The sequence below is a fragment of the Cryptomeria japonica genome, chromosome 2, assembly GCF_030272615.1.
Source record: "Cryptomeria japonica chromosome 2, Sugi_1.0, whole genome shotgun sequence".
Lineage (NCBI taxonomy): Eukaryota > Viridiplantae > Streptophyta > Pinopsida > Cupressales > Cupressaceae > Cryptomeria > Cryptomeria japonica.
Genome location: NC_081406.1, coordinates 342,121,605 through 342,409,962, shown reverse-complemented (window position 1 = coordinate 342,409,962; position 288,358 = coordinate 342,121,605). Strand labels below are relative to the sequence as shown.

The 288,358-nt window shown below is 37.9% G+C and overlaps 1 protein-coding gene across 6 annotated transcripts; it reads left to right on the top strand.

Moving 5' to 3' along the window:
• Positions 1-104,651: 104,651 nt before the first annotated feature.
• Positions 104,652-260,177, top strand: LOC131065225 (U11/U12 small nuclear ribonucleoprotein 25 kDa protein). 6 transcript variants are annotated; one of them, XM_057999675.2, is made up of 5 exons: positions 104,652-104,803; positions 105,219-105,450; positions 190,586-190,691; positions 215,949-216,048; positions 259,878-260,177. In XM_057999675.2, exons 2-5 carry the CDS (start codon positions 105,267-105,269, stop codon positions 259,971-259,973), a joined length of 486 nt encoding a protein of 161 aa, XP_057855658.1. In that variant the 5' UTR covers positions 104,652-104,803; positions 105,219-105,266; the 3' UTR covers positions 259,974-260,177. The 6 variants fall into 6 exon arrangements, with proteins under 6 accessions (XP_057855658.1, XP_059072627.1, XP_059072629.1 ...); XM_059216644.1 differs by lacking the exon at positions 104,652-104,803 and adding an exon at positions 104,810-104,939; XM_059216646.1 differs by lacking the exon at positions 104,652-104,803 and adding an exon at positions 104,810-105,053 and having other exon boundaries at positions 190,595-190,691.
• Positions 260,178-288,358: the final 28,181 nt, after the last annotated feature.

Genomic DNA, 288,358 nt, shown 5'->3' with positions numbered 1-288,358 from the left:
TTTGTTGCAGATTTTGCATTTTTGAAGTTGCAGATCGGACGATTTCGACGACATTTTAGGTTTTTTTCGCGTCTGCGAGTGTTCGGATCGCGTTTTTGTATTTCAGAGGCGTCTATGACATCTTTTATCGCGTCTGTGTTTCTGTCATTTTCTATTTTTGCAGGTTTCCGAAAGTCGCGTCTGTGATCCCGAATCGCGTCTGTGAACCCTCTGATCGCGTCTGCAGAATAAAAAGGCATCTGTGTTCTGAAATCACGTCTGAGAATCACAGAGCCGCGTCTGTGTCTGGTATAACAGCGTCTGTGCATTCTGTTTTGCAAAATTTTTTTTTTTCAAGTTTTTCGATTCGGGTTTTCGGATTTTGTACTTAGGGTTTCAGATCTGGTTTATTTTTGGCTAACCTTTGCAGATCTAGCTAACCTGGTTTGTGCAGCTTGCTTTGGAGACAAATACGTTTTTGTTGAAGGCCCCTTTTCACAAAGTCTTTTTGGGTTTTCTTAAAATTTACCTAACTTGTGTGCTTGCAGGAAGGGGTTATCATTTGAAACAACCCAAACTACTAACAATTTTGTTGCAGGGCCTTAGCTAGGGTTTTGTAATTTTATTTGTGTGCCTTGTCTTCATAGCTTAGCAAACACTTCAATTGGTGCACTAAAATTGAACCATTGTCTTTTGTGTCTTGAGCAATAGGCTCTTTGTGTTTATTCTTTAGAGGGCCTGTCTTCCCGTGTGGTCATTAGGACTACTAGTGAGAAGAGAACGACCCAAGTGGTAGCAAAAGAAAAGCCATCTTCTTCCAAGCCACTATAATCAAATGTATTCATGGTGAAAACTATGAATAACGTGTGCTGATTAGTTCATACCGACACTATGTCTCCCCATAAACCCGTTTGATCAAATTTATTTGATCATTTGTAGGGCGTAACCCCTACCGGCTGGGAGCCTTCTGTATTTACAGAGCTGAAAGTGCCGCATGTATGGCCACACGAGCGGATGCCCTTACTAGCACCTCATTGTTTTAGATGCCCAAATCCTTCTAGTTGTTGAGGCAGGAGGTCGGACCTCTGGTAGCGGCCCACACACATACGGTTCTTAGTAGAGATACAAAGTTCGCCATGGGGAGTTTTCATGGGGACTGATGCTTGGCTGACCCGAGAAGTGAGTGCCGAGGGTGGAGCCAGTGAGGTCAAGCATCTAAGTATCCGCTCTGAATAGCGTAGCCTCGGGGGTAAAACCCCATGTGGGATCAACAATTATTGTCCTGGCCAGCCATAAGAATTGTGCTTGACTTATGATAAACACTCAAACAATCAAGACAAAACAGCAAAACATTGTGTCTTTTGTGTCTTCAAGTGTATGCAAAAACTTTTTACATCAAACAACACACTTTTTGGAGTCTAAACAGTCTGCAAACATTGGGTCATCAACACTGTGTCCTCTTGTCACGAAAAACAGTCGAAAAATCAGATTTGGTCACAGCAAAACAAATTCACAGATAGGAAAGATTGCACTAAGGTTACAGAAACGCGTCTGTGTCTGTTAAAACCGCGTCTGTGTCTGATAAACGCGTCTGTGAAGTACAGAATAGCGTCTGTGTTTTTATCAGCGTCTGTGTCGAACAGAGACACGTCTGTGTCTGGAAATAGCGTCTGTGAAGTATACAGGCGCGTCTGTGTCCACAATTGCAAAAATCTGTCAGTCTTAGCAAACATCAACAGGAAATCTCAGAATCACGTTTGTGTCAAACAGAATAGCGTCTGTGTCTTAAAACCGCGTCTGTGAAGTATACAGAGGCGTCTGTGTCAGGATTTGAAAAAAGTTTAACAGTCAAGCAAACAAAGAAATCAGTTTCGGCACACTTGAGCTTCCTAGGTTATCTCTTCAGGTTCATCTAGCATTCAGCCTGTTCTAAGGTCTTACACAGTCCATCATTGCTTCATACCTCATTTTACAGTCATACTTGTCTAAACTTGAGTCAAAAAGTCACTTGCTTGTCCTCACTATACTTTGTCAACACACTACATACTACAACACTTTGCTAAGTGATCCCTCATCAAGGTTTCTTACCTTTGGGTCTCATTTGGTCTTACTTAGAGTCAAGGTCAGCTTACCTCATCAAGAGAAACTATCCTCTCTTTGGAAGTCACACCTACTCTACAACATACATACTTGGTCTTACACTTTGGACATTGCAAGTAAACTTCAGATTCATTTACACTCCATACAACTCTTGGTCTTACATACCCTTGTCATTTTCGTCTAAGTCTCTCACATATTGGTCTAACACCTAGTTCATGGTTGAAACCCGTCTTCAAAAATCTAGGAGAAAAGCTAAAGAAGCTCAAGGACCCGTAAACATGAGTTCTTATGAGTATGACAATGATGTCTTCTACAATCCTGAGCACACTACATTACCAGACATGAATGTTTATAGACACAATCCAAATATGGAAAGCGCAAACGCTATACACAACGCTACACACAATGATAATGTGGACAATTCTTCAATACTATCAGCAGACATACAAGAATCTATAATGGATCCTCAATTCAATAGATTGGTTGAAGAGATAATGAGGAGGGATCGTCAATACTTTCTAAACATGATGGCACAAAGTGGAGCTAAGATACCACATGATTTTGACTTATCTCAACTTATGGAAAGTAGACCTTCACAACAAACTCAACCAAATAGTGGAGGACCAAATAATATGATGCCGGAGTCACCATCAGTTTTGCTTCAGAAACCAGCAATCCCACATACACAAGCTCAAATGCACGATACTTACACTCAAAGACCATCATGGAGGCCTTATGTTCAAACACATGCTCAAGATATGGGTCAACCAAGACAAATGGATACTCAAGGACTTCCTCAAAATTTTGACACAAGAAGACCTCATGCCAAAATTGGGGGCAACACAATGGAAAATGAAAGGCCCATTGAATATGGTTTATACACACAAAACAGATATGGGGTTCCTCAACAAGAAATTATGCCAAGTGCTCCATACATGTCGCAACAATATAGACCTCCATATGGACATGTCTACGATCAGTATCATCCATACATGCAACAAGCTCCTCCTCAAATGGGTGTTTCAAACATGGGATATGCTACAAGAAATCCATCTCCTCCCAAAAATAATTTGGAGCAACAAATTAGAGATCTACAAAAGAAAGTGGAAGACATGGGCACATCAAAACCCACATATACTATGAGAGATATATGCCCTTATCCCTTTGATAAGAGCATTCCAATGCCTCCGTTTCCTCCGCACTTTGCAACACCGAAATTTGACAAATATAGAGGGAGAGGAGATCCCAAGGCACACATAAGACAATTCTTCACAGCTTGCATTGAGGTAGCGGCAAAAGAAACATACTTAATGAGGTTGTTCCCACAGAGCTTAGGAGATCAAGCGATGGAATGGTTTTCTCAATTACCTCCTGGTATTAAGTCATGGGGTGACTTGGCAGAGGCATTCATTCAACATTTCTCTTACAACATTGAAACAGATGTCTCAGTTACTACCTTGTGCAATACGAAACAAAAAGAAGGAGAATCTTTTGCGTCATTTTTGCAAAGATGGAGGAACTTAGCTAGCAGATGCTCTTGTGAAATCCCGCAAAAACAAATGGTGGAAATGTTCACACAAAATGTTAACAAGGCTATTGGTTATGATCTCAGAAAAGCTTGTTTGTCTACATTCAAGGATGTCATTGAAAAGGGCCTAGCAACAGAAAGAGTCTTAATTGAACAAGGAGTTATCAAACTATTCAAAGAAAACAAAGAGGACTTTAAGGGAAAAGACAAACCAAAGTTTTGGAACAAGAACAAGAACACAGTTAATGATGGTGTTGTTGATGCTAACACAGTGAGACCAAAGTTCATCTTTTCTGGATCAAATTCTACCAACAATCAAGTGAACAATCAAACGGCTGCAAGACCACGAAGGAAGTACACTCCATTGGGAGAACCACTTGAATCAGTATTCAAAAAGCTTGTAGCAAACAAAGTGATCACGGTCCCAGATTTTCCTCCATATGAACCAAAGGTAAAACCGAATTGGTGGAATGATGATGAATATTGTGAATTTCATAAGAGCAAGGGTCACAAGACAAGTAATTGCCATCGATTGAAAAACATTGTACAAGATCTCATTGACAGAGGAGATATTGAGATTGAGGGACATTCATCTAACCAAGAGCATGAGGTGTTTAAGGAACCATTCCCAAAACATGACAAGGGAAAAGGCAAAGTCACAGATGATCAAGCCAATTACACCAGAACATCTTACAATTATGATTCCACTATTAACCACATCTCAATGGACAATCATATTTCTACCATTACTATCAAAAATAAAAATCCTGAGAATCCTCCTCAGCGACCTAAAATTGTCCTAAAAGGTGTGGGATCTTCATCCGAAGCTACCTCTGAATGTCATGTTACAACTCGTCGAGGTAAGATCACATTGCCAGGAACCTCTTCTAAGAATACCAATCTTCCGTCAACTAAGCCTGAGTACGATCTTGTAGAGCAATTAGGGAAAACACCCGCACTCATCTCTATTCTTGAGCTCTTACGTATATCTCCTGCACATAAAGCTGTCCTTGACAAAACCTTGAGAGATACTGTTGTCCCTACGGATCTAAACGTGGATCAGTTTCAAGCCATGGTGGGATACCTATCCGTTCCACACTCCCTCACATTTACAGAAGCCGATGACGCCTCCATAAGTCAGCCTCACAATGCACCTCTACATATTGAAGCCTTCATACATAAACACCGAATAAAACGAGTCCTGATAGATGGAGGAGCAGGTCTTAATATTTGTACATTGAGCACCATCAGACAATTGGGATATTCTGACAAAGCTGTGAATGCTACAAACCAAATCACTATTAAGGCTTATGATGATGAAGAGCGCTCGTCCAAGGGCACGGTCATCTTACCACTCAGAATAGGGCCAATAACAAAGGACGTGATTTGTCAAGTCCTGGATCTAGACCTCACGTACAACATATTGCTAGGACGTCCATGGATTCATGAAATGAGAGCGGTCCCATCAACATACCATCAGTGCATAAAATTTCCTCATAATGGAGTCGAGGTAACGGTCAATGGTGATCCAAATCCATTCATATATTGCAATAACTTGAGATCACATACTGAGATTATCATTCCCAGCAATCGTGAGGCTACTCCTTCTTCAGCATATATTGATCCTGAGTCATTAAAGCCCTCGACATCCAAACAAGGTGAACTTAGAGCCAAGTTTCAAGACAAAGGCATGGGAGAATACACTCTGAATCAAACAATGTTCTTACGACAAGTCATGAACTCCCCCAAGGAATATGGGCGACCACATCCAAATAAGCAAATCTCCATCATGCTCCTCAAATGGGATCCTACCGTCTTTCAAAAATGGGGCGAACTAGAGGAAGAAAGTTTATATAAAATGCTATATAAGGACGCTGGAGATGATACACATGATCAAATTATAATACCCTGTGAAAACTATGGTAAAGGTTTCAAAATTCTGCAGAGATTCGGGTATGATGGAAAAAGTCCTCTCGGACTACGCAAAGAAGGTGTCGTGGAGCCTCTACAACCTGAGCTAACTACAAGAAGGGAACGCTCTAAGGGACTTGGTTTTCTAAACCCCAAGATTCAACACAAGAAAACAAAACAGATATGGCGAGTCAAAGTGGCTGAAGTTCAACAAGAGGATAATTATTCCACAGACTCCAATGAGTGGGAATGGGGTTCAGACAAATCCTCCAGCGATTATGAACTTAATGAGACATTTAGAGAGCCAGATGAACCTACAGAGGAGGAGGAGTTTTACAAGAAATTCAGAGTTGGTCAAGAACCGACCCATAAGGATCCCGCACAAGCTTCGTTTCAGGGCCCTAGGTCAGGATCACATAGGATGAGGACACCTGTCCCTGAGGGTGCTACTAGTGATGATAATTTGGACTCACTCACGATCGACACTGATGAGGAGAGTGCCATTGACGACCTCGATGACTACCTTGACATACCTGAATATAACCACATCTTCACTATTAGCCTTGCAGATTCTAAAAACACTAAAGACCTTCCCCTCGTTCACCCCCAACTCATTGACTGGGATCAGGATGGACCACCACAGATCGATACATTTCAAAATGACGAAGCTATCGTGGATTATCTTGGCATTCGCGATGATCTTCCTCTTGGAGACCATAAAGCAGGATACGCCATAGAGCTAAATAACATGGCATACTTTGGTGAGGGTGTCGGGCCTTCTAGTCGCAAAAATGTGAAAATAAAGACAAAACAAGGGTCTTACGGCGAAAACCACACTGTGGCGCTCTCTGACTCTAAAAAAGTAAAAAGAAAGGACGTATCTGAGGGTGAAAACCTCTCTGAGGCGCCCGAAGATGGAAGGCTTGACATTCTCCCAGCATCATACGAGGAAAAATCATCCATGTTGGTAGAGGAGACTATAAAGACAAACATTGGTACAGCCGAGGTTCCACGCAACATATTTTTGGCTCAATCATTGACAGAGGCCGAGAAAGCAAGGTTCATAAGCTTCTTTAAGGCACGACAAGTCAACTTCGCATGGTCTTATGCTGATATGCCTGGACTAGACCCCGACTTAGTAATGCATCATTTAACAGTCAAACCGGGGGCAAAACCAGTAAAACAGAAATTGAGAAAAATGCATCCACAGGTGGCATTATTAGTCAAGGCAGAGCTGGAGAAATTACTAGATGTCGGATTCATACGCCCAATTGATTATCCTGAATGGATTTCCAACTTAGTGCCTGTTAGCAAACCAGATCGCAGCATCCGAATATGTACAGACTTCAGGGATATCAACAAGGCTTGTCCGAAGGATGATTTCCCATTACCAAACATTGATTTAATTGTTGATCTCACAGCAGGCCATGAGATGTTATCTTTAATGGACGGATTCTCTGGATATAATCAGATCAGGATTGCACCTGAAGATCAACATAAAACATCATTCACTTGTCCATGGGGAACCTTCTGCTGGAATGTCATGCCCTTTGGGCTGAAAAATGCAGGTGCCACGTATCAACGAGCCATGACGACTATCTTCCATGATCTCATGCATGTAAAGGTGGAAGATTATGTCGACGACCTTTTGGTTAAATCAATAGACAGAAATACACACTTGGACATACTTTCAGTTGCTTTTGATAGGCTGGAAAAATACAAGGTAAGATTAAATCCAAAGAAATGTGTCTTTGGAGTAACCTCCGGGAAGCTCCTAGGATTCATTGTGTCTAAAAGAGGAATAGAAGCGGATCCAGCAAAAGTCAAGGCTATCTTGGACATGCCGCCACCCAAGAATATCAGTCAACTTCGGTCTTTACAAGGGAGACTCCAGTCCATACGAAGATTCATAGCACAACTTGCAGATAAGTGTAATCCTTTCCAGCACCTGCTACACAAAAACATTAAGTTCAAATGGGACGAGAACTGTCAACAGGCTTTTCAGGCACTTAAAGACTATCTTTTGAACCCGCCAGTTTTGATGCCACCAATTCCGAATCAACCATTGCTACTTTACATATCAGCTACTCCAACAGCACTGGGGGCACTACTAGCACAGCAAATACCTGACGGCAAGGAAAAAGCAGTCTACTATATCAGTCGCACATTGGTGGGATATGAGCTCAACTACACACCAATTGAGCGTGCATGTCTCGTTGTGGTCTTCGCTTCACAAAAATTACGACATTATATGCTCACTCACAAGACCAAGTTGATTGCCAGAATTGATCCACTAAAATATCTGCTCAACAAAGCTACACTTACTGGGCGACTGGCCAAGTGGGTAATGATTTTGAGTGAATTCGACATTGAATACGTGGACAGAAAAGCAATCAAAGGACAAGCCATTGCAGATCAACTGGCAGATGCTCCCATGATAGATGATGTTCCTCTACAGTCAAAATTTCCAGATGAGTCCATTCTAACAATATCACCTGCAAAGCCATGGCAACTATACTTTGATGGCTCATACACACAGCACGGGGCAGGAGCGGGTATACTCTTTATAACTCCCCAAGGCGATTCTATACCAAAGTCATACCGCTTATCATTTCCTTGCACCAACAATATAGCGGAATACGAGGCATTAACAACGGGGTTAAGAATTGCAGTTCAGTGGAAGATCCAGGAACTTCGTATTTTTGGCGATTCTCAACTTGTCATCCGTCAAGCAACTGATGATTATCAAACAAAAGATGAAAAGCTAATGCCTTACAAACAACTGGTAGATGATCTGAAACAACACTTTGCAAAGATAGAGTTTGAGCAGATACCAAGAGAACAGAATCGCGCTGCTGATGCCATGGCTACAATTGCTTCACTCATTGACCTACCACAAAATGAGACCTGTTATGAGTTCCTGGTTGACAACCTGCTGATTCCGTCATATGAGATCACTCTCACGGAAATGATATGTGTTGTTGGTCCTGAATCCCAGTTATATGGTTCCATATTCACATACCTTCGCGACAACATTTTACCTCCCGATTTATCGAACAACCAACGCCGCACTTTCATCCGCCAATCCTCCCGATACGTTATCCTAGCTGATATCCTATACCGACGAGGTCTAGATAGCACCCTCCTTAGATGTTTAGAGAGTGACGAAGCTCAGATTGCGTTACGAGAAGTGCACGAAGGGATATGTGGTCCGCATACTAGTGGTCCTACCTTGGCCAAGAAACTCATCAGGACTGGATACTACTGGCCTACTATGGAAAAAGATGCATATCAGTTTGTCAAGAGGTGTAAGCAGTGTCAAATTCATGGAGACCTCATACACGCACCAGCACAAGAACTACAGCCACTTGCATCTCCTTGGCCCTTTTGTCAGTGGGGACTCGATCTCATAGGCAAGATTCACCCTCCTTCTTCCAACGGACATAAATTCATTATCACAGCCACAGAGTATTTCACAAAGTGGATTGAAGCTGGGCCTCTCACGCAAGTTACTGGGAAACAAATCACTACTTTCATCCTGAACTACATCATTTGCCGATACGGGATTCCTACTTCCATTATTACCGACAACGGGCGTCCTTTCAAGAATCAGGATGTTCGTGAACTCTGTGAGCGATTCCATATCTCTCATCATTTCTCCACACCATATTACCCCCAAGGTAATGGCCAAGCTGAGGCGTCTAACAAAACAATTCTCAAAATACTTAAAAAGACAGTCGACGACGCTGGCCGTAACTGGCATGTCCAACTCAATCCCGCACTTTGGGCCTATCGTACCAGTGTCCGCACACCTACAGGAGCTACACCTTACTCACTTGTCTATGGTACTGAAGCCATCTTGCCTATTGAGGTCGAGTTACCTTCTTTACGGGTCTCCTTGAGAAACATAATCAACGATGAAGACTACAGGGTCTCTCGCTTACAAGAACTAGAACTGTTGGAGGAACGACGACACACTGCTTTTAATCATCTCAAGGCTTACCAACAACGAATGAGTCGCAGTTATAATCACAAGGTCAAGCCTCGCACATTTGAGGTAGGTGACTTAGTCCTCAGAGAGAACCCTAAGAATCAGCAAGATAGAGAAAAGAAGGGCAAATTTGAACCCAACTGGCTTGGTCCTTACATCATCACAGCAGCATATGGATCTGGGGCATATCAGCTCTCAACTACAGAAGGTGAATCTTTGGAGGATCCTATCAACAGCATGCACCTTCGCAGGTTCTACACATAAGTTCTTTTTGAGTATCCTAATGCAAAAACACAAAAAAAAAATCAAAAAAATTCAAAAATACAAAAAAAAATTATAAAACAAAAAATTGTGACTTGGTGAAAACCTGGCAAACAGGCGCCTTGTGACAACAAAAAAATTGCAAAATCCAAAAAAGTAAAGAGAAATAATTTCGTCCAACGGTGAAAACCACTTCGGTGGCGCCCTGGGCAAGTACCATGGTGAAAACTGGGTCACCAGCGCCATGCGTAGGGACTTTGCTCCTCCCTCTTTCAGGATTCCCTTTCATTCTTTCACTTCGTACACAATCACGACCAATTCACTCACAATAAACTTACCCATTCCCATCATGGCTTGTTATTGATCTACCCGAGATTGGTTAGCCATTCATAATAAATCAGATCCTATCTGTGACTACGGCCAATTCCTGCGTCTAGTAATGGGTGTGGAACTGAGAACATCACATGTTTCGAGGAATACAGTTTCTTTCAGCTCTCTTCAGTCTATCCACGCACAATTCGCAATAAAGCAACATTTTGCATCGCAGATCCGCAATAAAGTTCCATCTTCTCCACAATAAGGTATCAGTTTCATGGATTCAGTCAGTTTCCAAGGAGACACAGCAGCAACAATGGGCTTCAACAAAATCAAATCTTTTAACAGACTCAGACAACATATGGTTCAGTGCTATCTATCCTTTTTGTGAAAGTGAACATTGTGACCACAATCAAAATTTGACTTAAACAAGTGACAAGAGACACAAACTTGAGGACTACAGTGGATGTGGGTGTCGAGTCTTGGTTTTCTTTTGGTTTTATCTTTTTGGTGACATGTCTTTTAGCTTTTCCGGGATGTCTTTGACTAGAGATTCTATCTCCAGGATGTCTTTGACTAGAAAGGCGAGGATGGGGTATCGTCACTTATTTGCATTTGCTGTCTGTGGATTGTCTTTTAGTAATACTATGACTTGTCCAAGGATATGAGGACACTGTGAGTCTAGTGTGAACTGGGGCATTCCTTGTTTGTGACTGTCTTATCTCCATGCAAACAGGTACAATGACTTTCTGGGCCGAACATATGCCTCGATTGTCATAACCTATTCTGCCATAATAAAGCTCAATGATGATAACGCACAAGAAGCTCTTTCACGTTCATATCTTCTGTCTTCCATCCCCCTTTCTTGATTGACTTCCATTGTCCTTCTCGAGTCCGCGTAGCCCGCTATCACATGACTGAGTATAATGACACACCAAACACATGTGCATTTCATATAGTTGCACCTGCATCACCACATATAAGCATTTCATACATATAGATATTATAATGGCATCACATCCTGCATACAACACATGTTAGCACATCTCACATTTTCATTATATAAATAATCATTTGCATCACATACATTTTCATTGGCATCATGCATCACATATACAACATAAAAGAACAAAAATATATGGCCTTGCATCATATAAGCATCCATATCATAAAACATGCATCACATAAGAACATCTCATCACATAAGGTACACATGCATATAGCTGCCGCAAAAGATGAATCATCTCATATATATAATCAATCAAATGTGTCATAATACAATGATGTCAAAAGAATCATATGGCTACAAAAGAATCACCCGCAGGTGTCTACAATACAACAATGATACATCTACTGATACAATGGGAGCCCACTATAGCTATGAGGAACTCCCTCCCTCGGAGCCACCTCGCCTCGACGGAGTCTGAGCTGTAGATGGCCCTGCCCCTGGATCCCCCTGTCCCTCTGGTGGTGGTGGAGGCCCCATAACCCCACCGCTGGATGCCTGTCTCCTGCGGCTCCCTCCCGTAGCCGTCGCTGTGCGCGACGACCTCTGGAAGCTCCTAGCCCGCTGCTCTGCTGGCACGGCTGCATAATATAGATCCCTCCAGTAGGCGATCTCCTCTCCCGCTCGCAAAACATAGGCGTAGCCTGCCCCTGCATCCTCTGCTGCCCGCCTACCTGCCCTCAGAGCTGTCTCGGCCTCGGTATATCTCTGGATGGCCTGATCCCTCTCCCGCTCTGTGTCTCAGACCCTGATCCTGAGGTGGTTCCTCTCTCGAACCAAATCCTCAATCTCATCTGCCTGGCCCTGGCAGATCTCCCGCAGCCTCACCACCTCATCCTCCTCGGAGTCTCCGCTCTCCGCCCCTGCCTGTGGCTCCTCCTCTACAGGTGCCTGTCCCTGTGCCTCTGCCTGCACCTGTCCCGGTGCCTGTATAGGTACCTGTGGCTGTACCTGTCTCTGTCCCTCTGGCTGTACCTGTCTCTGTCCCTCTCTGGGACCCTGTGCTGCTGGCACCTGTAGGGGCAGTCCACCCCGTCCTCTCACCACTGGAGCTGCTCTCTCCTGACCTCCCTCCCTCCGAGGTGCTACCCGTCTCTCTCCCACCACTCCCCTCCGCCTCCGCCGGCCCCTACCTGCATCCCCTCCTCCCTCATCATCATCTCCTCCACCCTCTCCATCCACTGGCTCTGCCGGATCTGTCAACCTCGGAAATGGATGCTCTGCCCAGTACACAGAGTACTCTGCGTCCATCCCTGCATCATCTACCTCTGGCCACATGTCCCATGGCATCGGCATCATCTCTGCTAGCTGCATCACTGCCTGATCATAAGATAGCAGTGGGCCAAACTGCACCTGATCTCTAACAGTACGGGCATACATACCCGAGCCTCGGGGCATCCTCTGAATCCGGCCATACTGCCTGCATACCCTATCCACCAGCTGTCTCTCTAATATATAGGGCGTCCGCCCAATCAGGTACCTGCTCCGGAAGGTGTAGGGTAGCTCCAGTGCATCATCACCCCACTCCTCGCACCCCAGGTACGGCCTCCAGATCACCATATCAATGTCATCAATGACTCTCCTCCAGTGCTCTAATCTCCCAATCCGAGGCTGGGATGTGATCATGGCATACAAATGAACAAAACTCTGTCCCTGTCCTCTGCCTCTGAAATGAATCGGCCTCGTCACTGGAAGGTGCTCATAGGCCCACACCTGCAATAGAGTCACACCGCAGCCCAGCCCCACTGATCCGTGGTATACAAACTGATGCAGCTCATAGTACAAATGTGCTAGGACACATGGCCCCCATGCATACCTAGTATGCTCTGCCATCAGCGTCTCCAAGGCCCCTCCCCAGCCCACTGCCAATCCTCGTGTGGCCCTGTCTGGACACAGGTATCCACTGATAACTCCCCCAATAACTGCCGGCAATGCCAATTCTGTGGCAGTCATGGTGTCCCAGGCTACATGCCCTGCTCTCATCTCCAACTCAGGATCCTGAAAAACCCGTCTCAAGGCCTCCCTGTCACCGTCACGGTCGTAGGGGATCAACTCTCCATCAATAGGGACATGTAATATCCTGTATACATCCTCCAGTGTCACTGTCATCTCACCCATCGGCAGGTGAAACGTGCATGTCTCTGAGTGCCATCTCTCGGCCAATGCAGTCAGCAACCCCATGTTTGCCCGAAACTCGGGCACATAGAGCATATATGTGAGACCCATCTCCTCAATGGAAATCATGTCCTGGATGGACAACTCTGGACGCAGTCTCTGAGTCGATGGGAATCTCTCCCGTGACTCCAACATCGGCAAATACTCCTGCAGTCAAGCAAATCAATCTTGTCAGTTATCGTGGCATTCACTGTTTATCACAAAATGCTACTCGCTACCCAAATGCATATGGCTATCTACCCTAGTGACACTCACTGTTCATCACAAAGTGTTGCTATTTATCCTAGTAGTGCTCACTGTTCATCACAAAGTACTACGTGTGTGACATTCCCTGTTCATCACAAAGTGTCACTCACATTCGCACTCCCTGTTCATCACAAAGTGCTGCATATCCTGGTGCTCCCTGTTCATCACAAAGTGCCTTGATCTATCCTAATCTTCCTAGAGGACCTGCTTGAGTGTATCCTCTCAGCAGCTTATCCAATCGACAGCGTATGTTCATCACAGAACTGCCGATTTGACCTAAAGGACTAAAACCATGCATTTAAACACATAAACGCACTTTTTCAACACACACGCGCTTTTAACTCATAAACGCGCTTATAGACTGCATAAACGCGCCTCTGCAACACAGACGCGCTTTCTAAACACAAACGTGCCTATGCCAGACATAAACGCGACCAGGGAACACAGACGTCCCTGCATGACATAAACGCTATTCAAAAGCACAGACGCTACTACATTTCACAAACGCGTCCGCATTCAACACAAACGCGGTTCCAGGCACAGACGCGCCTGGACCCGACACAGACGCGCCTGTTGGACACAGACGCGTCTGGCGCTGACACAGACGCGGTTGCGCGTTTTTGCACTTTTAAACTACCCTATTTCTAGCGCATTTATTGCTCCTAAACATGCATTAATGACAAAACTTGAAATGCGTGAAAGTACGAGGAGGTTTTCGGGTACTTACTGGCTCTCCTGCATCGGCTGGTCGCTGGAATCGGCGGACACGATCGAATCTATGAACGAATGCCATCGCTGCTGACTGCTGCTGCTCTTTTCTCGCTCTGCACTGTGATCTCGTAAGGGTGTGAATGACAATGAGGATGTCTTTTGCCCGTGGTCTATCTTATAGCCTACCCTAGCCCTCGCCCTCATTTTCCCGAGTCAGTCTTCCTCATCCTGTGATTTTGTCACATTATCCAATCAGCCCATTCTTTCCCATCTTTCTTATCGCGAGATTGTCTGCAATCTTTCCAGACTTTTTCATCCAATCTCTCGAGGGGGCATATCATTCCCATCCTGGGGCAACTCTGTATCAGTTCATCTTATCTTCTTTGAAACAACGCGACAAGCCGCATTGTCTCAAAGAGGGGCAAAATGTAGACACCTAAAATTGTCATGTCTAATTAAATAAATATTTTATTTATTTAATTACTTTAGCTTAATTCTTCTATTAATTAAATAAATCTTTATTTATTTAATTAATTCATTTATCCTCTTCTAGCCTTATTTCTCATTTAAATAAATACATTTATTTATTTAAATTATCCCTTTCCTAAATTAAATAAATATTTTATTTATTTAATTGCCCTACTTCTTCTATTAATTAAATAAATCTTTATTTATTTAATTAATTCATTAACCTTTTCTACACATGACACATGTCATTCATCTCTTATTTCCTACACTACCTACCCCTTTCATTATTTTGGTATTTCTTATACCTACCCTCTAATCCTAGCCGACCTCTCTTTTTACACCTCTCAATCTTAACCCTCCATTTTCTATTGTGTCTTCTATTTAAGGAGATGCTTTCTTCATTACCAAAACCCTAATGACTAATTTTGGAGGACTTGGCTACACTACGATCCTACTTGCAACCACATTCCGTTCTTTGTTGAGCTCTTGTGCATACAAAAATCTGAGAGCAAGCATATCAAACAAGATCAATGGAGATAGGAAGAATGGAGATCAAAAACCCTAGTGGACATGTGATGGTATAATCTTTGTGATTTTTGAGTTATATTTGCATTGTCTTAGGTTATCTTCATATGTTATGGTGGATCTTTGTTCATTGTTAGGCTAGGGTTTGGTGGTTGAATCCATTTTAGTCTTTCAATATTGTTGTTTATTGCTATCCATTTTCACCATATACAATAAGAATCCAATTTTCACTTTGAATTCCTGGTGGAAGAGTTACATTACCTGGCCTATGATTCTCCTGAGACCCAAATAGTCTATTCTTGGACATGACTGATCCTGATACAGTCACATCTACTCTTATTTATGAGACCAAATTATCCCTGAAAAACCTTACTCGTAATGAGAAAAGAAACCTAACTCGAAATGCTTCACGGTATGTTATCATTGCTAATGATTTGTTTAGATGAGGTTTGGATGGTACATTTCTTAGGTGTCTAGAAACTGAAGAATCTAAACATGCATTATCAGAAGTTCATGAAGGTATTTGTGGATCTCATTCGAATGGTCTTTCTTTAGCTCGAAAACTATTACGAACTGGCTAGTACTGGCCAGACATAGAGAAAGATGCTATTAAATTTGCTAAGACTTGTGAAAAATGTCAGCTACATAGAAATCTCATACATGCTTCAACAAGGGATCTTATACCCTTCACTACACATTGGCCTTTTCAGCAATGGGCCTTTGATCTCATTAGTCAGATATATTCTGCATCATCTAATAGACATAAATTCATCATAACTACCACTAAGTATTTCACCAAGTGGGTAGAAGTGGTTCCACTCATCAAAGCAACTGGTAAACAAGTTTCCTTATTCATCCTAAACTATATCATCTGCAGGTATGGGATACCTTCATTCATCGTGACTGATAATGGATGACAGTTCAAGAATAAAGATCTGGATGAGCTTTGTGAGAAATTCAAAATAAAACAACACTGGTCATCAGTATATTACCCTCAAGGTAATGGACAAGCTGAGGCATCTAAGAAAAACCTACTGACTATCTTGCATAGAATAGTGAACAAATATGGGTAGGATTGGCATCTATGGCTCAACCCTGCACTATGGGCTTACAGAACAAGTATTAGAACACCTACTGGGGATACACCTTTCTCTTTGGTGTATGGGTCTAAAGCAGTACTACTTATTGAAGTAGAAATACCATCTCTAAGAGTTTCCTTGTAAGGTCTTGTTACTGATGAAGATTCCAAGAATATCTAGATTCCAAGAACTCGAATTGCTGGATGAGCGTCAACAAGTGGCGTTTGATCATCTCAGAGTGTATCAGAAGAGAATGTCCAAAGGATATAACAAGAAAGTTAGACAAAGAGAATTTCAGGTTGGGTGACCTAATTCTGAGAGAAAATCCCAAAAATCAACAGTTTTGAGACAACAAAGGGAAGTTTGAACCCAACTGGGTGGGTCCCTATATCGTTACTGTAGTATTCGGCTCTGGTGCCTATCAACTCTCAAATTCATAAGGAGAACAACTTCGTGAATTGATTAACACCATCCACTTGAAGAAATTCTTCACTTAGCATTCTTTGTGCCATCAACATGTACAGCTGAAAAAAGTCCTGAAGAAATCCTAAAAATCTAAAAAAGTATTGAAAAAAATCAAAAAAATCAAAAAATAAAAAAATAAAAAAAATCTAAAAAAAAAAGAAAAAAGAAAAATATAAAGAGAGAAAATGCCTTGTTGAAAACCTGGTAAACAGGCACCTTGGTAAAAAAAAGAAAAGAATGAATCTTTGCCAACTAGGTGAAAATCTGGCAAACAGGCACCTCTTGTACTCAAAGGCTCCATCTATCAACGCAACGTTGGCATTTCCCGCTTTCATGCATCTTTGCTTTTGCTCGTACATATATTTCAGTCACTTTTGTGACATCCTGGTTCGTTGGAACCTTCATGAATTGAAACAGATCAACGTCCTAGTCTTAGGTTAATCGACTGAGCACATTACATATCCTAAGCAGTGTCAACCAAGTCATCTTTCCGTCAGTAAAACCTGGTCGTCCACTCCGAGTCAGTCACTTGTCTCCTAACTACCAAAGAGTTTTATCACTGAGTAAACAAGCAAAACAACATAATGGAAAACAATCACTAAATATTTTGAGCTATGAATGAAAATTTTCTTTGTATGTTGTCTTTTATATTGGTTTTTGATTATTATCCCTCTGAGTAACTCAAGGAAGTCTATTGTGACTAAGAGGAGCAAGGATTGGGGGCATAATATTTTCTTCATTTTCTACTTGTAGGAATGATCCCAATGATCTAGAAACATCTAAATTAGCTGGGTGTTTGTTATAAGAGCCTTCACATCAAGGTGAAATCGCCTCACATACCTCAACTCTGCTTATTTGTATGCTACAGGGAGGTCCACATCATTTCTTTGTTTGTTTTGAGGGAATTTCTTTATGATGCAATTCGGGTCCTTGCAAAATCTGTCCAAGGATATGAACGAAAAAAGGGTCATTGTGGACAAGATAATAAATATTGCACATTGAAAAAGAAAGGAACTCTAACCTACCTGTTGTGTTTGTTATGCTTGGTGATGAATCTTAAGCATTTTAAATCCAATGACTAGGTTTAGGTTTCATTTTGCATATCATTCTGCATTTTTGTGAATCTAGAGTGATTTTGGTATGGTAATAATCTCTTTATCTTCTGAATGAGAGTTGAAAGCATCATCATTTCTTATGCTAAGTGGTCTATTTATCATCATTTCTTCGATTGAGTACTTGTGTTTTTGAGATGTTTAGCTGCATACATAAACATTTTTAATATAGATTCATACATTTCATTATTCACTCATCTACATTCATCTTATTGCATAGAAAAATAAAAATTTATATTTCATATTACTCATTACACATTCATTTATTTGCACATAAAAAGAAGCAAAAATAAACATCCATAATCATTTGCATTACATACCGAAAAGAAATGCATACATATAGAATAAAGCATATAAAAGACATCTCATAAACAAATCAACACAAGTATGATGAAGTCAAATCGGATCTCGTATATATATATATATATATATATATATATATATATATATATATATATATATATATATATATATATATATATCGTATAAAGTCTAAGAGTACAAAATGATGTTGAATGACATATACAAACTCCCATCGGAGCAAGAATCGTATAGGCTACAAAAAAATGGGTGTGTCTACAAAAAATATCCGAGCTACAAAAAGAATATCTAGCTCTCAGCCTCTCCCTCATCGCCTAGTGGAGGAGGAGCCTGATGACCAGAATCTTGACGAGGTGCCCGAGCTCCCTCTGACCGTGTCGTATACTATGAGTAGGGAATGACTTGCTATGCAACTGGGACTGCCACACTATATGCCACAACGTAGTAGGTTGCCTTGCTATTCAGATGCAAAACCTCCTGTTGAAGGGTGTCTCGCTCTGCTCTCATCATCATGACCTTACAATCGTGCTCTTCTCTCATCTCTAAGATCTGGCGATCGCGCTCAAACCTAAGATCTATAAGCTGTCGGTCTCGCTCCACTAGCTGAGTCTGATCCACTATCAACTATGACTGCAGCTCTACAAGATGTGCTCTCATTGACCATCTCGCATCAGTCCCCTGCTCTCTCGCAGGCTCTCCACCACCATCTCCACCTCCAACTCCACCCTGCTCCTCCCGCTACTGCTGAACCTGTCTCAGAGCTGTTCGTTCCTCCTCAGCTCCGCCCAATCTCACTCCTACACACCCTAGGGATCTACCCTCACCCCTTTGCAGTCCAACCCCAGCTGGAACCCTACTGCTACTAGCACCAGGATCGCCACCTGCCTACATCTGAGCCTCGACTCTCTGTCTCTGTCCCTATCCCTGGCCCTGTCCTGGTGCGGGGTATCATCATCAATATCCTCTATGCGGGGCACCTGCTCACCCGAATCTGTAAACCTAGGAAATGGATGTTGTTGGAACCAATCTCTATACTGGGGCAATACCCCCACATTCACAACATCATCCATATAGTCCCATCTAAGGTGTTGTAGACCAGTCAGCTCGTGCATAGCCAAAGCGTAGGATAACCGTGGAAACCATCCCTGTCTCTCCTCATCCGCATGACGTGCATAAGTTGTATACTCCTGCGACACCCCCTGAGACCGGCCATACTGCCACATCATCCGTGATACAACAAACCGCTCAACAATAATTTGCGATCTCCCAATAAGAGGGCGCGTAACAAACAAGTCCCTACGAACCAGCCACCAGTCATCCCATGGATCTAAACCTTTGTAAGGTCTCCACACTACGGATATCAGGTCATCTAACTGCCACTGCCAAAAATATGTCTTGCCCAGATGGGGCTGTGTAACATAACTGGCATACCTATATATAATCGGCTGCCCAAGCTCTCTACTATCATCAACTATCGGCTGACAAACTAGGAGGTGCTCCCAAGCCCAAACCTGAAAAATAAATACACCTACAGCCATGCTCTTGCCATCCCTATATACAATCTCATGCATCTCGCGATACATATGGGAAAATATACAAGAACCCCAACCAATCCTCTGAGGGGTCTCCATCAATCTCATCAACATCCTGCCCCATCCACACTAGAAACCCTGCTATCCTCTATCTAGCATCAGAAAACAGCCAATAAATCCTGCTAGAACACACGCCAGAGGAAAATCCTCGCTATATCTGCTCATCATCACGTCCCAACTAATGGGATGGGTCAAAATGTCTGGATCCCTGAGTACAAGTCTAACCGCGTGTAGTCCAGGTAGCAATGTTGCATCATAATCCACCTTATCCCCAGCAAAAGGGATACGAAGGATCCTATATACATCCTCAGGAGTGATAGTCAACTCCCCCACTGGAAAATGAAACGTGTTCTGCTCTGAATGGAAACACTCAACCAATGTTGTGAGCATACCGTGATTCACACAGATATCTAGTAAACCAAGAAGATGAGTCAAACCGCACAAATCAATATGAGCTTGCTTAAACTCTGATAAATGTCATACTAATGCCATGGTGGGAGGATAAACGCATCTGAAAATCACATGAGGTAATCGAACCTGCAAAAACCCAATAATGAAGCATCAAAAAACATTCCAAATGAGCCTACAAGAGAAGTAAAACATCACGCAAATCCAACTAAGTCAAGTGCAAAATCAAAATTTCAAGTTTTGATCTTCAAAAATGCCCACTGTTTCCTGAAAAACAAAACACAGAAGGACAACATCTCGTACGAGTCAGGAATGGCTCTCGTACGATAAAACATTCCCAAACGACACATTATTAGACCTTGCACGACAAAATGGTCTTTTTACAGACATGTCGTACGACACGAGGGCAGGGTCTGAACGATAATTCTAGTGGCCTAAAACAAAAAAATAAAATTTAGCAGTTACTCGTACGAGATAGAATTATGTCTGGCACGATAAAACGTGAAACCCGACCCCAAACATGCCAAAAACTTGAAAAATGAACAAAAAAATTCAAAAATGAGAACATAAAGAGGCTTAAGATCGATCACTTACCGCTGGCTCATAGTTTCGGGGTCGATTATGTCATCTCTGGCACTCGAATCGATGCGTACGAGTAGGGACCACCATTTTTTTTGCAGAAGGCTTTTTGAATTTTCAAACTTGGAGGGTTAAAATGATTTGAAAATGACACTTTTGTCCCATATATGGCCAAAAACCTAATTTTTCAACTGGCTCCGATGGACATGAAAAATTTACCCTTGGCTAATTTGCCTGTTGTGATTCTATTTTCGGGATCGAAATCGAAATTCGAGATCATTTTACTAGTCAATTCCAAAATTTGGACCACTTAGCGTTTTTTTTCTTTCTTCAAATTGCGCTCAATTTCTCATGAATCAACGTTGAATCTCAATTTTATTCTACACAACAACTTTGCGCTCAATTCAAAATCAATCAACGCCAAATTTTCAAAAATTCCTCAAGATCAATTTTTGCCCAAATAACTTATCATCACCAACAATTGCTTATAATGTACCCTCACTATCTTTTGATTTCGTTCCCGAAGGGCCATACTCATGACCTTATGACCTCACATCTCACATGTCGAGAATTTTTTTTAATCTTTATCAAAAGTCGAGCAAAATATTTTCAACTAAAGAAAATCAATCAATTCTTATTGCTAAGGGGCATCTCAGCTCCATCACTTCACATCAAGTTGAGATCTCTCGATCATCTGAATTGAATCAATCGCTAGGGGCATATCAGTTTCATCACTTCAAATCAAGCAGATATTTGTCTTCATCTGAATCAATCTCTTAACGTTAATCAGTTTCATTGCTTTTCATTAAGCTAATTATTCGTTTAAACTCAATCAAAATTTTAAAGAGTATCTTTGATCACACGCTAAATCTAAGCAGGTGTTCAGTTTCATCGCTTCGAATCAAGCTGGACAATTTATTTTTTCATTCATCATATCTTGATAAATCAATTTCAAGATCGATTTTTATCTTCGCTCGCTATGTCTAGATCAATCAAGTTCTAGATCAATAAGATTCGCTTCTTGATCAATCAAGTTCAAGTTTGGTATCTTTTTTTTTCTATCGTTCCTCAGTTAAATCAAGTTCGGGATCGGTATTGCTTTAATCAGACTTCATTCAGCTTCATCGCTTTGAATCAAGCTAAACACCTTGCTCTTCATCTAGTTCGTGATCAATCAAGTTCAAAACTGGCATCTCCTAGACATCACATATTCTTTGAACCAATGCGTTGCTCGCACATTAATTCAAAGAGGGGCAAATATAATACCCTAAAAATGGTCATCTAAACCATGGGCCCCTAATCTCGACAACATCACCAAGGTCCTAACCAAAGGCAATTAAATCAACCTTGGGCACATTATTAATTCTTTAATCATCAAATATTACATGGCAAATCAATTACTCAATATTAATTAAATATTTATTTAATTAATAGAATCATTTCCAAGAATATCATTTTCATCAATTATCCTATTTTAATTTATTAAATATTCTTGCATATTTAATTAATTAATAAATTTGCCATTAATCATGCAAAAAGAATTAATTTATTATAAAAAAAGGAATTAATTACAAAGCAAGAGTTGAATTGAAAATAAAATAAAAGAATTGAATTGAGAGAGAAATCAAACTTGAGATATTATTTCTTTTTGTAAATTTAGAACTTGAAATCAGAAAAGCAATTAAATTGAATTATTGAATTATTCTCTAAAATTGGAACTCAAAGCTTTTCAGAAAAAGAAGTTCAGTTGCATTGAAAAGACTCTTTTCTTGAATAAATAAAAGAATTATCTATTTTTATCACAAATGCATGGAATCAATTTATTATTATTTCCAATGCAACTTGGACTTCTAATTTGAATGCATTTCAATTAAACTATAATTGGAATCTATCTCAAGGTTAACTGAACCTGATTTCTCAATTATTTTCAATTAATCTTAAATTGAGCTTTTTTTATCATCTCTCTTGTAATTCTCTATAAATTCAGCCCTCAGCTCTCATTCTAATTTACCCCAGAGATTTTTGAGAACACACTTGGAGATTAATATCATGCTAATTTCGCTCTGGAGTCATTGAAGATCATTGTGCTTTTTTTAGATTATTTGCATCCATATTGCTTGAATCCTTATTGCTTGAATCCATATTGCTTGAATTCGTTGTCGCTTGAATTGTTCATCCATTTTGCATCCATATAGTTAATATCGTATAGATTAAATCCTTCGTCTTGGTGTAGTCTAGTCACTGGTATTGCTTATAAAAATATGAGAGCAATCTTATAATCACATCTTTTAGAAGGCAATTAGTCGCTTTGTTATGGTTTATTGTTTATTGATTATTTATTTACTAACCATACATTTAATGACTTAATTGAAGTGTTGTGCTTACAGCTACAAACCCTTTTTCACACACACAAGTGGTACCAGTGGAGTGGTGTATCTTAGTAGAAAAGATGATGGCTTGCAAACAACATGGAAGCAACATCAGAGACAAATGATCAAGGTTCAATCGGTTCAAGGGGAGATAGAATAAGCCAATTGGTATGTCATTCAAAGAAGATCGGTGTTAAGGTCAGATCTTCAAGTTGGCGATTCTGATACTAATGTAGTCACGAAAGGTGACTTAGGCAAGAAGGCTTGAGGTCATATGCAAACTAGAACCTCATTGGCAAACAGGAAAAGAGGCTTGATTGAAATATTGCAAACCGGTAGCAAAGTATGAACCGGTAGTGAAGAGCGCAATGGTATACTGGTAGGACGGTGAAGCAGAAGGAAGATAGGTGGTCACCGTAAATCTAGGAGCGGTGATAAGTTACAAAGTTGCGATGGCAAAAGGAGAGTTGGTTAATTTGTGATAACGCCAAACTAAAGGTTGGTGAAGTCAACCTCAGCCATCATGTAGTTAAGCCATGATTTCTTGCGGATTTTTTGGTGCGCATTTAAATGACTGAACTCGACCCAGAAGTTGCTATTTTGGGGGGATGTAGTGGCAGATTTGGATGAGTAGTTGGTGGAATTGTTGCAGGGTGCACAAACAAAGAGTGGGAAGATTTGAATTTGAAATCTACTGAGATCTGTGATTGCATTGATTAAGGAAACACCCGAAGGTGATGACAGAGGGAGTATAAAGTGTTTTGAGTTCATGCAAAACATTTTGATTGAAAAATTTGGAAATTTCAAATCATGTGACAGGCGATCCAAAGTCTAGAATGAAGAGTGAGGAAGTGCTAAGTGATTTAGCAGAGCAAAGTGTGTGTGAAGTAGATCGGCAGAGTGTAGAGTCGGAGGTATGAGAAGAGGACTGACAGAGTACAAAGCCAAGGGTATGAGTAGAGAGCCAATGTAGTGCAGAGCAGACACAACCGGTGTAGACAAAGTATGAGTTTCATTGTGATCTAATCAAGCTATTAGTAGCTATTCCAGCAAATTGACTTCCTGTTGCTTTCTAACCATTGCAACTCAAAATCCATTAACCAGGTGGACTTTAACAAGTCTGTTTGTAAACTCCCTTAACCAGGTGACATCTTAATAGATGATCCTAAGTCCTGTAACAAGGCTACCTCTAATAGGGTAAAGGCACTAACATGCCTTAAAGAAAATCCCTTAACCGGGTGGCACCTAACGGTGTATTTGTAATCTCCTAAAAGGGATGGCTCCTTACAGAGCGTGCTCCAGAAGAGTACAAATTTTGTGAGAATCAACTCACACCATGGTTCTCTCCCATTTGGGTTTCCACAAGATAATTCTTGGTTTATTGTGTATCTTTCCATGCATGCATGTTCTCCTGCAATAACTGTTTGTATTGATGAATATTAAGCTAGTGCAGACTTGAGTAAAATATTTTAACTGTGTATAACCGATAGGTAACTGATTCACCCCCCCTCTCAGTCATCGATAGGGACCAACATACTCAACAATGCAAAAATAAATGACTAGTTGAAAATATAAGTGCCAATCGTCTAAAGAACACTGGTCAACAAAAGATGGAAGGCTTCCTCCACAAAAATGGAATGCAAGTGTGTCTAACTCCAAAGTGAAATCGAGGAATCATTAACTCCAACAGTAGAAACCACCCATAATGTTGATAAGGGAGAGGCATGACAGGTCCATTGAAACTATGTGTCACCATGAACTACATAAAGGAGAATTTGAATGTGCTCAAGAAAGTACCTAGAATTGAAAAAGGGCATGCAACATATGCATGTGACAAGAATCTCTAGAATTCAATGTTATCATGGAGGGATACTCACCAGACAATGGTGTGATTGCAAAGCAAAAGGCACTACGCAACCCCCCATGCCACTTTATGTTGGCATATGGACACTCCAATGAGACATTGTGTGTGATTGAAGGTTTTGTCATTGATGGCAACCTTGCAATCCTATGGCACCGGCAAAGCATTACTCAGGAAACCTTGCAATCCTATGGCACCGACAAAGCATTACTCGAGCAACCTTGCAATCCTATGACACCGGGAAGACATTATACTGACAAAGCATTACTCAAACAAAACAGTGCACCAGCATCAACAAAATCAATCTACACCGGCACCGGCACAGAAGGAAATATGTATACCGGCACAGAGGCTGACAGGATTTTTGATATGTAATATTTTGTTTATCATTATAAGCCGACTTGGCAAATTGTAAAATGACTCTTGTATATAAAAGAGATCATTGTAGGCATTTGTAGGATATGGATAGGAAGCATAAATAAATTATAAGGCAGACCTAATGTGCGAATTGTAGGACAAGGGTATATGTAAAGAATAGAGCAAGAACCGGTACTGAATTTGGCATTGAAGATGCTATTGTAAAGAAGTACAGAATATTGGATTTGTGTAAATCCTCATTGTAAGTCAGTGTGACTTCTTATTGAGCAATGAGCTCTAGGCAGTTGGCCTTCCTGCATGTGCAGGCCCCTATTGTAAGTAATATTCTCTTATTGGCCATTAAGTGAATATTGTGGGTCACAAATCCCACTGAGGTTTTTCCCACACTGGGTTTCCTCGTTAAACATCTTGTGTTATGGTGTTCTTTTCATGTGGATGTTTTTTATTCTTTTATTTGTATTAATTCTTGCATACCGGTATACTGTTACTTTATATTCTTCATATTCAGTTTTAAGAAAACTACATTACCGGTCAGATATTGATTCACCCCCCCCTCTTAGTATCTGTGGGAACCCTAACAATTGGTATCAGAGCCTGGTCCTCTATTTTCAGAAGCCTAACAGCTTGAGGAAGATCTTGACACCGGTAAAGATGGAAAATTTGATGAAGCAACTTGAAGGAGCTCTTATTGACTATGATGCAGAGAAGTTGAAAAATATCAAATTAGAAGATGATTTGAAAGCAGCTCAGGACATTATTCAAGCACTTCAAGAAAATCTTACTGTTACAAGAAACAAGAGAAGAGAACTTTGTGAAAAACTACAAAATGAGAATGATGAAAAGGAATCACTAAATGATATGATAAGCAAATTGAAACAAGAGATCATGACAACAAAAAATGAAATGCAGGATATGACTATGAGATTTTGCAAAGAAATTGAGGACAGAAAGAAGAATGAAGAAGAGTTGACCAGAAGACTAAGTGATGTAGCAAATGAGAACACAAGACTTAGCTATGAAAATGAGATGTTGAAGACAGATCTGATGCACACTCAGAATGACTCAAATGAACTAATGAGACAAAAAGAAATCTTGGAAAGGGAATTGGAAACTGCAAATCAACAAAAAAGAAAAATTCAAGAAAAGCTCAGAAGAACTTGGTACCTTATTGAAGAATCAAAAACCCAAAGGTGACACTTCTGGAGTTGGATTTGAAGTTGGAGAAAGCTTCGGTACTGCAAATACCCAGGATCACAGCAAACCGGTAAGACCTTCTAATACTTACAAATTCAATGGAAAATGCTTTAACTATAATAAATATGGTCATAGGGAAAATGAATGTAGATCTAGGAATTATCAGAACATCAATCCTCCTACCGGTCAATGCACCAAATGCAACAAAATTGGTCATAACTCTGAAAATTGCAAAATGATTGTAAGATGTTATGTTTGTGGAAGATTTGGTCATTTATCAAATAAATGCAGAACACAAACCGGCATAGGTTATGGGAAAGCTATTCAGAAAAATAATGTAACTTGTTATGCATGTAACAAGATTGGTCATATTGCTAAATTCTGTAGAAGTAAAGGTACACCGATAGATAACAAAAGTACTAGCTTGAAAGGTAAGGAAAAGGTTGAAGAGGTTAAGCAAGAATTTTCAAAGCAATGGATTAGAAAAGGTGATCTAAATATTGGGGTTACTCCTCCACTGGTAGAACCAACAAATGCTTCACCGGCAGGACAATATGATGCTCCACCGGCAGGACAGAGCAATGCTCCACCAGCAGGATGTTCTTCATCAAATTGAAGAAAATTATCTTGAGGGTTTGGCAATCAAATGACACATGTGCTATTATTCCCTCGGTTAGAGAAAAGAAGTTGAAAATCCTTCATTACCGGTAAATAAAGTTAAGCTAATACATTACCGGCAAGCAATTAATGTGGTAGGTAGCAAAAAAGACTTTATAAAATAAGGTTTTTCGCTCCATTTCATTTCAACATGAATTCAAACTTTCAGAGAGCACGAAGATTTCCGAGCTAAGGCATTCTGAGCAAAGAGGCAAAGCACTTCAACAATCAATCCATCCAAAGGCAGAAAAAGGTATTTATCATCATGGCATCCTCCTCTGCACCTGAATTCATAGCAAACCCTATAGTAGTTGAAGTTATAAAATGACCGAGGCCTGTGTTTCAACTAGTTCCCGAGGTAGCTAAGAAAGATGACAACATAGGTGCTTTTTTCCAAATTCCAAAAGGTGTTGTTTATGCAGAAGACCCTAGAATGTATATTCATTGCAACATAGAGGAATTAGGTGATGAAGAAATAAAAAACATGTATAAATCTATTATATGTGACAATGTCGGAAATGTGAAACCTGAACATAAAATTGTTGAAACCCTAGGATTCACTGAAATCCTTTGCATTCCTGAATTTCCCAAGGAAGTGGTTAGGATAGTTCTTAGCAGGGTACATGGCTCATTCTTTTGGCTTGACTCAGTGCATAAAATTACAAAGGTAGCTGTGAAAGCAGTAACAGGGTTACCTTCCACCGGTACCAGACCTGACAAAACCAAGAAGGTCTCCAATGACCTGGTAATGAAATTAACTGGTGCAACATCTGACAAAAGATCATTGAGGGTTAATGATGTGACTGATACAAATGTGAGATTCATTATCATGATTCTAGGTTACAAAGCAACTCATGCTAATAGGCTTAACTCTGTTTCCAGTTTATGCATAAAAAGTGCTTATGACATGGTGAAGGACAATGTAAATATTGATATCTGTGAATGGTTAAAAGATGAGTTAATTGACAATTTGGCAAAAATCAAGAAGGATAAGAAAGGAACCTTTAGATTTGGAAATTTAATTGTATGCTTAATGCTACATATAACCAAATAGGCTCCCGGTATAGGCTACAAGGATTTTGGATTTGACATACCGGTAGGAAAACAATTGTCTGACTTATTCAACAACATGGGTGAAAACAGAGATAAGAATATCAATGAGTATTTTCAAGCACTAAAAGTCAGAATGAATAAAAGAATCACACTATCACAAGAAATAGTCAACAAATACAAGGATGATATATGCTTTGTGATAAAAAAGGATGAGATCTGGATGGAAGCAGTCATCCCAAGAACAATCTGGGTTACAGAGATGGGGTATGAAACAGATGACCACATAGTGGAAACTTATGCCAAAGCACTTCTGGAAGCCCCCAATGAACCAAAGGAAGAAGTATTTGGTAGTGTTGAGACCATCAAAAGTCAAATTCAATCTAAAAATAGAGTAAAGAAAGTTGAGGCATTTGTGAGGAAAGGAACCAGGCAAGCAAAAGCCATAAAAGAAGATGTATTAAAGAAAACCGACATAACAGAAGAAGAGTTGGCAGCCCAATAGCCTGAAACTCATCTATCACCGGTAGATACCTCCTCAGAAGGAGATATGCCAACAACTTTCAAAAGAGTTGTTAGGAAAAGAGACCCCTCACCGGTATCCACTCCTTCACCTAGAAGGACAAGACAGAAGCAACAAGCTGTGAGGTCTTCGGTCAAGAAAGCCACACCTAAGAAAAAGCTGACCCCCAAAAAGAAGAAGAAGACAAACACTGACTTGGCCCCTTTTGACATATTACTGAATGAGATCACAGAGGAAGGTAAATTGAAAAATATAGGGAAAATCTATGACACCCTATCAGATGATGAGAAAGGACAAGTCGAGGAGAGTGTTATATTACACATGGACATGTATAAAAAAAATTTGATGCGAGTCCTAAATGAAATTCCTGATGAATTATATAAAAGACTTGAGGCCAGAAGGCAAGGAATAGTTGAGTTGGATAAGAAGATTAAAATAGAAAAATTACTTGCAGTATACCCGGTCAACTCACCTAAGGAAATTGATGATTTGATAGCTCAGGCCAACCGGACAGTTTTTTCCATTGCACACCGGCAAATATCACTAATGGCAGGTAGAGTTACTGAAGTTTCAAAGGAAACAGAAGATGGTTGGGATACATTCTTGGTTGAAAAAGAAAAACAAGAAGAATATAGGAATCCCAAGCCCATTCTGGTATATCAAAAGGACAAAGGGAAAGGTAAAGTTGGTGGACCACCAAGTATCAAGATTAGAGACAACTTACCCCCACCTCCTTTAAATACTCCACCGGTAAAAACAACAACTGCAGAAGATCAACCGACAGCTGAGAGCATGGACACAGAGGATAATAATCCTAATCCTGAAGTCCTATATACTGTGAATGTTGATACTCAAAAAATCAACATAGTGGTAGATAAGGATACCACAGATAAATTTGATAACAAAGAGCAACCGGCAGCAGATTCAGAGAAAAAGATGGAATCTGGAACACAAATAGAGCAACCAAAAGAGCTAAAGGCTCTAGAAAAGATGCCACCGGTAAGAAATGATGCAAGAAAAACTGTGCTTAAAGAAATAGAGACACAAACAGACCTACCAGAGGTCAATACCAGCATGGTCACTTCCACCGGCACTCAGTTTATTGGGTCACCATCAAATGTAACAGAGGTATTGCTCGAATCTATCAAGAAAATAACTGATTATAGCTCACAAGCCTATAAAGCGATAGATGATTCAATTCTAGTTTTGAAATCAATAGCTCCCAATTGTAATATAGCCAACAAAGATTCTTTAGGCCAGTTGGATACACTTTGTAAATATATTTCTGGAAATTTTGAGCAAACTAAGGTAGAAATTGTAAAGGAAAGTGTAGAAAAAGAGAAACAGAAATTCTTTGAGGAAGGAATAAAGAAGTGTAACAGGGAATTTGACACACTTCTACCAGAACTGTGCAATTTATTAAAAGAGTACAAAACTCTGTACAAAGACACCTATAAAATAAACTTTTTGACCATGGATGTAGACAAAAAGATGAGCAAGGTACAGGAAGAGATCAATAAAATTGCTGATAATTTTGTTAACTCACCTGATACATTATCAGTTTTTGAGGAAAAGATAACAAATTTTGAGGAAGAATTTCTCAAATTAGAAAGAGAGAAAGAGAAAATAATAAACAAGGCAAAATTCTTGAGATCTAAACTAAGTCCAAGATTGGACTATTTAGCATCTCTGTGGAAGGAAATCTTAGAGGCACTAACTCAGGGTAGCAAAACACCGACAGAGCACTTGCAGTATCTCACCGGTACAATATACAGAACTGAGATAGCAATAAAGGAGAGCAAGAAGTTTATGGATGGCATAAACTTAATTTTGGGAGATATTCTTCAGTTAATAACTACCCAACTACAAGGTTGAGGTTATGAATTGGTACAACTACAAAATCTACTAACCTTTGTCATTGATGCCAAAGGGGGAGAAGTAGATGAGAAAATTCAAAGCACAGGGATCACATGCTCAGGGGGAGCTCTCACATTTTTGGTAACATTTTTGGTCTACACGTTTTTGGATATCTTTTTGAAATTTCTCATGAGTGTTGCCATCAATGCCAAAGGGGGAGATTGTTGGCATATGGACACTCCAATGAGACATTGTGTGTGATTGAAGGTTTTGTCATTGACGGCAACCTTGCAATCCTATGGCACCGGCAAAGCATTACTCAGGCAACCTTGCAATCCTATGGCACCGGCAAGACATTATACCGGCAAAGCATTACTCAAACAAAATAGTGCACCGGCATCAACAAAATCAATCTACACCGGCACTGGCACAGAAGATGTACACCGGCACAGAAGGAAATATGTATACCGGCACAGAGGCCGACAGGATTTTTGATATGTAATATTTTGTTTATCATTATAAGCCGACTTGGCAAATTGTAAAATGACTCTTGTATATAAAAGAGATCATTGTAGGCATTTGTAGGATATGGATAGGAAGCATAAATAAATTATAAGGCAGACCTAATGTGCGAATTGTAGGGCAAGGGTATATGTAAAGAACAGAGCAAGAACCGGTACTGAATCTGGCATTGAAGATGCTATTGTAAAGCAGTACAGAATATTGGATTTGTGTAAATCCTCATTGTAAGTTAGTGTGACTTCTTATTGAGCAGTGAGCTCTAGGTAGTTGGCCTTCCTGCATGTGCAAGCCCGTATTGTAAGTAATATTCTCTTATTGGCTAGTAAGTGAATATTGTGGGTCACAAATCCCACCGAGGTTTTTCCCACACCAGGTTTCCTCGTTAAACATCTTGTGTTATGGTGTTCTTATCATGTGGATGTTTTTTATTCTTTTATTTGCATTAATTCTTACATACCGGTATACTGTTACTTTATATTCTGCATATTCAGTTTTAAGAAAACTACATTACCGGTCAGATACTGATTCTCCCCCCACCTCTCAGTATCTATGGGAACCCTAACACTTTATAACACAATGCATGAACAAAATAAAAGCACAACAAAATATGCAAAACCTCCAAAAATCATACACAAGAGTGGTGCTTTATCTTAGTATGTCTACAAGAAAAGCAATGCATGAAAAGGATGTTCAAAATGCCCAAATAGGTCAAAGTGTTGCAAATACATGTAGGATAGCCAAAGAAAACCCATCCATTGCAAACAAAAAGATTCCAAGAGATAGAATGACCAAGTAATCAGCCATGGAGTGAAAACACAAAAGATTGAATAAAAGCTAATAAAAGATAGAATCCGTTTGCCCAAATTATGGCCCCAGAAGTGCAAAAAAGAAGGTTGAATTCAACAGCTTGTAGCAGACACTATGAGTATAATCTAAGAAAACCACCTACAAAATTAGATTGATACTGAAATCATTTTTTTGACAATATATTATTTGCTTGATTTTGACTCCATATGACTAAGTTATGGGCAAAAAACCAATTGTTGCTTTTTATGGTTTGGAAGGCTTGAAGGGTTCCAAAAAATGGAAAATTTCAAAAAATAGTAACTTTTCAAAATAGAACGTTTCCAAAATATTTATTTTGAAAACAGAAAGTTTATATAAATAGAAACTTTCTAGAAATCAAAACTTGTCAAAAACAAAAACTGTCCAAAAATAGAAAAAAAATTAAAATGAAAAACTTTTGATTTTTTTAAAAAGAATTCCCCAATCTCCAACTTTGAAAATTTGACAAATAATTTTAGGGTTCTTAGGCCTCTTGAGTGTGATGGTGACTCTATTTCACTCCAAATTGCCCATATTTTTAGCTATTGCTATATTTTACCTTGTTTTTTGTGTCAGCCAATTTGATTTGATTTTTCAAATGCTTAGGTTTTGATGAAACAACAATCGATCTTAGGGTTTTTCGATGTTGTAGACGTGATGGTGATGCACATTTTGTTCTGAAACTAATAAAAAAATTGCCAACCACCAACTCCACAAAACAACAAAGCTATAACCCTGCAACACTTCTGAGTAATGAAAACCCTCATAGCTTGAAAAGGGGTGTGTCGAATCCATGCTCTGATACCATGTTGAATTTTGCAACACAAACACCTACAAGATTAGATGGCAAACAAAAACACCTTCCACAAACAAGAGTTGCACAAAAGAATGCTACATTTCTCAAAAATAAAGTATGTAATGAATTATAATTGTATAGTGAGGTGCTTATAAAGAAACACAAAGATGCCCTAAGCTAAGTTTAGGAGAACTAAAGTGCAATCATGAGGAGCTAAATAAATCTCAAATCTAAATAAAAGATATATGCACAAAAGCTGAAATAGAAGCAAGCACTCCTAAGTGAACTTAAGCAAAAAACCATAACTAGTTGTAAAAAATCAACTAATAGCTAAATATGCTATAACAAAACTAACCAAAATAAATTGCAATTTTTTTTCAACCATTTATTTTACCAACCATAATTTCAAATTAGGCATTATTCACATTCCATCCTTTAAGATCGCCACAAAAGTGAGACCAAATTTCTTTAGCATTGAAACAATGAAAAAAATACGTTTAATAGATTTAGGTTGCCTGCACAAATTATAGATATTAATCTTTTTATCATGAACTTTATAAGGTATTTTTTGCAAAACTAATGACCATTTAAAGCAAGATTTTTTAGGCTCTAAACAACTATTCCAAGTATTGCTGAAAAAATTGTCACATATTACCAATCAAATTAACATGCTAAATATTTTTAAGATAACCAATCAAATCATTATTGTTACACAAAGCTTTGTAAATCAATTTTGCATTCACATTGGTAAGCGTAGTCCCATTTATCCATCTATATCTATTAGCACTCTAAAGATGGAGGACCAGTCTTAGAGAGGCCAAGGGATGTGTTTTAGATGAAAATGGAATCAAGTAGTTTTAGGGCCTAATCTCACTCTCATCTAAACATTATAATATGAAAGTACCTAAAGGATTGATCCTCTTTGACTAACTCTCCTGAACAAGAGTCAATGGACACTTTTAGGGTTTCTATTCCTTTGTTGATATGAAAGGGAATGTACTTAATGTAGGAGAATGCAAAGATATGCTAATGGGATGAATGAAAGTAACTATAACAACAATAATAACAAAATGATAAAATAACATAACTGCAACAAAAAGTATAGATCTGAGAATAAGGATCTGATGTGCAATTGTGATACAAAACTGGGCATGGTTTGATAAGACCAAGGCATTGTACTCCCAAGTCTCACAAACAATGAAAACCTACAAATTGGAAGGCTGAATTCTAAGTCTGACTGAGCTCCTCCTATCAAATCTGGAGCCAAATGAAGGGGACTAGGGTGTGGATCATCCTGGTCCCTGAGATCCAAGTCCAAATTTTGATGTTGGGTCTATGTCTATTTGCTGAGATCTCTCAAAAATTGTCTGATCCGACAAAAACTTGTAACTGCACTTGCAAGCTAGAAAATGTTGTGTTTGTGGCTATATAGGGTTTTGCCTTAGTCAAACACCTTGTTTTGGTAAATTCAACCTCCACAAAGAGCCGATATTGTACTGAAAATGTGTGTGTGCCTTAGAATCTCATGTGTTTATGAGATTCCTAAGACTTAAATGCAAACTAAAGTTTTATATATGTTTTGAGAAAAACCTAAAAATGAGTGTCATGTAAATTCTTCAAATCACAAATGTAATGTAGATCTAAATCAATAATGCAAATCTAAAAATCAGTGTTATGTAGATCTGAAACTCTATAGAGATACAAAAATAACATGAAATCGTACCAAATCCTAAGGAAAAGGTACAATCCAATCAATAGTTGATGATTCCCTTATCATTCTTCGATATCTCCTAAAGCTTCCATTATTGATGAAAATGTTGATGAAGACTTGATTGATGGATGAATTTTCTAATTTGAGACTTCATACAAAGCTTCCATTTCACTTTACAAGGATATCTTTTCAAATTGCTAGATTAGGATCCTCAAATGAGGGAAATAAAGACTTTATATATGAAACCCTACTTTTAAATTTGATAAAATGCCAACTTAGAAATGATAAAAATTGATGGCAAGCAAGATTTGAACATTATAATACCACCAAATTAAGCTCTGAAATTCAGGGAAAAAAGTTCGAGACCAAGTAGTATACTACCTGGTCCAACCAACTTTTTTTCGATTTTCTAGGGATAAAGTCAAATCCAACATGATACATCAATCCAACATGAGTAGATATGCAAAAATATGCCTTGAATATTGAAATTAGGACATTATTAGGATTAGATTAAGATAAAATAAAATGGGGGGCAGCTAGGGTTAAGGGCCCAATTTTATGATGTGTGAATTAATGAGAGAGGAATTTAGATTTAATTAAATCAATAATCAAATGCCTAAATATGCCCTTTAAATGCAAGATACAATGGGACACAGTAAGGTGGGTGCTAACCTAAGCATGGAATTGGACAACCTTAATTAAGGGTGTACAATTTATGATGCTGCAAGATGCAAAAGCTTCTTTGAGCACAAAGTATGTCCTCCAGTTAGATTGGGGATGTCATATTCTAGACTCAAAGCAACTCAGGATTTAAGTTGCCCCTCAAAGAGTATGTCATTAAAGCATCTAATACCTTTGAGGTGCCACTTTTTGGTAGAACAACCTTGAAGCAGGGCAAGATGCCTCTCTTTGTGGAATAGGTACCAATAAATATATCTTGCACCATTAATATTCTTATTGTCCAAGACAACATCACAATGAAAAATGAGGCTTCTAATAACTTCCCACACTTTCCTAATAGACTTGAATAGCATGGATTGTATAAGAGCCATTGGGAAGTGATCTACCAGGATATCATTGAAGGGGATCATTTCCAAGATTTAGCATATTTAGGGACAACAAGGCTAATGTTGTTCTTGATGAGGACCTTCCAATGTTCCTCTCCATCCGGTGCCTTGATAATCCATTTAGCAGCCAGTGCCATCCCCTATAACTTGAGATCCTTGAGTCCTAAACCGCCCAACTTTTTATCTATACAACACCACTACCATTTGATTGAATGTTGCTTCCCATTGCCTTTTCCATCAGATCATAAAAAACATCTAATTTTAGATTGTATGTCATTAACTTGATAACCACCTGAACAACCATACTGAGGAGTAATATACGTTGTAGGATGAGATATTTTTTTGACAAAATTTGCATCCTACTAGCCAATGAGAGAAACTATTTGTTCCACTTAGCCAATTTATGATCAATCTTACCTTTAATCCACTACCACATCTCCTTGAGACTAGGGCCAAGGGAAAAGGGGATGTCAAGGTAGCTTGCTTACTTATGTCTCCCCAGTGGAATCCATATTTTTGGAACCATAGAGGAGGCTCGCCTTTCCAACTTAGCATGATATGTTTAGCATTAGATAGATTAGTGCCAGAGGAATCACAAAATGCATTGAGTTTTTACGTAAGAGAGCCCAAGTTCCTTTCACTTAGTTCCAAGAATAATGCACTATCATAAAAAAACTAAATGTTAATGAAACTATCCTTATTAGGAAGTATTATAACTTTAAAAATTGGTGATATGGAGGATTCTCTCATTAGATAATAAATTGCATCAGTTGCAATAATAAACCAGGCTAGGCCTAAGGAACAACCATGTCTTATGGATCTCTTCAAAGTAAAATAGTTTGAGAGAGCAATTAATGTTTATTTGAGCATTGAATCCCTTTAAGAGGGTGCCCACTAGGTTGCAAAACTTTCCACAGAAACCAAATGCTTCTAGCTTCCCAACTGGCAATCAAGTTTTCCAATATGTATCTCCCTTCAATAAATCCAGTCTAAGTATTACTGAGAAAATTGGAGAAGATTTCAACTAGTCAAAGGGCCAACACGTTAGAAAGTATTTTATAAGAAACATTAAGGAGATTAATTGGTCTCTAGTTCTTTATAATAGTTCTATCTCCATATTTGGGAAGAAACTTGATAATGCCTTTATTAGTGTTCCTTCCTAGAGTACCTTTTTATTGCTTTCTTGTACACCATCAATGAATCTTCACTAAACCAGTCCAAATTCTACTTGTAAAACTCCACGTGGGTCCATTTGGGCCTCGATATTTGTCATTGCTTAGTAGCTTAATATCTCTTTGGATCTCTTCTAGGGTGATGGCCTTTTAGTTAGGAAAATGGTGTCTCAACCTTGCATATATATAAGGTTACTATTTTTAGTAAGTATTCATTTGAGCATAGATTGGTTTGAAATTTCCCCCAAAGCTTTTAATTGGCTAGATAAGAATGGTAGTATTTTTTTCTTGCAAGATCATGTCTAGATTTGAAGATATTAAAGTTTTTATTTTTGAAATTTGTGAATGAAAGTTTGGGAATCAATTTTGAGGCATTTAGAGGCATCGAAATGGCATGAAAGTGTCTATAACTAGCATAGAAGGTTATAGCTTGATAAAGCACATCACGAGATTTATGACACTTCAAGAGGTTCATCAATCGAACACTCGATTCAAAAGTAATGACCTCTGAACGTTGGGTCTTCTAAAATATAAAATATAAAAAACATGTCAAACACATAAATGAGTTGTAAAATGGAGGTACATGTGTTGATGTGTATTTTGACACATCATATGACATATAGGATTGGAGATAAGATGGGTGCCATTTTATTGGGTGGTTTTAGCCTATAATTTTGTAATACCATTTGACAGTTTCGTGTATTGTATGTCCTATATATGAGGTGTGTGAGATAGAGGTTGGGTGTAAGAGTCTTATAACTGTTGAGTTACCTCTGAATCTCTAGTTGTTGATTCTCTTGTGAAATGATTTCTTTGCAAGTATATTATAATTTGTAATTGATTTTTGATATATATTGGGTGGATTTTGTAGTTTGGGGTTTTTCTCCCAAAAGGGTTTTCTCCACGTAAATCACTGTGTTGTGGTATGCTTGTTATTTATATTTATTTATGTAATTTTTTAAAGGATTTATGAATAATTTTTCATTACCCTCCTCTCAAGGTTAGTGTAGGAAGTTGTTCTACTACTTGACTTCCTTACAAGTGGTATTAGAGCTTAATCACCTTTGGTTTCAGTTGTAGGTTGTTGGGTTTTATGAACTAATCCATATTTGAGTGGGAGCTTGTGCAGGAGATACTTTTTGATCCTGTTATAGGAATTTTTGGATGGCAAGTTTGTCAAGGAGAATAGAGGTGGAGATTCATTTTGTAAATAATTTTTGAGGTGTGGAAGCTGAAGATGGAGGATCTACTAATAGATCAAGATATGTGGGATCATGTTGTTTATGTGAACATCTCAAGACCTTTAGATCCTACTATGGTTGCTCAGTATGATGTGATGGACCATAAAGCTAAAGGTCTAATTAGATTGTGCTTGTGAGACTCTATTCTAATCAATGTCCATAAAGAGACCTCTAGAAAGAAGCTATGGAATAAGCTTGATGAGATGTATCAAGCCATATCTTTTTTTTAATAAGATTTTATTGAGGAACAAACTGTATTCCTTGAGAATGGAAGAGGGTGGATAGATTACAAACCACCTCGAATCATTCAATATGTTGGTGGATTAATTTTCATCTATTGGAGTCAAGATAGATAAGGAGGAAAAATGTTAGATCTTGCTTTGTTCTTTGCCTAATTCGCGAGATTCTCTTGTTATGGCTATCAATAGTACTTCTATTCTTTTGAAGTCTGAAGATGTCATGGGTGACTCACTTGGTGAAGAGATGCAAAGGAAGATATCCATTAGTTCAAAGTAAGTCCTAACTATTTTTGGAAGACCTGAGGAAAAAGCCAAGAAGAATGAGAAGCATTACAAATCCATTTTTAGAGGGAAATCCAAATATCTTAGAAAGTCCAAAGTCATTTGTTGGAATTCTAGTAAATAAAGACACTTCCATAAGAATTGAAAAGAAGAAAAAGAAGAAGGTTGATTCTGATTCTAAATCCAAGAAGGAAGATGGTGATGCGTTCATTGCAACTTTGGTGACTTATGCAAGTAATTATGCATGGTCATTTGACTTAGATGATTCTTTTCATATGTTTCCAGTAGAGATTGGTTTTATAAATATGAAGAATTTAATGGAGGTAAGGTGTACTTGGGTGATGATTATCATTTAGATATTATTGGTTGTGGTAAAGTTAGAATCAATTTTCTTGATGGTAGTATAAAAAGGATTAGTGGTGCGTTGCATATCCCTAAACTAGCTCAAAATCTATTATATATGAGTAAAATAATAGATGTGGGTGTGCAAGTAGTATTTTCTAAAGTAGGATGCAAAATGATCAGAGGTGCTATGATGATTTCTAGAGGTGTTGTATTTGAAACATTATATAAGTTGGATGCATACACTGTTGAGTATAATAATACTTTCGTGAAAAGTAAATATGTGAATACTTCATTGGAAGAGGTGAAGGTTCAATCTTCAGTGGATGGTCATGGTTTCTAGGTACCCAAGGGTGATTTTTCTTTTGAATCAAAGCTACCTACAAATAAGACTATGTTAAGCCACTAGAGACTTAGCCACATTGGAGAAAAGGGTCCGAGGACCTTGAAAAAGAAAAACCTTGGTGAATGTTTGAATGATTGTAATCTTGATTTTGATTTATGTGAATATTGTATTTATGGAAGACAAAACTATGTTTTATTTTACTTAAGTTCTCATAAATCTTGTGGTGTGTTGGATCTTAGTAATTATGATGTGTTTGGTGTTGTCGATGTTCTTTCCATTTCAAAATCTGTGTATTATGTTTTATTTATTGATGATTATAGAAGAATGACATGGGTATATTTTCTAAAGAGTAAATCTAAATGTTTTAGTCGATTTAAAGAATTTAAAGCAATGATTGAGTTGCAGACTAAGAAGAAAATAAAATATTGGAGGACTAAAAATGGCGATGAATTTTGCTCTAATGATTTTGATAGATTATGTAAAGATTGTTGTATTCATAGACAAAAGACAACTTTGTTTTCTCCATAACAGAATGGAGTTGCAGAAAGAATGAATAGGACACAAATAGAGAAGGTTGGGAGTATGCTGAGTGGTGTTGGTCTAGAATAATTTTTTTGGGTTGAATCTATTGCCACAACTTGCTACTTGATTAATAGGTCTTCTACATCAGCTCTTGTTGACAAAACACCTATTATGACATAATCGGGTCATAACCCTTCATTAAGACATCTTAGAGTTTTTGGTTGCGAGGCATATGCACATTTGCCAAAGGAATTAGACAAAGTTGGAGAACAAGGCTATGAAATGTATTTTCATCGGATATAGTTATGGTGTAAAATTCTAGAAGCTTTGGGACCCTATTTCACACAAGGTTATACATAGTAGAAGTGTTATTTTTAGAGAAACTAAGCCTCCTTTTGTTACATTTCAGGTAGAACATACTAAATAGGAAGATGTGATTCAATTTCCTTATGAACCTAAAAGAGTTGAATTGAGACCCCTAGATAGGCAAGAAGTTGAGGAGAGCTCATCTAGATTTGAATCTTTAGAAGAGGAGGAAGAACCTTAAACACAACTTGTTTGAAGGTCTACAAGACATAGATAACCACTTGAAAGGTATTCACCTGATGGTTGGAGATGTATTTTTCCATTGAATACTAATGGAGATGAACCTAGATCTTTAGAAGAGGCATTAGATATGAATTATGTAGAATCATATAAGATTTATATGGAAGAAGAAATGTGAACTTTGAAAAATAATTATACATGTGATCTTGTACCATTGCCTAAAGAACATAAACATGTTCGCTACAAATGGGTGTTCAAGAAAATGATTGGTTTGGATGGAGGTATTGAGAAGTATAAAGCAAGGTTGATTGCAAAAGGCTACTCTCAAGTTGAGGATATTTGATTATGGTGAGATATTTTCTCCTGTTGCAAAAATGGCATCCACTAGATTTTTTCTTTCTATTGTTGTTGCTTATGATTTAGAGGAAAAGCAAATGGATGTGAAAACTACTTTCCTTCATGGTGATTTGGATGAGGAAATTTATATGACATAGCTAGAGTACTATGTGATAAAAGATAAAAGTAATCTGGTTTGTAAATTGAAGAAATATTTGTATGGAATCAAGCAAAGTCCTAGGATGTGGTACCAAAAATTTGATATATATGTGTTGAGTTTGGGATTTGAGCATTGTAAAGTAGACCATTCTGCTTATTATAAATTTGATGGTGATCATTCCATTTACATTACATTATATGTTGATGATATGTTGTTCATTGGTAAAGGGAAAGGTAAGATTGCAGAACTAAAGTCCCAACTTGTTGGTAAATTTGAAATGAAAGATCTTGGTGTAGTGAAACACATTATTGGGATGGAAATTAAAAGAGATAGTGTCTAATCATACTAAAATTCATTGGGATGAAGTGAAAAGGGTCTTTAGATATTTCAAGGGTACCTAAAAATATTCTTTGTGTTATCATGATAATTTGATAGGAAACAAGATTTCCCTTGATATTCATGGTTATGTGGATTCAGTCTAGGAAGATGATGTTGATAGCAGAAGATCTGCCAATTCTTATGTGTTTACTTTTATTTGGTAGTTCAATTAGTTGGATGAGTAAGCAACAGGTTGTGGTTGCTTTGTCCACTACTGAAGCAAAGTATATGGCAACTACTCGTTCTTGTGAAAAATCCATTTGGCTTAAGAGATTGTGTTCAGATATTAGAATAAAATATGGTGCAATAACAATTTTTCCTGATAGTTAGAGTGCAATCTTCCTAGTTAGGAACCAACATTTCATGCCCGAACCAAACACATTGATGTTCAATATCATTTTGTTAAATATATAGTCAAGGATGCCAAAGTGAACCTGGTTAAGGTAGAGACTTCGATGAGTGTTACAAATTCTTTAACTAAAGTTGTGAGCACGGATAAGTTTGGATGGTGTTTGAAGTCTATGGGCCTCATGACCCCTAGTGATCAGATTATTGTGTAGATACTCCCTTTGCTCTTGCAAGGTGTTGGGCAAGTGGGAGAATGTTACGAAAATTATGTCTCAACCTTGCATATACATAAGGTTACTATTTTTTGTAAGATTTTATTTGAGCATGAATTTGTCCAAAATTTTCCCTAAAGCTTCAAAGTGGCTAGATAAGCATATCGATAAATTTTCATTGCACGATCATGTCCAAATTTGAAGATATTAAAGTTTTCATTTTTTAAAGTTGTAAATGAAAGTTTTGATGTCAATTCTTAGGGTTGTTGAGACTCTGAAATGGACCAAAAGTGTCTGTAATAAATATAGCAAGTTATATCTCGATGAACATGTTGCAAGATTTTTGGTACTTCAAGCAGTTCATCAATCGAACACTTGATTCTAAATTTATAGCCTCTAAAAGTTGGGTCTCCTGAAATAGGAAATATAAAAATGCATCGTACAAATAAATAAGTTGTAAAGGGAGGTACACATGTTGTTGTGTGTTTTGAAACATCATATGACATCTAGGATTGGAGATAAGATGGGTGCTACTTTATTGGGTGGTTTTATCCAATGGTTTTCCAAAATCATTTGATAGTTTCATGTATTGTATCTCCTATATATGAGATGCATGAGATGGAGGTTGGGTGTAAGAGTCTTGTAGCTATTAAATTACCTTTGAATCCCTGATCGGTGATACTCCTATGGAAATTTTTCTCTACAAGTATATTGTAATCTATAATTGATTTCTAAATAATATATTGGGTGGCTTTTGGAGTGTGCTAGGGATTTTATTTCAAAAGGGTTTTCCCCACGTAAATCATTATGTTGTGGTATAATTTTATTTATGTTTTATTTATATTAATTTTATATAATTATTGTAAGGATTTGTAAAAAACATTGCATTACCCTCCTCTCAAGAATAGTGTAGGAAGTTCTTTTGTTACTTAACTTCCTTAAACTTGTTTAGGGTGTTGCAATCTTCCTTTTCAATTTTCTTGGGGATCAAGGATTTGCAAAAGCCTCTTGCTTCTTGATATTTAGGATTCTTACCTATACTCGGGGTTAAAATCAGAATAAATCAATCAGATTATAAGAGCGAATCGCAAACTCTAATCTAATTAGAATTAATCCTAAATAACAATCGAATAATGCAAAACCAATTGAATAATGAACAAATGAATCTAATTAAGACTCCCTCAATTGATTTGACAAAGCTTCCATTTCTCTTCTCCTTAGTTGTTGTAGAATTGGCTCTTAGGTATTGCACTGATTTCCTGCATAAATTAGACAACTATTTCAAATATTGTGATTCTAGAGAGATTTGTGAAAATGTTGTATTTATAGATTTTCAACACATAAGGGGTGAGGATTTGAACTCAAGTCCTGATTGATAGTCAACTGATTTAGATTGATTAGTGAACTAGTCATGATTGATTTGTTAACTTAATATATTGGTCTGTTAATAGGATTGATTAGAGAGTGAACTCAATTGATTAACAAGTAGACTGAATAAACTAGCTAATTGATTGAATTGATTGATCAGATGATTGAATTGATTGACTAGTCAGAAAAAGTTGTTTTGGAGTGAAAATGGGTGATTGAAGAGTTAACTGATTAGTCAACTAATTTGAACAATCAATTATGATTTCCACATGTGTTGTAGGATTTTGAAATAAATGTACTCAGGGTTAAAATCATCATAAATCAATCAGATTATAAGAGTGAAACGCAAACTCTAATCTAATTAAAATTAATCCTAATTAATAATCAAATAATGCAAACCAATTGAATAATGAACAAATGAATCTAATTAAGACTCCCTCAATCAATTTGACAAAGCTTCCATTTCTCTTCTCCTTAGTTGTTGTAGAATTGGATCTCAGGTATTGCACTGATTTCCTGCATAGATTAGATAACTATTTCGAAGACTATGATTCTAGACTGATTTGTGAAAGTGATGTTGTATTTATAGATTTTAGACACAAAAGGGGTGAGGATTTGAACTCAAGTCCTGATAGATGGTCAACTAAGATTGATTGATCAGTGAACTAGTCATGATTGATTTGTTAATTCATTTGATTGATCTCTTAACATGATTGATTGGAGAGTGAACTCAATTGATTAACCAATACACTGAATAGATGGATTAGATGACTGAATTGATTGACTAGTCAAAAAAGGTGATTTGGAGTGAAAAGGGGTGATTGAAGAGTTAACTGAGTTAATTGATTAGTCAACTGATTTGATCAATCACTTATGATTTTAACATGTGTTGTAGGATTTTGAAATTGAATTTGATTTTTATTTTCAATTTGGATTTTAATCTGGACTTTCGAATGTTGAAATGCACATGAAATTAACTGAAATTCAGATTTGGTGAAATGTGAATTTGATGATTTGGAATTAGATGAAGGGTGAACTCACAAGGTTGGCTCCCACTTTTTCGTACATCTTGATTTTTGCTGAAATCATACATTTTTTAGAAAATATAATGATTTAAGCTTTAAGAGGTCCCATTTGAAGTAATTAATTGAAGAGAGTTAGATCAAAGGCTCTTAGATCAAAATTTGTTGGATAGAACCTCTCTACTTCTAAGTCATACTTGCAATGGAGTCTCCTTTGCATCTATCAAATGTTGATAAAAAACCAATTTTACATTAGCTTTTGGGGGGTCAAATGAATTCATTTAGAAGTTTTATTTTTTTAAGTATTTATCCCTTATTATAAGCTTTCCAAATAGTATAATTTTTAATATATTGTTATTTTATTTCTTATGAATGTAGGGTTTCACCGAACATGAACTTCTTTGTTCAATATTTATGGAAAAATAGTAAACGTCACCCAAAAAATTCTTAAAAATATTTACGCACTATTTATTGAAGTCCTCTTTCCAACAAAAATAAATAAATTAATTCTAGTTACATATATAGCAAGTTATGTAATATCAAATAGACATATGTCAAAATTACAATTAACTCGACTTCAAATATTAATAAAATATGAAGTATTGAAGATAATGTTACAAAACCAATTGCAAACACTAGATATGGATGTTACAAAACCAAATTCAGAACAATCGCGTTCATATCTATTATAGAAAAAAAAAAGTTATGCTATACAAAGTGAGTATCACTCTTTAAAAATGTTGTTTTTTGAAAAAAAAAAAGTTTTCGAGGGAGATAGAAAAATGGAAGCAAATTGATTCCAAAAATTATTAGAAAAATATTTTTAGAATCTACATACAAAATGACAGAAATCACTAGTTTGCATCATCTACACATTTCTTACAGTTTAGAAGTAATAGGTGTTTGAATCTGAAGTTTTTTATTAAAATGAATATTGTTGTGTCAAAGTTGGCAAAAAAGTGTAACCCACTATTGTGGGTTCACCCTGAAATTAATTGAAATTTGAATTTGGGGAAATATGAATTTGAGAGAAATGAAATAAAATTAAATAAATTGAAATTCGAATTTGGGGAATTGGAGGAATAAATTAATTAATTTAAATAATTTAAATGAAATTATCTAAACATTAGAAATGGGATTAATTAAATAATAAAGATTATTTAATTAAGGGAATTAATCATAATTAATTAAATAATTAATATTTGAGAAAGGGGTTAATGATGAATTGATGAAAGAATAGATTGAATAATTAATAATATGAAGAATGATGATTGAGTCAGTAGAGAAGAATAATTAACTTAATTAAATAATTAAATAGTTACTTAATTAATTAGTACATGATGAAAAACAACATTTTTCAGTGTCTACATTAACCCCCTCTTTGACACAATGTCGAAACGATATTGTTTCAAAGAAAACAAAAATTTCTGCCCCACTATGCCCTGGTGATGCTTGATAGTGTAAATATGCCCCCTCGGAAAAAGTGGTTGAAAAATTATGAAATTGAGATCATTTTTTTGATACCATGGTAATGAACAATCGTGCAAAGTTTCATGCAATTTCGAGTTTGTTTGACTGTGCTACAAGTGCATTGAAGTTCAATTAGACTGTGATCGTTGGAGTGGTAAAAACCCTAATTTTGGCTATAAATAGTGAATTAGCCCTTTTAATTTTATCATTTACATCCATTTGATTTGTGGACCTCTTCTTGATTTTTGTGCTTTCCAACGACTTTGGAGCATGATGGCGGGCCAGAGAGTGAGATTGCACTTGTTCGATCGAGTGTGTGCATATCAAAGGCCGACCAACACTAAAGGCACGATACGTATTTCAAATATTTTTCTCATTTTTGCTTGTTTTCCAATTTTTTCTCGTTTATGTCTGAGCAAAAAAATTTAACTGATGTGCAATTGAGTATGTATGTATGTGCAATTGCTTTTTGTTTTGCATTTGCATTTGCATTTAGTAATTCACACTTGATGTTTTGGCTCGCAACTGTGTTTAATAATGAGCACTTGTTTTTAATAATTTGCATTTGATTTAAATTATGTGCAATTGATTTTAATGATGCGTATTTGAATTTAATGGTTCACAATTGACATAAATAGTTCGCAATTGACTATCTTCCTTTATATCTGATTCACAATTGATATTTTTGTGATTTTTCTAATATTTATGATTTGATTTTTGTCATGCAAATATAGTATCTGATATTTTCATGTTTTTCGTCTTATAGGCACATCATCCTGTCCTGGTTGGTAGGCAGACGAGGCTAGATGATCTCGATCGTTGCTATGAGCTTATTGATGAGGAGACTTCCTTGGTCAGACATTTAGGTTTTATCATATATTGCACTTGCCAAAGGTTACAGCTAATAGGGTCATGATTACTACATTAGTCGAACGATGGCATTCTGAGACTTGTTCTTTTCACTTACCTATTGGTGAGGCATCGGTTACATTGGAGGATGTGTGGTGCATTCTGCATATACCCATTCATGGCGCCCGAGTTACTTTCAATCGTGATGATGGTTTTGCTCGACTGTGTGATTTATTTGAGTGTTTCGAGGAGGATTTATCCATACAGAGTTGATATGAGATCCCATGGGATGATATAGATTACGATGATCTTACTATCGTTATGTGTTCTATTGTTGTTGGCTTACTGATTCCTGATCAACAGACACATGGTTTCCCTGTCGGATGGGGTAGAGTTATCTAAGACATGATTATTGATAGACATCTTTTTGCTTGGGGTTCATGCTTATTAGCCAATTTATATCACCAGATGCATGGTATTGTATACTTAGAGCAGAAATCCATTGGTTGTGGTATCACTTTTCTCCAGGTATGGGCTTGGGAGCATATGGCTATCTTTCATCTGATGGTTCATGTTGATGAGTTTCCATATGCCTATAGATGCACAACTGGCATTAGACATAGGGTGTCAGGGAAAACCCTTTATTGTAGACATTAGATAGATATTTTACAGTATTTCTCTTGGACGTTGTATCTTGATTGTCACGGTTGGTTCGATGATGCACAACATTTACCTTATTGCAGGATACAACGTTATCTCATTGGTCGAGATGTTGGTAGATACAAGGTTATTGACATCCATCTGCCTGGTCAGGTACTCTGTCAGTTTAGGGAGGTTGAGGGTGTGCCAGATGTGACAACTTTTTTTTCTCGTATTACACGAGAGATCGAGGATTGGGGGCTTGCGTACTGCCTCATGTTGCTATCACAGAGTTTGATTCTCTTCGGTCGGTTCAGTGGGGTTGGTTCGCCGGTGTTGCAGATCCAGGTGCCACTCCATAGTATGATGCTTGGTGGGTACACAATATGCCAGTACCATTGATAGATCATACTATTCCTATCTCTCCTCAACAGATTGGGCATAGGAGGGCACAGGATGGGAGAGGGAGAGCGAGAGTGAGAGATGGTGGAGGAGGACGAGGTGGAGGTCAGATTGGCTAGATTGCAGCAGTAGAAGTAGCAGAGGTACAATGAGAGGATAGTGAGGGTGATGTAGACATCAATGGAGACACCAAGTCTACGGGTATCTCTAACCGGGATGGGAGTGAGAGTGATGATTTAGAGACAAGATCATCTAGCATTGGGGAGAGTGACAATGGGGATGGAGGTGGGTAGGACATTGAGATGCCCCGGGGTAGAGATGCGCTAGGTGAAGAGGGAGGTGGCAATGAGAAGGGTGAGGATGAGCAAGTTCTAAGAGCTTGGATTAGGACCTTGGAGGATCTTGTTGTCACATTGCGACAACGCCAGATGGATGATAGGGAGCACTTTCGAAGAGCATATGGTGCTTTAGAGGCAGAGAGAGATTGGATTGCGGGAGAGGGATTGTCTCCAAAGGGAGAGAGATGATACAATTAGGTGGATGCAGTTGGTTCAGGCTGCTTATGACCATCATTTTTCTCAGAGTACAGATGCACGCTCACAGTCCGACAAAATTTACTACGTTGCATAGGAGGCCTTATATTATAGACAGCTCTATCATGGTGTTGTACCTAAGACACATAGAGCTCCTAGATTTAGTGAGCTTAGAGGCCATTCAAGTTCTAGTAGGTCTAATTTGTGGAGGACCAACAATGGTGGTGTTATGTGTCCACCTCGGACATGGTTGGGATATCCTGGGGCAGGATTGAGCAGATAGGATCCACCTGGGGATATGGCAAGTGTCGGTTGAGACATTCTATTTTGTATTTGATATGATGTATTCAGACACTTTTGAGATATATAAGATATGCATTTTGGTGGCATTCTACATGCCTTGTATTATTTCTATGATGTATGGTTCTATATGATGTGATGTGTGTGTGATGCCTTTTATGATTCTAGTGCATTCTATTTTATGCAATGTGATGATATGATTGTGCAACTAATGCTTCTATATGATAATGAGTCTAAAATGATATGATATTTATCTAAATGAATCTGATGCAATTCACTTTGAGTAATAATGCAAGTGAGTCTAAGTAACATGCATTTGACTAGTGGAAAATGAACTTAGAATGATATGAAACCTATATGAATGTTTTTGTTGTGATAAAATACATTGTTCATAGCTCCTCTTGATTTAGAAGAAGTGTTAGTAAGAAAGATAGAGGATGAAGAGATGGGAGAAAATGACGAATCAACCATGTTAACTTGATATCAAAATGGAGATGATATGATAGTGATAATAGTGATGAGTAGTCTTATTTACCATTACTCGTAGTGCAATACATTATCATTATTGAGCCTTATTATGTATCAATGGAGCTTAGTACATCGAGCTATAAGGAATCAGGATGTATAGATATCTCATTGCAAGAAACAAACACGTGGCAGACAAGGAATGAACCCTCCATTCTGGGAATTTCACTAGGGGTCGAGATATGTGTGGCATTCACAGACTTAATTCTCCTATCATAGACACCAACTAGAGAAATTGCTCGAGAACTTCATTGGTTCACACCACAAAATAGAAAACAAATTAAAGGATCATGCACATCATGGCTCCTCTAGTCACTTTTTGGACATCCTTGAGTAGCATAGAAACATGATCTTCGCCAATTGATAAAAGATAAAAACCAAATTAGAAAAAAATCAACAAATAAACTGACTATGTCTTTGCTTTGATTTGTTTGATGTGATGGTTGATAATGTCTGGTTTCAGAAGTTTTGGATCTTGTTTAAGACCGATCTGTCTCGTTTTAAGTGTATTCTATTTTGTCTAAGACATGATAATGATCACGTTGATGTGGATATCAACAATTGATAAGACTTGATCAGTTTGGTTGCAGATGTTTGATAAGATAGTTATATCCTTTGTTGAACTTCATGCTAGGTGTTTGCTAGATATTTGCTAGCAAATTTGTTTCTCACGACACATTTTATTGCAAGTTTTGATTGTTTTTTATTTTTAGTTTGTTTTGATGTTTTTCGATGTTTTAGGATTTTTTGAAGATTTATCTATATGTTTTTGATTGATTTTGTTTTTCAATTGTTTTTGGTATTTGTTCAAGATCTTTTTCCGATTTTTAGGGTTTTTTCAGGACTTTTTAACAATTTTTAGGATTTTTCTAGTTATGCCCCCAAGTATACAGACCTATGATGACATGATGATGCATATGGAGACAAAGAATTTTTTATATGAGTTATGGTAATGCAAGATGCAAGATGAAGATTCAGTTCCTATTCAAACAAGGGTGAGTGTATGTGTCTTTCATTTTGAAATGCACTAATTGAATTAAAGGTGTGAAATGTTTCATAGATAGGAGCTCAATCCGTTCTAAGAATACTTTAGATCATAAAATCTTAACACACTATGTAATCAAGATTAATGAATGGAGGCGCGGAAAAATTCTCCATCAATTCTTGAAATTTTGATCCCCTTTTGCCCATGTGTGTGCATTTGAGTTCATTCCAACTCTTCTAACCATAAAAGATCCTTGGAATCCTATGTGGCTAGCTACATGAGTTATTTTGACTTCAAAAGCATCCTGGATAGAGCTTAGTTGCCAACAAGCTTTTACGGCTCCGACGAGGTTATACATCGTAATCTCTTGAATATTTCTCCATTGCTAGCAGGCGTCCATAACCCTGATGGAGTTACTCACATGTTCTCTTAGTGAAGCTTTTCTTGCACATTTTTGTATGATATTCTAGTTATATATTTATGTGCTATTTTGCCTTGAGATGGATATTTGGCATAACTTTATTTTATTTTATTTGCTTGCCTTGACTTGTAAGTAATGAAACCTAGTTGGGTATGATGATTACAACGACGTTGAAGCAGAATATTGGATTTTTCACTAGCCACATGACCAACTAGGTATCTGTAATGACTTAGAGTTTATCGATTAATGTGTGATATATAGCAATCGACAAATTTTAGGAAACAAGGCTCAATAGTGAAACTTCTACTCAACCATGGATAAAGATCAATCACAAGGTGACGTTTGAAGATAAATGATTAAAAACCTCCTAAAGACTTCATGAACAAGTATCTAGGAAATGAGTAACCTTTGCTCCTTTTAGTGCAGACAGGTGAATGACTCAGACAATCACCTTGTTTATTGATGCAACTATATGCAAAAGTAATAATGATACGTAGCTAGATGTTGTGCAATATGAAAATCAACTATGATGTAGAGATATGTGACACAATGCAGTAAAGAAATATGCAAATGTAGTACTTGAAAATTTAAAAGAACCCATCCCTTAGATGTAATATCTTTCTAGGTGGATGTTGTTCATGGGCTAGGGTAGTGGATCTCCTTTCATTGTTTTGCAGTTTTTTGCAAATAGTTGTTCGTTTCATATATTTTCTAACCGTTGAGGTGTGGTTGGTAATGGTATTTCATAGATGTTGTTTTCCTCTGTAGTAGCGCTCCTAGCGTTGGGGGATGAAAGTATAGAATTTTTTGAATTTATCTTTTCTTCCAATTGCTCTATGTTGTTCACATAATCTTCCTCATTATTAGGTATCATATCTTTGAGAAATGTTGCTTGAACCTGCTGATATTCAGTACTTCTTTCATCAAGGGATGTCATCTTATTTTCTTCTAAATAGACATTACCCAAAAATTTTGTTATTGTATTGTCATTATTGGTCCATTCTAGCTATGGTAGCACTTGGGATTCCCAGTCAGTTGGATGCCAATCAATTTGCTTTGGATGAAGCATTTCTTGCATCATGCATTTTTTTATCATGATGATACTCTGTAATGACACAACCTCTCATACTTAGATTGAGATGTTTTACACTCTTTGCACTTGGACTTTCTTTTGTTGTGAGATCTTGTCTTATCATCATATCATCTTGCATTGGTCATTTAGTATCTCCTTGAGAAAGGAGTTTGATGTCTTCCATACATGGTTCAGTTATTGGAGCTGATGTTTTTGAGTGTTTTGCATTTTCTTGCCCCCAATCAAATGAATGTGCAAGGGATTTTCTTTGCTTGCATCTGCTAAAGAAGTGATTGACATCATGCAGATCTGGTTGTTATGAACATCTTCATAGACAATATCATTCGATGTGTCCATTGTTCATGGGCTATTGTATTGAATAGATAGAAACTCATAGTCATGAGAATCTGTTATACTTTCTATGTATGTCCCACTATCTGAGGTTGTGTTGCTTATCTCATCTTTCTCTTGTAACATAATTTGTTCTTGACTTGATGATGTTCTGAATATGGTAGAAACTCTTCTTAGACCCGATATTAGATGTTGCAATCTTTCTTCATTTGACTCATTAGGTGGAGCTAGACTTGTATCCCTTAGTAAAAGTATCGACATAATCCAAGGATTAGGTGCATTTGTAGGTGGTGATCCAATTTCTGCCACTGCATTTGCTTGTGAATTTGTTTTAGGAAACATATTGTCAAGTGGTGTCTCATTATTTTCTTGCACAAGACATATGAGGCCTCACCATTTGATTGTGTACTAGGATATGTTGTTACTTGCTTGCTTCTATGAGATGAAGAAGGAAGTCTTCATGTTGATAACTGGTTCTAAGGTATATAGTCAGACACCAGGCTTGGCTTATCTAGTGTATCCAGTGTTCGTTGCCTTTATTTTTTTATTTCCGTGACATGCTTATACCCTAGCTGTTGATTTTTTGGGTTTTCTTGAGGTAGAAAAAGCTCTAATCTTCCTTGTTGTTGTAGTCTTAAGCCTGTGGTACCATCATAACCATGTTTTTGTAGCATTTTAAAACCATTTCTATAATGATCTAAGGGTAAGAAGATATTGTCATGTCATCCTCTTTTTTATATAACCAGTGATTAACATGTTCTTCTAGGGATTATTCCTCTAAGTCTCCCCATTTGATGAAAGAGCATGAATCTGAATATCTGACTATCTTCTTTCCTTTATCCTATTTCTTCACGGTATTCTGAGGTTTACCAAAAGACCTTGGAGAAAGAGATAATTGTTTGACACCCAATGTATTGGATATAGAGTATTCCCCACAACCAATATCTTTGACCCGTAAAGAAGATGTTGTAGGTGTATCTTCTTATGCTTCTCAGATTGACAATGAGTCCATGTGTGTAATAAGTGGTGTTGCTAGGTTATTCGGGACTTGATTGTTTGTTCTTGCTCTTAAAGTATTGTAGTGTTGAAAGGGGTTAGGATCCCCATGCACAGTTATTTCTACTCCATTGATTGGGAATTTGATGCATTGATGAAAAGTAGAAGGCACCGCTTGGATGGCATGTATCGATGGACATCCCAATAGCATGTTGTATCCCAATTCTTTGTCCAACACTTGGAATTTGATGTCTATAGTAACTGGTCCAATTTGTATCAGTAATGTGACCAACCCTTTAGAAGGACGTTTCTCATCATCGCAGGCCTTGATGTTGATATTCTTAGTTAAGTCTATGTGAAATTGGGAATAACCTAATTCCTTGATCAACTTAAGAGTACAGATATTGAGTCTTGCCCCTCCATCTATGAGCACTCTTCTTATTCTTTTGTTATGAACCTAAGCTTCTAGATGTAAAGGATCCTTGTGCCTGATTCTATCTGTGGGGATGTCTTTCTCTGTGAAGGCCAGCATGTTCAGTGACTTATGCACAGTCACCGGTATATTGTTCACCGGTAGGTTACATTGTTCACCAGCACTGAGGATGACTTGTTATCATCTGGAGATCACTTGGTTATGTTGAATACATGGTTTGGATACTTGGTTTTCGTATTTTGGTTATTGGTCTAATTTGTTGTTATTGGAAAATTGGTCTAGGTTATGGACCAATATGCATTATCTATTCCAGATCAGCATGACACGTTATGGAGATGATTTATTAATTGGATATTGTTGTAAATGTATTGAGCCAACATGATGCATCACATCTTGACTTATTTGTAATTGATTTTATTGTAATATTATTAGTGAGTCGACCTACACATTTGGTCTTAGGTTTTGTTATATATGTAAGATCTCAATTGATGGGATAAAAGAGATGACATATGATATGTAAGGTTATGGTATTGTAACATGGTATGTGTGAATATTGAAGATCATATGAGCAAACCATAGAGAAGGTTCAAGGAAGGTTTGAAGATGATTATCAAAGCTTAGCCGGTACTGAATCTGGCATTGGAGATGCTACTTTGAGCAGTACATTATCATTGGATTTAACCATCTAATTATAGTCAATGTGACTCCTATTTTGTGATTGAGCAGTGAGCTCTAGGAAGTTGGCCTTTCTGCATGTACACACCCCATTTGTATACATATACTAGCTGCAGTAGTATCATCTGATTATGGGTAAGTTTTCCCACTGTGGTTTTTCCCCTTACAGGGTTTCCAGGTACAAATCTCTTTGTTATGTGTTGTGGATGTTGTTTCTCTTTCTGTTTTATGCATTAAGTTTCACCGATATTAATATTAACTGTTAATCTATCAACCGGCATTAAGTTTGGTTTATCGGTATTAAGTATCAAGTTTGATTAAGTTGTATTTGGGTTGAAATTTATAGTCAACTGATTCAGCCCCCCCCCCCCCCCTCTCAGTTGCCTCCTGGGTCCTAACAATTGGTATCAGAGCCTAGTCCTCTTTTTGCAGAAGCCTAACACCTTGAGGAGATCCTATGGTGGCTAATATTTTCATGGAGGATAGTCTGAAACTTGATGGAACTAACTATGGTATATGGAAGATCAGAATGGAGACACATCTGAATTGCATTGGAAGAGACGTATGGGAAGTTACAAAGAATGGATATGTTGGTCTTACACTGAATCAACCTAATCCACCAACATTGGGTAAAGATCAAGAAAATGATTGCAAAGAAAGAGAAGCACTTTTGAGCGCATTATCAGATCAGAAAATCATGGGATTATTAGACCGATCTACTGCTAAAGATATTTGGGATAAATTGGAGACACTGAATGAAGGTGATACCACTGTCAAAATTGCAAAACTGGAATGCTTTTGGGTCAGGTATGAAAATTTGAAAATTGAAGAAGATGAAAGAATTTCTGCTTTTATGGAAAGAGTTAATGAAATTGTTTTGGGAATACAATATTGTGGAGGATCCTTAAGTGAAGATGAAATTGTTTCTAAAGTTTTAAGAGCAATGCCATCGACATACAAAATGAAAGTAACTGCTATTAATTTGTTGAGAACAATGCCTAATACATCAGTATCTAGAGATACCTTGGTTGGAAAACTTTCAGCATTTGAGCATGAAGAATTTGGTCTTATTGCTACAATTAAAACAGATTTGGCCTTCAAAGCATCATCATCTGACAAATCTGATTGGAAAGCACTTTATGCAAGATAACTTGAAGATATCATAAGGGAAAATGAAGAACTGGAAGAACTTGAAGCACTATTTGCAAGGAAAATGCCTAAAGGTCCAATTAGATGTAAGTATGAAGGTAAAGCACCATTTAAATGTTTCAATTGCAATAAAGTTGGTCATATGGCATCTAGATGTCCTGACAGACATGCAAGATTGAGAGAGGAAGCTAAAAGAACATATAAGCCTAACCCTAAATATCAGAGATACAGATTTAAGAAGAATAGAGACAAATCATGTTACTATGTTGATGAAGGAGTTACTGATGATTATGATGAAGAACCGACAGACAATGGGTCAGCTTTTGTTGCAATAAAAGAAGATCAACCGGCACCTACTGTTCCACTGGTAAAGCAGGCCCTGACATCTAAAATTGAATAAAATGATGAATGGATCATAGATTATGGATGTTCACATCATATGACTGGTGATAAAATTAAATTCTTATCTTTTTAGGAATATAGTGGAGGTTTAGTAAGATTTGGGGATGATAAATCTTGTTTGATCAAAGGAAAAGGCACTATATCTTTGGATGGTAAGCACAATATTGACAATGTTTATTATGTTGAAAGTTTGAAGCATAATCTTTTGAGTGTTGGTCAATTAGTTGAAAAGGGTTTTCAGTTATAGTTCAAGAATGGTAAATGCAAAATCATGAACAAAATTGGATTGGAGATTGCAACCGGTAATCAGACTAAAGGTAATATCTTTCATTTGAATAACAATGATAAGACATGCTTGATTGCACATATTGATGAAAGTTGGTTATGACATAAGAGACTTTGTCATGTAAATTTTGATTGCATTGAAAAGATAAGTTCAACTAAGGTAGTAAGGGATTTACCTATGATTGTGAAACCTCATAATCCGGTATGTAAGGAATGTCAAATGAGAAAGCAAGTTAGAACAACTTTTAAGAGTATTTCTGAGAAATCCAATAATGTTCTTGATTTAATCCATACTGACTTGTGTGGTCCGACAAGAATAAGAAGTCTACAAGGAGATAGATACTTTATGCTAATCATTGATGATTATTCTAGAATGTGTTGGGTTATTTTTCTTAGGGAGAAATCAGAAGCTTTTGGAAAATTCAAACTATTCAAGGCAATGGTAAAAAATGAAATCGGTAAGAAAATCAAATGTTTGAGATCGGATCAAGGAAGAGAATTTACATCTAAGGAGTTTAATACATTTTGTTAAGTGAATGGAATCAGAAGACAACTATCAACACCTCAGGCACCTCAGCAAAATGGAATTGTGGAAAGGAAGAACAAAACTATTCTGGATGTAGCTAGAAGCATGATATTGGAATAAAATCTACCTCATGTGTACTGAAGAGAAGCAGTGAATATAAGGGTTTACACTTTTAACAGAGTTCACATCAAAGGTGAAACCAGTAACACCCCTTATGAACTATGGTTTGGTAATACTCCTACTCTTAAATATTTCAGAATTTTTGGAAGCAAATGTTATATTAGGAGAGATGAGTATATTGGTAAATTTGATCCTAGAAGTGATGAAGGAATATTTCTTGGTTATTCATCTAAGAGCAAGGCATATAGATATTTTAATAAAAGATTGCAGAAATCATTGAGAGTGCTAATGTGAAGATAGATGAACAATTTAGAGGAAATTCAATGTCTGTAGATTCTGAACCGGCAGTTGAGATAATCATAAATGAACCAATACAGAGTGCACCAGTACAGAGTGTGGATCCAGTCACACTAACATCATTAGAGAATTCCATAGTGACTAAAGAACAACAACATGTGAATAAACCCAGGTATGTAAGATTGAATCACTTTGAAAGTCAGATAATTGGGAATAAGTATCAAGGAGTTATGACAAGAGGAAGACTAGCAAATGAAGAGGTATGTTTAATTTCTCAAATTGAACCAGCATCTGTTATTGAAGCTTGTCAAGATGAACATTAGATTAAAGCAATGGAAGATGAATTAGAACAAATTGAAAAGAACAATACATGGACATTAGTTCCCCGACCTAAAGACAAAAATGTAATTGGAACTAAATGGTTATTCAGAAATAAACTTAATGAAGATGGTAAGGTAATCAGGAACAAAGCAAGATTAGTGTGTAAAGGACATTCACAGAAAGAGGGAATTGATTATAATGAAACCTTTGCACCAGTACCTAGAATTGAGGTAGTCAGACTATTTATTGCATTTGCAACTCACAAGAACTATAAAGTATATCAGATGGATGTAAAATGTGCATTTCTGAATGGTGATCTTGAAGAGGAAGTTTACATCGAACAACTTGATGGAATTTCATTGACAAAATAGTGAAGATATGGTTTGCAGATTAAGGAAAGATTTGTATGGATTGAAGCAAGCTCCTAGAGCTTGGTATGCTAGATTAGACAAATATCTTTTGAAGCTTGGTTACACTAAAGGTAATGCTGACAACAACTTATATTTCAAAGTGACTAATGATGGCATATTGGTTATTGAAGTTTTTGTTGATGATATCATTTTTGGAGGAGAAGATGGATTATGTAAAGACTTTGCTAATAAGATGCAGGAAGAATTTGAAATGTCTATGATTGGGGAGATAAAATTATTTTTAGGATTGCAGATTTCACAGACTAATAAAGGTATATTCATATGTCAAACAAAATACTTGAAGGAACTACTGAAGAAATTTGGTATGGAAAACTCTAAACCGGTAAGTAATCCTATGACTACAACTAACAAATTGACATTAAAGGATGATTCAGCTCCTGTTAATCCGACAAGATACAAATCTATGATTGGAGGTTTACTGTATTTGATACAAACAAGACCTGATATAATGGATGCAGTATGTATTGTTTCAAGATTTCAAAGTAATTCTAAAGAAAATCATGAATCAACAGTAAAAAGGATTTTTCGGTATCTACAAGGCACGACAAATCTTGGTTTATGGTATCCTAAAGATGAAAATTTTGATTTATGTGCATACACCGATGCAAATTGTGAAGGAGATGTAGATGACAGAAAAAGCACCACTGGCGGAGCATTCTTTCTTGGTAGCAGATTGATTTCATAGTTGAGTAAGAAGTAGAGTTGTGCATCATTATCAATAGCAGAATCAGAATATGTTGCAACAGCAACTAATTGTACTCGGGTATTATGGATTAAGCAAATGTTGAAGGACATCAAGGTAAAATGCAAAGAACCAATAATCATTTATTGTGATAATTTGGAAGCAATTAATATATCAAAGAATCTAGTATTTCACTCTAAGACTAAACATGTTTCTATCAAATATAATTTTCTGAAAGAGAATGTTGAAGCAAAAGAAGTAAGATTGATTTATGTGAATACTAAAGAGCAAATTGCAAATATCTTTACTAAACGTTTGCCTAAGGAAACTTTTGAATATCTTAGAGAGCAGCTTGGGGTAATACCCTCACCAATAGAGACTTAGATAGTTGAAGATTGGCATCAAACCGACAGAAAATAATAGAGAAACCTTTTTTCGGCTTTGATGGAGGAGACCTACTTCTCAGGGGGAGTAGTTGGTTATAACAATTGGTTATTGTAATTGGTTATATGAGTTGGTAGTATGTTCTGGTATTTGTATTTCTTTGGCATTTGATGTCAATGGGGGAGAGATATCTATGGAAAAACTTTGTATTTAGGAAACATTATCCTAGGGGGAGAGATTATTCATTGAGGGAGAGATATATACTCTTTGCATTTTGATTTTGATTTCCGGTATTGATCTATTCTGGAGATTGTTGGTTTTTGGTTTTTGTCATTCGGTTTTGGCACTTAGATGTTTTTCCATCTTGTGTTTCCATCAATGCCAAAGGGGAAGATTGTTGGTATTATGGATGTGTTGCATTATTTTTGTCATTGATACCAACACTTATCCTTCTGGAGATCTTTGGTTATGTTGAACCGACACATTGTGTTCACTGGTATATTGTTCACCGGCAGGTTATATTATTCACCGGCACTGAGGATGACTTATTATCATCTGGAGATCACTTGGTTATGTCAAAGACATGGTTTGGATACTTGGTTTTGGTATTTTGGTTATTGGTCTAATCCGGTTGACATATTTGTTGTTACTGGAACATTGATCTAGGTTATGGACCGGTATGCATTATCTATTCCAAATCAGCATGACACGTTATGGAGATGATTTATTAATTGGATATTGTTGTAAATGTATTGAGCCGACATGATGCATTGCATCTTGACTTATTTGTAATTGATTTTATTGTAATATTCTTAGTGAGCCGACCTACACATTTGGTCTTAGGTTTTGGTATATATGTAAGATCTCAATTGATGAGATAAAAGAGATGGCATATGATATGTAAGGTTATGGTATTGTAACATGGTATGTGCGAATATTGAAGATCATATGAGCAGACCATAGAGAAGGTTCAAGGAAGGTTTGAAGGTGATTATCAGAGCTTAACCAGTACTGAATCCAGCATTGGAGATGCTACTTTGAGAAGTACATTATCATTGGATTTAACCATCCAATTGTAGTCAGTGTGACTCCTCTTTTGTGATTGAGCAGTGAGCTCTAGGTGGTTGGCCTTTTTGCATGTACAGACCCCATTTGTATACACATACTATCTGCAATAGTATCATCTTATTGTGGGTAAGGTTTCCCACCGTGGTTTTTCCCCTTACAAGGTTTCCAGGTACAAATCTCTCTGTTATGTGTTGTGGATGTTGTTTCTCTTTCTGTTTTATGCATTAAGTTTCACTGGTATTAATATTAACTGCTAATCTGTCAATCGGCATTAAGTTTGGTTTACCGGTATGAAGTATCAAGTTTGATTAAGTTGTATTTGGGTTTAAATTCATAGTCAACCGATTCACTCCCCCTCTCAGTTGCCTCTCGGGTCCTAACACCCCCAAAGGTGTAAAATTTCTCTTTGGTGCCATATTTCTCGGAGGTCTAATTACATTGGATTGGACTAGATTGGTAGTGGCTATAGTTGCATTATTTGCTTGTGACTGATTCATATTTTGGTTTGGTCCTTGTAACGATAGTGTGGGTTGAGCTCTATTGGCCACTCTTGCATCAACCACACCATCATTTCTAACGATCTTGTTCCTTGACCACAATTTGCGTTTATCTGCACTTGCATTGTTGGGTGCTCTTGCATCTTTGCTATTTTTTATGATACCTTGCTCCAGCAATCCCTTCTCACATTTGAGACCCTTTTCTATGATATCCTTGAATGTATCAAAACATTGCATTTGTAAAGGATATTTGACTGGTGGAAGGAGATTCTCACTAAATATGTCCACTTGTTCTACCTCTGGTATATTGCTTGGATACCTTCTATACAATACCCTCCATCTTTGCAAGAACGTAGCAAAAGTCTGTGTTTCTTTCTACTTTGTGGTGCACAAATCTATCAGGCTCATTGGATTGTCTATATTATGAGAGAAGTTTGAGATAAACAACTCTACTAGCTCTCCCCATGAAGTAATTTTAGGAGGTATATGTGAGAGCCATTCTAATGTAGGCCCTCCAAGACTCTTAGGAAATAGTCTTAGTAGATATGTGTCTTCGTTTGCCACCTCTATGCAAGATGTGAAAAATTCTCTTATAGGATCCCTTGGATCACCCTTTCCTTTGTATTTATCAAACTTAGGTGTCTCAAAGTGTGGAGGAAAGGGTGGCATTAATAGAGATCTATTATAGGGATAAGGTCTGAGATCTTCCATTTTGTAGCTTTTCTTGTCCTTGCTTGCTTGCATGCTCATCATTTGCTTTTGTAAGTTTTGGACTTGTTGAGCCAAAACTTTTGTTTGTTTCAAGGGTATTCCTGATGCATATACATTTTTAACATATGGTGTAGAGGTGGTGTATACTGGCGTTGTTGAAGATGCTTAACTTTGCACTATATGGAAACCCCTACTAGGTGTTGTGAAGTAGGTAAACTAAGGCATTGTGTATCCCTTGGGTACTAGTAGATCCTGTTGATACTGATGTAGTTGCTTGTGAAGTACCACTGGCTTGTGAGTTGAATATGGGCATTGATAGGAACCTTGTCGAAGTAACCCCTAAAATTGGTGTAGAACTCATAGCTACTTGTGTTGTGTTTAACTAAGTTGGAGCCATTTGTGTGCTTGGAGCAACACATAGTGTAGGAGTAGTTATTGTAGATTTATTAGACATCTATGTAGTATTTAGTTTCAATGTTACTCCTAGTGGCATTATCATAGAGATGTCAAAATCAGGAGGCAACTTTGCTCCATTTTGAATTAAGAGAGATATATACTTGTCTCTATTGTTGTTGATAAGGTCATTGATTGACATTAAGACATGAGGGTCTTGTTGATCTGCCTCTACCTTCTCTTGTGTTAATCATGTATGCAGTTCCTTTATTGTTGGTAATCTATTGGGATTTGTTGGTATCAAAACCCTATTTCTTGATTGGGAACTTGAGTTTCCAGGTGTATTCGTGTTCCAAGTTGAGTTATAGTATGGGTCATTGTTCAAATCCATCTGACTTTTTGCCTTCTTTGATCTTGTTACTGTCATGTGACCTTGACACTCTATGACTTACTATGATCTTCTAAATGTAAATGGTAGATTGATATGGATGCAAGACTTATGACTTAACTATGTATGCAATCTACGAATGATGACACCCTACTAAGATTACTGACGAGGAACATCTGCCATAAGTTTTTCGACAAATTGTCGAAATTCTTTTTGTTCTCTTTGCTCCTTGATTTCTTTTGCTAGCTTTGTATCAAGGTAGACAGGTTTTTGAATTTCATTATCTATGAAAGCTTCTACTTCTTTGTATTATGGGAGATCAATTCTTACTTCCAAAGCAATATTGTCCAAACCATCAATTATCTCTAATTGATCAATGTCTGGTCCAAGATTGGGTTGTTCGAATGGAAAATCACCGTATCCTTTTAGATCCATGCAAAGGATATATTCTTAAGACTCCTATGATGAAAAGGACTATGACGAACGAAGACTATGCAAATTGACTTGGGTACTAAGATGTGTAATGCAAGGACTCTATCCTAAGAGGAGTGTGAATGATGGACTTTGACTCTCCTAATTTGTGAATATTTATGCAAGATATGGACGAAAAACTTAAACTATGCATTCCCTATATGTTGGAGGACCTATGATCACATGAAGCACTATTTTCTTCCATATTCTTGAATGTTGGCAAAATTTGTTGAACTTGTTGGATGTAAACACTTGATTGTTCTTTTGAATTTTTGAGTCTTGATTGTTGCATTGAGAAACTTTTGGTTGATGTTGGTATGAAAAACTTGGTTGGTGTTTGCACTTTGAAACGTTCGATCATGTAGCAAAGACACATCAAGAATAATAACATAGAAATAATACTTGTTTAAGGAACTTTTTAAAATCCCCATGAATGTTGGAGTCTTTTTCAAAACCCCTTTTTTTCATTGTAATTGGTCAATTGATTGCACAACAAGAAGACTCTCCTAAGGTCAAAAGGTCACAAATATTACCACAGACCGGATCTTGATACTTCGTCAGCTCAAACAATCTATCACACCCTAAGGTGCACCCATTTTTTTGCCTTTGTTCGGAAATTAAACCAAAGAGGGTCGCTCCTTAATTGGCTCGTTATCCTGGGAGATATATGGTGAGTGTCATGGGGGCAGATTCTTCCCCACACTTGCAATGTGATAACAAAATGTCTGGTTATGGACTCAGTTGGGCTTCTAGGTTCTAAGGTGTTTAATCAGGCTTTCGTTCAGGTGGGCATAGATCTGACGAATTTAATCATCGTTGTGCCATTCCAGCACCTGTTTCTTATAGTTTTCATCACAAACACATTTATTTATAGTGGTTTAGAATACTTGGCATTAGCCTTTACCACTTTAATTCGTTCCCCTCTCACCAGCCTTATGGGCTTCTCTGGAGGGCAAGACCACTAAAGGATTTAGCCTAATGTTGAAATTGGCAGAAAGCATAAAAGAGGTGGTTCTGGCTTTTTGATCACCTAGAAGAGGATAGAGCATATACCTATCACCTCATAAACACATAAAACAAGATTATTTTTAACCCCAAAGTGCAAAGTTTTCTAGTCTAAATGGAGATGTTGCTCCATAAAAACATGGTGTTCATTTTACCCTTCATATCAATTGTGAAGCAAAAAGAAGATGGTTTGTGGTTTATTTTAATTACACCAAACTAAAGTGTTTTTAAGTTACCCCTACAAAAAATGTTAATTGATACATGGTGGGCTATCCAGCCTAATTTTTTCTTTTTTTTTTCTTTTTCAATTACAACTTGTAACCTTTCTGTTTGCAGAAACAGAGGCAATTAATGACACAGAACAGAAAGAAGACTGAACAGAAACATTTTACCCTACTCATGCAAATGCGAACTACTTACTAAGAAATTGTGAACTATTCTAATACAAAATGTGAACTACCTACTGAGCAATTGCAAATTTATATAACAACAATTGTGAATTACTGACAGATCAATTGCGCACTAGTTAAATTGGATTTTTTTTAAAATTAAACATAATAAAAATACATAAGAGAGAAGTTATTATGCGATGATATCACTTTAGATTATGCAAGCCATCACTTCAATGTCATCATAGAAATCAAATTTAGCAAGGAATCGATGAATGTTTCTATGGTATTGAGTGATTGCCTCTTCTTCTTCAAGTTCATGAAGTTTTCTTTCTGCCTTTAGAAGCCTTTGGTATGCTCTTTGTTGTCTTCTATGTTGTATTGTCCTCCTAGCACCTGAAATTTTAAAAGTTACCTTACTTGCCATGGGGTTAGAGGCATTTTATGCAAAAATGATAATTTTCCAGAATTACAAAATATTGATGGGTTAATCTCGCAAATGATTATAAAGATAAAACAACACAAAAAATCAGAAATCTGGGTTAATCCTGCAATTTCGCATCAGTTAGAGAAATTGTGCATTAGGATGTAGTCAATTGCAAATCAAAATGAGGTCAATTGTGCATCAATATTGTCAATTACGAATTTCTATACAGTCAATTGCACATCAAATTTCTTGTATGGCCTTGCAAACCATAAAAACAAAAAATCAATTCAAAAAGCATGTTTTCACGTTGGGTTCACCAAATGTACTCAGGGTTAAAATCATCATAATTAATCAGATTATAAGAGTAAATCACAAACTCCACTCTAATTTAAAATTAATCCTAGATAACAATCGAATAATGAAAAACCAATTGAATAACGAACAAATGAATCTAATAAAGACTCCCTCAATCGATTTGACAAAGATTCCATTGCTCTTCTCCTTAGTTGTTGTTGAATTAGCTCTCAGGTATTGCACTGATTTCCTGCATAGATTAGACCACTATTTCGAAGACTATTGATTCTAGACTGATTTGTGCAAATGATGTTGTATTTAGATAGTCCTGATTGATAGTCAGCTGATTTAGATTGATCAGTGAACTAGTCAAGATTGATTTGATAACTCAATAGATTGGTCTGTTAGTAGGATTTATTGGAGAGTGAACTCAATGGATTAACCAGTAGACTGAATAGACTAGCTAGTTAACATGTTCCCTTAGTCAAGCTATTATTGCACATTTTTGTATGATATTTTAGTCATATATTTGTGCTATTTTGCCTTGAGATGAATATTTGTTATGACTTTTCTTTTTTTATTTTCTTGCCTTGACTTGTAAGTAATGAAACCTACTTGGGTATGACAATTGCAGCAGCGTTGAAACAAAATATTGGATTTTTCACTAGCCACATGACCAGCTAGGTATCTGAAATGACTTAGAGCTATCGATTAATGTGTGATATATAGCAATCGACAGATTTTAGGTAACAAGGCTCAATAGTGAAACCTCTACTCAACCATGGATAAAGCTCAATCACAAAGGTGACGTTTGAAGATAAATGATTAAAGACTTCATGAACAAGTATCTAAGAAATGAGACAACCTTTGCTCCTTTTAGTGCAGATAGGTGAATGACTCAGACAATCGCCTTCTTTACTGATGCAGGTATATGTGAAAGCAATAATGATATATAGCTAGATGTTATGCGATATGAAATGCAAATATGATGCAAAGATATGCGATGCAATGCAGTAAAGAAATATGCAAATGTAGTACTTGAAAATTTAAATGAACCCATCCCTTAGATGTAATATCTTTTTAAGTGGATGTTGTTCATGGGTTCGGGTAGTGGATCTCCTTCCATTTTTTTCAAGTGATAAGCATCGTTTCCAACTACTCGCATTGTGATAAAAGGGCCTTGCTAGTTTGCTTCAAATTTTCCTGGCTTTTCTGGCTCCACTAAGTTTCTCTGGTTTTCCTTCAAGACGATGTCTCCTACTTCAAAGTGACGTGGACTCATTGTTTTATTGTAGCTTTTGTGCATTCTATTATGATATCCTTATAAGTGATTCAGGGAAGTCTGTCTCTTTTCATCCAAGAGTTCCAACTCTTGTAACCTTGCAACTTTGTGATCTTCATCAGATATGATATTCTTTAAAGAGATCCTTTGTGATGGTATTCTACTTTGATAGGTAAAATGGCTTATGTTCCATATATCGAGGAGTACAACATGGCTCTTGTTGCTATGCATACACATGTTCTGTAAGCCCATAGAGCAGGATTGAGTTGTATGTGCCAATCTCGACCTGCTTCATTAAAAACATTTTTTTGAATTTTTAGGATTATTTTGTATGTTGCTTCTGCCTGACCATTCCTCTGAGGATAATATGGAGTTGCAAAATGGTGTTGAATATGGAACTATTCATAAAGTTCTGCCACTTCGTAATTTTTGAAAGGTTGACCATTATCCGTTACAATGCTCATTGGTATTCCATATTGACAGATAATATAATTCATAATAAACTTAGCTATTTGCTTGCCTGTAGTATAGGTCATAGGGATTACTTCAACCCATTTAGTGAAATATTTTGTGGCAATGAGAATGAACTTATGTCCGTTAGATGAAGTAGGGTTGATCTTCCCTACTAAATCAAGTCCCCATTGTGAGAATGGCCATGGTGATGTGATTGGTTGAAGATCTTGTGTTGGTGCATGGATTAGGTATCCATGGATCTGACATTATCTGCATCTTTGCACATATTTATATGAATGTTTCTCCATTGTTGACCATTAATAGCTTATTCTCAAGATTTTTTTAGCTACAGCTGGGCCACTGACATGGGCACCAAATGCCATCATGAACTTGTTGTAGAGATACTTTTGCTTCATTGGCATTGAGACATTTAAGTAGACTTGTATCCAAACCTCTTATGTCTAGTGTATCTGCAATGAGTGTGTATCTAGAGGCCTATCTTATGAAAGTCTTTCTTTGATTTGATGAAAGGTCAGGTGCCATATATTGATCATGTAAATACGCACATATCTCTTGATACCAAGGAGATTCAGGTCCTACTATTGTGCAAACATATTCTAAAGTTTGTATCTCATGTGAAAGTACCATTAGGTGTTCCACTACGAACTCAAATTGAGTTCCATTGTTTGGCATGTCAAGGAGAGATCCCTTAGTTGTCATTGCATCCACAACTCGGTTCTATGCCTTGGGGATTTGCTCAAATGTGATGGTGAAATATGGCTTTAATTCATCTACCAACTGCTTATAAGGTGTCAGCTTGTCATCTTTGGTTTCATAATCATTATTGACCTTATTTATAATGAGTTGAGAGTCACCATATACTTGTAGGTCCTTTATTTTCCGTTGCATTGTTGTCTGAATTCCTATGACCAAGGCTTAATACTTGGCTATGTTGTTTGTGGATGTGAAGCTTATTCTGAATGACTTGGGGATAGAGTCACTTTGAGGTGTGATAAAAAGAATTCCCGCCCCTGCTCCATGGTTTGTATGTGATCCATCAAAGAATAATTTCCATTCATTGGATATTGTGATTGTAAAGATGGACTTATCTGGAAAGTCTATCAACATAGGATGGTGGTCTATCATTGGTGCTTCTGCCAATTGGTCTTCAATAATTTTTCATTTGATGGCTTTCTGATCAACATATTCAATGTCGAATTCATTGAGGATCATTACCCATTTGGCCAACCTTCTGGTCAGTGCAGATCTACTTAAAGGGTACTTGAGTGGATCAAATTTTGCAATGAGTTGGATCTTGTGATTGATCATGTAGTGTCTTAACTTCTAGGAGGCAAAGACCACTGCTAGGCATGCACACTCAATAGTAGTTTAATTAAATTCATAACCTACAAGGGTTCTACTAATGTAGTAGACTGCTCATTCTTTCCCTTGATCATTGTGTTGTGCTAAAAGAGCACCCAAAGCTGAGTTGGTGGCTGATATATACAAGAGTAATGGTCTTCCATGGACTGGTGGTATCAAAGCTTGTGTTGTCAATAAATAATCTTTCAAATCTTGAAATGTCTCTTGGCATTGTTCTGACCATTTGAAGGTAACACCTTTCTTTAAAAGGTGTTGAAATGGGTGGCACTTATCTACCAATTGTGATATGAAGTGCCAAATGGATTGAAGTCAACCTTGCAGACTTTTGAGTTGTTTAGTGTTGTTGGTGTTGACATTTCTAAGATGGCTTACACCTTTACAAGAATTACCTCTATTCCTCTATTTGATACTATGAACCCTAACAAATTTCCAACTGTTACACCAAACACACACTTATTTGGATTTAACCTTACCTTGTATTGTTCCAATCTATCAAATATTTTTGCCAAGGCCTCTAAATGATTTGCTCTGGTTTGTGATTTTGCTAGGATATAATCGACATAGTCTTCCATGAAATCATGTATCATATCATGAAACAATGTGGTCATTGCTTTTTGATATGTTGCTCCTGCATTTTTGAGACCAAAGGGCATTCCATTCCAGCGGTAGGTACCCCAAGGACAAGTTAATGTTGTTTTATCTTGGTCCTCTGGTGCTATTCTGATCTGATTATAGCTAGAAAAACCATCCATAAGTGATAGCATTTCATTCCTTGTTGTAAGATCTACTATCATGTCAATATTCGGGAGCGGGAAATCATCTTTAGGACAAGCCTTGTTAATATCTCTAAAATTTGAACAAATCCTAATGCCCCCAGAGTGTTTAGTCATTGAGACTAAATTGGAAATCCACTCTGCATAATCGATAGGTCTAATGAAGCCCACATCTAATAGTTTTTGCAATTCGATCTTGACTAGTAAGGCTATGCAAGGATGCATTTTTCTCAACTTTTGCTTGTATGACTTTACTCTTGGTAAGAGAGGTAAGTGATGAAGTACCAACTCGGGGTCCAATCCTGGCATATCCACATAAGACCATGCAAATTTGATGGGCCTTTGCTTGAAGAAGATGATGAAGTTTTCTTTCTCCATAGGGTTTAGAGATTTTGCTAGATGGATATTTTTTATATTTTTTGAATCTCCAATCTTGACTTCTTATGTTTCCTCCATAAGAAGTGTTGATTGTTCTCTATCAATGGGAAGATCATCTAGTCTTCCTCTAGTCATTGTTTTTGTCTCCTTTGATTCATCTTGATTCGAGGATGAGCTAGCCTCGCCAAAGTATGTTGTTCTATCCAAGTCAATTGCAAATCCTTCCTTGTGATCCCCATAGGGAAACCCTTCTCTAACGCCAAGGATTTATGCAATAACTTCGTCATTCTCAAAACACTCTAGATTTGGTGAGTCCTCTTGGCCCCAGTCAATTAGATGTGAATTTACAAGGGTTAAATCTTTGTTTCTTTCTGATGGAGAATTGTCTAAGACCATGCAAACCTGGTTGTTTTGAACCTCTTTTTTTTTAGGGTCGATGGAGGTGGTAGCTACCATTGCTTCATGTTCACTAACTGTATTGATGGTATAATCATAGGCAACCTTGGTGTAGTTGGTCATATTGTCCTATCCTTTTTATGTAGATGCTTCTCCTTAATTATGCTTCACAAAAGGATCTTTGTATATGATATGTGCCTGGTTTGATGATCCTTTAGTTGTATCTATTGTTACATCACCTTGATCTATCAGGTCCTGGATGAGATTCTTGAGCTTGTAACAACTAGATCTTTTGTGTCCCTTGGAGTGATGATAATCACTAAAATCATTGTCGTTCCACCAAGCTGGTTTGAATGGGCCTGGTTTATATGGTCTTGCTTCTAGCAAGGTTATCATATTTTTTTATCAGCTTCTTTAGAGAAGCATCAATAGGTTCCCCAAAAGGTGTGAAATTTCTCTTTGGTGCCATATTTCTCAGAGGTCTAATTACATTGGATTGGACTGCATTGTGTTGGCATTAGGTTGTCATCAATGTCAACAGATGTATGGCATGGTCACCGGTGAGTAAGTAGTGGTGACCAGTATGGGTGAAGTAAGTAATGATGTCAACCGGTATGAAGGATGGAGTTTGTAGGTTGACAGTTAAGGTATGATACCGGCACACATGAAGTGAAGCATCTACTGGTAAAGTAGGACCACCGGCATGCAAGCAAAGAAGAAAAGAAGAAGAGGGATGTGATCACCGATAGACAAAGAGAAGTATAATGCAATCGATAAATGGATTTAGTGGATGGATCAACATGTTTGATGGAAGGCCAAGTTGATCCACCGACAAAGTAGAGATCAACAGGTATGAAGTTCCACCGATGAAGTTAGGTTATGTCAGTAAGGCGTGTTGAACTAGTAGTGGGTATTGGTCAGTGAAGGATGTCAAACCGACTTTGCAGTCTGAGTAGAGGTGGATGTCGACAAGGATGACAGGCGGACGCCAGGTGGCAAGCATGCAGAGGTCAGTGAAGTATTCATCGATGTTGTTGTCTGACGAGTAGGTCAATATTAATGAAGAACCCGCAAATCATGGGACGATGGCAGGATGTTGCGGCTCGAGGAAGAGAGAGTGGCAAGGTGATTGAACTAACCTTGCAAGACGATATGATCTTTGTACTCCTTGGTTGAAGGAAAGAACCGAGCCACTAATGGCGATTGATAGAGCACTACAGAAAAACATATTGTAGATATCCAAAAATAGAAAATTCACATTGAAAAGCAAGGAGATGGTGGTGTTGTTTGATGTGATGCTAAATCACCATTCTAGAAAATAATATTAGATCAGATCTGATACCGATCGAGTTGGTGAAGGAAAACCCTAACATGCCATTGTTTGAATGTTTTTTTTGGCGGGAACCCTCAAAGATAAATATGTCAACTCGAGACTGAAATTGATTGATGTTGGATACGAGTTGAGAGGAAGAAGAGATCTTGAGAAAGAAGAGAGACTATCTGGCTAAGGGTTCTTTCACAGAGATTTAGAGTGTGTGTTAGCAGGCTGAACTGGTGAGAGGTTCTAACCAGTAGAGACAGAGTAACCGGTGAACTATTATAGTCTTAATAGTCAAGCATACCGGTAGGTATTGATAGGTTAGGAAGGTATCCAAGTGTACTACTATGCAGTGTGAGGCTAAGAGATATAAAAGAAAGGCAGAGAGTAACTGGTAAGAGATCGGGGAGAGCAATCTGATAATCAACAGAAGAAGGACTAGTGAAACAGAGGAAGTTGATCACCAGCTGACATCAGTTGATCAGGTGTTGCAAAACTCATTTGCAACTAGGCTCTATCATTGCATTAAAATTGTATTTCATTGTATTACACCAAGTTGGTTCTTAGTGCAGGGGTTGGTTCTCTAAATTCCATAGGGGTTGGTGCTCCTTGGGTTGGTGCCCTAAATCATTTGTAATATGTTGTTTCATTATGAAGCTAGATTGGAGCAGTAGTCTCCAGTAGAATTTCTCACCGAGGTTTTTCCCATATTGGGTTTTCCTCATACATCTGGTGTTGTGGGTTATGCATTTGTGTGTTTGCTTTGATATCCTCTCTTATCTTACCAGTTTGATTGTTTAGTGTTTAGGTTGTTAACCGGTACTCCAAGCTTGTTTTAAAAAGAATTTTTTTTAGGAACCACTAATTGACTCCCCTCTTAGTGGTACATTGTGTTTAACACATTGGTAGTGGTTGTAGTTGCATTATTTTCTTGTGATTGATTCACATTTTGGTTTGGTCCCTTTAATGATAGTGTGGGTTGAGCTCTATTGACCACTCTTGCATCAACCACACCATCATTTATAGCGTTCTTGTTCCTTGACCACAATTTGGGTTTATCTGTACTTGCATTGTTGGGTGCTCCTGCATCTTTTCTATTTTTTATGATACCTTGCTCCAACAATCCCTTCTCACATTTGAGACCCTTTTCTGTGATATCCTTGAATGTATCAACATTGCATTTGTAAAGGATATTTGATTGGTGGAAGGAGATTCTCACTAAATATGTCCACTTGTTCTACCTTTGATGAATACTAAGAGGGGGGGTGAATTAGTATACCAAAAAATACTGAACTTAAACTCTTAAACAATTTAGCAGTTAATCGGTATAACAAATTTACTAACAAACCGGTTAAGACAAATGCAAACCAAACAACAAATAAATCATTCACCCACAACAGAACAATCACCATAACACAAGAGGTTTTGACGTGGAAACCCAAATGGGAAAAACCATGGTGAGCAGAAACTCACAAATAACTATTTGTAGAATAGAAACCAGACCAGTTAAGGTCATACAATGTTCTTCACTAGAACAGATCCTGTTAGGAATCTAGATCTCTATTAGGAGATAAGTCTTGTTAAAGACTACCTTGTGAGAGGATTTCAGATTCACCGTTGTGAACCACCTTGTTAGAGTATTTACAAAGGCTTTGCTGGGCCTACCCAATTAAGGGTTTCAGACTTGTCGAAGATATGAGTAATCAACAAGTAGATGATCTAGATACTAGCACAATATGCTTGGTTAGATCCTTGATAGCTCATTGTTAATGCACATTTAGCATTACTTCAGTCTTCAATATCTCCACACTCTGTTTCTTCACACATACCTAATCTTCTCTTCTATATTCGCACATACAAAACCCTCATCACCCTTCTAAAACCCTAGACATTATATCCTTATAAGGAGTCTGACTTCATGTCGGTCCAATAGGATTACATTACAAGTTCCTAGGTTCAGTGCATCTAGACACATTTGGTAACACGACACAAAATCACCACCAAAGTGTCGGTGGATGATAACTCATCACAGAAATACCGGTTGGTAACTCATCACAAAGTAATACCGGTTCATTACCGATTACCGGTTTATACATTTTACCAATTATTGGTTGTCACAATGAAGACTGGAAAAATGTTAACTACCACTTTGTTCCTTTGTACCACTTTGGGATCCTCGAACCGCTTGCGATCATCATACCACTTTGGGTCTTCAGTCAATTTGTGACCGGTAAACACCGATAGTTTAAAGACTATAATACATAATACCGGTTGGAACAATTACCGGTTGAGCATAACTCATACATAAGGAAGTGATCATAAAAAAAGTGTGTGTCCATCAATGACAATCACAACATCATCAAAATGCCAACAACCTTTGGTATATTGCTTGGATACCTTCTATACAATGCCCTCCATCTTTGCAAGAATGTAGCAAAAGTTTGTGTTTCTTTCTGCTTTGTGGTGCAAAAATCTATCAGGCTCACTGGATTGTCTATATTATGAGAGAAGTTTGAGATAAAAAAACTCTACTAGCTCTCCCCATGAAGTAATTTTAGGAGGTAGATGTGAGAACCATTCTAATGTGGGCCCTCCAAGACTCTTAGGAAATAGTCTTAGTAGATATGTGTTTTCGTGTGCCACCTCTATGCAAGATGTGAAAAATTCTCTTATATGATCCCTTGGATCACCCTTTCCTTTGTATTTATCAAACTTAGGTGTCTCGAAGTGTGGAGGAAAGGGTCGCATATATAGAGGTCTATCATAGGGATAAGGTCTAAGATCTTCCATTGTGTAGCTTTTCCTATCCTTGCTTGCTTGCATGCTCACCATTTTATTTTGTAAGTTTTGGACTTGCTAAGCCAAAACTTTTGTTTGTGTCAAGGGTATGCCTAATTCATATACGTTTGTAACATATGGTGAAGAGGTGGTGTATACTAGCGTTGTTGAAGATGCTTGACTTTGATTGTATGGAAACCACTACTAGGTGTTGTGAAGTAGGTAAACTGAGGCATTGTGTTAGCTTGAGTAGATCCAAAGGGATTGGTATGTCCATGTTGTATCTCTTGGCTACTAGTCGCAAATCCTATTGATACAGATGTAGTTGCTTGTGGAGTTACCATTGGCTTGTGAGTTGAATATGGGCATTGATTGGAACCTTGTCGAAGTAACATAGAGTTTATGCAATCTATAATAAATTCTATTCATTCTCTACTAAGAATTACACCATGTAAACCAAATGGATTTGTGTTCTTCTTTATCAAATAGTTTTAGTTTATTTTTCATACAATATTAGAAGTATCTCTCATTTCCATTCCATTCAAATTTATTGCCACCATATTTGTCCTCTTGATGTTCTATCATGTTGACGTCTCCCCCAATTATCCAAGGGATTTCCAGAAGATTGAATAGCTATTTCCATCCAGAAGATTGTATAGCTATTTCCATAACTCTATCTTATTTTTGTATTCATTTGGAGCATATAATGAGTATACCCCAAATCTAAATTCTTCTTTCTCAATCATGACCCATTCAACTCTATTACAAGGTGAAGATCCACTAGCCAATGCACAATTATTCAATTTATTAGATAGCACGATGGCGAGCCCACCTTTCTCTTTCTCATGCTTAGTATAGAATTGAGAGGCATCTCTCCATATGAATGTTAGGTTGACATCAAGGGAAAACTGAGTAGCTTTGACCTTCTAGAGAAGGACAACTTATATATCTTTAGTCCAATTTGGAAATCTTTTAACCACATATTTCCTTTCAGGGAACTCTAATCCCCTCATGTTCTAATATGTGCTATTGAATTTCATGAGTAACCTACATAGTTGTGTCCATAGATTTCCTAAAGATATCAAAGCATTTAGGAAGACATTCTTCTACATCCTTGCTTTTATGTATGGGTGATGAGGATAACTTGGCCTTTGATTTCTTATTATGCTTTATTGCTACATATCTACCTCCTCCAACATAGATAAGCCTTCCTTCTCCACTAATGACGAATTTAGCTTTACGACCTTGCTCCAACTCTATAATCTCCATACTAGCCCTACTTATATTGACTCCCACAAGATCCATGTTATGGTCAAATTCCTTGCTTTGGGTGGATTCTACTTGATCCTCATTCTCATTCAAACTCTTTGGGATAGGCAAGGCATATTTGTATCCTGATCCAATATTGTGAGTCTCTACAATTACATTCAAGGGAGAATCTATTAACCTTTCCTCCTTAGATTAAATTGTATAATTCAAGGGATGACTCACCTCCTTACTTCTGAGGTTCAAACTATTATGGGTCTACATATAATTAGAGTGTTCGACCATAGAATTGTTATGCGCAATTTTATCATCCAAGTTACAATCCCCCTTCCAATACCCTAGACCCTTGATTAGTATCTAGTATTTCTAGGGCCAAGAAGCTATTGGAGATTTTAACCTTTGTCTTTGTAATGTTGGTTGAGAAACTAATCTTTTGTAGGCTCCTACTATTTTGACCCTTGTTCTCAATCTCAAGAACAATATTCTTCACTATGCAACCAATCTCAGAAATGTGTTCATTCTGCATACATTTTGAGTTTTCTCCTTCAATTCCACTAAAGTTAGGGTTACCATCCTTAGGAGCCACCTATTTGTAACTACCATCATTTCTACTGGTAATGCTCTCTCTAATTTTATCAATTACTAATTGTTGGGCATTATTCTTGCTCTGCATGCATGATTTTAGGACCAAGGAATCCTTCCGTGTGCACTTTGGGGACAATTTCTTGAGAGATACACTCAGAGATATTAGAATTGGGGGGTAAGAATTAAAGGTTATACTTGACAAAGATTCATCCAATTTGTTGGGTGGAGGGGCAGGAGGGTTAGAACTAGGTGTCACCAAGTTGATTTCCTTGGAAAGGGATAGGCAAATAGTCTCTCTTAGGGAATCTAAATTGACCAACATACTCTTTTTGGAGTTGTCATTGAAAATACTCTAATGAGGGTTATCTTCAAGGGCGACTGATATTTTAAGGAATTTATCTTTCTCCATAACCTTAGGATTACCATTAGTCTTATGGGGTCTAGTAGAGATTATAGGGTAATTATTCCTAACATGCCCTTCCTTCTAACACAAGAAATAGGCATTAATGCCTCCTAAAAACTCAATGCCACAGGAGTATATTTCATCTCCAATGTTAATCTCCACAAACTTCGGTAGGTCAATACTAGGATTTAGGGAAACTAACAACTTGGCATCCAAATGTGGGAGAGTCACCTTGGCTTCATATTGTCTTATAACATTTCCTAATAAAGACATTAAATGAGGCAAAAAAAACCAAAAAAATGGTGGAACATTCTTTATGACAATGCACGTAGGACATGAAAGTGTCAATATTTCATCGTTAACAACCTTAGGAGTCCATTTTAGGGCTTAGAATGTACAATTACTAGTACTTTATTACATTTTAGTAGTAACTAATTCTTTCATTCTAGATTCTTTAAATAAAATAACAAATAAACCTTTCTAAACCATACACAATTTAAATACCTATTTTTTTAAACCACACATTGTTAACCCATTTGTCTAAGAATTTCTTGGCTAGGACTTTGTTATTGTCCACTATGACCAGGAATATATCAATGTTCTTTATTCTACTCTTTTCCACATTTAACACATTAATCCTATTAGGGTTAGGAGAGAGTGTTAATTTCTTCGGGTGAGAGGGAGGGAGCTTACCTTGCCCTCCTCTTGCAACATGCTTTCCTTTAGAATCAAACACAAAATTAGCCAAGAATTTTGCAAAGTCAAGAATAGAGGAAATACTAATCATTTTCTTAACTAGGGTATCCTTGAATGATTTTCCCTCTTCAATAATATATGCATTTCCTTCCACTGCTAATTCTCATCCATTGGCTATGATGCTTATCATCAAGACCAAAAGCATTAAACTGTTGGTACTAGTCCAGCCTAGGCCACCAGGTTGCTTAAATGCAATTGAAAATATAGAAGCCAATCAAGTAGACACAAACAAGGGCATAAACCACACACAACCAAGGAAAAATAAGAGTGAAGGGGTCTATTAATAGGCGAGGAACCAAACCTATGTGGAGGAGGGTTGCAACCTCCTCCATGTCCATAGTAGGATGTTACCAAGTCAACCTCAACCATCGAATTCAAATCTCGCTTACTTATTACAGACCTCATTTCCAATCCCTTGGATTATGTTTCTTCACTCAAAATATTATTTCATTCTATGGGCAACTATTCTAGCAAAGACCCCCAAATTAATATGCTTGAACAAAGTTACAATAAGAAAACCCTGACTGATGCAAATAACATCCTCTCTAATTCAACTTGAGTCTTCTAATATATGAAGATGATCTTCAGACAAAAATTTCCACTTCAACCTTTCATCACAAATTTCAAAACCATCACTATATCTTTGGTTTCAAAATTGTCTACAATTACAACACTAAATGAAGATCGCTACATTCCTCTCATGATCATTCAATTAATGAACACAACAAAAAATCAATACATTTAACATGATGAACAAGAAAATTCGCCTATAATTGTCTAGTGATGGTTCTCTACATGTTTCAAAACTTTCTTTTCTACTCTTATTTTTCCTTTGAAAATCCATTTGCATCTATTGATATGTAATCAATCAGGAAAATGTACTAGATCTCATGCTCTTATTTTCTTTAAATCAACCATCTCCTCATCCATGACCACCTTCTAAGACTATCCCTCATATATACATACAACCACTTAAATAGTCCCAGGCTCAACAATGTTAGTAATCAAAGAAAAAATACATCTCTAATGAAAGGAACGATACATTTTTTATTCTTATCTCTATTAAGTGGACCTCCTTAAGGATTAAGGTGGTGGCTCTATCTTTTCTTACAAACTATATGAGCTCTCTTTCTCCCTAGTTTTTTCATGGGATTTTGGCTCAACCTTAATAGTCTTTAGGGTTAGTTGAACCACATCTTTCTTTTCATACTTATTTGGTTATAATATTATAGAAGATGAGCTAACTTCTATAAAATTATACTTTTACTATAAAAAAATGTCTTAGCTACAAGGTCCCAAACATTGTATCCTTTCACACCAAAATCACAACCAAAAATACATTTTATAGCCTTATTCTCCAACAATAATAACTTCTTAATAGACACATGTATATATGCCTTGCAACCAACGAATAAAAAATGTTTCAATGATGAATTTTTACACAACCACACCTCCATAGATATCTTTCTATCCCATAGTCCTTAATGAATTTATAAAAATAATTTAAATAAAAACAATCACCATTATCCATCTTTAAAAAATTTAATCTTCTTACTAGTATAATTTTGTAAAAGAGTGGTAGTCGTTAAAGTGAGTAAAGACTTTAGTAGTGCTTGTTCGTCTTTCGTTCGATCGGTCCTATCCTTGGGTGCTTGGATTGATCCTGTCCTTCCTTCGGTGCTCGGTTCGATCGGTCCTATCCTTGGGTGCTTGGATTGATCCTGTCCTTCCTTCGGTGCTCGGTTCGATCGGTCCTATCCTTGGGTGCTTGGATTGATCCTGTCCTTCCTTCGGTGCTCGGTTCGATCGTTCCTATCCTTGGGTGCTTGGATTGATCCTGTCCTTCCTTCGGTGCTCGGTTCGATCGGTCTTCCTCTCGTGCGATCCTTCTATTCTGTCCTATCAATCCTATTTTCTCCTTCATCTTTCCCATCTTGCTTCCCTCTCTCCAGATAATGGAAGGGATTTCGCTGAGACAATATTGAGAACTATGTAAAAATCATCACCTCAGCGGGGATCACTATGCCACTTAAATTTCAGATTACCCACGTCCTTCTATTATAATCATAATATGAATCTTTGAACATTCAAGGAACATTAACAAGATAGAATGCATAATAATGATTAAATTTAACAGCCGTGAAGATTTTGAGAACCAAAGAAAAAGTGAATGTAATTTGTTTTTCATTTACGTAAGGTTCAAATAAATCAAATTCAAAATTACAATAGTTTAGTCTCTCGACAAGGTTTTTATTTTTCAAAGTCATTCAATTCTTTTCACTTATGTATCTCATTCTTTAGTGTCATAATATTATTTTATCTACATGCTATCTACATGCTACTTAGTATTCAAAACATGAGAACCCTTAAGTACCTAGAAAGCATGACCATCAAAGGTGAAGATAACATACATCTCTATTACTAGTTACAATGGTGAATATGAAGATCATGCAAATCTCTTCATTGTAGGTATTATAGAAAGTTTTATAGTGAACTAGACATGTATCTAGTTGAAATATACTACCAATGTGAACAACTTTAATAATAATAATAGCTCCTATAACCATCTTGCACCCTCAAATTGAGAAAATAATCTACACACTTGTATGATTTTCTTTACTTATAGAAAGTAGGTTTTGTGCTAAATTAGGGATATGCAATACATCATTGATCCCCTTCAATTGTCTATTTGGAAATTGAATAAAGACTCTATCATGGAAAATAATATTTATATGAGAATCATCTCTAAGGTACACCTTACCAACATCATATTCTCCATATTTTGTAAACAAAATTCGATGTGAATTCATGTGTAAAGAGATAGTAAAGTCTATCAACCATGCATCTTTTGATGCACAAGTAGCCAAGGTAGTGACAAAATCATATCCTTCATCCTAGGAGGATCTCTTAGACTTGTCATCAACATCTATCTTTTTCTTTTCCTTCTCATCCTCTTTACAATCTCTTCTTAGATGTCTATTTTTATTGCAATTCTAATACTTTGCCTTGAGTTTACTAGGAAATTTTAATCTCTCATAGAATTTGGATATATAATTATCTTGATTCCTATCCTTCTTATTTATTTTTTATTTAGATCTTTTACAAATATCTAGGGCCTCCTTAACCAGCGTATAATTCTTCTCATTTCTTTTGAAAGAAAAAATGCAACCAATTTGACCATATTAAACTTGGTGGTAGTCTTCCTAATGGTCATCACAATGTTCTCCCACGAATCTAACAAATAATATAGAAAGTACATATAGCAATCCTCCTTTATTTTCACTCCCATGGAGTGCAGATAGGTAACTACCATATGAAGGCATGTATATGTTCAACCTTAAATCCATCATCCTTCCTCTTGAGGGTATAAAATTATTTATTAGGAAAATTTTATTCACTGGGGATTTATCTTGATAAATTTCTTCTTGAAGCTTCTTCCAAAGGTTCAATATGGTAGTCTCTTCATGAATGCTCAATAACACTTAATTAATCAAATCAAGTCCAACAAGATCCCTTTTTCATATCCATCTTATCCTATTCTTCTTGTGATGTAGTTGTAGATTTTGATCTAAATCTTCAAGCCATATATCTTGGTCTACAAGCACATCCTCCATATTGAGCTTTGACAACTCAAAGTTTCTGCTTGAGAAATTCTCCATCTTTATCCTTAACGTGCTTTCTATCTCTTCCTACAATAATATCAAAACCATCTTTGCAAAAAGCTCTCACTCACAGGAATATTAGTACAAAAAAATCTCTACTTAAGATATAGAATCTTAGGTGATTAGGCTCTAATACCAAGCACAAGGGATTATATTATGTGGAAATTCTTCTAACACAATTATTGTGAGGAGCGAATTGTGCAAATTTCAATACTTTAAAAATTAGAGAAAGTGGAAAAATATTTAAACAAAATAAACAACATATACCATAACATGGATGTAGATAAAATATCACACAAGCTAAAGCAAATCGATGTATTATTTAGTAAACCACTATTAAAATACATTAGCAACGCAATTCTTTATAAGATTATCACCAAATAAAGATCTGGAGGAATTCTTATAGCTTAATGATATCTACAAAACTATACCCCTAAATATCTACCTCAAGCATCAAATATATAGGAGATACAAAATCCAAAATCATTAATGATAATTTAAAATCCATGAGATAAAACCACCCAAAAAATAGTGATCCTAATATCTCCCAATCAAATATGCCTTATGATGTGTCATAAAATGCATCATAAGGTGTTGATGCAACTCGCCTTTACAACTTTTAACATTTCCTATGCAAAATTTTGGAGGTCATAGCTTTTTGTCCAATGGAATAATTGAGCCCATTTTCAAAAATTAAAGTACTCAAAGATATCTACACAACAAGCACTCTTGTAAGTGACATCGAGATGCCATGAAGTAATTTATTTTGGCTAAAAATAATCTATATAGCTCATAATTGTTTTTCCATTTTATATCCAAATAAAACACTTTTTGTAATTTTAACACTAGAGCAAGGTTGAGACACCTTTCCCAACAATCTAGTCATAAATATTTGATTTATATTCATAGAAAGGGTGTAATTTATCTTTTCAATTTGGGCTATTCATTTCTATTTTATTATCTTGGAATATATCTTAGGAATATCCTCCGTGATTTACTAGGTCCTAAAGTGCAAGATTTTCTACTTTCTATTGTTAAGGGTCCAAATACTCTTTCAATTTGACTTTAAGTTTTATCTAATATATCACATGATATTCGTTTGAAGTTTGTTCTAGGTTATTTTATAGAATTGTATCATCTTAATTTTGGTATAAACAAGTGTTGGCCTTTGGAGGAATTGATTATGTGTTGCATTGATGTTTTGTCATTGATGGCAACATCGATTGTTTTGGTTGTTTACCGGTTTTCGGTTGGTTCCGACAGAGTGGTTGGATTATGATATTGATCTGGTATGTTTTGGTTTGTGGAATTGGTTTGGATCTGTCATTCATGCTATTCATATGTGTATCAAGATCAGTTGGTTCGGGATTTTATGACTCAGATACTATCATTTGTTTTAGTAAGCCTTTTGGTCATCGGTAAGGGTTTTACCGACAGAGCTTTGTTGAAGATCTTTTGATGCACGTGATAAGTGGTATTGGTGCAGCTTCAAGATGGCTTTCGTGATGTTGTTGGTTATCATGTTCGTGTTCCATTTCATGGGTGGTGTTGTATTTGGTTTATGGCAACCTATTTTGGGTCCGGTGCTTTCTAGGTTATGGATCGGTTTATGTCAAGTGTTGGAGGATGTTCCTAATGTGTTACTGACAGGATTTAATGATTGGTTTACATTGTTTTCAGCCTAAGATGATTTGGTTTATCATTGGATTGTGTGTTTATGTTATCAACTTATTGTATTATCTTTTAGGTGGCCGACCTAATTGTTTAGGTCTCGGGTTGGTATAAATATGATGTAAGATCTCTTTGTAGATCATAGGTCAAGGTTATGGGATGATCTGCATGTGAATAATGTTGTAATCATATGCAAAAGGTTTGGTCGATCATAAGTGATCAAATTGGGTTTGTGTGAGAGGTTTAAGGCCTCCAGTATTGAGCTTAACTGAAACTATACTCAGGCATAGGAGATGTTATACTTGCAGTTCAATCTTCATTATGGATTGTAGTTTGGATTTATTTTGTAGTCAGTGAGGCTCCTTTTGTGATGAGAAGTGCGCTCTAGGCTATTGGTCTTCCTGCATGTGCAGGCCCCTCATATTGTAATCACATACTTACTGTAGAAGTATTATCTGACTGTGGGTAGCTTCCCGTTGTGGTTTTTCCCTTTACCGAGTTTTCCACGTACAAATATTGGTGTCATGTGTTATGGATGGATGGTAACTGTTATGTGATTTATGTTTATGTTTAATTGCTATATCTATTATTTCGGTATTTGGTTTATGCATTCCATTATTGAGTTTATGTGTTCTGGTAATAAGGTTTTGAATGCTTAAAGTTTTGTAATCCGGTGACAATTGATTCACCCCCCCCTCCCCCCTCTCAGTTGTCCTCTGGTTATTTGAGTTATCTAAACAATTGGTATCAGAGCTTGGTCCTCTCTGCAAAAGCTTAACTGCTTGAGGAAGATCCTATGGTATCTAGCAGTTCAAGTTCATCAAATACATCTACAGCTATTTTCTGGAGATAAATTCCTAGGCTTGATGGAACAAATTATAGGGTATGGAAGATTCAAATGGAGACTCATCTGAGATGTCTTGACAAGGAGATTTGGGAGATCACTGAGAATGGTGTTACATCATTTTATCCGACATTTGGCAATACTCCTTCAACAGGTCTGGATAAGAATTTGAGAATGATTGTAGAGCTAGAGAAGCCCTTTTGTGTGCACTTTCTGATCAACAAATAATGGGACTAACTGATAAATCTCCTGCAAAGGCTATATGGGATAAATTGGAGACTTTGAATGACCCTACTATTAAAATTGCTAAACTTGATGGTTATCGGGTGAGGTATGAGAACCTAAATATGAAAGAAGATGAAAGGATTACTGCTTTTATGGAGAGAGCTAATGAGATTGTTTTTGGAATTCATTGTTGTGGTGGATCTCTGAGCAAAGATGAAATAGTTTCTAAATTACTAAGAGATTTTCCACCAACTTATAAGATGAAGGTTACTGCAATTAATGAGCTAAGAACTATGGCAAACACCTCTGTTAATAGGGATACCTTGGTTGGGAAATTATCTGCTTTTGAACTTGAGGAATTTGGACCTTCTAGAGTTGTTAAATCTGAACCTGCTTTTCATGCATCTACATCATCTACCAGCAAGAGTGATTGGAAAGCTTTATATGCAAAGAAACGAAAGGATATGAAGAAAGAAGATGAAGAGTTTGAGCATCTTGAAGCCTTATTTGCTAGAAGAGTACCTAAAGGACCGACAAGAAGTAAGTATGAAGGAAAATCACCTTTTAAATTCTTTGCATGTAATAAGATAGGTCATTTTGCATCTAGATGTCCTAAAAGGAATTCAAGATTTGAAGAAAGAGCTAGAAGATATTTTAGACCTAACCATGATTATCAGAATAATCATAAGTACAGGAGATTCTGATGATGAATTGGCACAAGATTACTTTGTGGATGAGGAAGGTGTGAATGATTCTGATGATGAAATGGCACAAGATTCAGCTAGTGGATCTGACAATGGAAAGGAATGTGTATTTTTGGCTATCAAGGAAGATGATTTGGTACCTGAAGAGAAGGCTCTTGCTACTAAAATTGAAGACAAGGATGAATGGGTAATTGACAGTGGATGTTCACATCATATGACTGGAGATAAAAGGAAGTTCTCTATCTATGCAAGAACTTGATGGTGGTCTGGTTAGATTTGGAGATGACAAAGCATGCATGATCAAGGAAAGAGGAACAATATCATTGGATGGTAAGCATAACATTGATAATGTTTATTATGTTGAAGGTTTAAGGCATAATCTTTTGAGTGTAGGACAGCTGGTGGATAAAGGATTTTAGTTAAAATTCAAGGATGGAAAATGCAAGATTATCAACAGATCTGGATTGGAAATTACAACCGGTACACAAACTAAAGGTAATATCTTTCATTTGAACTCTGGTGAGAAGACATGTTTGATTGCACAAATTGATGAGAGTTGTCTATGGCATAAGAGGTTGTGTCATGTGAATTTTGATTGCATTGTGAAGATTAGTTCTACTAAGGCAGTTAGAGATATACCTAAGATTGTGAAGCCCTATAATCTGGTATGTAAGGAATGCCAAATGGGAAAGCAAGTCATAACTTATTTTAAGAGTATACAAGACAAATCTAATGATGTTCTTGATCTTATTCATACTGATTTGTGTGGACTTGCTAGAATTAAAAAAATTTAGGGTGAGATATTTCATGCTAATCATTGATGACTATTCTACAATGATGTGGGTTACTTTTCTAAGGGAGAAGTCTGAAGCATTTGAAAAGTTTAAAATCTTTAAAGCTAAAGTTGAGACAGAGATAGGATTGAATATTAAATGCTCAAGGTTAGATCAGGGTGGAGAATTCACATCTGATGAATTTAACAGCTATTGTGAGAAGAATGGGATAAGGAGACAGTTGTCTGCACCCCAGACACCTCAGCAAAATGGAGTTGTGGAAAGGAAGAACAAAACTATCTTGGATGCAGCTAGAACTATGATGATGGAAGCTAATCTGCCTCATATCTACTAGAGAGAAGTTGTAAGCACGACAGTCAACACATTCAACAGAGTTCATATCAAAGGAGATACTGGTAAGACACCTTATGAGTTATGGTTTGGACATACACCGACAATTAAGTATTTCAAAATCTTTGGTAGTAAATACTATATCAAAAGAGATGATTCCATTGGAAAGTTTGATCCTAGATGTGATGAAGGAATATTTCTTGGTTACTCTAATGAAATAAAAGCATATAGATGTTCTAACAAAATATTGCAAAGAATTATGCAGAGCACAAATGTCAAGGTGGATGAGTAGATCATAAGTCAAATCAGAACTTATGAGGGAGAACCGGTAGTGGAAATGATCATAGCTGAACCGATAGCACCTACACCGAAACAAAATGTTGAACCAGTTACTCCAGAAGTATCAGAAAATTCAACAGTAACTAAAGATCAGGACAGAGGAACAAAAAATCAGAAGACTCCTAGGTATGTAAGGTTGAATCATTCAGAAGATCAGATCATTGGAGACAAAAGCAAAGGAGTGATGACAAGAAGAAGTTTGGCAACTGATGAGGTATGTTTTATTTCTCAAATTGAACCGGCATCAGTAATTGAAGCTTGTAAAGATGAATGTTGGATGAAAGCTATGGAAGAAGAATTAGATCAGATAGAAAAAAATAACACATGAACTTTAGTTCCCGACCTAAAAATAAGAATGTTATTGGAACTAAATGGGTTTTTAGGAATAAATTTAATGAGGATGGACAAGTTGTGAGGAATAAAGATAGATTGATTTGTAAATGATATTCTTAGAAGGAAGGAATTGATAATGGTGAAACCTTTGCACCGATAGCTAGGATTGAAGCTATGAGATTATTTCTTGCTTATGCTACACATAAGAAATACAAGGTTTATCATATGGATGTTAAGTGCGCATTTCCGAATGGAGATCTTGAAGAGGAAGTTTATATTGAGCAACCTGATGGATTTTCACTTTTAGATGACAAAAACATGGTTTGCAAGTTAACGAAATCTTTATATGGATTAAAACAAGCCCCAGCTTGGTATGCAAGAGTGGATAAAAATCTTTTGAAGCTTGATTTCACTAAAGATAATGCTGGCATTGATTTATATTATAAGATCGCTGATGATGACATATTGATTATTGAGGTCTTTGTTGATGATATCATTTTTGGAGGTGAAGATAAGTTGTGTATGAAATTCTCTAACAATATGAAGAATGAATTTGAGATGTCTATGATTGGGGGGATGACGTTTTTCTTAGGTTTGCAGATTACTCAAACTGATAAAGGTATTTTCATCTATCAAACTAAGTATGCTAGAGAGCTGTTGAAGAAATTTGGTATGGAAAATTCTAAACCAGTTAGTACTCCGATGGTTACAAGTGAGAAATTGACAAAGAATGATGCATCTACACCGGTAAATCCTACTAGGTACAATTCTATGATTGGAGGTTTTTTATAGTTGACTCAGACTAGACCGGATATAATGAATGGAGTTTGTATTGTATCAAGATATCAGAGTGATCCTAAAGAAAATCATGAGAGTGTGGTGAAAAGGATTTTCAGGGAACAACTAAGTATGGTATGTGGTATCCTAAAAATGATGACTTTACATTATGTGCATATACAGATGCAGATTGGGTTGGAGATGTTGATGACCGGAAGAGCACATCCAGTGGAGCTTTCTTTCTTGGAAAGAAACTTGTTTGATGGATCAACAAGAAGCAGTAATGCACTTCTTTATCTACTGCTAAAGTTGAGTATGTTGTTGTTGTTACTAATTGTACACAAGTTTTATGAATGAAGCAAATGTTGAAGCATATAAAGGCAGATTGTAATGAACAGATAGTTATTCACTGTGATAACTCTGCTACTATTGATATATCAAAGAATCCGGTATTTCATTCTAAGACAAAGCACATATCTATCAAAAAATAAATTTTTGAAGGAGAAGGTGGAAACAAATGAAGTCGGACTAGTTTATGTGAACACTAAAGAGTAGATTGCAGACATCTTCACTAAACCTTTGCCTAAAGAATCATTTGAGTACTTTAGAGACAGATTGGGGGTTTCTACCCCTCCGGTAGAGACTTGAGTGATGTTGATTGGCATCAATCTGGTATGCATTATTAGAGCTATTCCTCATTCTGGATTGATGTGGTGGTGCTACTACTCAAGGAGAGTAGTTAGTTGTAATATTAAGAGGATTTATGATTTTTCTTTCATGTTTATGTCAGATTTATGGCATTGATGTCAAAGGGGGAGAGATATATGTGAAAAACAGAGCTTAACAAAATATCAGTCAAAGGGGAAGAGATTAGAACTTCATTGCTATATCATTTTGTGGGAGATTGTTGGTTGTCTTCCATAGGGGGAGACTTGTTTGGCATTTCTTGGCACTTGGATGTTTTTCACATCTAGTGTTGCCATCAATTCAAAAGGAGGAGATTGTTGGCATTTGGAGGAATTCATTATGTGTTGCATTGATGTTTTGTCATTGATGGCAACACCAGTTGTTTTGGTTGTTTACCGATTTCCAGTTGGTTCCAGTAGAGTGGTTGGATTATGATATTGATCTGGTATGCTCTGATATATTTTGTTTTGTGGAATTGGTTTGGATTTGTCATTCATGCTATTCAAATGTGTATCACGATCAGTTGGTTCGGGATTTGATGACTCAGATTCTATCATTTATTCTAATAAGCCTTTTGGTCACCGATAAGGGTTTTACCGACGGAGCTTTGTTGAATATATTTTGATGCATGTGATAAGTGGTGTTGGTGCATCTTCTAGATGGATTTTAGGATGTTGTTGGTTATCATGTTCGTGTTCCGGTTCATCGGTGTGTTGCCTTTGGTTAATGGCTACCTATTTTGGGTCTGGTGCTTTCTAGGTTATGGACCGGTTTATGTAACATGTTGGAGGATGTTCCCGATGCATTATCGACAAGATTTAATGATTGGTTTACATTATTTTCGGCCTACGCCAACTTGGTTGATCATTGGATTGCGAGTTTATGTTATCAACTTATTGTATTATCTTTTAGGTGGCCAACCTAATTGTTTAGGTTTCGGGTTGGTATAAATATGATGTAAGATCTCTTTGTAGATCATAGGTCAAGGTTATGGGATGATCTGTGTGCAAATAATGTTGTAATCATATGTAGAAGGTTTGGTCGATCATAGGTGGTCGAATTGGGTTTATGTGAGAGGTTTAAGGCCTCTAATATTGAGCTTAACCGGAACTGTACTCAAGCATAGGAGATGTTATACTTGCAGTTCAATCTTCATTTTGGATTGTAGTTTGGATTTATTTTGTAGTCAGTGAGGCTCCTTTTGTGATGAGAAGTGCGCTCTAGGTTGTTGGCCTTCCTGCATGTGCAGGCACCTCGTATTGTAATCACATACTTACTGCAGAAGTATTATCTGACTGTGGGTAGGCTTCCCACCATGGTTTTTCCCTTTACCGGGTTTTCCATGTACAAATATTGGTGTCATGTGTTATGGATGGATGGTAACTGTTATGTGATTTATGTTTATGTTTAATTGTTATATCTGTCATTCCAGTATTTGGTTTATGCATTTCGGTATTGAGTTTATGTGTTCTGGTAATAAGGTTTTGAATGCTTAAAGTTCTGTAATCTGGTGACAATTGATTCAGCCCCCCCCCCTCTCAGTTGTCCTATGGTTATTTGAGCTGTCTAACAATAGGTCCCTTCAAGATCTTAAAAAAACTACTACGAGTATCTAAATATTGTGATGTAACTTCCTTATCATTGTATGCACAATGTTTTTCCACTGGATTATTTGATATTAGAGGAAACTTTGAAAAGAATGAAGATAATATTTTTTATAATAAAATAATTGATTTACCGTGAAGTATGAAGAAAAGGAGATTAAGCTAGTTATATAGAGAATATACCTTTATTTCACCTTCAAATAGAGGTGCATCTAGATTGATTTATGTATTATCAGATGTAAAACTAAAAAAGGGTTTAAAGGAGGTAGATATCTCTAGATGACATTTAACATGCTTAAGAATCTAGGAAAAATGATCAATGATGCTTGTTATGTCATGTGTGTTGGCATTCTCGTTTGTATTAACCCCTAACCCTAAGGTTATTATGTAAAAACATAGACAAGGTTACTAACTTTATCAAATAGGAAGACATCTATCCTCAAAATAGGGGTTGAAAAGGCCAACAAACTAGAAAAAATAGACCTCTTATGCACTTTAAACTCTACCAAGCTCGAGATGGTGTTCCTAAAGATCTTATAAAGATAAGATATATAAAAACAACTAGAATAAACCCTCACACAAAGATTACTCTATATTTGGCTTTGATAATTTCTCTTTATGGAGGATTGGTTATGTTTACAAATCACAAATCTCTTACTTTTGATATCTATGATTAAATATGCAACTTAAGATAAAAATCAGTCAAAAATTCTTGCAAATATACTCATTGTTGGTTTCTTACAACATCATTAACCTACTAACATACATTGTACAATTGCCATCTAATGATTGGATCAATTATATGCTCACCAAATTGTTAACAAAGACTTACAATAATGAGATGTGTATAATAGAAAACAAACAACACAAATTTATGAGAAGATGAAATTATTTTTCTTAATTTTAAATGTAGAGAATGACTGACTTTCAATCATCAAACTAATGCCTAGTCTTATCACACAAAGTCAAACAAAATAAACCCTAACTTTTAGATGAGTTTTATGTGCTTGACCCTCTCTTATAGAGCTTAAAACCTCAAATGCCCTTATATCCAATAAATTTACCTCTAATTAATAATTCACACCTAATTTAATAGCTCCATGTATTAACCTTGAAAGATTTTTTTCATTGAAATACATTGGAAAAAAAGTGAAAATAGTTTTATAGTAGGTACTCTTAGATGCAAACTAACTTGAATCAATAAAAAAAACAAAAATGTGAATACAAATGGAGACATAACACATCTATGGAAAAGAACTAATGTCTTATATTGATTTTTTGAAAATTGTTTACAAAGCCATAACATATTTCATACACACCTAAATGCGGGCACATACATATGCATCAGGGTAAAAAATAGTTTATATATTAACCTATATAATCTTGCTCAATAAAAATGAATAAAGACCAACTTATTACAAGAGAATTGCATACTCATAAATAGATATGCAACTAGGGCATGTGGCCACATACGAGTATACGTGGTCATTTTGCACTCACTAAGAAAAACCATATCTTTAATGCCACAAATTTAAAACCTGTATATCAAAATAATTCTCTTAGGACTAAAAAAATACACATGCATGCATGAAAATTTGTCCTCTTATGATTCACCATCATTATAATCAATGGTGACCTTTAGACTTATGTGTACAAAGAAAAAAGTGTTCACAAAATCTACTAGAAACAATCTTGAGAAATGACATTAATGGTTAGGATTTGTACTTTTTTATTGCTATGATAAATAAAGGTATGGACATTTCCACACCATTTCTCTTTTGAATATATACAAAACTATATAAATAATTTTTTTGGCACCATCAAATTTTGTTTTGTGGTTGGACAACCATATTTGTTCATCGATGGTATCATGTGTTGTTTTCTCCTCTACGGAAAACCAAATGTAAATCCATGCCCAAATGATGATTGATAGTTTTGGGGTGGGAAAACCTTTTTCAATAGTTGCTACATTAAATATTATCACAAACAGTCTTTTGGACATGCAAGGGAGTAGGTGAGATAGTATAAGAAAAAAATGTGAGAGCTTTGGACCATTGGTGTCAAGGGTTGGGAATAACTCATAAGTCATTCTAGTTAGGAATTCAAAGTATGACAAAATTATAGGTGATTGTGAAGTCATATTGATGAAGGGAAAATTTATTGAACAATTAGCACCAATGAGATAAAATAGTGTTGATGTCATGGATTTGGGTTCGTAGATAACTCATACAAGTAGATACCCTTTTGAAGGAAAGTCTACTCCTTAAAATTTGATAGGAAATATAAAGGAACTTGTCAGGTGGTATAGTTTCAAAAAAGTATTGGAAGAAGTAATGAGGTAAAGGGATGGACAAAAGCCCAACTCTTAAAAAGTGAATTAAGGAATTAATAGGGTTTGAGAGTTGAGCATGATAGGAAACGAGTACTTAGGTAAACAAAATGTTACAACTTTGCTTCTAATAGAGTACTTAGTGAAAAAAATCAGTCAAAAGTTGAGTTGGAGATGTCCAATTGAGGTACTTAAATAAATAATATCATAAATATCTGATCTAAAAATATACAATTTTTAATTGGTAAGAGACAAATAGATTAGGTTCAAGGATGACATATGAAGGGTACTTGGGCCAAGGAAACTCCAATAGGCCAACAACAATGTGTGAAATACATGGCAAGATAACAAAGTCCGACCCTGAGCCGAAGGAGAAAAAGAAGTTATGCCATAGTTCGAAGAAGAGTAGAAATTCCCCTGTCTCTATAACTAATTTTGATTCTGGGTCATCCTATCATGCCATGCCTGATAAATTTGTGTTTGTTACTAATAGGACTAAGAGAACCTCTTTTCCTAGGGACCTCAATGTGGATTCGCCTTATCTTAATTTGGATAGAGAAAGTCCAGATGATGTTCTTGCCACAGCCTAAGATTCCGCAGTTGACTATTTTAGAATGCAAAAATGGTTCTTCAATGAAATCAAAGAGATCGATATTAAGATCCATGTTGTTAACAATAAACAGGATAACTACAATGCTAAATAATGGAGTGTAGAACAAAGGAAATCTATTGTTGTGTCCATGCAAAAGATTGTTAACATTGTAATGAACTCAAGAAAGATTGTGACAACATGATTATAAAATTAGAAGAGAAACTCAAGAAGGATTATGATGGTGGACTGAAATAGCTAAAAAATAAGTTCCAAAAAGTCAATGACAACCTTATATCCCTTGTAGCCTATATCCTTAAAGTGGTTAAGAGCTCAATGAAAAACATTAATACTATGGTTGGGAAACTTGAAGGCCTCTAGCAGGAAGGGGTGGTGGTAGATGTGGATTTGCTTGAGAAGATGTGAGATGAGAACACAGGTCCCTCCAAAAGCGCTAGAGCCAACTTGAAGAATAAATACACCAACCAAGACATTCTGGCTTTGAAAAATATTACTCTCAATATGACCCAGTTGGAAGCAGAGGCAACAAAGGTACTCAAGAATTTGAACTATGTTTTGTTTAGTTTGCTATTTTGTTTCTGGTGTCTGGTTTTTTGTTGGCTTTTTGTTGTATTTTGGTTGTTGGCTTTGATATGCCTATCTTTTTAAGCAGTGTTTTGTAAAAAGGGTTTCGGGTCCCTTCAAAACCTGCTTGTTCCTTAATTAAAAAAACAAAGTCTAAAATTTCATTGTGTTTGTAAAACATAAGTTCTTATTGAAATTTTTTGGGGATTGGAACTTAGAGATGATATGAATTAGTGACTAGGGAGGCACAATTTAAAATTTTGGCCTAGCAAATAATTAAGGAAAATGGTTGGGATCTTAAAATTTAGGTCGAATAAAAGTAGGTGATACATTGGATAAGGAATTCCTAAAAATTTAGTGTTGAAAGGGACTTAATGAAAATGATTGAGGTTTCAATGCTCAAATAGATAAAATGTGTAAGGGGAAAATTGATAGTTTAACAACTATACTGGACAATTTTTATAAGTTGAAGGATTGGATTGTTAGGATTTGGTGGAAAGACATGTTGATATGATAAAGTTTGACAACTTGATTAGGACAATGGGAAGATGAAGATGGAAGGAATGACATATTGAGGTGGATAATCTTGAACATATAAAACTTTCAAAACTTAGAGAACTTAAAGAAAAGGGCCAAATACACCCCACACTCAATTTTACTTTAGATTTTATTATAAACCCTGACACACAATGATCATTATCTATTTAATCATTACAAAAAAACACATAATGATCACAAAAGGGAGGAAATAGGATAAATTTAGGAAGTTTTTTGACTCATAACAAACCACTTAGGCTATCTCAAATCAATTGTGAAAGATAGGTTTACACAATATCGATGAAACATAGGGGAAAAAAATAGCCTAATTTATAAATTTCAAATCTACACAATTGAGTTCCAATGTGCATATTGTTGTTTTTATAACATGTAATCTATCATTTTTTAAGGATATCTATAGTCAACATATTTGACTATTATTTTTTCTTATTGGGTCATTAGAGAAGAAGGCACATGGAAGAGTTGCAAGTCTCAAGCCCTAACTTCTTGTAATATAATATTTTATGGACAAGCATATAGATGATCTACATAATATATATACTAGCCTCAATATCACTAAAAGTGATATGAATTATATAATCTTTTATGCCATTCATCAAAGATCTAAGACAATATCTAGTTGATAGATACAATTAGTTGGATAAATATGCTAGGGTAGGAAAGTAAGTCTAAATGTCAAAGACTACAAGCTATATATTATAGTGCAAATGGATAGGGAAAGAAGAATAATAGAAAAATTTATTCACTTTAATTATAAATATAATGAAAGGTTCCATTGTGTAATAGTTCTATACGTTATCTAAGTGGTCAAATGAAGTTATTTCCTAAGCTATTCTCTTGCTCGCTATACTAAGTATGTGTTTATTATCTTGCATATATAAAAAAAAGTGCTAGTATAGAGTATTTTTCCTAAGGTTGTAGGAGCAACTGAATGATTACAAACAAGTATATTCAATAAATTCTAGCCTCATAAATGAGAGTCTTTTGTATTGCTGATCTTAGTGGAATCATGAGACACTTAGGTGGTAGGTCTAGGGGGAAGTTTGAAAAATACTAATATTGTTTTGGATATTTTCTAAAATTTTGTAATTTGTGTTTTCTAATTATTTATAATGGAGTTCCCCTTAATACTTTTTTGGATTCCTTACTATGAGCCTCAAATTAGTTCTCCTTGATATCTTTCCAATGTGCCGATCTAGTTAAGTTTTTTCTCAGCAGACTAAGAGTTATAACATGGTCAAGTTGCTAGGATGCCACAATTAAATAAATACCACAATATTTATTTACTTTTAGATAAATTTATCATCATCTAGCAATCTATTTTAACTTCCAAGGACAGAGTGTGGTGACTATTTAAGTTTTGGTGGGAGCCCTAATTTATCATATATAGGTTGAATTTGAAACATTATAACACGATAAAATGCACACATCTCTTCCAATATTTTTGCAATTTTATATGACCACTCATTTCATAAAGCTATATTATTTTAGATTTAGCAATCATAAAATTATATCTACTTATTTAGTGAGTTTATACTTACAATATGAAATGTCTCTCATTAGTGTATTGCTCTTAGCATTTCTATCATAATTTAAATCAATCATCCTTATTTAGGTATAGTGTTTTTGATTAATGTATGCCATAATATTGGAGATAAGTTGGATTATTGTATTATTTTCTTATGTGTTTTGTATGTAAATTGTGTAAGTGTTACCTATAAATGTCACATATCCTCTTGGACGAGTCAAGGAAAAAATTTAGAAAAACCTTAATTTCCTATTTTTTTAATTCAATTTCACTCCAATATTAGTCAAGTAGTGCACCAAATTATTTCTAACCCTTTCAATGTAGAAAACAATCTACCTTTCACCTCCATATTACATACATCCTCTTTTTTTTTGTTGTTATTTACTAATACTTTTCTATCATAGAAACTCCCTAAGCATTACTAAGACTTTTCCCTCATAGAAACTCCCTAAGCATACATTCACACATATGTTTGAGATCGAGGCATGATAGCTTTTACTACTTTTTGAGACATGTCCGTTCAACTCAACACCATCTAGATGCCTACAATATGGACTTTTCCATTAAACCAAGTGCTCTTTGACACTCATTCTATTATTTCACAAGAACACTTGTAATTTGAAAAATATTAATTGATTTTTTTGGGAAAACACACCCACCTTAATAAAAATAAAATAATAATTTAGAATTTAAATAGATTACACTATGGAAGGCAAGTTGAACAAAGGTATCAAATATTTATAGAGTAGGAGTCATGCAAACAAGGTATATGGAGTCTTTGGAGTTGAAACTAACAATGATCTCTTTAAATCTCATTTTACTTATATCGAGTTCACCTATAACCATCTCTTATAAAGTACTAGAAGAAAAGGGAGATAAATTAATACAATGATAATTCTAATAAAGATAAATATGTGTAACCTTTATATATTTATTTTGAGACTCTTGTTTATATTGTGCATGTTGTGTTTTTATATGTATTGGATAATATAGCATTACCCATTACTCTACTTCTATCTTCTATATTAGTTTTATTCAAAGCTCTTGATTTTTGCTTAATGGCTTTCTAATTGTTGTAGTTTTGTTAATATGTTTTAGTATTCATAACTCTTGCCTACAACACCTTTCCACTTTATGGACTAATACTCTTAAATTTTTGTATGGATCTAGAATGGTCATCTATATTTTTCCTATTTAGAGGATCATCATATTATAGATACTTATTTTAGGAACACAATTTTTTGGTGAATTCAATGTGAATATTACTCCACTTTTGATTTGGGTAGTTTTTTAATTTTCCTTAGTCTTAGATTTTAAATTTCAACCCACATTGGATAACGTGATCTAGACAAACCCTCAAGATGAAAATCCAAGGTCCAAGCTTGCAAGTAGTAGATCTACCCACAAATTACCCAAGTCCCACACTGCAACATTGCCTAGGCATGCTCAACTACTCTAAATTTACAAGACACGTAGCCTTTACCTAAACCCTCAAAGCCTCAATCTTCCAACCCCTATTTTCTCATTTCATTTTATCCCATTTATTAAATTCCTCTTAAGAAAAACAATATAAGAGAATGGTGTTGGCATTCAACAATACAGTTTATTACATCATCAGGAAGCATAAATTTCCACAGTTTGACTTGGTTCTACAACATTTGGTTCTTCTCTCTTGTTTGTTGTTTCAAGTGTTTCCACTAGTTTAGTTTCCTTCCTTGTCACAACAACAAGCAGGTGTCCTTCCATACTCTGATTTCCCTCCATCATATCCTTGACAAGTTCCCCTAAATTGTTGCCTTGTTTCCTTGTCGCTAACTTCAACGTCGTATGACCTATATGTCTATTTCCTTCTCTGTTTTCAGACAAACCCAGTTCATTTTGTGACTCTAAATTGCAATAAATATTGACACTAGGATTGACATCTTTCACCACTGCATGGGAAAAACCAGAGAAATCCTTAACAAGGGTTTCTTGGCTAAGCGTCGTCTCTTCCTCCAACCTGGACGAGCTTCTTCTTCCCTATGCTAGCATGTGGGAGGGACAATCTACATGAGGATTTTTGCAAAAAAATTCCAGAAGTTTCTTGCTTCACTTCAACGCTTTCATTTTTACAAAACTAGACTTCCCATTGTACATTTATTTAGTTGGGTTTCTAGAACTTGGGTTTTTTTTTGGCTAGATTTGAAAACTATCTTACCCTATTGGAGGTAAATTTTTGTCTATTAGTCATCTCCAAATGGTTGTGCTTGATGAATATTTCCATAGGATTGGAATTCATATTCCTTTTGGTGGAATGATAAGGAGTGGTATATCAACATTTGACTCCCCTCGTTGTAGTGTCCCTACCCGATTCATCTTTCTTTTGTGCATCAATAGACTTGTTTAGACACTTTTGTGATGTTTGATTGATACTCATTGATTGATTTATGTTTCAAATGCTTATAGATGATACTAGACATTTTATATTAACATGTGATACATTATATGGATGATGGTATATCCTGGATTATTATGACGGATGTACTTACATTTGATGATCTATATGCACTCATTATTCATGGATGGACCATATTTCTTACGATGATATGATGGAATCTTGCTAGTGCTAACCCCACTTCATGATTATATTGGATATGATTATGTTATGATTATCATGATCGTCTTACTATTGTACGCATGATAGAGATGATGTCATACCACTCGTCACAAGCATGATATGATGTGTCGATTCTTTTTCACTTGTCTAATTATGTTATATATATGCAATGAATATGTTGTCTTGTCGATATTGGTGGTTGCAGGATTGTAGGTACTAGACATCGACTCCACTTGGTCTCATAAGTCTAAGCGTGTCTTTAAATACCAATGGAAAGTTGATCGGAGGTGACATGAGTTCCTTCTACACACTCTAGGCTTGAGTTGATACCCTTGTTAGTTAGTGTCTTAGTGTGTGACATCATGTTAGTGTCATGTGGTATGTTGTTCGACCCTATGTCGGGTTGCCTTGTGAGTTGTGATTAGTTATTAATTGATTCATATAGTTTATTAATATTAAAATCAATTTAATGCATAGCTCTGATATTTAATTATTATTGTGTGTTTAATTGTTGAGGAATAATATTTATTAATGTTATTTTGATTAATATTTATTAAGCTTTTGATTTATTGGATTTATTATTTATTTATTTTTTATCATTGGTTTTGTGGCTTTAAATTTAATTGGGTATTTATATTATTATGCTCATAGTTTATTTTATTATTGGGCCATTCTTATTATTTAATTCCTTTTTACCCCTTTTAGTTATTTATTTTCTATCTATTCTACCTACCCTATTTTATGATTAGTTGTGGGATTTGGGAGATTTAAATAATATTATTTTATTTTTTCTACCTCGAATTTGGGTATGGTTGGTAGGAAATATTATATTTTTGATTGGCTGGAAGATTGCATAGTCTTTGGATTAATTATTATAAATTTGGTTTTCAGAGTGTATTTGGGGTTGGCTTACTGGAGAAATTTATGTATTGTTGAATATTTTGCTTTTCAATTGCTTGGAGCTTGGCTTTGACTTGGCTGGATTGTGGATTGGATTTGTGCTTCTTTGAATTCTTTGTCCATAACTTCAATATTCCAGGTTGGTGGAAATTTTGTCTCCTTGAAGTTGTTTTGAATATGACTGTCTGTGAAATATTGTCTGCGGGAAAAATTCAGGTTGCTGTGAGATTAATTATATAGTTTCATAAATATTATATTGAGGCTATTGTATTTCAATGGCTATCTTTCCTAGTGTATTGTTGTGAATGGATTTTGTCTTTATTTTCTGTGATTGTCGTGAGATTTCTATGCACTGTATGATATATGCCTTGGGAAGTTTGGAGTCTTTCTGACTTGTTGTTGTTCTGTGCAATTTGGATTTATCATTCACCAATTTATTGTTTTAATGAGAAGCCTTGTTGTTTATGCATATTTTGGTAGAGGTGTTGGGAGTTGCTTCCTATGCTTGTTGTAGGATGTCCATGTAGATGTGTGGAGGTTTATGTTGCGCTTTGTCTTTGATTATTCCTTAAGTTATGTATTTCTCAAATTTGGTATCATATTGCCCCCAATCTGGGTTGGTTACTCGTGTCATTTTGTATACATTTCCATTTTTTAGTCTATTTTGTATCTTTCGTAAATGTGTTATTGTTTTAAATATATGCACTAAATAACACTGTAAATGCATTATTTGATTGGTCAAATCCACTGCATAACTTATTATATTCATTGTAGAATATACCATATGCACTGCAGAAGTTTGTAAATGCACTGTAGGGTTATGTATACGTGCTAACATGGGTCTCATATGCGTGACTTTGGCTAATAAATGTGTCAGTAATCTGAGTACATGCACTAAACTATTGAGTGAATGCGCTGAACTATCCATTATATGCATTGTACTATTGCCATTTTATTTCTATGGTGATTTTAGCTTCTGTGTCATTTTTCTTGAGTCTACATTTTTATACCAGAGGTTGTTTTCATATCCCTTGTGTTATCCTCTGTTGATTTATTATTCTGAGATGGATTATTGAGTAATTTGTGGCTCCAACAAGATGGATTTGCCTTGCTATGGAGGATTGTATTGTTTATGGTTGAGTGAGAAGGATCATGCCTTTCTCATTATTATTGATTATTTGATGAGGCTCTTGGTTTATTATATGGTTTGGCTTTATGGCATTTTGGCTATTGTTTCAGATTTGTATATGTATATGTGGATGTTATTATATAGATATGAATGAGCCTCCTTGTAGATGTTATGTATTGTTATTTACCCTAAGATCATGGAACATGGTTAGGGGGAGTGGGCTTTCATGTGATGGATGGGGTCATGAGAGAATAGGCTGCCACAAGGTTCCTCGTAAGGATGCTTGGGGTCTAGACCACCGGGAACACATTGGGAGTTCTCTTGTTTAAATAAGTGATAACCTTAATAATTAATTAAATGGATTGGGTAATTATGATTCATTTAATCAAGATAATAATTTTATTTTGGTGCCCCACCTCATAGCCCTAGAGTGGAGACTCAGGATGAGCTTGGGAAGGCCATGGAGACGGTAGATGGTAAACTGAACTCCCTTGATTCTCTCATAGGTTGAGCGGTTCTACATGACTATCAGGGTAACCGATGTAGTTCTCGTAGTTCTTCCTTCTATGTGAGGATAACATGCAATGACACTCTTCCCTACATGTATCCTTGTTTCTTTATGCCTTGGTTGTTGATTAGCCTCTGGGAGTTTCTATGCTTTTGATTTAGCCTTGTAATGTGATTTGGATCATGGCTCATGTGGTTGCTTTTTAGTTATGGATTTTGTTGTGTTTATGTCCTTTGGTTGTTAGGTGTTAGCCTAGGTTTAGAGTGTGTATGGGACCTTGTGTCATTCTCCGTAGCACGGGGGGTGGTTCCTCATTAGTTCCACATGGTTGGGCGGTTTGATACCTTCTTCCATTGGGATGTTCTTTGTTGGATGTTTGTGTGCGTGGATGTGGTTTCTCTATCTTTTTAGTTCATTGTTGGATTATTAGAGTAGATTGTTGTATATATATTAGAATGTAGCCAATGTTGTAATATGAATCATGTGGCATTTATATTAGTAGGATTCATGAGATAATTGTAATTATAGATTGGAAACTATGTATCTTGACGTAAATGTTATTGTAATCTTGTAAGAAGATGATTAGAAACTCTTGTAGGATATGCCATGTAATGAGATGATTACCCTCAATGATAGTGAATATGGCACTTCTTAAATAAAGGAGGCATTCTCTTAATAATCTCATCTCTTATTTATTGTTTATCCATTTTGCACTATGTTGGATGTATGGTTATTCTTATTGATGGAAATGGACTAGATATATTGTAGGATATGTTAGTGATGGATTAATAATGAAAAAATGGTGGTGTAGTATATGATGTAAATGTGGGGATTAGGAACATTTAGAATTGGTACTTTTGAAAAGAATCTAAGGGAAGTAAATGGTAATTGGATCATAATGAAATGTGTTCATGATAACCTAATTAAATGGATAATTCCTTATGTTATAGGAAGAAGTAAATGCTAGGAATGAATGTTAGAGTTAATGAAGATATTAGAGTGTGATGGTATTCTATGTTGTTAGTTATGTTCATGTGCTTAGAAGTCATGTTAAGTAATGGCGTTGAGATACCCTAGGGAATGATAGTTGATGAGATGTTATTTCCGCTTGCGTATTATATTCTTATGGTCATGCTTCAAGTAGATTATGTGCATGGTTAGTGGATGTTCAAGTAGATGTAAATGATTATTGAGTTATATGTGTTGCATTGGTTTATTGCTTTTAAAAAAAAAAATTATCTCAATTTGTTAGTTAGTTGGTTAATTTATCTAGGGTATTTTGGCAAGCATTACACTCGTTATGAATTTTTTTCCCCAATATTGTGCCTTATGAAAAGATCAACATTTATTAGAATTTGGAGTCTTCTACTTTGCTTCAAAACCATTAATTTTGGATTGACCAATATATATCATGGGTCCCAAATGAGATCATTTTATTTAATATTTTTTATGAGAAATATTTCTTGTGGGAAAAAGTTAGTTCATATCACCTTTTCAAAGCTTTGTTGGGTCACATCATTAACTTTAGTTTTTCCAAGAAGTCAAGAACACTTTAAATTGGATTAATTCTTTCTACATTTGCTTCATAAACTATTCACTTAGCATATAAATTTACTGTGTAGTTTTCAATTATTCCTAAGGTAAGAAAGGGGAATAGTTAGGATGGATTCCTATTGTATTTTATGTAATTTTATATTTGTAAAAGAGAAAAATGCATACCTTGGTCCTAAAATATGTTATGTCGGTAAGTTTAGTTCAATCTATTTTATAACCAAATCTTCATTAGCCTAATTAACTCCCATATATTTGTACTAGAGCCTATTACATCCATTCTTGCACTTAGGACTCGATTATGAGTGAGTGTCTTCCCCCAAATTTAAGTACTTTTTCCAACTATTATGAGCTACTACTTTTGTCTAATTTGATTGTTCACATCTTAGCTTATATGTCAAAACATTTCAATTAGGTGGCTAGGGTTATGTGTTTAAAGATGTAGACTACAATATTAGTACATCTTGCATTGAATGTTAAAAGACTCATCTAGGAGAATTTTCAAGTAGTGACTTAAGGTTTGGATAATCATCAATACATACTACAACATTTAGGCATACTCCACTTTGACTTAGAGTGAAGGAAATTTCATACTTCAATCCTCTTATGGCAAATCTCTAAAGGTGATTCTAAGTGCCACATTTGTTTAAAAAGTATATATAGACAAAGGTGAACAAGTTTTTGAGATATATAAGAACGAAATATAAGATCACACAAATTAGACACAATTATAAATTATAGACATGATTTCATCTTAATATTAGAAATCCAAAGATCATACATTCTCAATAACAATAACAACAATTCAATATCAAATCTAAATCCATTTACATCTCTCATTACTCATCAAAAGACCAAAATCCATTAAAATAACTAAACACATCCTTTATCCTTTTCATTTTCTATTTTAAATTATCACTTCAATATTTTAATCTAGCTATTCAATTATTCAATTTATACAAAAAAATTCAGAATTCCAATTTCTTGTTTTTGATTCTTAAGAATGAATGAATGAATGAAGGAATTTTAATGATGTCCACGAGACCCAACGGTCTAAGGGACTAAGATGAAACACGCTAGCCTATTTTCAAGTTCTTTTCTATGTTGGCTCTCTTGCGATGGATCTTTATTAGGAAACTTGTTGTTTTGTGAATTCTTGTCTCTTCAAAAAGCTCATTCAAGCTGCCCACCTTTAATTTGTTAACAAATTGATTGTGGATATCGTCATATGCTACACATTCTTTGATGAAATGTCATTCCATTTCCACTGCCCTCTTACTGTAGAAAATGCATGTCCTTTCTTCCCAATCATCTTTGGGGACCTTCCATCTACCAGTTTCACATCTCAAATGATGAGACCCCGTCCTTAACTATGCAATTAGAATTTTGGCCTTTCCTTTGATCACGGATCTCAAATACACTTTTTCATCATGTTCCTAGGTGGGGTTAAACTCTTTGATATAGTATGCTTTTTTCTTGCCTAGTTGATTTGTCCACATAACATTCCTAAATTTTTCTACCACCCACTTTTTAATCTCTTCTTTAGTGTTAGGACAGTCACGATGATTTATGTTCCACTTGTTCAACCACTTGCTATTTTGTTTTTTCTAGTTCTTTTTCCTACGATTTATCTCCCCCTCTTCCATGATCATTTTGGGCCAGCGGTGCTTATCCATATTTTCAGCTTTCTTTAGATAACATAACAATTGAATGACCGCTAAGGCTTCAATTGGGAACATACCAGCTTCCGCTAAAAGAATATCATACGATATCGTTGATTTGACTTTAAGACTACTGGTAATTAGGTGCTTTTGAATTCTTTCTATTTGTCGCCATTTGTGATTTGACATGTTGTTCCCCCATACTTCACATCTGTAAAGGATAACCAACACCAGTAACAAACTGAAAAGGGTTTTCTTAGTTTTCCAATCCCATAACTCTGCTTTTCTACATCTATTTTGAAGAAGGTATAAAGCTCTCCATCCTCCTTGTATCCTCTTTGATCTACATGTCTCCCAAGTAAGCCTATTGTGAAAATCAATTCCTAGATACTTGTAATCAACCACTACCTCCAAGGGGCTTCCCTCAAAGATAAATTTGACTTGCTGCTTCTTCTTTTTCAAAGAGAAGATCATGACTTTGTTCTTGCTGGTATTCACTTGCATCCCAACTTCCTAACAAAAGAGCTCGAGAGACTTCAAATGCTCTTCCAAACGTTGTGCCGATTTAGCAATGAGAATAAAATCATCTGCATATAAAAGCAACTTCACCACATATCCTACCAACTGAATACCTTTCCCATTAGTATTGTTTAACCACTCTTCAAGTTTATCAATATATACACCGAACAAAGTGGGAGAAAGAGGACATCCCTGCTTGACGCCGATGTCACTACCAAAGCACTCTGACATCCCCTCTTTAGTTCTGATTTTAGCTCTAACCTGCTCATAGAGTTTGTAGACAACAACTCTAAACTCCTTTGGAACCCCAAGTTCTTCAATTCGGTGCCAAAGCTTATCCCGAGGAACAGTGTCAAAAGCTTTTTTGAAATCAACAAAGAAGCAAAAGGCTTCTCCTCCTTTGCTGTCCCAAATTTTTTCAATGAAATGCCTTAGAGTAATGCAATGATCAATGGTGGAATGTTTCGGTCGGAAACCCGCCTGCCCTCTAGCCCTTTTTCCCTCTTTTTTTGCCCATTTACTGATTCTGCATTCTATCATGCTTCCAAACAACTTTCCAAAGAGAGGATTGACCATAATAGTACGGTAATTAGAGGGGTTATTGACGTCTCCACTTTTATGTAAAGGTATAACAATGCTAGTTGTCCATTCCACCAGAAAGTTGTTTTGGTTAACCCTGTTAAAGATTTTATTGATATATGGAGCTAGGAGATCAACTCCCCATTTTAAAAATTCTTCTTGTAAACCATCAATATCTCGTCCTTTACCACTTGCCAAATTCCTTATACCTTGTTTGATGTCTATCACTGAAAAAAGCTCAGCTGAAGTGTCGATTGTGGGCAACTTACATTTCTCATTTGTCTGTTCATAAAAGAGCTTCGCATATTCAACCCACTGAACCTCTGTTATATTATTTTCTATTTTCTTTCTTTTTTGTTGCAACTCCTTCCAAAATCCTTTGGGGTTGTGTTTCCCCAAAGCAATTAGCTCTTTCCTTCTTGCAATTACATAACTTTCCTTTTTTGATTTTATCAATTGTTTGTATGCAGTCTTGTTTCCTTTGTTTGAATCCATCCTTTTAAGAGATTTTTTAGCAGCCTTGCACTCTTCGTCATACCAAGGATTAGTAGGGAAGGTATTTGAAAATTTCTTCAAAGGTTTTGAGTGCTTACACCCCTCCAAAGCCTTATGGATTAAAGGGATCAACATACTGTTGCCAAAATACTCTCTTTCTCTCTTGCTTCCCTTGCCCTCTATATTGTTTTTTGCCAATTGTATGTGTGTTTTCCAGAGTTGTCTTAAAGATTTCACAATTCTCTCGATTTAAGAGGATTTTACCTTCTACGTGGTCCTTCCTAAGGTTGTGTTGTTTCTGCTCTTCCTGTATGCCTTTAGTATTTATGCCAAATTTAATAAAAAGAGGCATATGACTAGAATTCATCTCCATGGGAAATATCTCAATATTGAAGTTCAACAACTTAGAAATAGAGCTTAGAGAGCATATTACATAGTCAACTACACTTTGTCCATTGTGAGTATTATAGGTAATACCATTAGATCTCGACCAGTTCTTCATTCCATTACATATAACCATTCCATATAGGCTACAAAGACCTAACAACTCTGCCCCATAGTGTGACACATTACCATTCCCATCCTGTGAGGTCCTTTTCCAAATATGATCCTCATTTTCCCCTAGCCATAAGGGGTTACTATCCTCCCCACATCACTGCTTAGCTGAATAGATTGATTATTCGTTGTCCTAGCGTTGAAGTCACCAATTAAAATGATTTCTCTTATATTGCTAAAAAATGAGATATCTTTTTTTAGTGCATCATATAGATCTTCATTATCCATATTTCTCTTCTTGTAAAATTTTGAGCTTTTTAGGACAAAATAGCAAAGCAACCACCCAAAAAGTATCCTCATTGTCTGTTATTTTCGTTATTTTCAGCCATATAAATTGTTTATTTGGATCCTCTTCCTCTAGAGTGAAGCATGTAGTCTAATCCGACGGCAATGGCTACGCAACGGACAAAACGACCCACCCCATGCCATGCCTTCCCTTCTCCATGCCCCCATGCCATGACGCCCCCGTCCACTCAAACGATCCAATCAAATCGTACATCACCATACTGGACTACGCAAGTGGTATAATTCTTGATGGGCACTAAAGTTTTATTTTTATTATTAACCTTGTTTTAATTTATCTTGTTTTAAGTTTTACTCGTTTAACTTCTTTTAAAATTTTATTTTTATTATTTATGTTTTTTATGTTTTATTTATTTTTTCTTTTTATTGTTTTATTTTTATTAAATTATTATTTTAATAACAAGTTATATATTTAAACTTTTTATTTTTATTTATTTTAATACAATTGAAGCAAATTTTGCAATAGGGAGAGTGTTGTGTTAAAATATTATATTCAAGCATGTAATTTGCTTCAGGGTTAGGTCTTTGAGTGTGTCCATGCATCATGCAAGGGCCTAATCACATCAAGTTGCTTAAAGTGGTGGGTTTTGGAATTTTTTCAGCCCCGACTACTTTGAGACTTGTGTGAAAAGAGTAGTTATTACTGTTGGATAGATGATGACTTGTTCCTCAAACTTTTATTATGAATAGGTACTCTGGAAAGTTAGATGGATTTCCGAAATTTGCAGTGGAACTTCAATATAGATGAGTGGATTTCTATGCCTGTTACTTTCACTAAAACATGTCAATATCTGCTTCCTATTTGTAGAAGCATAATTCCCCTTAGGCATGCCAATGTGATCCTGTTCTTTAATAATGTCATTATCTATTGTTTTCTGTAGTGAACGTACACTTTGTTGAATTGATAGTTCTAGAGTCCTTTTGTTTTGGAGCATTTGTGGTGAGATTACCTCGTCTTTCTGATTGTGACCATAACGTTGCCTTTTCTGATTTTTCTGGAAAGTGATAGAATAAGTGAGAATTCAAAGTACAATGTAGAAGTTATATTTCTTTTCCAACTTTTCAATTCTTAGTAACTATTTGTGTGATTATTGGAGTTCTGCAGAGGAACAAAATAGATGATTAATAATTCTGATCAAATACAAGCTCAAGGATGGAAGATTACAGCAATTTGAAGAGGGCTCGTTTACAATCATTGCTTTCTACTCTTCTTGATGATCCTGTACTTAAAGATGTGCCCAAAAATCCAAATGTTGCTGATGTTAATACACTAATCAGCTTAGAGCAGGGAAGTGCTATGAAGCTTTTTGTTCTTAGGATGGACAACACCATCTTTGGTACGTCATTCTTTCCTATCAAGGTTCATTGTTTTCAGGCTCTAGTTTGATTTGGTTGCTTCTTTAGGGCTTTGGCTCGGGATTTGTTATTTTAGGTTTGCCATGTCTCACTTTGTTCACCTTTCTTTTGTACTTTGTGTTTACTTGCATTTTGTAACCTAGATTTTTTTTTGTCTAGGTCTTATTTTTTTAATAACTGATTTTACTTTCTGCGTCCTATTAATATATATTGGTTATTTGTAGACTAATATATTCTCCCATTCTTGGTTATCTTTGTATGGTATTGAATAAAACTATTCCATTTGCTTTCAATAGAATGAGCCACATGTTTGTAAAGTAGTATGGTTAAAGATTACTATAAGTTGGAAATAAACGTAACTTCTTATTACTTAATTTTCTTACTATGGGGAACATGCAGGATGCAATTTTATCCTATAAGTTATGTCCTAGTTCTTTTACTTTTTTTTGAGGTTTATTTGTTCTTTATTTTCAGGACCTTATTCTCTTGTACCTTCAGAACGTCATGAATTCTGCAGTTTGCAAGTAGTTCGGTCTCAAGGAAAACTAAAATGTAATTTGCATAGTAATTAAAATCTATACAAGTGATGAGTTGGAAAGCTTGTTCAAGGAAATAGTTGTCTTGCAAACTAATCATTTGTCTAACCATGTTTGAATCAGAACTACAAAATTTTAAGTTCAAATGGTGATATCAAGTAAAATTTTGTGCTGAATACAAGTGTTTTTGGAAGAAAGCTTTGTCAAATTTTTGTATCGACATGTTTCGTATCATAGAAAACTTTTTTTGCTATAATGGACTATGGAATATCATTGTTTCAAAGTTTTGTAACTTCCAAACACAAACTGGGATGGTAATTGTCTAAAGGGAACCAAGCGTCAAAGATGCTAAACCTTTCTAGTATTGAGATCATGTATTGAATAAAATGTAGGGTTTATTTTTATCTATAATTTTACCTTGCCTGCTACTATGGCTACCCTTTCCTTATTTTTTTTTGAGAGGTGTTGGTTAACAGATTAGTCTTTTCCTAAACGCTACTAAAACAAGACTCTTTGCCCATGAAATAAGACTTAACCGCCAAACTAAAGATAGTTTCCCTCTGAATTTTGAAGTAAAGGTACAGCTCCCTTCATAAGATTAATTTTTGATTTCTTTTCGAATATACAAAAGCTTTGGTATACTTTTAACTAGAAAGTAGAAAAGGTCTCTGACATTTGGCCATCACTATGAAACAAATGCAATAACAGGAATTAAAATGAAATAACTCACGGGTTATTGAAATTTATTAAAGAAACTTCAGTACCATCATCAATTCAAAGATTGACGACTATTTACCAATATAGAAATAGTGGATTCAAATATTAACTGAATGTCATGTCCCATCATATTCCCTTTGAATAAATATAATGGACACCTTATATTGTACCAATAATATTATGGCTTGTCTAATAAGAACCGAACCTCTTTAATTTTTGCCTTATTATTAATAATAGAACATATCAATTGTTTATTGACATAATTATATATATGACTTAATTTGTATTTTGGTTGACCCCTCATCATGATTTGAATTAAGGATAACAGCAAATCATGATCATTCGATATTAAACATATTCAATCCCAGCACATCGATGATAAAAATAAGATACGATTTGACTAACAAATCGGTGACTTAGTTATGAAGACGCACATCTAATGAAAGGCAGCGATCCTAGGAAATATCGGACATATCTTTTTATGCCTCACCCACGATATAAGAAGGGAATGGAAATCATAAAAGCAGTGGGGGGGAATAATACAAAAAATGTGAAGGATGGAATCATAAAAGAAAGAAATGATATTGCGGGGAACCATAGTTTGATCAGAAAACAAGAAATAAGACAAAACTCAGACATAAGAAGTGAGTTATTCAGCAGAATCATCAAGAACCCTGCAGAAAGACAGACTAAGGCCTGAACACAATGATAGTCAAGAAGAAAGGTAAGGCATTCTCACTTATGTTCCCAAACTGGTATGTTTCTATGCAACATTGCTGTTTGCATTTACAGTATATGGGAAATCATATCAATGGTTGATCCATGAGGCATAATAAGTAAATCAATGACATACATTGCTAATTACATTTAATATATGTCTGACTTATAAGTTAGATTCAGCAGATCATAAGTACAGCAATAATACTTTGGGAACAATTCCTAGTATCATATTAGTTCAAATACCTTGGGATTATTATTATTATCTGAACCATATTACCTTTATTTGCAACACTATCCTTTCAGCATTATTATTTTGTTCTATTCGTATCATAGTTGTTTAACTGTTACTAATATACATTCTATAGTGTTATTATAATAACTAGACATGTTGAGATGTGTATAGTATATCAATGATGTGCATCATTCATTATGTTAAGTATGCATCTTAGTAAATGGCCATGTATGTTTGCACTTTAGAAATGCATCCTTGTGAAGGAAGGGGATGAGATGTAATGGAGGGGTGACGGAGGGCTCATGGGTAGGCCATACTAGAACGACCCAATTGGTGTCTATGACCTTGAGGGTCTTTACCTGAAGGAGTCAAGGAACCCGGTTACATTCTCGTTGGTGTACGTTTTATCATTCACCGAACATTAGAATAAAATGTTAAGGACACTCGACCCTCCTTTGAACAAAATCACTACGTATGCCAAGATTGCAAGAAAGAGCACACGGCGATTCCAAGGTTTATATGTGCAAATGAGCGACTTTATGTTGGATAACTTCCTTGGTTATGTATGCTAAAATACAAGGGGGACTTACGCTCAATTGATATTGATCACAAGTTAGGAGGACTTAGACGAATATTACAATGAATGCTCTCTCTTTTTTTTCTAATTTTTATTTTCAATTTTGGACTTCAAAAAAGGATAAAAAGGATGAGAGTTTAGAAGTTTTATGCTACTGCTATGAACTCAAGGGACGGTAAAGACTGGGTGAAACCAATAACAACACTTTGTTTCGCCACACTAGGACAACTAGGACAACTACACAAAGTAGGTGCAATCTTCTAAGGTTGTGCTCGATATTTTCATACTTATGAATAATACCATCAATCGAACAATATTTACTCAAAGTAGAAGTTAAAGCAGCCACATCATAAGCTCAGGCTAACTTTACACATTGAACGAAAATCATTCATTCGAAGAAACTATGAGCAAGAGTTTCACCAATCTAAACTATCAAATCCTTCATTCATCTAACAACTTTAAAAGAAAATTTACTCCAAGCAAATCTATTCTATTGTTGAAGAAAGTATGTAACCATGCAACCACTTAATAACAATAAGACTTCAAAGCAAAATCTGCAAATGAACTTTTTATTATTCAAGCAGCTCTAAGCAACAATTTTATAAATCTCTCCACAACAAAATGAATGGGAGAATGAGAGTTTATATAGAGTTCTGAAAAATGAATGAAAGGCCGAGCTTGATGTAAGATCAACGACTGAGATAAAGACAACACAACCCTAATTAGGGTTTCCCAAAATAACATCAATAACAAGTGCATGGAAGACAAGTGGCGTGAAGAGCTATCTTCTAGGAGGGCGCATCTTTATCCTCTTGAGTGGTAGTATGTTCAATGAATTTGGACACAATCTGGCCGACCTCTTCCATTGTGACATGTGGCAGTATATTGCTCCAATATTCCCATCTGTCCAAGTCGTCGGCACAAGCGGCAAATGCAATCTCCCATTCCCACTCCTGTTTTTGGAAGGCATCTTGGATGGACAAGAAATTCGATGCCTTAGTCAAATTCTGCTTCAGGATTGGTCCAGAGATGGCAAAGAAAATTTCTTGAGTTCTGAGTTTGAGATTTTCCAGCCACATATCACTTTCTTGGATGGTCTCCTTTTCAAGTAAACTGGTAGTTACAAGGAGAATTTTGCTTTGTATTTCTTTAACCTGCTCTTCGGCCTTAACAATATCAGCCTTCACTCTCTCTAGGACCTCGCTCTGTGCAACCAATGTCCAATGCCATGCATTGAAACCATATGCAGCTCCCTCTGCAATTATCTTTCCATCAATCAATTCCTATTTAGGAATCCCTTTCAACACTCTAAGGCATGGGATAATTCTGTCCTGAACATCTTGAAGGTCAGCCCATGCTTTTGCCATGCTTGCCATTCTGGAGAGTAAAGAGGAGGTTTGCCCGTATGTCAGCATCAATGTGTCCACGAACGTGGCTGCTTCTTCTCTTTTGCTTGCCATCCATTCTTTAGTCTCTCTTGTCGTCACCTTTTCTTCTTCAAAATTTCAATTGCTTCCTGTGAGGAATTCAAAAGTGGAGGAGCTGCTGGATTGGCTTGGTTGAGCGGCTTGGTCAAGTGCTGAATATTCCTTCAGGCGCTCAACTTCCTTCCTGTATTCTCTCTTCTTTCCTACCTCTTTGTCTAGTCTTACCTTCATGGAAGCAATTGAATTGTCTAAGTCTTCCACCTCTTGACCCTTTGTAGTTGTCCCAAGTCGAAAGTGGTAATTCCATACTCCTGATGAGTAATATCTTCTTTTGACTTGTCCACTTTCGGTACAACAATCTGAACTGTACGGCGACCTGTCTCATCTCTTTGGATTGTGGAAAAATTCTTGGCTGGCTTCTTTGTAGCAACTTTTTTTTAACCTAGCCAGGAAATCGGCCATGTCATCTTCTTCCTATACTACTTCCATAGGTACCTTTATCTTCAACCTTTCCTTCAACCAATCACGAATCGTAGTCTATTCAATGCCTTCTTCCTGATTACTTTTGTCACATGGAATATCCTGAGCTCCTCGAAGAGCGGAAATCATTCCCTCCTGAAATTTATTGCCTAGAATATCCATTTCATATCTGATTCCAATATCTTTGTGCCTATAGGAGACGGTGGTTCTTCATCCTCTTGCTGGACTGTCATCACATTTCCCTCATGGATTGGAGAAGGAATTTTTTATTTCATCAAGTGGCTGATCCTCATTAATCATTATGCTGTCCAAATTCCTAGATGTAGCAAAATGGGATGGCTCTAATATCTGCTTCTTTTGAGCAAGTTTCTCATTCACGACTTCCTTCCCCTTTGACCTTGAAGGATCGTCAACTGTTTCCTTCCTTTTTCTTGAATTGATGCTTTCGATTGGTCTGGCACTTTGAGATGCTTCTGCATTCGAAGAATATGACTCCATTTCGCCCATCAAGTTATAAGAGTCAAATTTCTTTGCCTTAGCACTTGGACTTGCTGATCAACCCACCATTGTGAATTTTTGACAACTGGCCACATCAAGGTGGTTAGATGTGGTTAGATCTGCGAGCTCTAGTTCCGACCATCGTACAAGAGGAAGTGGCCAACTCTAATCAAAGCGCGTCTGGACATATTCTCCATCCTCTAATTAATCCAGCACACGGAAGAGTTTTGTTGTTCTGATCAAGCTTACTGGCAGTCTAGACCATAGTCTTTTTTTGATGTCATACTCGTCTGCAGCATTTGCCCAAAAATCTTCCAAATCAACCCTATGTCTGTATCTCTCTCCATTCATTGATCCAATGTGGTTATGTGGATCAAAATCAGCTCTGGACCTGTAAAATGTGAATGGATACCACTGCATTTCCAATTTGGCACCCTCAATTGGCTATGTTGTTGGACAAGACTCCAACATATTTCCGATGAAGAATGGAAAGGAAATGGCCGCCTTTTGCTTTGTTCTTTGGAAGCCCTGATATGTTTCCAATTGTCTAAGGACTTCGAGCAAGACCATTCTATTGGTAGGGTAGATCGGAAGTTAGTAAGGACATCCGATAAATCCTTGAACTCTTATGTATGTGAATCTTGGAAACTGGATAAACCAGGATCCATACTTGCTTATCAAGCTCTTGGCTTCTTGAGTAAGCCTTTGATGGATTCCTCCTTGTAATGTTTTGGTGATATACATCAAGAATGCATCATTCACCCTTCTAAAGTGGGTCTTCTTGTTAAGTTGTAGTTGCAGATAATAGTCATTGGACTTAAACTCATTTTCAGCATTGCCTACCATGCCTCTGCAAATCAGTCTTGTATATCTGTAATTTCTAGCCAACAAATAGACAATGTAGGAGCTCATGTAAAAGGATTTCGTCCTTTCCAAATTCTTCAGCTCTTTGTCAAGATTATCACTGATTATTTGGGACCAATTGAACATTTTAACACCTGAGGTGATCTCATCAATGAAGTAGTACATCCATGTTTCAAATGGCACACCCTGAGGGCTGCCCATTACTCTATTCAGCAGTAAAATGATATCACCATACTCCTTAAAGTCCGTGTGAAGCAATTTCTTTGGCACTTTCTTGAGATTGTAATTTGGTATTCCAAATGCTTCCTGAATGGCTAATTCTCCAAGATGAGCCAATACTCTTCCATTTGGTGCAATGGTGTCTCTCTCTTGGGCATTATAGTGTATGGCACATTAAACCATAAGCTCAGCACATTCCATAACTGGTGGAAATCCAGCTGCTTGGACGATGCCATTTCTCATCATTCGACGAGCAATAGGTGTTGGCAAAAATCCATCTTGCCCATACATTCTCCTCTTGAAATCTTTGAAGTCCACGTGCCTAAGGTTGGTATCTGTGACATTTTTCCACTTGGAATTGATCTTTGACTTTGGCTGCAACCCTTTATTGGCGAATTTCATTTGAGACTTTCTTGAAGGTCCTCCTTTGGTGGTCGTTATCCTGCAATACACATGAAAACATAATCATTATTTTCGAGAAAATTGAAGATTCTAACTTTGATTTTTGGACCTTTTACTCGAATATTTCACTTTCAGCCTGTCAAAAAGCTAAATTTCTTGTGAAAGATCAGACTGAAAATGGATGAATTTGGCTAAATACTTAGTAAATTTCGTGAGAATGAGTGAATAAGACAGAAGGAGGGTGTAAGCAATCAGTCAGACTCGGATTTTAAACCTTTGAAATTTTAGTTTTGACTGAAATTTGTCTTTAACTCTGAAAATTCCGTCTTAAACTCAGAAAATCACTCTATTCTTCGTCCTTCACTTAGAAAATTTATTCTTTCTTCAAGAATTTTCCTTCAAAAATCAATCCTTCATAACCTTGAGATAGAGAAAACCTCTTCACATTTGAACTCCAATCTTCAAACCTGATAATGATTTCGAAGTGACAAGTTGAATAGATATAGAGTTGAAAGAGTTCGATTTTAGAAACTTCATGTTTTTTTGTTTTACTTTTGTTTTATGTTTTCCCTAGGTTCATTGAACTTGGACTTGTTTTATCTCTTCCAAAATGGAAACTCGATCTTCTCCTTGGGCGAGTTGGCATGGAATCTTCTAGATTCTTCTCTCAAATTCAATTTTTTTTCTAAGTGTTGGATTTTCGAAAACTTCTTCTAAGTGTTGGAAAAATACAAAAATATTCTAAGTGTTGAGTTTTATTTTTCCAACTTCAAACTTGATTAAACCTTTGCTCATGGTGAATTTCATGTGCTTCAGGCCATGTTTGTCTGTTTTCCTTAGCCATTTCCTCTTTTCCTTGGCAAACTTGATTTATTGCTAGGCTGAATTGGTTATCTTGCCATCTTTCTCTAGTTATGGCGAACATTGCACATGTTTGGTCATATCCACCTTCTCCTTGGGCAGACTTTAACCTTGTCTACACTCTTTGCTTTGGCGGAGTTTATGTTTGTTAGGCCTTCACAACCTTGTGCCATTTTACCTTGCTACCCCCAATTTCTCCTAGGCAGACTTTGTAGATGTCTAGCCACGTGTAGGGCAAACTTTAAGATTGATTGGACAACTTCTCTGGGTGTTGGGTGGACTTTAACCTCTTCAAGCCATCTTTTCTTTCTCCTTGGCGGACTTCAAACTTGCTTTGCCATCCTTGGGCCGAGTTCAAGAGTCTTTGGTCATTGCTTGCTTAGTGTTGATGTTTGTAGCTATGGTCAGACTCCTTCTATGGCCGACATAGCTAATGTAATTGTCTAATTGGTCTATCGGCCTTAGACAATTATAGGTCGAAGATTACATACATTTATCTCAAGCATAATTAAGAATTTAATTAGCATCTTGCTCTATTTGTAATTGGTCACCTTATAAGGCCGACTTCATGTAAATTCGCCACCCTTTGTGAAAGGTTATATTAATTGAGGGCCGACCCTTTGTGAAAGGGTGCCTCTATCATATATATACAAGGTGCGATATCGTCCATGAACGTACCATTCATTCATTCAGTGAATTCATCCTTAAGAAGAGCGAATTCATTCTTCAGCCTAGCGAATTCATATCTCAGTCAAGCGAATTCATCCTTCAGCAAAGTGGATTCATTCTACAACAGATCGGATTCATCCATTAGCAGAGCGCAAGTCATATTGACAAGTTTCAGATCATTCCGTGACAGGTTGATGTCCTACATCAGTTCGAACTGCACATACAGTAGTATAGAGCGAATTGATCTATATAGCTTCTAGGAGAGAAGCATCTTGTAAAGACATATCTATATTTGCTAAATATATTCAGAGATTTTGTTGCTGGGTTTTTCACCTTCAAGAGGAAGGTTTTCCCAGGGTATATTGGTGTGATTCTTTGTTCACTGTGTTAAATTGTCTAATAGCTATTAATCTGATCTAAAAACATGTTATTAGAGTGGGTTTGAAAAGATCGTGATTAGATTTCTTTATAGCGGAAAAGTTATCCTTCCTCCTTCACCCTCAAGGTGCAATATCCAGTCTCGAAAATGGTATACGATCTGAAGGTCGAAGATAGACTCGAAGGTACTTCAAACTTCACTTCATGGAAGTTCAGAATTCTTGTTGCACTTGAAGAAAATGATCTTCTTCAGTTTGTGGAAGGAAAAGATTTACCTGAGCCAAAAGATCAAGAGGAGAAGCTTCAATTTAAGAATAATGCCGTCAAAGCTAAAAAGATCTTGATTGACTTCGTGAAGGATCACCTAGTGCCTATCATTTCCAAAATGTCAAATGCAAGAGACATGTTCAAAACCTTGGAAGCGATGTATGAGATCAACAACACAAGTAGGGCTCTTGCATTGAGGCAACAACTTCATCAAGTCAAGATGGCGAAAGGAGAATCAGTTATATCCTTCTTCATGAAGATTTTAGAACTAAGGGATCAACTAAGCGCGATTGGAGATGAAGTTGTGGATAAAGATCTTGTCATGTTAGCATTGAATGGCCTTCCTCATTCTTGGGAGCCATTCATTCAAGGTATAAGTGGGAGATCCAAATTCCCTAAGTTTGATCGTCTTCGTGCTGATTGCATCCAAGAAGAGTCTAGGTTGGCTGCAAGGGGAATTGTCAGAAGTTCCCAAAATGAAGACACTTGTGTTCTTGCCACCCAATCTACTAAGAAGAAAGGAAGAAATTGGAAGAAAGTCAACTCCAAGAGGAATAGAGATCAAAGGATAGACTTTGCACCTGATTCAAAGAAGAAAGATCTCTCCCACATCCAGTGCTTTAGATGTGACAAGTTTGGTCACTTCGCAAGAGATTGTTTGTCGAGACCTAACCAACAAGTGGCAAACATTAATGAAGTCTCAACTCAAAAGGAAGCAGAACACAACTCTAATGGATTCTTCTTTATATCAAGCAATGTCCCCATGGATAGTGATACCTGGTTGATTGATAGTGGAGCCTCTAGACACATCACAGGCTATCGAGAACATCTCTCAGTTTAGGTGGAAAGGGATTCTAATCTTCAAGTGATCATTGGAGATGATGCACGCTATTCAGTAAGAGGATTCGGTGCTACTTCACTCAACTTAATCTGGGATTCTACTTCATCTCAGTGATGTCTTGTTCATACTGGGAATCAAGAGGAACCTTATCTCCATTTCAGCCTTGGAAGACAAAGGTTATCAAGTAGCATTTTCAGAAGGTAAAGTTCTTGCATGGCCAAAAAACTCCAACATCAAATTTGCTTGTGTAATCGGGAATCGGCATGAGAGTTTGTACAAGCTTTCCACTCATCCAGTTCAAGCTCTTCTACATGATTCTTCTAGTTCCAACGAACTATGGCATAGAAGACTTGGACACCTACATTTCAGGGCTCTTCCATCATTGGTAAAGATGGTTAAAGGTATGCCTAAACTTAGTCATGTTCATGATAATACATGGAAAGGTTGTGCTATGGGTAAAAACACTAAGAGTCCATTTCATAGTAGTGAAAGTAGGTCTAAAGAAATACTATATCTTGTACATTCTGATTTATGTGGGCCAATGTCAATGGCATCCCCAAGCAGATTTTTGTATTATGTAACTTTCATAGATGACTACTCTAGGAAGACTTGGATTTATTTCTTAAGGTCTAAAGAGTCGGATGAAGTCTAGGTAGATTCAAAGAGTTTAAGGCTCAATGTGAAAAGAGAAATAAAGTTTTAAGGTCTGATAATGGAGGTGAATACACCTTTGGTAGCTTTAGCGATTTCTGTATTGAGGCAGGGATCAAGAGAGAGTTTTGTGTCCCTTACAACCCATAGCAAAATGGGGTTGCAAAAAGAAAGAACATATCTATTGTTGAAGCTGCAAAAGCCATGATCCATGATCAAGATCTTCAAACCTTTCTTTGGGCAGAAGCTTTTAGAACAACAGTGTATGTTCAGAATAGATGTCCTCATTGGATAGTGCAAAATATGACTCCAGAAGAAGCCTTTTCAGGGATTAAGCCTGCTATTAGTCACTTGAGGATCTTTGGTTGTCTTGTGTATGTTCATGTAACTAAAGATAAAAGAACCAAGTTGGAACCTTCTGGCAAGAGAGGAATATTTGTGGGCTACAGTGAAAACTTTTAAGGCCTACAAAATCTACATTCCAGGTCATAAATAGATAGAGGTTAGCAGAGATGTTACATTTGAGGAAGATGTTGCATTCAGAAAATCTAAAGGCTCATGCATGGAGATAGATGATGAAGATCAAGAGATTCCTCAAGACATGGACATTGATCATACTCCTGAGATTCAGAGGGAGTCTACAGAACCTGAAGTGAATGATGATCCAGTTGAGCCTTTGGATCCTATTGATGGACCTAGAGATATTATTGTGAATCGAAAGAGACCTCTTTGGGCAAGGAACACTATGCAGGAGGCAGAAAAATTCGCAGCTCCTAGAGGCACATTCAGAGAAAGTAAAAGATCACATAAATTCTCTAGCTATGTTGCATTGACGTGTAATCTTATTGAGACTGAACCTTCCAGTGTTGAGGAAGCCTCGAATCAGCAAGTATGGAGTGATGCTATGGATGAAGAATATCAATCAACTCTTAAGAATGATGTTTGGGATATTGTACCTAGACCTAAAGGAAAGTCAGTTGTATCCTCCAAGTGGCTATTCAAGATGAAGCATGCAACTGATGGAAGCATTGAGAAGTACAAGGCTAGATTTGTGGCATGTGGTTTCTCTCAGAAAGAAGGAATAGACTATGAAGAAACATTTGCTCTAGTTGCTCGATATACTTCCATCAGGACCATCATTGCTATTGCAGCAGCTAAGGGATGGAAGCTACATCAGACGGATGTGAAGACAACTTTTCTCAATGGTGTAATTGAAGAAGAGGTCTACATTGAGCAACCTGAAGGCTTTGTGATTCATGGGAAAGAGTCTCATGTATGCAAATTGAAAAAGGCATTATATGGTCTTAAGCAGGGTCCTCGTGCATGGTATGAAAGGATTGACAAATACTTAGTGAGTTTGGGTTTCTGCAAGAATGATGTTGATCCGAATCTTTACTTCAAGGTATTCAATGGTGAAGTTTTAATCTTGGTTCTATATGTTGATGACTTATTTCTTATCAGGGAAGAACATCTCATCTTTAGATGCAAGGAGGAGTTGACTTCAAAATTTGAGATGAAGGACCTAGGACTCATGCATTTCTTTCTAGGTTTGGAAGTAAGGCAGAGGCCTAATGAGATCATCTTAAGTCAAGGAAAATACACCATTGACATCTTGAAGAGATTTGGGATGTTAGATTGCAAGTCTATGTCTACATCGATGGAAACTAACTTGAAGAAGTTGAGTGAATCTGCAACTAGTGCAAATTTTGTGGATCCTACTATGTACAGACAGTTGATTGGATCCTTGATGTATCTAGTCAACACTAGACCAAATATTTGCTATGCAGTGAGTGCACTTAGTTAGTTCTTGTGTGAACCAAGGCAGATACATCTAATTGCAGCCAAGCATATCTTGAGATACTTGCGTGGCATAGTTGGATATGGCTTGAAATACTCTTCCAGCATGGACTTGAATCTGCAAGGCTATTTTGATTCTGATTGGGCAGGGAGTGTTACTGATTGGAAGAGCATCTCTAGTTGTTGCTTCAGTTTGGGATCTGCTATGATTTCTTGGTGTAGCAGGAAGCAGTCTTCAGTGGCATCGAGCACTGCAGAGGCAGAATACATTGCAGCATGTGTGGGAGCTCGCGAAGTAGTGTGGCTTCGAAAGCTCCTTGCAGGATTGTTTGGACAATCATTGGAGCCTAAGTCATTCATTGTGATAACCAAAGCTGTGTGAAACTTTCTGTCAATCCTGTGTTTCATGACAGAACAAAGCATTTAGAGATCCAATATCACTATATTAGAGATATGGTGCAAAGGAATGCTATTTAGTTGAAGTACATTAGCACTAATGATCAAACGACCGATATTCTCACCAAGCCTCTTGCTCAAGTGAAGTTTGTGTACTTTTGAGACAAGCTTGGAGTTGTGGAGAATGAAGCCCTAGCTGAGAGGGAGTCTCAATGTTAGTGATTTCTTGAGATGTACCATAATGCATTCTTCTCTGTGAGAGAAGTTTCAGGTGCAAGCCCTTGGTAGTGCATTCTTCTCTGTGAGAGAAGTTTGAGGTGAAAGCCCTTGTTCAACCCTTTGGGAGTAGCCATGGTGGATGTCATGTGAGAGACTCCATGACTTGACACTTGTGTTTATTCACCCTTTGGGAGTAGCCATGGTGAACGTCATGATGAGATGACGACATCACATTGAGTGATTCTGTGATGGACACTTGTGTTCATTTGCATTTCCATACATGGGAGTAGCCATGATGGACCCACCCTCTGGGAGTAGCCATGGTGGATGTCACTATGTGACTTAGACATCGAGAAGGATTCCTCCCTAGCTAAGAGGGAGTGTTGATGTTTGTAGCTATGGTCAAACTCCTATGGCCAACATAGCTAATATAATTGTCTAATTGGCCTATCGGCCTTAGACAATTGTAGGTCCGAGATTATATACATTTATCTCAAGCATAATTAAGAATTTAATTAGCATCTTGCTCTATTTGTAATCGGTCACCTTATAAGGCCGACCTCATGTAAATCCGCCACCCTTTGTGAAAGGTTATATTACTTAAGGGCCGACCCTTTGTGAAAGGGTGCCTCTATCATATATATACAAGGTGCGATATCATCCATGAACGTACCATTCATTCATTCAGTGAATTCATCCTTAAGCAGAGCGAATTCACTCTTCAGCCTAGCAAATTCGTATCTCAGTCAAGCGAATTCATCCCTCAGCAAAGTAGATTCATTCTACAGCAGATCGGATTCATCCATTAGCAGAGCGCAAGTCATATTGACAAGTTTCAGATTATTCCGTGACAGGTTGATGTCCTACATCAGTTCAAACTGCACATACAACAATATAGAGTGAATTGATGCATCTTGTAAAGACATATTTGTATTTGCTAAATATATTCGGAGATTTTGTTGCTGGGTTTTTCACCTTCAAGAGGAAGGTTTTCCCAGGGTATCTTGGTGTGATTCTTTGTTCACTGTGTTAAATTGTCTAATAGCTATTAATCTGATCTAAAAACAACAGTTAGGAGGGTGGACTTTGAGACTTTTATGCCACCTTTGGGCGGATTGAAGGTTCTTGTGCCATGTCAAACTTGGGGGCGAACTTTGCTCTTCATTAGCCAATATGCTTGGGCGGACTTTAGACATGTCTTGCCATTTGCCATTGGGTGGACTTTATAACTATCTAGCCAACTTCCAAGCTAGGGTGAACTTTGCCTCTGTCTAGACATGCTTGCATAAGCGGCGGGGGGGGACTTCAAGAGTGTTTGGCCATGTTTGAGGGCGGACTTGGGCTTGTGCCGGACATTGAAGCTTTGTCATGCTTTCTTATTTCCCAAGTGCTTAGGCGGTCTTTAATGTTAGCTTGCCATGTTGTCTACACCTTGGGCGGACCTCGCCAGTGTTTGGACATGCTTTTCATGCCTAGGTGGACTTGATTGTTGATTGGCCAAGGCGAACTTCATCTTAGTCTTGCCATGTCCAAACCTTTGGGCAAATTTAATAGCAACTTTACTAGGGCAGACTTGAGATGGTCTAGCAATAGGTTCATGTGCCATCCTCCAAATCTACTTCCATTGCTATCTTCAAGTTTGATTTGTCATGTTGATGTTTGATCTACCATGTTGTTTATCTGGAACATCTGGAACAAAAACCCTAGCCTAGAGATTTTACCCTGCTTTTTACACTTGGAGTCATAAATTTTTTGATTCTGAAGATGGGAACGTTGTTGCCATGACCTGAGGGACCCGATCCTAGGTCTACTTTCAAAAAAGCAGAAAAAAAGCAAAAAGTAGAAAAGCAAAAAGCGAGCCAAAAAAGATGCTTCCCAGATTGGTCCCAAAGTGCCAAAAATAAAAAAAAGCCAGAATCCCTAAAAAAGAGGAAGGTGTCAAAATTGACCTTAAGCAATTGCAATCTTCATCCTTTAGGCCTTCTAAGTGGTTTGGCGATGTCCAAACACTGATCTGAGCATGAATTCCCTATTTGGCTCGGATGATCTCTCAAAAAATTCTAACCCTAAACTCTCAAAAATAGAGACTTATGAAATTTGCAGAGGTAAGACAAAACCCTAAAAAGCAAACAACTAGGGGTCCCCATTTGCAATGGGGCAATGTGTGAAATAGGTCACAGCAGTTCTCTAACCCCACAAGACATTAATAAGATTAGAGAAGAAGGATGGATAGGAAAAGTAGATACAAGCACACCACTAGGTAAGGATCCTGAGTGGATGTCCATGTTGCCTGCCACTAGGGCCAAGAGAGCCAAAGTTCCACTCTTGGGCTTAGTGTGGGATGGCTTTGGGCGGACCTACCATACTTCTTCTCTCACATATGTTTGAAAGTATGTTATAGACATTGTAGGAATGTCATGTGTTATAAGACTAACCCTAATAATGGATGTATGGTGTATATGTGTATATGTCTCTTATGTCATGATTGCAGGATACAATTCCAAGATCACATTAATTTAAGAGATATTTTCTTGGTAAAAAAGGTAACCCTAAACCTATTATTGCAATTGTGATTCATAGGCAAATTCTAAGATAAATCTGAAAGGGGGGATTATAATTGGTGTCAAAGCAACTTTCCTGCCATCCTATGAAGAATAGTTAATGCAAACATACCAAATAAGGGGGACTAGATTCAACATGGGTGAGCAATTGGGCAATGAATTGAGGGCTTTCATGGAACAAACAAATCAAACACTCATTAGTCAAAATGAAAAATTCAATAGAACGAGCCAACTCCTCCTCCAAGCTATTCAAAGCATAAATATTAATAATAATTCTAATCAAAACCATGGGAGGGATACTTATTCAAATCACTCCGAAAATGATCACCCCACAAGGGCATCAACTCCTAGACCTACTATGCCTCCCTTCTTACCAAGAGAAGAGCCCATTTTAGAAGAAGAGGAACCAGCTATAGATAGCATAGAGGAGCTTACTGAAATATACTCTAGGTTAGATCCCGAGGTACAAAGAAGTATATCCTTTAGAGATTATTGTGAAGCAAAAACCAGGGTCACCCCCAATAGGAGAAAAAGGCATCTTGATAGAGACCTTAGGGAAAGGATAAGTAAGATGACCATGCCAAACTTTTATGGATCCGAGAAATGTACAACACGGTCATGGGTCCAAAAACTAGATACTTACCTATCACTTACCCCTATGATAGAAAATAATGCTATTAAGTTTTCCGTGCTCCATTTAGGAGGAATAGCTCACGATTGTTGGCATCATGGCCTCATTACTCAAGGCCACCAACAAATTACTACCTATGATGAGTTTAACCAAAAACTTATCACAAAATTCGACCAAAAACATCCCGAGTGGTATTTCAAGGAACTCACTCAACTTAAGCAACTTGGAACAGTTGAAGAATATCCCATTGAATTCCAAAAACTAGCTGTGATGGTACCCGAAATTTCAAAGGAGATTCACATACTTATTCGTTGAGGGACTGAAAGAATCAATCTGAAGCATAGTAAGTGCCATGGAACCAGCAAACCTAGAAGAAGCCATTCAAAAGGCAATGAAATTTGACACTCTCATCAAAAGATAAGCCCAAAGGCCTTGCACCTAACACATACCCTAAGTATTCTCATAAAGGAGATAGGCATGAGGAAGAATCCCAAAAGGGAAAACCATGTTACCATTGTAAAGAGCCATGGGAGCGTGGGCACGTGTGCAAAAAAGAGAATATCAAAAAGCAACATGAGGATCTAAAATGGAGGAACTTGTGCTTCAGATGTAAAGAACCATGGGAACATGGGCATATATGTGGGAAAGGAAACCAAATCCATAACATGGAAGCAACATCCAATAAAGAAACAAAAGAGAACCCAAACAAGAGAACAAGGCATGACAAAGGAGAGCTTAAAAACCTACAGTCAAATGAAGGAGGGACCATGCAATGGAGCTTTGTGGAAGAACCGATCTAGCAATTCCAAAGCCCTCTTATCTAGAAACAACATCTCCACAATAAAATTTGTAATATGTCAAATCTTGAAATCTCTTTATAGGATCTCAAGGTCTTCTTATCAAGTCCAAGGATAACATCTTCATTAGATGTTGTAAGAATATGGGAATAACAAGAATGAGCCAAAAGGAATATGAATTTGTTCAGACGAAAACATTTCATTGGAGGGCACAGATGGTGTCATGCTTCTAAATCCTAATCCTAATACATAAATCTTGTCATTAAAAAAAACATGTACAATGCTGGGCAATAAGTGAGGTAATCTATAGTGATGCCTACTATTATCCACCGAACCAATGGAAATCAAAGTGAAGAAAATTGTCTTTTGAAAAGACTTCACAATTTTCTTTATCAATCCCAAGCCAACGTTAATGTAGACAAACAAGAGTAAGAAAAACTTTTTTTATTGAATCTGAAAATCACTTGGGACAAGCAAATTCAGGAAGGGTAGACTGTCATGTCCCATTATATTCCCTTTGAATAAATATAATGGACAATTTATATTGTAATAATAATATTATGGCTTGTCTAATAAGAACCGAACCTCTTTAATTTTTTCCTTATTATTAATAATAGAACATATCAATTGTTTATTGACATAATAATATAAATGACCTAATTTGTATTTTGGTTAATCCCTCATCACGATTCTAAGGATGACAGCAAATCATGATCATTCGATATTAAACATATTCAATCCCAGCACATTGATGATAATAATAAGATACGATTTGACTAACAAATCAGTGACTTAGTTATGAAGAGGCACGTTTAATGAAAGGCAGCGATCCTAGGAAATATCAGACATATCTTTTTATGCCTCACCCACGATATAAGAAGGGAATGGAAATCATAAAAGCAGGGGGGGGGGGAATAATACAGAAAACGTGAAGGATGGAATTATAAAAGAAAGAAATGATATTGCGGGGAACCGCAGTTTGATCAGAAAACAACAAATAAGACAAGACTCAGACATAAGAAGTAAGCGAGTCATTCAGTAGAATCATCAAGAACCCTCTGGAAAGACAGACCAAGGCCTGAACACAACGATAGTCAAGAAGAAAGGTAACGCATTCTCACTTATTTTCCCAAACGGGTATGTTTCTATGCAACATTGCTGTTTGCATTTACATTATATGGGAAATCATATCAATGGCTGATCCATTAATTATTATAAGTAAATCAATGACATACATTGCTAATTACATTTAATATATGTCTGACTTATAAGTTAGATTCAGCAGATCATAAGTACAGAAATAATACTTTGGGAACAATTCCTAGTATCATATTAGTTCAAATACCTTGGGAGTATTATTATTATCTGAACTATATCACCTTTATTTGCAACACTATCATTTCAGTATTATTATTTTGTTGTATTCCTATTGTAGTTGTTTAACTGTTACTAATATACATTCTATAGTGTTATGATGATAACTAGACATGTTGAGATGTGTATAGTATATCATTGATGTGCATCATTCATTATGTTAAGTATGCATCTTAGGAAATAGCCATGTATGTTTGCACTTTAGAAATGCATCCTTGTGAAGGAAGGGGATGAGATGTAATGGAGGGGTGACGAGGGGCTCATGGGTAGTGTTGATGTGTTTTTTAGGCACATGCGAACACAAAATAAAATACCCAAAAGTATCTCATCCTCTCTTGAACAAAGCTTCTCAAATGCGGAAGATTGGCTTAAGAATCACTTGAGACAACTCCAAGGTTCTTAAATGTCAGGTCTTGACGTGTGGATAAGCATGAGTGGTCGTTTTGAATCCTATTTCATCAAGGGGCCTTTTGCACGAAGAGAGTATGAACTACTTTGCGGATGATATGCAGTGAAGTCTTTCCTACTACTACGAGATGTTTATAAAAAAAAATGGCAAAAGATGAGTGTTGAGAGGTTCTAAGCTATCCTAAGAATGAATGGATGAAAGACGACATAAGTGAAACTCTACTAGTCTTAGTATCGCCATGCAAGAACAACTCCACCAAAACTAGTGCAATCTTCTAAGGATACTTAAAGATTTTCAAATCGTTACTAAGCATAGACACCATCACTTGAATGCATACCCATGATTGAGCAACAATTGAACTTGAGCACTTTCAATGATTCCAGTTGACCACTCAAGGCGCACTTACAATCAGCAAGAGGCTAGTGGTATGGATTATGAGCTTCACAATAAATCAAGTACAACATTCCATCATTCAATCTAAGCGCTAAAACTAATATCAAAGATTGATTTGAGAGGGTGAAAAACCATGTGCAATAAGCTTCAAAGATTGAATAGAAACACCATAACTTCAATGTTTTATTAATCCAAAAGCCAAATAACAACAATTCTTGAAGTCCTTCTCTTATCACTCTTGAACTCTATCTCTTATATCTAATATCTAATCTCTCTAGCCGATATCTAACTTTCTAACTCTCTACAAATAAAATGAGTGGAGTTTATATAGTACTCCCAAATACAATGAAGGGTCGAGATCAAATAAAGATCAAGGGCCAAGATTTGGCCACATAAACCCTAGTTAGGGTTTAATACAAACGAAACCCTATCTAGATAAGCATAAAACGTACGGTGTTTGTCTCTGCCCGTACGGTGATTCTTCTTCTCCGCCGTACGTGAGTGTAGGCCGCGTGACCATTCGTTCTCTTCCCTTTTCGTACGGTGTGTATATACCGTGCAAGATTTTCTTTGTTTCCTCTCTCCGTCGTACGGTTGATATATACCGTACGGTGATGCTTTCAAAAGCTTGTTCTCCGCCGTACGATAAACATACACCGTATGGTGATTCTTTCCAAATTATATTTTCTTCACCGTACGGTAAGTATATATCGTACGAAGATTTTTCAATTTTTTTTTGTTTTCAAATTTAAAAAAAATAAATAAAAAAATTCAATTCTACCTAAGTATCTCCACGGGAAGATTCCTGGTTGGTCCTCCGCCTGTGCGCATGATATGGTTCTAGTTTCGACCCATTAATGCTGTTCGGAACCTCCCGCCCATTGAGTGTCCACAACTTGATTGACCCGTTCTCAACCACTTCGTGAACTTTATACGACTCTAACCACCTTACCTTGAATTTGTCGGGTTTAATCTCATTGTGCCCATTGTATTTCAACACCAGTTGTCCCGGGGTGAGCCTCATCCGCTTTAAGTTTTTGTCATGCCACATCTTCCTACGTTGTTGGTCTGCCTCGGTGGCCCATTGAGCCATCATCCTTTTCTTGTCCAACTTGTTCAAGACGAATAATCTTTCTCTTAGGCTCTCCATATCCCCGAGTCTATTCTCAATGGCGATGCGAAGGCTTGGCACCATGAACTCTGCCGGTACAACAGCTTCCTGCCCGTACATGAGTTGAAATGGCGTCTGGCCTATAGTCACCTTGTAGGTGGTGCGGTAGGCCCACAAAACAGAGGGTAACTTTTCCTCCCAGTCTTCTCCCTCGACATCGCAGAACTTATAGATCACTCCGACTAGAATCTTGTTGGTAGCCTCGGCTTGGCCATTGGCTCGTGGGTAATAAGGGCTGGACAACGAGTGAAAGATTTTGAACTCAGTCGTGAGCAATTTGATGATGTGGTTCACAAAGTGTCCGCCTCTGTCACTAGTCAACTAGATGGGGATGCCGTATCACGTAATTATCTGTTTATAAATGAATTTTGCGATACTCAAGGTCGACTTGTTAGGCAAGGCCTGCACTTCTACCCATTTTGTTAAATACTCTATGGCTACCACAATGTAGCGGCACCTCCTGGCACGACTGGCCTTGAGTGGCCCAATAAAATCCAGCCCCCAGCGCTCGAATAACTCGAACATGCGAGGGGTTGAGTGGCATGAAATCCCTCTTCAACGGTTTCCCGACTCTCTAACACGTGTCACAACCCACTACCCATTCTCTGGCGTCATTATACAGTGTGGGCCACCATAGACCAACTAGCAGCTTCTTCTGTGCGGTAGTGTCGGGTCCCATATGGCCTCCCACGGGCCCCTCATGTGCCTCCCTCAAAACGCTTGGCACCTCTTCCTCCATCGCACACCGACGCAACACCTGGTCGGGCCCCATTTTGTACAACAATCCATTACTTAATTGGAATGTACGACTTCTTAACACTAATTTCATTTGTTCTCTAGGTGGCATATCTTGCGGGAACACGGAGGTGGAGAGATAATCCCCAATAGCAGTATACCATGATGGTAGTACTACGAACTGGAATAGGTGAGCATTTGGAAATTCATCATTAACCCCCCCTGGCAGCTCCCTGACCTTATCCTTGATAGTTGATCAGCTATCACATGGCTTTTTCCAGGTCGTAGAATGATGGTGAATGTAAACTCCTGCAACAGGAGTAGCCATCTGCTGATCCTTCCTTGAATAACTGGTTTATTGACCAGATACATAAGTGCCTGGTGGTCCACATAAAACGTGAATGGCATCGCCAGAAGGTAATGTCTGAATTTCTGCACAACATATATCATTCCTAGGGCTTCTCGCTCCGTTGTACTGTAATTCTTTTCAGCCTTAGACAATAATATACTCGCAAACTAGATTGGATGGTCCAGTCCATGGTCACCCACCTGAGCTAATGTGGCACCAATTGCGAAATTGGAGGTATCCACATGGACATGAAACTCCTTGTCCCAATTGGGGTATGCAAGGATAGGGGCCACCACTAGCCTGTTCTTCAACTCTTCAAAAGCTTCGCCTTCCGGGGTCCCCCACGTGTACGGCTCACCTTTCCGAGTTAGTTTATCCAAGGGGTAGGATATTTGAGCAAAATTCTTTATAAACCTTCACTAGTAACCAATGTGACCCAAGAAATATTTTACCCCTGTGACATCTGTGGGTGACTCCATCTCCACGATCACTCGGACCTTATCAGGGTCTGTCTTCAACCCCACTTTACAAACAATGTGCCCGAGTAGTTTGCCTTGCGGCACCATAAATCTGCACTTCTCAGGGTTAAGTGCCAACCTTGCCCTCCGACATCTCTCCATGCATTCCTTTAGGGCTACCAAATGTGTATCTTGCCCACTGTAAATTGACCAATCGCTGAGGAAAGCCTTAAAGTTTCCCACAGACATCTTGTCAAAGATGTGCAGGATGATTCTTTGAAAAGTTGCAGGCGCATTGCATAGACCGAATGGCATCCGGTTATATGCGTACATGCCGTCTTCCACCATGAAGGTGGTCTTGAGCTTATCCTCCTCGACGATCTATATCTGGTTGTATCCCGAAAACCCGTCCATGAAGGAATGCATTTCGTGGCCGGCTACCTCTTCCAATATGCTATTCGTGAAAGGTATGGGAAAAGGATCCTTGATAGTGACTGCATTCAGGCACCGAAAATCGACACAGATCCGGATTTGATTGGCCTCTTTCTTTAAGGAAATGACAATTGGAGACACCTATTTGCTGGTCTGGACTCGAAAGATGATGCCAGCTTCCAACATCTTCTCTATTTCCTCATTGACCCTTGCGGCATAATTTTTGTTCATCTGGTACGACCTCTTCCGCACCGACTGGGCTCCAGGTACCAGTTGAATGCGATGTACAAACATCTCGGGGGGCACTCCTTTCAGATCTTTATATGTCCAAGCGAAAACATCCTTATACTCCAAAAAGATTTTGAAAGCTGTTGCCTTCACTACAGGATCCCAATCGTCCCCCACCAATATGTTTTTGGGTCTTCCTCCTTTCCGAGGTTGGTCACCTTCAACTTGGATTCCTCATACTTAATAGGTTTGTCTTTCTCAAATTGATGTGCGGGAGCTTCATCCACTCGGGCCTCCCCTTCTCTGTATTCTCCGTACTCTGGTGGGAACGCATCTTTCTCATTCGGCTCTTCTATCTGGAGCATGTTGCATTGGAACAATTCATAGTCCTCCATCTGCCAATGGAAGAGTCCATTTAATGAGCACATGTCGTCCTCTGAGCAACCCTCGAGTTCCAACACTTCTTCACTATTTGCTTTCATTGAATCCTTCCCTTCATCCACACCCATCGTCTCTTCCTCTGATTTAGACTTTGAGGAAGACGCTAGCTCCTCACTTACCATTTGTGTGCGAAGATCAATGACGTACTTCCGCCCACCTTTCTCCATGGAGAGGGTGTTCCTCTTCCAATTGTGATTTACCTTTGCTGTCACCAACCACCCTCACTGTAAGATGGCGTCATATCCCTTCTTCTTAAGAGGGATCACCACAAAATCTAGTAAGAAGGGTTGTGTGCCAATGGTCACCTGTTGGGCCATCAGGGTGCCGAGTGGCTTAATACCATGCTGGTCTGCTCCCACTAGATTGAATGTGGGTGGCCATAGTGTCAGTTTTCCTAGCTTCTTCCATGTTTCCTCCGGCAACACGTTTACTTCGGATCCTCCATCCACGATGGTATCTGTAAGGATGGTCCCAAGGATGCCCATCTCTACCATCGCAGGGTGCCAACCACTATTGACGACCAACAACATTGGGTCAGCCGAAGGGCTGACAGGGACTTGCAGTTGGATTGAAGATGTGTAGGAAAATGTGTGGATCGTGTTCTGCACAGAGCTCAGGATGGCAGTCCTCAGTTGTGGCATTGTTTCGAGAAGGTCCTGCACCTTTACTGGTACCTCCATTTGCAAGACTTGCCTCATAATGTTTTTCTCCACCTTCGTACAGGATGAGGTGCTCGCCGCCTCCGTTGTTGCCCGTCGTTCTGTCATCATGCCTCATTCAATCTCACCCTTTGCCTCCAGTGCTCCTATACGAGGGTTCGAGTAGGTGGCCTTCTTTGCTTGTGCCCGGGTGAGTGCCAACATCTCCTTTTCCTCACTAGGTTTCTCAATATTTATTAGATTCACTCCGGGCTTGGGGCAATTTGTGTCATAGTGGTCGCCAAGGCCACACCATCTGCACAAGTTCTGAGGGGTTTCAGCCTTTTGGCAATTCGGGAAAAATGCCCCCACTGGTTGCAGGCCCGACATTGAATCATCGACCGTCCTTTAACGTCGTACTGCATCCGGCTCCGATTATTGTTGTTGTTATTGTTGCCTCTTCCTCCCCTTTGGTTACCTCTGTAATTGCCGAATGATGCCGTGTTGTTGGCTTGGGGTTGGGATGTGCCCGCGATAGTGGATGGTGACGGCTACTCCTGGGTGAAGAGCACCTGATTCCCTCGTGTCTTCATATTGTAGGGACAGTCTTTGGTGGAGTGTCCCAACACTTGGCGAATTTCACAGAAGGCCTTTTTAGGACAGGTGCCTTTTGTATGACCTTCTTCCTTACACTCGGTGCACCACACTTCCTCATTCTTGCTCGTGCTTCCCTTCATACTTTTAAATTCTTTCATCATGCGGTGCATGTCCTTCTGGAGGGCTTGCACCTTTTTGTTGGATCCCTCATCGCTGCTACTTCCATCCGAGGATTCCTCGTCACCAGAGGACTTGTCTTTCTTCTTACTAGACGTCTTGCCTTCACTTTCCAGGTCCACGGTGCGGTTATAGGCATCTTCATAGGACGTGGGTGGTACAATTTTCCTTTTCTTCCTAAGGGACGATTTCAGGCCCTCCACGAACCACCTTTTCTTTAATCCATCCCCTGATTGGTTGTCCATCTTTCTGAGCAGTTCCTTCAGTCGCCAGCTATATGCTCTAACTGTCTTGTGTTTTCCTTGCTTCGTATTGAGGATTTCTGTGACGATTTCATTATCGTCCTTGAGGAGTCGAAACTCCGTCTCAAAGGCTTTATGTAATTCGTCCCAAGTTCCTATCTTCGTTTTATCGGTATCAGAGTACTAGCCGATGGCTACCCCTCGTAGGGTGGCAGGGAATTGCACCACCCATTCAGCCTTGTCGGTCACTCCATTAGCCGACTAGATCGTTTCACATGTACGACAATGCCGTACAGGGTCTTCCTTCCCATCTCCAGTGAATTTAGGCAACTTCTGCCTGTTCGCCATTACGCTCCTTGGCTGTGGCCCAGTTTGCCCTCCAGAACTCGACCCTCTAGGAACTGGTCCTCCTGAAGATACTCCGCCGAGATTTGGTACGTTGGGTCCCACCAGGTTAATCTAACTACCAGGGTGTGATGAGCTTGAACCGAACAAATTGCTTCTACTATCGTGCCCTTGTGTCCTCTTGACACCTTTGATCGCATCGGTATCTTCCGCCTCTCTGTTCTCGGTCTCGGTCTCCTCTTCTCTCATGATCTTGACACCTCTAAATGGTATGTATGGCTCTATCGTACTACCATCGCCAATCTCTTCCGACGTGAGGGAAAGGTTCCCCAACTGCTTTCTAGTGGTTTCCATTAACACAGAAACTTGGCCTTCGCCACTCGAGCCATCATTGCCATTCCCGCTTCTTCTTCAGCAAGTTTCTTCAGCTGTCTTCGACATTCGGCTTGTTGCTCCAACCTTAGTGCCCTTGCTGTTGCCTCATGCTTGTCTTCTTCTTGTCCCTTCGACACATGGTTTCTGTCCTTATTCAGCGTCACGGGCATCAATTCCTTTGTTCCGTGGGATTGAAGGTTTGCCAGCGGCTTTCGTCACGTTCTTCCTCCTCGCGCCGACTCCTCTCTTCGAACTGCTGTAAGATTTGTTGCCACCGGTTCTCACGGTATGTTTCCTCTCGGCAGTTTTGAAGGGCAAGGAAAGCCTGTGCCAATAGGCTGGGTAGGTTGTTCATCAACTGGTTCACCGTGGGGCTCACTCCGAGGGAAGTCTACACAGTACACTCAGGAACATCTTCTCGTGCTGCTTCCTTTTGTACGTGAGTTTCAATGGACGCTTGTAGTATGCACCTAAAGTCTACGGTCAATGCCCTTTCCCCTTCAAACAATTCTTCGGGTTTGTCTTCCTGTTGACGTGTATTTTGTACACAATCATACACAGAATAAAATACCGACAGGCATCTTATCCTCTCTTGAGAAAATAGTCTCTAACTGCTGAAGATCTGCAAAAAGGATCAGTTAGATGGACTCCAAGGTTCTTTTGGTGGGGTCTCCACGTGTGGACAAGCTTTTTTAGTGGTATGATGTGATTTGCTGTCTCCTTCAAGGCGTCTTACGGATTCCAAAGGCTCGAAGATTTTACTAATCTAAAAGGAACTTTCAAAAAAAAGGAAAAGAGATAGGGTTTAAGGAAGTCTAATCTAGCCTAACCCTATGAACGACTTAGCATGAATGAGATTTGGCAAGACTCAACCAACTTCAATTTTGCCATAAGATAACAACTCAATTGAAATTAGTGCGATCTTCTAAGGTAATAATGGTATTCAATGCATCAAAGACCAAGGACACTACTACGAAGGTACATATCCTAGATGCGAAAATGCTTGAAGGTTAAGGACTCAAAATGTTTTCCAGTTGACCACGCAAGGCATTCCTACAATCAGCAAGAAGCTAGTGGTTTGGATTGCGAATCCTACCAAATATCAAATCTCACACTTAGCCTTTCAAATTAACAAACTACTTTGATTGAGCGTGATTCAAGTACATCCAACAACCATGAAGATAACTTAAGAAATTTGCAACAAAACACCATAACTTCAATATTTTATTGATTTCCAAGTCATCATATACAACAATTGCTTGAATTTCTCTCTTCAAGACTCAATCTTGCTACAAAATAAAAATTGCTTCTAACTCTAATCTCTCTATTACATCAACTATTATTTCTCACACTATTCACTATTTTTCTATTCTAAATGAAATGAAAAATGGGGGTATAAATAGCATCCCCAATTACAATGAAAGGTCCAGATTGAAAGTAAATCAATGGACAAGATCATGACACCTAAACCCTAATTAGGGTTTGTTACAAATGACCTCCTTTTTACTGAACAACATTAAATACATAGCCAAATATTAAATTTGGCACAAAAATCTAGGAGGTATCAGCCAATGAGAAATAAGATGTCATGTCATCTGTAACAACCTTTCATCTAGAATCTTATTCCCTTTCCAATTCTCTTTCCTAGCATATGCAATGAATTTTGTCACGATTCCTTCGATTTCTGTGCTTGGAATCTCGGGAAGATTCTTGATACTCTCTTCTAAGTGGATAACCTGATCAAATGCATCTAGAAGAGCTGTGTCCCAAGTAGGTTCAAGTTCCTTTGTTCTATCAATCAGGAGCATGGTGGCATACATCTGATCATACTGCTCATCTGTAACATCTGCGTCCTTGCGAAAGATGATTTTGATTCTATCCTCAAATTCTTGTAAATCCACATCTGTCTCGACCTCGATCCTTCTGCCAAGAATGGTACGAAGTACCTCAAATACTCTGTCCTGGATCGGATTGATCACCTCCTCAACTTGACCACATCTAACACTGATGTCCTCAAAGAGAACACTCTTTATATGGAGTAAGGTTGACCACTGAAACAAACTGTGAGAATCACCTTCTAAGATCCTCTCTTGTGCTAAAATTCTTCTGGATGTGTGTCTTATAACTTTCAAGACAGGGATGACAACGTCCTTGGTATGGGCAAATGCAGCTACTGTTGCCATCAATCTGTGAATAATCTCAAGAACTTGGATAGCCTGATGGGTGATCTTCGACATCCTTGTAACAAACTCAATGGCCACCGTGTGAGATCTATCCATCCAACTACATGTACGCTGAACCATATTCCTGAATCTTTCTGCTTCATTGATTGATTGAAGGGGCAATGCCTGCAATGGTGATCTAACTGGATCCTGACGTCCCAAAGGTTCATTGATGTGACTGAAATATGTCCTCCATGCACCGACCTCTTTCTCAAGCTTTCTATTCTTTTCTACTTCTTCTCTAAACTTGTCCTTCAATGCCTCAAATGTGTCGGTGGCATCATCTAAAGTCTGCTCTGCTGTGGATGGTCCTAACTCAATAGTCTGTATATGATAGTCCTCTGCTAGGATCTCACCCTCATATTTGTCTGCTGCCGGTGTAGCTATCTGCAGTTTTCTAGATCCAGTCTCATCTCGAACCATCTTGGACATCTTTGTAGCCTTCTTCTTCTCTGTTGTCATATGTGAACGTCCAACAAGGCTCTCTAAATCAATTGCACTGTCCTCGTCCTCAATTACGATCACCTTAGTCAATCTTTCCTTCAACCAATCTGGGATATTTGATCTTGTCTCTTGAACTTGAATTTCTTTATGTACTATTTCTTCTTGTCTGGGAGGAGATGTTACTTCATTATCATTATCTAAATCGTAGTCTTGGAGAGATCCATCGGATGAAACATGCTGCATCTGTCCTTCCTCCTGCCTATCATTCTGTACCATCGATTCCATGGATTCTTCCACTCGAATTGTTCTATCCTCTGGTCTGGAAGAAGTACCTGGTGTTTGATCTTTGTTGGCACCTTGCTTTTTCTTGGAAGGCTCTTTCTTTTCTGATCTTTCCTTTCTCTTCGAACCTCTCGAATGAAGATTGCCCTCACTGGCACATCGAAGGTTACCTTCACCTGAATTCCTAGGATTAGGATTGCCTTCACTAACACTGGCTCCACCTTCGGCTGGCTTTTCTTCCAAAGTAAAAGACATGGCTATGCCCTGTTCTCTCAACTTCTGATGCTGAACGTCTACCCATCTACGAGTACAAGACAAGACTGGTGCCATCAAATCATTTAAATCCACGGCCTCGGGCTCATTCCAATTCAAACTTATTGTTTTGCTTTCTCTATCATATGAAGATTGGATGTGCCTGCCGTTGTCCTGAGCTTGGTCGGCTACTCTGTAAATCTTACATTTCCTGATGAAATCCAAAGGCAATCTAGAATGTATCTTTCGTTTCACTTCGAAATCATCTAGGAGATTCATCATAAAATCTTCAATCTGGTACTCATGTCTAAATCTTCTACCGACCGTCTCCTCTAAATGTCCATGTGGATCAAAGCTATTCCTCCAAGCAAAAGATGAAAAAGGATACAAGGCTAACTCCTTCTCTGCGTCATCCATGGCTAAGACAGTAGGACATACCTCAACTGAATTACCCAAAATAATAGGTACCTGAACTCCATTCTGATGTCTGTGTCTGAATGCCTTCACATATGCTGCCAACTGCCTTGTTACTTCAAGTAACACAATTCTGTCTGTCGGGTACCTCGGCAACATGTATGGAGGTAAAGGACATCCATACACTCTGATGTAAGTGAACTTGGGAAACTGAATGAACCAAGCACCGTACCTCTTGATGAATTCCTGGGCATCCTGAGATAATCTGTTGTGAATCCCTCCTTGCAACGTCCTTGTGATGTTCATCGTGAAAGTATCATTGATTAACTTGTAGTTCTTCCCTGGTGGATGATGCAAGTAGGTATAGGATTCACAAACTCTGACCTCGCCGGGTCCTCTTCCAATCACTCCTTTGTGAGGTAGTCCTGCGTACTCAACGCTCCTGATTAAGGCATAGATGACGTATGAACTCATGTGGAAGGACTTAGTAGCCCTGAGTCTTCTCAACTGTACGTCTAAGCAATGGCTAATTATCCTAGCCCAATGTATTGTACCCTTTCCTTGAACAATCACCTGGATGAAGTAAAACATCCATTTCTCAAAATAGAAGGCATGAGGTGCTCCTGTGACTCTGTTGAGCATGGTGATCAAATCTCTGTATTCCTCTTGGAAATCAATCCTGTGCGGTGTGTTCGGTACTTTGCTCAGACGGGGACGACTCTTAAGTAGCCAGTTTTTGTTGATTATGCTTAGGCAAGCATCTGGATCATCATCATACACTGATCTGGCTCCTTCAATGCTCTTGTATATCATGTCCCTGTGCTCTGGAAGATGGAAGGCTTCACTTATGGCTTCCTCTGAAAGGTACGCCAAAGTGTTTCCTTCATTGGACACAATTGTCCTGGACTGTGGATTGTAATGACGGGCACACTCGATCATCAACTCGTGGCACTGAATGGCTGGAGGAAAACCGGCCGCCTTAATGATGCCACTCTCTATTATTCTCCGGGCGACAGGTGATGGCTTGCCGATGTAAGGGACCTCTCGGAACTTCTTCGTGCTAAAGTTCCCCAAGTTGGTATCTCCAATGTTGCTCCACTTGGACACGATCTTGGTCTCCACTTCTTCGGTCTTCTGATCTTCTTTCATGAGAGCCGAGCGACTGGTGGATGCTCCCGCCTTTGGGGTCGCCATACCTACACAACATTTCATTATAAGAAATAGATTTTGCAATAAATAACGTAAATAAGAGAGATAAATTTTAGGAAACCTCATGATAAGTCTCTAGAGTTATCATTTCCTAAAATACAACGATTGAGCTAAGAGATACTCAAGGATCAAAATTTCAAAAATTGAAATATGACGATGAATGAATAAAACAATAACAATAAATCGCCATACCTCGATAGAGAGCTAACTCTAGAATGCAAAAACAAAATTCGCCTAGGCAAAATTGAGGTATAAAGTAATCTTCAATATGATCTCCTCAAAATTGACTTCGCCACCTCTGGACAGGACGTGATCTTCAATTATCGCCTTGGACGTGGTCTCAAATGGATCTTCAAATTCGTACTTTGGCGTGGTCTTCAAGTTCGCCTTGGACGTGGTTTCAAATGAACCTTCAAACTCGCACCACCCTTGGTCTTCAATGTAATTCGCACTCTATATTAGCGCCACCTTTGGTATGAATGAAACTTGCGCCACCTTGGATAATATTCGCACTATCTTTGAACACACTTAACACTTTCCTTCGTCTTCCTTAATTCGCATGTAGAGAGGTAAAATAATGATGTGAAAATAATAGTTTTCACCCCCCTATATATATAGCGCTCTTATCGATTTATCTCTTTGGCCGACTTGATAAAATATAACAATTTCAAACGATTTTTAAATGATTTGCAATGACATAACAAGGCCGACTTCCATATATGAGCGCTTGAAATCGATTTTTTATTAATTAAATAATTAATTATTAATGCCTTGCGTTTTTTATTTGCAAATTTCGATTTTAATAAAGGCAAAAATAATTAATAAAGATTAACGCCATATTAAATGCCAATTTAAATAGGATTTTCAATTTTTTAAATCGATTTAGCATTTAAGGATATTTGAATGGTTTAATTTGGCGCCAAAAATATGAAAATAAAGGGACGTACCTCATCGCTCTGGTCCCTTGGAGAGGGACAGGAGCGATTCACCATCTTTGGCATGATTCTTGCGTTTTTAACGTTCAACTCCTTCATCTCCACGTTCCAAATCGATCATCTGGTGGTCCTTCGAATTTGAATTTCTTTCTTGTGCGAGCAAATGCATTTTATGACCATTATCGCCCTGGTCCCTTGGAGAGGGACAGGAGCGATCTCCATGTCTTCATGTTCATCTTGTATCTTTGACCTTCAAACCTTCATTGTAAGGCGAACAATATCATTGCTTGTGTCCTTTGCGCTTATTCCATTTGTCTTCATTATGTGTTTGGACGTTTTAAAGGGACCAACGCCCTTGTCCCTTGGAGAGGGATAGGAGCGATCTATTATTTCTCCTTGATCTTGGCGACTTTTAAACTTCGATCTCCTTTGCAATGTCCTTCAAACGTCGTCCTTCGCACTTCCTAACCTTGCTTCGCCTTGATCTTTGAAGGAACGCGAGTGTTTTGATAGTATCGCCTTGGTCCTTGTCCAAAGGACAGGAGCGATCTTGATTTTTTCACGTTCAATATGCATTTTTGACCTTCGATCTTCCATTGTGATGTTTTCCAAACGCCATCCCTTGTCTCGCTTAGCCTCGCCTTGTTTCGATTTTGGAGGAATATGAGCGTTTTGATAGGATCGCCTTGGTCCTTGTCCAAAGGACAGGAGCGATATGAGCTTTTACCTTGATTAGCAATGTTTGGACGTTTAAAACTCTTGTATGTTATCTTCAAATGATGGCTTGAACCTTGTTTATCCTTATGGAGTCTTGACTTAGCACGTACTTGAAGCAAAACGAAGGATCCAAAGCAAATCGCCCTGGTCCCTTGGAGAGGGACAGGAGCGATATGATCCCTAGGTCCATTTTGGTGATTATCTAACGTTTGAAATCTTCATGCATCACCTTTCTACCTTTTCGTGGACCATCTAAGACCTTGCGAAATCTTGTCCTTACGTAAATCTTGCTCAAAATGATCAATACATCTAACATCGCTCTGGTCCCTTCCTGAGGGACAGGAGCGAAGTTCATTATTATGTGCTTGTTCTTGTTTTTATCAATTTGCCATCATCTTCATTACGTGAAATGATGTCCTTTCGACCTTCTTGGTTGCTCAAAACTTGTTCGCCTTTTGAAATTTATGCCATTATGTAGGTATCGCTCTGGTCCCTTCCCATGGGACAGGAGCGATCTGGGTCTTAGAGTGCACGTTCCTTCCATGTGATGACCTTTACAACCTTGCGCTTGATGGAAATGCTCTAAAATGTCTTCGCCACCCTTCGTCTTGACTTGGATCGGCCTTGAACTTTGGAGGAACGACCTTGAACTTGCGTAGAGAGTATTATCATCATCATCGCCCTGGTCCCTTGGAGAGGGACAGGAGCGATCCTTCCCTTGTGGCCACTATCTCACTTTGCCTGGTTCCAAGTTTATATTCAACGGACTCGTCCTTCTTCCCTCTATTCGTTCATGCCTTGACATCATTTGTAACTTTGCAAGAAAAATAATTATATCAAAAATCGCTCTGGTCCCTTCCTGAGGGACAGGAGCGAACTAAGCATTTAACACTGGTATGGACGTCCAAAAAATCTTCAAATTATATTCAATGCGTTCACCTCATGTTTTCCTTTGTTTTTGAACGTAAACTTGCCTTGACCCTTGCTTGTATTTTGCATAATGAAGGAAATCGCTCTGGTCCCTGGGAGAGGGACGAGAGTTACAAGGTACTTCGCCCTGGTCCCTTGGAGAGGGACAGGAGCGATATGGTCAATATAGGTCATTCTCCTTCGTTTTTGCATATCAAATTATATTCATTTGGCAAAGTATCTTCCTTCGGACGTCCTCAAATCATTAAACTTTCAAAATCTTGCAAGGACAAGGCGAAATTTGAATTGTAGCTCCGGTCCTTCACTGAGGGACAGGAGCGATTTTCCTCCTGGAGGCATTTCTGTGCTCATGAAAATCTTCAATTTATATTCAATGGAAAGATCTCGCCGTTCTCCATCACTTCAAACGTAAAATTTGTCTGGACTCTGCAAGGATGAAGAGATATTTGAAAATGAGCTCCCGTCCTTCACTGAGGGACAGGAGCGATTTTGCTCCTACGGGCCAAAATAACAAGATTTTTCACATTTTAACACTTCACGAGGCGAAAACAAATCAATTCCAATGCCCAGGATCAAAATTCAAAAAGGTCAAAATTTGGTCAAAATATTCAATCAGACAAAAATTCACATTGACGGTCAACACTTAGACAAATTTAAGCTCTGTATGAACATTCTAATTGAAAATTAGACCATTTTGGCGAAATCATTGCATTCAAAAATTTGCATTCTAGAAAAGAAGCTCAAAAGCTCTCAAAAATGACTGGATTTTGGCTTGAAAAGGCAAAATTTAAAACCCTAAGGCTTGGCCCTAAATCCAGACAACTAACTGACTAACAAAACCCTAAAAACGAAAGCGAAAACGAGCGAAAAACAAGCAAAAAAGAGGGGGTCCCCATTTGCGATGGGGCGATGTGTGAAATGGTCACAACACTTCCTTAGGGCTACTCCTCCCTTAATTCAATGGTTGGCCCATTATCGTTGTGCCATGTAGTATACTCTCGTCATTCCCAGGTTTAATTTGGCAACGACGCCAGATGTTTGCTCTCTAGGTGAACAGTTTAATGCATGCAGACAAAATACATAACAAAGAACAGTAATGCCATAGATTTCAAATAAACAATATTAAGTCACACAATGTATATTAGTTGCCAACCAACAAAAAAGATACCATTCCATTCATAATAGTAATAATGACAAGTTACATCACATGGCATATAAAGGTACCGAGGGGGTGCGAGGGACAACCGTCGCACCCGTAACTACCTACTCTCGGTTACATCACTAAACAAAGTACTTCCTAATTGCTTAATTGCTTTTTATTCCCGTACATACAATATGCCGCCAACAGTCCTCCTCGAAGCGTCCTCGTGATGTGCATCATGAATGCATCATTCACTCTCCTATAGTGTTGTTTAGGCGGGTGATGAAGCTGCGTGTAACACTCATGCACTTTTATTTCTCCTGGTCTTCTTCCGACTATACCCCTATACACTAGTCCTGGATACTCGTAATTCCTTGCAAGAGAGTATATGACGTAGGAGCTCATGTAGAATGTTCTAGTGCGCATCAGCCTCCTTAACTGCAGATCAATACTGTTGCTTATGAGCCTTGCCCAATTAATTGCATCATTGCCATGCGTGACAGTCTCTATGAAGTAGAACATCCATTCCTCGAAATATGAAGCCTCGGGTGCACCCACCACTCGATTAAGTAGGGTGATGAAGTCTCTGAATTCATCTTTGAAATCCACCCTATGCAATCTGTCGGGCTACTTGCTCTTACCACCTCTACTCTTCTTTAACCAAAACTTGTCGACGATCTTTGAACAAGCTTATGGATCATCATCATAGGCGGACTTAGCTCCTTCCATACTTATATAAACCATGTCCATAGGCTCAAGTAGATGAAATGCTTCACTAATTGCTGTCTCCGAGAGATATGCAAGTACTGTTCCACCCTTCACCACTATTCTTGTTGAAGGAGAATCGTAGTGTTGAGCACATTCAACGATTAACTCATAGCATTGCACCGCAGGAGGGAAGCCAGCTGCATTTATAATCCCACTATCAATCATCTTCTTTTCTGTAGCAGTAGGTTCACATGTGTACAACGGGTTCCGGAACTTCTTGGTGTCGAATTTCCCGAGATTGGTGTCTCTTATTTTGCCCCAATGAGACGTGATCCTGGTTTCTAATGCACCATTCCTCGAGTCTTCCTTGATGAGTGCTTGACGGGTCATAGTCCTATTTGGTTTAGGTGCCACCATCTTTCACCTATAAGAGATATGTAAGTTAGGATAATGGTGAAAGGTATGTGAAATGTTGATACAATGAAGCCTATTCACTTAGTAGGCAACCTTTGATATTGATCTAAATCAATCTTACATCTAAATGAATATGAGATTTGAATGCTAAATAAGACTGATTTTTACACCTATTTGCACTTCTCAATGAAATAAGGAGGTTTAATTTACTAAAACAATCAATATCCGACCTTAATCAGACCTGTACCCAATCTTTTATCAGTCAAAATGATGTCTTTACCTCTGATTTCTGATATTTGACCTTAAATCTGATCAATGAGATGACTGCTAATGTCCAGGAGTTCGCTGTAAATGGATATTTTTGCCTTGTGAAGGGTGAATTCAGTTCCCTTTAGGACGAATTTGATTTGAGACTGATGTAGTTCGCTGTGAACGTGCCTCCTTCCTAAGCAAATTCACTGTCTCTTTGGTGAATTTCTCTGTAATTCGCCTCCCAAAGCAGTTGATCTGCATCTCCATACTTGAATTCGCTTTCATTCTATGATTGATGTTGCTGTTGGAAGAAGAAGTTCACCCTCTTGCTGATGATATTCGCTGACCTTAATGAATTTTGCTACTTGCTGATTAAATTCGCTCAAGAGATAGAGGAGTTTGTTTGGATTTGATGTTGGAATGATTGTTGGAATGCTTTCTTATATGTGATGAAGGTGAAAGGTTATGTCTTTTCCTATGAAGGTCGACGTGGTTTTGATAGGAATAAAATTACAAATCACCTTTTTATGCTGGCCGACTTATCTCTTTCCATTCAAATTTGAATTTTGATTAGGGGCACCAAAGTAATGTTTGATTAATCTTTAAAGTGCATTGAAATATCAAGTAAATTTGCTCTCCTAGGCTTGTACACGAAGTTCGCTCCCCTACCTTAAATCATGAAGTTCGCTCCCCAGCTTAACACATGAAGTTCGCTCTTGTGAGCTTGAAGATGAAGTTCTCTCTTGTGGGCTTGAAGATGAAGTTCGCTCCCCTCCTTCAATTCGTGAAGTGCTCTTGTATGCTTGAAGATGAAGTTCGCTCCCCTCCTTGATTTCATGAAGTTCGCTCTTGTATGCTTGAAGATGAAGTTCGCTCCCCTCCTTGATTTCATGAAGTTCGCTCTTGTATGCTTGAAGATGAAGTTCGCTCCCCTCCTTGAATTCATGAAGTTTGCTCCTGTATGCTTGAAGATGAAGTTCGCTCCCCCCTCTCAATTCGTGAAGTTCACTCCTCTATGCTTGAAGATGAAATTCACTCTCCTCTCTCAATTCGTGAAGTTCGCTCCTCTATGCTTGAAGATGAAGTTCACTCTCCTTCCCTTGGACATGAAGTGAATTTCAAACCAAAATTGAGCTTGCTCTTCTTTCGCTTTCATTCTCATCTTTGATGCATGATGCTATGTTCACTATGAAGTGTTAGGAGGAATTTCACTCCAAATGCTATGCACATGAAGTGGATTGAAATTGAACACTTAGTGTTTGCTCACACGCCTTGCTTCACTCTTTCCATTCAAACTTGCAAGATAAGGCTTATGGAACAACTTCGCTCTCATTTAAGGGCATTCAAAGTGAATTTCGCTCCTCATGAGGAGCACTTGAAGCTTTCGCCCTCAACCTCGAGCACTTAAAGTATCACTAACTAGCAATCTTTCACACTCTTCGGTTGAACTCAGGATAGACTTGACTCTCATGACATCTAGATGTTACAAACTCACTCATTTCACCTGTGAGGGAGATATTAGACTAAGAGACTAGGACCTGAGAAGAAAAGAGGGGTCCCCATTTTGATGGGGCAATGTGTGAAATGATTACAACAGGTAGTCCGTCCTAGAATGACCCAATTGGTGTCTATGACCTTGAGGGTCTTTACTTGAAGGAGTCAAGGAACCCGGTTACGTTCTCTACCTAACCCAACAAGACATTAATAAGATTGGAGAAGAATGATGGATAGGAAAAAAGATACAAGCACCCCACTAGGTAAGGACCCTGAGTGGATGTCCATGTTGCCTGCCACCAACGCCAAGAGGGCCAAAGTTGCGCTCTTGGGCTTAGTGTGGGATGGCTTCGGGCGTTCCTACCATACTTCTTCTCTCACATATGTTTGAAAGTATGTTATAGATATTTTAGGAATGTCATGTGCTATAAGACTAACCCTAATAATGGATGTATGTTGTATATGTGTATATGTTTCTTATGTCATGATTGCAGGATACAATTCCAGGATCACTTTAATTTAAGAGATATTTTCTTGTTTAAGAAGGTAACCCTAACCTTGTTATTGCAATTGTGATTCATAGGCAAATTCTAAGATAAATCTGAAAGGGGACATTACACTGAATTTTGAAAAGATGAAGAACAACTTAAATGAACATCACGTTTCAAAGAACAAGACACCCAAGTTGTATAAACTCACATATTCACAACGTCATAAGCTATTTTCAAAATCCAATGCACAAAGACACAAAAATCCAGAAATCCAACAATATGTATTGATCTTCAAAATTCAGATCGATTCGCACTCGTATGTCCAAGCATAAGGGGGAGCCAAAAAATTGCTGATCCCTATCCATGTTCACTTCAAACATATTTAAAAAAAGTTTAAAATGTAACTGTCCATGTGTTTAAAGAAAACCAATTCTTTAAAAGAATCGTTAAAACATAATTAAGTTTTTGAAATAATGACAACAAATGAAACTGAAATAAACAAGTGGCTGCACTAAAATTAGAAAGTAGTTTCATTCATTTGGTGGTTGCGCTTTCTGGCTGTGTAGTCTGTTGCTTTGCCTGCCTGTCCTTGTAATCTTGCAATGCCTTTGGAACTCTTGGAATCTCTTGGACAAAAACATTCCTTGTTCACAATGCTAATAAGGCTCTCCCTTTTCTAATGGCTTCAGCCATAGCAATAAAAGTTTTATAGTGATTGACACGCCAAATCAAAGATGCATCAATTCTTGCTAGTTTATCATGTTTCTGTTCATTAAAAGCCTTTGGGTCAGCCAAAGTATCTATGTTGTTTTCAAATTCTGCCTTGAACTCATCTGCTATAGCGAATCCAAACTCATCCTTCCTCTTTAACTGGCAATCAATATTTGCGAATTCTTGTATCACTTGCATGACCATTTTATTGGCTTCCTTGAGCAATCTGCTCTGTGGTCTAATATTCTGCTTCAAGAAGTTGCATTTCCATTCTAGGCTCTCGACTCATGTATTGCAAGATGTATCCTTGGTGGGAATTATGTTTTCGGCAGCAGCTACATCAAAACCCATTTTAACAATTTCTTGAAGTTATTTGATAGCTTGCAAGCATGAAGTCTCTTCCATTTTAGCGTTACTTATTTCGGTGGCCACACTATTTCTTGCTAGCATAAGCTCATTATAGGATCTGCTCAAATCATTAATAAATGGAATACCCTTATCCTTCATTTTCTTGATCCATTCTTGTGCGATCTGGCCAAAATGGCTATCTATTTGCAATTTCATTACCAACTCCTTATTTCTATCTGTCTTTGTATCTAATATTGTTTCCGAGGAGCTGGGTATCTGTGATGATGGACTCAATATAATGACCTTAGGCATTTAGATATTGCCTCAACCAGAGCCTTTAAACCTTCCTTATCTAACTTGTCTTTTTCAACTCTTGCCATTATTTTAGTGGCTATGACTTGGAAATTGTGCAAGTCTCCATCCCTACTTGGGGGTCCCATATCAATACAAGTAAAACTGAAGTCATCCATAGTGGCTTGACTTGGGTCCTTTTGAGATGTAGGGTGAGCAATTTCCAAGAAAAGATGGTCTAAATTTTCATCCTCGACCAGGCGTAAGGTAGTTTTAAGTTCCTTATTTCTAAGCATAGGGGCGGATTGTAATATTTGTGAAACTGATCCTTAGATGGTTCCCTAATGGATTCAATCTTCTTATTATTAGATAAGGATACTTCTAGCCATGTGGGGGAGGACAAGGTCAATGTGGCACTTGCACAACATCAGGACTAAGAAAAAGAGTTTTCTTAACCAGAGGGGTTTTGTCTACATTTTGCAATTAAAAGGAAATGGAGACTTAGACTTACCACTAGTGACATCATTTTATCCTGCATCTTGGGCTGGCTCCTTTCCTTTGCCCTCATCCTTTTTGGGCTCTTCTGTTTTCTTCTCTTCTTCCTTTCCTTTCTCTTCTTCCTCATTCTATGGCTACTCTTTTCCTTTCTCTGGTTTCTCTACCCCAATGTTTGAAGTTGAACTATCCCCACATATCTTCTTGGGAGCCTGATCTTTCCCCGGTGGTTCTCCATCTCCATTCCCTCCAAGATTAGCTGTGGGTACTGTGTTAGAATGAACTGGAGGAAAGCTGAGAGGGGGAGGGGGGTGAATCGGTTTTCTACAAGTTAAACAATTATTGCAGATTATAAACCTTCTACTAGAGCAAAATGAAAATAGCACAGTGAAAGATAAAGCATGAAAGTACACAACACACAACACCAATATTTTTTGATGTGGAAAACCAGATGAAGGGAAAAACCATGGTGGGAAACCGTATCCACAATTAGATAATACTTTTGCAACCGTATGTGAAAATATTACAATGGGGATTGCACTTGCAATTAGACCAACCGCCTAGAGGACACTCCTCAACACAAAAGGGAAGTCTCACCAACTTACATAAACATCGGACTACAATCCGGAGGAAATGAACTGTGGAAATAGCATCTCCTAATGCTTGGTTACAGTTCCGGTTAAGCACAGTTGTCTGTCCTGCAACACCAAACTCTCCACAACACTTCGCTGAATGATTTATCCTTGTTCGCACATTTACCTCTCTCTGATAATTGTTGTGACCATTTCACACATCGCCCCATCAAAATGGGGGCCCCCCTCTCTTTTTTGGGTCTTATTTTCTCTTTGCCTAGATTTTCTCTACTTGTTAGGTGTTTTGAGTGAGTTAGTGGTGGCCTAGGTCGGGTAAGTCAGGGTTTCCTTCACAGAGCTTGCCTAGGGTTCCTTTCAAGGCCAAATTTGACCTAAGCTTGGGAATTCATTTGTTCTGTGCCTAGAACCCTGATGTAATTTTAGCAGGATCTTGCCTTAGAAGGATGGAGAGTGTATATTTTGCAAAGAGGTTTTGAAGAGTTTGAGTCAGGATGAATCAAGGTTGTGAGTTGTTAGGCCAGAGTCTTGTCTTCTGTTGAGTTAGAGTTAATTGGATGAAGCAAGTGATCGAAGAGTAGGCACAAAGGACGAGTGCTAGCATGAGCAAGCTTGGAAGGATGTAATTATAAGGAGTTGGCTTGAAAATTTGAGAAAAAGTTAAGGATGTGAGCTCAAAGAAGAATTTCGCTCCTGACCCTTCCAAAGGGTCTAAAGCGAATTCTACTAAGAACCTCCCTTGGTCCTAACTTGGGCTATAGCTTTTGCTCCTAGGACTCAATTGAATGAAGAATGATTGATCCTCGCCATTGGAATGAGTTGCAATCATATTGGAGAAGGAATTTGAGCCAAAAGGAGCAATTTCGCTCCTGACCCTCTCAAAGTGTCCAGAGCGAATTCTCCTAAAAAGACACATATTTCCTCCTTGTTCAAGTCAAAGTTTTGTTCCTAGGACATGGATGAAGGAGGATAGATACATACTTGCCTTAGGAAGTGAATTGAGGTGAAGGCAGTGATGAATTTAAGCCAAGGATGCAAATTTTGCTCCTGACCCTTCCAAAGGGTCCAGAGCGAAATTCCTAAAATCTCTACTTTGCCCCATGTTTGAAACCAAGATTTTTGTTCCTATGGCATGGATAAAAGGATTGATGCATACTTGTCCTTGGAAAGTGATTTGAGACAATGAAATGATGAAATTTGAGCTAAAATGCAAATTTCGCTCCTAACCCTTCCAAAGGGTCCAGAGTGAAGTTTCCCAAACAACCTAATTCTTCACCAAAATCATTGAATGGTTGGGCAGATTTGCAAAAATATGGAAGGAAATGGATCAAAGATCAAATTTAAGACAAAGCCAAGTGAAAGAGGAGGTGAATTGAGCCTAGAAGAGCAATTTCGCTCCTGACCCTTCCAAAGGGTCTAGAGCGAATTTCTTCATAAGGCATTCTACCTTGCTCAAGCCTATGAACTAATCCTTTTCCCATGCATTTTTGAAAGCAAAGCACTTGTTTTGATAGGGGAAAGGTTGGAAATGAAGTCAGTGAAGTCAATTTGAGCCTAAAGCATTAATTTCGCTCCTGACCCTTCCAAAGGGTCCAGAGCAAAATCTTCAAGATGGCTTATTTCCTCACAAAAAACGTTGAAAAGAATATCACCTTAGAGCAAATTGGCTTGAGTATGATGAGGTAAAAGTCAAAGGAGGTTTGAAAGGCAAGTTGAGTGTAAATTGAGTCAAGAAAAGAAAATTTCGCTCCTGACCCTTCCAAAGGGGCCAAAGCAAAATTCATCCAAGCTCCTGACCCTTCCAAGGGGTCCAAAGCGAAATCCTTAGCTAGACTCTCAATTTCACCTAAGTGCACTAAGGCAACCTTGTTTTGATAAGAAATGGACTTGATCATGGTAAGGAGAGATTGGACAAGACAAGTTTGAGGTGATTTGAGAGAAAAGGAAGTATAAAATGAGCCTAAGGAAGAATTTCGCTCTTGACCCTTCCAAAGGGTCCAGAGCGAAATTCCTAAAAACCTCTAATTTGCTCATGATTGAGATCAGGATCTTGATTCCTAAGGCATTGGTGGAGAGAAGATTAATGTGTACTTTCCATGAGAAGTGATTTGGAGCAAAGAAATGATAGAATTGAGGCTAAATCACAAAAATCGCTCCTGACCCTTCCAAAGGGTCCAGAGCAAAATCTTTAGGACTCTTCATTTTCATCTTGTTTCGAGCTAAGGATGGAGGCTAGTTGCATAATCATGATGAAAGGAGGTTTGAAAGGTGAGAAATGATGAAATGTGAGGTAAATTGAGCAAAATAGCAAAAATCGCTTCTGACCCTTCCAAAGGGTCCAGAGTGAATTTTCATAAGATTCTCCTTCTTGCTTCAAATTTGGACCAATTTTGTGCCTTGGAGCCTTAGTTAGGACGCTATCATATCTTGGGAGCAATTGAAGGATGAGAAAGTGGAAAATTTGAGTCTAAAGAGCAAAAATTGCTCTTGACCCTCTCAAAGGGTCCAGAGCGAAATCCTAAGATAGCCTAATTTCCCACCAAACACTTTGAAATTGACATCACTTTAAGGATGGATGTGCTAGGTTGAGATAGGGAGAGGTCCTAAAAGCCAAGCTTAGATTCCAAAATACTTTATTCCTCTCCTAAATCGCTCATCAAACCTCATTTTGAACAACTAAGGAAATTCGCCTTGACCAAATACTTATTAAATTTAAAATTCAAAAGTTTACCCTTTGGCGCCAAAGTTTTCTTATATAATTTTAACAAAGTCGGCCAGCTCAAGACACTAATACATTTGGGGTTAAATTCCGATGGAGGTTTCCGACGGACAAGGAGCATTGTGTGAAAATTTGTGAATTAATGAATTTTTTATGTAATTTTTACAAAGTTGGCCTTTTGAAAGAAAGATGGAAGCGCCTATAAAGGGAAGTAAAACTCAAAACCATTAATCATTCAAACATTCTTCCTAAAGAGAATTCAAGGAGCAGACTTGGAGAAGTGAACTAAAGCAGATAGAAGGCGAATTTCAGGTTTAAGAAGGCAAAAATCATATAATAAATCAGGCAGATTTAACCTTCTTAATCTCAAACCTGATCCTCTCAAGGACAACTTAGAAGATCAGCAATCCTTTGAAGGTGAATTTAAGGTGCAGACCTGAAGCTTTTAGCAGAACACATTTCTTTGAACAGCATTTTGGAAAGAGGTGAATTTAATAGCAAGGCATTATTTTCCCCCTCTTTTCAGTTTCATTCCTATTAAGGTTTAAAAATCAAGGTTAAGGTATTGTTGATGTGTCTTTTGTACACGACCAAACACAAAATAAAATACCTAAAGGTACCTTATCCTCTCTTGAATAAAGCTTCCCCGAATGCTGAAGATCTCGCAGAAGGATCCAAGGTTCTGATATGTAGGTTCTCTACGTGTGGATAAGCTCTTGCGGTATGATGTGATTTTGCTGGAATCACAAGGGGACTTACATTCGATGACCTGAGCGTCTGATTTGTTTTGGATATCACTCGAACGTGGGTCTTTACTGATCCTTAATTTTAAAAAAGGGAAAAAAGGATAAGGTTTGGAGATGAATCTAATTCTAACACTAAGAATGTAGGAGCAATGGATGACCTTTGATGAAACTCTAACTAAGTCTTGTTTTGAAATGCTATGATCATCTCCACAAGGTTAGTGCGATCTTCTAAGGAAAACTTTATGATGTTCGGATCACCGCTACAGGCATAGACACCGTCAGGCTGATGCATATCAATGAAGGAGCGATAATTGAATTTAAGCTCGAGTTGAATGATTCCAGTTGACTACGCAAGGCAAGTCTACAATCAACAAACTGCTAGTAGTATGGATACACAAATTTCACCATTGATCATACAAATTTCTTCCATTCATCTAGTAACATGAAATTAAATTTGAGAAGTATAGAGACAATGCAAATTGTAGAATCGACACATAGAATTCACCATTTCTTCAGTGAAGTTTACATGTCTTTTGCAACAATGTCTTGGCAACAATCTTTGCCTTCTCTTTTCTACTCTACTCTAAAATGCTATCTACTATTAAGCTACTAATTATTGACTCTCACTCTTTTTTGCTAACTCCTAACTATTCCCTATTCTCTATTAACCTCTAGAAATGAAGAGCCAGAGCATTATATAGAGAGCCCTTTACAAATTGATGGCTCTGATTGACTTAGAATCAATGGCTAGGATTACAAGATAGAAACCCTAATTAGGGTTTGTTATAACAAACTTCCTTAACCAATGAGAAAATTACATTCCAGGAGTGAGGTAGGAAGTAGGGGTAGGTACACCGAAGTTTGTGCCGCCCCCGATGAGTCAGGTACATTGAATCTGGACATGCTGAGGTGGACCAATCCGACTGGAGGAGCTGTGACTGGGATGCCACCTTGTCTGACGTCTATGTCTTGGTTGATCCTCCTCTGTCCTTGATGTGATGCATGATGTACCTCCTTTACTCCCATGTGCTTGATGAGGCTTCCTTACTGTCAAGTCTTCTTTCTCCAGTAGCATACCTCGCCTTGAAGTGTTGGTTAGGTCATTCTTCTCTGTCATCATGTGGTTCCTTTGTGTGGCCAAGTCAAGGTTTTGGAGATAGCTTGCAACTCCCCGAACACTTGTAGTCTTCCAATGCTTCAAAACACCTTGAGTCCTCCTTTATGCATTTGGAACGTCCTTGATGATGATGGGCTTAGAATAGGTTGTCCTTGTCTTGGCCTGATTTTCTTCCACCTGCAAAACAAACCAAAAGGTGATTAAGTACACATGATATATTTATCTCTCATAGCATTTTCTACCTTTAATCATCAACAAAAAAGGCATTAGAATGAAATTCGCTCAAGATCCTTCCCAGGGACAGGCCCTATAAGAATTTCGCTTTGGACCCTTTGGAAGGGTCAGGAGCGAAATTTGCATTTTAGCTCAAATTTCATCATCTCCTTGCCTTGAACTTCTCTTGACCTTTGAATCACTTTATCTTGAAGACATCATTGATTTGACCTCCCAAAAAGATCAAAAAAGAGGATTTTGCTTTGGACCTTGGCCAAGGACAGGACCTATAGGGAATTTCGTTGTGGACCCTTTGGAAGGGTCAGGAGCGAAATTTGCATTCTTGGCTCAGATTCTTCCCAATTTGTGACCACAACTTGCTCAAATGCATGTCTAAGGATGCCCTTAATCTCAATCAACACTAGGTTTGATGCAAAATTGGAGCAAAATAGAGGTTTTAAGAATTTCGGTCTGGACCCTTTGGAAGGGTCAGGAGCGAAATTCACATTCTAGGACAAATTCTATCATTTCTCTACTCCAAAATGCCTTCCAAGGCAAGCATACACTAGTCTTCTCTCCACCAAGGCTTAGGAATCCATGTCTTAATCTCAATCATGGGCAAACTAGGTGATTTTGGGAATTTCGCTCTGGACCCTTTGGAAGGATCAGGAGCGAAATTCTTGATTTGCTTGTTTTCCTTCACCTAGATCTATCCTTCTCACTTTCTATACCTGGACTCTCATCTTTGGATCCTTCCCCTATGAAGACAACACTTTGTTTGACCTCAAAATGGCATGAAAGGAGAATTTCGCTAAAAATCATGGCCAGGGACAGGACCTATTTAGGATTTCGCCCTGGACCCTTTGGAAGGGTCAGGAGCGAAATTCATGTTCTAGGCTTGACTCTTCATTCCTTCAACTCCAATCCACCTCAAAAGGCAAGGACACATCACTCTACTCCCATCCACGCCATAAAAACTAAGGATTTGACCTTCTCCAAGGAAAAATAGGTGTTCTTCAAGAATTTTGCTCTGGACCCTTTGGAAGGGTTAGGAGCGAAATTCTAGTTTTAGCTCAATTTCTTCACATTTGGTGCTCACAAGCAACTCAAAGCCTTGCTTAAGGACATCTTCAATCTTGATCCACACTTGGCTTGACACAAATTTGAGAGAAAAAGGTAGATTTTGGGAATTTCGCTCGGGACCCTTTGGAAGGGTCAGGAGCGAAATTCTAGTTTTAGGCTAAAATCCTTCACTTCTTCAGATTCCATCACTTCAAAAGGCAAAGACATGTTGATCCACTTCCAAATATGCCCAAGGAGCTAAAGTATTGGCCTAAACAAGGGAGAAAATGAGGTTTATGAAGAATTTCGCTCTGGACCCTTTGGAAGGGTCAGGAGTGAAATTCACAATCTTGGACAAAATCCTCACTTTTCAATGCTTTCAATCACTTCCTTAGGCAAGAACATGTCCAAACCTTCCCAATATGCCTTAGAAACTAAGATCTTGGTCTAATCAAGGAAGAAATGGGTGTCTTCTAAGAATTTCGCTTTGGACCCTTTGGAAGGGTCAGGAGCAAAATTCTCCTTTTGAGCTAATTTCTCACTTACTTTCTCCTTCTCATGCTTTGGACATAACTTCTCAAGCCTCCTTCAATCATCATCAAGCTCAAATTGGCATTTACTGCAAGATTTTGTGAAGAAATAGGGTCATACAAGAATTTCGCTCTGGACCCTTTGGAAGGGTCAGGAGCGAAATTCACCCTTAGGCCTCAGATTTTGACTTCATCTCCCATATTTCTTCATCCAAACAAGTGTTTTTCTCTCAATAATGCCTGGGAATGAGTTAGTTCTAAGTTTGGGTCAAAGTAGAATGTCCTATAGAGGAATTCGCTCTGGACCCTTTGGTAGGGTCAGGAATGAAATTTGACATTTTGGTCTCTCCGTCGGGTGGAATATAATATATAACATTTAGTACAAGTGACATTTCCTTATATCTTTCTTCTTTCTTATACTTTAAGTTATATTCCATATATATTGTCAGGATGTTTGAGAGTGGTTTTGGACTTCCAGGAGTTACGATGCAAAATCTAGTTTTTGGAGGATTCTTAAATTTTCTAGACAGCCAAATTTCAGGACATTTGAGGATCAGGATGACATTCTAGACTTCTCAAGGTGAATTCGCTCTGTCCTTGATGTAAGGGATGGGACCTAGAAGGACATTATGCATTCAACCAAGGTTAGATTTAGCAACTTGAAGTGCGACCAGATAGTACAAAAAACACCCTAGGAATGATCTAAATTACCCTTAAACACGCAATTGACCTGACCTCTTGAGGAGATCCACCTGACTCAAGCAGAGCCTGCTATCCTAATGAGCCCCCCTGACGACCCTTCAATGCAAAGACTAATAGCCAAGACTGGGCAACCAAGCAAACTAAACTAACCCTAGAAAGAAAAAAGGTAGGGGCCCCCATTTGCAATGGGGCGATGTGTGAATACGTCACAACAGGTATGTGCAATCTGATTTATTTTGAAGAGGATTAAATGAAGATCTGATTTTATTCAATATTTTTGTAAAGATAGGTCTTCTTATTGATTCATTTGTAATTTCAATTTGTAAATTTTAATGCTTATTCATTTGAGTGCAAATTGAAGTTCAATTGTTCTTTTAAGGTCTTGAATCACCTATCTAGGTTACTATACCTAAAACTTAACTTAAGTCCTTTTTTATAGGTAACAAATGGCGGCCCCCAAGGCAAGTGGATCCTCTACCTGACAAACTCTCATTAAAGAAGATCAAAAGAATGACGACTTGGAGACGAGGATCGTATCCAAATGGAGCAATATCGGAGACACCAACTTAGGAAACTTCAATGTGAAGAAGTTTCAAGAAGCACCCTACATTGGCAAGCCATCACCCATAGCCAAGAAGATAATTGAGAGTGGGATCATCAAGGCCACAGGCTTCCCTCCCGCAGTCAGATGTCATGAGCTAATGATCAAATGTGCCAGGCACTATGATTCACATTCAAGGACAATTGTAGCCAAAGATGGAACTATCCTCGCCTATCTCTCAGAAGGAGCTATAAGTGAAGCTTTTCATCTTCCACAACAGAGGGATATGATCTACAAGAGCCTAGAAGGAGCTAAGTCTATCTACGAAGATGACCCTGATACCTGTCTAAACTTCATCAATAAGAATTGGTTACTCAAGAGTAGCCTAAATAAGATACCCAATACACCTCACAAAATTGATTTCCAAGAAGAATTCAAAGACTTGATAACCATGCTTAATTGAATTGTAGGTGCCTCTCAAGCCTTCTTTTTCGACAAGTGGATGTTCTTCTTCATACAGGTGATTGTTCAAGGAAAGGGAATGTTCAATTGGGCCAGGATTATCAGTAACAACCTAGATGTGCAGTTGAGGAGGCTAGTCCCTACTAAGTCATTCCACATGAGTTCATATGTTATATATTCTTTAGCCAGAAGTTTTGAGTATGTAGGACTACCACACATAGGAGTTTTTGGGAGAGGGCCCAGAGAGATAAGAGTATGTGATTCTTATGCTCAATTGCATCATCCGCCTAAGAATTACTACAAGCTAGTCAACGATACCTTCACAATGCATATCACTAGGACACTACAAGGAGGAATTCACCAAAAATTGTCTCTAGAGGCACAAGAACTCGTGAAGAAACATGGTGCATGGTTAATTCAATTTCCTAAATTCACCTACATTAGGATCCATGGATGTCCTTCACCTCCTTATATGTTGCAAAGGTATCCTACAGATAGAATAGTACTACTTGAAGTGACTAGACAGTTGGCGGCTTGTGCTAAAGCATCAAGACATAAGCATGGGAATGGTATCTCCATACCTATTTTACTGGGAAATTCAATTGAAGTATGTCCTAATTCTCAAGCAACCGAAGATGCAGAAAAGGAGCTATCTCTCTACTCATTCACATCTTTTGCCTTGAGAGAAAATTTCGATCCTAATGGTCATATGGAAGAAACAGTTGGGAAGAAGTACAAGCATGCATTTCAAGTAGAGGACTTTTGGATGAATGTTCAGGATGATGTAGAGGTAAAAACGAAAGATGCACTCTAGATTGCCTTTGGATCTTATCAGGAAATGCAAAGTTTATAGAGTAGCAGATCAAGCACAAGATAGTGGTAGATATCTTCAATCTTCCTATGAGAAAGAAGACGAAGTGAAGATAGATTGGGATGAGCAAGAAGTCGCAGACTTAAGAGCATTGATGGATCCAGTCTTGAGTTGTACTCGCAGATGGGTATATGTCCAACATCAAAAGTTGAAGGAGCAAAACATAGCTATGACATTCAGCTTAGAAACAAGAACAGAAGAAGAAGAGGCGAGTGCAAGTGAGAACACTTCTCATTCTAAGGGGTCAAAGAGAAAGGAGGGACCTGAAAATAGAGAATCGTCCAAGAAGAAACAAAAGGTAAATCCTGATCATCCCTCGAGTGCTTCTTCTAGACATGAAAAGGAGATAAGTCAAAGAGAGGGTCAAAGAGAGGTGTATGAGATAGATGAGTCGATGGCATCCACAGTACAGAATGACAAACAAGACAAAGGAAGGACACCTCAACACTCATCAAGTCAGTCTCTTCCTCTCCAAGTTGATGTTAATGAGCAACAAAGAGAAAGCAATGATGATGAAGCGACATCCCCTTTTAGAGGCGAGAAGCCATTGCTTGAGGAAGTACAAGTAAGAGAAGGAAAGTCTTCCATTCCAGATTGACTTGGAGAAAGACTTACAAAGGTAGTTGTGGTTGAAGATGAGGAGCAAGTATTTGATTTGGAAAGCCTTTTAGGCAATTCTCAAGAGGAGATTGAAAGGAAGAAAGCTACAAAGATGTCAAAGGTAATCAGAGATGATACAGGATCCAGAAAGATAAAGATAGCTACACCAGCAGTGGACAAGTACGATGATGAGATCATGGCAGAAGAATATGATTTAGAGACATTTGATCTTGGCCCACTTACCTCCGAGCAAGCCATGGAAGATTTGAGTGATTGAGTAAGGGCAGTTAATGATAAACTAAAAGAAGAAATGGAAAAGAATAAAAGGTTGGAAAAGGAGATTAACACTTGGAGGAATTATTTTAGCCACCTTAACCAACCGTTAAGGCGATAGGATCCAGTAGTCTCACCCTTGCAGGCACTCCCTCTTGAGTCAATAAATCAGACAGAAAAGATGAAGAACTTAGCCCAACTCATGGATACATGGATTGATAGATCCTACATGGTAGCTAAGGAATTTGTTGGAAGAATGATGAAAACAGTCCACAAGGCCATCCAAGTCCTTGAGATCATTCATAATCTAGTGGTAACTATCAATGCATTCACTCACACTAGAGACATTGTCATCCCAGTATTGCAAGTGGTAAGAAGGACATCAAGACAGGTTTTAGCACAAGAAAGGATAATTGATGGAGGAACCCATAATCTCCTACAATGGTCAACTTTGCTCCAAATGAAGGAAGTTCTATTCAAGGACATCAATAGTAGGTGCAGCCGAGTTGAGGACACTATCCATCCTATTCAGGATAAGGTGTTTGATGTACTGTCTACAATCCTTGATAGAAGGATAGAGATTGAAACAGATGTGGACGTCCAAGAATTGGAGGACATGATCAAGGTCATCTTTTGTAGAGAGGAAGACATAATCACAGAAGAGCAGCGAGATCATATGTATACTACTATGTCCTTGATTGAGAAAACAAAAGAGTTAGAGCACGGATGGGAGATGACTCTTCTTTCGGCCTTTGATGAGGTCCTTCACTTGGAAGAGCGAATGAAGAACCTGCTTGAGATTCCCATTGCAGAGGTTGAAGGTATTGCATCTAGATTCATTGAATATGCCAGAAAGGAACAAAGAAAAGGGAACAAAATTCTAGATGAGAAGTTGTTATGAGATGATGTGGCGATTCAATCCATATTGGACGATGCTTCCTCGTTATTTGTGCCAATTTCTATTGGCTATGTTACGATAATGCTTATCTAATTAGGGTTTAGGTGTCAAAATCTCAGCCCTCGATCTTCTTTAAATCTGGGCCATTCATTGTATTTGAGAAGGATATATAAGCTCTCACTCATTTCATTTGAGAAGGATATATAAGCTCTCACTCATTTCATTTGTAGGTGAGAGTTAAGAGGAATAAGTTAATTAGCAGCAGAGAAGAAGAGTAGTTATACACATTTGGTGAAGAGAGAAAGTTGAGCAATTGTTGTTATATTTTGCTATGAGATCAATGAAATATTGAAGTTATGGTGTTTTATTGCAATCTTTGTGGCTTCTTACATGGTTGTTCATCTTCTTGAATCGTTCTTATTGAAGATAATATTTAGATGTTAGAGTTAGATTGAGTGATAAATGCTGTGTTTGATCTTTTAGTGAAGCTCATAGTCCAAACCACTAGCCTCTTACTGATTGTAAGTGTGCCCTGTGTGGTCAATTGGAGATATTGAAATTGTTTAGGGTTCAATCATTATTTGAATACTGATATGTATCCTATTGATAGTATCTATGTTCATTAATGATTCGAAAATCTTTGAATTCCCTTAGAAGATTGCACCGATTCCAGTAGAGTTGTTGTTCAATGGCAATACTGAGATTGGTAGAGTTTCACTAAGATCGCCCTCCATTTAGTCATTCTTAGGCTTAGTTTAGTATAGCCCTCTCGAATCCCTTATATTTTGCCTTTTTTGAAACATTGGTTAGTATTAAGAAAATCCAGTTCCTCATTGATAACGTAGTCGCAAGAACCAGCTTTCATAGAAAGTACGTAAGGCCCCTTGATGAAACAACAAACACAACGAACACTGGTGCTTATCCACAAGTAGAGAACCTACATACCAGAACCTTGGAGTTGCCTCGATTGATCCTTAGGCGAAATCTTCAGCATTCGGGGAAACTTTGTTCAAGAGAGGATAAGGTACCTGTTGATGTGTTTTTTATGCACATAACATTACAGAATAAATTACCAAGATAATTTACCCTCTCTTGAACAAAATCACCTCAGATGCTAAGAATGAGATCAACTAAAATGATTCCAAGGTTTCTACATGTTAGGTCTTGACAAGTGGGTAACTCAATGGTCGATGTGAATTGTTGTGTTTCACTTGGGGACTTACGCAAATGTTTGGATTATCATGAATGATGTGGAATAGGTGTGCTGACAACTTAAGATTTATCAATATGGCTCTGGATTTACTTCTTACTAAAAAAAGGACAAAAGGAATAGGGTTCATGAAGTCTATTCTAAGCCTAGGAATGTAGGAAATGATGAATGGATTTAGTGGAATCAAACCAAGCAAGGTCTCACAATCAGGTATTGACACAAGCTTAGTGCAATCGTCTATGGTATACTTAAAGATTTTCAGGCTATCACCATCAAACGTTGACACCATCCAAGTTGATGCTTGTCAAGGGACGAATGATAGTTGAAGTTATGCTTACTTAAATTCCAGTTGACCACACAAGGCGCACTTACCAGGGGCAAGAGGCTAGTGGTATGGATTAAGGATTCCACACAAATGAATTCAACAAATCTTCCACTCAATCTAACATACATGAACATAAATTCTAATCTAACTTGGAGGAATTGAGAACCATGAATGCAAATACAACACTTGAAGAGAAAAATCACCAACAATTGATCAATGATTAGGATTCAAATAGCTGTAGCATATACCAACAATTCTACAAAAACTCACTCTTACAAATGAGAGACAAGGAGGCATATATAGAGTCTCAAAAGAAATGAATGGCCAAGATTGATCTAAGATCAATGATCGAGATCATGCCAACAAAACCCTAGAATTGCCCTAATTAGGGTTACATAAAAAATGATGCCACCAACATATGGCCCAATGAAAAGATACCTAGTCATCAAATAGGGAATCTTCTAGAAGATTCCTCCCTGAATCTCTTTCTCTCCTAGCATATTCCAAGAATCTAGCCAATACTGAATCTAACTCCTCCATGGAAATGCTAGGCAAGGTATCCTGTTGTAAATCAATCACGTCCAGTGAATCCGAGCAAGCATTCAAAGTGTTCTCCCATTCTGGCATGAGCTTCTGCGAACTATGAACATGAATCAACAAAGAGACGAAGTCATCTATCTGACTCTTCTTCAAAGAGTCCAACTGGCAAAAATACATAAATTTCATCTTGTCTCTTACTTCGGGTAAGCGTAAACCACTAGCATCACTAACATCAACACCCAATAATTCCTCAATCGAGGCAAGGATCTTCATCTAAATGTCCTGAATTAATCCTTCCATCTCCATACAACTTGACTGGGCGTTCTCATAAGTTGATTTCTTCACGGCTAATGAACAATACCAGCCATGGAAATCACATCTGTCTCCACTGTGCACAATGTTCTCGCTGACCAAGGTGGAATTATAAATTTTCTTCAAAGCTTGGAGGCGTGGAATAGTCTTCTCTTGGATAGGCTGGAATTCTTCCCAAACTCCCTCCAAATACTGGATTCTGAATACGAGCCCTGTTGTCCTATCATATGCATGGACAAACTGAGTAAGGAAATCATCGGCCTGCTTTCTTGTGCTCTCAATCCACTTTTCCACCTCCGAGTGTGTACCTCTCGCTACCTCACAGTGTGAATGTATTCCATGGTCAACTGCAATAGGGGAAATAAGGGTGGGATTTCCACGCCTTGTCCCTGCAATATACTCTCTGAGTCTAATATTTTCTTCTCTCTACCTTTCTTTCTCTGCAACCTCTCTGTCTAGCCTTGCATCAATTGCCTTGAGGTTTTCACCAACCTCATGAAATTCCTGCTTTCTGGATGCACGACCAAGGGCAACTGAAGTGATCTGGAAATCCATAGGAGTAGCCATGTCTGCTGTCACGCCTGCATTAGGAACAACAATCTGCGCAATCCGCATTCCTGTCTCATCTCTAGCTATGTGCGACAAAATCTCCGCTCTCTTGGGCTCCTTCTCCTTAGCACTCCTAGCTAGGTAGTCATCAATGTCATGAATAGGCTGTACCTCTACCATTTGTTTACTTTTCTCTATACTTCTCATCAACCATTCAGGAATAGCGGCCATCTCCATACCATCATCGAGACATATTTCTCGATCAAGTCCTCTCAATGCCGAGATAACATCATCATTATCATCAAGACTATTCTTGGTCCAATCATATTTCCCAAACTAACTTCCAAAAGGACATTAGGGGATTCCGGCTGATCATTATTCTCATCAGGAGGTGTAGATGTCGCTGTGGCATGGAACTCCTGAATATTCTCTGGTAGTATCACTGTGTTCGAACACTGCTGAGTCTTCTTGTTCTATTCTGTTACTTCAATCACTTCGATTGATGAGACATTGGGAGGGGGTGAAGGAATGATAGGCGGAATGATAATCTTCTGTTTCTTCTTCATCTCATCAATCTTCTTCCCTTTGGCCTTGACTTCTCTTGGCGTGTTCTTCCTTCTCTTGGGAGCTTGACTCTCTTCGTCTGCATGAATCCTGACATCACTGATAGTCCTCTGATCATCCTCGGAAGTAGACTCTTCCGGCTTCATCCTTTCATAAGTGAAGGGAACACCCATGTCAACTAACTTATTCATTTGTATATCTACCCATATGCGGGAGAAATTCAAGACTTCTCTCATCAATATATTCAAGTCAATCTTTTCTGACTCTGACCAATTTGGCTATAGGATTGCCTTCTTCATTTCACTCTCATACTGTGGATGTGTATGATCTCTATCATCTAATACCTGATCAGGAATGAGGAAAAGTCCACACTTCCTCATGAAATCCATTGACATTCTAGACCACATTCTTCTCTTCATTGCTTGCTCGTCCATCCGGTTGGCCCAATAATCTTGTATGTCAATTTTGTGAGTGAACTTCTCTCCTCTGATCCTTCCGACCTTCTTGTCTGGATTGAATCTTTCTCTTTTCTTGTATGTAGCAAATCTATAGAATGCAAGCTCCTCACTCGCAGTGCTGGCGGCTATGGCGGACTGGCAAACCTCTGATGTCTTCCCAACTGAAATAGGGAATGTCATGCCTGTTCTGTGCTTCTCTCTTTGAATAACATCGAACTCTAGAAGCTGTCTTACCACTTCCAACAATATCATTTTGTCGGTTGGATACCTAGGAAGTGTGTAGGGTTCAGATTGAAATCCATGAATCCTGAGGTATGTGAAAGTGGGAAACTGTATATACCACGATCCATACTTTTCTATTAACTCTGTTGCCTCCTTGGACAATCTTCTGTGCATTCCGCCTTGCAGCATCCACGTGATGTACATAGTGAATGCATCATTCACTCTCTTATAGTCTTCAATTCTATACATGCTCAGCTGGGGTAGCATTCATGACTCTTGAACTGTCCTTGCCCATTCCCAACTTCACCTTTGCATATTAATCCTCTGTATGAAACAAACCGTGCAAGCAGGTACACCAGGTAGGAAGTCATGGCGAATGACTTGGACCGCTCTACATTCCTCAACTGAAAATCTAGGTTGTCGCTTATAATCTTGGACCAATTCACTAGTGTTCCTCTCAGACAATCCTGGATGAAGTAGAACATCCATCCATCAAATATTGCTCCCTACGACATCCCCATCACTTTGTTGAGTAGGAATATCAAATCACTATATTCCTCCTTAAAATCTATGCACATGAGTGTCTTGGGAGCCTTGGAATGATGAGACCTAGGCTCAATCATCCACTCTTTGTTAATTAAATTCTTGCATACACCCATCTTCTTCGTGTATCTTTCTGTATAATCCTCCTTGGTCACATCTTTCATGTCTGTTCTGCGTGGAATTCCGAACACTTCTGTAATAGCATCCTCAGCAAGGTAGGCGATGACAATGCCCTTAGGAATCTTGATCATTCTTGTGAGCGGATCATAACATCGTGCACACTCCAGGATAAGCTCACTGCACTGTATGGACTGTGGGAATCCAGCATATGCTGGGGAAGGAACTTGATCTCCGACTCCGAACATCCGACGCTGCATCTGGTCGAAGTCTAGGAAATGCATGTTTGTATCAGTGTCTCCTTCCATCTGGATAAAATCTTAAGTTCTGGATAGAATCCAATCTCCAGCATCTTCAATAGTTCTTTCTTTTCCTTATATCCAGACTTTGACATCGCACTTGTACGAAGCTCGGAGTTAGACTTAGGAAAATAAATAAAGCTCTTAATAAAATTCTTGACTTTCTAAAGATTTAGAGCATGGAGTCAGGAAAATAATCCATACACTTGGTAAATTTTAGCAATTAAGTTCAAAGTGTGACAACACTAAGGCATGGAAACCTTTCATAAAATTCATGAATACCTCCTTATGCTTAGAAAATATGTAAGTTAAAATGCAAAGGAGTATACCAGACAAATGATGACTAAGGAAATGTGTGAAAGATTGTGTTTTCACACAATGAATGTCTAAAGACACCTTCCGCAGTCAACAATGGAGATCAACAGTTCTGAAGATAACCTGAAAATCAAACTTTTAAAACATGTTGCAATCTTAAAAAATGTGCATAAATTCGATAAAAATCAGTTTAAATGATGAAAACAATCATATTCAGGAATGTAAGTGTGGTTGGTAAAAATTTAATTTCCGAGGACAAGTCTGAAAATTGGATACTTCAGACTTACCAGCACCTTGCAAAGTAGTTAAAAATCCCTGAAAATGATGAAAAATGGCTAAGGAAACAGCTCCAAGCAAAATCGCTAAAAATGGTTATGTGGCTGGAAATGAAAATTTCTGAGGACAACCGCTTAACAATAGAGTTTTCAGACCTGCAACAACGATAAGATGGTCTAAAAATGTACAGAAAACTCCACAAAATACCTCCAAATACAAATTGCCTAAGTTGGAATTGGCTGGGCAATAAAAACTTAAGTCTGAAAATTAATGACACCTGTTAATGGAGGTCAAAATCTGAAGCAAACCTCAGATCTGAAGCGAATCAGCAGGCTGGAAATGATGGCAGCCACCAAGAATGCATGGAAATCCACCAAAATGTGGCACAAAACACCTCTCCAAGCAAAATCAAAAATTTCCGAACTATGGCGCCAAAGCGAAATTCTGAAAAATGTTGTTAATGGCAGCCTTGATCTGCAGCAATGGAGGTCTGGACAACAAGCAAAAAATGGAGGAAAATATCGCCCAAGTCTCCAAACACAAAATCGCCACCTTTCACCAAAAATTGCCAAATTTGGAAAAAATCGCCAAACTTGGAAAATCGAAATTCTGGAATTGGTCTTTAATGGCAGCAAAGGGGAATAGATTAGCAAGCTGAAAAAAATAGAGGAGGAAAGAATCCTCAACCCAACACTTCACTTCAATCACTTGTTAAAATTCACCCAACTTGGAGAAAAATCGCTCTTTCATGGAGACACCTGGCAGATTTAATAATAAAATAAAGCTAAGGCTCTTCTCTTATACTTGCTTTCATCTCTTACTTTCACCACACAAGCAATGTGGGATAAAACACTTGCTTAAATACTTGCTTGGTAAAAACCTAATTTGCTTCTAGAAGGTTAAAATATTAAATGATTATTGCAAGTTATTAAATTTTGCTTTTAAAATTTTAAATAATCGTTAATAATTATTTAAAAGCAATAAAAAATGGGGCTTATTTATTAAAATATTGCAATTTAAATCCAAAATTAAGCCTCCAGGGGAAAATCGACTTAGGTTGGGATTGAAAAATCCCTTCAAAAATTATTAAAATTGTCAAAAATTCCCCATAAGGGAAAATCAATCCTAGCTTGGATAAAAATCCATGCATAAATTCATCAAAAATGCACACAAAACTCCCCAGGGGAAAATCGATGGCAGTCTGGATTGAAAAATCCACACTCCAAACTCACTTAACTTGGAAAAATACTCCTTGGTGGAATTTCGACCTCAGTCTGGATGAAAATCCGGACTCAAAACTCTTCAAAATACTCCCAGTGGAAAATCAATCTCTGTTTGGATGAAAATCCGGACAAAAATCCTTACAAAATGCTCTCAGGGGAAAATCGACATCTGTCTGGATGAAAATCCGGACAAAAATCTGCACTTAGTTGTCACAAAAATCTTGGTGGAAAATCGACCCAGGCATGGAATTATCCTTAACGTTGTCTGCACTTCAATCCGTACTCCAGTCCGCACTCCTGGTGGAAAATTGATGGCAATCTGGATAAATCCTGACACTTAGCCAAATTTTAGCACTCCCAGGGGAAAATCGATCCAGGCATGGATAAACAGTGGGGGAAAATGGCAGCCAGTATGGATTTCAGGGGAAGCCCATGTGTAGTATGGATTTTGAGTGGGGGAATGGGTTGGGTAGTCTGGAATGTGAGGGGAAAAGTACCTCTAGCATGGAATTTGACCCTTTAACCCTTGGAATATGAATTTCCCTTAGGAATTTGACATTTTAATCACTCAAAATCACTTAAAAACATTTAATTTAAACTGGACTTGGGCAAATTTTCCAAAAATATGAGCAAAACACTAGGAAAATATTGGAATAAAGTGTGAAATCAATTTAAGTAATACCTCAGGAGCGAGAAAACAACTCCAAAAGGTCTGTGAATACCTTGGCACTTTAAAATCATTGACGCGTGTGTTTAAAAACACATGGTCAAACACTTAGACAAAAACTTAGGATCATTAAAATATCAACGTTTGCAACTTGATCCTATAACTTCAAAAACCCTAGACGACACTAGGCATGATCAACACTTCGAGACTCGGGCATGGGAAACGCAAAATTGCCCACTAAGCAGCCAAAACCCTAACCTAACAACACAGAAAGCCGACAAAGAGGGGGTCCCCGTTAGCAATGGGGCGATGTGTGAAAAGGTCACAACAATACCTTTGGGTATTTTATTCTGTGTTTGATCGTGTATAAAAGACACATCAACAATAATGCAGACATAATACCTAATACCAAATTACATAAACATATCTCCTATATATACAAGTCATCAACCTTGATAACAAGGTCGGCTAAACCCTCAACCCTCAACTCATAATTACAAAAATTAGATTACACGATACAAAGATCGACCACCGGACCAATATTATGATTTACATTACATAGCATGGACCTAATTCAAATTCCCAAACAATTACATCCACCGGAAATCCCGCCGAGATCAACCGCAACACGTTACACCAACCAGGAAAAACCCTCAGTGTCAATAACACAAAATATCCAACCGGACCCAAATAGGATCACCAAATCTTCATGCCAGCCAATGCGAAGCCACCAAACAATTGGGACACGATCAAGAACACCTTTAGCACGCTAATAACCATTTCTAGAAGCCGCATCAAAACCACTTAACCATTTCATCAAATATCATCAACCGGGACCATCAATCGGCAGTCTAGAACATAATCGATAGCTTCCGGAGCACCAAATCATGAACCAATTGAATACGACATATGTATAATCATCATGAATATCCTTCCAAAACCGCATCCAACAATCTGAACATACCGGAGCAGAATCTCTGATAACCTCTGCTAAAACCATGTCCAACCGGAGCAGTGTTGAAAACCAACCAGAGCAATGTTGACATGAATGACAACACATAATCAATTCCTGCATATTGCCAACAATCTCCCCCTTTGGCATTGATGGCAACACTGAATGTGAAAAACATCCAAGTGCCAAGTAATGCCAACAAGAAACTCTCTCTCCCAAGATAACAACAAAAGAACTGACTGATCTCTCCCCATACTGGAATTGTTTTCTGTTTTTCACATGGACATCACTCCCCCTTTGACATCAATGACAAAGGGTTGATGCCAAGGTATTGAACCAATCAGCTGACTACTCCCCCTGAGTAGCAGCACCATCTCATCAACTCGAATCAGAGGATATTTATGATAAGATCACCGATTGATGCATCTCTGCATCTCTAAGTCTCGTCCGGAGGGGTGGTGACCCCCAATTGATTTATGAGATATTCAAAAGTATCTTTAGGCAATGGTTTTGTTAGAATATTTGCAATCTGTTCCTGAGTGGGCACATATACCAATCTGACTTCCTTTGCTTCAACCTTTTCTTTTGTGAAGTTATATCTTATAGATATGTGTTTTGATTTGAAATGAAATACCGGATTCTTTGACATATCAATAGCAACTTTATTATCATAGTGAATAAGAATAGGTTCATCATAAGTTACCCTTATATCTTTCAACATTTGCTTCATCCATAAGATCTGAGTACAATTTGTTGCAACAGCTTCATATTCATCTTCAGCAGTAGATAATGAAGTGCATGATTGTTTTTTTGCTAAGCCATGAGACTAATTTCTTCCCAAGAAAGAATGCATCACCTGTAGTGCTCTTCCGGTCATCAACATCTCCTGCCCAATCTGAGTTTGTATATGCACATAATCTGAAATCATCATCCTTTGGATACCATAACCCATAATCTGTTGTTCCTTTCAAATATCTGAATATCCTTTAAACAACAATGTCATGATTTTCTCTTGGATTAGACTGAAATCTAGAAGCAATGCAAACAACATTCATTAGATCTAGTCTGGTCTGAGTTAAATACAGTAGTCCACCAATCATTGATTTGTATCTACTTGAGTTCACTTTAGGAGATTCATCTGTCTTTGACAGTTTGCAACTGGTTATCATAGGGGTTCCAACCGATTTTGAGTTTTGAAGTTCAAATTTCTTTAGCAATTCTTTCACATATTTAGTTTGACAAATGAAAATGCCTTTATCAATCTGAGTGATCTGCAATCGTAAGAAAAATTTCATCTCACCAATTATAGACATTTCAAATCCCTTCTTCATGTCATCAGCAAATGTCATGCATAGATTTCTTCTCCTCCAAAAATGATATCATCAACAAAGACTTAAATGATCAATATGTCATCATGCTCAATCTTATAATATAAGTTGCTATCAGCATTACCTTTGCTAAATCCGAGCTTCAAAACATGTTTATCCAATCTAGCATACCAGGCTTTAGGGGCTTGTTTCAGTCCATATAAGGCTTTCTTCAATCTGCAAACCATGTCCTTGTCCTCTGATAGTGAAAATCCCTTAGACTGCTCAATGTAGACTTCTTCTTCAAGATCTCCATTTAGGAATGCACATTTGACATCCATTTGATATACCTTGTAGTTTTTGTGTGCAACATAGGCAAGAAATAGTCTTACTGCTTCAATCCTTGCAACCAGAGCATAAGTTTCATCATAATCAACTCCTTCTTGCTGTGAGTATCCTTTGCAAACTAATCTAGCTTTATTTCTTACAACTTGTCCTTCTTCATTTAATTTGTTTCTGAATACCCATTTAGTTCCAATAACATTTTTATCTTTAGGTCTAGGAACCAATTTCCATGTGTTATTCTTTTCTATCTGATTTAATTCCTCTTCCATTGCTTTCATCCAATTCTCATCTTTACATGCTTCAATGACTAATTCCGGTTCAATTTGAGAAATTAAACATACCTCTTCAGCAGCTAACCTTCTTCTTGTCATCATACCTTTTCTCTTATCTCCAATGATATGATCTTCAGAATGATTCAGCTTTACATACCTGGGAGTCTTTGGATTATCTTGACTTTCTGACTCTTTATGCTCTTCAACAGTTATTGTGGAATTTTCTGATGTTACCAGAGCAACTGGATCAATGCTCTGAACAGATTCTTGCATTACCGGTTCTGATCTGACGATCTCATCTTCCGGTCCGTAGTCATATGATCTGATGTGATTGTTGCTTTGCTCATCCACTCTGACATTTATGCTTTCCACTATCCTATGCAATCTTTTGTTAAAACATTTATATGCTTTGCTCTTGGTAGAATAACCCAAGAATATTCCTTCATCACATCTAGGATCAAATTTCCCTATTCCATCATCTCTTCTGATTTAGAATTTACTTCCAAAAATTCTGAAATACTTGATAGTAGGAGTATGACCAAACCATAATTCATAAGGAGTCTTACTGGTATCACCTTTTATGTGTATTCTGTTGAAAGTGTAGACTGCAGTATTGATAGCTTCTCTCCAATAAATATCAGGCAATTTGGCTTCCATCATCATTGTCCTTGCAACATCTAAGATAGTTCTGTTCTTTCTTTCCACTACTCCATTCTGCTGTGGAGTTCTAGGTGCAGATAATTGTCTTCTGATTCCATGTTTCTCACATAAATTGTTGAATTCACCAGATGTAAATTCACCACCTTGATCTGATCTTAAGCATTTTATCTTCAATCCTATTTTTGTCTCAACCATAGCTTTAAATATTTTGAATTTTTTAAGGGCTTCTAATATTTCTTTAAAAAATGCAACCCACATCATTCTAGAGTAATCATCAATAAGTAACATAAAGTATCTATCTCCTTGAAAGCTTTTAGTCCTTGCTGGACAACATAGATCAATATGAATAAGATCAAGAATTTCATTAGATCTATCATGTATGCTTTTGAAAGAAGTTCTGATTTGCTTACCCATTTGACATTCTCTACATACCGGATTATGAGGCTTGATGATCTTGGGCAAATCTCTGACAACCTTGGTTGAACTGATCTTTACTATGCAATCAAAATTCACATGACACATCCTTTTATGCCATAGCCAACTTTCATCAATCTGAGCAATCAAGCAAGTTTTCTCACCAGAGTTCAAATGAAGGATATTTCCTTTGGTCTGAGTTATGGATGCAATTTCCAATCCAGATCTATTGATAATATTGCATTTTCCATCTTTGAATTGCAAATGAAATCCTCTATCCACCATCTGTCCTACAATCGAGTGATTATGCTTCAAACCTTCAACATAATAAACATTGTTAGTATTGTTCTTACCTTCCAAGGATATTGTTCGTTTTCCTTTGATCTTGCATGCCTTGTTGTCTCCAAATCTAACTAGTCCGCCATCAAATTCTTGCAGAGTTTAGGAATTTCCTCTTATCACCGGTCATATGGTGTGAGCAACCACTGTCTGTAACCCATTCATATTTCTCTTCAATTTTAGCAGCTAGGGATTTCTCCTTAGTATGAGTTATATCATTGACACATTCCGAAGATTCATCCTTGATAGCAATAAAGACCCAATCTTTTCCACTACTTAAGCTTCCATTACTGGATCCACTTACAGGTTCATCATCACTAGAATCATCAGTAATACCAAAATTGTCATCACCAACATGGTAACATGATTTGTCCTTATTCCTTCTATATTTAGGTTTGATCTGATATTCAGGATTAGGTTTATAATTCCTCAAAAATATTTCATGATTCCTTGTAGCTCTTTCAGGACATCTAGAAGCAAAGTGACCAATCTTATTGCATGAAAAACATTTAAATGGAACTTTTCCTTCATACTTACTTCCAACCGGTCCTTTAGGGATTCTTCTGGCAATTAGGGCTTCCAATTCTTCAAGTTCTCTGTCCTCTCTTTCAATGTCTTCCATCTCTTTAGCATATAACTCTTTGCAATCTATCTTCTGCTTACCAGAGGCAGATGCTTTAAATGCAGTTTCTGTTTTAGTAGCATTCTGATCTCCAAGCTCTTCAAGTTCAAAAGTAGTCAATTTCCCAAGTAATGTATCTCTGGTAACAGGGGTATTTGACATTGTTCAGAGTTCATTTATTGCAGTAGCTTTCATTTTGTAAGGCGGAGGTAAAACTCTTAGAGTTTTTGAAACAATCTCATCCTCATTAACTATTCCACCGCAACATTTGATTCCCATGACAATCTCATTCACTCTATCCATAAAAACACTTTTCCTTTCATCTTCTTCCATCTTCAAATTTTCATATCTCACCCGGTAACCTTCAAGTTTTGCAATCTTTACTGCTTGGTCGCCTTCATATAGAGTTTCAAGCTTCAACCAGATCTACTTTGCATTTTCCAGCTCTATAACATTCAACAATTTTTCATCTGATAGGGCACTCCACAATGCTTCTTTTGCTCTGACATCATTATCAACATTCTTCTGTTCATCAGCAGGTGTCGGAGTTCCAGAGCTAGGATCATGAGTTGTATAACTTTTTTTCGTTATCTCCCATATCTCAGCTCCAAGACATCTCAAATGAATCTTCATTCGCTCCTTCCATAATTTGTAATTTGTACCATCAAATCTAGGACTCTCCTTCCAGTAGAAATTAGATGAAGAACTTGATGCCATCAGATCTCCTCAAGTGGTTAAGCTTCTGTAGAGAGGACCTTGCTCTGATACCAATTGTTAGAATGAACTGGAGGAAAACTAAGAGGGGGGGGGGGGGGGGGGGGGGTGAATCAGTTTTCCACAAGTTAAACAATTATTGCAGATTATAAACCTTCCATCGAAGCAAAATGAAAATAGCATAGTGAAAGATAAAGCATGAAAGTACACAACACACAAGACCAATATTTTTGACGTGAAAAACCCGGTGAAGGGAAAAACCACATTGGGAAACCCTACCCACAATCAAATAATACTTCTGCAACAGTATGTGAAAATATTACAATGGAGATTGCACTTGCAATCAGGCCAACCGCCTAGAGGACACTCCTCAACACAAAAGGGAAGTCTCACTGACTTACATAAACATCGGACTACAATCCAGAGGCAATGAACTGTGGAAATAGCATCTCCTAATGCTTGGTTAAAGTTCCGGTTAAGAACACCAAACTCTCCATAACACTTTGCTGAATGATTTATCCTTGTTCACACATTTACCTCTCTCTGATAATGCAGACAAAATACCTAATACCAAATTACATAAACGTATCTCCTATATATACAAATCATCAACCTTGATAACAAGATCGGACCCTCAACCCTCAACTCATAATTACAAAAATTAGATTACACGATACAAAGATCAACCACCGGACCAATATTATTATTTACATTACATAGCATGGACCTAATTCAAATTCCCAACCAATTACATCCACCGGAAATCCCGCCGAGATCAACCGCAACATGTTACACCAACCGGGAAAAACCCTTAGTGTCAATAACACAATATCCAATCGGACCCAAATAGGATCACCAAATCTTCACGCCAGCCAATGCGAAGCCACCAAACAATTGGGACACGATCAAGAAAACCTTTAGCATGTTAAGAACCATTTCTAGAAGCCGCATCAAAACCACTTAACCATTTCATCAAATATCATCAACCGGGACCATCAACCGACAGTCGAGAACATAATTGATAGCTTCTAGAGCACCAAATCATGAACCAACTGGATATGACATACATATAATCATCATGAATATCCTTCCAAAACCGCATCCAACAATCTGAACATACCGGAGCAGGATCTTTGATAACCTCTGCCAAAACCATGTCCAACCGGAGCAGGTCAGCAACCAACCGAAGCAGTGTTGACATCAATGACAACACATAATCAATTCTTGCATATTGCCAACAATATTGTATGTGTAGGTGGAGTTGTGGAAGAGGGTTTACATTTCCAGCGCTAGTCTATCCTATCGATTTCTTTGTTTTTGCTAGAATCACCTTTCTTGGCTACCTAGACTTGGGGTTATTCTTAGGATTGCTGCAGTCCTTCTATCCAAGTCTTCTACCTCAGGCTAAGTCCAGTCAATAGGGTGCAAGGGCTGCATTTGTACATTAGAGGCATATGTGGGGTCGATCATATCAAACCCATCATCTATAACACCATCTACATCCCATCCAAGTTGATTGTCCAGTATTTGATACAAGGTCAACCTTGACTAGTCTCTTTTCCTCACTTCAAGGTCATTTGTGCAGTCTTACCATTAATCTTCCAGCTGACATACATGATAGAATGTAGGGCCCAAGAGCAAATTATAATTAATAAAGTCTTTACTTTCGAATTTTAGCCTAAGGACATCATAGGTTTCCATAACATATTTCTTTGCTGCCTTTACAATGTTTAAGGCATTCAATTGCGTCTTGCAACCATACATCCCTAGGCTAATGGGGAACTGAATGCCTATTCTTCTTCTCTCACCACATCTTTTATTCACTCACAAGTTTGCCCACATAGTTCAATCATGATGAACTTGTCCTCCACATGCCTTGACAATTTTAAGGGAAACAATCAAAGTCCTACCCTTATGTAAGTGAAGGTATGGAACTGTAAGAAATAAATACCTTACACTTTTATCAATGTAGCTGCTCCAGGTAAGATTCTCCATTCTGGATGCCCTTGTAGCTCCTCACCAATCTCATTGTAAATACATCATTTACTCTCTTGAAGTTTGTATAACTCTTTTGCAATTGTAAAGAAGGATAGAAATCATAAATTTGAATGTTGTCGTCAAACTCTTCCGCATAGTCTAAACTGGGCCAATGTTGGGTGCAAGATAAAGCATATAACAGGTAAGAAGACATATAACAAAATCTATTCGATTTGAATTGAGTTATCATGGAATGTAACCGATCATTGATCAAACCTGCCCAATCCAAATATGATCCCTTGGACAAATAACTTGAATAAAGAAAAACATCCATTCATCTAGGTTGAATGCATTTTCACCCCCTTTGAGTCTATGTAACAAGACAATAATGTCTGCGATTTCTCCTTCTAGAAAGGATTTGTGGATGATCTTGGACAATTTCGATTGCCCCTTTTTGGGCATAGCAAACCATTCCTTTGCAATCATGTTCCTGTAGCAACCCTTTTTGGCATTGAACTCGCATAGAGACAATGTAAAATCCCAGTTAGCATGTTCCGCTCTGTCAGGAGTCGGAAGAAGTTTTGATTTGCAACTCAGTCAAGGGTTACAAGGACCCTGTTATCTTGTGTCTTGATCTCCCTAGTGTTGGGGTTGTATCTGTTAATGCATTCTAACACCAAGTCTACACATTGCACGAGGACTGGGAAGGTGACCGCTTCAAGCAACAAACTCTTTGCTAGTCTTTGTGTAATTGGGTGCCAGTTGGGGTTTCCCACTTTCTACCAGAATTTGTTCAAATTTATGTGCCCCAATTTGGTATCTCCTATTTCTAGTTGTGCACATTCGAGCCCATTTAGGTGCTCGTACCCTAGATGCTTAAATTCCATGATTTCCCCTCCTTTTTAAGTGGAAATTTTAATAAGAATTCAATTGAAACCCCAGTTTCTATTTTTCGATTGCTTTCAAATTCCAAATATAAAATTCTTACTTCATACAACCAGTTATTTAGTAGTTCTGGGAAGCTTACATCTCTGCAACAATGGCAACAATATTGGTTGTTTTCTATGCTCTAATCTGCTTTCTTACTCCTTTGCTTGGTATAATAAATCTTTCAACAAAAGCTTTTGGGTAAATAAAGAGAGAATTTTGAAATTTGGTCCTCGTGCATTCAATGCTCCATTAATTGCCACATTGTGTAGTTAATGCTCAACACCTTCCACTATCCACGCCGTAATGTCACCCTCACATCAATACAAAAAGCATTATTGGATTCCACCTTTAGTTCTAGAATTCCCCTTTAATTCCGCCCAGCACAAACCCCTTTTATTTTGATTCCTTCATGTCCTGAAAACGAGTGACGACTTATATAATGGTTCACAGCATTGTGTCGGGGGCCGACTTTAGTTCTTGAACTCTTCCTTGGACCGGAAGCATACATTAATTACCTTGAGAAGACCATCGGTTCCCAATCATAGTTTTAGAACTTAGCTTTGTAATTTTAGGACTTCACTTTCCTTCATGTTCTTTAGTGTCAATTGAACGGTCGGGCTTTGACATGGTTTGAGAACCATTGTCAAAGTCCGACAACTGACTTTGGACTCTAAGACTTGACTAATTTGAAACAAGACATCAAAGGGAAAACATAATTCAGTTCAAGTTTATGTTTTAGAGTCCGACAAGGAAATTGGAACTCTTGACTTAGTGCTAGACGAGTTGTCGGGGATTGACACGACTTCTTGAACTAAGATAAAAGACCACTGAGACTCAAAGAAAAGGGACATAAGTGCTTAAGTTATTGTAAAAGGGGGCGTTGGACTTCGATAGGCATTCTTGAACAAGAGTAAAATCTTGACAAGCTAGAGGAATGACTAAATACTTGAAATTTTCAGAATTGTGTGAGCACCATGACACATAATTTTCCATATGAAATTTCAAAAATAAAGGTCAATATAAAACTCGATGAGAATGATGAAATTTGGGCAAAAGAGGACAGTAAATGGCTGAAAGCATTCTTACCATAAATAAAGGCTAAGAACTTCTCTTTGAGTCTTAGTTTTATTCTCTTAATGTTAGACAATGTGAACCTTTTTAGATAGGCATAGGATCACATAACATCGGGTACTAGTTCAATCTTCTTCAGATATTGCACAGAGATGAAAACAACACAAAATTACACAAAAGTATAGCCTTTTGATTAACCGAGGGATCTCTCAATCATATTTAAAAAAATTGGACTTAGCAAAAACTTAGTAGACCCAAAAATTTTCAAAAACTTGGAATCGACAATTTTTATAAAACTTAAACAAAACAAAATTTGTAAAAATATTAATAAAAAACATGCATATTATTGAGCTTATTACTAATTTCCTTCATAAATAGATTGAAATTAGAGTTCAATACACTATAGATTAAAAAAAAATTAATACATATCAACTTCAAGTTTCATTATAAATAAAAATTAAAAATTATAATTTCAATGTTATAATCTACAAATTTCTTCTACGCCTAAAGCTCCCAAATGGATATGTGGTTGTTGTGGAATTGGATCATAGCTATTGAGGAATGATGTAATCCTCAATAGGAGCCTCAAGCAGAGGGTGATGATGTGAATGTTGTGAACCCCCTCTAATGGCTCATGTTTTACTTTTTCATATGCTGTTACTTTTACGTTCTATTCTATTGTGCCCCTCTTTAAATAAACCACATCATCAACACTAAACATAAGAACTGCACTCCCAGCAACCCAATATGAATATGGACTAATCTCATTGAGGTGAAGTAACTCATTTGTTTCCTACCCTTGTACCTTATTTGCATGTAATTGAAGTTATTATTGTACTCTGACTAGGTCAATCAAGCAGTTTTATGAAACAGTACCAAAAGTCTCCAATTGCACGTGTAGCTGCATCATGTATGTCTTTGTTCCAACCCATGCTCTCAAGTGACGGTTGGGAACTTGAAGTAGTGTGTGGCAAATATATGAATCCAATCTAGATGTATGAACTCTAGGTCCAAAGCTAACACTACCATTGCCACTACCACTACCACTACCACTACCACTAACACCAACACCAACACCAACACCAACACTACCAACACTTGAAGATGGACAAAATGGAGGCATGGAAGAAGAATCTCCACTATCACCAATGGCTGCCATCTCCTCTCTTTGCCTCTTTGTCAATTCTTTTTGTTAATCAAAGGTCTCTAGTTGCACTTTCACTTCATGCATAACCTCAGGAGGGACATGTAGGCATGGAATAACATCATGGACTGGTATATGTGCAAGATGGTATTTTAATCTATTCATGAGTCCTCCATGATAAGTTGTTTTGCAATAAAAACAAGTTACTTATCTTTTCTTTTGCCTAGGGGTAATTTCAATATTTTTCTAGTGAGGGTCCTATTGTGACCTAATCACACATCACCCCATTCTGAATGGGGACCTCCTACATTTTTTGTCCACTTGGTGAAATTTGGCTGTCTGGAAGTGTTTTGGTGAAATTTGGCTCAAGTCTGGAAGCATGTATTGTCTATTTTTGGGTTTTTATCTTCCAGACTTGGAAATAAAGTCAGTAAACTAAGGCATAGTGAAATCTGAGCAAAGCATTGAAAAGAGAATCCTTCAAGGAAGCTACCGGTGAAATTTGAGGACGTGCTATTTTTAGTAAGTTTCACTACGGCTCAGATTGGCCTAATTTTTGCATTTAAACAAACTATTTTTAGCAATGTCTATTTTTAGTAAATCTCACTAAGTCCCGGTTTGCCCTAATTTGGTGTTATGAAGAACTTGCTATTTTTAGTAATTCTATTTTTGGAAAGTCTATCCTTGGCAACTGGCAAAGCATTGACTACAAAGTGTTCCTGAATATTTCTAAATCTGGAAAAGAAGATAAGCAAGCAGGTGATCAAAATTTTGTCTAAGTTTGGAAATTCTCCTAAAAAAGAACAAGGCATGAGGAAATCTATCTTGGGTGCATTTCCCAAGAACAAGAAGATTATTTCAACAATTAGAAATTCCTTCTCCTGCCTCCAAAAGCGCTCAGTTAGCCTCCTTGGGTGTGTTGGAATCGTTTGCCGTTGCACCGAAAGCTCGAACTATCAACGCTCGATACAAACGCTAGATTTAATTCGATCCACGGGAGGCAGTTAAGCCATGTCACGAGTCCCCAAGAAGGTGCTGACCACCAAGTCAACAATCTCCCCCTCAGCACCGACTGAGCCTTTAGCACCCACTAAAGGGAGACTCGAACCCATGACCCAAGGCTCTGATACCAATTGTTGGAATCGTTTGTCGTTGCGCCAAAAGCTGGAACTATCAACGCCCGATACAAATGCCAGATTGAACCCGATCCATGGGAGATAGTTAAGCCATGTCACGAGTCCCCAAGGGATGTTGACCACCAAGTCAACAGGGTGCATTTATCTAGGAGAGGAGGATTATTCCAAATCTCCAAAATTCCTCCCTCTCACCTCATGTGCACTCAGACTCCCTCTTGTTGTTGTAGTTCTTTCATATTGCCATCGTATATTATTCCTTTTATTCAATTGATTATTACCCTTGAATGAGATCACATATCTCATAAAATATATATGCAAGAGGTGCCCCTTTCACCAAGGGACATGTTGTGACGTATTCACACATCGCCCCATTGCAAATGGGGACCCTTGCTTTTTGCTTTCTAGGGTTTGTTTTCTAGGTCTTTTTGGGTTTTGTCTGTTAGCCTTTAGCTTTCGAGTGTCGCTAGGGGGATCACTTGGATGGCAGGTTCTGCTTGAGTTAGGTCAAGTTGGTGAGTGATGAAGTCTGGAATGCCCTGATCCTGAAATTTGACTAAGTCTGGAATGTCCTGATCCTGAAATTTGGCTAAGTCTGGAATGTCCTGATCCTGAAATTTGACTAAGTCTGGAAAACTGAAGAATCCTCCAAAAACTAGATTTTGCAATATAACTCCTGGAGGTCTGAAACCACTCTCAAACATCCTGAAAGTATATATGGAATATAACTTAAATTATAAGTACTTAAATGTTATATTCCATAAAATTATCCTGACGGAGAGTCTAAAAATGTCAAATTTCGCTCCTGACCCTTCTAGAGGGTCCAAAGCGAATTTCGCTCCTGACCCTTCCAAAGGGTCCAGAGCGAAATTTTCCATATGACATTCTAGTTTGACCCAAACTTAGAACCAACTCGTTCCCAGGGATCTTTGAGGGCAAAACACTTGTTTGGATGGAGAAATGTGAAAATGAAGTCAGGATTTTGGCCAAGATTAGGAATTTCGCTCCTGACCCTTCCAAAGGGTCCAGAGCGAAAATCAACCTAGGACTCATTTCTTGCCTTATTTGACCAAATTTTGATTTGCAAGGCATTTTGAAGGGAAAAGCGGACATGTTTTGACTTTGGAAGTGTTTGAAAACCTTGAAAAAATGATGGATTCTAGCCTGGAAGAAGAATTTCGCTCCTGACCCTTCAAAAGGGTCCAGAGCGAAATTCATCATAAACTTCATTTGCCACCTTGTTTGAGCTTGAAACCTTGTTCCTAGGGTGAAGAAAGATGAGAATTTACCTTGCAATAAAGATTGGGTTTGAAAGAACGATGATTTTGGTCTAAAAAGGGAAAATCGCTCCTGACCCTTCCAGAGGGTCCAGGGCGAAATTGAGCAAAATCTATCTTTTCCCTTAGTTTCATGCCAAATCTAGTGTGGATCATGATTAAAGAAGGCCTTAGGAATGACTCCAAATTGCCAATGATTATCAAGATTGAAGGAATTGAGCCCAAAAATAAAAATCGCTCCTGACCCTTCCAGAGGGTCCAGGGCGAAAATTCTTCAAACACCTATTTTCCCTTGCAAAATCAAGTGAAACTTGGATTGAAGTTGAAAGGATGGAGGAACATGCTCAAAACTTGAAAATCGCTCCTGACCCTTTCAAAGGGTCCAGGGCGAAAATCCTAAAACCTATCTTTTCCTCCAAAGTTTGAGCAAGGCCAAGCTTAGACATGGGTGTAAAATGACATTTGAATTGCCTTGAAGTTGGGTTGGATTGCTAAGGATGCAAGTTTTGATGCCAAGAGGAAAATTCGCTCCTGACCCTTCCAGAGGGTCTAGGGCAAAATTTCCAAATCCTCCTATTTTCCTTGCATTTCAAGATGAGATTTTGGTTTTCATGACTTGAAGGGGAGTAAGGCAAGATGTTTTATGCCATGGAAGTGATTTGAAGATGAAAGGATTGGAAAATAGGCCTAAAACCTAAAAATCGCTCCTGACCCTTCCAGAGGGCCCAGGGCGAAAATCTCAAAATCCCCTATTTTGCCTTGCAGGAACGAACCAAGCTTGGATGGAGTGAAAGAAGAAGACCTTTGCCTAGCCTTGAGGGGTGGATTCAAGACAAAATGATGAAGAAGTAAGCTCAAGCAAGAAAAATCGCTCCTGACCCTTCCAGAGGGCCCAGGGCGAAATTCACATTTTCACCTAATTTCCTCATAAAAAATTGAAATGCAAGACTTGATTAGGTCAAAACAAGCATAAGCTCGCCTTCTAGGAGATTTTGGAGTGAAAGAAATGAGATATTCAAGACCTAATTGGAAAAATCGCTCCTGACCCTTCCAAAGGGTCCAGGGCGAAAATATCAAAAAATCTATCATTCAACCTTGTTTGATTGAGTCTAAGGCAAATTGCAAGATTGAGAATACAAAGACATGGAAATTTGCAAATATTGGTTGAGAAAATTTCAATTTTATCAAGTGAGCAAGTCTAGACAAGGGGTTCAAACCATCACTTTGGATATTTTGATGCTTAAGGAGGAAACAAGTTTCATTAAGTCTTGATCAAACCTTAATATTCCTAAGATAGTCCACAATTTTCACTAAATTTGCCAAATTCAAGACATTTGGGAAGCTAAATCAATTTCGCATGAATTAAGGCCTTTATAATTTAATTAACTAATTTCCAAGCCTTAAAACAAATGAAAAAAAACCCACCTTTGAAGCCTTGGAATTAATTTTAAAACTTAAAAAATCAAGGTGAGCGCTCAAAATTCATTTCTTTGCTTTTACAAGCAAGTCGGCCTCCTTCTAAAAGGGATTTTATTTTATTTTTGTTTTATTTGCTAGGTCGGCCTCATGGTTGATTAGGGTGAGCGCCCTATATAAGAGAGGAGTGTTGTAGCATTTTCAAATCATTCATTCATTATTCCTCTCATGCGAATTTCAAGAGCAGATCGGAGGAGCAAATTCTGGCAGATTGGAGCAAATTTCTTGCTAAGATTGGAGGCTAATTTCCAGAAATTGTTGAGTGGTTGGAGGCTAGTGGAAGGCGAAAAGGCTAATTGAGGCATATTTCATCCAAAGGAAGACCACAATGTAATGTCCCCTTCTCATTGATGCTCTTTCAGTGGTCCATTAGCCTATTTATGAGACCCGTAGGCTAGGTGGAATGAGTAATCAGGGTCTAGCATCGATGAAACGAGGACTTACTATTTTTAGTAAGTCAGGGAATGACCATTCTGGTGCCACTGTCCTACTGGGCCCTCCTTGCTTTGCCTTTGGACGCGATGATCATATTTTTCTGAGCATTAATTCTTGACTTACTATTTTTAGTAAGTGGCTGTGTGGCACAATTCTATTTTTGGCAGTAGACAGGGTTTTGATTTCTGCAGCAGTCTGTGGTCGACCGGGCTCAGTTTCATCCTGGTGGTGATAATAATCAGTACGGGAGACATTTGCAACATAATTAAATATTATTTCCTTATCCTAAGGTTAATATTTAATTAATCTATTTATTGGCTACTGGTTTATTAAATTTGGGATTAATGCCTATTTAATCCTAAGTTTGGCGAAATTCAGATGTTTTATGGAATGAGAAATATTTTAGAAGGATATTATTTCACTTTTGCATCGCCATTATGTGCCTAAGTGTTTAACGTGGGTCCTCCCCCTTCTTGGGCGTGAGTTTTGACTTAGGAGAATGGGCGCCACACTTGGGTCCACATGTAAGTGGAATGAAATTCAAATGCAAGGCGTGGAATTTGGAGGGATGTCATTTGAATTTGAAGAATGAAGTTATAAATATGAGGCTTGGGTTCCCATTTGGACTATCTTGAAAATCTGTAATGTTATGCTGTCGGATTGGCGACAGAACTTGAGGCTTCGGAGTGCATCTCCCTAGTGCTACCCGGTTTCGTACTTGAAATACAGTACCTAGCCGTGCCTTGTATTCTTCTACATTCTCAGAGTTTTGCCATAGACATCTTGGTGTTGAAGTGATTCTGGAACTTGCTGGTTTCACCTGTGGCTGAAGCACATTTTTGCTCACACCTCTTTGCTGGAGCGACTGACAGTTATGGGTATGATTCCTATCTTCCTTCCTAGCACTGGCAATAAACTTTGTAAGTTTATAGCATGTTCGTTTGAGTTTTAAATTTATTATGCTAAATCGAAATCTCTAGGCTAGGCGTGGGTTTTCTGCCTTGCATTGGGATGCATGCAAATTAAATAAGGGTCTTTTTGGGGTGTTGTTTTGATTGGTTACCATTGCATATGATGTACGGGGGGTTTGGGACTGGTTTGAGCTGATTTGGATGTAAAATGAGGGAGTTATGAGTATTTTGGCATTTCTCTAGGCTGCTGGTTTGTGTTTCCAGCCTGCAGATTGGTTGTAACAGAAATTTATATCTTTATTGTAGAAATCTGCATTACTCTCCTTCTATCATTTCTATTATTGTAAGGTTAGGTAGTAGTACTACTAACCAGTTCTATCTTTGTAATTCTCATCCCGCTGAATAAGTGGAAGAGGCTGGCTTGTCGCCTGATATGCAACAAATTTGTAATTTTCAGTCCTCCTGCTGAATAAGTGGCCGAGTGATAAGTTCACTGCTTTGGTCCTCCCACTGAAATATGTGGTAGAGTGATTGTTTAATATAATGTCCTCCCGTTGAAATACGCGGTAGAGTGATTGAACTTCAATTTCTTGTAATTTTCCCTTGGTCGGTTTATCGCCAAGATGTTCGGTTTCTATCCTGTTGGATAAGCAGAAGGGGCTGGCTTGCCGCCCATGCATTGTAATTTTCAGTTTGTTTATTGATGCTGACGATCCCCGGAACACCGTATGCTCTCACCCTCCCAGTCTGGGCTCTCGGTGAACAAAAGGTGGAAGGGTTCCCTTTCGGTTGTTTTGCTTATTCCTCTAACCTTAACGGGTTATTTGTTGTGGATGAATTGTTATTGGCCTGAAAATCAAAAAAAATTAGTGGGATATTACACACAATTCAACCCTTGTCCAGCAAAATCCGGTCTTCTTTCAACATTTTCCAAGGTTTTATAGTTAGGCTTTCAAAGGAGAAGGTTTCAAATAACCACCCAAAACCGGAGGATCTATTACTTAGCAGACTCTCAACAAAGAAGATCTAGCATCGACAAGGACGGCCTTCTTCGGTCAAGCATCATCAGGAATAACCTCTTCCAATCTAGCATTCCAAGGCGAGGTACATCATCATCCTGCACATCAAAGACAAAAGAAGTCAGAGCAAGGGTTCGTTGAAGAAGCAGATAGTTTCAGATGAATTAATTAAAGCTAGCTTCTCAGCATCATCGAATTAGATATCTACCAAGTTGCAAGTATCAGACAAGGTGGCATCCTAGTCATCACTCCTCCAGTTGGGTTGGTCCACCTCAGCATGTCCAGATTCAATGTACCTGACTCATTAAAGGTGGCACAAACTTCGATGTACCTACCCCGGCTATCCATTGGTCGAATATTCCAGAGAAGACATGTGTCCAATTAATATATTTATTTCATTGGTCAGAATTGAGTTTGTTGTAACAAACCCTAATTAGGGTTTTCATTATAGAATCTTGGCCATTGATCTCAAATTGATCTTAGCCATTGAATTGTATTAAGGGCACTATATAAGCCCCGACTCTTCATTTTGTAAAGGCTAATAGAAAGTAGTTAGTGAATAGTTAGTCAATAGTCAGAGAATAGTTAGTCAGGAGTTAGAAGGTGAATAGTTAGAATAGTGAATAAGTCAGTTAATAGTATAGCAATTAGAGTAGAATAGAAAGAGAAGGCAAAAGATTGTTGCCAAGATGTTGTTGTAAAAGGCTTGTAAAACTTCATTGAAGAAATGGTGAAATCTATGGGTCGATTCAACAATTTCCATGGTCTTTATACTTCTCAGTTTTGATTTCATGTTATTAGATGAGTGGAAGAAATGTGTTTGATTGATGGTGGAATTTGTATATCCATACTACTAGCAGTTTGTTGATTGCAGACTTGCCCTGTGTAGTCAACTGGAATCATTCAGCTTGAGCTTAACTTCAATTGTCGCTTCTTCATTGACATGCATCAGCCTGATGGTGTCTATGCCTGTATTGATGATTTGAACATCATAAAGCTTTCCTCCGAAGATCGCACTAACCTAGTGGAGATGGTCCTGGGATGTCAAAACAAGACTTAGTTAGAATTTCATCAAAGGTCATTCATTGCTCTTACACTCTTAGTGTCAGAATTAGATCCTTTCCTCGCCCTCATCCTTTTTTTTTTTTTCAAAATCTAGGCTAGTGAAATCATGTGTTCCAGTAATATTCAAAGCAAATCAGACGTTTAGGTCGTCAAGTGTAAGTCCTCTTGTGATTCCAGCAAAATCACATCATACCACAGAGAGCTTATCCATGAGTAGAGAACCTACAAACAAGAACCTTGAAGTCATCCCGATTGATCCTTTTCGCGACATCTTCAGCATTCGGAGACTTTATTCAAGAGAGAATAAGGTACCTTTAGGTATTTTATTCTGTGTTTGGTCGTGTACAAAATACACATCAACTGGACACCACTCTTATTAATTAATATAATATAATGTTAACTATCAATATATTATTATATTATCAATAATTATAAGTATAATTATATTCTCACAATTATAATATAATTATATCATCTCAGAATAATGAATATAATATATTATCTCACAATAATAATATAATCACAACCTTTGTGATATGTAGGCCTGTGGATTCCGACTACAACTACAATAAAATCGACACTCCCTCTTAGCTAGGATGGAATCCTACTTGACATCTTCCGGTTCGTCCTCCTGATGTTATCTTCAACACTCCCTCTCAACTAGGGAGGATACTTCCAGCTGCACAAGACATATCACCTCATCGTGATGTCAACCACAATGACTACACCCATATGAGGAAAGTAAAGATATCACCTCATGGTGATATCAATCATCATGGCTCCTCCATAGATATCAACTCACGTGATATCAACCATTATGGATTTTCCATTGATATCACCTCACGTGATATCAACCATTACGGCTTCCCCATAGATATCACCTCATGTGATATCAACCATTATGGCATATCCATAGACATCACCTCACGTGACATCCACCATTATGGTTTATCTAAAGATTTTACTACATAGCATGTCCACGGATTTCACGTCACATGAAATCCACCATGAATATCTCTTTATGTAATATCCACCATTATGGCTTATCCATGGATATCACGTCTCATGATATCCACCATCATGACATATCCATAGATATTACTACTAGATATAAACCATTATGACATATCCATAGATATCACGTCCCATGATATCCATCATAATGGTATGATCAATCAATATCATAAGATCGTCACCTTACGATGATGATCAGATGTACAAGTGTTCACTATTGAGAGATTGTCACCTCACAATAATGTTCACAGGGGCTCATCAAGCATTGAACCAAAATTGTCATGGAGTCACACACATGATACTAATCATGAACCATATCATGATACTTGAACTCCACATGTTTTGACCTTTCATGAAATACAAGGTTAGAGTCTGCATTACTCTTGGTGTACCAAGTATCCATCTATCCAGGAATATCATGACCTAGGAATTAGCATAAAGGGCTTCCAGCCTACTTATATGGGACTCCATCCCATGAATCATAATCCTCTAACTGATCACTAAAGAAACCATGTTGACATGATCCACTCCCTCTGAACCAATATGACCAAGATCCTCAGATGTCAACGGAAGCACATCCTCTTAACTGTTCCCTCTGTCACGGAAGCGTACCATGCTCACATGGTTCCAATCATGGAAGATACCTTGCTCCAAGAGACTCTCATCATCTGGTATGATCTACATACGGCTGAAAGTGCAAGATCCAATACCACCTTGGACCTCCTGTCATAAGATCGAGCCCTAGACCAGATAGGAATATGACCATCCTAAGATTAGAACAAAATCACCTTGCAGTCCGCTCCCTCTCACTAGGAGAGCCCTCTTGTCTCAACTTTGCTACCTTCAGTGTTGTAGCGATCAAAAAGTATATTGGAAATGTATTACTGCATAGCGTTGCCCAGTGCTATCATTAACACATAGTATTTACTTTATTTCCATCGGCATACATATAATGAACAACTTATCACACCCAGCAACCTGTAAATCTCCAAAGTGTGGCGTTCCAAAAGAAGGAATGGAGAGTTCCATGTCCTGGGAAAGGGATGGCATTTACCACATAAGCTTCAGCAACAATAATAATCATCTCCCACCAATATTACGCACACACTACAACAATATTCAGCTAAAATATTATTGTCTCCATTGATGTTGGTCGATCTTATTATAAAGAAAGAGATCCTTATCTGAGCCAGCCTCTCTAATTACTTCTGGCAAATATTAATAGTTACGCCAATATTAATATTTGTCTTTATGTAAATCTTAATAAGTCAGCCAAAATAATATCCCTTTGATGTATTAAACAAATGACAATGCTTTGAGAACAGATTATTAATCCTCTTTGGATAATCGCACCTCTTTTAACACGTTCCCCTTTTAATACAAATTGCATCTCTTCTAAATAGAGGTTCATTGCATCATTGTTCATGCTGCATTTCCTTTTCACATTACCATGTCAGTCGATTGCTTTGGTTTACTTGTGCAAAGCTTCATTATTTATAACCATATTCTGCAGTATAGTGTCCGCATTGCTTCACTGTTATATATATCCCGATCTCTGACTATATTGCATGCACCGCTGTTGAATATCTATGCACCCCTGTTATATGCCTTGTTATATTATTTGCTTCGTTCTATTCACACACTGCTGTATATAATCCATGCACACTTGGTTATATTTTCTGTTGTGTAATATTCACGCAGACCTGGTGATATACTTTGCTGTATAATATTCACGTCGTTCTTCTCTAATATATTTCTGAATATGATATATGCACCGAATGTTCTTCTACTTATTCATAGAATTGTTTAGTATGTGTTCAATATCCCTGTTCACAGCTTTGGTTATTATAAGATTGTTGCCTTTTTGTCTTTTGAATCGTTTGTATATTTAAGACGGATCACACTTAACAAATTATACATTACCACTATAAGGATCGGGCTTTTCTTTGCATTACCATTCGTGAAATATCCAATGCTATTTCTTTGCTTCATGGTAATAATATCACTGATATTATAATTTCTTATTTTCTCACTTTATGAATCGTCTGTATTGTTTATGAAGTCTCCGCTGCACATAAATATTCTGAAGTTGCTGTTCAAAGACTCCTATACTTCACAAGTAGAATTCCATGCTGGTAATCTGAAAGGCTCGATTTTGTGTTGCAGTCATGTATTTCATCTATTTATATTACTGCCGCTAGTCTCATGAATCATTCGTTTATTTACAGATTTGCTTGCACCCTTGTATATATATTTCTGTCTTAGGTATCGCTTACTTTGTATATCTCAAACATCGCTCTTTGTAATTAAAATCCATGATCGCTGCTATCTTATCTGTATACACTGTTCTTATTGCACCATAGTCGCTATCTCTTGAATCGTTGTTAAGATCAGTATTATATAGAGATTTAAGCACTTTAAAAAAAAACTTCTTTGGAGATAATCACTGTTTATCCATATAAGACGTATTATTTGTTGTATCTCAAACCTCATAGGCCTGGTAGAGAACCTACTCTGATACCATGTTGTTGTAGTTCTTTCATATTGCCATCGTATATTATTCCTTTTATTCAATTGATTATTATCCTTGAATGAGATTACATATCTCATAAAATATATATGCAAGAGGTGCCCCTTTCACCAAGGGACACCACTCTTATTAATTAATATAATATAATGTTAACTATCAATATATTATTATATTATCAATAATTATAAGTATAATTTTATTCTCACAATTATAATATAATTATATCATCTCATAATAATGATAATATAATAATTATATAATATATTATTTCACAACAATAATATAATCACAACCTTTGTGATATGTAGGCCTATGGATTCCGACCATAGTTGCAATAAAATCAACACCTCCTTGGGCGCAAATCCCAAGGCACGAAGGATTTTTCCTTGAGGAATAAATTCCTCCCTAACCCCTCAAATGTGCCCAGGCAGGTTCTTGGGGTGCAAATTCCTAGTCGAGAAGGATTACTCCTCGCGAGCAAAATTTCTCCTCTAGGGCCAAAATGCACCCATGCATACCTGAGGCCTTGGAAATCATGAAAATGGCTAAGTATAGAAGATTATTCCTTCATGTTCGGAATATGCCTAGGTTTGCATGAGATCATGGAAATAAACAAAATGTCAATGGCAAGGAAATCCTTCAGCACATCTAGAATGCGCCCAAGCCAGAAGAATTCTTCCACCAAAACAAAATTGGCGCAAAAGCATTCAAAATTCCTCCTTCACCTCAGGATTGCGCCCACCTCTAGGAAAGGAAAGAAAAGATCATGAAATTTTTCTAAGGCAAGGAAATTCTTCAGGATATCTCATATGTGCCCACGATAGAAAGAAACGTGTGAAAGGCAAGTTGTTAGCATGAAAAATGGAATATTCCTCATGAAAAAAGCATAACTCAACACATTATGGAAGTTCCTTTGTTTTTAGTCAATTATGACGAGTGGGGTCCATCGGAATGACAATTCGTCTACCCCTCATTAAGGAAATATGTAGTGTGATTGGAATGGAATTAATGCAGTTGCTAAAATTGTCTCATCACCAACTTAGCAACTTGATGGACGAATTTTCTATTTAAACAACGCTTAAGATTTCATTCTTCACAACATGTTTTGAGAATTCAAGCCGAAGCAAGACATGAAGAACGGCTAGGGTGTGATTTTTATCATCCAGAAGTTCTTATTTTTGGAGGAATGGCAGAGTCAAGCAAGGTGGCAAACACTTCCAGGCAAACGTAGATCAAGAATGAACAGAAAGGATTCCTCCCCGAGATAAATATTATTTCAAAGTGGAGAGAAGTCAGTGACACCGACTGAGGAACATTCAAGTTGGAAGAATTCAGAAAAATGATATTTGGTTACAACTAACATCCTCCGTCAGTTGTCGCTAAGAAGATAGTTAGAAGCAAAATTGTAGCAGCCACTGGTTTCCCTCCTGCCATCCAGTGCTCGGAGTTGATCATGGAATGTGTAAAACACTATGATGTTGAGAGAAGAACAATTATGGCACCTGATGGCAGACTCTTGGCAAATCTCATCACTAAGTCAATTGGTGAGGCTTTTGGAATCCCCGCATTCCAATCTATGATGTTCAAGACCAAGGAAAGGGTGACTTTGATCTATGATTCCAGTATAGAGAGATGTGTTGGAATTGTCAACAGAAAGTAGATGCAACAGCCAAAGCCTCACCATTCCAAACTGCCTAAGTAGCTCACTAGCATGGACTTCAAACAAGAGTACGGTGATCTTGTGCTGATGATGAGCCGGATTATGGGATGTCCACAGGCATACATCTTCGAGTCTTGGATGTTTTACTTCATTGAAGAAGTGATGGATGCCATAAAGATGGTGAATTGGGCGAGAATAATTAGCAATAAATTGGATGAATAGTTGAGGAATTTGAAGCAGTCCCAGTCTTTCTACATGAGCTCATACATTGTCTACATGTTGGCTAGAATGGGCAAGTTCAGCAGATTGTCAGGCAAGGGACCCATGGGTTGTGATCCAAGACAGTTAAAAATCCACGAGTACTATCCACAGCTGCACTTGTAGAACACTACTTTCAAGAAAGCAAGGTGCGTCCATTCAAAGAAGAAGATCCAACTTTTGTTCCTCCCTCTTCTCTTTCAAAAGAATTAGTGGATAGACTTGAAGAGATAAAGAAGATCGCCCAATGTTCAAAGGAATGGGTAGAGAACGTCTTTAGTATGACTTGTAAATTCATTGAAGACTTGGCTCAGTTTTACTGGAGGATCCTAGCTATCCTTGGCAGATTGGAAAGTGTGGACAATTCATGGGAGGATACACACATCTATCATGACATGACTATTCCACGTCTTGAGGCAGTGATGGAAATCCCCACACAAGCATTAATAGATGGAGAAGTCATAAGAGAAAATGAAGTATATGACTTTTCGCGTTGGTTCTATGCAGTAAGTACTGGGAAGGAATTCTTTGAAAGATCAAATATGGAGTCAGCCCTATTGAGGACAACGGTCAACAAAATTTAGGAGGAAAGCCTTAATATTGTCGAGGCATTGTTTGCCAAAAGACTAACTGACAAGGAGCTGACAATAGACAACTTGAAGGACAAACTGCATGAATTTTTCGTGGGATCCTTCTCAAGAGGTCATTTGGAGAATGTTTCCTTGTTCTCAAGCATAATGCGCAAGACCCAGGAGATTTGCCAAGATGGGAGAAGGTTTTCTCCAAGTGTGAAAAGGATACTACTATGTTGGAATATAAGTTGGAGACTATGCCTAGTGTCTAAGTAGGAGAGCTTGAGGCCGTGATGACCAGGTTCATCGCATTTTCTATTAGAGAGAGAGATAATGGTTGTCTTATTTTGGACGAGAATCTATTAAACGCTTGATGGGATGATGGTCATTTAATGCATAGTGGACGCTTTGCATGGAATGATGGCCATTTAATGCAAAGTGGACACCTTATTTGGGAGTAAGGGGGTTATTTAATGCAAAGTGGGCTTAATTCCTTATTTATTGCCATGCCCACTACTTGGCGCCACATATGGTCATTTTTGTCAAACCCTAATTAGGGTTTTGCATGGATATATCTTAGCAGTTGATCTCATTGTAGTCTTGGCCGTTGATTTTCATTTTCGGGCCTATAAAAGGGGTTCGCCCCTTCATTTGTAAATAGCGGGAGAATTTGTATGAGATTGTTGCTATAAGCTATCAAGATAATAAGAGTAATTCATTGGTTTTTGGTGTTTACTTGTGTTAGTTTGAAGTTTGCATGGTTTCTGTTCTTCTAGTAGTTAGATTTGTTTCAAGCAATTAGATGAATGAGATAGATAACTTTGTTTCATGGTGAGATCATTCGTTCATACCTTTTGCAAATAGATGATTTCTATTTGCAATGTAAGGTTGAACTAAGCCTCTTGAATGTGTATGTTTAACTTCGATTATCAAATGAATATTGTTCGTCTTGATGGTATTGATTGGTGATATGAAAATATTTTGCATAATCTTTGAAGATTGCACGTCTCTTTGTGTAGTTGTCTAAAGTTGGCGAAACAAAGCATGGTCGATTTCACCTAAACATTTGTTGTCTTTTGAGTTCTTTAGATTTAGATTAGAATCTCATGAAACCCTTTCCTATTTACTTTCTGCATATTTCATTGAGAAAACATTCCAAAAGCACTTATCATTGCTAAATCATTCGCCATTTTCCCTTGAAATCGAAATTTGTTCAAGTCTTTTTAAAGGATTGCTTCACTACACATAAGTCCCCTTGGATTACAGCAAACATCAAGCCAAATGAGCTCATATCCATCATAAAGTCGCAAGTTTGCCATCGGAACCATGTATGATCTTCCACAATCTTAGCATACATAGGATTTTGCTGAAGAGAGGATAGAGTGATCGTTGGAAACTTTATTCTATGTTGGTGTGGTTAGAAAACACTTGTCAACAGGTTGCTTCTAATTGGGATTTGGGACAATGAGATAAAGACAATTTGAAAATCTCAAGATTGATGCAAATGCAATAACATATAAATAGAAAAAATTAACACTTGTGATTTATAATTAAATTGATATAGAAAATGTAGGGTTTGCAACTATAAAATTAGATTTTTTTACAAAAACACCTAGGGTTTGTTCAACAAAAAATTAAAACACACCTAGGGTTTTTTCTTTGATCTGTTGAAATTAAATAGAAAAAAGAAGAGTGAATTTTTTGTTTAAAAAACCAAAAAAAACCAAAAAAAACCTTCAAAATACAAACTCACCTCTTAAATCTAGCTTGAAATCAATAGAAAGCTCTTTCCAATCCTTCATAGACACCTCTAGATGCACCTCTAGATGCACAATCGATTTTTGCTCAAACTCCTTGTTGGTTTCCCTACAATGTAATCCAAATTTGGCTCACAACTCTCTTTTCTCCTGCTCCTTTGGCTTGGAAATGAAATGAAGTTACTTTTAGGGTGGAGGAGGAAATATAAGTAAAAAGAAGCAAGTTAAAATGCTGTTTTTTATGTTTCTTTTGCAGTTTTTTAACCCATTTGCGCAACAGAGTCTAGGGTTCGGAACATGGCGAGTCTGGTGAGATTCAAAGGCTGAGTATTCGAAATTCGATCAGGGTGATTCGTCTTAGACTCGCCGAATCATGTATGTATATGTACATGTATGTATACATATATACATATATATACATACATATGTATACATATGTAAATGTATATGTATATGCATATATGTGTGTATACACACACACACACATACACATACGTACATGCATACAGTGGGAATGTTTATCTTGTAAAGATTCATCTTATCTCTTGATCTACTTAGATGGCTTTCTTCTGACAAATTGCTTGTGGATATGTCTTCTTTCTAGAGTCTTTCAATATCTTGAAGTGATCTATTATCTTCTTCTGTCATCTTAGTAAACGATTATATCTGCTATGAGAATTTAGGATCATAGATCAGATATGAATGGCATCAGTCTAAATAACTTTTTTATGTTATCTTGATAAAAGTTATAAAATCTACTCTCCTTTGTATAGGTGAATAGGATCACTCATAAGAGGGAGGGGGAATATTGCACTTAATCTCGGATAAATCTAGATAAGTGAAATCAGAGGTTTTGTGTCCTTGGATTACAAGAACTGTCCTAAAATACCATTGAAGGTTGGACAAATTAGTCCATTTCGACCTCTCAACTGACAAAGGAGTAGAGTTTCAATCTGATTTACAACAGGGATGAAGAGTCAAGATGACCAATGTGTTAAGTTGTTGCTATACAAATCTAACAACTTTAAGAATTAGGAATGTCTTTCTTCAGAGTTTTTGATAAGCAGCTTGTTGGAAATGTACTTGTTAAGATTACTACTGGTTGATTGTAATGCTGATAGATCTCTTAGATAGGTATAAACATCAAATAAATTCATAGCAATCTGCTGTAACCTTTTTTGTTTGTTGCTTGATAGCTGTTTATTGAACAAACAAAATGAATTCTTCTGATCTACCTGAAAGTAATGTTTATCAAACAGGTCACCAATTAATCTTTGACTGCACATCATAGACTCATTTTATGTTCTAGATGAAAAGAATAGGTTTGTAATCAATGTCCTATTTCTTTCAGAGAGTAGGATCTATATAAATGTAAGTTCATTCTTAATGTATAATGTGGATCCATAGGGATACATGAATGTACGATGTGGAAAGGTTGTCAATCTTAGGTCAATGATGTTGTAGATGTGGCAGTGCCAAATTCTGCGTCTGTGAAAGATTTGAAGTCAGCAGTGACAAGGAAAGTGAATGAGATGGAGCAGTCAAAGATGGGACATCGCCACATTTCATGGTAATAACTGGGCACCTATTTGTAAGCAGTTTTGATTTTTCTTTCAGATACGGATTCTTGTTTAGTCTAAAAAGTTGAATGCAGGGAAATTTGGGAAAATTTAGTGGCTATCTGATTTTTTGCTGTTTTCCTTAAACTTTTCATTTGTATTAAATAGTTTGAATCCATTAGAAGATATCCTCTGAGTACATAAAGTTCTCAGTTATAAAAATATTTCGTCAAGGTTTTGCTCAATTATAGAATTAGTATTTTGGGATAATAGATATTCACCAAGGCTATTATATTGAGAAGGTAATCATGGTTCCTCAAAATATAAATTTGCATTATTGTTATGTGTGACTTAGAGATATAGAGAAATTCATATTTTTCTTCTTGGTCTGTCATGATGCATGTATCCATTAAAAAATATTAAAAATTCAGCAAGCAGAAACACTCTCTTTGCTGGCAAACTTATAAGGGGTGCTCTTAAAAATAGTATCTTGTGTGTCAAAAATTGTCTTTAAATGAACTGATTTGTGTACCTTGTACCTTTGGATTTGGAATCTAGTGTTTATGTAGAGGTATTTGCTAGAGCTAATAATTATGGCTAGATAAAATGTGTTGTATCCATACGATTTTTTCATATAGTCATTTTTCAAAAGTGTCAGGTGTAGAAGCCAAAAATATCATTCCATTTTTGTCTTCTATCTTGCCTATGCGATCTACAAGCAAAATTGCTTGTCATCATGGTAGGTTTTGTCCATTGATAGTGCTGTATGCAGAGGCAGGGAACAATGAAGGAATGTTTCAGCTTTTTCAGATGATGGTGAAGCTGTTTGAAGATAGACTTGCCTTGGAAATATCATTTGCATCCTTCAAGTGGCAAGAGTAGGGAAGTCACGTGATTGCTAAGTGATTGAATGGCTGGGAGGTGAAAATTGCATGCTTGGGAGTTGAAAGTAGACAAAGATCCTCAAAATGAGCAACAAGCATAACTTATGTGGCAAATAGCATTAGATCTGCTATGAGAGGCCTTCTTGTGAAGCAAGTACAAGTAGGAGATACATTGGATTCTGTAATGAACCTTTGTTGTACCTGCCTCGCCTTCCTGATAATTAGGGCTTGATCTATCCACCGAAGGTTGGATTTAGGGCCACAAAAGGAAATTACGGTTTCCTGCAACATTTAGATATTTTATTTTATATGTCAGCAGTAATATTAGATCAGTGGCATAATTATTGCAGCACAAAATACATACACGACCCATTCTAGATTTTGAGGATTTTCCAGGTTGGCTGGGCTACCCATCCAGACCCATCCCGTCTCTTAGGGCTAATAGGGCCACCTGAGGATGAGCCCAGCATACCCCTGGCTTGCACTCATTATCTTGAATGTACTAACAAACAGAGGATATCAGGAAGATAACAAATGCATACAGAAAACATAGATTCATGACTATATTACTTGGTTAACATTTATCCATTATATATAAATTTGTAGGGATTAATTCATTATATTTGTGCCTAGTTGCAAAAACATGTCTGTCATTAATTAGTATTCCTTTTCTTTACTTATTAGTTGTGTCTGAGAATGAATGAATTATTTTTATTCTTCTATCTGTCACTAAAGTGTATTTTAATGCAGCATACTAAACCTGATATTGTAGGTTACCTATCTAGCGTGAAGATTAAGTTCATTTTACCCTTTTGTACATTACAGATGTGCTTAGTTCATTTGGTAAGACATTTTTAGGCATGGAACCGATTTAGCAATTAATCTGGGTCACTAGTTAAATTATATTAATTACTGTTATATGAGGAATGAAAGCAAATTTAATACAACTTGCTCAAAGACATACTTCATCATTTCGACATTTAAGCGGATTGGCTTGGGGACGTACTAGCCTGCTGGTGATGGGAAGGAATGCTTACTAGGCACTGGTTCTTCATCGTTGGGAAGAACCAATGACTAGCCCTTTTACATCGATTGCTGACTGATGCGTTCCTAGGGCAGTCCTCATGGTTGTCTAGGCATCATAAATTATGAAAACTGAAATAAATATTATTACTGAGTAACGAAGTTACCTGTTGGATGCTTCTCCTTGCCCTTCTCTTCTTGTCACCTCCTCTCCCGTGTTTCCTTGGGGTGCGGGTTTATACCTCTTTGAAACCACGCGATTCCCCTTGAAACATGGTGTCTATTCCGGAGGTGGCTTGGGAATGGACGCGTTCTTTCATTACTCCCACTAGTTAAGATAAAACCTATTTTAAGCGGTAAAAATAATTTATGTATTGAAAATATATATATTTATGTACATGTATTGTTTAATGTTTCTAATCATTGCCTGCTATCTACACGGGAATATGACAGATTTGGTTAGCGTAGAGTTTTGCAAGAAGAGGAGAATTGTGCAAGTGAGGAATTAGTGGGCTAATTGATTTTAGCCCACTTAATGAAAAGTGAATGGAAAAAAGGGGTTGAGTAAATAGAAATATTTATTTAATTCTTGAGACGAGGATAAGAACTTAGATAAATAAATATTTGGGTTTATTTATTTAAGGTGGATTATAAGAGGAGGATGATTAAATGATTTTAGGCTAGAAAAAGGTTTGGGTGAATAGAGATTTTATTAATTAAATAATAAAATATTATTTAAATAATAAGAGATTGAAAGTTGGATAACTAATCGACTAAATAGGGATTTATTCAACCAATTATAGAGGAAATGGTTGGGTTCTTTGCTGAAATGACAGTGTGTCAATTTTAGGTGTTTAAGGTAAGCGACCTTGTGTAGGTGTTTAAGGTAAGCTGAGCCATTGTGTCCCCAATATCTAAGGAAATTGGTTTAGCCTTTCGTTTTGTCTAAATTTGACACCCAAAGGCCTAGTTAATGTTAATTCTTTAATTTGCACCTTTAAACGTGACACAGAAAGTAAATAAATGTGCAATAGGACAACTCTTTAATTTAAAAGGGAAAACTCCTTGTAAATAAAAATAAACCTAATTTACCCAATATATGCTTTCTATTTACAATCTTTACAATATTTAATGGGGGGTTTCATGCTCATGCTGAACAAAAGTAAATGCGTTTCTCGATTTAGCTAGGGAAAAGGCTAACATGCACTTCAATGTTAGGCAAAAGGTTTTTATGCTTTTTGATTGAAAATAACTTTTACAACTACATGCTTGCATTGTTCAACTAAAAGTAGAGACTAAACCATATACAAGTGCTCTTAAAGATCGGACAAGCTTAAATAATAAGATAGGAATGCTTTAGTAAATTAAATCATGAGATCAATACAAAGCCACGATCTTCAACTTGGAGAAAACTTGCAATACAAAGCTTGCAACTTGCTAAAACTGTTAATCCCCCTTGGCACATATAACATACATTTAATAGTAATTTAAAGCAAGATAGGTGTAATAAATTGTATTGAAAAAATATGGAATTTAGAATTAACAATGTTACAATACTGAATAGCAATTTTAGTAATATGTAGGCTTGAGAATTACCATTAGAACTTTAAGTGGAAATTAGAACTTATTTATGATGTTACAAAGATATTTTTATGAAAAATAAATGCAAAGCTAACTATTGTTTCTACTCTAAGAATAACTAACTGCATGAAATGCAATTTTCATTACAAAATCCTATCCTTTAATACTAAAACTAAAACCATGAACCTTCTATTAAATTGTAGATTGAATTTATTACAAACTATGACATAATGCTGATATCTTTTGCATAGAAATAGATCTAAAGATAGATGATTTTAAAATAGTTAACTCAAGGCCATAAATAGTGAATAATAAAAATATTGAAAAGTTAAAATAGCATGGGCCATAAATAGCTTCGGCTAAAAATAAAAAATCCTAGAATATGCTCTTTTGCTTGAAAAAGGTGATGGTGATTGGATAGGCAGCTTTGGATGAATTTGATAATTTCGTAGCTTTTCCTTTGATCATAGATAACCCTCCCAAGACATCTAAAACCTCAAAAAATTCACTTTGATGTTTTGAATCGCTTTGATGGGCATGCACTTCTTTACTTGTCCACCAATACACTATAAAGCATATTTTGAACTTTCACTTTTCATTTTCTTTCTACAAGCATGTACTTCATTACGAAATGTGCATTTGATAACATAATTTTTGAAATTTGAATTATCCCTTTGGTGAGGTGCACATGTGCATCCTAGATCTGCACTTGATAAAGACCTATATAGACATTTGATTTTTCCTTTCCATGGTTGTGCACTTATGCTCCCATGCACACTTGATAATGGCGTTTCCGTACCTTAGTGACAGCTAAACAAAATTCTTTTTTTGAGGTGTGCATTTTCTCCCCAAACACATCTGTACATTGGTTTTGAATCTTTATTTTAAAAATTTGAGTTTTCCTTTATGAGGTGCACCCTTGCCCCCAAATACATATCTAACAATAGATTTGAACTTGTTTTGAAAATCAATCTTTTTCTCTATATGAGGCATATGCCTTAGTCATAGGTGTGCACCTATACATTGACTATAATTTTAGTTTTCATAAATTGCACCCCTTTGGATACCAAATATACTTTTGAACAGACCTTATGTTCTTTGATTTGGAAATCAATTTTGCCTTCCATAGTGAGGCACATGATTGATAGTGGATTTTGTACTTTTGAACTTTGATTTACTAAGCACATCACTTCATATAACCCACCTTTATATGGGTCATACCCCTTTGGTTTGGGCATGGAAATCTATTATTCTTTATTGTGAGGAGTCTACCTCCTCACTAGGTGTGCACTTGTTTTGATTTTACTTTGATTTGAACTTTTCTCTTCTAGTTGCTCTCTATCTTTACTAGATGCACTTTTGAAGTGATATCGAATTTTCCTATTTTCCTAGTATGGGTGCATCTTTTTTCCTCAAACTCACATCTGAATGTAAAAAGATTTGCAATTTCGTTAAAATTGAATTTCTATAATTAGATGCATGCTTCCCAGTTAGATGTGCACCTCTATATACATTATACACAACTTTAATCCCTTTCTTCAAGGTCTCACTACATCATATGCATGCCTTCTCAGTGTTCTAATTTGTGGAAACAAACATTGCCCTTTGATTAGGTGTGTGCCTAGACTCTAGGCATGCACTCGCAAATGGAAGTAGGAAATTATTTTCTCAATTTTTTTCTCCTTTATGAGGTGCTTATCTTTGGACTAGGCACACGTAATAACATGAACCTCATTTATTTAGTGAAGCACACCTTTGATCTTTAGACTTAGCCAATTCATTTGATCTTCATACCATTTCTTTTGAAAACTCATCCCTTCCATTAAGTGTGTTCTTGAGACTTGTTGTGACCATTTTACACATCGCCCCATGAAAATGGGGACCCCCCTTTTTTGCTCAAGTCCTAGTCTCTTAGTCTAATATCTCCCTCTTGCAGGTAAAATGAGTGAGTTTGTAGCGTCTAGATATCATGAGAGTCAAGTCTATCATGAGTTCAATCGAAGAGTGTGAGAGACTGCTAGTTAGGGATACTTCAAGTGCCCCTCTCCCAGAGCGAGTTTCACTCTTGTTGACTCAAGTCAAAGGAGAAGTCATATTCGAGGAGAGTTTTGAGATCTTATAGTATATAGAAGCATAAGCTAAGTTTCAACCCAAAAGTGCGTTTTCAGGCAACTTCAAGTGCTCGAGGTTGAGGGTGAAAGCTTCAAGTGCTCCTCTTGAGGAGCAAAATTCACTTCGAATGCCCTTAGTTGAGAGCAAAGTTGTTCCATAAGCCTTATTTTGACAAGTTTGAATGGATGGAGTGAAGCAAGGTGAGCAAGCAAACACTAAGTGTTGAATTTCAATCCACTTCATGTGCATAGCATTTGGAGCAGACTTCATATGTACCTCTTGTGGAGCGAAATTCTTCCTAACACTTCATGTTTGTTGACGTGTCTAGAATCGCATTGCTGCAAACTCCATACGGCCAACGCATAATAGAATAAACTTGCTGAGTATCCTATCCTCTCTTGAGATAAGGAAATCCCTAATGCTATTTTTCACATTTGATCAAAGGGGACAACCTCAAGGTTTCGTTTGTCAGGTCTTGACTGCGGGATTGCTCAGGGGTTTGATGTGTTTATGCTGGAAACACAAGGGGGACTTACTGTGAGGTAGGCGATTGATAGATGAGTTCCCTGGAATCTTTATGATCTTTCTTATCAAATGATTTTAGTTGAGTTGATACTGTTTTCAATGGGACTGCAGATTCTCTTGATAAAAAAAAGGGGAAAAGGAGGGAAGGATAGGGAGAGAGAGATACATCACCAAATAACTAGACTAAGCATCACCAGCTATTTAAGCACAATACTTGCATAAATCTAGTGCAATCTTCAAAGGAAAATAGGATTTTCATGTTATCAACTACAACATTAGAACTTTTACATTCATAGTGAGCATTCAATAACCGAACTAAGCATATGAAAGGTTCAGACTAACCATGCAAAGAGAAAGGCGATCAGCCATTCCCTAATGGTGTGAATTGCGAGGATTCTGTCGGATGTTTGTTTGAAAATGCTATATAAAGGAAATAAACATAATTGAAAAATTTCTAAATTAATGAAGAAGGAGACCATGCACTCACAAGGAAATTTGGAAACAGTCTTAACTTTGCATTAAATCCTGTAAATTTCGCCAGAGCTTTTGCAACAATTCAAGAACTTCTTCTAAAATGAGGGAAAACTAGTCCCCTTTAAATAAGCTCCAAAATTGGATGAATGGCCTAGATCTAATCTAAACAAATGGCCCAGATTCATCCATAAAACATGGCTGCCCATACCCATAAATGGGAGGCAAATATCAACAACCACCCCAAAATGAGCAATAACTACCCAAAAAGGATAATCAAAACTCATCCAAAACTATCCAAAACTATCCAAAAAGGTGCATTCATAAAGTTTTACATTTTAGTTGACTTGAAAGTCAAATATGACCCTTTTGGCCAAAAGTGCACTTTTCAAAATTTAAAAAAGGAAAAAAGTGCATTTTTAGGAAAGCACTTTTTCTTTTCCAGTTTCAAATCCTTTTATCAAAAATTGACTTTCTTCATGCAAATATTCCCGCTAGAGATCTCGACCTGTTGCACGTTCCTCACCAACATACTCCTGGAACCTGATACATAATTGGAAAAGCAGACTGAATGGAGGCATAGGAGGATGGCGAATTTTATATTGCATGCCTTCGAGGTATTGGTCTACCTGCTTCAGACCATCTTGCCAATTGGAACGATTACGCTCAAAGCACAACATGTCCGAGTGGAATTGACCGGCAAAGCCTAGGTCCTTAGTGGAATAAGTGATCTTATTTGTTCCCAATCTTTCCTCCCAGTCTGGCGGTATCACTTCATCGGATTGGTCATTCACCCATCTCGAAACCATTGATCGAAGGATTATCTTGCCAAGTTCCTGCATGGTTTTCAGAATTATCTCGCATGCATTGTGTTCTCTATCGATGATTTCCTTTGCATCATTCTTCATGTTGATGGTCCAGTACCATTCTTTGAAAATGCCGATACCATGAGGGTGCAGGATGTCGGAGAGGGTAGGGATCTGTGCCTGGGTCCAAAAAAGAGCGTTCATGAGGGGAAGAGTAGTGGCAGCCACTTCTTGGATGTGGAGGGATTCCCTCTTTACCTCTAATAACTTAACCAAAGTGGTTTCTCGGTGGCAAGCCATTTCCTTCACTTCCTTGAGGATTCGTTCTCCCCTTCTTCTGATGCCTTGTATCTATTCCTTGACGGCCCTTGCGATGTTGACGGCCCTTGCGATGTCCCGTACTCCTTCAAATTCTGTTGTGGTCCTCTGTGCCAATGCTGTTGGGGGAATGTGGGATTCAGAGGCATTGTGTAATGGTCTCAGGAGTTGATCGATGTACCCTTCAGCCTGCTCAGCACGAGCTCGATACATAACCTTCTCAGCTGTTATCTCTTCAAGTTGCTTGAGTATGTTCTGCACTGAATCCTTGAATTCCTCCTTTTCTTGTGCCTCAGTGGCTCGTTCGATGGGGACGATTGTGATGCTATAATCTGCCAGCGTGATCTGATCTGCTGGCTTGTCTACAGGCGGGGTGGCAATGTGGAGAGTACGGTTCCTTTGCTCATCTTTAGTCATTCTGGAATATGCCTTGGGCTTTTTCTTCCCCTTAGCTTTAGCTTGGTTGTTGCGTGAGAATATGTCCTCTAGGTCAATAGGTGGTTTGGTGGTGGCCTTGCGCTAGGCTCTGGCAATTAACCATTCCTGAGGTACAGTCTGGGCTGACGCTATGGTTAAATTTTCACTCCGTTCTTTGATGTTTTCAGCCGTCTCATCAAAATTTGCAGCTGTTCTGTTACCAGAGGGGTGGAGGAGGTGCCAAGTTCCTTACTTGCAGCTGAACTTTCTCCCACTTCACTGAACAATTGTTTGGTGCCTTCGTGTGATGGTTGCTCTTCAGTCCTTTCGAGCTCGCGGGTCACCTCTGCCCTTTGCTCTCCTTCAACGGTAGAGTCATCTTTGGTTGTATTATGGAGCAGCAGTTCATGGCGGCTCTGTTGGGTGGGTTCATGCACTTCGATGCCTTGAATGGATGGAATCTCTCCTTCCTCTATTTGGTTACCCGGTTGGGTTGATTCAATGGCCCTTAGCTCAGCTTCTAGCATGTCGGGTGCGGGAGGATCATCAGCTCCAAATGCATCGATGTCACTCTGGGAAGGCGGAGCAGGTATATAATCTAATTCTACTACATCGTCGGACGAATTGGGGTCCTTTGACGATGAAGTGACCTCTGGTCTCCTTATAGGAATCTTCTCCCTTCTTGTTCTCTTCGACGTCCGAGTCCCTCTACAAGCCTTAACCTTCTTTCTCTTCTCGGGTTTTTCAATTTCTTCCCTGGGTGCACTAGAAGTTCCCTCATCTTCGGAAGACTGAGAATCGAGGCTACCCATTAGGTGGTAGGTGAATTGGACTCCCTCATGAATTAGTCTCTCAATCTGCTGATGCAACCATTGGTCTGTATATCTTGCTGGGGCTGCCATGACTGCCTCAAAATCATTGATCGGATCCTGGGACCAATCAACACTTGGCAAAAGATGCCTTACTGCCTCAAATTCTTGGACTTGGAGGCAATTTCCTGAATCTGTGAGTTGATCTGGGACCAGGCGGTATTCAAAGAGTCGCATCTACTGCACACTCAGCCTAGAATATTCATGCCTCCGGACCTCATAGTCATCAGAGCAGTTCTTCCAATAATCCTCAACTGATTCCTTTGCCCTGTACCGCCTGCCATAGGCTCTCTTTGCCTGATTATCGTGATCGAAATATTTTCTCGGAAAGTGCTCTTATAGGCCATAAGAGGCCAGCTCTGCGAGGGATTCCTCTGCTAGGGTGGGGGTCTTCAGATGGACGTCCTGGTTGCCTATGATCATGGGGAACGGGAATCCAGCCTGCTTGCTCTCTTTGAGTAAGACGCCGGCCGGACGTGACTGCCTTGCGACCTCCATAAGAACTATTTTGTCGGTTGGGTACCGTGGAAGTCGGAGAGGGGCACCATCAAAGCCCGCTATTCGGATATAGGAGAACCTTGGGAACTGGATGAACCAGGCTCCGTATCTCTGTACTAGAATAGTAGCTTGCTCTGAGAGCCTTACGTGTAATCCTCCCTGCATTATTTTGACCAGGCACATTGTGAAGGCATCATTGACGTGCTCATATTGGCCAACTGCATAAGCTGGGCTGCTCTTTTCTCTCTGAGCTATATCCTAATAGTGCAGCTGCGGGTAACAATCATAGACCTTTACCTGACCAGGCCCATTCTCGATTTCACCTTTCATTATCAAACCTGGCAGCGGCTGGTTCTTGGCGAACATGTAGACCAAGTAAGAGGTCATAGTGAAGTACTTTTTGCTCTCGAGTTCAATTAGCTGAGCGTGGATGTTGTCGCTTATAATCTGGGCCCAGTCAAACTTAGACTTCCTAGCGAAGACTTGCTCTGTGAAATAAAACATCCACTCTTCGAAATAGTTGGATTTAGGAAGTCCCATAACCCGATTGAGTAATGTGACCATATCCCCATGCTCATTATGAAAGTCACTTCTTGGGGTCTTTTTCCCAATTCTGGCGCTTGGAAGCCTTCTTTTCTTGTACCACTCTTCGTTGATCAGTGTTCTGCATCTGGCCGGATTCATATCATATGCCCCCTGTGCTTCATCTATAGTCGTGGCCGTGGGATTGTTTGGGAAGGGAATGTCGAATGCGTCGCCAATGGCCTCAAGAGTGAAGTTGGCGAGAGTCATATTCTTGAGGAGCACCAATCTGGAACCTGGCTGATAATGCCGGGCAGCCTCTACCACTAACTCATAGTTTTGTACTGCTGGAGGAAATCCCGCCGCTTGGGCGATGCCACTTTCTACCATCTGTCTAGGCTTGCCATATGCGTTAGGGGAAAAGACCTGATTCCTGAAGTCCTGGATGTCAATATGGCCTAGGTTGGTATCACCGACATTGTCCCAGATGCTTTGAACTTTTGACTCCCTCAGTCCCCCTCTTTGATACTGGTACTTCATCCTTTCAACTTTGCGTGGGATATCTGATTTGGATGCTCGCGATGTCTCGGCTGTAGTAGGCATCTTTGATGATTCTACCGCCGATTTAGGCATTTATCCTGCACAGTCGGATGCGGATTACGAGGCGATACAAAAGAAGTAAGGCGGGTTAGATAGAGGATACTTCAGCATTCAATGATTAATTCAAAATTTAAATTGGAAACAGAGTGATATTGCTAGCTGGGAGCTTGATTGAGCAAAACATTTATTCATGAAGCTTTCAATCGCGAAGTTATATTTAAGCACTTTCTGGATTAATTTTCAAAAGGGATAAAGCTCGAAAAATTCTCCTAAGTTTAAAAAAAAATGCAATTTCTGGTCAAATCTTAGGAGTAGATTCTAATTTCGATTGCTTTGCATGACGTTTTAATAATCGGAAAAAAATGCGAATTTTGAAGACTTAAGCACTCTAATCAATTTTGCACAGGCATGCATCCAATTTAGAAAACATTTCAGATGATCAAGAGAGACAAAGCGTACTTACTTGATGAAAAATGGATGGCGAGAAATTGCCCGACTTGCTGCGCAAAGACCAATGGATAGTTCTGCAAATTTTGAATTCCAATGGTTATCTCTCTAATTCAAATTTTCGCGGTTTGGATTGGAAAAGAATTTGCAATGTCGAGTTTTAGACTAAGCGATTTTCACTTTAAGCGAAATGGCAATTTGAACTTGCACGCCTGGAAGGGTTTATGTCAGCGTTTTACCTTGGATGCAAATCGCGCGAAATTGGCTCTGCCTTTCAAAACCCTACGCGATCCTCCCTCACGCGAACTTCGGGTGCCTCCACGTTTATCGCCTACTTTACTTTCTGCGCAGCGATTTTCGGAGCATTCGGGGTTTTCGCCAAAACTGCCCTTGCTTCTTCGCGGCTATCCTCTAGCTTGCGACTTCGGTGGTATGGAGGTTTTTGGAGCCTAAATTGCGTTTTACCTTGAAGGACTTCGGCTCTTTATTTTTTTCGGACCTTTCATGCCTTTTGCGATTTTCGGGGCTTTCACGTTCTTTGGTGACTTAACAAATTTCGGACCCTAAGGCACTTTTTGCGATTTTTAAACTTTGAAATTTCGGAGCTTTGAACGCCCTTTGCGAACTTCGGAGTTTTCATGCCTTTCGGCAGCTTAAAGTAATTTGAAATTTCAACGCCTTTTGCGATTTTAAAGTATTTTGAAATTTCGGCCCCAGGGTCCGAAATTAGATAACTCAAGTGAATTTCGGACCTTGGGGGGGTTTTTTGCAAACTGAAAGGTAATTTTCGGACCTTAAGGCCCCTTTTTCAACCTTAAGACAAATTCGGACCTTAAGCACATTTTGCAATTTCGGAGCTTTAACGCCTTTTGCAATTTCGGAGCTTTAACGCCTTTGGGCGAATTAACAAATTTTGAAATTTCGGCCCCAGGGTCCGAAATTAGATAACTCAAGTGAATTTTGGACCTTGGGGGGGTTTTTGCAAACTGAAAGGTAATTTTCGGACCTTAAGCACATTTTGTCAATTTTGAAATTTCTCTCCTTTTGTTCCCAGGGTTCGAAATTCGACCCCCTGGGCGATTTTGCAAGCCTTTGGTATCTTGTAACGAGATTCGCTCCTCCTTTCCTAGTTGTCGAAAATTGTCATTCGTTCAAATCTTGCAAACTCCGCAAAAACAAAACCTCATGCAATCTATCTCGTCGCTCTTACGCGGAAATGACAATTTTGGGTCGTCACACGACCTTCAGACACACTGCTCTTTGCTTGGCGGGCTTCGCCAACTTCTATCACCTTACGCCTATCCAAGGCGATTTCACAATTTTGAACAATCTCTTGGTATTTGTGCCCGAGGGCTAGACTAGCCTAATGGAATCATCGGCTCTTTTCTTTCAACATCATCACTTCACGGACCGATCGCGGACTCGCTCGAAAGGATACGAGACGCTTTGCGCGAAACTCAATAGAGTGAAGACGAAAGGCTCAAAAAAGGGAAGGGGGACCCTGTCGGCGACAGGGAGCGTGTGCAACGCACAACAATGTTGAGCATGGCATGGCGCACTAAAGTTGAGAGAGTGAGTGAAAGAGAGTGAAGGTGAGTTAGAGTCTTCACTCGAAATTCACTTCATGTGCATACCCTCAAGAGCAATCTTCATGACCATCACTTTTTGGAGCTAATTTCCCTTAGAATCCTTGTTTGAGTGTGAATTAGAGCATTTGAATGAAGATAGTGAGCATGATTTTGATTTGAGATCACCTCAAGTACTCCTTCTTTGGAGCAAACTTTACTTCATGTGCTCTTTAATAGGAGCAGATTTTCATTTTAGGCCTTCATAAGGAAAGTTTGACATGTTTTTGTGGATGAAGGTTTGAAAAAACCTAAGGATTGAGTTGATGAAACAATGAAGTGATCGAAGAAAAGTTTATTTTAGTTTCAAATTCACTTCATGTGCTTGCCTTGGAGAGCGAACTTCATGTGCTGACATTGGAGAGCGAACTTCATGTGCTGGCCTCCAAGAGCGAACTTCATGTGCTGGCCTTCAAGAGCGAACTTTACTTCGTATGCCTCTAATTGAGAGCTAATTTGCAAGATTGCTTATAAGACCACTACCTTGAGCCAATTTGATGTTTGGAAGGAGTGATTTTGAGTTAAGAAGATGAAAGGCGAGATTTGAAAGTAACTTCATGTGTACCCAAATCAGAGCGAGCTTCATGAGAAAGCAAATAGGAGTGAACTTTATGAGCAAGCGAGTTGGAGCGAACTTCATGTGAAAGGGTTTAGGAGTGAACTTCATGTGAACATCAATAGGAGCGAACTTCATGTGATCCCTATTGAGAGCGAAATTCTTTATGTTTGAATGCACTTTCAAAGATTAATCAAGCACTACTTTGGCGCCAAAAACAAAATTCGAATTTGAATCAAAATGTGTTTAATTATATCAAGTCGGCCAGCAAGGGTAAAGCAAACTTTATTTTATGTAGTCAGGTCAGCCTTCTTAGGAAAAGACGCAACCTTTTGCCTTGAGCACCTATTTAAGAAGGATAAAATCATTCATTTAAACATCAAATCAAAACAATTCCTTTCTCTAAGCAGCGAATATCATCAGCAGTAGCGAATTTCATCAGCAAGCAGTAAAGTTCATTGAGATCAGCGAATTTCGTCATCAGCATAAGCGAATTTCAACATTGAGATTACGAATTCAAGGGCGAACTTCATCCTCCAATAGCAACATCAACCAAAGAATGAAAGCGAATTCAAGCATGAGGGGGCAGATCTACTGATTTAAGAGGATCGAATTTCATCATTAAGCTGAGAAATTCACTAGGAGACAGTGAATTTGCTCAGGAAGGAGATATAGTTGCAGTGAATTACATCAGCATCATAACAAATTCAAATGAATTCACCTTTCACAAGGCAAAACTATCCAGTTACAGTCCTAGCAGTCACCTTGTTGATCAGATTTAAGGTTAAATTTCAAAAGGATGAGAGGTAAATATTGTATTTGGTTAATAGGAGGCTAGATGCAGGTCTGATTAGGAGCAAACAATGACATATTTAGTAAATCAGATCTCCTTAATTCATTATGAAAGTGAAGATAGGTGGAAAGATCAGTCTTATTTAGCATCTAATTTCAGATTTACTTGAATATAAGATTGATTTAGATCAATATTGTAGGTTATTTACTATCATTCTCATTAGCAAATAGGCCTCGTTACATTAATATCTTACCTATCTTTCACCATTATCCTAACTTACACATCTCTTATAGGTGAGAGATGGCGGCACCTAAACCAAGTGGAACCGTGAACCATCAAGCACTCATCAAGGAAGACTCGAGGAACGGTGCATTAGAAACCAAGATCACATCTCATTGGAGCAGAATAAGAGACACCAATCTCGAGAAATTTGACACCAAGTTTCGGAACCCGTTGTACACAAGTGAGCCTACTGCTACAACGAGGAAGATGATCGATAGCGGGATTATAAATGCAGCTGGCTTCCCTCCTGCGGTGCAATTCTATGAGTTAATTGTTGAATATGCTCAACACTATGACTCTCCCTCAAGAAGAATGGTGGCGAAGGATGGAAGAGTACTTGCATATCTCTCGGAGATAGCAATTAGTGAAGCATTTCATCTACTTGAGCCTAAGTACATGATCTACGTAAGTGTGGAAGGAGCTAAGTCAGCCTATGACGACGATCCAGAATCTTGTTCAAAGATCGTCGACAAGTTTTGGTTAAAGAAGAGTCGAGGCGGTAAGAGCAGATGGCCCGATAGATTACATAAAGTGGACTTCAAAGACGAATTCAGAGACTTCATCACCCTACTTCATCGAGTGGTTGGTGCATCGAAAGCTTCATATTTCGAGGACTGGATGTTCTATTTCATAGAGATAGTCACTCATGGCAAGGACGCAATCAATTGGGCGAGGCTCATCAGCAACAATATCAATCTGTAGTTAAGAAGGCTGATGCCTACTAGAACATTCTACATGAGCTCCTATGTCATATACTCTTTTGCAATAAATTACAAGTATCCTAGACTGATGTATAGGGGTATAATCCTTCAACATCCTTAGAAGATTGCACCGGTTCTTGCGGAGTTGTAGTTAAACTTGGCGAAGCAGAACTTGGTTTATTTGGAATTTGTCCACCAGAGCACTATTCATTGATATCACTGCCCTTAGGAGTAGATTTAGATCCTCTAACCCTTTCCCCTTTAATTTCAGTCCATTCCAATTCAGTTCGTTTGAAGCAGAAGCATCACAGAATTGTTATATCTGATGATAAAGTTCCAGCCACAACAAAGAAGTGAAAGAATGATTCAAACGTAAGTCCCCTTGGCTTACCAGCATTTCACATCAAGCCAACTGAGTCACGTCCGTTGCATATAGGAACCTTGGAGTCGATTGTTTGAACTCACGACAATCTTAGCATACAAATCGTACTTTGATCAAGAGAGAGTGAAGTGACCGTTAGGCAACTTTATTCTGTGTTAGATGTTGTCATAAAAAACATATCAACAAAACCCTAATTAGGGTTTGTTACAACAAACTTCCTTCTGGCCAATAAGATCATTACAATGAATTGGGACACATGTCCATCTTGATTTCTAACCAATGAGAGAATAGGTTAGGTACATAAAATAGTATTTGATGAGGTGCCATGTGTCAGTTGCCCCACCATGAGATGAATTAGGTTCATTGAACTTGGACTTGCTGATGTGGAAGTAGCTTGATTGGCTTGATTGTGAATAGGATGCCACATAAGCCTCCTCTGAAACTATTTACATTCCTTGATCACATTCACTCTTCTTTACTCTAACTTGGAAATTTTCGTCCTTTTGATGCATTCACAATCTCAACCTTTAAATCATGAAGTATTTCCTTCCTTAACTTTCTTTGATCTTGAAATTCCTTGCCTTGGACTTGCAACATGTTGCTGTCTTGAAAAGTAGACTTTGATCCTTTGGAATCCATGTGACTTATATCCTTCTTCATGCATCTTTGAGGTATCTTCTATCATGTTGATGACCTTGATGTTGAAATGTGAAGCATGTGCTTCCCTTGGAACGTTGAGCTAGACCTCAATGTGTGGATCTCCTTGTTGACTTAGCTCAAATGTGTTGATGTTGTGATACTCTTTATCTCTACACTTTCAAGCTTTTAGCCTTCCTCTATGATGCCAATTCGCCTTCTCCAAGTTGCCTTGATTCATAGTGGTATCTTCCCTGACAAGAAACTGTACGAAGCTAGAAGTTAGAACATTTGAAGGACGATCTAAAACTTTATTTCAAAAATATTCCTAAGTTCTGATTTCTTCTTGTGAATACAAGTGCTTTCAGATTTACAAAATCAAAACTTAGAATCATTTATGTTAAATTCTGGAAGATAGCATGATAGTTCATTCAATATACATTACAAAACCTGATTTTTGTGACTCTAAAAAGTCTGATTATTATTCAGAAATCTGAGATATATTCTTCTCTCTTAACTTCTGGAACAATTGATTAAGCTCTAAAATTCAATCTCTGAGATGGATGTATCTTTAATCAGCACTCAGAATTTGAGACGATTTAGGCTTTGGTCTTTGACCAGCCTTTTGATTCTTCATTCCCACGAGTTGATGTTTGAAAATATTTTTTTCCAGCTGTATCATCTTTAAAGGAATTTCGTAATACTTAATTAGCTCTCTGATTTTCAGTTCTTAAGATGAATTTACTGAGTCTTCTCTTTAATGCCAATCCAAAACAACTCTGATTGATTGAGGTTGGCAAACTCTTTTCTTTAAGCAAGGTTGACAATACTTCCTGAAGCAATTGTAAATTAACCTGTTTGCTGTGCGAACATAGAAGAGCAGAGGTGATTTTAATTCGAATTTGTTTCCATGTAAAAGGCTTCTCTTCCCTTACATATATACCTTGAAGTTGAAAGTTGCACCCTTTCATCCAGCATGTAAACCGACTTTGCTAAGTAGAAATATTTTTATTACTTTAATGATCAAGGAAATCGCACCCTTTGACAAGTAAATTCAATTTTTTTTTAATTCAAATTCAAATCGCCTTGCATCTGATCAAACATCTTCCAATTTTGCTTCATCTTCCAGCCGACTTAGTTTTGATGGATTTTAATCTCTTCAAATTCGCTTCATTACTTATCCAACCTACTTCGCTTCATGTTCGATTTCCAATCAGGTAGACTTCAACTGAGGTATTTGTGAATTTCATTTCCTTGAACTTCGCCTTTTCATTGCTTATAGAACCAAGTTCGATGTATTTGTTTACCTTCTAGGATTAGAAGTTAACCTTTACCTCTTTTGTTTGCCCTTCTCATGAACTTAAATTAATTCGCACTTTTCATCTTCTTAGGAAGATCTATGTCTTATCAAATGAAGTTGGTGTGTGCCCTTTTCATCTTCTTTAGGAAGATCAACTTCCTATCAATTTAAGTTGATATATAGCTTCTTTCTCATCATTGAGAGTTGAACTTTGATAAGCAATTTTCATTTCCCACCAACCTAAGTTGGTGTGTAGGCAACTTCATGATACCTTTTACTTCCCACCAACCTAGGTTAATCCACAGTCCATACTTAGAAAATTTTACTTCCTATCAACCTAAGTTGATGCGCAGTCCTTCATACTTAGAAAATTTTACTTCCTATCAACCTAAGTTGATGCGCAGGCTACTCTTTATGTTGTAAGCTGAAATGCTCTTCACCTTGATTAATCCCTCAAATTGGATGGTTCACCCTCTAGATTTGATCAACTTCAGTTTGAAGAACTATCTTTTAATTTGCAAGGAAAACATAATCTTTTCAAAGTTGACCCTTCTTGACAACCTAGGTTGATCCTTGCAACATATTGACATTATTGACAACCTACATACTCAAGCAATTTTGCAACATGACCACAACCTGACATCTCTTACCCATTAGCAAAGGTTAACGACTAAAGAAACAATTGCCAAGCTAAGCAAACTAAAACATCTAATTCAAGCAGAAAGTGGGGCTCCCCATTTACGATGAGGCGATGTGTGAAAACATCATAACAATAAAGAACCTGAATATTCTTCATCTATTTTTTAGAGTCTCCTAGGATTGTGTATCATGGAGTTATAGTTCATTCTTATTCTTGGTGAATAATTGTTGTGTGATATTTTTTTTCTCCTCTCACAAATCTCTTGAAATGTGTCATTCCATTTTCTATGTGATATTCCTTAAAACCCTTATACATAGATTGAAATTTTTCATCTAGTTTATATAGAGGAGTCTTAGGATTATAAATGTTTGATCTTTCATTCTCATTCTTAGTGGCTGATTGTTTTGATGGATAGAGGGCCCAAACCCATTCCATAGTAGTGATCAGGTAGAGAAGAGGGGTCTCATAAGCAGTGAGACAACCAAACACTAAGGACCAGATGCAGCAAAAAGACCAGCAACGAGACAAAAACAAACGAGGACTAGGAAACTAACCACATAAACCAACTACTGATTTCCTATAAGACTAGGGCCCTTCACAACCTGCCACCCATGATTGAGAATATTTAGCTCCTCCAAAAAAGACAGCCCCCTGAAGGAAGAATTCTCCTTAGAGGGGGTAGCATCTGCAGAGAAAATGACATTTCCTTTTTTAGCAGACCAAGCCTGAGAACCAGCAGAAGCGTTGTCCAGTATAGAGCTCTTACGCTTGGCATGTTTACTTTCCAGCTCCGTCTGAAGAACTTGCAACGAGACCACCATCTTGTTGATCATTTCCTTGCTGAAAGTGACAATATCATCCATATTTTTCATCATTTTATTCTGCTTGTCCTAAAGATCAGAGATCGTCTTCTCCATAGTCTATCTTTCCTCCTCAGTGACCACATTAGCTTTGAAAGTGTTTACCTCATCTTCTAGGGTGGCTGATTGTTGTAGTCTATATATATTCTCAATAACACAGGATAGTTTTTCAGTTTGATATATCATCTTTATTGGAATAATTTCTTATACAGCTTTTAAAATGCCCTCTTCATTTTCTTACAATACATAACTTTTTCATGTCTCTATAACATCATGTAACTGGATAATTGAATACCTCAATCAGCTTCTATTTGCAGACAAGATCTTAGAAAGCGAATTGGAACAATCACTTTTATGTTGTAACTCAAATTAAAAAGACAACAAAGGTGATAAAATAAAAAGTGGAATAACTCTGAATGATAGCCATATTCTAGGCCATTCTGACCACTATTTCTTCATTTTCAAATTTCTGCAAGTGGATGACTAACTGACTTGACAATTAGGTTATAACCACTTGGTATTCAAAAACAAAATGTTAATGCTTTAAAAAGTATTCTTAAATCCAATGGTTGGAAGACCTATATTTGTAAACATTTTTCAATTTTTTTGAGACATGTTAATCAAGAAAGATAGCAAACAAGCTTCCATCTATGACCAGAAGATAAAGTTTCTATTTATTTAAAGATTCTATGGTGGTGTTTCATGTGTAATTGCTTAATCAATTGCCACTTCTTGTATAAAAGTTAATGATCAATATTTAATCTATAGCTAATTGTTTGACTTCTATGAAGATGTTTGAATATATATATTCAAGCTTGTGGTTAATAGGTTATACATAATCTAGTCATTTGTTATGATCATGGAGGCTACAAGAAAATTTCTACCAATATTTTTACTGATCACAAAGGCATTGGAAAGCTATGTTCACTAAAAGCTTAATGATGAGTATGGCATTACTGTAGGGAAGTATATTTAAGATGTTTCTATAGGCAATCTCTAGGAGTAAGACCACATGCATGTTCTGTATTAGTGAAAGATAAAAAAAAAGAAAAGCAATTGGGTTAGGATATCCTACACTGGTAATAATAGAATAGAATGAAGGTTTACAAGTCACCACAAACTGAAAGCTCTGGCAATCCAAAACAAACTTTGGGGTGCAAGTTTCTGGACTGATATGCTAATATCTTCCTTCTTCGGAACTAACATCACTTGAAGCGCTTTTCAGCTTTGTGAATCCTCTTGCCTTATAATAATCAACAATGTACATGGGAGAAAGGTTATAGAAGCAATGTTTAGTCATGAGTATTTTTAACGAAAAGATGACTAATTATATGATTGAAATTTCTCAAAAAACATCCAATCAAATACATTATTGAGTTCAATAAGATTCATCATAACTTACAAGGATTTATTTGGAATGGAACATGTTAGGCATTGTGTTACAGATCATCCATGTGGAGCTGCATACAATGAAAAAATGCAATATAATGTTTTGAAATGTTTAGTCATGAGTATTTTTCCCCGAAAAGATGACTAATTATATGATTGAAATTTCTCAAAAAAAATCTAATCAAATACATTATTGAGTTCAATAAGATTCATCATAACTTACAAGGATTTATTTGGAATGGAACATGTTAAGCATTGTGTTACAGATCATCCATGTGAAGCTGCATACAATGGAAAAATGCAATATAATTTTTTTTGACCTCAATGGCACTTGCGCATAAACTCTCCAAGATAGTAATCAAACCCAATGTTTACGACTTGGAGGAAGATCATGACCAAACTGCATTCGATTATGAGCATCTCTTGACATCCATTGCCATGAGGTATCACTAAATTGGAACTCATGCCAGCTTTGCCTTCTCCATCTGGCCCAAATATAATAAATATAACAGTCTAATCTATATCGAGTGCAATCATCATTCTGATATTTATTTACTAGACAAGGTTTATTCTCAACTGATCCAACCATCATTTGGAACACAAGGGATGTCTTTTGACCTCACATGCAATATTAGGAGCATGAGTAGCCTCAACAAAACGGGTGGTTTTCTACCATTGGAGAGAATGAGAAAACTAAACCCTACATTCAACACTAGGAGCATGAGTTACCTCCTTTGTATTGCCGTATATTGTTGGAGAGCGTAAAGAAACCTCAACTGGATTTTGTCAATCAAATTTTGGGAAGTATGAGTAGCCTCGATTAAAAAAACTCAACTGGGCTCTTACAACAATACTGTGTAATAATTCTGTCCACGTATCTCTGATCAAACTTGCAATTTTCACAATTTTATTTGGACAGGCATTTCATCAAACACTTTGCATATGATCAAATAAGAGATATTCTTGAGTGCAATTGGTTGCTGCTACTGAAATTATAAATCATCAATTCACCATAAAATCACTATATTGTTCATAGATCTCACTTGGACATTTTGTCAAACAGTTTGCATTACTCCATAAATAGATTCCACAAGTTAATATTTTCAATTCTAGATGCTGATAAAAATTTTCTTGTTAAATAACTGACAAATACATATGCATTAAATATTATTAACTAATGTGTATACTAGATATATTCAGAATTTCTTAATAGGACTGATACCACATTAAATATTTAAATATCAATAAATTTGTGTTGCTGACCTCATAAAAATATCAGCAGGAATCCAAATCAGCATCCAGTAAGACTCAACACCCTCTATTTGTCTTGTATGACTCATTTAAAGAAGGTACTACTCCCATTTTAATTGGTACGACAGACTTGAATCTTGTATGAAAGCACTCAAAATAGTACAACCTTCATATAGTGGCGCTTCCTTGAAAATAGTCTGCGGCTACCCTTTTTTATAAAGCTGCATTGACTTTGGTCAGCCTTTTGAAGCTTGCGCTAGGGAATAGATAAGGCTATTAAGCCTTCATATGAATCAATCCTCCTTGATAAGGCATAAATGAGGTGTACGGCTAGGCAATCTTAGCAGAAATATAATTTTTAATTTATTTCCTCTAAACACATTGCTCTATAAACTTTTTTACTTTTTCACTCTTGCACACACGACACTGCAAATTCTACCTTTTTCACCTTTCACACATACAACACTACAAATTTATATTTTCCTATAAATCTTGTATAAATTTCTACTTGCAAACTTGGAAAACTCTGTATAGATAAATCGATTTGCTCCAAACCCTTATTTTGCAAACATTTGGCTCAAATGTGAACTCAGTCTGAATCGACCTCTAAATCCTTTCTGCTCAGACTGTGACCTTAAATGAATAGCATAGTATTACCATTGGCCATTATAATAATATTAAATTATTAAAAGATAAGGGCTGCAGTTGTAATAAAGCTACCTTAGTGGCAAGTGTTTTCTTTATATTTTTTGTGTTTTCTTTTTAGTGAGTCATGTAATGTTTATCCATTTGGGTAGTTTCTTCTCCAATATATAAGGAGATGAAACTCTTTGTAATAAGTAATCCAATTATTTAATGTAATATTAAAATATTGTGTTCTATTAATTTTTACAGTATGGTATTAGAGCAGGGGGCCACATGAATTTTCAAGTTGCAGCAAAGGGATCTGTTCATGGTATAATTTGCGGCCTATTTTTTTGGAAAAACTTGTGAGGGTTTCAAGGTTAAATTACGGGTTGGCTTTTTTGTGTGGACAGAATTTTTTAAAGAATTGTGTAGGAATTTTTATGCGAAATAACTTGCATGTACTTACATGTACTTGCATGTCATTGCATGTGCTTCCATAAACTTCCATGTCATTGAATGTGAAGGATTCATGATATTTAAAGTTATGAGTATTTTTCTGTTATGATTTCTTAGCTTCGCTAGCTTGTGGGAATGTTTTAGAAGGAATAGTAGATTGTTAAAGGCTTGTGGATTGCAGTAGATGTTGTGTGTAACATTTTATGCAGATTTTCTATGGTTTGCAGCTCGTTGGGCTTTTGTAAGATATTTTTTTTGTCAAAGATTTGTATGAGCTGTTTAGTGCCTCACATGAAAAAAAAAGTTTTTTGGGTAAGTTGAATTTTGATCTATGATCGCTATAATGGATGTGATTGGAGATCTAGCTACAATGATGAAGAATTGGAATGGTCCAAACATTTTTAAAGTTATGTGTGTTGAGATTCCAAGTGACAGTGCTACTTTTGTATTCGGTGTTCTTTTCGCTGGAGTTTCTTTGGATGGCCAGCACAATGAAGATGGAGTAGACTTAGAAGGTTGGACAACCATGCACTTTGCTTATGGGTATCAAGAAGTGAAATTTTCCAAGTTACTTCGTGAAGTTAATGATGACACACTTTGTTGCCATGTTGAAGATTCTCTAGATGCATGTCCAAGAGAGCTTGAAAAGATTATTATGCCAAATTAATTGCATTTATTTTTAAGAATCCCACACTTCGAAGATAGGTAGGAAGCCAATTTAGACAACTCAAAATGGATGGTTGCCTATTTAGCTTTGGATTCTATGATCTTGGGAATCATACCCTTCTGAGGGTTATGAGACAACTTGATGGAGCTCGGTGAGTGTAGCTCGAGATGGTTTGTTGTCCAATGGTTCGGGAGATCTGTGATTTGAGAGTTTGAGAAGGAGGTAATTCAAGAACTTGGGAATTTAGCTCAAGAGCTACATCTTTACGAAGGTTCAAAGCAACTTGATGGAGTTCTACCTAGTATATGGTTTGTTTTAAAACAAAAAGCTTCTGAAGAATGGCATATTCATGGTTTAGGGTGTCTTTTATTATGTTTTCAGTGAAGTAAGCCTTGGGATATTAGAATAATATTAAAAGAAATAAAAGATAAGGCTTACAATTGTAATAGAGCCACCTTAGTGGCAAGTGTTTTCTTTCTATTTTTATGGTTTTCTTTTTAGTGAGTTATGTCATGTATATCCGTTTGGATGGTTTCTTCTCCAATCTCTACAATAATCAATCCAATTATTTAATAGAATATTATAATATTGTGTTCTATTAATTTTTACAATATTGTCTAGGAGGAATCTTTCACCATTGAAACCAATTTTACCTTAGGGTTTCGTTTAAGGTGGAAGAGATGAACAACTTTCAACCTCACAAAGAAAACAAGATTTGATAAAATATTCTAAATGAGCTTATCTCCTCCAATTTCCCATTTATAAGCACTTTTGGAACTTTCCGAAAATTATGATGTTAAATTACTTTTAAATAAAAAATCTTTAGCTCCAAATAAGTGACTTTATTTTATTATTTACTCTTCCAGCACTTAAAATTCATCTTTAAAAATAATTAATATAGGTTGGCTTGTAATTCACCTTTTGACAATTTAAATATTAACTATTTTCCACACATCCATCTAAAGTTGCATAAAATACAAAAGTAGTCCGAGAATGAATTTCGAATATGCCAACATACTCTGAAGATCATTGGAGATCCAATTTAATTAAAATTGATACTTTCCAAAATTAGAATATTCTTCCAAGAAGTTTGGAATGCACCTTAATGACAAAGCTGCCCCCGGAAAGCATCAATGGATTCATCTTGATCCCCTAAATACAATGCCATTATTTGAAATCCATTCCGAAAAGGTTAGCACTCTCCAAGAAAATTGGAACTTCTAAAGATGTTGGGAAGGCTATGAAAAGAGGACATTACATAATGACATAGAAACTATTTATGACTGTCTGTTTTATTAGCAGTATTCAATGCAATTAGTTGAATTGGTGAAGTAATCCATGTGCTTTGTCTTCTCTAGCAGAATTGTTTGGTCAACAGCGTAGGTAGAAGAAGCAAACTGGCTAATACAACAAATTACAACAGTTAATAGGTCACTGCAGAAAAAATTACTGGTTAGTGAAACTGAACTATATTTTGCAGCAGGCCAAATACTGATGAAAATGATTTCTAATTGGTAGTGTACGCTTACAATGCCTATGTACATTATATCTATTTCCTTTCATTTTACACAACAGTTCATGCTTTGAAAGCATAACTTAATGATCACACTAAATGCAAGATTTTATATGGCATAATGATCATGCATGTGAAGTGGTTCATCATAATCATTTGCAATATAAAGCTAAAGAAATGCACACTTATGCTGATTTGCAACCATGGGTATTTTTCAGAAGTTAAAGCAGGAACAACCAATGTTTCAACTAGCTGTCGATTTCCATGCTTGTGAAGGTGAAGATGAGAAAACAAATCCAGAAATGAACTGAATGTTGATTTGTTTTATTGCATTGTCTTTTCTGTCATTATATGTATTCATGATTTTATTGTTCTAACAAACTCTCTATTGGTACTGGTTTGTGCACAAAACAGATTTTAAATGTCTGTATACTTGTAATTTAAGATATATGTATTGTTGCATATGCCATTCTTGTTTGGTTTAATGGTGGCTGATTTATTGTACATGACTTTACAGGAGACATGTTTGGTCAAATTTTTGCCTAAGCTATGCAAACCAGAACATTATTGATGACAAAGCAATGCTGCAAGATTTTGGTATCAGGAATAATTCTCAGGTTAAACTCTTCTTTTTTAAGTCCCTGTTTGCAATTAATAACTTCACTATGGCAGTGGAATTTTGTTAATGTATTTGTGCTATAGTTGGAACCTTAACAATTGCCAACCTTTGAATTTTCTTTGGATTCTTATTCATTGCTCCTTTATGTTTAAAAAAGTGGTAGAGGAAAATTAGAGATAAAGGATTCTTGTGATGAAAATAAGAAGTGTTCAAATTCTCAAGTAGCCTCTTAAGACGAGCGTTAGGATTTTGATCAGATTGAAAACATACAAATGAAGCAATATTGGAAAGAATAAATGATTGATTAGACTGAAGTTAATAGTACAAAGTGACCATGGTGAACACCTACAATCTCTCATAGAATGGTTAGTGGATAGAATGAATATATATATCTAACAGGTGTTAGGAAGGTATAATTATTCATTCAAATCATATAAAAAATTTATGTGGAAGTTTGCAATGATATAAACAACGAGTACATGATCCTATGCAACTTAGATGGTTGAGATTGCCACTGTCATTGAATTGGCAGTGTCTAGAAATATAGGCAGTTTGGTACAATTGACCAAGGGTCCAGTGAAGGGCTCAGCTTGCAAATAAAACAATTAGTATGGTGCATAACTCTAGGTCAAGTCTTAATGAGGCCTAGGGCTTGCAGGTGTTCAAAGGCGAGTAAAGACAATCGTCCATTTTTTGTGACACTTTAGGGGAATGAAAGAGGTTTTATCATAAAACTTTAAAATAGCATTTTCCAATTCAAAGAATTTGCATGTATGGGAAAAATAATGTAAACTTGAACAAAAAGCTACAAAGAGGAGGAATACATGAGGATCAAAATTGAGAGACATGAGCAGAAGGGATCCTTTTAACGAATTTATTTAAATGGAAAACACATGTAGCTGTAAAAATATTGAAAATGAATGATACTCAAGTTAGGGTGCGGTTAATAGTAAAATGTGACTAAAGTGGACACTTACAATCTCTCAAAGGATGACATGTGGGTGAACTGGACATAAACCACCTCATGGTTGGTTTGTTAGTTGGTATTACCAGACTTCCAAACCATATCATAAAAATATACAATAGATTTGGAATCATGGCTGTACTCCAACTGTAGTTGATAGTGATCTGTAGGGGAAAACCCAAGATGATAACTATAGGAAATTATTGGTCTCAAAAGAAAATAACAGAAATTGTTGCTTATTGTTCAAGTATCTATATTTGATCGATATTGATGTAAATAAGATGAGAAGAGTTGAATTCATTGGATCCCACAAAAATTGGATTGAAAGCAATGCTAAGCTATTTAGGAAGTGTTCTTTTAGTGTGCATCAAAACATAAAAACAAAGGTGAAGAAAGAATTGTATAATATGTTTGAAGAAGGATTCTTATTCTTTGTGGATCCATAGTTGGTAAAATTGGACTATGTGAAAACTCATAGTAAGGGTTGTGTTGTGCGGGACGAGGGAGAAGGTTGTGAGGAGGACTTTGAACGAAACAAGATCATGGTAAGGACAAGTTTGGGTAAGGGTCGGGTGGCTAGAGGCGGCAGTTATCAAAACAAACTGATAGAGAATAAAAGAGAAAAAGATAACAGTCAGACATCACATCAATCAGTCGTGGCAGCCAGCAGCAGCAAGAGAAAGAAACTTTGGCCACGCATTCAAAAGGATGACTAGGTCATAGTAGAGAACCTCACGTTCGAGAGTGTTAGTGGTATTGAATACTGCATCTAGTGGCAAGAGGCTCCCGATGACCATCCATTGAGGGCATCACTGAGGAAAGGTGAAGTAGATAGGGCAATTCAAATGCCTGTGTTCAATTTGAAAGAATGTGAACCAGTGTTGCGAACTTTGGTCATAGGATATGATCAACACTCTAATAGGTCAGTCATAGAATTTCAGGGAAGCAGGGTTACAGTCTTCTATGGCCTAGGAGAATTCACTAGAGTGCTCAGCATCCTATCCAAAGGACAAAAAGTGGCTAAACCCTTCGGCAAAATGAAGAAAGAGGAAAACCAGAGATTGCTCCAGTTAGTATGCAAAAGTGATCTGATTGCAGAACGATGGGAAGGGTTATGGATCATTAACAATAGCTAAGGGGTGAAGAAGAGTCATATCGCTACTACAGAATGGAGATGCATCCTGGACCTGATAAAGAGTCGGCTCATGGGGCTAGCAGAGCCTCAAATATTGTAGTTTGGATTATTTGACTAATGAATGGGATCATGATTGGCACCGTCTACGATTGAGCGACTGTGATTTCCAAGAGAATCGAATAATTTTTAACCATTAAGCACAAGATGTTCTACATGGGTCATCATGAAATCGAACTCTTTTTGGAGGCGCTAAGCACACAGGTACCTGCGGATAGAAGGGGACGTTTCCAACCCCTCACTCAAGTAGAACCAAATAAGCCCACAATGTTTTATTGGATGTATAATGAAACACTCACAACCGAGGACCAATCTTAGCCTAGGAAGAAGAGATGGCAGGAACTACAGGATATGGAGCCAAGTGCCGAAGAGGAAGGTGTTGAGATGAGGGAAGCAAGGGCGAAGAAGAGGAGGACACGGTGGATGTTTCATCCATGGAGAGTGAGAGTGAAGATAACTCATTCCGAGTGGCCGTACATGAGGACGAGGGGGAAACTTAGCTTGAGTAGGAGGCTGTAGAGGATATATAAGTCGAGAGGGATGACTCGACCATGGGGAGAGATGACTCGGTTGAAGGAGTGTTGTAGCCGTTGAAGGTTACTAAGGCACAACCGAAGGTTCCTACCGCACCAAGAGGTTTAGGCCATACCACCACCTTTGCACCAGCCAATCTATCCTCGATGGACATCTAATGTCACCCAGTTCATTCATATGGATTGCAACATCAGAAGGTTTGCAGGAGGCTACCCTTGTGGGTATTGCATGGCAAACCAAACCTCCTCGTACCAGTACCATACCAATTGGTAGTAGTGTCACAATGGGCACCGTACCAATTGCTACAGTTGCAACCTTAGTGTTAGTTTTCGTACCAATTGCTAGTGTACCAGTTGCCACTATTAGTACACTAGCTGCTAGGACTGTGCCAAGAGAGATCATGTGTGTACCTACTACGCCAGGCTGGTGTTGACGTGTCTAAAATCGTTGAACTTGTGACTTCATCCGACCAACGCAGAATAGAATGATCTCGCCGAGTATCCTATCCTCTCTTGAGATAAGGAAATCCCTAATGTTGTTTCTTGTTTGATCAAAGGGGATGACCTCAAGGTTTTTATTGTCAGGTCGTGATTGCAGGATAGCTCAACGGTCGATGTGATTTGCTGGGAGCACAAGGGGACTTACGATTTGCAACAAGGTGGTCTGCTGCGATTCTCAGACTACGAAATAAAATCAAAAGGGAAGGGATAGGAGATCTAAAACTAACAACACGGGTATGCGGGTAGACGGATTCAACATAACCAATTCCTGCTTGGCCAGAATAGCTCACAACCTTGTAGGAACGGTGCAATCTTGAAGGGGACTTGAAAGATTTTCAGACTGCAAACGCATGGCTAAGCACCCAATTCTGGCGCAGCTCAGACGGACACCTGCAATTGAACTAAGCACAATCAAAGGCTCAGGTTAACCATACAAAAGGATACACAATCAGTATATCCTCAATGGTATGAGCCTGAATTTATCAAATACCTGCACACCCAAAACAAAAAGATCTATCTAAAATGCTGAAAGAAACCATGCAAATAGGATGAAAACAAGACAATAAACACCAAATCAATGTCTATATATTGATTTCAGCTGCCTATTACAACAATTTCTGTAGCATCCCTATGCTACTGCTAAGATCTAACCTATTCTAACTTCTAAAATCTAACTCTCTCACCAAAGTCTAACTATCTAACAAAAATCTCTAACCCTTTACAAAAGAAAGGCTTCTGCCTTTTATAGATTTTACAATATTGAATCAGAGGCTAGGATTGACTGCATCCAAGGGTTGCAACCTGCCATCCAGAAGCTGGCAACCTTAACCTACGCCCAATCAATTCTCAGTTATCCAACCAACCACAATTCCAACTACCTGCCACTATTTGGCTTTAATTCGGTCAATTTGGCAATTGGACACAATTGTCCACAAAAATATTTTGCACGGGACCCATAGGCAATTGGACATAAAAACAGTTTCAGTTTAAAACTGAATTCCTGGAATTAAATCCAGCTGTGCACTTTTCCTGAGAATGCATGATTGTTGCATTCGGAGTGTTCTTCGGTCTTTGGTGGTGAATTTTAACTTGTTGCTTAGGTGGCATGCTTCCCAATGTTCGGTTGCTCTCGCGCTCCTGTAGCGCGTTCCTGCATCTTCTTCTTCAGCTTTCAGCGCCTGGCTTTGTCGTTTCAGGCTTCCTCCTGGTTCTTCGATGACGTCCTGCGACATGCGAACAACAATTTCATTTTAATAAATCAATTTGAAAAATTAAATAATTTAACTTAACAAATATTAAATTTTAACGCCTGGCTTGAGAAGCTCTTTGTGAGATGTATCTTGAAATGCCGTTTTCTCTTCGAAAATGAAATCTGATCCTTGGTCTTGATGGTGTTTGGGCAATTTGAATCCACTAAAACCTCTTGGTTGACTGGCGAAAAGTGATTTCGCCCTATTGTTCAATTTCGGCCTACAAGTTGGTTTTGAAAATATCTTCTGCATTGGCATTTTCGGGCTAAAAGCCACTTTGCGAACTTGGTTACTTAATGCCCTTCTATCTTTAAAAGTTTTCCTTTATCTTCCGAAAATAGGCAAAAATGGGGGTTTTGGATGGTTCTTCAGATTTTTCAGTTCTGTGTTTAACCCTTAGGCATCTTGGGCATTTTGCTCCTCAACAAACTATTTAACCTCTGTGGATTTCCCTATGCCGTTGAAAATGGGGTTTATGGCATTTCCGCAAGGTTTTGTATTTCGCGATTTTCGCTTCATGTGAACTTCGGCGAATTGAAAGCGATTTCAAGTTTTTTTACAAACTTAAAAAAACTCCACGATCTTCCTGTAGTTCGCGAACTTCGGCGAATGAGAGGCCCTTTCAAACTTAAAACTTTGACAAATACGCCCTCGTTGCCGAAATCGCGTTTTTGGGTCTTTTTCAAACTTTAACTTCTTCAACTTACCCTTCGGATCGCGATTTTCGGGGATTTGGGAGGTTTTTCAAACTTTCAAAAATAGCGACTTTGCCTTATAATTGAAACTTCGGCACTTGGACGAGGTTTGCAAAGTTTAGAGTTTTAACCTCTTAATACTTATCGAAAATCGCAGTTTGGGGAGTCTTTTCAAACTTCGGCGTTTGGAAACGATTTGCAAACTTTGTTAAAAATCGCGATTTACCTTATAATGCGAACTTCGGCATTTTGGGTTGCTTTCCAAACTTTTAACCTTGTTTCACTTACCCCCTATAATGCGATTTTCGGGTTTTTAGGGAGGTTTGCAAAGTTTGAAGCTTTAGAGTATTTTGGAAATTCTTTAGAACATTTGACATTTTTGCGTTAGACAGCGAACTTCGGAGTTTTTGGAGAGTTTGAAAACCTTTTAAAACTTCGAACACTTACGCCCTCTACGGCGAACTTCGGGATTTTCACCAGTTTCGCAAACTTTAACTTTTAGCACTTTACACCTTAGTTGAAACTTCGGCGATTTTCACTAGTTTGCAAACTCCAAAACTTTCGCAATTTACCCAATACTAGCGAATTTCGGGATTTTCAGACCTTTTGCAAAGTTTTAAAACTTTCAACTTTCTTTCGCATTTACCCTCCAAATCGCGATTTTCGGGATTCTGGTGGCATTTGCAAGTTATGAAAATCACGATTTACTTTGGATGGCGAATTTCGGCTATTTGATTGCTTTATACTCCGCGATTTCTACGCTTTGGGTTAATTTCGGGCTTCTTGGGAGCTTTGCAAGGTTTAAAAACTTTTGACATTTACCCCCCTTTGGCGAAAATCGACATTCCAACGTCTTTGCAGGCTTTTAACTCCTTCACATTTAGGCGACTTTGTGAGAGTTGGGGGGGTTTGAAGTTCGCAATATGGCCCTAGAGGCCGAATTTGGTTTAGTGGCACTTGACCCTTCATATCCCCTTCCTCATCTGCAAGGGCAGAAAGGCACAAACTGGGGGTCCCTGTCCAAGATGGGGATGGGTGTGCAATACGCACAACAACTGGGAGGTTGATGTCGTAGATAGCTGGCTAGGTACATTTGTTGTGACACCCAACGTACCTCCACCACCTTCACTACGGTCAGTTAAAGGTAGCCACCTTGAGGAGTTACAGTCAGAGGGCGGAAGGGCAAAACAAATGGAGACGAAATTGCATCTAGAGCTCGGTAGGGAGGAGGAAGGGATTTTCGAGAAAGAATCTGTTGTCTCAATTTTTGAAAATTCAAAAATTTGACAACCCTTAACAAATCTTGGTTTAAATGTGTCGTTTTTGTCTCCAAGGCATGTTTTACGATGTGAAAAACTCATTTGATAGTGTCAAATCATCAGGGGGTGTCTTTGCCATTGTTGTCCAAGTTTTGGTGCATTTGGGCCTTCATTTTCCTAACTTTCTATGCAATTTCGGGTTTCAAACCAGTCATTGCAAGTAGGAGGTTTAAATACAAAATTACAAGATTTTAAGGTCTAAGGTACATTTACCAAGGTGAAAAGTCTACATTTTCTGATGATAGATCAATCACAAGCTTATCTTCCATCTTTGTGAAAGTTTTGGTTAGGCTTTGCCTTCATTTTGGCCACTTTCTATGCAATTTCGGGTTTCAGAGCTGTCACTGCAAGTTGGGGAACTTTTGGATGTCATTACAAGTAAACTCATTACAAGTAAATGCACTTACTTGCAGTCGGGTCTCCAAGACCCGATTACAAGTTGGTTCATTGTCACAACTCAAGTGGGGGTTTTATGTCCATCACTGCAAGTGTAAAGGTGTATGATTACATTGCAAGTAAATGAGTTTTACTTGCAATCGGGTCCTAGGGACCCGATTACAAGTCATCTTTTTGTTATTTTAAAGTTGAAGAAGCTTGTACTTGCAATCGGATCCCTAGGACCCAATTACAAGTATATGTTCATGCACTTGCAATCAGGAGTTAAACCCCCGATTGCAAATCTTTCACTACCTTTTGTTTGCAAACTATATGCACTTGCAGTCAGGTCTCAGAGACCCAATTGCAAGTAGTTCCTAAATGTGTAAAACTTGTCTTCTTGGCATCAAATTCCAAAAACCCGATTATACCTCTTGCTGATTGTTATGTGTCATATATAGTCAAAAACCCGACTCATCTTCTTGAAATCCATTTTGTTCTTAAAAGACATGTTTTGCCTTTCATAGAACCCGATTCCAAGTAGAGGATTTCAAGTTATGTGCTAATATAACTTGCAATCGGGTCCTCAAGACCCGACTGCAAGTGTTTATTGATATACTTCCCTCTTATTACTCTCTCATATGGTTTTTCGGGTTTCAAGGAGAGGACTGTAAGTTCGTGATTGCAACTAGAATGTATCATGCATCATAAGAGTGGTTGCAGATTTTCCCCTTTGAAGTTTCAAGTTCAATTTGTTATCAAATCCCCAAGTTCTGATTTCAAGGGCTGATTATGAAGGCTTTCCCGCAAGATTGCAAGCAATACACACTTGTAGTCGGGTCTTCAAGACCCAATTACAAGTGGAAGTGTAAAAGTTTTTCTCTACATTGCACTTGCAGTCAACCTCCCAAAACCCGAAATTGGTCCAAAATGCACTCAAAAACACTTGAAAATGAGTCTCTAGGGTCCAATTACGAGTGCAAACTTGTATTTTCCCATTACACATATGAAGTTGCATGTTCATCCTCCATAATTGCAAGTCAATGCTCTTGTTTTTCCACACATGTAATGCAGTCTTCAAAACCCGAAATTGAGCTTTGGCCCCACTTTTGCAATCCCTTTGTCTCACCCATGCAGTCCTGTTTGCACACACGGCCTACCAAATCAATAAATTTAGGCACGGGCCTTGTTTTGCAAGCAGATTCCAAGACTGGAGAAAGAACAACAACATGACAGAGCCACACAAGGAGATGGATAAGTGATATGAATGATTGAGATCAAGATAGAGATAGGCTTCTTACTTCAACCTTGCAAAGAACTTCCCTCCTGAAAAGCCAGTACTACCCCAAGCAAGAAGATAAGATTGAAGTTCGTTGGCCAAAGACACAAAGATCATTAAGGATGCAAATTCCCGGTCCGGTTCAAGATGTCTTCACCAATCTTGAATACTTCAAGTTTTAGCATCCTAAAGTAGCATGAAGATCTTCATAGACAAAGGATGATGTAGTTAGAATTGTGTCTTCGGACACAAAATAGTTTCAATTATGCATTTGTAATTTTGTTTTGACAAGTTACATGTAAAAACAAGTTTTGTAATTGCAAGTGTCACTTTCACTTGCATTTTTGTAAAATGTAATTACTTGTAAAGCAACTACAAGTTGAGCCAAATTAGGACTGTAGTTGGAATAAGTCATGATGGTTGAGAGAATTTCTCAAGTTAGTTAGGATCCTCCCACCTTTTTCTCAAGGCTCCTCTCCTATAAATACTTGAGGGGTCTATTGTAGTCGATATCTTTTGGCAATGCAACAAGACTCTGCCAGTTTGTATGTACACTCTAAGACTTTGAGCTTAGTTGTAAATCATATTGCAATAAATTAAAAGAGGCAAATTGCTTTCAAACTTTGTGTTGATTCAAGGTGTTATGTGACGACATCTTTTTGGAGATTGATTGTGATTTTTGAGGTGTTATACAAGAGGGATTCAAGCTCAATCTTGCAGACTTTGAGCTGCTTGTCACCTTTAAAGCTAGTGTAGAAAGATTAAGCAAAGGGGGTAACTTGCAAACTTTGTGCTACTTTTATTTTCTATGTTTGTGCATAAGAGGTGCATCAATGTAGTTAGACTTTGAGTTGCTACATACTATTTTTGGTTACCAGAATATCATCTAAAAAGGTTGATAGGAGAGTAGATAGTTGAAGACGTTGAGCTTTCTTTCTGTTTTCCCGTCCCAGAGAAGCAACGGAGGACTTTGTGCCTTTATGGAAACTTTGCTTCTTTATTTAGTTTACTTCATTAATCATTTGTGCTTTCAGCTGTGATTCTTTTTTGAAAGAAGAGAAAAGACTAAGTGTGTTTTCTGAAAAAAGAGAACAAGACAGAGTTTCACCCAGATTTAGAATAGATTTAGAGTTAGAGTTATTTTTGAATTGTTGAAATAGAGAGCAAAGGGGGAGCCTTCCCTAAATTAGGAGAGTTTTATATTCACACACTGTGGCTGAAACCACAAGTTTGTACATCTCCCAGGTGTACAAAATTTTCAACCAACAGTTTTTGGCGACTCTGCTAGGGATACGATACACATCCAAAGGCCTCATGCTTTTGGTTGAAGGATACCGGCATCCTATTCATTGTAATTTTTGTTCTTGTAATTTTTCAAGCTTTCACTAAGGACATGTAAAATGGCTGTCCAAGTTCCTTGGGGGAATGCTTTTGGTCCATTGAATCTGACTCTGCCATTACATGCTCTTTTTGATGGTTCGAGGAAGAACTTTCCCAAGTTCTTCGGAGATGGACAGTAACACCCGGACGAGCACATATCTGCTTTCTACATTGCATGCGGTGTTCACGGTGTTGAACACAAAGATGTATCTGTAAGGCTATTTGTGGAGACACTTCAAGGCGTAGCTGCAGATTGGTTTTATCATCTGGCACCACATACCATCACAAATTGGGCTACTCTCATATCTAAGTTTGAAGAAAGGTTTAAATCTCCTGAAGATGCTCATGTTTTGTTCGCTCAACTTATCCAATGAAGAAGGCATCTCATGTGCCCATGCGTGAATTCATTGCTTATTTTAACAAGTTGACACGAAGAATTCAAGATGCTACTCAACCTACAGCTGAGAATTTGAAGTGTTTCTTTGTCAATCCTCAAGTGCCTGAGGTCAGTTTTCTGTTAAGAAGAGCATCTCCAGCTACTCTGACAGCTATGCAAACCTTGGCGATAGAAATTGAAGATGATCTCATTCTTGCCGGTCAAATAAGGATTGAATCAAATGAATCTGAAGAAAGCCCTTCTTCAAAGTTGTCTCTTTCAATCACAAGGACAAATTCTATGGTGCAAAGGCTGGCAAGTGAGTTGCTTGCTCTCAAAAAGCAAATAGCTCAAGGTATGTTCTTCATTTCTCGTGACAATGTTCCAAGGAGGTCATTACTAGATGCTACTCATAATTCTGCTGCAAGGAATCAACACGAGCTTCTTTCATCACCAAAGAAGCTTGCTCTCGAGACACCATTCATAAAGGCAGCATTGAAAGGTTCCGAATCTGAACAAAGTGATCTTGCTATTCTCTTCCAGGAAAAGGAAGCAGACATAGCCGGCGACTCCCAATTCTGGTTTTTGCAGTCTCAGAAAACTGTTGATGATAAGAAAAAGGATAAAATTCATTCTATCGAAGTCAAAGTGAATGAGAATAATCATGTCTTTAGATGTGAAAAGATGTACGTGCATGAAGGTTCCAGCCAAGCTGAAAATAAAGCATTTGTTTTTCAAGGTCATGAACTTGAATGTGTTGCACGAAAGAACTTCCCATAAGCTTGACAAGGATCTTGTCATAGATAATTCAGATTTTCCCAAGTCTGAAAATGATGGACAACATACTAAGGTATGTAGTGCAGTCATACTTTCATTTGAATCTCATGAGCAGAAATATTCAGATCAGCTTGAGGTAATGATGGTTGAAGAACCAGTTATTCAAGTTGCAACTGGTAAGAAAGATTCAGTCTATGTACGATCAAGAGGATGTCGAATCAGACATCTTGCTTGGTTGGAGGCTAATGGAAAGCCAAAGGTTCCACTTGTACATGAGCTTGAGGATATACTTGAGAAAGAAGACAAAAAAGCATATTCAGGTAAACAAGAGCAATTTGGTTTCAAAAATCTACTTTGGAGAAGCAGTACATATGATTCATTTCAAGAGGAAGGTGAATTTGCTCATCTTTTCCAAGAAGTGTTGCATTGTTTAATCCTTAATGTAAGGTTGGTAACACTCACAGATAACACAGTGTTTTCCACACGTACCAGTTATTCACGTAACAGAACTTTCACATATCACAGCATAAGTAGTAATGATAAACAACTAGACCGGAAGAGTTATATCTTTATTGAATTATCCAGAATATATCCATACATAATCTCCCCTGCCAAGGTTCCATCCAAACAATATATAGACCTGACGGTTGGCCAAGTTGCCAACCGTCACCAACTCCCAACTACTCGACAAGAACCTCTCGATGACGCAACATAACCATAAACACAACATAAACACAATTATAACTATCATTCCTACTAACATAAGTTATTTACCCCTAACATTAGCCCCCCACCAAAAAGTAGTCGTCTTCCAGACGACTAAGACAATAGGAGCTGAAATACAAAACATAAACTAGGACCGAGAAGAGGGAGGAGGCATCCCTGTAGTGGCCGGAGAAGAAGGTTGTTGTCCAGTGTGAAGTCTTAGTTTCTTTTCTACTAGCAGCTGTCGTTCTCGTGCCTTCTTTACCATGTGGGCAGCTTCCAACAGTTTCTTATCTTTTTGCTCCATTTGTGAGGTACCGTACTGGACCTCACATCCCCTGCCTCATCTTTCTCCGCTAGTATCGTACTGGCACCTGGTGTACTAGTACCTGTTCTTGCTGGTACCGTACCGTACCGTACCAGTTCTTGTCGGTATCATACTAGTTCCTACTGGTACCATACTAGTGCTCGTCGTACCAGTACCTGAACCTATTGTACTAGTACCAATTCCCTGTACTGCGACCTCGTTTTTCCCTAATACGGCCTCCTCTGCCATTGTCTGACCTCCCATACTGGTACCGTCCCTGGCTTCCGACACAAGTACAGCTAGGCTGATCTGTGGTAGTGACACCTGTCGTTGTGCCAGTGGTTCTCCTTCATTGATTTTTCGGAACAACACTCCTATTGGTCGTACGTCCCCCAATGGACTGGCCACTATAAGTGCTTCCTATGGTACCAAGTGTGCCGAGGATAATTTTGGGGGTGTGAATTTCACCCTCGTGCTCTTCCATTGTGCTCGAAGCCCTCCATGCTAATCTTCCCCTTCCTCCTCTTCCGGCTGCTGTGATTCTGCTTCCCCTTCATCCTCTACGGCTGTGTGGTGCCATACGAAACCCTTCATCGCCGCTCTCCTGCTCCTCAGTCTCTTCTGCTTCTTCCTCAGAATCCTCGGTGCTGCTGACATCTTCAACCTCTACGGACGCGTCCAACTTCTTCCTCCTTTTTGCCGGTTGTGCGGTGTCACCCAGTGTGTCCAAATGGGCATAGTAGTACATGGTCGGCTTATTAGGTTCCACCCGTCCGTGCGGTTCGAAGGTTCCCCACATTTATCGCGGTACTTGTAGGCGTACGTCATCCAAGAATAGGCTGATGGCATGGTGGCACATGTAGAATGTCTTGTGTTCCAGCTTTAGAAAATCATGAATTCTTTCCGCCAACAGTTGCCCCCAGTTGTACACTTTACCACACTTAATCCCATTCATTAACCCTATCATCCAGACGGCTATGTCGGATGCATGACTGGCTCTTGTGAGGCGACTTTTTACCAAGTCCATCAGCATTCTCCATTCTCCTGGTGAGATAAATGCACGCTTCAACCCCCTACTGTTCGACCAGGCACTCTTCCATTGTTCCTCTGTGAGGTCATCCTTGCATACCAAATCCATCAGCCATTTATTTTTTTCCTTGGTGAGCTTCTTGATTGGTTTCGCTGCAGATGCATCCCTGGAACTGAATAATGGAAGCCCTTTCTTGTGGGTTGTATCCGGATACCATAGTCCGCAACACTGGCTCAAAATCCTTGATGTTAAATGTGGGCATCTGGATGGCATGGTCCACCTGAGCTTTTCTAAGGGAATCCTTTATCACATGGTCGGGGGAAGTTTCCTCCCACCAGGAACGACATTCATTGCCAGTCACACTCTTAAAGGCTACATTCTCCGCCGTGATCCCCTCTGGATCCTTCTGCACTTTTGGCCTGATTTTGGCCTTCTTGCTATTGCTGGTTGGATCTGTAGCTGTCATGGTTGTGCTGCAACTGTTTTGCCCTATTTTCTTGTCTTTCTCTCGTCCTTGGTCTGCCAGTGTGACTCGCCAATTGGTACGGACCTTTATACTAGCTGCTGCCTCTCCACTGTACGGATTGGTCCGTACACTTCCTTCTCCTGACTGTACAACCTCTTCAACTTTCGCAAACTCTGCAGATAACTCTATACGGATGGCACGAATTTTCCAACAAATGCTTTCAATTTTTATATGTGCTTGTTCCCTGCATGTACGGACTTCCCTGTGTCGGCCTCTGTACGGTGCCGTACGGTCTTCTTCTTCCTGTCCATGTAGTCTTCTCCTCCTCTGCGTCAACAATCGTACGCTGCTGTATAGACTTCTCAACTTGCCGTACGGTCTGCAATGTACCCCGTACGAACTATTCTGCTGTGATTGTCGTACGTGTTGTGCGTTGCACACGCTCCCTGTCGCCGACAGGGTCCCCCCTTCCCTTTTTTGGGCCTTTCATCTTCGCCCGACTGGTCCGTAAAGTGATGATGTTGAAAGAAGAGAAGCCAGTGATTCCATTAGGCTAGTCTAGCCCTCGGGCACAAATTCCAAGAGATTGTTCAAAATTATGAAATCGCCTTGAATAGGCATAAGATGAAAATTGGCAAAAGTGCCAAAAGGTCCGAAATTTGCAAAAGTTGGCAAAAGTGCCAAAAGGTCCGAAATTTGCTTAAGTTGGCAAAAGTGCCAAAAGGTCTGAAATTTGCAAAAGTTGGCAAAAGTGCCAAAAGGTCTGAAATTTGCAAAAGTTGGCAAAAGTGCCAAAGGTCCGAAATTTGCAAAAGTTGGCAAAAGTGCCAAAAGATCCAAAATTTGCTTAAGTTGGCAAAAGTGCCAAAAGGTCCGAAATTTGCAAAAGTTGGCAAAAGTGCCAAATGGTCCGAAGTTTATTTAAAATGGCAAAAAACATTAAAAGTCCGAAAAGACAAAGGCATCTGAAGTTCGCACTTAAGTTTTAAAAAACACAATTTAAGTTTCAAAGGGCCTCCATATCCCCAAAGTCGCGAGCTAGAGGAAAGACGCGAAGAAGCAAGGGTGAATTTTGCCGAAAACCCAAAATGGTCCGAAATTCGCCATCAATATCAAAATCGCGACGCATAGGCCAAATATAAGGAATTCAAAATTGATAAAATCTTCCATCCCTCCGAAGATCACAGCGCGAAAGCATCCGAAGTTCGCGATTTGGGGACGAAGCGTGAAGTTTAGAAGTTTGCAAAAACCCCCATAGCTCCGAAGTTCGCGATTTGGAGGATGAAGCTGCATAGAATTTGAAGTTTTTAAAGCTCCCTCATTCCGCTGAAGTTAGGGTAAACCGCGTGAGAAAGGGATCGCGTGAGGGTTAAAGAGAGATACGGAGCCAATTTAGCATAATTTGCATCCAAAGTAAAAACGCTGACATAAACCATTCCAAACATTCAAGTTCAGATTGCCGTTTCATCTAAGGTAAAAAGTCACTTAGTCTAAAACTCAAAATTGCAAATTCCTTTTAAACCGCAGCCGTGAAAATTTGAATTAGAAAGTTAACCGTTGGGATTCAAAATTGTAGACCCTCCCATTTAGAATTTGCAGAGCTATCCATTCATTTTTTGCACAGCAAATCAGGCAATTGCTCGCCGTCCATTTTCATCAGGTAAGTACACTTTGTCTCGCTTGATCGTCTGAAATATTTACAAATTGGATGCATGTCTGTGCAAAATTGATTAAAGTGCTTAAATCTTCAAAATTCGCATCTTTTTTCCGATTATTAAAGCGTCATGCAAAGCAATCAAAATTAGAATTTGCTCCTAGGAATCAGCTAGAAAATACATTTTCAAGCTTAGGAAAGTTTCTCCAGCTTTGTCCATTTTGAAAATTAACCAAGATAATCCTTAAGTATAAGTTCGTGATCAAAAGCTTCATAAATATCTTGCTCTAAATCAATCAGGCTCTCAGCTAGCAATATCACACTATTTCCAATCTAAATTTTGAATTAATCCTTGAATGCTGGCATATTCTCTATCTAACCCGCCTTACTTCTTTTATATCGCCTCATAATTCACGTCCAGCTGTGCAGGATAAATGCCTAAATCGGCGGTGGAATCATCAAGGACGCCCGCTATAGCCGAGACATCGCGAGCATCCAAATCGGATATCCCACGCAAAGTTGAAAGGATGAAATATCAATACCAAAGAGGGGGATTGAGGGAGTCAAAAGTTCAGAGTGTCTGGGACAGTGTCGGTGATACTGACCTAGGCCATATTGATATCCAAGATTTCAGGAATCGAGTCTTCTCTCCTAACGCATATGGCAAGCCCAGACAGATGGTGGAAAGTGGCATCGCCCAAGCGGGATTTCCTCCAGCAGTACAAAACTATGAGTTAGTGGTAGAAGCTGCCTGACATTACTAGCCAGGTTCCAGATTGGTGCTCCTCGAGAACATGACCTGGGCCAACTTCACTCCTGAGGCCATTGGTGACGCATTTGACATTCCCTTTCCAAACAACCCTACAACAACAACTATGGACGAAGCACAGGTGGTGTATGATATGAATCCCGCCAGGTGCAGAACACTAATGAATGAAGAGTGGTACAAGGAGAGAAGGCCTCCAAGCGTCAGAATTGGGAAAAAGACCCCAAGAAGTGACTTTCACAACAAGCATGGGGACATGGTCACACTGCTCAGCAGAATTATGGGACTTCCCCAATCCAACTACTTTGAAGAGTGGATGTTTTACTTCACAGAGCAAGTCTTCGCTGGGAAATCCAAGTTTGACTGGGCCCAGATCATAAGTGACAACATCCACACTCAGCTGATAAAACTTGAAACAAAGGAATACTTCACTATGACCTCCTATTTGGTCTACATGTTCACCAAGAACCAGCCACTGCCAGGTTTAATAATGAAAGGTCAAATCGGGAATGGGCTTGGTCAGGTAAAGGTGTATGATTGCTACCCACAACTGCATTATCAAGATATAGCCCAAAGAGAAAAGAACAGCCCGGCCTATGCAGTTGGTCAATATGAGCGCATCAATGACGCCTTCACAATGCGCCTGGTTAGGCTAATGCAGGGAGGATTACACATAAGGCTCTCAGAGCAAGCTACTGTTCTGGTACAGAGATACGGAGCTTGGTTCATCCATTTCTCAAGGTTCTCCTATATCTGAATAGCGGGCTTTGATGGTGCCCCTCTCCGACTTCCGCGGTACCCAACCGACAAGATAGTTTTTATGGAGGTCGCAAGGCAGTCGTGTCCGACTGACAGCTTACTCAGAGACATGAAGCAGGCTGGATTCGCGTTCCCCATGATTATAGGCAACCAGGATGTCCATCTGAAGACCCCCACCCTAGCAGAGGAATCTTTTGCAGAGCTAGCCTCATATGGCCTGCAAGAGCATTTTCCGAGGAAATGTTTCAATCACGATAATCTGGCAAAGAGAGCCTATGGCAGGCGGTACAGAGCAAAGGAATTAGTTGAAGATTATTGGAAAAATTGCTCCGATGACTATGAGGTCCGAAGGCGTGAATATTCCAGGCTGAGTGTGTAGTAGATGCGACTCTATGAATATCGTCGAGTCCCAGATCAACTCACAGATTCAGGAAATTGCCTCCAGGTCCGAGAATTTGAGGCAGTAAGGCATCTTTTGCCAGGCGTTGATTGGTCCCAAGACTCGATCACTGATTTTGAGGCAGTCATGGCAGCCCCAGCAAGATATACAGATCAATGGTTGCATCAGCAGATTGAGCGACTAATTCATGAGGGAGTCTAGTTCACCTACCACTTAATGGGCAGCCTCGATTCTCAGTCCTCCGAAGATGAGGGAACGTCCAGTGCACCTAGGGAAGAAATTGAAAAACCCGAGAAGAGAAAGAAGGCTAAGGCTTGCAGAGGGACTCGGACGTCCAAGAGAACAAGAAGGGAAAAGATTCTTATAAGAAGACCAGAGGTCACTTCATCGTCAAAGGACCTGTTGTGACGTATTCACATATCGTCCCATTGCAAATGGGGACCCTTGCTTTTTGCTTTTGAAGTTGGGTTTGTTTTCTAGGTCTTTTAGGGTTTTGTCTGTTAGCCTTTGCATTTTGAGTGTTGCCAAGGGGATCACCTGGATAGCAGGTCCTGCTTGAGTGATGTCCTGATCCTGAAATTTGGCTAAGTCTGGAATGTCCTGATCCTAAAATTTGGCTAAGTCTGGAATGTCCTGATCTTGAAATTTGACTAAGTCTGGAAAACTGAAAATCCTCCAAAAGAGCTAGATTTTGCAATATAGCTCTTGGAGGTCTGAAACCACTCTCAAACATCCTGAAAGTATATATGGAATACAACTTAAAGTATAATCTTTCTTCTTTCTTATACTTAAATGTTATATTCCATAAAATTATCCTGACAGAGAGTTCAAAAAAGTCAAATTTCGCTCCTGACCCTTCCTGAGGGTCCAAAGCGAATTTCGCTCCTGACCCTCTCAGGAGGTCCAAAGCGAATCTCGCCCCTGACCCTTCCAGAGGGTCTAGAGCGAAATTCATTATAAACTTCATTTGCCACCTTGTTTGAGCTTGAAACCTTGTTCCTGGCCTTGAAAACGATCTTACCTTGCCCTGTGAAGTGATTTGAAACTTGAAGATTGAGTAGTTTAGCCTAGATTGTGAATTTTGCTCCTGACCCTTGCTGATGATCCAGAGCGAAAATCTTATTTGAGCCTATTTGTCACTAATTTTGGCTAAGTTTTTATGTGCAGGGTCTCTTGGATGGAAGGTTGAACATCATTCAAAGGTTTGGACGCATGAAAAATGCTAATTTTGAGCAAAATTAGGAAAATCGCTCCTGACCCTTGCTGAAGGTCCAGGGCGAAATTTCCTCTAAAGACATCATTTCCTTCAAAATTGTTGATGAATTAACTCTATAGTGCAAGGAAATGGATTTTGGGAGTGGCCTAGAGGGTTCAACAATCAAGCTGAGGTGGATTCCAGCTAAAAAATGAAAAATCGCTCCTGACCCTTGTTGAGGGTCCAGGGCGAAATCCACATTCCCACCTAAATTTCTCATGCAAAATGTCAAAATTTGAAGTGCAACACCTTAACTGGATATCAATTTACCCTCCAGGAGATTTTCAAGTCAAGATGCGAAGTATTCAAGGCTAAAATTGCAAAATCGCTCCTGACCCTCAGAGAGGGTCCAGGGCGAAATTATTTGCAAACTTCATTAAGCCTTGTTTTAAAAATTGATATTCTCCAATTTGCATTAGATCGCCAAAATTGCTAATTTTGAGGCATTTGGAAAATTAAAATTAAATTCACATTAAATTAAAAGCATTTTGGCATTTAATAAATTAATTTTAAGCCTTGAGAAAATCGAAATTTTGCTTTGGAGGCATTTAAAATTAATTTTTTATTAAATTAAAATTGATTGGTGAGCACTCAAGGCATTATTTTGCTTTTATTATACAAGTCGGCCCCTTTTTTTGGGATTTTATTTATGTTTTTACCTCCTTTTTGCCAAGTCGGCCTAGGGGAAGCAAGGGGTGAGCGCTCTATATATTGGAGGAGTTTTGTTTCACATTTCAAATCATTCAATCATCCTTTTAAGTGTGAAATTGGAGAGCTAATTGGAGGTGCGAAATAGAGCTGGATTGGAGCGAATTTCTTCTTAGTGTTGAAGGCCAAAAAGGGTGGAGTTTATTCTTTTGAAGCTAGAGGAGGCGCAATTCATCCAAGAGAGGGCTTTGATCTAAACTTTGCCTAGCGAAATCCATTTTTTTTTGCATCATTTCTTAGGGTTTACCACTCAAGAGGAGGTATGGCGAAATTATCTTAACATTCTTGTTCAAGATTTGATTTTTAGACACTTTTTTTAGAAAAGTCCAAGTGTTGATTAGTTAATTAGGAAATGATAACTCTAGATTTATCATGAAGTTTCCTAATTAAAATCTTAAATATTCCTTTTGAGTCTTAATCTCTATACTTCAAGATACAATGCTTAAGAACTAATTTTGAAATGTTGTGTAGGTGTCAAGATGGCGACTCCAAAGGCAGGAGCATCTACTAGTCGCCCGGCTCTCATCAAAGAAGATCAGAAGAATGACGAATTGGAGACCAGGATCGTGTCCAAATGGAGTAATATTGGAGGTACCAACTTGGGAAACTTCAATTTGAAGAAGTTTCGAGAGGTCCCCTACATTGGCAAGCTATCACCTGTTGCGAAGAAGATAATTGAAAGTGGCATCATCAAGGCAGCAGGTTTCCCTCTAGCAGTCAAGTGTCATGAGCTGATGATCGAGTGTGCCCGCCACTATGACTCACAATCAAGATCGATCGTATCCAAGGAAGGGAACACCTTAGCTTACCTTTCAGAGGAGGCTATAAGTGAAGCTCTTCATCTTCCAGAGCACAAAGATATGATTTACAAAAGTTTAGAAGGAGCCAAGTCAATGTATGAAGATGATCCCGACACCTGTCTGAACCTCATCAACAAGAATTGGTTGCTCAAAAGTCGGCCTCGCCTGAACAAGATTCCCAACACACCGCATAGGATCGACTTTCAGGAGGAGTACAAAGATTTGATAACTTTGCTCAATCGAGTTATAGGGGCTCCTTAGGCCTTTTACTTCGAAAAGTGGATGTTCTTCTTCATTCAAGTGATAGTCCAAGGAAAAGGAATGCTTCATTGGGCCAGAATTATTAGCAATAGTCTGGATGTGTAGTTGAGAAGACTTAGGCCTACCAAATCATTCCATATGAGCTCATATGTCATATATGCCTTGATCAGGAGTTTCGAGTATGCTGGGCTACCTCACAGAGGAGTGATTGGAAGAGGACCCGGAGAAGTGAGAGTTTGTGACTCTTATGTTCATCTGCATCATCCACCTACAAGTGACTACAAGTTAGTCAATGATACCTTCACGATGAACATCACTAGGATATTGCAAGGTGGAATTCATGATCGACTATCTCTGGATGCACAAGAACTTGTGAAGAAGTATGGTGCATGGTTCATCCAGTTTCAAAAGTTTACATACATCAGAGTTCATGGGTGCCCTTCACCTCCCTACATGTTGCCAAGGTATCCGACAGACAGGATAGTGCTACTTGAGGTAACTAGACAGTTGGTAGCTTATGCAAAGGTATCCAGACACAAGCATGGAAATGGAATTCCCGTGCCCATCATATTAGGGAATTCAGTTGAGGTATGTCCTAACACTCAAGCCTCGGAGGATGCAGAGAAGGAATTAGCCTTGTATTCGTTCACATTCTTTGCCTCGCGGGAGAAATTTGATCCTCATGGTTATATGGAGGAGACAGTTGGTAAGAAGTACAGACATGAGTTTCAAGTGGAAGACTTTTGGATGAATCTCTCAAGTGATTTAGAAGTTAAAAGAAAGATGCATTCCAGGCTACCTTTAGATTTCATCAGGAAATGCAAAGTTTATAGAGTAGCTGATCAGGCCCAAGATAATGGCAGATGGGTGGATGTACAACATCAGAAGTTGAGAGAGCAGAACGTACCAATGACTTTTACTTTGGAGGCACGACCAGAAGAAGGAGAAGCAAGCGTGAGTGAGGACACTTCTCATCCTAGAGGCGCAAAGAGGAAAGAAAGACCCGAGAAAAGAGAATCTTCCAAGAAGAAGCAAGAGGCCAATCGAGATCGCCCATCAAGCACATCTTCTCGACATGAAAGGGAGGCAAGTCAAGCTGAAGGTCAAGAGAAGATGGTACCTGAGGTTGATGAATCTATGGAATCCATGGTGCAAAATGATAAGCCAGAGAAGGGACAAACACCTCAACATTCATCAAGTCAATCTCCCCGAATTGATGAGCTACAGGAAGATCAGAGAAATGATGATGAAGCGACATCTCCTCTCCGAGAAGATGAACCATTGCCTAAAGAAATACAAATTAGAGAAACAAGATCCGCCATCCCAGATTGGTTAAAAGAGAGGCTGACAAGGGTGATTGTGGTTGAAGAGGAAGAAGATGTAATTGATTTAGAAAGCCTTATAGGAAATTCTCAAGAAATAACGGAAAAGAAGAAGGCCACAAAGATGTCCAAGGTGATAAGGGATGAAACTGGATCCAGGAAATTGCAAATAGCTACACCAGTAGTGGACAAGTATGATGGCGAAATTCTTGTAGATGAGTATGACTTAGAAACATTTGAGGTTGGTCCACTCACTACTAAACAGGCAATGGAAGAGGCAACCGATTCGTTTGAAGCACTTAAGGACAAACTCAAGGAAGAAATGGAAAAGAATAGGAAACTTGAGAAAGAGGTCGATGCTTGGAGAGGCTATTTTAGTCATCTCAATCAGCCCTTGAGATGTCAGGATCTAGCAGTATCTCCTTTACAAGCACTTCCTCTTGAATCAGTTGGCGAAGCAGAAAGGGTCAAAAGTTTGGTTCAGCTTATGAGCTCTTGGATTGATAAATCCCACACGGTAGCCGTTGAATTTGCAACAAGAATGATGAAGACAATTCATCGAGCTATCCAGGTCCTTGAGATTATCCATAATCTATTGATAACTGTAGCCGCTTTCGCTCACACTAGAGATGTTATCATTCCTGTCCTGCAAGTAATAAGGCAAACACCAAGACGGATCCTAGCACAAGAAAAGATAATGGATGGAGGAACTCATAACCTCCTACAGTGGTCAGCTCTGGTCCAAATGAAAGTGATCCTTTTTGAAGACATCAGCACCAAATGCAGTCAAGTTGAAGGTATCATCCATCCGATTTAGGATAAGGTGTTTGAGGTATTGTGTACCATTCTTGGCAGGCGGATCGAGATTGAGACAGATGTGGACATTCAAGAGTTGGAAGAAAGAATCAAGGTCATCTTTTGCAAAGAGGAGAATGTCATCACAGATGAGCAACGAGATCTGATGTTCACTACCATGCTCCTAATTGAGAAGATCAAAGAACTCGACCGGGATGGGAAACAACTCTTCTCACTTCTTTTGATCAAGTCATTCACTTGGAGGAACGAATGAAGAATCTTCCTGAGATTCCTATTGCTGAGATTGAAGGAATTGTGTCCAGATTCACTGGATATGCTAAGAAAGAGCATAGGAAAGGAAACAAGGTTCTAGAAGAAAGGTTGTTATAGGATGATGTGGCATCTTAATTCTCATTGGTCTATGTTTCCTCGATTTTTGTGCCAATTAAATATTTGGCTATGCATTTAATAATGTTCATCTAAAAGGGGGACTTTTTGTAACAAACCCTAATTAGGGTTTAGGTGTCAAAATCTCAGCCATTGATCTTCTTTTGATTTGGGCCGTTCATTGTAATTGAGGATGCTATATATACCCTCACTCATTTTCATTTTGTTATTAGAAAATTAGAAATAAGAGAAGAGGATTAGGTATTAGAGATTAGAAGAGCTTAGAGAGAAGAAAGTTATTGTGTAGCAAGATTGAGTAGTGAAAAAGGAATTTTGAACAATTGTTGTCCATTTGGCTTTGAGATCAATAAAATATTGAAGTTATGGTGTTTTATTGCAATACTCGTGGCTATCTTCATGGTTGTTTATCTTCTTGAATCATTCTCAGTCAAAGTAGTATTTAAGTTTGAAGGACTAAGTGTTGTGCTTGATCTTTGGTGAGATTCATATCCAAACCACTAGCTTCTTACTGATTGTAAGGACGCCTTGTGTGGTCAACTGGAGATATTGAGATTGCTTGAACATTCAATTATCATTGAAATATTGATATGTATCTTTATGATAGTATCCATAATCCTTCATGATTTGAAAACCACTAATCACCTTAGAAGATCGCATCAATTCCAGTAAAGTTGTAATTCCTTGGCAATACTGAAATTGGTAGAATCTTACCAAGTCTAGCCTACATTGAGTCATTCTTAGGATTAGATTAGAATTCATCTCTTGAAACCCCTACCTTTTGATCTTTTTTGAGAATTTGTTAGTATTAGGAAAATCCTGTTCCTGTAGTCTAAAGAGCAACACGGACCAGCTTTCTCAGAAAGTGCGTAAGTCCCCTTGTGATTCCAGCAAAATCACATCATACCACTGGAGCTTATCCACACGTAGAGATCCTACAGAAAAGAACCTTGAAGTCATCCCGATTGATCCTTTTCGCGACATCTTCAGCATTCGGTGACTTTATTCAAGAGAGGATAAGGTACCTTTAGGTATTTTATTCTGTGTTTGGTCGTGTACAAAATACACGTCAACAGAATTGGCGCTAGAAGGAGGGCTGAGCATTTGAAAGTCGGATCTTGTCAAGTCACATTACATTTGAAGAAATCATCTTAAGGCTTTTTACCCTTCTCCCACGCTCAACAAAATTAGCAGTGCTTGACAGCGAATGCGAACTCTTGAATCTAAGGAAGATCAGTGGAAAGTCATCTTCAACACTCGATGGAAGTGATACAGAGAAGGAAGGTGATCGCTGGATCGTCAGTTGGACTTGCGAAAATAAGGAAGCAAGCTGGAACTAGTTGAGCTTTCAAGTTGAATCTGAGATATTCAAGATCTCTCTTATTCCAGAAAATCCCAAAAAAAGAGAAAAAACCAAAAAATCCAAAAAAAAGTGAAAAATAGAAAATCCAAAAAAAGATGAAAATAGAAAATCCAAAAAAAGAAAAAATCAAAAAATCAAAAAAGAAAAGATTTCTCAATGGAGCGGCAACAATTTCACGATGAGCAACAAGTTGATTTTCCTGAACTTTGGTGGAGATTAGATACACAACTTTATCCATGCAGATTGTCCGAGTTTGCAAGACCAGGGCAATGTCGAGTCCATGAGATAGAGGAACATGATGAAATGCATTGCTTGAAGTACTTATCAAGAATGGAATCGGCAGCGCAGGGAAAAATCTTCTTTTGGGATGTCCCAAGGCTAGAAACAGAAGAAGGCAACTTCAGTGTCCCAGAAACCAAAGATCCACTTATAAGCTTCTTGTGGATGATCGAGAATCAGCTCATTTTGAACGGTGAAATGCGTTTGGAGAACATATTGCTACCATTGTGGTGTAAAATTCACAACTCACCTCACTCTGAATTTACTTGCTCAGTATGTGAAATGGCCATCAATCAAGTCAGAAATCAGTTTGGAATGCCAACTTTGTCCGAGGAAGAGTGTATTATTAACAGAACTTGGGGTGCACATCTTGCAGCCGAATTTAGGAGAACCTATGAACAGGACATTGCTCCAGCATCTGATTGTGAGAAGGATCAGTGGTACGTAGCCGATCACAGGGGAACCTAAGGGTCATGATTGTCTTGTCGAGAAGAATGAATACACTTGCAGATTGTCAACGGGTCACAGATGATGTCTTTTCTGGATGGATATTCAGGTTATAATCAAGTATTGGTCGAGCCTGAAGATCGACTCAAGACCGCTTTCACTACTAAGTGGGGAACATTTGCATACAAAAGAATGCCTTTCGGGCTTATCAATGCCGGGGCCACATTTCAAAGAGCCATGGATATCGCCTTCGGAGACTTAATTGGGAAATGCATTATCATATATATGGATGATATCACAGTCTTCTCAAGGAAAAGGGAAGATCATGTAGATGATTTAAGAAGAGTCTTCCAAAGGTGCAAAAGATATGGTGTTTCTCTCAATCCGAAGAAATGCATATTTGGGGTAACGGAAGGGAAACTATTAGGACATGTCATTTCCGAAAGGGGAATCTCCATTGATCGTGAAAGAGTGAAGGCTATATCAACTATCAATTTGCCAACTAGTAAGAAGGAACTCAAATCATTCTTTGGCAAGATCAACTTCGTTAGAAAATTTATCACTGGATTTGCCGAGATAGTCAGGCCTTTGAATGAGATGTTGAAGAAAGACACAAAGATTGAATGGTTGACACAGGCTAAGAGAGCATTTGAGGAGATAAAATCGGCAATCGCAGAAGCACCAGTATTGATCAGTCCTGATTACATGAAGCCCTTCTACCTGTATTCCTTCGCCTCTGAATACACTTGTGCGGCTATTCTCACTCAGAGGAGTGAAGAGAAGGACGAGAACCCAATTGCCTTTATGAGCACCCCATTGAAAGATGCAGAACTCAGATATCCCAATATTGAGAAACAGGCATATGCATTGGTCAAAGCCATTAAAAAGTTCAGACATTATCTCTTAAGGGCCAAAATCTATGCGATAGTACCAAATGCAGGAGTAAAAACCCTCCTCATGCAAAATGAACTAGGAGAGAGAAGAGGCAAGTGGGTCACCATTATTCAAGAGTTTGATATTGAAATCCAGCCTATGAAACTTGTTCGAGGACAGGCTTTAGCTTAGACATTGGCAGTCGACGGCCCTGGATTAATTCAACAAGTTTATGAATTAGAGGATGTCACCCTAGATGAATGGTACAAGGAAATTGTGACGTACCTGCTCAACAACAAGTGCCCTGCTCACATGACACCCACGCAGAAAAGAGCATTAAGGATAAAGTGTCAGCATTATATGCTTCAAGGATCCGTTCTATATCACAGGAATCACGAGGGAATATATCTAAGGTGTGTTGGCAAAGATGAGGCCAAACAAATAATTGAACATTTCCACTCTAAATTTGGGACAGGACATGGAGCCAACCTGGCCACAGCTCATCAGATCCTGAGGGCAGGATACTATTGGCCTACACTTTTCAAAGACACATTTAATCATATCAGGACTTGTCACACTTGCCAAGTCGCCGCCTTCAGAGAAAAGAATCCTACCATGCCATTGAATCCAGTGATCAAAGCAAGACCATTTGCTAAATGGGGAATGGATTTTATTGGTGTCATCAACCCCGCATCTTCGGCACAACACAGGTACATCATCACTGCCACTGATTACTGTACCCGATGGGCGAAGGCTCAAGCTCTCATGGTATGCACTACTAAGGTCGTAATTAATTTCTTGGAGGAAAACATTATCACAAGATTTGGGTGTCCCTATGCATTGGTTTGCGACAATGGCTCAGCCTTCACATCATTGAGATTTTCAAATTGGGCTTTTGAGTACGGTATAACCCTTAAATTTTCATCAAATTATTATCCTCAGGGAAATGGGTTAACTGAGTCAACTAACAAAAACCTACCCAGTGTTATCAAGAAACTGCTGGAGAGAAGTCCGAGAGAGTGGCATACCCAACTGAGATTTGCCCTCTGGGCAGATAGGATTAGGACCAAGAACGCATTAGGGATTTCACCTTATTTCCTGGTTTATGGTCAAGACCCGGTATTCCCCATGCAACATAGGATCCCGACCTTGAGGTTTATCCAGGAATACATGGAAGACAACGATGTTGTCCAAGCTCAATTAACACAGTTATTGAATCTCGAGGAAAAGAGAGATCAAGCTCTGGAAATTTTTGCAAAGCATCAGGGAGTTGTGAAAAGATGGTTCAATTGGCAGGCCAGAGTCAAGGCTTTCCGGATCTCAGATCTTGTTTTATATTGGGATAAAGCACACGAGAAAAAGGGGGAACATGACAAATTTGATAGGCTTTGGAAAGGTCCTTATCAAATCTCTGAGATTTTAGGAGAAAATGCATTCAGGCTGAAGACTTTAACTGGAGAGGACGTCCCATTGCCTGTCAATGGGAGGTATCTCAAACATTACTTCCAGTCCTAGAATTCAAGAGGCCTTCCTTTGTACATAGTTAGTTTAGTTTGCTTTCGTTTTCGCTTGTCTAGTTTGCTTTGTTTTGGCTTGTCCTTCGTTTTGTTTTTTGGGTCTTAGTTTAGGTGTTTTTTGGTGTCTTAGTTTAGGTTGGTTGGTTTGTCTTGAGGGGTATCCATTTGAAATTGGGCGATTTTGTCATGGAGCACTCTGACTTCTCGCTAGATTATTTGTTTCATTTGGACAATTATGAGGTCTTTTGGAAATTTGAAGAAGTTTTCTCTTGATAAAATTTTGAGTCAGGCCGTATTTGCAATGAAGTAAGATTAGCTTATTGGACTCAGATATTATTGTCCTCCAGTTATTATATCTTTTCACACTTATAATCTCCGAGTCGTTGTGATTTTCAGGCAAAGCTGTGATCGGTGAAAAATCTAAAATCTGGATTCAGTGCCACCGCAATCCTCAAACCCCAATGAGCTTCACTGCTCACAAGCCAAAAGAATTGATGGAGTGAAAAAGCAATATCGAAAGGAAAAAATGAAAATGAAAATGAAAAAATGAAAAGAAAATGAGCCGAAAAGGAAATATCAAAATTGGCTAACGGGAATATACGGATAACTCCATCGGGGCTATAGACCCCTGGCTGGCAATGGAGCAATGTTCGTGAGCTTGCGGCAATAACCTCGTCGGGACTATGGACGTCTGACTGGCAGCGAGGCTCTATCCAGGATGCTTTTGAAGTTCAGATAAACTACGTAGCTTGTCACAGGGGAACCTGGAGATCATGATTGTCTTGTTGAGGGGAATTAACTCATTTGCACACACATGGGTAACTGTGGACTTAATACTTTGTCTCGATATGAAGATCTCTTCTTGTGAGTGCTATTTAATTCCTTGTTTTATTGAGGGAGTTTTTCCGAGTTTTTCTTCAAGATGGATTAATTCCCAAATGTTCGCGAACATTCTCAGTGGTGTCGCCAGATGTTGTGACCATTTCACACATCGCCCCATTAGAATGGGGACCCCCTCTTTTTGCTTTTGTTTTTGCTTTCTCTCTGCTTGTTCTTCTCTCTGTTTTTAGGGCTTTGAGTGAGTGAGTAGTGATCCTGGACTAGGGCTAAACCTTAAGGGTTCCTTTTTGGCGTCATTCAAGCTGAGTCCAGTCAAATTTTGGAAAATTGTTAAGTGTCTTCCTGAAGAATTGAGATTATTGAAATGAGGTAAGCCTTTCAGAGGAGTCAGAGTAAGTCTCAGGTTAGAAGGGTTTTTAGAGTCAAGTCCAGTTTGTTTCTAAGTCAGGGTCAGTTAGTCTAGTCAGTGAAGAAAATGAGTCTAGTGGGCTAAGTCAAACTAGGAATGAAATAGATCAAGAGCCTGATAATGTCAAATTCGCTCCTGACCCTTGCTGAGGGTCTAGGGCGAAATTCCTTGTAGACTAGATTTGCTTCACAATTTTGACTAAGTGTTAGCATTTTTGAAGGAGAAATTGTGTGTTCTTGCCTGGGGAAGTTTTGATCAATTTTTGGAAAGTGAGATGATGCCTGAAACAGAGAATTCGCTCCTGACCCTTGCTGAGGGTCCAGGGCGAACTTTATCCTAAGCACAAATTCTTGTTTCTGATGGACTTGCTAACTGGTTCCTGGCCTTGAAAATGACCTAACTTTGCCTTATGAGGTGGTTTGGGACTTAAATTTTGAGCAGTTTAGCCTAAAAAGGTAAAATCGCTCCTGACCCTTGCTGAGGGTCCAGGGTGAAAATGTTGAAAACTCTCATTTTACCTTGCAACAACAAAGCAAATTTGGATGAGATGGATAAGGAAGGACATTGCCTAGTGGTGAATAAAGTTTCAATGAAAAATGATGGAGAATTGAGCCCAATTTGCAAAAAATCGCTCCTGACCCTCAGAGAGGGTCCAAGGTGAAAAACTTGGAAAGAGGATTTTCTTGCTTAGTTTGGAGGCATAAACATGATCTTGCTTGGTGAAGAAGTTTTTAGATCAGGAAATGAGGATTTTTAGTCAAAGTTGCAAAAATCGCTCCTGACCCTTGGAGAGGGTCCAGGGCAAAAAACACCAAAATCACACTTTTTTTCCTAAGATGGATAGAGCTAAGTCTGGAATTCAGTGAGAAGACCTATTTGAGATGCCTTGAAGAGATTTTAAACTTTGAAAAATGTCAATTTTGAGCCAAATTATGAAAATCGCTCCTGACCCTTGGAGAGGGTCCAGGGCGAAATCATTAGCAAACTTCATTGAAACCTTGATCAAAATTGATATTCTCCGGTTTGCACTAAATCACCAAAATTGCTAGATTTGAGACATTTGGAAAATTAAATTTAAATTCGCATTAATTTAAAAGCATTTTGCATTTAATAAATTAATTTTAAGCCTTGAAATAATTAAAAAATCCACCTTGGAGGCACTAAAATTAATTTTTAAAATTAAAAATACAAATTGAGCGCTCAAGCACATTTATTGGCTTTTGCAAGCAAGTCGGCCTCCTTTTTAATGGATTATTATCTTATTTTATTATTTAAAAAAACTAGGTCGGCCTCATGGAAAGAAGGTGAGCGCTCTATATAATAGGGGGGCATTGTTTCAAGTTCAAATCATTCATTCATCCCTTCTAAAGTGTGAAATTAAGGAGCAATTTGAGGAGCGAAATCCAGAAGATTGAAGGCGAAATTTTGCTGAGTGTGGAGACTAATGGAGGCGCAATTTATCCAAGAAAGGGCTATGATTTAAACTTTGCCTAGCAAAATCCATTTTTCTTGCATCATTTTCAAAAGGTCTTAGAGTTAAGTACTCAAGTGGAGGTATGGCGAAATTATCCTAATATCCTTGTTCAAGACTTGATTTTTGGGCACTTTTTTTAGAAAAGTCTAAGTGTTGATTAATTAATTAGGAAATGATAACTCTAGATTTATCATGAAGTTTCCTAATTAATATCTTAAACCTTCCTTTTGAGTCTTATTTTCTACCCTTTAATACTCAGGGACTAATTTTGAAATGTTGTGTAGGTATCAGGATGGCGACTCCCGGAGGATCTACAAGTCGGAAGGCTCTCATCAAAGAAGGTCCAGTCCAAGACAAAGATGATCTCTTCCAGCTCAGTATCATCAAGGAAGATCAAGCAAGGATAAGGGCAACCTCCTCCAGTCCAGCATTGACAAGGACGGCCTTCTTCGGACTAACATCATCAAGGGCGACCTCTTCCAATCCAGCATTCCAAGGCGAGGTACATCATCATCCTGCACATCAAAGACAAAAGGAGTTAGAGCAAGGGTTCGTTGAAGAAGCAGATAGTTTTAGAAGAGTTAATTAAAGCTAGCTTCTCAGCAACATCAAATTGAATATCTACCAAGTTACAAGTGTCAGATGAGGTGGCATCCCAGTCATCACTTCTGCAGTCAGTGTGGTCCACCTCAGCATGTCCAGATTCAATGTACCTAACTCATGGGAGGTGGCACAAACTTCGATGTACCTACCCCAGCTATCCATTGGTCGAATTTTCCAGAGAAGACTTGTGTCCAATTAATACAATTATTTCATTGGTCAGAATTGAGTTTGTTGTAACAAACCCTAATTAGGGTTTTCATTGTAGAATCTTGGCCATTGATCTCAAATTGATCTTAGCCATTGAATTGTATTAAGGGCACTATATAAGCCCCGACTCTTCATTTGTAAAGGCATATAGAGAATAATAGAAAGTAGGGAGTGAATAGTTAGAATAGTGAATTAGTTAGTTAATAGTATAGCAATTAGAGTAGAGTAGAGAGAGAAGGCAAAGATTGTTGCCAAGATGTTGTTGTAAAAGACTTGTAAAACTTCATTGAAGAAATGGTGAAATTTATGGGTCGATTCAACAATTTGCATGGTCTCTATACTTCTCATATTTGATTTCATGTTATTAGATGAGTGGAAGAAATGTGTTTGATTGATGGTGAAATCGTATATCCATACTACTAGCAGTTTGTTGATTGCAGACTTGCCTTGTGTAGTCAACTGGAATCATTTAGCTTAAGCTTAACTTCAATTGTTGCTTCTTCATTGATATGCATCAGCCTGATGGTGTCTACGCCTGTAGTGATGATTTGAACATCATAAAGCTTTCCTTCGAAGATCGCACTAACCTTGTGGAGATGGTCCTGGGATGTCAAAACAAGACTTAGTTAGAATTTCATCAAAGATCATTCATTGCTCCTACATTCTTAGTATCAAAATTAGATCCTTTCCTCGCCCTCGTCCTTTTTTCCTTTTTTTAAATCTAAGCTAGTAAAATCCTGTGTTCCAACAATATTCAAAGCAAATCAGACGTTTAGGTCATCAAGTGTAAGTCCCCTTGTGATTCTAGCAAAATCACATAATACCACTGGAGCTTATCCACACGTAGAGATCCTACAGAAAAGAACCTTGAAGTCATCCCGATTGATCCTTTTCGCGACATCTTCAGCATTCGGAGACTTTATTCAAGAGAGGATAAGGTATCTTTAGGTATTTTATTCTGTGTTTGGTCGTGTACAAAATACACGTCAACAGGACCCCAGTTCGTCCGACGATGTAGTAGAATTAGACTATATACTTGCTCCGCCTTCTCAGAGTGACATTGATGCGTTTGGAACTGATGATCCTCCCGCACCCGACATGCTAGATGCCGAGCTAAGAGCTATTGAATCGATCGAGCCGGGCAACCAAATTAAGGAAGGACAAATTCCTTCCATTTAGGGGATTGAAGTACGTGAACCTACCCAACAGAGCCGCCATGAATTGCTGCTCCATAATGTAGCCAAAGATGACTCTACCGTTGAAGGAGAGCAAAGGACAAAGGAGACTCGTGAGCTCGAAAGGACTGAAAAGCAACCATCACGCGAAGGCACCAGGCAATTGTTCAGTGAAGTGGGAGAAAATTCAGCTGCAAGCAAGGAACTTGACACCTCCTCCACCCCTCTGGTAACAGAACAGCTGTGAATTTGTGATGAGTCGGCTGAAAACATCAAAGAACAAAGTGCAAATTTAGCCATATCATCAACCCAAGCTGTACCTCAAGAGTGGTTAATTGCCAGAGCCGAACACAAGGCCACCACCAAACCACCTATTGATTTGGAGGACATCTTCTCACGCATGGACCAAGCTAAAGCTAAGGGGAAGAAAAAGCCCAAGGCATATTCTAGAATGACTAAAAATGATCAAAGGAACCACACTCTTCACATTGCCACCCCGCCTGTAGACAAGCCAGCAGATCAGATTACACTGGCGGATTATAGCATCACGACTGTCCCCATCGGACGAGCCACTAAGGAACAAGAAAAGGAGGAATTCAAGGATTCAGTACAGAACATGCTCAGACAACTTGAAGAGATAACAGCTGAAAAGGACATGTATCGAGCTCGTGCTGAGCAGGCCGAGGGATACATCGATCAACTCCTGAGACTATTACACAATGCTTCTGAATCCCACATTCCCCCGACAACATTGGCACAGAGGACCACAACAGAATTTGAAGGAGTACGGGACATTGCAAGGGCCGTCAAGGAATGGATACAAGGCATCAAAGGGAGGGGAGAACGAATCCTCGAAGAAGTAAAAGAGATGGCTCACCATCGAGAGACCACCTTGGTCCGGCTATTAGAGGTAAAAAGGGAATCCCTTAGAATGCATGAAGTGGCTGCCACTACTCTTACCCTCATGAGAGCTCTCTTCTGGACCCATGCCCAGATTCCTACATTACCCACCATCCTAGATCCTCATAACATCAGCACTCTTAAGGAATGGTACTGGACTATCACCATGAAGAATGACGCAAGAGAAATCATTGATAAAGAACACAATGCGTGCGAGACAATTCTGAACACCATGCAAGAACTCGGCAAAATGATCCTCCGATCAATGGTTTCGGGATGGCAAAATGCCCTGTCCGATAAAGTGATACGACTAGACTGGGAAGAAAGACTAGGGACGGATAGGATCACCTATTCCGTTAAGGACCTAAGTTTTGCTGGTCAATTCTAGTCAGACATGTTGTGCTTCGAGCGTAATCGTTCCAGCTGGAAGGATGGTTTGAAACACGTGGACCAGTATCTCGAAGGCATGCAATATAAAATTCGTCATCCTCCTATGCCTCCCTTCAGTCTGCTATTCCAATTATGCATCAGATTCCAAGAGTATGTTCGTGAGGAGTGTGCGGCGGGTCGTGATCTTTGGCAGGAATATTTGCATAGTGAAGATGAGTTCTTGGAAAAGGAATCTACAAATGGAAAAGAGAAAGTGCTTTCCTAGAAAGTACTTTTTCCTTTTAAATCTTGAAAATGCACTTTTTGGCCAAAAGGTCATGTTTGACTTCCAAGTCAACTAAAATGTAAAACTTTACGAATGCACCTTTTTGGATTCTTTCTGGATATGTTCTAATTACCTTTTTGGGTAGTTATTACTCCCTTTGGGGTGGTTGTTGATATTTGCCTCCCATTTATGGGTATGGGCAACCATGTTTTATGGATGAATCTGGACCACTTATTTAAATTAAATCTTGGTCATTCATCCATTTTTGAAGCCTATTTAAGGGACTGGTTTTCCCTCATTTTGTAAGAAGTTCTTGGATTGTTGCAAAAGCTCTGGCAAAATTTACTGGATTTAATGCAAAGTTAAGACTGTTTCCAAGTTTCCTTGTGAGTGCATGGTCTCCTTCTTCATTAATTTAGAATTTTTTAGTTATGCTTCTTTCCTTTATATAGCATTTTCTAAGTAAACATCTGATAGAATCCTCGCTGTTCATACCATTAGGGAATGGCTGATTGCCTTTCTTTCTGCATGGATAATCTGAACCTTTCATATGCTTAGTTCAGTTATTGAATGCCCATTGAATGAATGTAAAAGTTCTAATGTTGTATTTGATAGCATGAAAATCCTATTTTCCTTTGAAGATTGCACTAGATTTATGCAAGTATTGTGCTTAAATAGCTGGTAATGCTTAGTCTAGTTGTTTGGAGGTGTCTCTCTGTTTACTGAATCTGCTGTTCTAGTTAAATAATTTATATTTTTCTGCATCTCTCTCTCTCTATCCCTCCTTTTTCCCCCTTTTTTACCGAGAAAATCTGCAATCCTATTGAAAATAGTATCGACCCGATTGAAATCATTTGATAAGAAAGACCATCAAAATTCCAGGGAACTCATCCAGCAATTACCTATCCTACCATAAGTCCCCTTGTGTTTCCAGCATAAACACATCAAACCACTGAGCAATCCTGTAGTCAAGACCTGACAAACGAAACCTTGAGGTTGTCCCCTTTGATCAAACATAGAAAATAGCACTAGGGATTTCCTTATCTCAAGAGAGGATAGGATACTCAACAAGTTTATTCTATTCTGCGTTGGCCGTATGGAGTTTGCAGCAATGCGATTTCAGACATGTCAACAGTACGCTGTGCTGTAAATTTCGTACGTCGTACTAACTGGTTCGTTGTGATCGACACAAACCGTACGGGTTAGGTGTGATCGTCGTACACCGTACGGTGCATTGTTCTGTTGTCGTTGTACACCGTACACTGTACGAGATGTTTCGTTGTACCTTGCTCGCCTAGACTTCTGCTACGTTCGTACGCACAATCCGTACACCATACGGATTCGATGCTTGGTCTTCACGCGGCTCTGTTCGGGCAATCCGTACGCCGTATGGATCAACCACTGGTTCCTTCCACGCCTCCTCGTGCTCATCCGTACGGTTAGTCCGTACGTTGTACGAATTTAATCTCTCTTCTATGCCTGGCCGTGCAGATCCTTGTCTTCTTCTCAATTTCGTCCTGTTGCCAAGTTTGCTTCGATTTCTTCTCTTCAATTTACTAAGGTGCCCCCTTAATTTCCTCTTTGTAGTAGGTTTATCTCATTCAAACCGGTGTGCTGGTGTGACATCCACCTGTGCCATCCCTTCTTGGTACCTACCGTACTTCGGGGGAAATGACTGCTCTTCCGTACCGCCGCTTGATTCCCCAATCTTGCATATTTGCAGCATGTGGCACTTCGGTTGGAAGACCTCGTAGTCCTCCATCTGCCAATGGAAGAGTCCGGTCAATGAACTAGTTCCATCTTTAGAGCATCCGTCCAATTCTAGCACTCCTTCCTCGTTGGGTTCCTTCCCTCCTGTCTCCTTCGGAACCCCACTCCCATCTATTTGAATCCTCCCAGTCGGAGTTGGATGACGCAAGCTCTCCACTGACGAACTGATTCCTTAGGTCGATTACATACTTATGACCGTCACTCTCAATTGAGAGTGTATTATTCTTATAGTTATGATTGGCTCTAGCCATGATCAGCCATCCCCTTCCCAGGAGAGCGTCGTACGCTTTTCTTTCCAATGGGATGACTATGAAGTCCAGAAGGAATTGTTGTCCGATAACTACCTTTTGTGCCATGAGAGCATCGAGAGGTTTGATACCATGTTGGTCTGCACCGACGAGATGGAATGTTGGTGGCCAGAGAGCAGGCTTGCCAAGGCTTCTCCACGTTTCCTCCGGTAGTACGTTGACTCCAGACCCGCCATCCACAATGGTGTTTGTGAGCTTTTGTCCCATTATGTCCATGTCCACCACGACAGGTTTTCGTCCAATGCTGACCGTGAGTAGCATAGGGTCCATGGCGTTCGTACCATGTTCCTTCACCGGAGCCGTACTATGTGGTTCTGTCATCGTCCGGTGTTCCTGGCCGATGGTGGTGTCACGGGTTGCATTTGTCAGGGCCATCCTCAATTGTGGCATGGTCTGCAGAAGGTCGGATACCCGTATGGGTATTGTGGTCTGTAACATCTACTTAATGATAGTTTTCTCCGGTCCTGACAGGAGTGGTGTAGTGGCAGCCGTGTGCAAGGCCCTCCGCTCCTTTGCCATCGCCCGCTTGATATCCGCCCTGGCTTCCTAGAGTCTTTTCTTCTCCGTGCGAGGGTCAGGATACATGGCTTTCTTGTGATTGCCAATACGCCTTCCCCCGGTCCTTCTACCTCCAGCATATTCACCCCTTTTTGCTTTGGACAGTCTATGTCCTCATGATTCCCTGGACCGCACCATTTGCACAACAAACTTCCCGCGTCACCCCCGTTTTGACATTCCCGCGCAAAGTGACCCCATTCGTTGCACTTTCTGCATTGAATCATGGGTCGTCCCTTCGCGTTGTATTGAATTCTACTCCTTGGCGTTTTATTATTGGCCATGTTGTTACCCCGCCGATTGTTTCTGTACCCTCTAGGAGAGGCGTCAAAGTTTGCTGCCGGCTTCGGAGGTGTCGCTGGCGGTGTGACCTGGTCAGGTTGGGCGTAGAGCACTTGTGTGCTCCGTGCTTTCAAGTTGTACAGGCATTCCTTAATGGAATGTCCCATTACTTGGCAGATGTCACAGAAGGCTTTGCGGGGACAACTCCCCTTAGTGTGTCCTTCCGTCTTGCAGTCGGTGCACCGTAGCTCCTTTCCTTCCCTACCACCTTCCTTGTCAGCCTTTAGTTCTTTCATCATCCTCATCATATCCCTTCGAAGTGCTTGAATGGTTTTGGACTCCCCATCAATGTCTTCATCCGTACTGTCACCATCGCTCACCCGGTGCTTCCCTTGAGATGTCTTATTTTCACTTTCAATATCCATCGCACGGTTGTATGCTTCATCAGACGAGGGCAGGGGAACCACCTTCATCTTCCGTCTGAGGGATGGTACCAATCCTTCAACAAACCATCTCTTCTTGAGGCCATCAGTCGGCTGGTTCTCCATTTTGTTGAGCAGTTCCCTCAGCCTTCTACTATATGCCCGCACGCTTTCACTTTTTCCCTGCTTGGTATTGTAAATCTCCACCACAATTTCATTGTCGTCCCGTAGGAGTTTGAACTCCTCTTCGAAAGCCTTCTTCAGACTGTTCCAGGAGGTTTTATATTGGGCATCCAGGTCCATATACCAGTCAATGGCCATTCCTCGTAGAGTGGCTGGAAATGCCTTCAACTAGTAATCCTGGTCGTCCTGGCCATTTGCCTCCCAAATGGTCACGCATGTCTTACAATGCCGTACAGGGTCCTTCGACCCGTCGCCCATGAATTTTGGAAGCTTTTGTTTCTCCGAGGTGTGTGCCATTGTTCTTGCCTAGAGGGTTTTATGTAGTGCTTGGAAGTGACTATATGCCAGAAAGGTATTATGTGTCCGGGAGGTACCGTACGCTCTTGGTCTGGTTGGACCCCTGTCTGCAAGGCTTTGCTCACCCTCGCTCCTATAGTCCCCCCTTCCCGGAGTTTCTGGATCTAACCCTCCTATTTTGATGCCCTCTGACAAGGACAAATTCTTGATGCCAGATAATGTTGCTTCAAAAATCGTGGCGATCTCTTCGTGCAGGTCCCGTACCGCCTCCTCTCCTTGTTCAGAATATTTTGACGGGTTGCTCTGCGACTCGGCTCCGGAGTCCTCTTCACTTGACGTCGAGTGTGGGGCCTGGTCGGCGAGATCTTCCTCCGCTACGTCTGGAAGTGGCAGGTTCCTGGCGACCTCGACCAACTCTTTCTATGTACATGGCCTTTGTCTCTCCCGACTACAACTTCGACTCCGACTCACACTCCGACTTCTGCTGCGTTTCTCCGGGCTCCTCGAGTCCGCAACCTCCCTTAGCCGTCGTCTCCGTTCGACCTGTTCTTTTATGCGAAGAGATCTCCGTACAGTTTCCTCGTCTACTCCTTCAGTGGTAGTGGTACGCTTGTCCTTGTTTGGCCGTAGGTGCATCGAGTGCCAGAGGTACAACGTCGACTAGCCTCCCTCTCCCCTTCCTCCCTACGGCTCCGCTCCTTGTACCTTTGGAGTACTTGTTGCCGACGGAGTTCTCGTGCAGTTTCCTCCCTTCGGTCTTGAAGTGCAATCAGATTTCTAGCGAGTTACCTTGGAATACTTCCGAGCAAGTCAAAGATGGGAGTGTTGACGGTGAGTTCACCACGTACCGTGCCTTTAGAGACGGCTCTCTCCTGAGCCTCCCTCTGCACGTACTACGTGACTGACACATCCCACAACTCTACCAAGTCTGTCGTCAATTGATCCTCTCGTGCCTCTTCCGCGGTACTCTCTTCGTGCATGTCGCTGTCCATGACAATTAATTGCTAGTTGAATGGCCGGCCCATTAATTCCTTCCGCCTTCCGCCATGGTTATCTCCAGGTTCGTTCAGACAATGATGCCAAAATGTTTAGTTCTTAATGTAAGGTTGGTAACACTCATAGATAACACAGTGTTTTCCACACGTACTAGTTATTCACGTAACAAAACATTCACATATCACAGCATAAGTAGTAATGATAAACAACTAGACTGAAAGAGTTATATCTTTATTGAATTATCCAGAATATATCCATACATAATCTCCCCTGCCGAGGTTCCATCCAAACAATATATAGACCCGACGGTTGGCCAAGTTGCCAACCGTCACCAACTCCCAACTACCCAACAGGAACCTCTCGGCGACGCAACATAACCATAAACACAATTATAACTATCATTCCTACTAACATAAGCTATTTACCCCTAACATGCATCAAGTTCTCGTACCCTTGTTCGTCCTCCATTTATACAAAGTTGCCTACAATCATGCAAGGCATTGCAAACTGCTGAAGAAAGGCAGCTACTTTGGTGAGCCGGTAAATGGTTTCATTTAGGAGGGTTTCCATGGTCAGTTAGTTTAGGCTAGGTCAGTTTCTTTTTCAATAAGTGCAGTTGCACAAGTTTGTCTTGTTTTCAGTTAGTTGCTTTGCGTTAGTCATATCATCCTTCTTGTCGTCTGTCTTTATAGCTTGACTTTGTAGCCCAATGGATAATAAAGGCACTTAGAGTTTTGGATTCTGCTCCCTTCGATCGTTCCAACAATCGAAGGAAGTTCCCCAGCCAGAGCCAACTGTTGTCTCAATTTTTGAAAATTCAAAAATTTGACAACCCTTACAAAATCTTGGTTTAAATGTGCTGTTTTTGTCTCCAAGGCACATTTTAGGAGGTGAAAAACTCATATTTGATAGTGTCAAATCATCAGGGGGTGTCTTTGCCATTGTTGTCCAAGTTTTGGTGCATTTGGGCCTTCATTTTCCTAGTTTTCTGTGCAATTTTGGGTTTCAAAGCAGTCACTGCAAGTACGAGGTTTTAATACAAAATTACAAGATTTTAAGGTCTAAGGCACATTTTCCAAGGCGAAAAGTATATTTTTTATGATAGATCAATCACAAGCTTATCTTCCATCTTTGTGAAAGTTTTGGTTAGTTTTTGCCTTCATTTTGGCCACTTTCTATGCCAAGGCGAACTCTTGATCATCTTGCAAGGATCCTTCAGGGAGACATTTTACTAGATGCAGAGTGCAATACACTCAGCCAAAGAGGCTAAGGTTGAGAAGGTAGTTGCACTAGAGAAGGTTGCAGCAGTATAGGGGGAGTTGGCACTCCAGGAGAAGCTTACTAAAACAAAACAACAGCTGCGAGTGGCCTTGGACGAGGAGGTGGAGCAGTAGAAAGCACTTGTAGCATAACGGGAATACTGAGTTGGCTGAGATGAAGGAATGCATTGCCACAATTACGACACAACAGGAACGGGAAGAGAAGGATATTATGGAGGTAGTGTATATGGTAAAGATGGTCGGGAGCGTCAGCTTGTTGCTATGTGGGATCTGCGACTCTGCATGGGGCAAGTAGAACACCTGCGACAACAACTTTTGACATCCTCACCTACTCCAGGGACGTCTTCTCACCTTCCTACCTCTCAGTAGTTGTGCAGAATTAGCCCCTTTTTTGTTCTGTCATTTGGAAGACAACTTTTTTTTTTGGGGGGGGCTAATGTAGACGACAAATATGCTACTAGTAATAAATAATACTTTGTTTATGTTTTGTTAATAATGGCAGTGTAATTAGATCCCGAGAGTAATGTCGGTTGCCGATGGTTGGCAGTCTTAACCAACTGTCCGGTACTATTTATATTGTTGTTGTATCGAGAATAGGGGGATAGTGATGATGTACAAACATTACACCTGTGAATAAAGAAATATCACTTTGGCCATATTATGTGTTGAATATCTTTTGCTATCAGTTCTGTTATGTTCTATGTTTTGTTATTTCCTGTAAGTTAAAATGATTCCATTCGGGAGTAAACATGCTTCTTAGTTCTTATCTCTAGTGGTGGGCTTCGCTCATTCAAATCCTATGAATTTTCATAAAAAGTCAAAATTAATATTCAAACAGCCATGGTGCTTGAATGATTATTAAAAGCTATGGATCTTTCCTTATACTTTTGTGGCCTTATAAAATACTGCAGTCCTCTCTTCAAAAAACCTTTGATCATAATGTCATTCATCCTTGCAAAGTTTGTGATTTGGCTTTCCTTAGATCTTTCTTTTGATTTCATCTTTCAATGACCTCTTTCTTTTGCAAATTCTTTAACCTAGACTTTGACACCATATTGGTTTCCAGTATGCTACACTGTGGCTGCAAATATTTCTCATAAAAAATACTATTCTTCTATTCATTTTGTTCAATAATATGTCACTAATTTATAGGAATTAAATCTCCTATATTATAGGATAGTTAATCATGAGAATAGAAAAATTCCAACAACTAACAAATAACTGTGTTACACGGGGATGCATCCCCACCCTGCAAACCCCCATCCCCATCCCCTAAGGCTTTTCGGGACGGGAGAATGTCCCCTAGCCGTCCCTTTGATATGAGAAAATCCAGAAACATCCTGGAATGCATCCCAAAAAATAGGGACTGCAAGAAACATGTAGGGGATGCCTAGATGTTCCCAAGGCGATCAAGGGAACTGTCCCAAGGACGGCTAGGCATCCCCTACAAAAAAGCATTTTTTTAATAATGTTTAACAATTTTTTCATAATGTCTAAAAGAAAAGTTCACAACAATTAAAAAAAGACTATTAAATATATTGTGACAGCATTATAACAGCAATTAAATTAATTATGACAGCAGTGACAAGTGATAACAATGACTGTAGTATAACAGCAATAAATATATCATGATTCAAATTCATAGTTGATGATATAATTATATAACAGTTATAATTTTAATAGCAATAGTTTGGATTTCTGATTTCATTGTTCAAAAAAGTTGCAAACTTAAAAATTCTTGATACAGTATTAAAGTTGTTTTTGCCATAGTTTGGTATTGTGTGAGAAGTACAAACAAACGATTTCTTTTCAGAATGTGGTTGGCATGCAGGCTTCTGCAGATGTCGTCTGACATCATTGTAACATTGTCAAGTTATATTATTACTGTTATATTGTTGTTCATTGACTTAGAGAACATTTGACTCTCTGTCACTCTCTTTATATATATATATATATATCTGCCTCCACAAAATGGCCCTTGGACTGCCGTCCCCGAAATGCATCTCCTACCATCCTCTCGTCCCTGTCCCTGAAATGTATCCCCTGCTGTTCCCTGTCCCCATCCCTAAAACGCCGTGGAACATAGACAAATAATTATTATATATGTATCCTAAAGACTAACAAACTTAGCTATGACAATATGAATGATGTAAGCTAACTAACAGTCCCACCACTCCATCCAACCATAGCTAAGGGTAAAGATAATCATAGTCATTTTCTGGTATTAAGGAATCTCTGCTAGTAGTGATTGGTGACAGCTAAATTAATTGGAGCACAAGGAATGTGTGTTGCTGCACATTTGCAACTTATAAATATGCGTTGATTGACAATCAGCATGTTGTGCCTACAAGTTCAGCCACAAGAGACTAAATTACTTATCACTTGTTGAATAATATTTTGAAATTTTTACAAATGTTGGATGAAAACATAAAATCCTGTGCAAATCTTTTTCAAAAATATTAGTTACAGGCTAGAGGTAATCGCTAGATGAAAATAATTTCTTCCAATACAAACTAGAAAGATGAGTTGGTTCTCTTAAAACTTTCCAAACAGATGAAGATAATTCAATAGAGGATTTTCTATTGCTACATATTTGTTATGCTTGAATCAATTGATGCAAATAAAACTAAAATGCCAGGTCCTAGAATGACAAACCATGGGAGTCTGTAGGAGTATCTTAATAGTTAATTGTTTAGATAAAACAATTTTATCTAGCACAAGTTTTTTTGCATCATAGCTCTTTTGAACTGAGGAGAAATTGTAAACTAAGCAGAATTAGCCCAATATATTGTTAACCGTGGAAACACTTACAGTAGACCTTACAAAAGACTCAAAGCTAGAACAAAAACATTTGCAATGAAAGGATCAACAAGAGTCCAATTCTCTTTATTTGATTATGATAGAAACCACAATATTGAGCTACTTATCTTGCCAAGCAACCCAAAATATGATAGAATGTGGAAAATCCTTCATAGCTGTTCCAGCGATTGAAGGTTCTAAATACCATTGGCATCTTCAATGCCAGTAGTTTATTCGAACCTTCTAGCTTTTGGTTATTTTGTACATGTTCACGGAAGCAATTCAATTAAGCTTTCCATTCCTTAATATTCGGTAGACTATTCTCATGTGTTGTGTTGCATGGCAGAGAATGTTGATTCTAATAGAAGGATTAGCATTCTCAGCAACTGTGAGGCTCAAGAAAATGCAATTTTAAAAAAATGGGTCATGTCGTTGCTCCAAAAGTCTTGACTAAAATATTTATTACCATATGAGTTCATAGCTTCATCGATTTTCCCAGTCCTTTCTTCTTTATTGCAACTTATCAATTTTTCGGTTTCCTAATTATCAAATGTTTGTTCCTCTATTCCTTATCAGGATCTTCCAGCTCTTATTGCTTATATACTTGTTCATTGAAGTGATTCAATAAAGTCTTCCATCCTTCAATATTTCCTAAGACTATTTTGTTTAGTTATTTTAGAGCTTCAAATTTGTACCCTTTGCAATTCTCTTTGTGCTTTGGTATCTACAACATATTACCACTCTTCTAAACCAGATACAATTTGTAGCTTCATACTGGGTCTCTATGTACATACATTGTTTTTAGTTTTATTCATTTTGCTTCACTCATGATAACACACCCGCTGTCAATAGAAATCCAATATATCCTTCGAGTTTTACTCAGTTTGGTGTCAATGTTTATCCCACAATCTCATTCTTTCTTTCACAATCTTGCCTAAACATCAAATGTTACCATGCCTTACTACACTAATATGGGATCCATACACAATTCCATTGACTATCACCTTCTCCCTAGATTCAAACAATATTCCTATTAAGATATCTTCAAAGAAGAATTGAGACGATCCTTGTTTCTGTTGAATAAGTGTTGTATATTTTTCATGTTCAATAATAAGATGGGTCAACTTTGCTAGTGATCAGGATTTTTTCGTATTTTGACCTATGTTTTAAAGCGCTCATGTTTATCTTTTTGCATGATTTTATCTGATGTATAAAACTTTTTTCTATGTGTTTATTTATATTTATATATGCACATGCTTAAGGCTGAAGTAAGAGAGATTCATTATGTATTGGTGAGCGATTGAGTTTTTTTGCAATAGTGATTTTTTTCATTGTGCTGGGCCTTTTATCTGAAAGAAGTTTACCAAATGAAAATATTGCATATTTTCTTTGCTTTCTGCATATTATTAGACTGTTTAAGATTATATATACATTACTATTATCTAAATTTATCGAGCTTCTTTTTCTTTACAGTACCGAAGAGTAAGCTCAACCAGAGTTACATTTTTCTTCTATGCTTCTATGTTATAGTTAGAAAACATTTTCACACAATACAAAACTTGCTTGATATCCTTGCATGAATCAAATTTTATTCTCTAATTGCAATAGAACACTAAAAGATATCGGTTAATCTCCTTAGAACTTTATTTAAGAAGAGCTTTCTTTATTCCACTATGGTTTTTAACATGTTGAAAGTAAAATCTTTTATTTGTTGACTGAGAAAATGCCTGTGAAGTTTGATATAGAACTTCCCTTTTGTTCTACTTTACTTCATCTTCGTCTTCGACTGAAATGCATCCTTTATATTTTAGTATATGTGCACCCCTATTTATCTTTGTGGCTTCTATACAATTTTAAGAATTTAGAAGAATATTTACTTGCTATTAGTAGGATACATAATGGCTGATTCTCTATTGCAGATACACTTTGTTCCTTATCTTGCTTCCAAAGAGCAAGGAAGACATTCAAGATCTAAGAAACGTCGCTTCTTTCATGGCTTAAGTAAACATTCTTGAATTTTTGTACAAAGAAAACAATTAGCATTTATATTTATTTGTAAGCCTAGCTTCTTTCATGGCTTAAGTAAACATTCTTGAATTTTTGTACAAAGAAAACAATTAGCATTATATTTATTTGTAAGCCTATCATATTATATGGCTAATTTGAATACAATACTTTAAGTTAACTAATGGCATCTTCATCAAGTTAAGAAACTCTAACTTCTTTCTTACAATACAATGCTATCTTTTTGTGTGTCCCTATTGGTCTCTACAAGTTTTATTATCATTATCATTATTATTTTATTATTTTAAGTTAACTAATGACATCTTCATCAAGTTAAGAAACTCTAACTTCTTTCTTACAATAGAATGTTATCTTTTTGTGTGTCCCTATTGGTCTCTACAAGTTTTATTATCATTATCATTATTATTTTATTATTTTAAGATAAGACACAATATCTATATTATACAAAATAGCCTCTAATATTATAGGTTGATTTGATTTAACTATATGAAGTAAATTTTTGGATCTAATTTTTCTAATATTTTATTTCATTCATGGGCTTATCATCAAGGAAGAAACAATAATTTCTTGCTTGCAATAATGTTTTATTATATCTTGTGTTTTTATATTATTGTGGTTTACAAATTAAATTTTATTGATTTTATTTTGAAAAAAAGATGAGAAAAATATATTATATCATCCAAAATAACAAAATAATGAATCATTGCTTTGATTTATGGTTGAGTAGATTAGTCTTCTAATATTATAAAATGAAAGAACTAAATTGTGGCACAATCCCATAACTTTCTTAACAATCAGATAACTACAAACAAAACTCCACCCTCGTATTTAAAATACCAACATACCAAAACCAAGAATATGTCTAAAAATCATAGCATAAAAAATTTCAAAAACTACAATAGAAGTGACACCATAGCAACATGATCCATATCAGATATAGGAGAAAGTTCCACTATCAAATGAAGGCACTTCAACCAATTTTAGGACCAAAAACTACTTTGGAGGTGCCAAAAGTTAGTGTTTTACATATTTGTGGTCCTCTTGAAAACTAAATGAAGGCACTTCAACCAATAATAGGACCAAAAACTACTTTGAAGGTGCCAAAAGTTAGTGTTCTACATATTTGTGGTCCTCTTGAAAACTTATGCAATTTGAAAAAAATGAGACATTGGTTTGAATCTATGTGCAACCTCAACCTAGACCAAGAGTCTAGTGAAACATTAAATAAATATATCAAATTTATTAACTTATCATTACAAAAATACATTTTACAATTACATTGTTCTAAAGTGATTTAGATAAATTTGAGTAACATATTTCATAAATGAAGCTTCTCAGCATGACTTTCTTCATTCTCCCTGATCTCTCATTTCCCTAATTTCTTCTTTCCTTTCTTCAATTATAGGCTAATTTCCCTCTTTTTCCCCCTCCAGCTAAGTCACTCACCTCCCCCAAAAGAAAATGAATAATCATTTTTTTACCAAGAAAACATTTAAGATCAACCAAAAATAGTATTAATCATGCTGTGTAGAGTTATAACCACTTGCTCAAGAATGAATAAATACCCAAGGAAAAAGCAAATGGTTGTTGCATTAAAAAAAAAAAACCAAACAGCTTGTGCAATGATACAAAAGTCTAATGGCCAAAGTAACGGCTTGCCATGTGGAAGGAATAATAGAATAGATATTAGAAGGGAAAATCCATAGCCCAGCAAATAGGAAAATATCCAACCGAAGTGTATGATTAGTTTCCACAATGGAATGTGAGAAGTAAAATAGGAGAAAACAATGAGGTACACAAACAAGAGGAATAGTAACGCAATCCATTAATCAATCACCAAGTGGAATAATGATTGCAACATATCAAGAATATAACTAAATAAAATAATTTATTATTGTCGAGGTTAGAAATGCAAAAAACATCTTTTTTAGAAAAGAAATTGGTGATGAAAAGGCAAAACAATTGTTGGAGGTTTGTATGAGATCATGGCGCATCTATTGATAAGTGATTATATTGTATGAAGTAATGATCATATTATCCAATCAACACGACAGATAACTCAAAATAATATTTGTAGGTCTACATATTCCTATTACAATCTTGAGACATTGAAGGTCATCATCAAGGTAATACACTTATATAACACATACAACATACAACAACTATGTGGCACATTACAAATTTCTTGCAATTTTTGAAGCAATCCATTTGTTTAAGAAACTAACTTGAAGCAACTTGTTTTAGTGTGTAGCAACCTATAGATGTCTTGTTGCATAGATAGAAGTCATTTAAAATCTATTGGAAACTTGCATCCTTCCTATAGCAACCTTCTAAGAAAGCAACTTGACGAAAATTCACGAAGCAACAACAACCAAAACTAAAGAAAGTTGAAACCATAACCTCTTGTTTTTTTTTGTGGACCTAAATGCTCCTACATCAAGTCCATATGCAAAACTTACAACTTTAGAAAGATGGAGGGCAAATTTAACTTTGAAGTAGTGGTTCTATTTGTGTTAAGTGGTTATTATGAAATTGTTGAGGTGATTACACATTTGTTGAGGCAATTATGAAATTCCTCCTCTAGTAAAAAATGACATCATTACCTTGATAGAAAATATGAGATTTTTAAATGAATAAGCATCCTTGTATCTTTGAAGTCTATGTACAAGGCTTCTAATGCGTATGTAGATACTTCTAGCACTCTATAAGAAGAGCAAACAACACAAAATGAAGGGGAGGAGGATAGTCGAAGTGATTACATGTCTAAGAAATTGAACAAGCTAAAGTAGTGAAACATGATTGACATGATTTATAATACATATATGTACTTGTCTATTTGAACAATACACTATTGTAGAACATATGCCTCTACCAAAGAGGATTTTTCATCCTTCATAAGATTTTCCTAATATAAATATATTGTTTGTATTGCATTTTGTTCATCTCAAAACTTCATTTCTTGTATAAAAGCTCTTAATTCCATCATAATTTCATTGTTATTTGGGAAATGGAGTAACACAATAGCTTTAAGTGCGATTTTAGAATTTTTAGCTAGCTTTTGATAGCACTAAGAATTTGTGTATAACCATTTTTCTAGATTCTTTCAAGTTGTTGTAGGTTGCTAGTTGCAAGATAGGTCAATGTCAAAAATATCACAAAAAGTAGCTTGTGTATATGCAAGAAAGCCTAAAGCAAGTATTGGGAGAGACCAATGCTCTTTAGGAGGAAGTGCATCATTTAATGAAAATAATTTAAGAGTTGCAATCATAGAAGGATCAAATTGATTTTTTGATTGGAATCTTTGAGCAAATGCAACAAGAGTTGATAGTGAAAGATGAATTTTAGGGATAATTTTAAGAAACCCAACCCAAATAAAGATATAAGATCTTATGAATCTTTCATTTTTTAGAAAAAATATTAATTTATATTGACGAATCTTTCCTTTTTCTGAAAAAAAATATTAATTATATTGACAATTTTTTGAAATCACTAAAATCTTTTGTAGAAAATTTTGGTGAAACTTGAAAAATAATAGAAAAATTCATTAATTACCATGATGAATCCTTTTTTTTTTAAATAATTTTTTTTATGGAAAAGTAGGGGCCTAAGGATGAAAGTCATTGATGAGTTTAACGAGTAGACTATATAATATTTAGTTTCTATCATTAAATTTAAAGTACAATCTAACAACCCTCATTGTATGTTGTGAGTTAAACTGCACCCACAATTTGTAATTTGCATGGGGATTGAAATTTCTTTTAGACCATTCATCTCAAGGGTTCTCAACCGCCTAAAAGCAATTCTAAGCCCCATGAGCATTACAAACTATGGGTACATTTTACCTTGCAAAATACAACAAAGGCCATAAGATTATATTTTGAATTAATGATGGCAACTAAACATTGGTGATATGGCCCCAAACTAACTAATAATTATGATAGATTGTTGGTGAGTTAATTTAAATCTCTACAATAACTTAATAAATTTAGAATAATATGATTTAATCATGTATCAAATATTGCGGCAAATTTTTTAGTTAAAAAAGTTTTAATAAAATAAATGTTCTAGCAATTTAAACAAGACAAATAAATATTTGTATTTAAATGTGGTGATTTAGGTTGCCTTACAACTTGAACTATTAGCCAAATTTTAATTCTCAAATTTCAACTATTAGCCAATTAGCAAATATTTGCCACTTAAAAAAAACTAATGAATTTATATTAAAGCTTCAAGATATTGTTAGCAATTATGGGATATGATAGAAGAGGACTTGACAAGGATACCCAAGGAATACTTAAGTCCGTGATCATAAAGGAAAGACCACCATTGGAAGACCTTGGTTATACATACATGTCAATTGGAGAGAACTCTAGGAAGGGTTCTACACAATGTACACCTGAAGGGTAGCCCATGGGAGGTAAAAATTCCTTAAATATCAGCTGTGTAAACCTCTGAGTGATTGTAGGTTGTCTTCAAAGTAGAGCAACTATATTAAATAAAAAAAGAGTAGATCAAATATTCACCCACAAGAGGACAAAGAAGGTCATTCAAATAAGGGACAAGCAAATGATGAGACTCCAAAAGATGAAAAATTATAAATGGATAAATTTCACTCCACCTACTTCGCCATACCTTTAAACTCAAGGAGGAGATAAAAGAATATGTAAAGTAGAGCAACTATATTAAATAAAAAAATAGTAGATCAAATATTCTACCACAAGAGGACAAAGAAGGTCATTCAAATAAGGGACAAGCAAATGATGACACTCCAAAAGATGAAAAATTAAAAATGGATAAATTCCACTCCACCTACTTCGCCATAATCTAAACCCAAGGAGGAGATTAAAGAATATGTAAAGTAGAGCAACTATATTAAATAAAAAAAGAGTAGATCAAATATTCTACCACAAGAGGAGAAAGAAGGTTGTTCAAATAAGGGACAAACAAATGATGATACTCCAAAATATGAAAAATTAGAAATGGATAAATTCCACTGCACTTACTTCGCCATACCTAAACCCAAGGAGAAGATAAAAGAATATGTAAAGTAGAGAAACTATATTAAATAAAAAAAAGAGTAGATCAAATATTCTACCACAAGAGGACAAACAAGCAAATGATGACGCTCCAAAATATGAAAAATTAGAAATGGTTAAATTCCACTCCACCTACTTTGCCATACCTAAACCCAAGGAGGAGATAAAAGAATATGTAAAGTAGAGCAACTATATTAAATAAAATAGAGTAGATCAAATATTCTACCACAAGAGGAGAAAGAAGGTCGTTCAAATAAGGACAAGCAAATGATGACACTCCAAAATATGAAAAATTAGAAATGGATAAATTCCACTGCACCTACTTCACCATACCTAAACCCAAGGAGGAGATAAAAGAATATGTGGGAAAACAAGAATGATGTGTAAAATGAACAATAGTAAGTAGCATGTATTCCTTAACAAGAATGGAGAAAAATCCACTCACTACATAAACGGGAAGAAAAATGTCAAGACACAATCAAAGGAGGTAACAGAAGTTGATTTGAGTATTGTTAGGAATATTATGATGTATACCTTACACAAAAAATAATTATTTTAAATATGTAAAATAAATATCTATTTGTGGTGCATCTTTAGAGATATGTTTAAACACATTAAATATTTATTTGGTTCCACTTGTAAAGTTGTATATAACATTGGTTAGATATTTTATTTGTGGGTTACACATGGGAAAAATATTTACTATTAAGAAATTTTAATATAAAAATTAAATGCGGGCCAATGGTTTTGTGTACTCATGGTTTTGAGGCATATAGTTTTACCTTACACTTGATTGTATTTGTGAACTTGATTCTATAAAAGCACGTGTTTAGTGGTTGAGGTTGGTTGGTTGGTTGTCTATTTGGTTGTATTTCTCGACTATCATTGTATTGAACTCTCTTTTGAAGAGTGCACATGTGAAGCATGGCATGAGATGTATGGATAGTCAAGTATCAATGGTAGTATTATTTTCAATCGGTGCAACAATGATAGTCAACACTATCTGACAATAGCTAGGGTTGGTGAGGCCTTAGGTTCCTTGTCCTAGCCCATAATCGATTTGGTTGAACTTTCAAGCATTGTGGGCTTAACCTAAAAATTAAAAAAAAAAAAATTTCTACAGATTTAAGTGTTTTTTAAATTCATTTCAACTCATTCATTGATGATCCCTCACCACCATTATAGTGTCACTTGGGTGTCACTATTTGTGTCAATGGTATTGTTATCACACAAGCTTGCACCCTTCACTAAGCTACATATGAACTTGATAGCCTTGTGACACATGGGATGACCTCTTAGAGTGTGGTCTTTGATGGTAGAGGTCAACCTCTAGAGAAGGTTGGTTCCTTTCAATACTTCACCTAAACTATTATTTTTTGGGAAAAGACAAAGAAACTTGTTTGGAAATAAAAACTACACTCCTACGGTGATGCGCCAAACTAGTTTTTTCAGAATCTATACTGTTGCATTAGGTACGTAATATTTATCAATAACTTGGCCCATGACATTCACAATTCAATAGTTCATGTCTTTATTCTACAACTAGGCTCAATATGTAAATGAGAATTTAGAAGGATGTAGAAGTGCTATCACAACCTAAACTCTTTCTTTGACTATTAAACACGAGTTATGACCTATAATGGTTCATATTTTCTACATAAAGGTAAGGAAAATAGAACAAAATCAAAGGGTTAATAACTTCACCACAAGATTGCATCAACTATCTCAAGTGTTTTACACAATAAACAACAATGAGAAAAGGTAAAAAAATATTATTATATTGATCAAAAGTGTTTACAACAACTTTCCATAAGTATGAAAAATGAGTCTTTTGCCATTACAATACCAGGAAGAATTCGTTTTAGATTACAATCTTGGTTTTGAGAAGCAAGAACTAACTATAGGAAAGAGCATAAGGTTGAGTTTTATAATGTACACCAACCTGCTACAATAAAGAAACTTGTGCTAAAGAAATAAAGACAAGAAGGACATGTATTACTTGAGTTTGTTAGGTCAAACTTCCTTGGGTGTCTAGTTGATTAAAGATTATTTTTTAGGCCTCCAATGCTCCAAAGTATTGTTTGAATGAAGAAAAGTTGTTGCTTTGAACATATCTATTAGTTAAGGCTCTTTGAACAACTCCTAGGTGCTTGAAAGGTACCCAAAATGAGTCAAAATTGTCCCTAAATCCTCTCAACCACTTGAAAAAAGTCACCAAGTTTATCTTCTCTCCTTGACTGTTGTAACCTCTTTCCATGACAATAGGGCATGTGTTTTGCATGTTTTGAGGTTGAAATAGTGTTGGGGTCAGATAAAATTGAACTTGGCCATTTAAGAACCCATAAACAACTCTAAAATGTGTCATAATGGCCTAAAATAGTTGTCCTTGTGTGTTTATTTCCTTGAAAATTATTTCTTCATGTTAAAAATGTCATTTGTGAGTCATAAACCTACTCTTTTCACCACACTTAACCCTTTCATCTATTATCATTATCATCTTTCTTTAGTTTATTAAAACGGAATTGTATTATATACCTTATGATGATTTAAGAAGCATACCCTTCCATCACAAGTTTGAAGGCACTCATGAGCTGTCTTGCTTCCAAAATTTTGTCATTATCTCAATTTACTTATTTGTGTTGATTCCTTGAGTGACTACTATCCATTTAAGGATAACCATATCTCTAGCAATACCTTGTATTTAAAATTAGAGTAGTGCACTATGACTCAAAGACCTCTATGTAAATATATCATTTGTCAATGCCCACAACTCTCTTGCCCTATTCCATCAACTGTTTCCCACTTTGAACTGCCACTTTGATGTATGATAGTCTTAGGAGATTAAGAGACATTAGAGTATTGGAAAAAGAAATGGGCCTTGAAACATTTGAAAGAGACACATGAAACTAAATGACGGGTGAAAGTCAACAATTGGAATATAATGCTGCTCATGGAGAGTTTCAGTCATAAGACTATTACTCTTATAAGAAGGCCAACATTTCCATAAACATGTAGTCTCCTTTGCTTCAAATCTCTATTAGTACTGTGTTGCAGAATTATGTATCAATCTGATTAAATTCTAAAACACATCAATGAGACTAAATGTTGATAGAAAATTAAGAAAATGAAACTCAAATTCAGCCTTCTTGAGATTGTCCCATTGTCCTCTATCTCCATGGATTTATTCAACCATGTTTGCTCTCAATTTTATGCACTTGTGGCTTTCAAAATCACTACCTAGAGAATGAGATTGAATTAAAATGCAATAAATTCTTCCTACAATGCTAGATGAGATGCAATTTTGATCTACATGATATTAAAAATGATCTATTGATCTATGCTAAAATGATAAAAGCTATGCTATGATATGCTATGATATGCTAGGATATGATATGCTATGAAATTCTTGAGAATTACTAAAAATGCTTAAACGATGAATGCTGGTGCAAAATGAACTCTTAGCTAGTAGACCTTGATTTGTACAAATGAGAGGTTATTTATAGATTTTCCAAGGCCCATGTCCTAGGTGGCAAAGATGGACGGTCGAGATTTGATTTGAGAAAATGAAGGGCTGGAGATGGGGTAGTTAGAGAGAAAAGTGGATCATGTTTCCTTAAAGGGGAAACAAAGGCTATGTGGACGATGGAGAGGGAAAATGGAATGCCAAGTGTCCTCAATTGGTTGCAAATGCCAAGTATCCTCAGTTGGTTGCAAATTCCAAGTGTCTCTCCAACTTTGTTGAATTGGTTGAAGATATTTGATCAATTAAATATTTGGGAATATTTAACTCATGAGATACATGTTGATGTGGCAACTCTGTTGAGACTAGGTGTCTCACTTGTTGGTTGAAATCTCAATCAGATTGCATTTGTGCTTTGCAGGGATCAATTCAATATGACTCTGAATCTGTCTGGGCGACATCAGAGATCAATTCAGTATGACGCTGAAGTAGTCTAGGCAACATCGGATAGAGAATTGCTCTCGATAAAGTCACATTTCTATCTCACCGAACTCGCAAGTCACAACGATAGAGTTTCTTGATTTCGATGAGACATTGCAGTGGTCTTGGCGAAAAGACCATTTTGATTGACTTTGCAGTTTGACATGACCCTTCAAGCTGGTAGCCGAAGTCACATTGTCATGGCAATGAGATAGGTTTCGGTGAGACTTCGGAGTGGTCTTGGCGAAAGAGACTATTTCGATGTGATGATTGGTTGATCTTGCTGACAGAAGTCCCATGTCATTGTGGCATTAGAGTTCGGCGAGACAAATTGAGCATATAACCGAAGTGATGGATATCTTTGATAGTGATAAGACATTTATGAAGTCTTGGTGACATGATAAGATATCGATGAGACATTTGATGAGTCTTGGAAACATGATATGATTTTGATAAGACATCATTGTTCGACAAGACTTGCCAAGGAGATTGTCGAAGTCATGCTCTTAGGACGATAGGCCAATTTTGATGAGATATTGGGTTAGTCTTGGTGACAAAGCTCTTTTTCGATGTGACATAGATGTTCAACAAGACAGTTCAAGGGGCCAACTGAAGTGATTTCCTTTGCCGATGAAGGCCATATCAGTGAGACTGCACGTGTCTCTTGGCGACAAGCTAAGATTTCGATGAGAATTTGCAGTTCGATGAGACATGTTAAGGAGATTGCAGAAGTCTTAACTCTTTCCAATAATCCATGAGATGAAGAGGTGGGGACTCCATTTGACCCATGCTGACCTTGTTAAGATGCCTAATGATGATTGATAGAACTCTATGATTGGTCCAAGCTGGAGCTTTGTTGTGAAATTACCTCAAGACGATTTTAGGTGTATACAAGTACTATAAGAAAACTTGTCATCTTGATCTGCAAAATTCTATGGTTTTCAATGGTTGTCATATGAGTTGATTATCCTCTTTTCACTAAATTCTTTTTAGATTGGTCTTTTGTTTGTTCCTGACTATGTCTTTCCTTGTTCAAGAGATTTGTCATGACAATATCCTTTCTCTGTAAATGTCCCACTATCATATAAAACTCACATACTTCAAATTTTCATCTCTTTCCTTGGAAATGTCACATATTATAAATTTCATCCATATTCGAGTGTTCAACTCATTTCACACCAGAACATGTTCACCCGAGGTCTCAAAAAATGCTCGCGTTGGATACCAATCTCCATTCAACTTTGATGATGGCTATGGTCTAGCTCTTTGGCAATTGTTATGCCATGCAAACCCTTCAGGTATATGCACAGGCATATAGGTGAAACATTTTATTTCACTGGTTTTTTCTCTGCATTATTCGTTAAAAGTCTGACACATAGCTACATTTACTTTCTCCTCTTTTCATCTTGCAAGTATCGACAAGAGGATTCAAAGGTCACCCTGGATAGGAGGATTGCTAGGTTTTTTGAGAGCTTGTCTTCGACCCAGGTGAAGATTATTCCTCACTAAGGCCTTCCATTATCCATTGGTTTTTTATGTTTTGTTGTTTTAAAATTTTAAATGTTTAGTTTAATCTGTAACTGTAATCTTCTCTAAATTTTTGGGTTCTTGTTCTAAAATTTTGTGGGTGCTTGTTTTCTTTATCTATAAGTATAATGTTCTCTACATTTGTGGGTTCTTGTTTTGCGAAAGAAATTTTGTGTTCATGAACACCACAATCTGTGTTCATAAACACACATATCTCACAAAGGGAAATGTACTCTTCTATTCAAGCTTCACTGGTATTTTACGTATGTATAATGTTGTTGGCTAAGAAAAAAGGCTCATTGCTTACACTGTTAATAATGGTTTTCTTAAGCATCACTGTTAATATTCATTACAATATACTGTTAAATCTCTATCATTTTTTTTTTGGTTTAACTATGAAATATGTTGTTAAAATTCACTATTAATATAAGGTTTGTTTTTTCAAATAGTTGTTTACAACATCATTGTAAGTAGAAGAAACAAGAACTTTTTATGTAAATAAGGTTTTTGTAATTAGGGTTTATTTTATTTAGGCTATTTATTATTATGTTTTCTATAAATAGCATTAGGGTTTATTTTATTTTATTTCGGCAATTTATTATTACGTTTTCTATAAATAAAATTAGGGTTTATTTTATTTAGGCTATTTTATTCGGACTCGGCAAGCTAATTTTTGACTTAGACTTGGACTTGGCAAAAACTTGGCCAAGACTCAGCAAATTGAAAAACCCAAGAAATTCAAATATTTTTAAGGATTTAAAACTTGTTTCATGCATCTTTTAATAAATAAATCTTAAAAACAATAATCTCATAAAATAGGATAAAAACTACTAGATACCCTTAAAGACACTATATATTACTAGACCTGTGTATAGACTATACAAGGTTGATTGAAGACAATCATGTGCAGATGACAACTTCTCATAGGTTCAATCTCTGAAATCAACCAACTCAATTTTCAAACAAAAAGTGTAAAATGACACCAAATCCCTTATTCATGACTCTTTGTAAATTCTGATTTGCCCTGATGCACCAATGGGGTTCATGCATGCCTAATACAATGCTTAGCAAAATTAATCAGGTGCACATGAATGAGATATTGAAACTTTTTGCAGTATTAGATTTAAGATATCATATCTCAGTTCTATGTTTATTCTAACTGTAATTAGGGTTTATTTTATTTAGGCTATTTATTATTATGTTTTCTATAATTAGGGTTAATATAATTTGGTTTATGTAATTCGGGTTTATCAAATCATGTAATTCGGTTTATGAAATTACTTTTTTTGTAATAGAAAGGGTTTTTGAAGGGTTTTTACATTTCTATCTTTTACTTTTTGAAGGATTTTTATATTTCTTTCACTTATTGTCCAGATTGTTGTCTTCATTTCATCACATTACCACCTTTCAATCCAACTTGTTATTTATCTTTATTTCTATCAATCTATTCGTGGTCTACTAGCATTCCATCACCTTGCCACACTGGAATCAAACTTGCGGTAGTCCTTTATTGGCCTCCATCACCCTACACTCTTCCTTGCAGTAGCATTAACTCTGCGTCCCTTCTCCTTACTTTCACTGCATTGTTCCATTTCATAGTTACCCGAATTCTATCATACTACAATTTCTAGGCTACACATGTCTTCTTGTGTGTGTGTGTGTGTGTACACCCACATTACATGTATCTGTATATGTATATGTATTGATGTTGTGAGAAATGGCTACAAGAGTCAAAAGCAAAGCTCAATGTTAATATGTTTGTTCAACCATGAAACCAAAACAAAGAACTAAAAACCATCCAAAGCATACCAAAAGAGATTCAAAGAAACATGAAAGAAGCTTAAATAACAAGATCAAGGGAAAGAGCCTTCCTAAGATGCTTCCATTGTAACCTTATGATACTCCTCCTTTGTTTCTCTCCTCTCCAAGTCCCAAATAAGTGAAGCTCTCGGCTTTAGCACTAGCCATGGATGCCATATGGAGATTCAAGAAGACTGAAGATGAAAAACAAATGCTATGCAAATGCAAATATTATGCTATGAGAAAGCTCTAAATGTCTATGCTAATACCAGTATAGTAACAATGATCTAATGCTTCCTCCTTTGCTTGAGGAGAAGGGTTCTATTTATAGGCAAAATAGAAGATTGAATGGTCAAGATTGATCTAGTTTATGGAGGGCCAAGATTGCCTGATTTATGATCCATGTGATGGTTTTCAACCCAATCCCATGATGACAAGTGTCACCATGAGATGCCTTGAGAGGAGAGGGAAGGGACATTTAATGTTTGAGAAGACATGAGGGTACCCTCATGTGGATTGAGTTATTGGATAAAATTTTTATCCTAAGGTAAGGTTATTATCCAGTGGGTAAACTTTTGTGCAAATTTTACCCATGGTTAAGCCTTGACTAAAGGGTCAAGACCCATGTGGGTTGGAGTGTTGAAGAAAGAAAGCATTTATGACTTTGTAAGAGTCTTAAATGGGTGAGATGATGGGCTGAGGGTTAATCCTGGATTAGGATTGTGCAAATGATTAGAAGAGGGGTTAGGCTAAATTAGAAGGGGTTAGAAGAATCTAGAGGGAGATTAGAAGAGACTAGAAAAATCTAGAAAGAGGTGGGTGTGGATAAATAGGATTTTTTTAAAATAAAAATCTATTTAAATGTGCAACTTGCATTTGTAGGAGAATGCAAGTGGATGAGTTATTTTTAAATAAATATTGATTTATTTAAAAAGGGGATTTGATTTGGGGATTTATGATATTTAAATAAATGTTAAATTTATTTAAATAGGAGGAAAGGGGTGAATATTAAATAAATTAGATTTATTTAATAATTTGGACTATAGTTAAGATGAAATTTATTTAACTAGAGTAGCAGAATAGGCTAATGTGAATTAATTAAATGTCGATTTAATTAATAGAGAAATATTAGTCATTAAATAAATATTTAATATTCATTTAATCAGTAGACAAATTTATGTGTCTACGTGTATGTATGTGTATATATACATACATATATATACATGTAATGCATATGTGTGTGTGCATGTGCATGTGCATGTGCATGTGCATGTGTATGTATATATATATATATATACATACACATATATACATACATGCATACATACATACATACATATATATATACACACATATGTGTGTGTGTCTATATATATATAGATAGATATATGCACATATATATATATATATACATATACATATATATGTGTGTGTGTGTGTGTGTGTGTGTGTGGACACGTAAATCTGTCCAGTTAATTAAATTGATATTTAATTAATCCATCTTCAACTTCTTCTTCTATTAACTAAATAAATTATTCAATTTATTTAAATTAATTCATTAAACCACACTCTAGCAATTAATTAAATGAATAAAGCATATTTATTTAATTTAACCCCTTTCCTCACTTAAATAAATAAATAAATATTTATTTAAAATCTCTAAACTCCCCCCCCCACACTTGCATTCTCCGATAAATGCAAGTTGCACAAATAAATAAGATTTATTTCTAAATAAAATATTTTCTCTCACCCACCAAACCCATTTGCCTCCTAAACCCCTTCTAGGTTCTTCTAATCCACTCCAAATTAGCCTAATCCCCCTCCCTAATTATTGTCACATTCCTAAGCAAAGAGAAGTCACTTCTCAAAGCCTGTAAAGTCTTTGAAATGCATTAAAGGTTTTTTATCCTTCAACAAGTTAACCCCTAAAGTCTTCTAAACCATTTATGGCTCTTAGATAACCATTAATGGTTAAACTCAACTCACCCACATGGTTAGAGGTTTTTCCTTCTAACTCAACCTTCATTTAACTCATGGGTCTCTTCAAGCATTTATTGCTTTGACCATGGTTATCCCCACTAACTTTTGCACAAGAGTTTGTCCATTGGATAAAGGCATTATTCATTGGATAAAAGCTTTATTCATTAACTCAAGCCTAACCAAACTCTCCCAAGGTAACCTTCATGTCATCTCAAGCATTTAATGCTTCTTCCCTCTCCTCTCAGTCCATATCATATTGATATTTGTCATCATGGGATTGGGTTGAAAGCCATCACATGGATCATAAACCCATCAATCTTGGCCCTTGCTAAGATTACTCAATATTGACCATCCATTGCCCTATTTTCCCTATAAATAGAGCTCTTATTCTTCATTTTGGAGAGGAGAAGTCTTTATGCATCAAACTTATAGTCATTTTTAAGAGAGCAATTTTAGAAGCATTAGCATTGTTATTTTACTAAAATTTACATAGACTAATTAGGTGCTTTCTCATAGTAACTTATTTGCACTTGCATAGGCATTTGTTCTCATTTTCATAAACATCTTGAATCTTCATAAGACATCCATAGATAGTGCAAAAAGCTGAGAGCTACACTCATGTGGGACTTGAAGAGGAGAGGAACAAGGGAGGAGCATCTTGGGGGGTTTTCTTTCCTTCCTTTGTTTGTGTATGCTTCTTATTGTGTACTTTTTATCTCTCTTGATATGCATGTTAAGGATCATAGGTTCATTTGTGTTTCGTTTTGATTATCACTAACATATTAACATCTGAACTTGTGTCTTTTGTGTCCTTTTTAGCGTGCATAATTTGGTGAACCTGACGTGAATCGAACACACAACCTTCTGATCTGATTTCTGATTTTTTTTGTGATTTTCTTATAATTTTCACACAAGTTGCGCTTTAGCGCTTTTGTCTCACGTTTTGGTGCTATTGTTTGAAGATTTTTAGCACTTTTGTTAGAGTTTTAGCGCTTTCGCTACAGTTTTATCGCTTTAGTTATAGTTTTAGTGCTTCCGTTCATTTAATAACGTTGATGTAATAATCTAGTGCATTTGTTCTCTCTGTCAGTCTGTCAGTCTTTTAATTCTGTCAAACCTGTTAAATTAGCACTTTTGTTCATAGTTTAGCATTGTTGTTATTTGTTTTGCGTTTTTGCAAGTACTTTGGCACTGTTGTCCGAAGTAGCGCTTTTGTGTTCTCATAGAGTAGCGCTTTTGTAATAGAGAGCTAAAAAAAAATTTTAACCGAAAAATTAAACTTAGGCTTGTGGAAGCCCACCAAATGATTTTATATTTCATTAATTTTTCTTCTTGTAGGTCAGTAACAATTTCTTGCAAGATTCGAGGAGTTAGAATTAGGAAATTTAATTTCTTTCTAGCTTTTTAAGTTGGGTAAAAAGAATTCATTTTCCTTTTGTTTAGAACGAATCTCATCTTTCATTTTGGGCTAAAAATCAACAACATCTTCATTTGGGCTTAAAAATAATCTCATTGTGAGCTAAAAGGAACAACAAATCAAACACTTTGCTTTATTGCAAGTTAGGGAAAAATATTTCAATTTGGACTTAAAAAGAACCAACAATCTTTCATTTTCTTGCAATGGTAAAATTCACAATCAATCTTTTATTTGTGAGTTAAAAAGAACAATCAAACTTGTCCATTTATTTGCAAAAAGTGATTTTCTTTTAAGCAAATGTGCTTTCATTTTGTTGACCAGGGTTTCATTTTCCTAGTCAGAAAACAAATTTCTTTGTGGAATAAAAAGAACATCATGTATGTTCAAGCAACATCTCCAAATAGCAAATAGATCATATTGCAATAAAAGGTTAAAAAGAACAAGTGTTTTTCATGTTTTGGCATGCTTGTGAAAATATGTAGAGTGATCCCATTTCTAACACACACTATCCTCTCCCTTGGCTCTCGTGGTCCTAGGTGCAAGAGAAAAGTGTTAGTAATGCTCTAAATTTTCTATTTTTAAGAGAGGTCTGCCAAAAGACACATGACTTTTGGGAACGACCTTGCGCGGTAAATCGTTCGAGTTGCTATAGAAATCAAGTGAGAGAGAAAGTTGTAGTCTTGGGTGTAGTTGTTCCTACAATGTAACTTGTCAAAAGGACATATGGGCCCCACCACAAGTTACAAGGCTCTTAAGTGAGTCACTGCAGAATGAACTTAAGTCCAAAGACATCGAACATTACTAGACACCTCTTATTTTAGAAACCCACCCGTTCTATTGATTGAGGATATTTGTGAAAAGTTTTGTGCAAGAGCATAGATGGTTTTGCTCCCAAGATACTCACCATACATATTTCCTTGAGTAGAAACAAGGCTTTTTGAAAGGCTACTTGTAGCTTGATGAAAGTGGTGACTCCCCCATCATAGGGATCATCTATCTATTATGCTCGTGCAAGACTTAGTATATCACATCCTTACCTGCCATGGCGGGATACATAAGGTATGTAGTACCAAAGTCGAAGAAATATCAAGATGTGGGCTGAAAATATCGCAACTGGCCATGACCTTAGGGATAAAAAATGTTTGAGTTGTCTTCGTCTTGTTTCAGACCAGTAAAAATTTAGGCCGACTTTAGGCTTTTGGGAACATAAAATACATTTATAAAGGGTCAAAAATTTCATGATTGGGTTGATTTAGACCTACACCTATTGTGCCTTTATTAGGGGCAAGATTATTGTGCTTGTGTACTTGTTGTGTTTTCTTGTCAAAGGATTTAAAATAATTAAAATATGTTGGCATTTTTTATGTTTATGTTGTGATTGTCATTGATGGACACACACTTGCATTGAGATCGCCTTTATATGTATGAGCTAGAGCTCAACTGGTATCTGTTCCAACCAGTATGTTGTATTCTAGTGTTTAGACTATTGGTGATTGTGCAGAATGTGTTTCCTGGTTTGAAGCGGCATGTCAACCCCAAGCGGTTCGTAGATCTCAAGCGGTACGAGGGAGAAAAGCGGCATAGCACATTCTTACCATTCTTCATTTTTGTCAAACCGGCAACCGGTATTTTGTATGAACTGATAATACTCTGTGATGAGTTACCAACCGACATTTTGTGATGAGTTACCAATCCACCGATTGTTTGACGGTGCCGACACACTGGCGGTGCTTCTTGTGTCGTGTTACTGAGTATGTCTAGATTCATTGAACTTAGGAAATTGAAATGTAATCCTATTGGACCGACATGAAATCAGACTCCTTTAAAAGGACATCATGTCTAGGGTTTTAGGGTGTTGCAAAAAGGGTTTATGTTGTGACTAGGGTTTAAGGTGGTTGATGAGTTGTTGTAAGAGCGATCTTATCTGAGAAGATCAGGTTGTAACTGAGTGAGAGATAGAGAAGACTGAAGTAATGCTGGAATGCATTAGCTGTGAGCTTTACTAGATCTAACCAAGCAGTCTGTGCTATTAGATAGATCAAACACTTGTTGATTACTCACATCTTTGACAAGTCTGTAGCCCTTAACCGGGTAGGCCCAAAAGCCTTTTGTAAAATCCTCTAACAAGGTGGTTCACCTTTGTGAATCTAAAATCCTCTAGCAAGGTAGTCTTTAACCAAACTTATCTCCTAACAGAGATTGAGATTCCTAACAGGATCTATTCTGGTGAAGAAAATTGTAAGACCTTAACCGGTTTGACCTTAACTGGTCTGGTTTCTATTCTGCAGATAGTGACTTGTGAGTTCCATCTCACCGTGGTTTTTCCCATTTGGGTTTCCACGTCAAATACCTTGTGTTATGGTTGTATTTCTTTTGTGGGTGAATGCTTTATTTGCATTTTGGTTTGCATGTGTGGTAACCGGTCTGTCTGTTAAACTGTTTTACCAGTTTATCTTCAGACTGTTTAAGTGTTTTAGTGCAGTGATTTTTGGCATACTAATTCACCCCCCCCTCTTAGTATTCATCAAAACAAAGTATCCATCCAAAAAATCTACATCAAGATTGACAAATCTACCTCAACAAGTGAAACAAAGTATCAGTTTGTATGACCATCAATCATATCTTGAGAAAAAGGAGTCTTCATCAAAAGACCAAATTGAAGAAGAGACAACTTCGTTCAAAGGCTTTTATCAAGAAAAGGAAAATTTTCTATATCAATAGACAACTCTTTCTCTCACATAGAGTATTCTTGTGTCATATGCGCTTGTACCTGTAGCGTCGTAAATTGTACGCACTTGCTAGGGTGGTACAATTTCACACCTAGTTTAGCACCCGCCTTGGTGCATTTTGCATTTTGCATTGCATTTCCCCTTTAGCACTTAATTAATTAAATTAATTAGGTCTAAGGATCTATTTCATCATCTTCCACATCATAAAGTTGGGCCCTTTCATTAAAGCGTGCCCCTTTCATTTTATTCCTCCAATACATCATTTAATCAAAAACCCTAATTAGGTCCTATTTTGAACTTGGGGGCTTGATTTCGGGGGTCAAAACATCTCGAAATCACCTGTAACTTCGGGATTCTCTCTAAAATCATCATATCCGACAGTCCTGAAAATTTGGTGAAAAGTTGTCGGGACCATGGCGCCCGGAGTGCAACATGGTCCCGGACATTTTTCCCGAAATTTTAGGAGCGCGATCTAATCATAAAATAAAGCTTAACCCCAAGAAATTGGTGGGAGATTCAATCTCTAAGTCAGCCTAAAGTTGAAATTAAGACCTAGGGTTTCATATATAAGAGCTTTCTTTCTTCATTTGAAAGGATCCGATTTTTGATTTCAGGACCTCATATGCAGTGAAAGAGCAGATCTTTGAAGACTTCAATAACATTCAACATCCATCCATCAAGCATTTATCAATTTCATTCATCCATTTAGGGCTTGGAAGACATTGAAGAACAATAGGAGATTAACGACTGAAGATTGGCTTGTACCCCTCCCTTGGGGGTTGGGTATGATTTCATGTTGTTTACATGTCTTTGCATAAGCTTCAATATATCACTTATTCATGCTTTAGATCACTTTGCATCTTGATTTAGAGCATTTACATTATCATTTACAAGCAATTAGGGTTTACTTTCTAGGTTGCTCTAGTTTGCTTTCTTGCATTTAAGGACCTTGCACACACACTAGGTCTGCACACACAATACATTTTACAATACAACTTGGCTATTCGTGGAGGTGGAAATCACCGAAGTGGGGGTTTGACTAAGGCAAAACCCTATATAGCCGCCCATACCCTTTTCAGATATAAGTGCAGGTTTCGGGACTCGGACGACGCCGTAGGTTGCAGATCCGGGAGAAGCATACTGAGACCGACCTTCCCACCAAATTTTAGAGCAAAAGACCAGGACAGGGGCGTGGGGCGCCCTGGTCCTGCCAGGACAGGGGCGCTGGGCGCCCTGGTCCTTCTGTCAGACAACAACTTTCAGCAACTTTCTGACAGCTTTTCAGGTTGCAAAAACAGCAGTTTCAGGGGCAGAATCAGGACAGTGGCGCCCGCGCCCCCGTCCCGAACATTTTCAGTCAGATTTTAACTCCGGGTACGCGTTTACATTCTTGTCTTGTCCTTGTGTTTACAGCTTTCCATTATTTAAGTTCAATTCTGCAATCTCGTTATTAGTTCATACTTGCACTTTGGGGTTAGGGATTGAACTTGCATCATTTCATCTTTCTATTACAACAAAGGAATAGAAATCCTAATAGGTAGCCCGTGGCTCTCTCTTCCACAAGAAGAAGTAGCCAATTGTGTGATACCTCTAGGCTCTTTCGTATTCCACAAGTGTGTGGTTGAAAGTGAGATTAGGGCATGTTTGCTTAGTGTCACTTTTTCTCCTACATAGTACCTTCAAGGCAAATCCAACGAATTTGACAAAGAGCCTTTGAGAAATAGAGCTTTCACCCAATATAGAGCTTTTGATTATCATAAGAACAAAGGGGGCAAGATCAATCCTTCTTTCTTTCCTCAAATCTGTATCACATACAACGAAGCTCAAGGGGAACCTCCAACCCCTATAAGAGAGGAAGAAGTAGAAACCCCCTTCATAACAGAAGAATTTTATTGAGACACATATCCTAATCACTTTCACATCAAAACATCACAAAATAACTCAACTCTAAACACAAAGAGGTCTTGTCCTTAGTACTTTCAGATATTGCTTAAACAAACCAACAAATCATTTTTAGGGTGTCTTTACATCTAGGATTAATCATCCTAAGATATATTTCTACACATCTAGATAGGTTAAAACTAGTTTATGAGTGAATCCTCTCATTACTAGGTAGCTCAGATTGTAACACATCTCAAACCTTGCTATACCTCATTACATCAAAATTGATTGAAAAACACAAAAGCAATTCACAAAGAACTTTGTTGACATCCAACCTCCAGTATTAAGAGATCTATCTTCTACCAAACATTTCAAAAAACTTGTCTTCCATCAAACATTTCATCACCACCTCATAATCATTTTCACAGACAATCAACTTTTAAAAGATTGCTCAAACAAGATCAATGAGAAACCGACAACTAGAAGTTGAAGAGGAGGAAGAAAACCTCAATGAATATCATTAGGCCTTTGAAGGAGGCACTAATGATGAAGATCCCAACACTCCAACTCTAGAAGATATAGAAAGAGCACAACATAATCCAAAATTCAATAGACTCTTTGATGAAATTATTAGAAACAATGCCAATGCTCATTTGTTGAGACTCGCTCAAGAGGGTACCAAACTTCCCTCCAACTTTGATACAACACAATTATGATAAACCTACAAGCAAAATAGCCATCGCGATGGTGGAGGAGGTAGAGACTACTTCTGCTATGACCCTAATCATCAAGGGAATCCTTCACCTCCTCCTCCTCCTCCTTCAAAAATAGACATGTTGAGGTAACAAGTAGAAAATCTCGCCCAACAACTGAATAATGGTGTGAATAACACTCGATTCTCACTTAATGACATTTGTCCCTATCCTTTTGATAGGAACATGCTTATGCCACCTTTTCCATGAGGGTTCTAAACACCCAAATTTGAAAAGTATAGAGGCAAAGGAGATCCTAGAGATCATGTGCAAGAGTTTCACTCTGCTTGCTTAGAGGTGGCCTATGAGGACACATATCTAATGCGCCTCTTTCCTCAAAGTTTGGGAGGCACAACCACACAATGGTTTTCATGACTTCCAGGTGGTATTAGAACATTTGAAGAACTGGTCCAAAAATTCATCGCTCATTATGCATACAACATAGAACGTGACGTCAACACGACAGATTTGTGCAACACAAAACAAAAACCAGGGGAGTTGTTCTCAACTTTCCTACAACGGTGGAGGCAACTATCTAGCAAATGCTCCCTTCATCTACCTGAGCAAGAACTAGTGGAAATTTTCATTTCCAACTTAAATGATGAAATGGAATTTCATTTGGACATGAAGGGCACAAAATCCTTTGAAGAAATGATAACTCAAGGGCTCAAATGTGAAAGAGCCCTCATCAAAAAGGGACTTATCAAAATTTATAATTAACCCAAAGATGCCCCTCGTCCACATTATAATAGTGACAAATCAAAATTTTGGAACAAAAACAAGAACGTTGTCAATGACGGGATAGTGGACGCAAGAACAATAAAAATTGCACAACCTGTGGTCAGGTTTACAGGACAAAATCCCCCTCCTAACAACAACACCATCAAAAATCCACAAAATCAAGGTCACAATACACAACAAGAGGAACCAAAACAAAAGCAACAAAACTACAAGCCAAAACACACATATACACCCTTAGGGGAACCTATCGAAATAATCTTATGCCAATTAATATCCTCAAATCTTGTGACACCAAAAATATCCAATTACGAGCCTCAAGTCAAGCTGCCATGGTGGTGAGATCATGAACATTGTGAATTTCACCAAAGAAGAGGGCATAAAACAAGCAATTTCCATTGGCTAAAAGATCTTGTTCAGGATCTTATTGATAGAGGAGAAATTGAAATTGAAGGACATAACCCAAAAAAATCCAATGATGATCGATTAATGTTCAAGAATCCACTTCCATCACATGATCAAAGGGGTCCTTCCACCTTAGGGAGAAACACAAATACCACAACCAATTACACGTAAGTTGCATACAATTATACTGTGAATCACCTTTATGATGCAGATGAACAAGTTGCAACTCTTACCATAAAAGATCCAAATCCTACATGCAATGTTGTTACGCATTGTAGCAAGATTACTATTTGAGTGACACAACAAGGAATGAAACCCCTCCCTAAACAATATAATCTTGTAGAGAAATTGGATAAGATGCCAACCCTCATCTCCATATTAGAGCTTTTATGCTTATCCCCCACATAAAACCATCTTGGATCAAGCTCTCCAAAAAGCATCTGTCCCTGCCAACCTCAACACAAATCAGTTTCAAGCCATGGTTGGAAGTCTAAACTCATCACCATGTCTCACTTTTACTGAAAGTGGTAACACATCCTTTCAACAACCCCATAATGCATCCCTTCATATTGAAGGATTCGTAAACCAAGATAGAATCAAGCGAGTCTTGATTGACAATGGAGCTGGCTTAAACATATGCACCTTCCAGTTAGTCACAACATTGGGTTACACAGTAGATTCAGTGGATGTCAACAAAAAGATAACCATCAAAGCATATGATGATACAGAACGTTCTTCCAGAGGAGTTGTTATATTACCTATCAGGGTGGGGCCAATGGTGAAACATTTAGTTTGCCAAGTTCTAGACCTTCCTTTGCCATACAATCTCTTGTTAGGAAGACCTTGGATACATGTCATGCAAGCTGTTCCATCTACCTATCACCAATGTATCAAGTTTCCACATAATGGGGTAGAAATTACAATCCTCGATGATGCTAATCCATTTGCATATTGTAATAATATTAATCTTCAGCCAAAGATCACCATAGCTAACAATAGAGAAGCTATCCCTTCCTCATCATACATTAATGCAACCTCTCTTTCCATCTTAACAACCCCTACACCAAAGCAGGAGAAATTGAAAATGAAAATCCCAAGGTTTACTTCAAAGACCGCTGGCCAAAAGAGCTTGCACTTTGGCACAATTCACCCCTGGTAAAAGTCAAGAGGAGGAAACCATGGATGAAGACCTGACAGAATGGATCTACACAGACCCTATCGACAAAGAAATCCCCAAGGCTAAGCTCTCGACTGACAAATATGGCAAAGGTTTCACTATAATGTAAAGAATGGGCTATGATGGCCATAGTGCTTTGGGACCTTGCAAACAAGGACGACAAGAGCCCTTACAACATGAGTTGAAACCAAGAGATAAAACTGGAGTAGGTTTTCAAAGAGAATCTCTTCCTAAGATTTGATTCAAAGGAAAACCCAACAAACCCGTGTATCGGATGATTACTCCAAGGATGCAATCCTTGACTATATCTGCAGCACCAACAACCCCATCAGTAGCACCATCAACACCAACAACACCAATAACCCCACCAGCAACATCAGTAGCACTAGCAACACCAATAGCACCAATAACCCCACCAACAATATCAACAACACCAACAATACCAGCAACCCCACCTCCAGAAGTATATAAGCCAGTAACTAATGCATAATTCAATTTAAAAGACATCCCATCTTGGTACAGTAATCAGATGCTAGAGAGTGATTCTGAGACAGACTCACATGAGTGGGAATGAGATTCAGTGCACTTAAATACTTCAGACAAGGAAGAAACATCACCCCCTCCACCTCGTAAGGATATACCAGTTTATGGAGAAGCATGGATTAAAACTTTTTGGGTTCCTGAGCTAGAAGCAACTTCCACAGGCCCTACGTCAAATCCTACACCTGAATCTGACAAGGAGAGTACCATCGATGCACTTCATGCCTCTATATTAACCCTCATTGATGCCTCCCACGAACTTAACTTAATAGATGAAGTAATGCCTATCATTCATCCCAAACTCATTGAATGGAACCAGCCAAATCCCCCATGCCTTGATCATTTCCAGAATGATGAGGCACTCATAGACTTTTTAGAATTACAGGATAACACACCAAGTGGAGATCATAAAGCTGGGTTTTCCATCTAACTTAATAGCGCAACATACTTTGGGGCAGATGCCAAACCTTTCAGCTGCAAAAATATTACAATAAAACATGGATCTTCTAGTAAAAACCACACTATGGCACTTTTTGATCCCAAAAAAGTAAAAACAAAGAGCGTATCCAAAGGTGAAAACCTCTCTGAGACGCCTGCGGATAAAAGGTTTGACATCCTCCCCTTTAGTACGAATCAAGAGAGATCAACCATCTTAATAAAAGAAACAAAAGAATTCAATGTGGGGACCCCTGAGACTCCTCATAAAATACATTTGACATCTCTATTAACTCTTGAAGAATAGCCAAAATTTGTGGAATTCTTCCAGAAGCGCCAAATCAACTTTGCATGGTCTTATGTAGACATGCCCAACTTAGATCCAAATTTTGTCATGCATCACCTAACTGTAGCAGAAGGAGCTAAACTTGTCAAACAAAAGCTCAGAAAGATGCACCCACAGATTGTCGTTCTTGTCAAGGATGAACTTAAAAATCTCTCTGATGTTGGTTTCATCAGACCAATTGATTATGCAAAGAAGATCTCCAATATTGCACATGTTGGTAAACCTAATGGGGGCATCCGTATCTGTACAGATCTTAGAGATTTAAACAAAGCATGTCCTAAATATGACTTTCCATTACCCAACATTGACATGATTGTCGATCTAACAGCAGGTCATGCAATGTTTTCTCTTATGGATGGCTTTTCAGGATACAACCAGATTAAAATTGCCCCAAAGGATCAACACAAAACTGCTTTCACATGTCCATGGGGAACATACTGTTGGAATGTAATGCCATTTGGTCTAAAGAATGCAGGGGAAACATATCAAAGAGCCATGACTACCATCTTCCACGATATGACGCACACAATAATGGAAGATTATGTGGATGATTCACTAGCTAAATCATTAACAAGAGAGGGTCATCTTGCAGTACTGGATAAAATCTTCAATAGATTAGAACAATACCACTTCCGTCTCAATCCAAAGAAATGTTTCTTTGGGTTAACTTCTGGGAAGCTCTTAGGATACATTGTCTCAAGTAAAGGCATTGAGGTAGATCCTACGAAAGTCAAGGAAATCATGGAAATGCCACCTCCAAAGAATATAAGTCAGTTGAAGACATTACAAGGGCGACTACAATCCATTCGGCGATTCATTGCACAATTGGCTGATAAATGTCATCCCTTCACCCATCTATTACATAAAAATATTCACTTTCAATGGGATGCAAAATGCCAACAATCATTTCAAATGCTTAAAGACTACCTAATGAATACACCATTGTTGATTCCACCAGATCCAAGCAGACCTCTATTGTTATACATTTCAGCTACAACCATGACATTAGGAGTATTGCTTGCACAACATAATATGGAAGGAAAATAATATGTTGTCTACTACATCTCTCAAACACTGGTAGGCTATGAACTCAATTACACACCTATTGAGCGAGCTTGCCTAGCAGTTATCTTGGAAGCCACCAAATTAAGGCACTACATGTTAACACACAAGGTACGACTTATTGCCAAAATAGATCCACTCAAGTACTTACTCAACAAGGCAACATTGACATGCCGCTTGGCCAAATGGGTTATGATCCTGAGTGAATTTGATATTGAGTATGTGGATCGCAAAGCTATCAAGGGATAGGTTATTACAGATCAGTTGGTTGATGCACCATTCAAAGGTGACCATCCTCTTATTTCCAACTTTCTGGATGAATAAATTTCCATGATCACAACTACACAACCCTGTAAGCTATATTTTGATGGCTCATATACCGAACATGGCTCGGGGGAAAGTATTATTTTTATCACACCTCAAGGTGACAACATCCTAAAGTCATACAGGCTCACTTTCCCATGCACAAATCATTTAGCAGAAAATGAGGCCCTGATCACAAGACTCATATTGGCCATACAATGGAATTTAAAAGAGCTACAAGTATATGGATATTCCCAGTTGGTCATTCGACAAGTCACCAATGAATACCAAACAAAAGATGATAAGCTCATGCCATATAAAAGGATGGTGGATGGTTTCAAAGAATCATTTACAACTATCACATTTGAGCAAGTACCAAGAGATCAGAATCAAGTTGGCAACACAATGGCTACCATTGCATCTCTCTTGGATCTTCCACAAAATTTGACACGCTATGAGTTATTGGTAGAATAGCTTTGGATCCCTGCTTATGATATCCCTGAATTTGAAATGATATGTCGCCTTGTCGGTTCCAACTCCCCATGGTACGGTGAGTTTTTCACTTACTTACATGATCACACACTTCCCCCTAACCAATCAACCAACCAACGAAAAACCTTTATCCTCCAAACCGCTCGATACACCATCATTGTCGAAACCCTATACAGATGAAGTCTTGATGGTACTCTCCTTTGATGTTTGGAACAAGCTGAGATTAAAAAAAGCCTTGGAAGACATGAAGGAATTTAAGGGGCTCACTCAAGCGGCCCTTCACTAGCAAAGAAAATCATCCGAGCCAGATACTATTGGCCCTCCATGGAAAAAGATTCCTACTACTTTGTCAGAAAGTGCAAGAAGTGCAAAGTTCACGGAGATCTAATACATGCCCCAACATAGGAATTACAACCTATCACAACACCATGGCCCTTTTATCAATGGGGACTTGACCTTGTGGGTAAAATCCATCCATCTTCATCCAATGGTCATAAATTTATCATTACCGCCACAAAGTACTTCACAAAGTGGATCGAAGTCGTTCCACTCACCCAAGTCATCGGTAAGAAGATCACCTCATTCATTCTCAATTACATCATCTATCGGTATGGTGTACCCATGTCCATCCTCATAGATAACGAGCTCCCTTTCAAAAATCAAGATGTCTGTGAACTCTGTGTGAAGTTTCATATCCAACACCATTTTTCCACCCCATATTACCCACAAGGCAATGGTCAAGTCGAAGCATCAAACAAGAATATATTGAGGATCCTCAAAAAGAGAGTCAATGATGTTGGTCATGATTGGCACATTCATTTGAATCCAACACTATGGGCATATCGAACTAGAATTTGAACCCCTATAGGTGAAACCCCATACTCATTGGTTTATGGAGCAGAAGCCATCTTTCATATTGAGGTTGAATTACCATCTCTACGGGTCTCCTTGCACAATCTAATAGATGATGAAGCATACCGAGTCTTACTTCTTCAGAACTTGGAACTGCTTGATGAAAAGCGACAAGCTACCTACAACCACCTAAAAGCCTATCAGCAGTGCATGAGACGAAGCTACAATCATAGTGTTAAACCTCACACATGTGAAGTAGGAGATCTTGTTCTTAGGGAGAATCCTCACAATCAACCAAACATAGAACACTAGGGAAAATTTGAATCCAATTGGCTGGGTCCATAGGTCATCACTGCCGTCTTCGGGTCTGGGGCATATCAGTTAGCAACTTCAGAAGGAGAACCATTGGCAGATCTGATCAATAGAATGCATCTAAAAAGGCTTCATACATAAGTTGTGTAGAGCATCAGGTTCATCCAATATCAGAAAATACCAAAAACATTCATAAAATAGTCCTCAACAAAATACAAAAATACAAAAAAATCAAGAAAATAGTAAAGAAAAATCATTCATCCAAAACGGTGAAAACCACTCTAGTGGCACCTTGGGTAAGTACGGTGGTGAAAACCTGGCAAACAGATGCCATTCGTAAAGGTTATGGCTCCATTTTTTTTAGACTTGTTGCGGCGATCACATCCATTGCATCCATTCATCCATCATTTATACCATGGCTTGTTATTGATCTGCAATCAGAGTTATTACCTCATGTGTCCCGCGTCACGCTTTCATAGTGACATCTAACTGGGGGCAAATGTGCTTAAAGATACTGATGGGAGTGGATTCTCCATTGGTTGTGATTCATTGAGTTGCTCATTCAAAAACGTCCTATAATAATACCAAAAATATTCATAAAAACTCAGAAAATCCCAAAAACATTAGCAAAATGTCCTAAAAATAATACCA

Excerpts from the sequence above, each read along its gene's own strand:
- LOC131065225 (XM_057999675.2), top strand. The coding sequence starts at position 105,267 with ATGGAAGATTACAGCAATTTGAAGAGGGCTCGTTTACAATCATTGCTT. Across the intron at positions 190,692-215,948 it reads GGACATCGCCACATTTCATG|GAGACATGTTTGGTCAAATT; the intron begins GTAATAACTGGG and ends ATGACTTTACAG. Across the intron at positions 216,049-259,877 it reads GTATCAGGAATAATTCTCAG|ATACACTTTGTTCCTTATCT; the intron begins GTTAAACTCTTC and ends TCTCTATTGCAG.